The sequence below is a fragment of the Hypanus sabinus genome, chromosome 7 (genome assembly GCF_030144855.1).
Source record: "Hypanus sabinus isolate sHypSab1 chromosome 7, sHypSab1.hap1, whole genome shotgun sequence".
Classification (NCBI taxonomy): Eukaryota; Metazoa; Chordata; class Chondrichthyes; order Myliobatiformes; family Dasyatidae; genus Hypanus; species Hypanus sabinus.
In genome coordinates this window covers 127,698,288-127,936,242 of record NC_082712.1, presented here as the reverse complement: position 1 = coordinate 127,936,242, position 237,955 = coordinate 127,698,288, and the positions used below count along the sequence as shown (strand labels likewise).

Genomic DNA, 237,955 nt, shown 5'->3' with positions numbered 1-237,955 from the left:
CTTACTAAGCCATCCCTCCACTTCCTCATCCAGGTCATTTATAAAAATCACGAAGAGTAAGGGTCCCAGAACAGATCCCTGAGGCACTCCACTGGTGACCAACCTCCATGCAGAATATGACCCGTCTACAATTACTCTTTGCTGGATAAATATTGATGATGTTTATTCTTAAGAACTTGAAGCTCTCAACTTTCTCACCCTCCACACTGCTGATATTGACAGAAACATACGCCCTGCCCTTTTCCTGAAGTTAATGACCAACACTTGTTTTGACACTGAGGTGGTTATGACACCATGCCATTAAGATCTCTATCTCCTTCCTGACACATCAGTAAGGTGGTATAATTTGCAAACTGCAGTCTGTTAGTCAAGTAGTCAAAGATCCAGTTGCATGAAGACTCCCTTTGCACATTAAGTTTCTGAATTTTCTCCCTGTTTGGAAAACGGTCTACAGCTTTATTCCTTCTACCAAAGTACATGACCATACACTTCCTATACTGTACTCCATCTGCCACCTTTTTGCTCATTCTAATCTGTCCAAGTCTTTCTGCAGACTCCCTACTTCCTCAACATTGCTGTCCTTCCATCTATCTTCATATCGTCTGCAAACCTGGCCACAAAACTATCAATTCCATCATCTAGATTATTAACATATATCGTGAAAATTAGAGCATCCAAGACCACCAGTCACCGGCAGCCAGCCAGTAAAGGCTCTGTTTATTCCCAGTCTTTGCCTCCTGCCAATCTTCTATCCGTGCTTGCATCTTTCCTGTAATACCATAAGCTCTCAAGTTGTTAAGCAGCCTTATATGCAGCACCTTGTCAAGAGCCTTCTGAAAATCCAAATAAGCAACATCCATTGATTGTCCACCTGTCCTGCCAATTATTTCTTCGAAGAGTTCCCAACAGATCAGTAAGGCAGGAATTCCTCTTAAGGAAACTATTCTGACTTGGACCTATTTTACCTATTTGAGCCTCCAAGTACCCCACAACCTTATCCTTAATAATGGACTCTTAACATCTTGGCAACCACTAAAGTCAGAATAGCTGGCCTATAATTTCTTGTCTTTTGTCTATCTCCCTTCTTAAAGAGCAGAGTGACATTTGCAGTCTTTCAGTACTCTAGAATCTAGTGAATCTGGAAAAATCACTATTAATGCCTCCACAATCTCTTCAGCTGCCCCTTTCAGAACCCTGGAGTGTAGTCCATGTGGTCCAAATTACTTAACTATGTACCTTCAGATCTTTCAGCTTCCCATGCAACTTCTCCTTAGTAATAGGGACTACACTCACTGCTGCTCCCTGACACACTCAAATTTCTGTACATCTGCTGGGTCTTCTACAGTGAAGACTGATGCAAGATACTTACTGAGTTTGTCTGCCATTTCTTTGCCCCCCCCCCCCCATTACTATTTCCTCAGTGTCATTTTCCGGTGGTCCCGTGTCCACTTTTGCCTCTCTTTTTCTCCTCATATATTTGAAACAAACATTGGTGTCCTCGTTGATATTATTGGATTCATATTACCTTCATATTTTCATCTTTTCTGTCTTATTGCTTTTTTTAGTTGCCTTCTGTTGGTTTTTAAAGGTTTCCTCATCCTCTAACTTTAATTGATAGATGTATGCCCTAATATTTGTTTTTATGCTGTTTTGACTTCTCTTATCAGTCATGGTTGCTTCAACCTACATTTAGAATGTTTTGTTTTTGGGATGAACAAATCCTGCATGTTTTGAATTGCTACCAGAAAGTCTAGTCGTTGCTGCTGTACGGTCATTGTGGCTAGGGTCCCCTTCTAGTCAAGCTTGGCCAGCAACTTTTGCATGTGTCTCTAGTTTCCTTTACTTCACTATAATACTGAATAGTGCAATTTTAGCTTTTCTCTCTCAAACTGCAGTGACCACTAACTCCTAAGGGTTCCTTTACCTTAACCTCCCTAATAAAATCTGGTTCATTACACAACACCCATTCCAGTATTGCCTTTCCTCTATTGAGCTTGACCACAAGCTGCTCTAAAACTCCATCTCATAGACTTTCTACAAATTCCTTCTGTAGGGATGCAGCACAGATCAGATTTTTCCAATCAGCCTGAGTTTTGAAATTTCTGTGACCATTGTAACATTTTCCTTTTTACATGCTTGTTGTTTTAAAATCTCCTGTTGAAATTTGTGCCCAACAACCTGGCTACTCTGCAGAGGCTTGTACATAACACCCATCAGGGCCTTTTTTACCTTTGAGTTCTTAATTCTATCCTCAAGGATTCTACATCTTTTGATCCTATGTCACTTCTTTCTAAGGACTTGATTTTATTTTTTTTACCAACAAAGCCACAGCCCCCTCTCTGTGTATTCTTGGGTCTTAAGCTCCCAGTTTTGAGTCTTCCAGCCACAATGATGTCCACAAGGTCATACCTGTTAACTTCTAGCTGTGCTTCAAGATAATTTATCTCACTTATTATATATCTGTATGCATTCGAATATAACACTTCCACCCCTCTATTCACCACCCTATACAATTTGTCTTCATTTTACCTGTTAATTTCTTATCCCTTTCTAAATATTCGTCTTATTTTTCTTCTTGAGACTTTTGTAACCTTTCGTACACTTTTTTCCTTTTAATCTATCCATACTCTTAAAAGTTATTGAACCTATACCCAACTATTTAGTGTAAAGCTTTATCCACAGCCCTACCGAGGCAATTCTCTGATCCTAGCATGGTTCTGGGGAAGCCTGTCCTGTTAGAATAGCTCCTTCCTCCTTGTATGGCATAACCAGCCTTTCAACGCACTTGAAATGAAATTTCTTTATTGTCATTGCATAGTACAATTTGTCACGCACCAATACAGTGAAAATGAATTTGCAACTCTCATACTCAATGCTATAAAACAACAAATAAAATAAATAATATAAAATCAAGTAACCAGCCAGTACAAGCGATGTCCAGCAGTACAAAAGTGCAACTCAGATGCATGACAGACATAAAACCAGTATTAAAAGTAGCAATATAAAAGATTTATGGATGATGCTTGATCGATTGGTTCAGAGCAATTATAGCTCTGGGAAAAAAGCTATTTTTCAGTCTGGAAGTGCGGCCATAGAAAATCTTATAACGTCTGCCAGATGGAAGAAGTTCAAACAGATGATTGCATGGGTGTGTATCGTCCTTACAGATGCTTGTAGCTTTCCTTAGGCAGCGTGAGATGTAGATGTCCTCCAGGGCTGGGAGCTGTGTCCTGATGATCTTCTGTGTGCTAGAGATGACCCGCTGAAGTGCTTTCCTATCCGCTGCTGTACTACACAGAGATGCAGTATGTTAAGATGCTTTCTATGGTGCAGATGGTAGATATCAGAGCTACTGGGTGGTAGTCATTAAGAAATGTTAACTTGTTTTTCTTGAATACTGGGATGATAGTAGTCTTCTTAAAGCAGGAGGCTAAAGCCCTCCACACCACTGAGCACATCTACCTGGAACGCTACCTCAAGAAAGCAGCATCCAGCATCAAGGCCAATGCTCTCTTTTCACTGCTGCCATCAGAAAGTACAGGAGCCTCAGGGCTCACCACCAAGTTCAGGAGCAGTTGTTACCCCTCAATCATCAGGCTCTTGACTCGTCCCATCACTGAACAGTTCCCACAACCTGTGACCTCAGTTTCAAAGGTTAATGTATTATTGAAGTATACAACCCTGAACTTGTTCTTCTCCAGATATCCACAAAACCAAGAAAGAAAAGAAAAGATTGGAGCACAATCATCAAACCCCGAATCCCTCCTCCCCACACAAAAATATGAACAAAAACACAAGAGGAATTTTGACCCCCAAATCCCTCTCCCTCACACAGAAACAAATTAGAAAGATCTGGCAAAAAACACAATATAAAAAAACTATAAAACTGATTTAAAAAAAGTCTTTAGTCCAAGTCCATATCCAAGATCCACCTGGGTAATATTCTCTGGGCCCAGCAGCAAATCTTTCTCTCTCCGTAGCAGATTGATCCCACTGGTGATCAAAAGGTAGTCTCCCTTCTCTGTGGCAGAGTGCTCCCAGCAGCCATCAAAAGGCAGTGTCCCCAAAGGACTTCTCATCTCATATTCTTAATATTTATTGCTTGTTTGTTTATTTTGAATTTTAATTTTTTAAAATTTATTTTAATTTGCACTTTTTGTTGTCTTTTGCACATTGGTAGTTTGTCCGTCCTGTTCGGGTTGTCTTTCATTGATTCTGTTGTGTTTCTTGGATTTACTATGAATACCAGCAGGAAAATTAATCTCAGGGTTGTTTTTGGTGACATAAGTACTTTGATAATAAATTTACTTTGAATTTTGTAGTTTGAAGAAGGGAGAGATTAAAAATGTCTGAAGACACACCTGCTATCTGATCTGTACAGGGTCTAAAGACACAGCCAGTAACACCATCTGGGCCCGGTGCTTTCTCGGGCTCAGCCTTTAGAAATCTGATCTTATGTCCGTGATGGCAGCTGTGGGTTCAGGTTCATTGGAGGCTATCGGGGTGAGTGGTGACATATCCATTTTGTTCAAAACATGCATAGAATGTGTTAGGTAATGAGGAAGGGATGTGTTATTGTGGAAAATGCTGCCTGACTTTGTTTTGTAACCCGTTATAGCATATAAGACCTGTCACAACTTCGAGCTGGTCTGGTACTGTCTCTTTGCAACTCTGATAATGCTACAAAAGTCATAACTTGATTTCTTGTGAAGGTCAGGGTCACTTGATTTGAATGCTGTAGACCTGCATTGGAGATGAGATCTCCTGGTTCATCCATTGCTTTCGGTTTGAGAACACTTGGATTGACCTCTTTGGTATGAAGTCCTCACCACACTTGCTGATAAAGTCCATGATGGTAGTGACATTCTGATCTAGACTGGCAGCTGAGTGCTTCAACGTGGACTACCAACTTGAAGCAATCATGTAGAAGCTCATCTCTTTCCTCAGACCTGCTCTGTATGACTTGTAGTACTGGATTCTCTTGATTCAGCTTCTGTTTCTATGCAGAGAGTAGGAGTATAGCCCTGTTTTCTGATTTACCAAAGTGTGGATGGGAGATTGCTTGATAAGCATCTTGTATAGTAACTGTTTCATGACAACTGTGATTTTCATCTAAGCTAGTCCAACTTGGCCAATATCCTTCTTGGAGTCTATAGCTTTTCTATCTTAAACCTGTATACCCTCTAATTCAGGGGTTCCCAATCTGGGGTGCAACCCTCAGTTAATGGTAAGGGTCCATGGCATAAAAAGTGTTAGGAACCTCTGCTGTAGTTATTGATTGCTCAGTCCTGAGAAAAAGTTTGTGCTTATTGACTCTATATATGCTCTTCACGATTTCATATACCTCTTATAAAATCACCCCTACACTCCAATGGAAAAAATCCTATATTGCTCATCCTGTCTGCATAACTCAGTCCCTTGAGTCCTGGCAACATCTTCGTACATCTCCTCTGCACACTTTCTGGATTAATGGCGCTTTACCAGAGCAAGATGAACAAAGATGAACAAAGCTGAACGCAACTTTCTAACTGCGGCCTCACAACTGTAACAGGAAGATGTAAAAAGGGCTGCAGGTTCTGGAATGGAGCAATACACAGACATTGCTGGAGGAGCCAGTGGGTCAGGCAACATTTATAGACAGAAACAGTCAACATTTTGGACTGAGGCCCTTCAGCAGGAAAGACAGTCAGCTGGTATAAAAAGGGGGCGGGGTGAAAGGGTAGTGCAAGAGCTGAAGTTGATAGGTAAATCCTGGTGAGAGATGGAAGAGAGGTAGCTGGGGAATGAATGACAAGGGAGAAGTGGGAATGAGGTGTCGGACAGAGAGGTGATAGGTGGAAATTCCTCTTCCCATTCGTATGCTGTCTTGTGCCCACAGTCTACTCTTCTGCCAAATTGAGCCTAGAGACAGATTGGAGAAACAATACCTCAAATTCCATCTTTCTAATCTCCAACCTGATTGCATAAGCAGAGATTTCTCTAACCTCCAGTAACCACTCCTCTCCCCTTGCTCCATCTGCCCCCATCATTCACAGCTTTCTCCTGGTTTGCCATCCTCCCTTTTTTCCGTGGTCTGCTGCCACCTTCTATCAGATTCCGTCTTTTTCACTACTTTTCCTCTTCCACCTATCACCTCCCAACTTCTCATATCATTCCCACTTCTCCCACCCTCCCTGACCTACCCAACTTCTTCCTCTCACCTGGTTTCAGCTATGACCTGCCAGCTTTTGCTCCACCATAGTGCGTCTCATTTTTACTCTATCTATTGTTTTTCTTTCCAGTGCTGATGAAGGGGTCTTGATTGAATATCAACTGTTCATTTTCCTCAATAGCAGCTATGATTCCTCAACACTTTTTTGTGTGTTGCAGCATAACATCACAATTTCTGTTTTCGGTGCCCTGACTGATGAAGGCCAGTGTGCCGAAAGCCATCTTCACTACCCTGCCTACCTGCGATGCCTCTTTCCGGAAACTATGTACTAATTCCCTCTGTTCTACAATGCTTTCCTTGGCCCTGCTGTTCACTGGAAAGGCCTACCCTGGTTTGACTTCCCAAAATGCAACTACTCCCACTTATCCACTTGCCATTCCTCAGTCCAGGATCAGGATCCCTTGAAATTCCTGATAACCATCTTTACCACCTTCACCATCAATGACACCACCTTCTTAGGTGTCATCTGAAAACGTTCTGATCATACCCTGTACATTCTCGTTGAAATCATTGATGTGGATGACAATTAGCAATGGAGATAGCTCCCACCCCAAATCCCAGTTAGTCTGGATGCTGTGTAATTTGTAACCCTGTTGCAACTCCAGTTCCAACAGCAGACAGCACACTGCACACGATTTAAGGGATTATGTTCATGAATCTTCACTAAAGGGTTATTAAAGCAAAGAAAAAAAGGGCCCATTATAATTAAGCAGTCAAATGTGCACCAGTTGGAGCTCAATTCACTAATCCTTGGTTGATCTCACCGCCCAGCTCCATCAAATCACGATCTCTTCACTGGGTCGTACCCTACGACTGGTTCTTTCCAACATCTTCTCTCTTCATCTGCCGAACGGAAGACCCAGCTCACATTCCAAAGCATCTGTTAATCTCTAACCAAAGACCATTATGTTAGCAGTGAAACCTTCCCCAGGGTGATGCACTCTTCCCCCCCACCCCACCAAAGTTAGTCGTCATGTCCTCATGATGTTGGAGTTAATTTGTCACTCCTTCATACAAAGCAGAAAGTCCAATCCAAGCGTAAATGTGGCAGTGACGTAGCTCACCAAGAGGATAGGTGCCACAGGTGTTCCCTGGGTGTGACATAGGCCAGGCTGTCTGGGGTCTCCTGACTGCCCCTGTCTGTCCATTACTCATGCCTCCCGACTATTCAGGTCCCCTCATCACTTGGCCGAGCTCACCTTCATGCCCAGGTACTTTAGAGTCTAGCCTCCCGTTATTTCCTAACTGCAAACCTGCCTGTCCACTGCTAGTTCCCCCCCCCCCCACCCCCCATTTCACCCACCTCAGCTTGAGAAGGGTTGGGAATCTCTTCGGCAATTATTGAGGAGTTTGCATAAGTCAGCATACGCCACACTCCCATTTCCTCATTCTCAGTCTGTATCACATTCAGGGGTGGGGTCCGGTCTAATCCTTCCAGCTGCCAGTCCTTCGGTTCCCCACTTTGTTGCAGAGTCCCCTTAAGGTCCAGGCCAGGCTCTGGGTCAACATGTACCTCTTGTCCCAGAGGTAGAAGGTGGCTCCGATGGGGAATCTTGACAGGCCCTTTCCCATCCTCTGGTTTCACCCGGAAAACTGGTACGTTTGGCATCTGACTCTCTACTACATAAGATGTAGTTGCCCAGCGGTCAGCCAACTTATACTTCCCACGTAGTCCCAACGTCCTTATGAGGACTCGGTCTCCCGGCATGAGATGTGAGAACCTCACCTTTTGATCATACCTCCTTATTTCCTTGATTCTGCTGGGTAGCAGAGACCTCAGCTAGTTCATGAGCCTTCTTCAGCTCCCTTCTCATATCAGACACGTACTTCAGATAAGTCTTCTGTTGTAGTTTTTCCCCGCCAGTTCTAAAACAGAGATCAACAGGCAACCATGCTTCACGCCCAAACATCAGATAATATGGCGAGTGCCCGGTAGCTTCATTCTGTGTATGGTTGTAGCAGTGGACTAGATGTCCAATATGTTGACTCTACTTGTTCTTTATGCTGACCTCCAAGGTTCTGAGCATGTCTAGCAAGGTCCGATTGAATCTCTCGGGCTGGGGATATGGCGTAGTCCTCGACTTCTGAACTCCCAAGTATGCTCAGTAACTCCTGTATGAGCCTGGTCTCGAAATCAATCCTTGATCACTGTGTATATGGGTCTGGAGAGGCCATAATAAACAAAATATTTCTCCCATAACACTTTGGCCACAGTGGATGCCCTCTGATCCTTGGTAGGGAAGGATTGTGCATATTTTTTCTTTTTACAGTATTTGTATTCAGAAGAAAATACAGAGTGCAACACATAGATACATCTCAACGTAAATTGTGTACATTCATATATTGTAATAAAACTGATCAAAATGTTATAGCATATCACATAAAGGTATACTAATCTGTAATCAAAATTTGAAGATGGGTCATACATCATAAAATAAAATTTTATATAAAAAAGTCAACCCCCTACCAACTACCAAAGAAAAAAGCTGACGGATGATAATGGATAATTAGAAAAAAAACATATTCACTTAAGAAGAGAAGATACAAATATACATAAAAGTCTGTGCACTGTTAAACTTTATAAATTGGAAAAGTAATTTAGGAAAGGTTCCCAGATATCATAAAAAGATTGTTTTGAATTTAAGATTGAGCAGCGGATCTTCTCTAAATTTAAATAAGACATAATATCACGTAGCCATTGAAGATGTGTAGGAGGGGTAGACTCCTTCCATTTAAGCAAGATTGCTCTCCTTGCTAAAAGAGAGGTAAAAACTAAAACCTGTATGTTGTGAGTATTTAAAGTTATATCTTCATTTGCAGTAATACCAAACAAGGCAGTAAGGGGATTTGGGTCAAGTTGGACCCTAAAAAATTGTGAGAAGGTATGGAATACTTCCCGCCAAAACTTTTCAATTTTAGGCAAAACCAAAACATATGAATTAAAGAGGCATCAGCAGAGTTGCATTTATTACAAAGTGGAGAAACGTTCGGATAAAAACTGGACAGCTTCTGTTTAGAAATGTAAGCTCTATGAACCACTTTAAATTGTAGAAGAGAATGACGAGCACAGAAAGATGATTTATTAACCTGTTTAAGAATTTTATTCCATCTTTCATCATAAACCTGACAATTTAGGTCATCCTCCCAAGCTTTTTTTATTTTATCTAAAAAGTCTTGTCTAGAATCAATCAATAAGTTATAGATACTGGTAATAGAACCATTAACAAAGGTTTTAAATTTAAAAGATTGTCCAGTAAATTTTTATCAGGACCTATAGGAAAAGTAGTTAATTGGGAACGTAAGAAATCTCTAGTTTGAAGGTATCTGTAAAAATGTGTTTTTGGCAGTGCAAATTTAGTTGACAATTGGTCAAATGAAGCAAGAGATCCTGAGATAAACAGGTCCCAAAAACACTTAATCCTCAAAAACATCAACCGTCTCAACTTCACCACCCCCCTCTCCTATTCTAACCTCACTTCCTCGGAACGCACTACCCTCCACTCTCTCCGCACTAACCCCAACCTCATCATCAAACCTGCAGACAAAGGTGGTGCCGTAGTGGTCTGGTGGATGGACCTCTACCTCACTGAGGCCAAACGGCAGCTCTCCGACACCTCCTCGTACTTACCCCTGCCACAGGCCCCCACCAAAAAACATCAATCCACTGTCTCCCGCACCATCTCCACCCTCATCAACTCCAGACACCTTCCTCCCTCAGCCAAAAAACTCATAATTCCCACACCCCACACAGCTCGGTTTTACCTCCTCCCCAAGATCCACAAGCCTGACTGTCCTGGCAGACCCATAGTTTCAGCCTGCTCCTGCCCCACCGAACTTGTGTCTGCCAACCTGGACTCCATTTTATCCCCCATAGTTCAGTCTCTCCCCACCTACATCCAGGATACATCCCATGCCCTTCACCTCTTCAATAACTTCCAATTCCCTGGCCCTGACCGCTTCATTTTTACCATGGATATTCAATCCTTATACACCTCCATCCCACATCAAGAAGGCCTCAAAGCTCTTCGCTACTTTTTGGATAACAGACCCCACCAGTTCCCCAGCACCACCACACTCCTCCGGCTGGCGGAGCTTGTTCTAACTCTCAATAACTTCTCCTTTGGTTCTTCCCACTTCCTCCAGATCAAGGGCGTAGCCATGGGCACTCGCATGGGCCCCAGCTATACCTGCCTCTTTGTGGGTTATGTGGATCAATCTATACTGGCACCACTCTCCAACTTTTCCTGTGCTACATTGACGACTACATTGGTGCTGCTTCCTGCACCCATGCTGAGCTCGTCAATTTCATCAATTTTGCTTCTAACTTTCACCCAGCCCTTAAATTCACTTGGTCCATCTCGGACACTTCTCTCCCCTTTCTTGATCTCTCGGTCTCCATCTCTGGAGATAGACTGTCCACTGACATCTTCTACAAACCCACTGACTCCCAGAACAATCTTGACTATACCTCTTCCCACCTTGCCCAATGCAAAAATGCCATTCCCTATTCCGAGTCCCTCGGTCTTCACCGGATCTGCTCCCAGGATGAGGCTTTCCGTTCCAGGACTTCTCAAATGTCCTCTTTCTTTCAGGATCGTGGTTTCCCTTCTGGCGTCATCAAAGATGCCCTCACCCACATCTCCTCCACTTCCTGCACTTCAGCCCTTAACCCATCCTCCCATCACCACAACAGGGACTGGGTTCTCTTTGTCCTCACCTACCACCCCACCAGCCTCCGGATCCAACATATTCTGCGCAACTTCCGCCACCTTCAATAGGACCCCACCACCAAGCACATCTTTCCCTCCCTACCCCTCTCAGCTTTTCGCAGGGATCGTTCCCTTCACGACTACCTGGTCCACATGTCCCTCCCCACAGAACTCCCACCTGGCACTTATCCCTGCAAGCGCAAATCCTACACCTGTTCCCACATCTCCCCCCTTACCACCATTCCGGGCCCCAGACAGTCCTTCCAGGTGAGGCAACACTTCACTGCGAGTCTGCTGGAGTCGTCTATTGCATCTGGTGCTCCCGGTACGGCCTCCTCTATATCGGCGAGACCCGACGCAGATTGGGGGACCGCTTTGTCGAGCACCTACACTCTGTCCGTCACAATAGACAGGATCTCTTGTTTGCCACCTGCTTCAATTCTGCCTCTCATTCCCATCTAGATATGTCCATACATGGCCTCCTGTACTGCCATGATGAGGCCAAACTCAGGTTGGAGGAGCAACACCTCATCTACTGTCTGGGTAGCCTCCAGCCTGGTGGTATGAACATTGAATTCACCAATTTCTGGTAATTCCCTCCCCCTCCCCCTTTCCCTATCCCAGGTCCCTCTCTGCCTCTCTCTCCTTTCAACTTTCTGCTTCTTTATCTCTACAGTTCTTTCATGCTTATCCCCTCCCCCTCCCCCTTTATCTTTTCTCTGATTGGTTTTCCACCTGGCGCCTCTAGGACCTACCCCCTCCCCTATCTCTATTACTGGGCTTCGGCCCTCTCTCCCCACACCCCCCCCATTCCTGATGAAGGGTCTCGGCCTGAAACGTTGGCTACTCTTTTCTCATGGATGCTGCCTGACCTGCTGAGTTCTTCCAGCGTTGTGTACGTATTCTTTGATCCACAGCATCTGCAGTTGTATTTTTGTGTTTTGAACACTTAATACCTAGTTCATCCCAATCCTTAAAGACTTTGTCAGTCATGGAAGGGATAAAAAAAATAATTAAGGAGAATGGGAGATGATAGTGAAAAAATTCGCTAAACCAAAAAATTTTCTAAATTGAGACCAGATCCTTAAAGTTTGCTTAACAATTATGTTATCTGTTGTTTTATTTGCTGAAAAAGAAGAGTATGATCCAAGAAGAGAGACAATAGAGGAATTTTTTACAGAATTAACTTCTAAGGAGACCCATGATGGGTAATCTTTACAATAAATATAATAGGACCAAAAAGAAATATTCCTTATATTGGCAGCCCAATAGTAAAACCTAAACTTGGGTAGGGCTATTCCACCCATCTCTTTATTTCTTTGTAGGTGAACTTTACTTAAACAAGCTTGTTTATTATTCCAAATATAAGATGTTAAAATTGAATCTAAAGAATCAAAGTAGGTCTTAGGAATAAAAATAGGTAAAGCCTGAAAAAGATATAAAAATTTTGGAAGAATCTTCATTTTAATCGAATTAATTCGGCCAATTAGGGATAAAGAAAGAGGAGACCATTTAGAAAGTGTCTTTTTCACATAATTCAATAGGGGGTTTAAGTTTTCTTTAAATAAATTCTTGGAAGTTTTTAGTAATTGTTACACCTAGATATGTAAATTGACTTGTAACAACTTGGAACGGAAATTTGGCATTTGATGACATTTAAAGGAAATAGCTCACTCTTATGTAAGTTCAGCTTATATCCTGAAAAAAAAACTAAACTGGGAAATTAAAGAAAGAACCGAAGGTAAAGAAGTTTCAGTGTTAGTGATAAAAAGTAAAATATCATCAGCGTATAATGAAATTTTATGAGTCGTACCTTCCCTTAGTATACCAGAAATGTCCTTAGATTCTCGAAATAGTATTGCTAAGGGTTCAAAAGCTAAAGCAAAAAGTAAAGGACTAAGAGGGCAACCTTGTCTAGTTCCCCACTGTAATTTAAAGGGCTTAGAAATTTGGGAGTTAGTAATAACCTGAGCGGTAGGAGACGTAAATTAATTTAACCCAACGAATAAAATTAGGCCCAAAATTAAACTTTTCTAAGGTCTTAAAAAGATAATTCCACTCAATCCTATCAAAGGCTTTTTCTGCACCTAAGGATAATATACACTCTGAATTTTTTTGGATGGTGAATATATCACATTCAATAACCTACGTATATTAAAATGTGAGTAACGATTTTTAATAAATCCTGTCTGGTCATGTGATATAGATGGTAAAACCTTGCACTCAACATCAGTAACACTAAGGATTGTGGAAGGGGAAGTAGGGTAATAACGAAATCGGTCTGTATGAAGAACATTCAGCTGGATTTTTTTTTAAGAATAAGAGAAATAAAAGCTTCATAAATAGATTGAGGGAATTTACCTGAATTAAGGGACTCTGATAAAACAGAGGATAAATAAGGTGTAAGTAACGTAGTGGAAGTTTTATAAAACTCCCCAGGAAAGCCATCAGGTCCTGGGATCTTACCAAAATGTAAAGCACATATAGCCTCAGCCACTTCATCATTGGAAATAGGCTGATCTAACTGTATTAGGCTATCAGCAGACAATGTAGGAATGTTGATATTACTAAAAAAAGCATTCATATAGGTATCATCTGATGAAGAATCAGACTGATACAACTTAAAGTGAAAGTCTTTAAATACGTTGTTAATTTCAGAATGGTTGGATATCTTAGTAATATTATCTTTAAAAATTTCTGTGATTTGACGATTAACTGTAAAAGATTTTAAACGATTAGCTAATAAACTACCTGTTCTATCCCCGTGAATGTAAAATTGAGTTTTATCTCTCAACAGCTGTCGTTCAATTGGGTAAGTCAGCAGAAGATTATACTTGGATTGGATTTCAATCCGTTTATTATATATACTTGGATCTGGAAATAGGGCATACTTACGATCAAGATCTTTTAATATCGCTGCTAGGTCAGACCTTTCTTTGTCAGCTTTTTTCTTTATATTGGTAGAGTAGGAGATAATTTCTCCACGAATATATGCTTTAAAAGTATCCCAGACCATAGTGCCAGCAGTATCTCCTTTAAAATTTTCTTTTAAAGAAAAAAGTAATATGGTTTTCCAAAAACTTTAGAAAATTTTTATCAGATAACAATGATAAGTTAAAATACCAACTTCTACTTGATACAGAATAAACAGGTAACCTTAAAGCCAGAAGCACAGGTGCATGATCAGACAAAGCAATCTCCTTATAATCATAGGATCGAACCAGTGGAAGCAAGTTTATATCTATAAAAAAGTAGTCAATCCGAGAGTACACATTCTGAACCTGAGAGAAATATGAATATTCCTTGGGGGTGCAAAAAACACCATACGTCAAGAATACCACATTGAAATAGAAAAGACTTAAAAAGTAGGACTGATTTATTAGTGACAGGGGTTTTACTTGAAGAGCGGTCTAATATAGGGTCAAGCCAAAAATTAAAATCTCCACCCATCACTAAGGAATACCGATTCAAATCAGGCAGAAAAGAGAAAAGACGTTCAGAGAACAAGGAGTCATCTGTATTTGGAGCGTATACATTCGCAAATACCATTAGTTTATTCTCAAGACTACCCAAAACAATAACAAAGTGGCCATTTGTATCAGAAATTACATTATGTTGAATTAAGGATACATTCTGATCAAACAGGATAGAGATGCCTCTCGATCTACAAACCCCATTTCCAGAAAAGTTGGGATATTTTCCAAAATGCAATAAAAACAAAAATCTGTGATATGTTAATTCACGTGAACCTTTATTTAACTGACAAAAGTACAAAGAAAATATTTTCAATAGTTTTACTGACCAACTTAATTGTATTTTGTAAATATACACAAATTTAGAATTTGATGGCTGTAACACACTCAACAAAAATTGGGACAGAGGCATGTTTACCATTGTGTTACATCACCCTTCCTTTTAATAACACTTTTTAATCATTTTGGAACTGAGGATACTAATTGTAGTAGATTTGCAATAGGAAATTTTGTCCATTCTTGGTTGATATAAGACTTCAGCTGCTTAACAGTCCGGGGGCTCCGTTGTCTGATTCTCCTCTTCATGATGATTTTCAATAGGAGATAGATCTGGACTGGTAGCAGGCCAGGCAAGCACACGCACTCTGTGTCTACAAAGCCACGCTGTTGTAGCCTGTGCAGGTCTGGCATTGTCTTGCTGAAATAAGCATGGACGTCCCGGGAAGAGATGTCGCCTTGATGGCAACATATGTCTCTCTAAAATCCTAATATACTCCTCAGAGTCAATGGTACCTTCACATGCATGCAACTCACCCATGCCGTGGGCATTGATGCACCCCTATACCATCACAGATGCTGGCTTTTGCACCTTTTGCTGATAACAATCAGGATGGTCATTTTCATCTTTGGCACGGAGAACTCGACGCCCGTTTTTTCTGAAGACTAGCTGAAATGTGGACTCATCTGACCACAGCACACTGTTCCACAGTTTTTCGGTCCATCTGAGATGAGCTCGGGCCCAGAGAACTCACCAGCGTTTCTGCATAGAGTTGATGTATGGCTTCCTCCTTGTGTAATACAGTTTCAAGTTGCAGTTCTGGATGCAGCGACGGACTGTGTTAAGTGACAATGGTTTTCTGAAGTACTCCCGAGCCCAGGTGGCTATAATTATCACAGCAGCATGACGGTTTCTTAGGCAGCGCCGCCTGCGGGCTCGAAGATCACGCGCATTCAACAGTGGTTTCCGACCTTGCCCTTTACGCACTGAGATGTCTCTGAATTCTCTGAATCTTTTCGCAGTATTATGTACTGTAGGTGTTGAAAGACCTAAATTCTCTGCAATCTTGCGCTGGGAAATGTTCCTTTTGAACTGACTAACAATTCTCTCACGAATTTTGGCACAAAGGGGTAAGCCACGACCCATCCTTGCTTGCAAAGACTGAGCCTTTGATGAACGCTACTTTTATACCCAGTCATGATACCTCACCTGCTACCAATTAGCCTGCTTAATGTGGAATTTTTCCAAGCTGGTGTTCCTTGAATATTCTGTGCTCTTTTCAATCTTATTTTAACTCTGTCCCAACTTTTGTTGAGTGTGTTGCAGCCATCAAATTCTAACTTTGTGTATATTTACAAAATACAATTAAGCTGGTGAGTAAAACTATTGAAGATCTTTTCTTTGTACTTTTGTCAGTTAAATAAGGGTTCATGTGAATTAACATATTGTAGCGGTGTGCTACATGCAGCGCTAAAATTACGACACGGAGTCGGTAACTGCAGTCGAAGGAAAAACTTTATTCGAAACCCTCAGCCTCACTTTTAAGCCTCCCTTAACCTGCCCCCCGTGGCGCAGAGGCTCCAAAGCTCTGCTCGCAAACCCCCGTAGGCTATCTAATTGTGAGCTGGTTCGGATGTGCCAGGAAATGGGTCGCCACATAACCCCCCCCCCCCCCAGAACCGGCGATACACCCCCCAATGTCCACAGTCTGGGCCAGAACCTGCTTGGGAGGTCGGCCTCTGCGCCGAGGTGCCGGAAACTCGACCGGTTGCGCCAGGTCCACATGGGCCGGTTTGAGTCGGTCCACCGTGAAAACCTCCTCTTTCCCCCCAATGTCCAGCACGAACGTGGACCCGTTGTTCCGGAGCACCATAAACGGCCCCTTGTATGGCCGCTGCAGCGGTGGCCAATGCCCGCCCCTTCGTACAACCACAAACTTACAGTTCTGCAGGTCTTTGGGTACGCAGGTCGGGTTCCGCCCGTGCTGTGAAGTGGGTATGGGGGCCAGGTTACCGAGCTTCTCGCGTAGTCTGCCCAGGACTGCTGCGGGATCTTCCTCTTGCCCCCGTGGGGCTGGTAGGAACTCCCCAGGGACGACCAGGGGCGCGCCGTATACCAACTCGAGACGTGCAGGTCGTCCTTGGGCGCTGTGCGGATGCCGAGTAGGACCCAGGGAAGCTCGTCCGCCCAGTTGGCTCCTCGCAGGCGGGCCATGAGGGCCGACTTCAGGTGACGGTGGAAACGCTCCACTAGCCCGTTCGACTGCGGGTGGTAGGCAGTTGTGTGGTGCAGCTGAGTCCCCAAAAGGCTGGCCTTAGCTGACCACAGGCTGGAGGTGAACTGGGCACCTTTGTCGGAGGTAATGTGGGCCGGTACACCAAAGCAAGATATCCAGGTGGTGATCAGGGCTCGGGCGCAAGATTCGGAGGTGGTGTCGGTGAGCGGGACTGCCTCTGGCCATCTTGTGAACCGGTCCACGATAGTCAGGAGGTGCCGCACTCCGCGCGACACTGGCAGGGGGCCCACGATATCCACATGAATGTGGTCGAAACGCCGGTGGGCGGGATGGAACTGCTGCGGTGGGGCTTTGGTATGCCGCTGCACCTTGGCCGTCTGGCAGTGCATGCACGTTTTGGCCCATTCACTGACCTGTTTGCGGAGTCCGTGCCAAATTAACCTGCTGGAAACCATCCGGACAGTTGTCCGGATGGAGGGATGCATCAAGTTATGAATGGAGTTGAAAACACGGCGCCGCCAGGCTGTCGGGCGACGGGACGGGGCTGGCCGGTGGCGACGTCACAGAGTAGGGTCCTCTCACCCGGGCCTACGGGGAGGTCCTGGAGCTGCAACCCGGAGACTGCGGTTCTGTGACTCGGAATCTCCTCATCTGCCTGCTGTGCCTCTGCCAGTGCCTCAAAGTCAACCCCTTGGGAAAGGGCATGAACGGTAGGGCGAGAGAACGCATCCGCCATGACATTGTCCTTACCCGAGACGTGCCGGACATCCGTCGTGTATTCAGAGATGTAGGACAGGTGGCGTTGCTGGCGGGACGACCAGGGGTCGGACGCTTTCGTAAACGCAAAGGTAAGTGGTTTGTGGTCCATGAACGCAGTGAAGGGCCGACCTTCTAGGAAGTACCTGAAGTGCCGGATTGCCAGGTAGAGCGCCAACAGTTCTCGGTCGAAAGCACTGTACTTGAGCTCGGGTGGCCGCAGGTGTTTGCTGAAAAACGCCAGGGGTTGCCAGCGACCTGCAATGAGTTGCTCCATCACCCCACCGACTGCTGTGTTAGATGCGTCCACTGTGAGGGCGGTAGGGGCGTCCATTCTGGGATGTACTAGCATTGCGGCGTTCGCCAAAGCTTCCTTCGTTTGAACGAAAGCGGCGGCGGACTCCTCGTCCCAGGTAATGTCCTTGCTCAGACCCGACATCAGGGCGAACAGGGGGCGCATGATCCGGGCAGCTGAAGGGAGGAAGCGGTGGTAGAAATTGACCATACCTACGAATTTCTGAAGGCCTTTGATCGTGGTGGGTCAGGGGAAGTGGCAGACTGCATCTACCTTAGCGGGCAGAGGGGTTGCCCTGTCTTTAGTAATCCTGTGGCCCAGGAAGTCAATGGTATCGAGTCCGAACTGGCATTTGGCGGGGTTGATTGTAAGACCGTACTCACTCAGTCGGGCGCAGAGTTGACGGAGGTGGGACAGATGCTCCTGACGACTGCCGCTGGCTATGAGGATGTCATCCAAATAGATGAACGCGAAGTCCAGGTCCTGTCCCACCGCGTCCATTAACCGCTGGAACATCTGTGCGGCATTCTTCAGGCCGAACAGCATGCGGAGGAACTTGAAAAGGCCAAACGGGGTGATGAGAGCCGTTTTGCATCCGTCAGGATGCATCGGGATTTGATGGTACCCTTGGACGAGGTCTACCTTGGAGAAGATCCGTGCGCCGTGCAGGTTTGCTGCAAAGTCCTGAATGTGCGGCACAGGGTAGCGGTCCGGTGTGGTAGCCTCGTTCAGCCTGCGGTAGTCGCTGCACGGTTTCCAGCCTCCCGTCGCTTTGGGCACCATGTGCAGGGGGGAGGCCCATGGGCTGTCGGACCGCCGGATGATCCCCAATTCCTCCATCCTCTGGAACTCCTCCTTTGCCAGTCGGAGCTTGTCCGGGGAAGCCGCCGAGCGTGGGCGTGGAGGGGTGGTCCCTGGGTCGGGATGTGGTGCTGTATGCCGTGTCGGGGCATGGCCGCTGTGAACTGCGGTGCCAGAAACGATGGGAAATCCGCCAGGACCCTGGTGAAGTCGTTGTCGGACAGTGTGATGGAGCCGAGGTGAGGGGCTGGCAACTGGGCTGCACCCAGGGAGAACGTCTGAAAGGTCTCGGCGTGTACCAGTCTCTTCCTGGGCAGGTCGACCAGTAGGCTGTGAGCCCGCAAAAAATCCGCACCCAGAAGCGGTTGGGCTACGGCGGCCAGTGTAAAGTCCCACGTGAACTGGCTGGAGCCGAACTGTAGCTGCACCTGACGGGTGCCATAGGTCCTTACTGTGCTGCCATTCACCGCCCTCAGGGGGTGCCCTGGTGCCCTGCTGCAGGTGTCGTAACTCGTCGGAGGTAAAACACTGATCTCGGCACCGGTGTCGACCAAAAACCGGCGTCCCGACCTTCTGTCCCACACATACAGGAGGCTATCCCGATGGCCAGCCGCCATAGCCATCAGCGATGGCTGGCCCTGGCGTTTCCCGGGAACTTGCAGGGCGGGCGACAACGGCAGGCTTCTGCGCCCCACCGCTGGTGGTAGAAGCACCAGTGTTCATTGGGCCGGGGGTTGCCGGGCTCTGCGGCCGGGCCTGGATTGGTTTGCTGCTGGGAGCGTGGCTGGGAGATCTGTGCGACGGTCCACAGCAAGTCCGCCCGGGCTGCCACCTTCTGGGGGTCACTGAAATCCGCGTCGGACAGCAGCAGGCGTATGTCCTCGGGCAGCTGCTCTAGGAATGCCTGCTCAAACATGAGGCAGGGTGTGTGTCCGTCGGCCAGAGACAACATCTCATTCATTAAAGCCGAAGGAGGTCTGTCACCCAAGCCATCTAGGTGCAGTAAACAGGCAGCCCGCTCGCGCCGTGAGAGTCCAAAAGTCCTGAGGAGCAGGGCTTTGAATTCCGTGTACTTGCCGTCTGCCGGGGGCGACTGTACGAACTCCGCGACCTGGGCCGCTGTGTCCTGGTCGAGGGAGCTCACCACGTAGTAGTAGCGGGTGTCTTCTGAGGTGATCTGGCGAACGTGGAATTGGGCTTTGGCTTGCTGGAACCATAGGTTCAGTCGCTGTGTCCAGAAACCCGGCAGTTTCAACGAAACCGCATGAACAGAGGCGGCGTTGGTCATTTCTGGTCCAAAAATCGTTTGGACCGTTGGGGTCACCAATTGTAGCGGTGTGCTACTTGCAGCGCTAAAATTACGACACGGAGTCGGTAACTGCAGTCGAAGGAAAAACTTTATTCGAAACCCTCAGCCTCACTTTTAAGCCTCCCTCAACCTGCCCCCCCGTGGCGCAGAGGCTCCAAAGCTCTGTGCTCGCAAACCCCCGTAGGCTATCTCCCTTAGCCGGAAAGCTGGTTAATTGTGAGCCGGTTCAGATGTGCCAGGAAATGGGTCGCCACAATATCACAGATTCTTGTTTTTATTGCATTTTGGAAAATATCCCAACTTTTCTGGAAATGGGGTTTGTAGATTGAGAGGGTGAGTGAAAATGTATACCCTCCCATCCTTTGAAAGAACGTGAAATATCATCTTTACAAATATAGGTTTCTTGAAGAAAGATTATACTAGTTTTAAGTTTCCAGATATAAGAGAAAATTTTATTTCATTTAACAGGGTTATTTAGACCTTTAGCATTAAAACTGAGTATATTAATAAAAGAATCCATCAAGTATCCTTTAGTAATGTATAAAAGATAATCACAGACATGTAGATAGCAAATAAATAAAACAGTAAAAACATCCAGTCAGCTTTCTGGAAGAACCCATTTCCCCCCTTCCTCCCCCCCAAAGAGAGAAATCAGCCAAGGGAGGCTGAAGACTAAATCTAACGTTCCCAACCCAAAACTCCGGTGGCTCCAGAAAATATATATGTATAGCTGTGCTGAATAAACAATTGTAAATATATATATATATGTGTGTGTGTGTGTGTGTGTGTGTGTGTATGTGTGTGTATATATATATATACACACACACACACAAAAACAAAATATCAAAGTAAATAAGTTCGCTATTTACGATAAAAACCAAGGGGAAAGGTAAGTATTAGTCTCGGTAAAAAGGAAAGACAATAAAATCAAATATTAGTAGAAACCAATAAGGAAAACAACATATACTTGCGGGTGCAAAAGAAAGGAGTAAAGAAGCAAATAGAAAATAAATAGAAAGGGAAGTGGTTTAGTTAGCTTCCTACATGACTAATTTAAGGCATTCAAGGGAGAAAAAAAACCAAAATGACAAAATGGTAAAATAATGAAAAAACCAAAAACCAGCATTAAGAAATATAGACTATTGTATACTATTGAAAAACAGTAAAAGACCGAAAGGTATATAAATAATCAAAAGATAGGAAAGATCAGAGAGAATTTAAAGTAAAGCAAAACACCCTATAGTTTCATTCCTCAGTAATTACTACAGGTACACCCTACATAATTACTTTCAGTCAAATTATGCAGAAAAGAAACATTAGAGGACCCGTATAAAGGCAGAAAACAGCAAAAAAGAAAATGGATGTGGTCTGCCTGCATATTTTGCAGAGTTTGAAAGATAACAAGGTGCCAATTACTTAATCAAACAAATTATTAAGGCTTCGTAAACCAAGAAACCTTGTTATCAACAAAGCGCCAATTACTTGATTGAACACCTGAAATTAAAACATTTGGCATAAAGAGAAATATTCAAGGTTGAATTTAAATATGGAGACTATGTAAAAATTTCTTAGCTTCTTCAGGCTTCGTAAACCAAGAAACCTTGTTATCAACAAAGCGCCAATTACTTGATTGAACACCTGAAATTAAAACATTTGGCATAAAGAGAAATATTCAAGGTTGAATTTAAATATGGAGACTATGTAAAAATTTCTTAGCTTCTTCAGGCTTCGTAAACCAGGAAACCTTATTATCAGAAGTAGTAACCTTGAGTTTACACGGATCTCTGAGAGAAAGGCGACAGCCAAGCTTAAAAAGATCAGAGATGACCTCTTTAAAAGCCTGTCTAGCTCTTAGAACTTCCGGTGGATAATCTTCCACCGGAAACTGTTAAACGATCCGAAACTGTTGATCACGAAATTGTAATATGCGTTTCTTCCTTGATTCACGAAGGATCTGTTCTTTAATCTGATAGTCAAAAAGCGAATGATAATAGAGCGAGGTTTGGCAGAATCCCAGTTAGGCGGGGTAACTCGAAGAACGCGTTCAAATTTTGGTAGTTCCGATAATATATCAGGGAATAAATCTTTCAGCATTTGAGCACAAAAATTGATAGGTTGATTACCCTCCAGTTTTTCAGGAAGCCCAAGAATTCTGATATCACACCTTCGGTTCCTGGTCTCCAAATCTGTAAGTTTCTTCAGTAACGCATCGTATTTTTTAAGTTGTTCCTTGAAATTTTCTTGAAACCTTCGATATCCTTCTGCAACACAGGCAGAGATTCTTCGTGTAGCTTAATACGAATTTCATGGTCATTCACAGTCTGCTCTATACTTCCAAGTTTCCAATTAAGCGTTTTCAGTTCAGATTTAACCAGGTAGAAGGAATTCTGTAACAAGTCATCCAGTTTATCCAATGTTTTGAGTCTCTCTGACATTTGTTGAAACATTTCAGTCAAAGTATCTAAAGTAGCCCCCTTTTTTTTTACAGTGTTTTCTACTCATGGTGCTCTAACTGAGATAGGTTTAAACAGCAAAGTAAGTGAATAATTTCGGAGCACGTAGCTACTGCAGCCTACTCCATTACAGCCACCGGAAGTCTGGCTTGTGCATATCTGGTGTAGTGATTCGTAATAACCAAGATATTCCCCATGTTGCTGGCATCTGGCTATATTGACAGGAAATCCATACACACCAGGTCAAGGTGCCCTGTACTCTGCAAGGGGAACAATGGAGCGGCCTTCATAGGCAGTGTCTTCCTCCGTATACATCAAATGCATGACTTGTAGTACTCTTTGACCTCTGTCTTCATTCAGGGCCAGTAGAACTGATCTCTGAGCAATCCATAGCTCTTGTCAACCCTCAAATGGCCGGAATCATCATGAAGTGACTTCAACACAATCCTCTGATTCTTCTCAGACAGGACCAGCCGGTAATGCCGAGGCTGGTCTGGAGGTGACTTGACCTGGTGTGGAATCTGGTTCCTCAACTCCAATCTGGTGCTCCATCCTCTCAGTAGTAGAGCCACCGCAGAGTGTTTCATCTTGTCTGCTTGGGCCATGTCCCCTTTCGCAACTGCTGACCAAACAGTATCAAATACACGGGTCATCTCACTGAGCGGCTGCCACTCCCCCAGGGCTCAATTCTGGTAACTACTTTGTCTTCAGAGCAGTCAGGTTGCAGTAAGCATGTGAAATGGCACCATCAGAAGCTCCCAAGTGATCTATTACTTGATTGTGCCCATGCCTTTCCTCTACCTTCCCCGTGATGGAAAACTGGCACATAGCTTTGACTCCAGGGGCAGGAGCGCTCTCCCACTCTCTGTCCCTGTCCAGCCATTCACATGCACGTCGGGACAATGCATCGGTATCAGTGTTCCAACTCCCTGGCCAGTACTTCAAGCTGAAATTGTAGGCAGATAACGCCACCAACCACCGATAGCCTGTGGCATCCAATTTTGCCGAGGTCAGGGCATAAGTTAATGGGTTGTTGTCCGTCCTCACCTCAAACTTGGCACCATATAGATGGTCACTTAGCTTATCCACCACAGTCCGTTTCAATGCCAGGAACTCCAATTTATGCATGGAGTAGTTTAGCTCAAAGGGTGACAGACTCCGGCTGACAAACACAACAGCTCTCAACCCTGTGCCCTGATCCTGATATAGAACACCCCCAAGCCCTCTCCACTGGCATCCGTATGCAGTACATATGGCAGTCAGGGATCTGCAAAAGTCAGCACAGGTACTTTCGTCAGCAGCTCCTACAATAACTGAAAGGCCTCTTCACATTTCACATCCCAACTCGGCCCAAAAGGCTCCAAAGGGCTAAGATCTTTACCATCTTCTCCTTTTGTCCTCCCTTTCTTACCCAAAGGAGGGTAACCACACAGAAGCTGATTTCAAGGGTGACTCACTTTAGAGTAACCCTTCATGAACCTCTGATAGAACCAACAGAATCCAAGGAACGAGCGCAAGGTGCTCACAGTCTGGGGCCTTGACCATGTCGTCACCTCCTCTATATTAGAAGTATCTGTAGCTACTCCACCGGAAGACTATGTGCCCAACATTGTTGACAGGCGTCTTGCAGAACTGGCATTTGTCCAGGAAAGGCTTTAGCCCTTCAGCTTTTAGGTGGCCTAGCATCTTCAGTAGCCTTGCTCATGTTCTTCCGAATGCTATGAGGTCATCCAGATGCACCAATACCTCAAGCAAGTTCATATCCCCCACTGTTTTCTCCAGGACAAGTCACTGGGACATCCTTTCAAACTGGGAGAATCCCAGTGGGCATATGAATGCTGTCTTCTCTTTGTCAGCCTCACTCATGGGGATCTGATAATACCTACACCTCAAGTCCAGCACACTGAACCACTTTGCACCTCTCAGGTAGGCCAGCATTTCCTCGATTCTCGGGATCATATACTGGTCGAGGACAGTATGCCTGTTCAGAGTCCTATAGTCCACACACATCTGTACCTTCCCATTCTTCTTCCTGGCCACCACTATTGGAGACACAGTAGGGCTTTTCCACCCAGTGATGATCCCAGTTTCCTTCAACTTCCGCAGGTGCTGCCGAACATCTGCCAGTCGCTGCAACCTTTCTCTGAACGGAGTGTCCTCCGTCACTCGGATAGTGTGGTGAGTGCTCTTGGAACAACCAACATCAAACTCGTCAGTAGAAAAGACATCTTCCAGCTCCAACATCTTCTCTGTCAACCTCTTCTTCCAACCTCCAGGTACCAGGAAGTCCCCAAAGTTGAATGACTCGGCAGTGAACTTTCCCTTTTCTCCAGCTTGTCTCACAGGGACACCGGAAGGTACGCCATTGGCATCCCCCGCCTGAGGGTGACCTCCCTCTCCACAGTGTTCCTGACACTCACAGTCATCCTGTTCACCTGTACAACCGAGAGCTTCTGCAGTTCAGACCTGAGCAGTACCCCAAGCAGGTAAGCCTGACTCCTCTTCGTGGAGCATCCACCAAGAGGACCTTGGCCTCAGTCCATCTGTGAAATTTGGGGTTTCCTGTCACTCTAGCTACTTCCCCGGGCCATAAGACGACTGGTTTGGGTTGGGTGTAACACATATTTCCTTGTTTGTTGCTCATCATCCAGTCCAGTGCAACCATGCACTTCCTCAAAAGCAGTTCAGACACAGGGTGAATGGATAATGTTTTCAGAAAGCTCTCTCCAACTCTCTCCTTGCAGGCTCCCACTGGCCTCCTCACAATAGAAGTATTTGTCCCCACGAGAATTGCAGCTTCGCCTTTCTCAACAGGGTCAGGTCAAACCCGAACTGATGTATCAAGGACCTCAGCTTCTACCACATTTATCTCTGAAAGCTCCAGCTTCAACGACAAGTAATCATCGCACGCATAGTCATCCATACTAAGACCCCAGATCTCTAGCACTGAGTGACATCAATGGTAAATGCGTCAGATACCGGTTGTAAAACAAGCGGTACAGCAGAGTAGCCTGAGATCCAGTGTCAAGTATGGCTCTAACGTAAGTACACTCAATCTGTAGCGATGCACTGGAGCTTGGCCCCACTGAGCCTTCAGGAACAGGGTTTTTGCTTTAGGGTGTTCCTTGATTCTTAATGGGATCATGTTCCCCCTTGATGCCAGGCCATTCCCTCACTGGGCCTCTCTGCTGGGGTGCCCAAGAGCTCACTCTGCAAGGATTTTCCTGTCCTTCACACTCCTCCCTGAAGTGTCCCTCTTCACCACAGTTATAACTGACCTGTTGCTCCCTTTCTCATGGGACCCTGTTCACCTGCAGCTCTCTGCTTCGTCTGTCACCTCAGGGGTCTGACTCCCTGTCAGCTCTGCACCAGCCGATAACAACCGGGACACCTCAGTCCTTAGCTTCACCGCGAGCTCTTTTACCACTCCCTGGGGTGGGCTATCTGTAGTCACCTCAGCCACGAGGACTGCTACCGAGGCCTGTGCCCTGCTGATGGAGACCTCCTGCGCCTCTGTCACATTCTCCTTCTCTCTTACTTCTCTGATCAGCTCAATAAATAAGGGGGGCCATCTCATCTTACAAGATATTTGGAGACCTAAGTGATCATATGCTGTGAGTGTGTGCCTTTTGCCACTTGGTCCATTCTTAACTGATTCGCCTCAGCTGTTTGAATGGCCCCCCCCACGCCACAAGCAACTCATTTGCCTCTCTAGCCGAAAAATGGAGGCAGGAAGTTTCTCTCCCTTCTCCTGAAACATGCTCTGAAACTCTGTCATAAGTTCCATTGGGCCTCCCGTCATGCCAACATCATTTTCAAGTGCTTGCATGTAGCCCACAGAAGTAGCAAAGGGTTTCTGTTTCTTTAAGGATCTCACTACGTCAGCAGCCGGCCCCCTCAAGCTCTTTACCAATCGCTGTCTTTTCACATCATCAGAGCACTGCCACTCATCCAGCATCTGAGAGGTCTGCTCCACCCAGGTCTCGTGCTCCTCTTCCCTGTCGGGGATGGGTGTCATCCCCAAGATCATCCTGAGCCGGTGATAACTGAGACTCTCCATCTGGGCTCTTGGTCATTTATTTGCCAGGAAGTAAGGGCCGATACCAACTCAGAATGCTCTCCCAGAGGACTCATTAAACCTTCCAAATCGGACCATTCCTTCCCCTCCCTCCGCAGAAACGAGAACAATATGTCTTTAAAGTCTCTGCTCCCAGCTGCAAGAAACTCTGCTTCCGATTCAGCACCCTCTCCTACACTGTTCTCTGTCCGGAAAGTATGGACAGCCCGGGGCCCCAGTAGAGCCAAGCAGATTCATTGCTGTTACATCAGTGCTAGTCTGAACTAAAACAAAGTCGTTGCCTGTCATTTTGTCAAACATGCGCTCCATGATTGTAACTGTTCCTAATGCTTTAACAGTACTTACAGTCTGATTTACCAATTCATTGGGACTAGGAATGTCAACCCCACTCAATACACATGCATTCGTTACCGGTAACCCCATGGATTCACACCACTGCTCATCCTCTGCAGCTTCCATAACCACGTATCTTAATCCCTTTACAGGAGAATAGTTTAACACAGGCTTAAGCACACAACCCACTGAATCAATGCTCAGGCAATCATACAGCTTCTAACAAAATCCTGGGTTTCCTTGGCTGTGTAAGTCTAGGGAAGGCCCACTCTGGCCCCACCAAACCTGTGAGATTGAGACAGCTCTCCCACCCTAAACCCCAGTTTGTGTGGACGCTGTGCAATTTGCTACCCCATTATAACTCAGTGCCAAGAAATAACAGACAGCACACTGCATATGATTAAAGGAATTATATTTATGAATCTTAACTAATGGGTTAGTAAAGAAAAAGCATTACAATTAAACAGTCAAATGTGCACAAATGCGAGGAAATCTGCAGATGCTGGAAATTCAAGCAACACACACAAAATGCTGGTGGAACACAGCAGGCCAGGCAGCATCTATAGGGAGAAGCGCTGTCGACATTTCGGGCTGAGACCCTTCATCAGGACTAACTGAAAGGAAAGATAGTAAGAGATTTGAAAATAGGAGGGGGAGGGGGAAATCCGAAATGATAGGAGAAGACAGGAGGGGTGGGCTGAAGCTAAGAGCTGGAAAGTTGATTGGCAAAAGGGATACAGAGCAGGAGAAAGGAGAGGATCATGGGACAGGAGGCCTAGGGAGAAAGAAAGGGGGTGGGGAGCAAGAACAGGCAAGGAGTGATTGAGAGAGGGCCAGAGAGAGAAAAAAGAGAGCGGGAAAAGGGAAAAAATAATAAATAAGGGATGGGTAAGAAAAGATGTCCCTCCACCCCTTCTTCCCCACCCCCTATTTATTTATTTATTTATTTATTTATCTATCTATCTATCTATTTATTATTCTCTCTTCCCCCCCCACCCCCTTCTCTCTTTTCTCTCTCTGCCCCTCTCACAATCACTCCTTGCCTGCTCTCCATCTCCCTCTGGTGCTCCCCCCCACCCCTTTCTTTCTCCCGAGGCCTCCTGTCCCATGATCCTCTCCCCTCCAGCTCTGTATCCCTTTTCCCAATCAACTTTCCAGCTCTTAGCTTCATTCTCCCCCTCCTGTCTTCTCCTATCATTTCGGATCCCCCCTCCCCCTCCCACTTTCAAATTTCTTACTATCTTTTCTTTCAGTTGGTCCTGACGAAGGGTCTCGGCCCGAAACGTCAACTACACTTCTTCCTATAGATGCTGCTTGGCCTGCTGTGTTCCACCAGCATTTCAAACATGCACAAGTTGGAGCTCAATCATGATCCTCAGTTGATCTTGCTGCCCAGCTCCCTCGAATCATGATCTCCCCACTGGGTTGTATCCTATGACCGATTCTCTCCAGCATCTTCTCTCTCCTCACGCTGAAAAAAAATCCCAGTTCCCATTCCAAAGCATTCATTATCTCTAACCCAAATACTGCTTCTGCAGAAAGACCATTACGTTAGCAGTGAAACATTTTCCAGGGTGTTACACAAGTTAATATTTGTAAATATACTATTTTTAATTGCATGCAGTGTGAGATCTGTTATTTCCTGTGATGAACTGCAACAGGGCTGCAAATCACACAGCACTCACACCAACCGGGTCTTGGGTGGGTGAGGCGTCCCAGTCTCACAGATTGGGCGGGACTGGAGTGTGTATATCCTAGACTTGCGAGGCCAGAGAAAGGTGGGCTTATTGGCGGTGATTTGCGAGTCTGTCAGTGAGGGCCAATGATCTGTTTGCTGAGGCACCCAGGAAGAAAGTGGGTTTCATAAAATAACAATATTTTCTGTAAACTCACTTCGCAGAACAGTGGGAGAGAACTTGTGGTTAGTGATTACCTGAAATAGCTACAAGCTTATTTTGGGTGTTTTTCACCCAAACTACTTGTAGCAAAGGGCTGATTGAACTTTCACATTAAGGACTTTGCTGTGCAAAGTCTTTTATGACATGACCACTTCAGGGTGGAAAAGAAATAATCCCAGCACAAGAGTAAAAAACCTATAGCCCCGCCTTAACTGAAAATATCAATGATTAAAAGTATCAGACATCAAGAACCATTACAAACTATTAAAGATTTTTTAAAAAAACTAACACTTTAGAATGATTTTGGGTACTTAAGGCATGGAATTTAAATGAGCGGCAACTTGCTGTAGTTCCTGTTCCAGCCCTGTTGCCTCTGAGAGTTTGGCAGCTTCTGCAGGTGCAGTTCACTTTGTGTAAACAACACTTCTTATATGCAAGCTCTATTTTTATTATTTGAGGCACACACGGGAAAGACATTCATCTCCATTATTTGCCCTTGAAACAGCAATATCTGTGAGTTGTAAGCCTTTGGTAGTATTAATAAATATTTAGGAGACATATTTTGAAGAAAACATGTTTATTTTTGTGCACGTCTTTACACTCGTTTACACTGTATAGACAGTGTTATGTACATTCACTGTTAAACTACTTGATTAGCTGTCTATGTGTATACTAGTATAATTTACAGTATTAGGTATGTGATGATCCTGTATTGAATTTGATATGTATTTTACTTGTCTCTCTGCTGTTTGTTCTCATTAAGAAGGCTCCTGCCTTGAAAAGTAACTTTACTCACTCACTTAGCAATGCTTACATGCACAATGAGTGCAATAGATTGAAAAGGCAGGATATCTTCAAGGGCATCCCCTGTGGACTCGAGGCATGTTGACAGCCAGAGACAATAATGTTGGCTTCCAAGCCAGGCACTGTTGATCGCCAGGACCTGAAGGCAGGTGTGAATGTGGCTCACCTACCCCGTTTTCACGGGCTAAAGCTGAAGTGGCATGAATGAGAGCGGTGTGTGCTAAGTATGAAGTTGATATGCAAGTGGAGAGACTGTGTGGAGTCTAAAACAGTGTGAAACTGAAGCTGCTTCAGGAGAGGTATACACGTATGAAGGAATAGTCTACTTAGACAATCGTGAGCCTGTGACAAGAACCAGCCATGCTTTGCCATTGCAAGAGCCAGTGCATTGTTCTAGAGAGTATATCCAAACACATTTTGGCTATAAAAAGGCTATATTTCACCTCTACATGGAGAAGCTGTCCACACCACTCAGCTAACTTGCCTTTCACATAAAGCAAGTACTGCCAAAGACTACAGCAGCAAGGACCCACGAAGGCCCCTTCTGTAGTTCCTCCACAGTGAGGTCTGCAGTTGTCAGTTACACCAAGCCTATTGGCACAGGCATGGACAAACTGAACTTCCACCTACATCATGACACACATTCAGCAAATGAGTCTCCACAACACTCTGATTCAGGGACTGCAGATCTATTCAATTTGGCTCTGTGTCTGGCTCATCAAGACCTGGTTGCAACATGACTAAAAGCATTCGACATCCAGTCTGCTGGTTCTGTCCTGGAAGTCAAGCTTTCTCAATGCTGTAGAAGGCCTCAGTCTCAAACCTAGTGAAGAGCCAGACCTTCTCTATGAGTGGCTTGATGGGGTGTCACTGCAACATGTAAGAAGGGCTTGAGCAGTTCACATTAATAATCCAGCTAAAGGGTTACAAATGCTGTGGCAGAGGTTATATGAGTGCTTTAGCTCTCCAGAGGCAATCGAAGAATCTCTCTTCAGCACACTTGATAATTTTCTAAAGCTCTCACGCAAAGACCTGTAGAAGCTACAGAGCTTGTCTATCTGTTGTCAGAACGGCAAGCTGCAAAAAAAAAACGAGGACTACTTACTAGGGAAACAGCCAGAGGAATAAATTCTATAGTGGAGAAACTAGCAAACGATATCCAAGAACAGTGGATAACTGCAGTTTACAGATACTAAGCAACATGACAGCTGTCCACCATTTTTATTCTTTGCTCTCAACTTCCAGTAACACCTCATTCCAAGAGAGGTCCCCAGCAAGAGAATGGAAAACCAAAACCACTAGAGTAGAAAACTCTATTATGAACCATGATAGACACTGCCCTGTCCATAAACATCTCATCTCATCCCTTAAGGAAGTGCAGAGCCTTCAGAGAAAAACTACTTGCAGACCAGAAGAGCACTCAATATGTTTCAAATGTTGTTCAACAATGGCACATGAAGCAAAAGACTGTAAAGCTGTCATACACTACAACAGGGATCAGTACACATCAGCACCATGGTTCCAAGATACCCGCTGCAGAGCACGACGGGGAACCAGCTGAGCATACATAAGATGTAGGCACTATAGCTTCTTCCTCATGTTCAGAGGTATGCAGGGAAGGCTTCCAAGGCAAGCCTTGCTAAAATGTTGAGCCAGTATCTGCCCAAAGGGGCATCCTGAGCAATAAAATAAAAGCATGTGTGATATTAGATGATCAGAGTGATGACAAAAAACAACATTTTCAAAGTTTATTTCCTGTACACTCTAAAGTCATGTTCTGGAACTTCAGATGTTGCCAGATAGTGGATTTGTTGTGGAGTCAATAGGAAGGGCGGTCTGTTTACCCTGCTACCCAATAGGGATCAGATTCGGAGTCCTCGAGGTGCATGCAGTCATTCACATTGTTGGCCAGAAAAAAAACCTGCAATCTGGAAATCAGCAAATAGAAATGAGGTAACGGCAGTGGAAACGGACAAGCATGTTTCTGTCTTCTTGCTATGTGGTTGCAGGTATGGAGGTGGTCATTTTGTGAGACTCTCCTTGCAGCCGCCATTGTGTGAACTGTTTGGTGAACTGTTTCTTGCTCTGGGATAGCTGATTCCGAGCAACTGACTGGACACAAGGAATTTCTGCTAATCTGTTAAATCTGAGACCATTATCAGTGAAGAAGCTGTTTATTATGTAAAATGGCAGACTTGTAGAAGTAATAGATTGTGATCTGGTTGTCTGGACCCAGTGTTTGGCTGACCAGACTAAACTGGTTTGTTGGACAAAACAAGAAATCACCAGAGGCACAAAGCTTGAGGAAAGAGCCATAAAGTAATACTTGTAGCCTTGGGCTGCATCTGATGTGAAGGTGACACAATTCAGTCAGATGGCGCTCAGCCATCAAAATTGAAGCATCATAGATTGATCTGATAAGAAAAAGATAAGAGTCACAGAAAAGTGTAACAGAGAAACAGGCCCTTAGGGTCAACTAATCAGTGTCATACCTTTTAAACTTCCGACTGCCATTGTTCTGCACCAGGACCATAGCTCTCCATGCCCCTACCGTTATGTACTTTCCAAACTTCTCTTAAATGTTGAAATTGAGCTCGCATGCACCACTTGCGCTGGCAGCTCATTCCATGCTCACAGCCTTATGAGTGAAGAAATTTTTCCTCAGGTTCCCCTTAAATTTTTCACCTTTCACTTTTAACCTATGACCTCTAGTGGTTGTCCCACCTGCCTCGAATGGAAAAAGTCTGTTTGCATTTACCCTATTTATACCCCTCATAATTTCGTATACTTCTAAAATCTCCTCTTAGTCTTCAAAGTTCCAAGTAATAAAGTCCTAACCTTTTCAGACTTCCCATATAACTCAGGTCTTACAGACCCGACAACATCCTTGTAAAACATAGAGAACTTCAAGAGCATAGGCAGCAACAACTTTGTGGAGACCAGACATGGCAGAAATGGACGACACCACAGCAGAAATGCGGATATTACACTGGGAGCAAGAGGAGCGCCTGGCCTGCACAGCTCCTTTTTCCGGGTATTACCAATTCTCTTCTCTGAATGTTCCTGGAGGGTTAGGGTGTACACGTGGGTATTCAGCTGTGTAAATTCACATGCTTCTGAACTGAGCCAATAAAGATAAATCAGATTCCCTGTGTGCCTAACTGATCATTGTTATTGAGCATTATCCCAAGGGTGACTAAGAGGGATAATAAATTAGCAACACAGACTGTTGCAAATGGACAGAGCAGTTGCAGAAGGAGCAATGGGTTAAGGTTACTGATTTAAGAGGAGATAAATAAAAGCCACAATTACAATAACTGAGAAAAGCAGGATCAGAAAGAGCACAAGGGAGTGCTTACTAAAGACTGGGTGGTCTTATGTGAAATTTGTAGTTCCAGAGGGGGGAATGAAACCAGATGACGTAGTGGTACCATCATATACAGGGATACCAGGGAGCTGAAAGTACCCTGAAAAGGAAAGTGTAAACCTTTAAACCCAAGATTTGAATTAAACCAAGATGAAGGAAATAGTGTATTTTGTTGCAATGGAATTAATCATGACTGGGGCCACAGTCGATCTTGCTCCAGAAGCATTACAGCAGACAAACGTATAAACGGTGATGTTACTTGGAGAATACGCAGTGATGAAAAGCCATTTTTCTCAATAGATTTGTGTAATGCAAGGATAACAAAGGAGAATAGAGAACTCGAAATTTGCATTATGGCAGGGTGGATGGTTTGATGTGTGTGGATAAAATCTCAGGTACAAAGTACAGATCTTATATACAATTCTAGAGGTGACATTATCAAGTATTCCAGAGGGAATAAGAATTAGTCAGGTAGTAGGTACAATTATCAAGCAGCTTTCAGTAATGATAGCAATGGTAAGATTACATTTCTGTGGGATCGCACTTGTGAATATTGATTGAAGTCAATCTGGGGCAAGTGAAATGATCCCCTTTGGCTCAAGAGCCTGATGATTGAAGGGTGATAACTGTTTCTGAACCTGGTGGGGTGGGTCGTGAGACTCCTGTATCATCTTCCTGATGGCAGCAGCGAGAAGAGAGCATGACCTAGGTGGTGGGGGTCTCTGATCATGCATGCTGCTTTCCTGCAACAGCGCTCCATGTAGATGTGTTCAATGATGGCTGTAGAGATCTTCAACTGGATGGCAGAGGCTGCAACAATAATCAAATATATAACTATCTCTCTGATCATTTTTGCACATGGATTTTCAGCCTCGTCTCATGATTCACATATGTGTGGTTCCTGGGAAAGGATTCATGACTTCATGTCTGAGGTTACCTCCTCAAGAAATCAAGTTAGAGGTGATTTTCCTTACATAAAGCCATACTGACTGTCCCTAATTAGGCCATGGTTTTCTAAATGTTTATAATCCCATCTCTAAGAATCCTCTTCACTACCTACCCTACCAGTGAGAGAAGACTCTCTAGTTTATAGTTTCCAAGATTATCCCCATTTCCCTTATTAAAGCAATGGAGAAACATTAGCTACTCACCAGTCTTCCTTGACCTTGCTTGTGATTAAGAGTGGATTTAAAGATCTAGGCAAGAGTCTCTTCTGGGCAGTTCATGGAGTAAGATGCTTGTTGGGTCTTCTCTATTACAATCTAATTTCCACTGCTACTTTTGTTTAAACTTTGAAGATTCATTACTTTTAGTGAAGGATTTACTATTTAATTATGATGGCTGGAACCCGAACTGGAAAGGAATTAAGATGTGGCAAAATTGTTTCTGAAACTGAACAAACCACATTTACAAAGGAGGTAGAAGAAACCTATACTCTTGAAAGAATGTTCTTATTGATGCAAGATACTAATACCAAAATTAGAATGGTGGATTCTAAAATTGATAAACTGACGAATGCTAATGAAAAGCTTGAAAAAACTTCTTGCCGTCCAGGAATCTTTGAGGAATCTGGAATCTCAATATCAAACACTTAAGATGGATACTAGTAAAATCGGAAGACAACAGGAGACAATATATCAAGTGATTAAAGAGTCAGGAATTAAAGTTCTCTGCCATGGAAAAGAGAATTGCTGAGGTTTCGTCGGAATTACCAAGAATTAAGAGGAAAACGGTCGATCTGGAAGGCAAGAAGCCGAAAGATGAATTTACGTATACTGGGTTTGCCTGAAAATATGGAAACTGGTGAGCTATTAAAGTTTTTTACGAGTATGTTATACTCACTTTTTAATGAAATACTTGAAACCTCTCCATTAATAGACAGGGCTCACCGAATCCCCGCAACAAGCCATCGGTTGAGATGAAACTGCTTGTGGTGATTCTGTGACTACATTATTTTGCTATGAAAGAAGCAATTCTTTGAGATGCCAGGAAGCGGGGGAAGTTAACTTACAACGGTGTGCAGTTTCATATAGTTGAAGATTTTGTGCTCCTGAAGTTTATGCAGAAAGAATTAAATATTAGGAAGTGATTGCAGAATTGTATAAGAAAAGCTGTCGTCCCTCTTTGCGCTATCTTGCCTGGTTGATAATTTCTCTGCCTAGTGCTCGTCCTAAACGTCTTGATTCTCCTGAGGAGGCTTGGAAGTTTTTTAATGAGTCTAAGTTGGTTGCGTAAGCAATTCCAACATTGCCGTTTTGCAAGCAACTCCAACATTTAATCCTTAGCTGACAACCTAAGGAGTTCTATGTTCTATAATAGTTGTAGTTGAATCATTGAAAGTTTAATCTATGTTCTATGTCAGTATAGACATCGCGTTGATTCTTGTATTTTTTTTCTTTAAGATTTGTATGAATTTAACTTAAGTCATAACATTTGCTTGAATGTATCGTTTCTGAATATATGGTCAATTTTTACTAAATGAATTTAAGGTGGCTGCTGTTAATTATGTGCTAACATCTATTAGACATAATATTTAATTTAATCTTTAGCTGAGAGTCATCTATGTTGAAAGTTGAATTTACGTTTTTTGTTGGTCCAGACATCGTTTGGCGGTTTTATTTTTTTTCTTTCTGCTTTCTTTTAGGATTTGTAAGAGTTTAGTATCAATCGTATCATATTATTTGGTTAGCTATTTCTTTTTTGAATATTTTAAACAAATTTCAGATGGCCACTGTTAACTATGTTTTATCCTCTGTTAGACATAATATTATAATATTTGCAATTTCTTGATTTTTTTTCTCTACTCATCTGATGTGTCTTGAGTCAGTGCTGTTAGTAGTTAACTTTTTTTAAATAAGAATCTGCCTTTTAGAGACAAAAGGATTAGGGTGTTTAGTTTAGCGTGCTGTCCGCCTATTGAATGTTTTTTTTTCTGGCTTTGAGGGGAGGAGTTGGGGCTATTAGTTTAGGTTTTTTCAATTGGGCAGTCCTGAGAGGTTTTCTTGTCAATCACGTTTTTTTTGGTCTGATTGAATCCATTTTGTTCCTCCCTGCGGGTTTGGTTTGTTTCGGCGCACTAATTCATCTTATAAATCCCTAAATTAAATTCTCTGTATGGATGTTAATAAAATTAATATAATTTCCTGGAACCTGAATGGCTTGAATCAACCTATTAAGCGTAGAAAGATCTTTAAGAAATTGAAAATATTTCGAGTGGATACTATCTTTGAACAAGAGACCCACATCCGTAGGGAGGATGAAAACCGTTTTTTCTTAATTTTGGAAGGGTTCTCAATTTCACGCTTCATCAATATCAAAAAATAGAGGAGCATCTATATTAATTTTTAAGTCTCTTTTGTACATTTTAATACTGTTGGAAGATACTTGTTACTGGTTTGTTATGTGGTCAGAAGGTGGCACTGGTGTGTGTGTGTGTATGCACCTAATGTAGGTAGCCCTGAATTTTTTAAGAGGTTATTTTCTGCACTGCTGAATTTAAATGAATATAAGTTGATTATGGGCGGTGATTTTAACTGCTGACTCAATTCCTTGATTGATAGGTCATCAACCAATCCGTGCCTTCCTAATAAGGCTGCGTCCTGCATTAATTCCTTTTTACTAGAATACATTGTGTTAGATATTTGGAGATTTCTCCATTCTAAAGATAAAGATTTCTCTTTTATTTCACATGTACATCATAAATATTCAAGAATTGATTATTCTCTGTTAGATACGCGATTGGTATCCTTTGTTGCTGATTGTGCGTATGACGTTATTGTGCTGTAGGATCATTCACCCATGAGACTTACAATGAAGCTTTCTGATAACTCACGGAATGTAGCTCAGTGGAGATTTAATGCTGCATGCTCCATGATTCAACATTTCTAAGTTTTATTAAAGAGCAAATCTCTTTATTTTCTGAATTAAATACAATGGAGGGTATGTCAAATTTGGTTATTTGGGATACAATGAAATCTTTTCTTAGGGGACATATAATTTCATATTCAGCAGCTCTAAGAAGGAAAACTAAAGTGGAGCTTTTAGTGATTACGAACAGGATTAAAGAAATAGATAAAGTTTACTCAGTATCACCAACTGAAGATTTATATAAGAAAAGGGTGGAACTTCAAACGAGCATGACTTGCTATCGGCTTATCCCATTGAGCAGCAACTTCTGCAACCGAAAAGTCAATTTTATATAATGGAGATAAATCAGGTAAACTGTTAGCTGCTCAACTCAAAGCAACTATGGCTAGAAGACAGATTTTGAAAGTATGAAGATCTGACAGAACTGAAACATCAGATTGTCAGGAAATTAAGAAGGTTTTTTTGGACTTTTACTCTAATCTTTATAAATCTGATTTTCCAGACAATGCTACTTCTATGAATGAATCTCTGCAAAGATTGAATATACCCCAAATTTCTACCCAAGATATTTACTTCAGATGCACCCATTAATTGAGAGGAAATAGTACGAGTTATATCTTCTTTTCGATCAGCTAGAGCTCTGGGACTGGATGGAGTTACAGTGGACTTTTTAAAGATGTTTATGGATATTCTTACAACTCATCAATGCCAAATTTTCACTGAATCTATATCTTCTGAGACCCTCTTGAAAACTTTTTATCTGGCATTAATTTCATTAATTCCTTAAAAAGGAAAAGATTTATTTGAGTGTGCCTCTTACAGACCAATTTCTTTATTAAATGTCGATTCTAAAATTCTTTCTAAGATTTTGACTAACAGGCTTGAGAGTGTTTTACCTAAGGTTATTTCTAAGGATCAAACTGGATTTATTAAGAATCGATATTCATATTTTAATATTCGTAGATTATTGAACATCATTCATTCCGCTCCATTTAAAGAATTTGAATGTTTTGCTTCTGTTGACGCAGAGAAAGCCTTTGATAGGGTAGAATGGCCCTATTTATTTCAGGTTTTCAAAAGATTTAATTTTGGTCCATGTTTTATTTATTGGATTAAGTTGAGTTATCAAGCCCCTTTGGTGGCTGTTATAACTGATAATCAAAAATCTTCTTATTTTAGGTTATATAGAGGTACCCGGCAGGGTTGCCCTCTTAGTCTGTTGTTATTCAACCTGGCTCTAGAACCTCTTGCTATTGCTCTTTGGGGCTCCAATGAGGCTTTGGGTATTAAGAGAGGAGATAAAGTGTATAAGGTTTCATTGTATGCAGATGACTTGTTAGTTTATATTTCAGATCCTAATAAATCTATTCCTGCTTTGTTATCTATATTTTCTGAATTTAGTAGCTTTTCTGGATATAAATTAAATTTGCATAAAATAAAAACATTAGCTACTCGCCAGTCTTTCTTGACCTCGCTTGTGGTTAAGAGCAGACTTATTCATCTGGGCTGAATTTCTAACAATCTGACATCCTGTACTGCTCAATAATCTGGGGATATAATCCATCAAACTGGGGACCTACAAGTTTTCTACCTCTTAATTTTAAGATAACTATAAGGATTTGTGATCAGTGTTTTCCGATTAAGAGGTCAGTCGCATGGTCTGTCTTTTTCCCAGTATCAGGTATAGTATGGCCCTTTCTCTAGTTACAGAACCCACATACTGATTTAAATAACCCTCCTGGATGCACCAAACAAATTCTGCCCTATCTAAATCTCATGTGCTAAAACGGCCCCAGTTTGTATCAGGAAGAGAGCCATTAATACCATGGCCACTGCAGCGGAGAGAGCGTCCAGTTGGCTTTGGCTGTGAAGGGACAATGGTAGCTGGAAGTCTGAATGTTGGGGGTAGAAGATTGATTACCTTCTGCTGTCCCACCACCCCGAGGACATTCTGGGTTAGGGGATGAAACTTCTGGAGATGGATGGACCTGGCTGATGACTCGATGGTCCAGCAGCAGAAACATCACAACTGTTTAAGGTAATGCTTCATCTGGTGTACCAGTGATGTTCAGGAATGATGACCAGGAATAGACTAGTGACATCTGGAGAGACAGATGACATCCAGGAATGACTGGGACCGAGGCATGAAAGGCAGCAACCCAACATGACGCCTTTGGAAAAAGGCACCTCCAACTAGCTATGAGTACAGAAACAAGAGGATACCCTCAGAGTCTTCCAAGAGGGAGGGAGGATAAAAGACCCAACATGTCAACCCAAACGGAAAAGACACAGCTTGTACAGTGGACTTTGACCGGAACAGCCGCAACACAGCCAAGATGCCACTGTGGCAAACTCTGTAAGAATCTCAGGGACTCAGGATCCACCAAGTGAAATCCTAGTGTAGGACTGGTGAGAGGCAGGAGGAACGCACAGCAGCGGCTGGTGAGATAGTGGAGGACCACTGATAGGAACAACCTCATAGTACCAAGGACCTTCAACCTACTGCTTCAACCAAGGGACACAGGAGGGGATTAACTGATGGGTCGAGAGAAACCCGTGTGAAGCTTCCAGAGGAGAGGAAGGAGAGAATAATCTGTCCCCTAATGAACAGTGGCGAGTGGGAGAAATTCGACGAGGACATGGACAGGCTTCTTGAGATGATACTCATGGGACCTGTGGAGAAGAAGCTTGAGAATATGTGCAGATTGGTTTACTCCATCGGAGAAGACTGATTTGGTGTGGTGGAGAAGATAAAGGAGAAGAGAGTTTACCAGCCTAGCAGACGAGAGAGGGACATAACCAGCATAAGATGGGAAATTAGAACACTCTCCAAAAGGTACAGAAGAAGCAGTGTAGAAGAGAGAGAAGGACTGAGACAGTTGAGACAAGACCTGAGTCTTAAAGAAATTCGGAATGTGGAAAGGATAAGGAAGAACAAATGCGAGAAGAATAGGAAAAGGGCTGAAACCCTTATCGTTTTCTTGCAAGTGTGTTAGAAGGGGAAAGATCAAGCAAACTGGGAAAACCAAGAGAGAAAGTGGAGGCATACTTGCAGGAAACACACGCAGATGAAAGATGAGACCTGCCACTGGGGGAAAACAGCAGGACTGAGCCAGTGCAACAGCCGCAGAAGCCTCTAGACGAGAAAGAGCCAACACTGAAAGAAGTAAGAGAAGCCGTCAAGAAGGCGCGGGCAGGTTCAGCATCTGGACCCAATGGGATCACTTGTAAAGTCTACAAGAAGTGCCCAAAGCTTCTCAAGAGGATGTGGATGCTGATGAGAGTCATCTGGAGGAAGGGCCAGATACCACCTTGTTGGCAAGTGACTGAAGGATCCTTTGTGCCAAAAGATGAAAACTCAACTGAGATCAGGCAGCTCAGAACCATTTCCCTCCTCAACGTCGAAGGAAAAATCTTCACTGTTCTAGCAAGAAGGATGACATCATACATGGTAGAAAAGCAATACATAGATATGACAGTGCAAAAGGGAGGGATTCGTAGATTCCCAGGACGTGTGGAACACACAAGTGTTATATCCCAGCTGTTAAAGGAGGCCAAGGCAACCATAGGGAACCTGACGGTTGGGTGGTTGGATTTAGCCAATGCCTATGGTACAGTGCCACACAAGCTCATCGAGACAGCACTGAAACACTACCATATCCTGGAGAAGGTCACCAAGATCCTGGCAAGCTACTTCAAGGGGATTCACCTAAGGTTCAGCGTATAGGACTATATAACATCATGGCAGTGAGTAGAGAAGGGCATTGTGACTGGCTGCACTACATCCGTAGCCCTCTTCGTCATGACCGGAGGGCCAAAGACAAGCATCAATATCAGACAGCCGCCAAGCAGAGGATTTATGGATGACCTTACAATTACAACCACAACACGTATCCAGGCCAGGTGGGTACTCCAGGCAATGGACGATTCAGCTACGTGGGCGTGAATGAAATTTAAACCTGCCAAATCAAGGTGTTTGGTGATAAAGAAAAAAGGCTAACTTACCCAGAGGTTCACCTTGAAGATCCAGGATGAAGAAACCCTGTCTATCATAGGAAACCCCATCAAGTGCCTAGGGAAATGGTATGATGACAGCCTGAAGGATGTCAACAACAACAGATGCCTGGAGCAACAAGCACCAGAAAGGCTGGTAAAGATCGAGAAATCAGGTTTACCAGGAAAGTTCAAGGCATGGATCTTCCAACATGGGCTCCCACCCAGACTAATGTGGCCAATGATGCTGTATGACATTCCCCTGTCAACGATCGAGGACATGGAGAGGAAGATTAACCGGTATTTGAGCGGTGGTTAGGAGTACTGCAGTGCTTCTCTTCAACAGGGCTCTACAGAAAGTCAGCCAGGCTCCGGTTATCCCTCTCCTTGGTTTTAGAGGAATTTAGGACAGGGAAAGCACGTGTCATCACGACCCTCAAAGACTCCAAGGACGACAAGGTCAGTAAAGCAGGGGTCAAGATATAGACAGGGAGCAAACGGAAGGCAGCAGAAGCGGTAGAAGAAGCAGAGACCCGACTTTGCCACAGAGACATTGTTGGAATAGTGTGTAATGGCAGACAAGGCCTGGGATGTGAGTCAACAACCAGGTGGGGGAAGGCCAACCCTAAGGACAGACGGCACTTGGTCCAGCAAGAGATAAGGAAGAAAGATGAGGAGGCTAGATATGTGCGAGCAGTAGAGATGGGGAGTCAAGGGACCTGGACAAAGTGGGAAACAGAACAGAGAGTGTTGACATGGGATGACATATTGAAATATACATCTTTCCAACTCCAGGTCTTACAGGGGGCTGTGTACAATGTACTACCAACTCCAACAAACCTACGGAACTGGGGAATAACAGAAGACCCAACTTGCCATCTGTGCCAGAAACCAGCCAACCTAGAGCATATTCTTTCCTCATGCCAGGTTGCCCTTTCCCAGGGATGGTACAGATGGAGACATGACCAGGTTTTGAGAGCACTCGCCCACACTTTGGAGACAGAGAAGAAGACAGACCACAAAGAGGACAGCCAACCAAACTTCATCAGGACCGAGGAACATGCTGCAGCAACAAACAGGCACAGAGACGGTATCCTGAACATGGCAAAGGACTGGGAGACAAAGGTTGATCTTGGAACGAAGGTGGTGTTTCCACCAATAGTAGAGACCACCCTTCAACCAGACTTTCTACTATTGTCAGAGAGTGTGAAGGAGTTCATGGTGTTAGAGCTAATAGTACCATGGGAGACCTTATGCCAAGAGGTCCACGAGAGGAAGCTTGTGAGGTGCGAAGACCTGGTGGCAGACTGCAGACGGCAAGGCTGGCAGATGTGGAACTTCCCTGTCGAAGTGGGGGCAAGAGGATTTCCGCCATGTCTTGCTGGAAGATGATGGCAGCTTTAGAGATACAAGGGAGAACCAGGAAGAGAACCAAGCAGCAGAGAGAGCGTCCAGTTGGCTTTGGCTGCGAAGGGATGATAGTAGCTGGAAGTCTGACCTTTGGGGGTAGAAGATTGATCACCTTCTGCTGTGCCACCATCCCAAGGATGTTCCGGGTTAGGGGATGAAACGTCTGGAGATGGATGGACCTGACTGATGACTCAATGGTCCAGCAGCAGAAACATCACAGCTGAAAAGGTAATGAAGGCCCCCATGACAACAACTGTGTTGTTTGTGCACCTTTCCCTTATCCACCTGCATATCTGTTCCTTAATGGCAATCGGGAGTGTTTGTTGTGTAATCCCATCAGAGTGATACTGTTTTTCTTATTTTGCCTTCCATCCACATCAACTTGGTGGAAGATGCCTGTTGTTCCTTACGGACTTCCTCAATATGCCACTATAAAATTAGATGCAGGAAAGATTTGAGAGCATCCTCCAAAGAAAGTGAAGGCGTTACGTACAGAATGCAGATAGGTCAGGTCCTTTGATGCCTTGGGGAAGATTATATACTTGTAGGAGCTTGAATAAGGATTCCAGCTGTTATTTCAGCAGTTTATTTTTCTGGCGTAAATATTTGCGTTGCTGGTAAAGGTCAGTGTTTCTGAGTTGTGTATGCTTCACAGTTTCATTGGCACCATCAAACACATCTTGCATGCAAATTTCAATCATTTGTACTCACCGAGTTGCCACTCCTTTTAGGCATATTACACAGTGGTGCTGAATTCAAATTCCCCCAACAGTTATCCATACTCAGGAGTTTGCAAAATCAGTTTTATACTTCAGTTCAGTCACATACACCACAAAAAATCTATGTGATTGTATTTCTAGACCATCTTTCATAGTTTATGTAATGAATGCACAACTAAAACTGCATCTTGTACAACCTGACGCAGCCTCTTTGGTCCATAATACCTAATTGATGCCAATGAACATATTTGCAAAGTGTTAAAAAGTCAGTTGTTGAGATCCTGTGTAGATTTCTAACTATTTGTAAATCTTATACTCCCAAAAATCTGGTCACTTCAAGGGTGGGTATCTACCACCTTGAGTATTCCCTCTTTTCACCACCTGCCTACCATGGTTATAACATCATCAAAAGATAAATGCTATCCTTTATCTAATGTCTCTGCCAAATGTCTAATACTAGAGTACATGAGAGGGTTGTGCTCAAAGGAGATAAGCAGGGAATGCACTGTCAGGTGTGAGTAGTAAAATACGATGAAGAGCGTAAGTAGGCACAAATAAGCAGAGAATGGAGGGATCTGGACGTGGGCAGAATGGGCTAGTTTAATGTGCTTTTAATTATTAGTTTACCAAGTTCAGCACAACATTATGGACCAAAGGGCTTGTTCCTATCCTGTACTGTTCCGTGAGTTCAAGTATATTAAAGCTATCTCTGAGATGCAATGATAATATTAAAACCGCACTTTGAATAACTTCTGGTGATGTTTATTATCAGTTAGAGTCTGGAATGTTAACCAAGTTGAAATAGGGATTGGAATCGGTTATTATTGTTACATGCACTGAGATACAGTGAAAACACATACAGATCAAATCATTACACACTGCACTGAGGTAGAACAAGATAAAACAATATCAGAATACTGAATAAAGGGCAACAGATAAAAGGATAGTGCAGGTAAACAATAAAGTGCAAGATCAGAACAAGGTAGATTGTGAGGTCAGACCTATCTTATTGTGCTAGGAAACTCTTTAATAATCTCATAGCAGCATGGTAGAAGCTGTCCTTGAGACTGGTGGTATGTGCTTTTGTATTTTCTGCCTGATGGAAGATGAGTGAAGACAATATGTCCTGGGTGGGTGGGTTCTTTCAATATGCTGGCTGTCTTACTGGGGAAATGACATGTATAGACAGAATCCTTGGAGGAGAGACTGATTTCCTTGATGTGCTGAGCTGTGTCCATAACTCTTCGTTGTTTCTTCCAGTCACATGCTGAGCCATTGTCAAAACAAGCCATCATGCACCCAGATAGGATGCTTTCTTGGAAAGGACATGCCACATTTCTTCAGCCTCCTGAAGAAATAGAGACGTTAATGAACATTCTTGGGGGATGGCATCTATGTTATTGACCTGGACAAGTGATACTCACAGGTAGGAATGAGAGGTCAAGTCAAGTCACTTTTTATTGTCATTTTGACTATAACTGCTGGTACAGTACACAGTAAAAACGAGACAGTGTTTTTCAGGACCATGGTGCTACATGAAACAGTACAAAAAACTACACTGAACTACGTAAAAACAGCACAGAAAAAAACTACGCTAGACTACAGACCTACCCAGGACTGCATAAAGCGCACAAAACAGTGCAGGCATTAGAATAACTAATAAACAAGACAATAGGCACAGTAGAGGGCAGTAAGTTGGTGTCAGTCCACGCTCTGGGTATTGAGGAGTCTGATAGCTCGGGGGAAAGAAACTGTTACATAGTCTGGTTGTGAGAGCCCAAATGTTTCAGTGCCTTTTCCCAGATGGCTGGAGGGAGAAGAGTTTGTATGAGGGGTGTGTGGAGTCCTTCATAATGTTGTTTGCTTTGCGGATGCAGCATGTAGTGTAAATGTCCATAATGGCGGGAAGAGAGACCCCGATGATCTTCTCAGCTGACCTCACTATCTGCTGCATGGTCTTGAGATCTGAGATGGTGCAGTTTCCGAACTAGGCAGTGATGCAGCTGTTTAGGATGCTCTCAATACAACCCCTGTAGAATGTGATGAGGATGGGGGGTGGGAGATGGACTTTCCTCAGCCTTCGCAGAAAGTAGAGATGCTGCTGGACTTTCTTTGCTATGGAGCTGGTGTTGAGGGACCAGGTAAGATTCTCCATAGGTCAACACCAAGAAATTTGGTGCAGTTAATGATCTCTACCGAGGAGCCGTTGATGTTCAGCGGAGAGTGGTCACTGTGCCCTCCTGAAGTCAACAACCATCTTTTTTGTTTTGTTCACATTAAGCACCAGTCTGTTAGCCGCTGCACCTCCTCTCTGTAAGCTGTCTCGTTATTGCTGATGAGACCCACCACAGTTGTGTCATCGGCGAACTTGATGTGGTTCGAGCTGTGTGTTGCAGCACAGTCGTGGGTCAGCAGAGTGAACAGCAGTGGACTGAGCACACAGCCCTGGGGTGTCCCCGTGTTCAGTGTGATGGTGTTGGAGATGCTGCTCCCGATCCAGACTGACTGAGTCAGGAAGTCTAGTATCCATTTGCAGAGGGAGGTGTTCAGGCCCAGTAGGCTCAGCTTTCCAATCAGTTTCTGAGGAATGACTGTGTTGAATGCTGAACTGAAGTCTACGTACAGCATCCGAATGTATGTTCTTTTTTGTCCAGGTGGGTTAGGGCCAGGTGGAGGGTAATGGTAATGACAATGACGTCGTCTGTTGAGCGGTTGGGACAGTACGCAAACTGCAGGGGGTCCAGTGAGGGGGGCAGCAGGGTCTTGATATGCCTCATGATGAGCCTCTTGAAACACTTCATGATGATGGATGTGAGTGCAACGGGACGGTAGTCTTTAGGCAGAACACTGAAGACTTCTTCAGCACGGGGACGATGGTGGCGGCCTTGAAGCATGTTGGAATGGTGGCGCTGCTCAAGGAGATGTTGAAGATGTCAGTGAGAACATCTGCTAGCTGGTCTGCACATCCTCTGAGCACTCTACCAGGGATGTTGTCTGGTCCAGCAGCCTTCCGTGGGTTGACCCTGCACAGGGTTCTTCTCACGTCGGCCACGGTGAGACACAGTCATTTGTAGGAGGGGTGAACTTCCTCTCCGCCACGTCATTTTCCGCCTCAAAACAAGCGTAGAAGTTGTTCAGCGCATCTAGGAGGGAGGCATCACCTGCACAGTCAGGTGATGTTGTCCTGTAGTTGGTGATGTCCTGAATGCCTGAAGCTCTCAACCTCAATGGATTTGATGTACATAGGAGCATGTGAACTGTGACATTGGGTGACAGGAGAACTAGAAGGTTGATTGTGATACGAGAGAAAATAGGTTACGAGCAATTAATTGGGGAAATAAGATAGTTGTGAGTGTTGGCAAAGCCCTTGAGTGCTAAATAACTTTTAATGTCATAAGAATAATTTTAACACTCTGCATTAAAATAATTTTAAAACTCTAACACCGACAATGCTGAGAGTCTGGAGTCCCAGGACAGAAAAGATCGGACTATAATGTGAATCCTAACCCTGGAATTCTGTACCTTTTTATTGACCCCTACTTCAAAATTTTAATTACCTCCTGAGTTAGTCATCTGTTCCAAATCCCTGCTTATCAAATATTTTAATTCTGTGAAGCAGGAGGGAGATGTCACTATGGTAAAAATTCTACAGCTTCTCAACTTGTTTTTACAATAGCATTGTGAAGCTAGTTCCAGTTCAATGCCATCCAGCACGAGGACTCGTAGAGTACAGACTCTTGAGTGTATAGCAAAGGTATTGAATGTGTGGGGTAACGCAAGAGGCTGCAAACCCATGGAGCGTCCTGTCAAAGAATCTGTTTTGACTGGTTGCTGTTTAAATAACATGACTTCAGGGGAAGAAGGGTTGGTTAAAGTCAAATAGTTTTTTGGGAAAGTTAGAACTAGCCTTTTTTCAGACTGGTAATGTTGAAACTATCATGAGACAAATTTTGAGCATTGTATTCCTTATGATGGCATTGAGGGTGGTTTTATGCCAGAACATTGTTTCAGGTGCTAATGGAAGTAATGCAGAAAAGTCAGGTTAAATTCTTCATCAGGCATTAGGAACCAAAGGAATGGCTGGTATTGCTCTGCTCACGCTTAGAAACAATCTCTGGATCTATATACACTCAGAGGCCACTTTATTAACTCTAAGGGCATACCTAATAAAGTGGCCAAAGGAGTGGAACCAGGCATGGTTTTCTGCTGCAGTAGACTATCCACTTGAATGTTCGATGTACTGTGCGTTCAGGCATCCTGCACTATTGTAACAAGTAGTTAGTTGAGTTACAGTCACCTTTCTGTCAGTTTGAGCCATTCTGGCCTTTCTCCTCTTTCCCCTCATTAACAAGGCATTTTCGCCCATAAAAATGCTGTTCACTGTATGTTTTATATTTTTCACACCATTCTCTGTAAACTCTGGACACTGCTGTGTGTGACAATCCCAGGAGATCAGCAGTTTCTTAGATACTCAAACCACCCTGCCTGGCACAAACAATCATTCCACGGTCAAAGACACTTGGATCACATTTTTTCCTCATTCCGATATTTGGCCTGAACAACAACTGAACCTTCTGACCATGTCTGCATGCTTTTATGCATTCAGCTTCTGCCACATGATCGGCTGATTAGATATATGCATTAATGAGCAGGTGTACAGGGGGACTTAATAAAGTAGCTACTATGTGTAAATATGAGTTCTTGTTGCTGTTTCTGCTAGTGTGCAGACCAACCTACCTGTCTAGACTTCCTTTTTCAATATAGGAGATAGGAAAATAATTGGTGTTAAGAGCAAAAATGGCTGCCAAATCATTTAGTGAATCATTTACTGAATGGCTTCATTGAAATTTATCCATCTCCCTGGCTAGAGATCACTGAAATTATTTATGTAACAAATGGATGAGGAGTTGATAAGAATGTAAACTCAGCACTGATTTGGTGTGGTAATAGGAAAATGATGCAAAGTAATAATATGAACCACATCTGTTTTTCTATCGTGTAACAAGCTCTCACTTATGTCAGTGGGCACTGACTTAGAAAACACCTTGGTGCTTAGAATGGTGTGTTAAACATGTAGTTTCTGATAGGCAAATGAACATTTACTCTGGTGGACTGCTACAGTTGAATCCTATCATACACCAAAATGATGCGATTAGGTTGGTAAACTGGAGTTTAAGAACCATGTTAAATAGAAATATTTAGCTCAGCAATGGAGTTTTAGGTCTGCACGTCACGTACAGATGCTGGGATAGCTTGTCTTTATCTTTCAGTTATTCTAAATAAACGTGGTTAATGGCAAAGAATCATTATCTCCATTTAGCAGCAATGATAGAATTATCATTTTTTAAATGGCCCCTTGTGATATTGGAAGGTTTAAACTAAACAAGTACTCATTTATGATTTCAAAAATTGTTTTTATTTATCTGCATCTGTTTACACATATTGTACATTTCATTCATAGAATGTCATAGATGTGAAATTTTGTTGCAGACACGGAGCAAACTGACAGTTCACGACTATAGGCTTTGCCATCCTGGAGGCATTTCTGTTTCAACCTACAATACCCTGCAGTGTTGTGCTCGGACATTTGAAAGTCTTATTTAGGGCAAAGTGGACAAGAGGGTGCAACAGATCTTTACATTGTTATTTTAAATAGGGACTACCCTAGAGGTAGAGCAGACTGAAAGAAACACCCATGAGTGCAGTGAAGTGTCAAAATTTATATTTTAAAGAATATACAAACCAGACACCACAAATATTACCATCTATAGTTTATAAATAATTTTGGGAAGAAGCATTCTAAATTGCTTTATATTAGAAAGAGGAAAAGAGGAAGGAAAGGGTTGCACATTTTGAAAGTTTTATTTGGCTTCAGCATTAAGGCCTACTTGGGATTGGTTCTTCTTGGAGATGGGGTGTGCAGAAAAAGTAGATACAACCCCACCCACGACAAGATTTAACTGGAAGAAGTTCAAATATTCAGTTTTTTCAATTAGTCAGTTCTTTTTCCTAGCATCTCACTCATTGGAAGTTGGCTGAAGGATACCCGATAGCCCACTTAATGCCATGGAAACTCTGCATTCTTCCCCAATACGATCTTGTTTATAGTCTGCAATTTACTTAAAAAGCGATCGCTGCTCACCCATTAAAGTAATTTATGAGTAGTTGGAATGATACAAGTACACAGATAACAAGCCACAAGTGTGGGTACAGAAACCTGGTCCACGAGATGTACTGCTTGTGGCAGGTGTGCTGGTTAAGTGCAGCGAGATTCCTGAAAATAAGCAAAATTCAGAGTTTTATTAAAGTTTGTTAATATAAAACTTTTGTAGTCCCACTTTTCAATTTCAGTGACAAGCAAGATTAAACCAAATTTCTGGATTTCAAGCTCCCAACAGAATTGTGTTCCCGGCCCTATTACTTTGTAAGAAAGAAATGTTCACTTCAGCAATGCAGCTTTAATTTTCTGAGATTTCTCAGCATGTGTGTTGGGACAATCGCCTTCTGCAGGATGCAGCACACCATTCCTTTCAATGGTGAATGAGAACCATAGAGGGATGAAGGGTGAGGGAGTGGTGGCATTGCTAGTCAAGGAAAATGTTACAGCAGTGCTCAGGCACGACAGATTAGAGGGTTTGTCTACTGTGGCCATATGGGCGGGGCTGAGAAACAGGAAAGGTATGACCACATTAATAGGGTTGTAATATAGACCACCCAATAGTCAGCGAGAATTGGAGGAGCAAATCTGCACAGAAATAGCAGACAACTGCAGGAAACATAAAGTTGTGATTGTAGGGGATTTAAATTTTCCACGTATTGGTTGGGACTCCCATACTGTTAAAGGACTAGACAGGTTAGAGTTTGTAATATATGTTCAGGAAAGTTTTCTAAATCAATACATAGAGGTACCAACTAGAGAGGATGCAATATTAGGTCTCCTATTAGGAAACGAGTTAGGACAAGTGACGGAAGTGTGTGTAGGGGAACACTTTGGTTCCAGTGATCATAACGTCATTAGTTTCAACTTGATCATGGATAAAGATAGATCTGGTCCTCGGGTTAAGGTTCTAAACTGGAAAAATGCCAAACTTGAAGAAATGAGAAAGGATCTATAAAGCATGGATTGGGACAGGTTGTTCTCTGGCAAGGATGTTGTTGGTAAATGGGAGGCCTTCAAAGGAGAAATTTTGAGAGTGCAGAGTTTGTATGTTCCAGTCAGGATTAAAGGCATAGTGAATAAGAGTAAGAAGCCTTGGTTCTTGAGGGATATTGGAACTCTGATAAAGAAGCAGAGAGAGATGTATGACATGTGTAGGAAACAGGGAGCAAATAAGGTACTTGAGGAGTATAAAAAGTGCAAAAAATCAGGAGGGCTAAAAGAAGACATGAGGTAGCTTTGGTAGTCAAGGTGAAGGATAATCCAAAGAGCTTCTATTGGTATATTAAGAGCAAAAGGATAGTAAGGGATAAAATTGGTCCTCTTGAAGATCAGAGTGGTCAGCTATGTATGGAACCAAAAGAAATGGGGGAGATCTTAAATGGTGTTTTTGCATCTGTATTTACTAAGGAAACTGGCATGGAGTCAATAGAAATAAGGCAAACAGGTAGTGAGGTCATGGAACCTATACAGATTGAAGAGGAGGAGGTGCTTGCTATCTTGAGGCAAATCAGAGTCGATAAATCCCCAGCACCTGATAGGGTATTCCCTTGGACCTTGGACCCTGAAATTGCAGGGTCCCTGGCAGATATATTTAAAATGTTGGTATCTACGGGTGAGGTGCCGGAGGATTGGAGGATAGCTCAAGTTGTTCCGTTGTTTAAAAAAGGGAAATTATAGGCCGGTAAATTTGACATCGGTAGTAGGTAAATTATTGAAAGGAGTACTAAGAGATAGGATCTACAAGTATCTAGATAGACAGGGACATATTAAGGAGAGTCAACACGGCTTTGTGTGTGGTAGGTCATGTTTAACAAATCTATTAGAGTTTTTTGAGGAGGTTACAAGGAAAGTTGATGAAGGGAAGGCAGTGGATATTGTCTACATGGACTTCAGTAAGGCCTTTGACAAGGTCCCGCATGGGAGGTTAGTTAGGAAGATTCAGTCGCTAGGTATACATGGAGAGGTAGTAAATTGAATTAGACATCAGCTCAATAGGAGAAGCCAGAGAGTGGTGGTGGAGGATTGCTTATCTGAGTGGAGGTCTGTGACTAGTGGTGTGCCACAGGGATCAGTGCTGGGTCCATAGTTTTTTGTCATCTACATCAATGATCTGGATGATAATGTGGTAAATTGGATCAGCAAATTTGCTGATGATACAAAGACTGGAGATGTAGTGGAAAGTGAAGAAGGTTTTCAAAGTTTGGAGAGGGATCTGGACCAGCTGGAAAAATGGGCTGAAAATAGCAGATGGGAGTTTAATACAGACAAGTGTGAGGTATTGTACTTTGGAAGGAAAAAACAAGGTAGAACATGCAAGGTAAATGGTAGAGTACTGAGGAGTGCAATAGAACAGAGGGATCTGGGAATACAGATACAAAATTCCCTAAAAGTGGTGTCATAGGTAGACTGGGTAGTAAAGAGAGCTTTTGGTACATTGGCCTTTATGAATCAAACTATTGAGTATAAGGGTTGGAATGTTATGGTGAGGTTTTATATGACATTGGTGAGGCCGAATTTGGAGTATTGTGCGCAGTTTTGGTCACCAAATTACAGCAAGGATATTCATAAAGTTGAAAGGGTGCAGAGAAGGTTTACAAGGATGTTGCCGGGAATTGAGAAACTGAGTTACAGAGAAAGGTTAAATAGGTTAGGACTTTATTCCCTGGAGCGTAGAAGAATGAGGGGAGGTTTGATAGAGGTATATAAAATTATGATGGATATAGATAGAGTGAATGCAAGCAGGCTTTTTCCACTGAGGCTAGGGGAGAAAAAAAACAGAGGACATGGGATAAGGGTGAAGGGGAAATAGTTTAAAGGGAACATTGGGGGGGGGGGGGTTCCTTTACACACAGAGTGGTGGGAGTGTGGAATGAGCTGCCAGATGAAGTGGTAAATGCAGGCTCACTTTTAACATTTAAGAACAAACTCGGACAGGTACATGGCTGAGAGGTGTATGGAGGAATATGGGCCGGGTGCAGGTCAGTGGGACTAGATAGAAAAATGTTTTGGCACAGCCTGTTTCTGTGCTGTAATGTTCTGTGGTTCTATGAAAAGATGAAGGGAACGAGAGTTCAGTGCTTTCAATTGTACATTTTTAAATCATAAAAATGGAAATATCTCAAATTATAAATTTTTATTTCATAAACTTTAAGCATAGAAAATAGGAACATCAATGGACCATTTGGCTCTTTGGACCTATTTCCGCCATTGAACATTTCAGTGAACACTTAAATTGTGGGTTTACATATTTATGTCTCCTTCACATATTGATCCCATGAAATATTTCGACTTGCTCCTGAATATATTGAATACCTCCATCGCCACTGTACCAATACATTTCTTGGGTGAAGAAATGTTTTCTGATCATGGTTCTAAATTTACTCAGTCTGTATCTCATTTCTGTGATCGTTGGTTCTGAACACACCTGTCATCAGAAACATCCTCCCTATCTATCTCTGCTCCGTCTTTCTCTAGGTTTCTATGATGTGGAAAATGAGTATTTGAAGGGAACTGTCAACATTTTGGGTCACTGCATTGTTTGCCAATTTCTATTGTAATTGCTTCATGTTGATATTAAAATTTTAAGTTTCTATGCATACTTTTCATAACTATTTGTTACCTTTTTCTACCTCTGCATCTCTCTAGCTGTCAGCCTAATGCTAACTTTTGTCCTTTGTATAGACTCAAGCACCATACTGCAGGAATCTGCAAAAACAAATTGCAGGAGGACTTGGTGAGTCAGGGGTTGGAAGGAGATGCTGATGTTTTGGATTGAAACCCTGCATCAGGACTGAGCAAAGGTCTAGAAATTCACTGGCAGCAAAAATGGTGAGTTAAACTAATGCTTTGTTGTGAGCCAACACTACTTTTGTGCATAGTCCCCTAGCACAATAGATGAGCTTTGCCTGAATAAATGCACTCACAGGTTTCCCCTCTTCTAAGTACAACTAGTGGCAGAATACGGACAAGCTGCCGATTGTGGGGGGTGGGGAATTTTTGAAGGGAAGAACGATGAAAGTTTGGAACTGGAGTTGGACTCTTAATGATGGTGATTAGAGGAGGTTTAATCAGAGGATATTTGATGTGAGAGTGCTGGTTTCACGGAAATTTGACATTTGGAAATGTGCTTGGATGGTAAGTGAGAGCAGGAGTGAGTACAAGTGTTATGAATGTACCACAGCTCTGAGGGGCCGAAGGGGCGGGAGCAGCCCCCTCCTTCCGGAGAATCGCAAGATCGCTATTAATTCGGGTCTCGGACCCAGGAAATGAGAGACAATGCAACGGTTTTGGCCATTGTTCTTAGAGACACCTGTGTGAAGTGCATGTCCCTGCTACGTGACAGCTACCATGGATATGGACACCCTCGGGCAATGTGGGGGTGGGGATTGCATCACCCTACGTTGATGGACATCTACAACTCTAGATAAAAGCGGACTGCAGGAGGCGGCACCCCAGCGACGCACCAGGACACCCTCGCTCAGTGCTTCCGTGCTAGCGGGAAGCCATACAAAGCCACGTGCGTTCCGCCTCTCCTTTGCCTGGGGAGCGGGTGGCTGATAACACCGAAAAGGACTTCGAACTAACAACGGGGAACCAACGCTCCCCTGATTCAACGGATGCTTCATAAAGACCCGGCAAGTCTTTCCTTTTCTCACCAATCTCTCTGTCTCTGTCGCACCACATGAAACCCAGCGATTCCCAAAAGGCTGAAGCCTGCAGACTTCTGAGTGACTTTTATATTTCCAACGGACAATATATTATCCCCTAGACAACCGTAGAGCTAATTTTCTTGATAATGATTATTACTATACCCGCGCTTTAGATTGAGTATTGACGATGTGCATTATCTGAATGTTTGTATTAACCTTACTTTTGTGCCCCTTTATAAATAAAAACGTTTGAAAATAGTGACATCAGACTTCAACGGACCTCTCTATCTTTGCTGGTAAGTTATCCAGTTATGGGATACGTAACACAAGTGAACCAGAAATGTTTTTAAAAATGCAAGTTAAAACACCTCAGTCTCTGCCCAAGGACCTTGTGATGCATTTCTCCTTTGATTAAAATACCTCTTTGTTTCTGTGAGTGGCCTAAGTTATACCCAGACTTTGAACATGTATATGAATTTTGCATAGATGATGTCAAAAGGGACTGGTTATCATTGCATGTACCCAGTGGTGTATACACACTTGTGTATCCTACGCAAAGGATCCGGAATAAGTTTTGGAAGTTCATTGAGAAGTACAAGGCAAAGTACAAAGTACAAACCACTTAGCAAGTTGGTTATTCATAAACACACGGAAATGTGACTCTTCATGCAAGAATTTCTATCTCAAACCTGCTTACTGTTTGGTATTTCCTCTTTCTCCATCCTTAAACAGCAACGATATACTTTCCCCTCCATCATTTTTCCTCAAATGTCTTGTGAACTTTATATTAAACTTCCACCTAAATCTTACCAATGACTTTCATGTCAGGTATCCAAGAGGTTATATTTGTGCTTTTTGTTTTTTTTATGTAATCTACACATTTAATGATTTTTTACTTCGGCCAACCCACAATTCTAATTCTCTCCATTTACATGCTTTATTTTTTTACAGTAGTTTTGACTAATCCTTTGTTCAACTTAGAATTTAGTAATTATACTACTTTTACCACATGCCCCACAGCTCTCAGTTAATGCCCTTGCGACCACACTGTTCATCGTTTTTGCTATTTGTCTTGTTCCAGCTTCCCCAGAAATACAACTTAAACTGCAACCTGGAGTAGTCTGCACAGACCTTTGAAAAATATGTAACACATTAATTTTCAATTATCTGGCAGTGAGTTGATTTGTGAAAATAGCTCGATCTATGAGTTGCTCATCATCATTTACTAGTCCCAATGAAAGGTCTTGGCTCAGAAGGTCATCTGTTTATTTTCTTCTATAGATGCTGCCTGACTTTCTGAGCATTTTGTGTGGGTTGCTTAAGATTTCTAGCAACTGCAGAATTTAAGTAATACACAGTTCTGGATTCTACCAGAGGAAAAAAAATTCTCTGCACGCTCATCTGTCAAGATCACTCTGTATCATGTAAATACTTAAATAATACCGTCACACAATTCTAAGTATTGAATACCATTCTATATTACATGTGTCTGAGGCATATCTTTCCTGCTTTTATTTGTATAATCAGCAAATCTAGCAGCTATACTTTTAATGCTTTCATCTAAACTTGAGGACCTAGCAATAGACCCTCTGGTACATCCTACCAACCAGAGAAAAACCAACTGATGCCTCCTGTTGTGTTTTAGTTAACCAGTCAAACTTCCACCTGTGCCAGTAGTTACTTCAAACTTTTAATTTCTGTATCAGCTTCTGAAGTGGCATTGTATCTAATGTCTGACACAAGCCTAGTTTCACTTTAGCCACAGCAAATTGATAATTCTTCATAGAACTTTAATAACATAGGGGAAAACATATTCCTTTCTCTAAACCATGTTGATTTTGCCTGATTACCCTCCTACATGCCATTATTTCTCTAAGTAGTTTCTAACATTTTTCCCAATAACAGACAGTAAACAATTGACCAGTGGTTTCCTGCTTTCTGACCCCTTTCCTTTTTTTTTCTCAGCAATATTTTTATTGTTTTTTTAAAAAGCATAAGAAAGCATAATACAAAGGAGGTTTGTGCTGTACATAACAAATGTAACAAATGTACAATTCACATCTATGAAAGAGATGTACCCATAGTACAATCATGCTTTGGTTGCCTCCCTGCCCCGACCCACCCCTCCCAATTCCCATCTCCGAGCCATCATTGCATTAGCAAAAAGGGTTAAAACAGAACCTTTAACCCCACAGAGCTGTACTGGTATAGAGAAGGTGTATTTTCCTAACACATAAACTCTTTACACGTCTGAGTTTGTAGAATTTCACTGGAGAATGCTGAATGTCGGAGTTATGTACAGAGGAAAGGAAGAAGGGAAGAACCTTTAGTTTGGCTGGGAATTCTGGAAATATTCAAGAAAGGGTCCCCACACCTTTTGGAACTTTATGTCTGAATTGAGAGTTGAATAATGGATCTTCTCAAAGTATAGACTGGACATGATGTCCCTGAGCCACTGAGCATGGGTGCGTGGGGCAGCTTCCCTCCACCTGAGCAAGACTGTGCGCCTGGCCAAAAGAGAGGCAGAAGACAGTATGTGACGTTTGGTCGGACTTAGGCGCGTGTCCCCCTCTCTGGAGGTGCCAAAAAGAGCTATCAAATGGTTAGGTTCCAAATTGTAATTAAGTATTTGGGATAGAGTTTGGAAAACATCTTTCCAGTATTTTTCCAAGCTACACCATGTCCAGTACATGTGAATAAGAGAAGCCTCGCTCCTTTTGCATTTGTCGAAGCAGGGATTAACACCTGGGTAAATGTGAGATAATTTAGTTTCAGACGTATGGGCCCTGTGTACGACCTCGAACTGTACCAGGCAGTGGCAGGCACATAAAGAGGTTGAGTTAACTAACCTGAGAACTGAGTCTGACAGTGAAAAATTTAAATCTTGCTCCCAGGCAGTTTTAATTTTGTCAAGGGGGGCTCACCTCAGAACCGCTAGCTTGTCATAAATAGTCGATATTAGACCTTTGTACAATGGATTCATGCAGAGAAACATATTAACGACGTTTGTGTCGGGGGGCTCAGGGAAGTTTGACAACAGAGTGTTGATAAAATGTCTAATTTGCAAATATCTGAAGAAATAAATGTTGGGTAAGTTAAACTTTGCAGACAATTGTTTAAATGATGCAAAACAGTTGTCTATAAAAAGATCTTTAAAGCACCTGATGCCCTTTCTATACCAGTCTTGAAATGTTGGATCATGTATAGAAGGCTGGAAGAGGTGATTATGTAGAATAGGACTTGAAAGAGAGAAGCCATAGAGACCACTATACTTTTTGAACTGAACCCATACTGTCAGGGTGTGCCTGATTAGCAATTGGTTTAGGTGTAAGAAAAGGGAGTGTGGATCCAAGAAGTGCGGAAATAGAGAAATTCTTAATAGAGTTCAGCTCCATTGCCACCCATATTGGGCAGTCAGATTGGTTGTGGAAATGAGACCAAAAGATGAGATAGCGTCTGTTAGCTGCCCAGTAATATAAGCAGAAATTGGGCAGAGCCATGCCCTCAACACTCTTAGATTTTTGAAGATGGACTTTATTCAGTTGGGGACACTTGCCCTTTCATAAGTAGGATGATATGACTTGAGTCTAGCGAGTCAAAGAAGACCTTAGGAATGAAAATTGGTATGGATTCAAAAAGGTACAAGAAATTAGGAAGGATGTTCATTTTGACAACATTAATTCAGCCCATCAGGGACATGGATGGGGTGACCACTGTGCTAGGCTCTGTTTTGTATGATTTAACAAATTAGTGAAATTTTCTCCAAAAAGACACTTATAATTCTTTGTTATTGTGATGCCAAGGTAAGTAAATTGGTTATTCACTACCTTAAAAGGGAGGTTATGGAACTCTGATGCTTGCGCTTTTCCATTTATTGGAAAAAGTTCGCTCTTGTGTAAATTAAGTTTATATCCTGAAAATAGGCTAAATTTGTTAAGGAGTGAGAACTTGGGGGGGGGGGGGGGTAAGGAGGTGATTTGGTTTGATATGAAAAGTAAAAGATCGTTAGCATAAAAGGAGACTTTGTGCTCAACTCCCTCCCTTCAAATCCCCGTCAGATCCGCACAACTGCGGAACACAGTTACCAGTGTCTCTATGGCTAGATCGAAAAGTAACGGGCTTAAGGGGCACCCTTGGCGGGTTCCACATTCGACATTGAAAGGTTGGGATTGCTGGTCAAAGCAGAGGCAGTGGGACATGAGTATAACAGTATAATCCACATGATGAAACTTGGTCCAAAATCAAAATTTTCTAAAACAGCAAAGAGGTAATTCCATTCCACACGGTCGAACACTTTCTCTGAGTCTTAAGGAGAAAACACATTCAGGAATCCCAAATGAAGGTGAGTATAAGTTATTTAAAAGATGGTGTATGTTAAAAAAGGGGAGGTGGTTTTTGACAAAAACGGTTTGGTCTTCAGAAATAATACAGGGTAGGATGTTCTCCAATCTATGGGCCAGGACTTTAGCTAGGATTTTGACATCAACATTTAACAGAGAGATTGGCCTGTATGAGGAGCACTCTGTTGGATCTTTGCCTCTCTTTGCTAGACGAATGATGCACGCCTCATTAAATGATGCTGGCAGTTTGCCTTGTTTAAACGAATCAGATAAAACCAAGGTTAAGTTGAGGTGAGAGCAGTGACGAAAATGATATAAAGAATTCTACAGGGAACGCATCGGGTCCTGGAGATTTACCAGTCTGCAGTGACAAGATGGCTGAGGATATTTCCTCTATTGATATTGGCTCATTCAGTCTCATTTTGAGATCAGGAGAGAGCGTAGGGATATTTAAGCTATTTAAAAAATCTTCCACCAAAATGTTACCATTTGGGGATTCAGAGGTGTAAAGTCGGGAGTAAAAGTTCCTGAATGTGTTGTTGATTTCAGATTGATTCGAGGTGATGCTTCTGTTTTCCATTCAAATTTTTGTGATGTGTTGTTTGGCTTTGAAGCCCCTTAATTGGTTGGCTAAAAATTTACCGGATTTGTCACCAGCTCTTGCTCTTCAAGATTTTGTGTTCAATTGCGTGAGTGGAAATAAAGCCAAATTTAGTTTGGAGTTCTACTCGTTTTTTGTACAGCTCCGAATTTTTAATTTGAGCATATTATTGGTCTATTTCTTTAATTTGATTGGTCAGGTCAAGTTGTTCTTTATGGTTCTTTCTTTTAATATTCGCAGTGTAGGAAATTATTTGAGCCCTGATATATGCTTTCATAGTATCCCAAACAACCAGGCTTGAGGTTTCAGGTGACGTATTGGTATTAAGGAAAAAGATTATCTGGTCCTCCATAAATTTTACAAAATCATTATCTGACAGTAAGGTCGAATTAAAACGCCAATGCTGATTTATTTGAGGAAGGCCAGGAAGAATTATAGACAGGACAACCCGAGTGTGGTCTGATATCACTATGATCTGATAAACACAGGAACGGACTGTTGGAATCAGCTGATTATCAATTAGAAAGTAGTCAATTCTAGAAATAGTGTAATGGACGTGTGAGAAGAAGGAATATTCTCTATTATTTGGGTGGAGAAAGTGCCATACATCAGAGATGCCTCAGTTGGAGAACCAACAGTTCAAGTCTCCGCCTAGTATGAGAGAGTATGAACTCAAATCAGGCAGCACAGAAAAAAAATGTTCAAAGCAGTCCACATCATCCGAGTTAGGAGCATGTATTAGCCAACACTACCAGTGTGTTATATAATTTCCCCGAGACAATGACAAAACAGTCATTGGTATCTGATATTGTGGTGTGGAGCTCAAAGGGAATGTTTTGATTTATGAGAATTGAGGACACCCCCCGCCCCCCCCCCCCCCCCCCCCCCCCAGCTTTAGCCTGAAAAGTTGAGTGGAAGTGCTGCCCTGCCTATCATGACATAAGATGGGAATTATCAGAACTGCAAATGTGTGTTTCTTGTAGAAATGCAATTGCTGTGTTAAACTGTTTGAGATGTGAGAACACCTTCCTTCTTTTAACAGGATGATTCAGCCCCTTGACATTCCAGCTCACAAAATTTAATGGACTAACCATTCTCCTTTTAAAAAGGATACAGGTTGATAGGCATAAGCAGTGTCAAGTTTTCAGGTATCAGCTCTAAGGCAAAAGTGTAATAAAGAAACAGGACAGAAGTAAATCCTGTATAACAGGGACCTTTAAGGGTTCTTAAAACAAAACCAACATTGTAGTTACCTACCCCCACCCACTAACCCACAAAGACAGCTGCCAACAAGCTCTTAAGGACAATGATCATCCAAGCGTACAACCCTCCTGTCATGTGTAGCGTCTTCAACTCTGTTATTGCTATTTAAAGGAAACAGTATGCATTCAACACTCCTAAACTGACAATGTGCTTAGTGAGAGCTGAAACAATTCCTCGAAGGTTTATTAGACATGTCTCTAAAAATTGAACCATAAAACAGAAATATAAACTGATACTTGGAAAAAAATACACTCTTTACCCAGTGCTCTTTCTGCGAAAGGTTGTAGAGTTCACTGAATTGGAGGTAAAAGGAAACACTTTCTCTCGCGAGCAGACTGAATGAGTATTATTCCACCTATCATGGTAATCAGTACCTAACACGACCAAGTCAGACCAGACCTCGCTATCCAAGCACTGCAAACGTAACCTGGCAGAGGGTATGGGAAAAAAAATATTTAATGAAGAATCCAGTGTAGTAGGGAGGCTATCGATGTACTTCTGTGCTTCATCTACCGAGCGTAGCCCCTTCTTGTCACCGCTGGAAACTGAAATGCGGAGCCGTGCAGGGTTTGGAAGGGAAGGCCTGAATCTTCGGTTGTGTAGCTTCACCATTGCTTCTCTGTACTCAGCTCGCAGGCTCAAAGCTTTGGGAGAATAGTCCTCCACAACCCGAATCTGCTGGCTGTGGTATTCTAACTTCCCTCTCCACCGGGCCTCCCTAACCAGGAGATCTTTAATCTGGTGGCAGTGAAGTTGAAGAATAACCGGGCGTGGTCTCTGTCCTGGGGCTGGTTTAGCTGCTAGTGAACAGTGGGCTCTGTCAATCTCCGGCGGGGATGGGAGCATCTCCTTCCCAAAGATCTCACAAAGCAGACTGGACAAAAATTCAGTAGATTCGGGCAGGCCCAGGATGCGTAGGCTCTGCCGTCTGCTCCAGCCCTCCAAGTTAGTAACTTTAGCCATTAGTTGGTATTGTTTCCCTGTAAGCTGGAGCAGGTGTTTTCCAGCTCACTGTCACACTGGCTCAGGTCTTCCATAACAAGCTCGAGAGAGGGCAAACAATGGCCATGGTCCTCCACTTTGCATTGGATTTGATCAAGTTTCGTTTCTAGCAGGCTGAAAGATTTAAATTCGGCCACTGACGCCACGTGGTGTTAGTCCAGTAGTGTGGAGATAGCCTCTTCTGTCAGGCCAGCCGCCGAATTGTCTTTTTTCCCAGATTTAATACTCATTGAGGTCACTGTGGAGCGAGTAAAATCGCGGGTAGGGGGAAGGGCAAAAACGTCCAACAGTTCGTATGAGAAAAGGGGAAAGGTGTGTGAAAATAGGATGGAGCGTATGTTCTCTGTGACTGCTCCATTTGGTTACCAATTGGAAGTCCTCCCTTTCCTTTTTTAAATAAGGGAAATTGCTATTTATAATCCAATCTTCCCCAGATCTAAGTCAACTTATACCCCAGCATCAACTATTTCACTAATCAGTTCTTTTAAGGCCCTATAATAAAATCTAAAAGGATACCAGAAACTTGTCAGTCTGCAAATCAAAAATTTGCTCAGTACTATTTCCCTTGTTTTGGTATTTTTGCAAGTATTTAGTTGCCTTCATATTCCAGATTTATAGCTATTTTGAAGATGTCACTTCTATTGAAAAGACTAAAGCAAACTGCATATTTAATTCATAGAAACCCTACAGCACAATACAGGCCCTTCGGCCCACAAAGTTATGCCGAACATGTCCCTACCTTAGAAATTACTAGGGTTACCCATAGCCCTCTATTTTACTAAGCTACATGTGCTTATCTAAAAGCTTCTTAAAAGACCCTATTGTATCCGCCTCCAGCACTGTTGCCAGCAGCCCATTCCATCACTCACCACTCTGAGTAAAAAACTTAGCCCTGACATCTCCTTTGTACCTACTCCCCAGTACCTTAAACCTGTGTCCTCTGTGGCAACCATTTCAGCCCTGGGAAAAAGCCTCTGATTATCCACATGATCAATGCCTCTCATTATCTTATACACCTCTCTCAGGTCACCTCATACTGCTTCGCTCCAAGGAGAAAAGGCCGAGTTCACTCAACTTATTCTCATATGGCATGCTCCCCAATCGAGGCAACATCCTTGTAAATCTCCTCTGCACCCTTTCTATGGCTTCCACATCCTTTCTGTAGTGAGGCGACCAGAACTGAGCATAGTACTCCCAAGTGGGGTCTGCCAAGGTCCTATATAGATGCAACATTACCTCTTGGCTCCTAAATTCAATTCCACGATTGATAAAGGCCAATACACCGTACGCCTTCTTAACCACAGAGTCAACCTGCACAGCTGCTTTGAGCAACCTATGGACTTGGACCCCAAGATCTCTCTGAACCTCCACACTGCCAAGAGTCTTACTATTAACACTATATTCTGCCATCATACTTGACCTACCAAAATGAACCACTTCACATTTATCTGGGTTGAACTCCATCTGCCACTTCTCAGCCCAGTTTTGCATCCCATCAATGTCCCGCTGTAACCTCTGACAGCCCTCCACACTATCCACGACACCTCCAACCTTTGTGTCATCAACAAACTTACTAACCCATCCCTCCACATCCTCATCCAGTCATTTATAAAAATCACAAAGAGTAAGGGCCCCAGAACAGATCACTGAGGCACGCCACTGGTGACTGACCTCCATGCAGAATATGACCCATCTATAACCACCCTTTGCTTTCTGTGGGTAAGCCAGTTCTGGATCCACAAAGCAGTGTCCCCTTGGATCCCATGACACCTTACTTTCTCAATCAGCCTTGCATTAGGTACCTTATCAAACACTTTGCTGAAATCCATATACACTACATCTATTGCTCTACCTTCATCAATGTGTTTAGTCACATCCTCAAAAAATTCTATCAGGCTTGTAAGGCACGACCTGCCCTTGACAAATCCATGCTGACTATTCCTAATTATATTATACCTCTCCAAAGGTTCATAAATCCTGCCTCTCAGGATCTTTTCCATCAGCTTACCAACCACTGAGGTAGGACTCACTGGTCTGTAATTTCCTGGGCTATCTCTACTCCCTTGCTCCGGAACCTCTCCTGTTCCCATTGATGATGTAAAGATCTTTGCCATATCTACATTTCTTCAACTCCTTCTCTATACAACTAATGCACACTTTTTCTTTTTAAAAAAAAATTCAACAGAAGCTCTTACCTGTTTCTGTGTCAAGCCAGTTTTATCTAATTCTCTAACTTCCACTTATTAATAATTTTGTCACTGTGCTGTTATTTATATTTCTGCTGTGTACTTGCCCAATCATACTGCTAAATGTAATTTGCATATTCAGTTTAGCTAGCTAGCATGCAGTCATAATTACCTTTATTTAACTTCAAGATTCTAGTTTTGAATTTCTCCTGGTTTGTTATCCAAAGGTTTGGCTGTGGCCCTTTGTACCTTTTGCTTCATGATATTCAGTATACACTTTAAAGAATTTTGAACCAAGACAGTAGATTGAGAATCCAGGGGTGGGAACTTCATCAGAGATGTCTACACTTTCTGAAACAGCACACTGCTCTGTAAATTACATTTTTAGAAATGACACAATCAAACCTCGAAGTACATTCATCCAGGGCTGGCGAGTGGTGGATGCTGAGTCACCGGTCTGGATAGAAGTGAGGTATTTCTTTCTGCACTGTAATAAATGACGCCTGCTGCTTTACCTGTGAATCTCTTGCTGTGTTTGCTGTATGGATTGAATCGCTGTATGAATATTTGTTAGCTCGTTCATTCCTTCTCTGCACCTGGGACACAGCAACCCTGCAAGAAATTATATTACAGATCAACTTCAAGCTCAAAGTAAAGAGTTTCATTTTAGCCATTAGTCTCAGCACCTTGTTGGTTCGTCCCCTTTCTCCAGTTTCTAGTCATAATCATAATTTTACAAGATTGGCTGTTTGGGAGTGCCCCACTTTCATGCCAAAGTGTCGATTTGTTTACTTTGCACAGAAAATACCAATGGGTTGCTCAACATCAGAGAGCAATGCTCCCATCCATACCTGTTATTCCCATACTACCTATGAAGACTTACTGAGAGGATATATAGCATAGAGAATGGGATTTCTAAAAGGACTTGCAGCTTTAATGACATTGTAACACAGTACAATTAGCTAATTGGGTTGAACCCTCACTGAACATAGTTCTGCTAAACTGTGTGTGATTGATTGTGTTTGTGGCTGCTGGGAGCCCTCCAGTTTCTTGGCTAATGTGTCAATTAATTATCTGACCACCCAGTGTTAAAGGGTTATGCATGGTCTTATTTCCATTCCAGTGCCATTGCTAAAAGGATTGCTGTCTGTCATGGATGAGATGTTCATTTGCATTTCTCTCTGACGTTGAGCAACCCATTGGTATTTTTTGTGCAGTTTAAAAAAAAAAGTAAGTAATCTTATCTACTTGCATTTGGTCCATTCTGATCCAGTACCTATTGGTTATATGTTGTAAACAAAGGTCAGTCTCTGACACTTCCGTTCTATGTAACAAAGAAACATATCACTTATTTTAAATCAAAAAACCAACTTGTATTTGTTTGATATCCCTGGAATGTAAGACGACCCAGCTCTACCTAGAGCTAATGAGAAAACGACACAATATGAAGTCTACGTATTCTAAACAGTTCCAGACTGGAATTAGGAAATATAGTATAACCTTTGCTAGGTTAAATATACCATATAAACTTTGTGTATTTTTTTGTTTAGATTCTAAGTTCAAAGTAAATTTATTATTAAAGTACATATATGTCACCATATACAATCCTGAGGTTTATTATCTTGTCGGCTTTTACAGAAACTACAAGAAACACAATAGAATCAATGAAAGACTGCACCCAACAGGATGAACAAACAATCAGCGTGCAAGAGACAACAGACTGTGCACATACAAAAAGAAAAAAAAGCAACAAATATCAAGAACATGCTTGAGAGTGAGTCCGTAGGCTGTGGGAACAGTTCAGCGATGAGGCAAGTGAAGTTATTCCCTCTGGTTCAGGAGCCTGATGGCAGCAGCGGGAAGAGTGCATGGCCTTGTTGGTTGTGTTCCTTGATGATGGACACTGCTTTGGACAGTGCTCTATGTAGATGTACTCAGTGATGGTAAGGGCATTGGCGTTTCCATACCAGGCAGTGATGCAACCAGTCAATATACTCTCCACCACACATCTATAGAAGTTTGTCAAAGTTTTAGCTAATACGCCAGGTCTTCACAAACTTCTAAGGAAGTTGAGATGCTGCCATGCCTTCTTTGTGATAGCACTATGTACTGGACCAAGGACAGATCTGAAGGATCTGAGGACTGGCTCATGGACCTTCAGTTTCTTCCTTATGAAGTCTATAGATATCTCCTTGGTCTTGCTAATACTGAGTGACAGGTTGTTGTGGTGCCACTCAGCCAGATTTTCAATTTCCCTCCTAAATATTGATTCATCACCACGTTTGATTTGGCCAACCACAGTGGTGTCATCAGCAAACTTAAATTTGGCATCAGAGCTGTGCTTGCCATCACAGTCATAAGTTTAAAGCAAGTACAGCAGAGGGCTAAGAACACAGCCTTATGGTGCACCCGTGCTGATGCTGATTGTGGATGAGGTGTTGCCAAACTGAACTGACAGGAGTCCGCAAACGAGGAAATCGAGGATCCAGTTGTACAAGGAGGTATGAGGCCCAAGTCTTGTAGCATGTTGATTAGTTTTGATGTGATGATAGTATTGAATGCTGGGCTGTAGTCAGTGAAAAGCATCCTGATGTATGTATCTTTGCTGCCCAGATGTTTCAGGATTGAATGAAGAGCCAAAGAAATGGCATCCACTAATGAAAGGCTAATTGGAGCAGATCCAGTTTGCTTCTGCTGCAGGGGTTGATATGTATCATCACCATCTTCTGAAAGTACTTCATCACAGTTGATGCAAGTGCTACTGGACAATAGTCATTGAGGTAGGTTACCACGTTCTTATTAGGCACCGGTATAATCGAAGCCTGCTTAAGCAGGTGGGTACATCACACTGAATTTGTGAAGGTGCCTCCATTTCTCGATGGTCATAGCAAGCATAAAAGGCATTCTGCTCATCTGCGAGTGAAGCCTTGTTGCTTAGTTTCACTTTATAGGAGCTGACAGCATTCAAGCCCTGCCACAGCTGTCGAACATCCTTCAGTGACTCAGATTTGGTCTGGAATTGGCACTTTGCATGTAAGATGGCTCTTCGGAGATGGTACCCGGACAGCTTGTATTTAACTCGGTCACCAGACCTGAATGCTACAGATCTGGCCCTCAGCAGATTGTGGATCTCATTGTTCATCCAGGGATTCTGGTTTGTGAAGATGCTGAATGATATTGTGGGGACACGCTCATCTATGTTTTTATAAAGACTGTGACAACTGTGGTGTACTCCTTCAGATACCCCAATTGAACACTGCTCAGTCTACCAACTCAAAGCAATCCCATAGCTGCCCCCTGGCCTCCTGCAACTGCTTTTTTCTTGTCCTTATCTCTGGAGCCTTGCTCTTTAGCCTCTGTCTGTCAGCAGGTAGGAGGAGGAAGCCAAGCAATCTGACTTCCCAAATGCAGTCTAGGCATGGAATCGTGGTGGTTGAGCTTGCTGCAGGTGATATTTTGATGATAATTGGGCAAAGATTTCTTCAAACAAGCGTGACTGAGGTCTCCAACAATGATTTGACAGTTGTTGAGGTAGGGTTTTTTTTTCTTGTTTGCTGATGGTGAAGCAGCAGGGTTTTAGAATTTGGATCACTGGGATCACTTTTGAGGAAGATATGACCTGAAGCTGAGGAGGACCGATAATCTTTGCAGGCAAGTTTGTTGGAGCTGATGGGGAGGGTTTAAACTAATTTGGCAGTGGGATGGGAATCAGATTGATAGGGCAGAGGACGGGGCAGTTGGTATACAAGCAGATGCAGTGTGTAGTGAGATTGTGAGGAAAGACAGGCAGATGATAGGGCAAAATTGCAAACAGTGGAATGCCTTGAAGTGTAACATGGGGGCAAAATCGAAAAGGGTGATGAATACAGGACTGAAGGTGTTGTATTTGAATGCAAACAGTATACATTGTAAGGTAGATGATTTTGTAGTGCAATTAGAGATTTGCAAGTATGATATTGGCATCACTGAGTCATGGTTGAAAGAAGATTAGGGTTGGGAGCTTAACATCCAAAAATTCACATGGTATTTAAAGGACAGGCTGGTAGACAGAGGGTGTGGGGTGCTCTGTTGGTAAAAAAAAATGAAATGAAATCCTTTAAAAGAGGTGACATAGGATTAACAGATGAAGAATTCTTATGGGTAGAGTTAAGAAATTTCAAGAGTAAAAAGACCCTTATGGGAGTTACATTTTGGCTACTGTCCAGAGGCCTGTATATGAGATATAAATTATATTGGGAGATACAAAAAGCATTTAATAGGGGCAATGTTACAATAGCAATGGGGGATTTCAATATGCAAGTAGATTGGGGAAAAAAGGATCCCAAGAGAGTGAATTTGTATAATGCCTAGGGGATGATCTTTTCAGAGCAGCTTAAGATTGAGCCCACTTGGGGAAAGGCGATTCTGGATTGCCACTTGTGCAATGAACCAGATTTGATTAGGGAACTTAAGGTAAAGGAACTCTTAGGAGGCAGTGATCATGATATGAGAGTTTGAGATGGAGAAGATATATCAGTATTATAGTGGAGTAAAGGGAATTGTGGAGGCATGGGTTAGGAGCTGGCCAAGTATGACTGGAAGGGGACACTAACAGGGATGATGGCAGAACAGCAATGGCTGGAGTTCCTGGAAACAATTCAGAGGGTCCAGATAGATACATCCCATAGAAGAAGTATTCTAAAGGGAAGATAAAGTAACTGTGGCTGACAAGGGAAGTGAGGAGATAGATAACTGGGAAGCTTTTAAAAACCAGGGAAAGCCATAGGGAAAGAAAAGATAAAATAAGCTAGACAATAATATCAAAGAGGATACCAAAAGTTTGTTCAGATATATAAAGTGCAAACGAGAGGCAAGAGTGGATATTGGACGGCAGGAAAATGATGCTAGAGAGGTAGTAATGGGGGGGGCCAAAGAAATGGTGGACTAACTTTATTAAGTATTTTGCATCAATCTTCAGTGTGGGAACCACCAGCTGTATGCCAGAAATTCGAGAGTGTTAAGGGACAGAAGTGAGTGAAGTAGTTATTACTAAGGAGAAAATGCTTGGGAAGCTGAAAGGTCTAAAGGTAGATATGTCACCTGGATCAGATGAACTACCCCCCAGGGTTCTTAAAGATGTTCCTGAAGAGATTGTGGAGGTACTAGTAATGATTTTTAAAGAATCAGTAAAATCTAGAATGGTTCTAGAGGACTGGAGGAAGAGGTTGGAATCCAGTATTAAGGATGTGGTTTCAGGATACTTGGAGGCACACGATAAAATAGGCCAAAGTCATCATGGTTTCCTGAAAGGGAAATCCTGCCTGACAAACCTGTTGGAAATAAAGGAGAGTCAGTGGATGTTGTTTACTTGAATTTTCAGAAGCCCTTCAACAAGGTGCCACACATGAGGCTGCTTAACAAGATAAAAGCCCATGATTTCAACTGAAACCTCCTGAGTGCAAGGGGGATAGATGGGGCTGAATTTGTCAGATGTGTTCAAGAAGGACTCCTGACACAGTATGTGGACAGGCTGACGAGAGGAGAGGCTATACTGGATCTAGTTCTGGGTAATGAACCTGGTCAGGTGACAGACCTCTTGGTGGGGGAGCATTTTGGTGAGGGTGACCACAACTCCCTTAGCTTCAGCATAGCTATGGAAAGGGATAAAATCAGACAAAATGGTAAAGTGCTTAACTGGGGAAGGGTTAACTTTGAAGGGATGAGGCAGGAACTAGTGAGAGTAAATTGGAAACAGATGTTCAAAGGGGAAAGCACAGAAGTAATGTGGGAGAAGTTTAGGGACCACTTGAGCTGGGTTCAGGATAGGTTTGTCCCACTGAGGCAAGGAAAAAATGGTAGGGAAAGGGAACCGTGGCTGACGAAACATGAGGCAACTCATCAAGAGGAAATATGTTAGATATAAGAAGCAGGAAGTAGGACAGGCTTATGAGAAATACAGGGTAGCCAGGAAGGAGCTAAAGAAAGGACTTGAGAGAACTCGAAGGGGGCATGAGAAGGCCTTGGCATGTAGGATTAAGGAGAACCCCAAAGGCGTTCTATGCGTTATGTGAAGAATAGGAGGATGACGAGAACGAAGGTGGGACTGCTGAAGGATAAAGAGGACAACATGTGCCTGGAGGCGGAGGAGGTTGGGGAGGTCCTAAATGAATACTTTGCTTCCATATTCACAAGTGAAAAGGATCTTGATCAGGGTGAGGTTGAAATAGAGCAGGCCTGTGTGCTGGATGGTGTGGAGATTCCGGAAAAAGTAGTGCTGGATCTTCTTAAAAACATCAAGATTGATAAATCCCCAGGGCCCGATATGATACACCCCCAGGTTGTTGTGGAATTGAAAGAAGAGATCGCTGGAGCATTAGCTATGACCTTTGAATCTACAGGGAAGGTGCCGGAGGACTGGAGAATGGCAAATATAGTTCCCTTGTTTAAAAAAGGTAATAGGGAGAAAACTAGGAACTATAGACCAGTGAGTCTTATGTTGGTGGTCTGCAAACTATTGGAAAAGACTCTTAAGGATAGGATCTACGAGCATTTGGAGAAGCACAGTCTACTCATGGATAGTCAACATAGCTTTGTGAAGAGAAGATCGTGCCTCACGAGCCTGATTGAGTTTTTTGAAGAGGTAACAAAAGAAGTTGATGAGGGTAGGGCAGTGGATATGGTCTACATGGACTTTAGCAAGGCATTTGACAGGGTCCCTCACGAAAGACTTATCCAGAAAGTCATGAGGCATGGGATAAGTGGAACCTTGGCTGTTTGGATAAAAAATTGGCTTAAAGGAAGAAAGCAGAGGGTAGTTGTGGAAGGAAAGTATTCTGCCTGGAGGTCGGTGACTAGTGGAGTGTCGCAGGGATCTGTCCTGGGACCCCTGCTATTTGTGATTTTTATAAATTACCTGGATGTAGAGGCGGAAGGATGAGTAAGTAAGTTTGCTAATGACACGAAGATTTGAGGAGTTGTGGATGGAGCTGCAGGTTGTTGAAGGTTACAAGAGGATATAGACAGACTGCAGAGTTGGGTGGAAAAATGGCAGATGGAGTTCAATTCAGATAAATGTGAGGTGATGCATTTTGGAAGGACAAATCAGAAGACTGAGTACAGGTTTAATGGTCAGTTACTTAAGAAAGTGAATGAACAAAGGGACCTTGGGGTTCAAATCCATACATCCCTCAAGGTCGCTGCACAGATTGATAGGGTAGTTAAGAAGGCCTATGGGATGCTAGGCTTTATTAATAGGGGGACTGAGTTCAAGAGTAGAGAGGTCATGTTGCAACTCTACAAATCTCTGGTGAGACCACATTTAGAGTATTGTGTTCAATTCTGGTCACCTCATTATAGGAAGGACGTGGAAGCTATGGAAAGGGTGCAGAGGAGATTTACCAGGATGTTGCCTGGTTTGGAGACAAGTCATATGAAGCAAGGTTAGCAGAGCTGGGACTTTTCTCTTTGGAGCGTAGAAGAATGAGAGGGGACTTGATAGAGGTCTACAAGATTATGAGAGGCATAGATAGGGTGGATAGTCAGTACCTGTTTCCCAAGGCACCAATGGCAAACACCAGAGGACATATGTACAAAATTAAGGGAGGGAAGTTTTGGGGAGACATCAGGGGTAAGTTTTTTACACAGGGTTGTGAGTGCCTGGAATGACTTGCCAGGGATGGTGGTGGAGGCTAAAACAGGGGTATTTAAGAGCCTCTTGGACAGGCACATGGATGAAATTAAAATAGGTTATGGGGTAGTGTAGGTTTAGTACTTTTTTTAAGGATTATATGGGTCGGCACAACATGGAGGGCTGAAGGGCCTGTACTATGCTGTAATGTTCTGTGGTTCTATGATATTACTGGAAAAATACTTGCATGGATAGAAGATTGGGTGACTGACAGGAGAGAAATAGTGGAAATAAACAGGGCCTTTTCTCGTTGGCTGTCGGTGACTAGTGGTGTTCTGCAGGGCTCAGTGTTGGGGTCACTTTTCATGTTATATGTCAATGATTTGAATGATGAAATTGATGGCTTTGTAGCAGAGTATGTGGATGATATGAGGATTGGTGGAGGGGCAGGTAGTGTTAAGGAAGTGGGGAGTCTGCAGTAGTACTAGATGGAATATAGTGTATGAAGTGTGTAGTCATGCACTTTGGTAGAAGGAATTTTCTAGTCCATTTTCTAAACAGGTAAAATCAGAGGTGCAAAGGGACTTGGGAGTTCTTGTGTAGGATTCCCTAAAGGTTACCTTACGGGTTGGGTCAGTGGTAAGGAAGGCAAGTGCAATTTTGCATTCATTTCCGAGGACTAGAGTAAAAGAGCAATGGTGTAATGCTGAGGCTTTATAAAGCACCTGCAGAATTGGGAGCAGTTTTGGGCCCTTTATCTAAGAAAAGATGTGCTGGAATTGGAAAGCTTCCAGAGGAGGTTCATGAGAATGATTCCAGGAATGGAAGACTGAAGATGAGGAATGTTTGATGGCTCTGGGCTCACTGGAGTTCAGAAGAATGAGGGGGGAGTCTCATTGAAACCTACCAGTATTGAAAGACTAAGATAGAGTGAATATTGACAGGATGTTCGCTATAGTGGGGAAGTCTAGGACCAGAGGGCACAGCCTCAGAACAGAAGGACATCCATTTACAACAAAGATGAGGAATTTGTTAAGTCAAAGGGTGGTGAATCTGTGGACTTCATCGCCATTGATAGCAGTGGAGGCCAATTTATTAGGTTTAAAGTGGAGGTTGACAGGTTCTTGATTTGTTGGAGCATCAAAGGTTACATGGGAAGTCAGGAGAATGGTATTGAGAGAGATAATAGATCAGCCATGATTGAATGGCAGAGCAGATTTGATGAGCTGAATAGTCTAATTTTGTTCTTATGTCTTATGGCATGTAGATTTTACATAAGCCACTGTATAAAGGTAAGGAATCCCAGCTAACATTAACTTTCCCAGAGATAGGTAAAAATCCTAATTCTTTTTGAGATCAACCTACATACAATAAGTGAAAGTTTGGGCATTGACTAGGCAGCTCTGTCATGAAGGGTATGCTGTGCTTTAGTTTGCTTTAATGATTTGGGAAGACCATACCTTCCAGTTGGATACTCATCTTCCTCAGCTGGTCCCAAGTGGAATGCATCAGAAGGATGTAAAAGATAAATTTGTTCAGATATTGCATCCTTTAGGTCAACATAAGTGACCTTCTAAAAGGTTGGAGCGCAGAAAGATGCTACCATGTGATCAGTTCGCTTTGAGTATTTGTGAAAACAACACTTACTGTCATCAGACGAGTCATCTTGCTCTGGTTCTGGTGTTGAACAACTGCTCTCTGTGTTCTGCGATCTGTTGGGTATTGGAAGATCACTGATTTTGCACCCAACACATTCTTGAACTTGGACCTACCAACAAAAAGAACTTATCAGCAATTCATGTACCTATTATTAAATATGCTAAAAAGGTAGTGTAACTCATATCTTATCTGTATTTTTCATTAATAGTTATTGAGCAACTTTTAAATATACTTTTTGAGGAAGGATTAAAGAATGTGTAAATACTATAGAAAGAGAATTTTATATTTTCTCTTACATCATGGATAAGAAATCCAAAAAGGAAGTCAGTTGATGGGATCAGATCAACTTTAAGCTCGATTTAAGTACCTACACGAATACCTTTTAAACACTGTAATTGTATGTCACGTTTACCATTCTTCTGGCAGCTCACTGCAGATAATCACCCTGTCTATTGGAATAACTTAGTTCTCAGATCCTCTTTAAATTTACCCCTTCTCACCTAAGACCCCAGCTTTCTAGTTCCAGATTCTCCTGTCAATGGAAAATTACTCTAGCATTCAATCCTGCCATCATGATTTCATAAACCTTTAATATGAACCCTCAGCTTCCTAACTTCCAATGATAATAAAGCCAGCTTAACCAACCTCTCCTTATATTACGGCCCTCTGTTCCGAGAAACATCCTAGTGAATCTTTTTTGCACTCTATGGCTACCACATTGAACCTATAGTGCGGTGACCAGAACTGTCTGCAATACTCCAAATATTTTTAATAATGACCTGTTGCCCTGTTTGACTTCTGGTGCCATTGCTATTCAATGACTTTGCTGTCAGTGATTTGTGTCGGACTCTTGTCTGCACAATCCCATCTTTCTCAAATTGGATGATGTCATTTGCTGCATCCCAGGGACAGGTACTACAAGGAAGAAAAGAAAGAATCAGGTTTATTATCACTGACTTGCATGATGTGAAGTTGGTTGTTCTGCAGCAGCAGTACAGTGTAAAGACATTACAACTCATTATAAATGACAAAATTAATAAACAGTGCAAACAGTGAGGTAGTGTTATTGGACTTTTCAGAAATTTGCAGAGGGGAACAAACAGTTTCTGAATCATTGAATGTGGGTCTTCAGACTTCTGTAGCTCCTCCCTGATGTTGGTAATGAGAAGAGGGCCTGTCCCAGATGATGAGAGTCCTTCATGATGGACCAGAAATATCATATGTGGTCTAATTTTCTGTGACAGTTAACAGTGTATTTCCACAAATGTTAATGTCATTTAACTCTAAGTATTTGAATGGTAGGATTATTTGTTAGGGAATTTGCACTGGACAGTAATTTGAAATGTTGATTATAAATATACAAGAACGTGTCAGATAAGTGGTACATACTCAGTGAACTTGTACTTCCATTTCTTTGTTGCTTCATCCTGCTGGAAGAGTCTTGGCACCCAATCCTGATATTGTTCTTTACGCTCTTTGGCAGCTTTGCGTTGTGCTTCCTCCAGAATAAACTTCTCCTGTGTAGCCTGTTCCTGATCATGGTTCTTTATTGCTCTGGTCACCCTCTGCCAGAGTCTAGGAAAATAGCAGAACAGGTTAAAATTCCTCCTGTAGTACCGCATTTCCACCTACCCAATGAATACAGCAACATGCCAAGTCCTGGCTGCAAAATTGAACTCATTCACACAGGGGCAAAAACAGAGCTGCAAATGCTGGAAATTTTAAACAGAGCTGGAAATGCTCAGCAGGTCAGGTAGCCCATGTAAAGGAAGAAACAGACTGGTGACCTTTTACGCAAATATGCTGTCAATTGCTATTTTACTGATACTTCTGTACTCACACCCTCTTCTCCCACCCATAGCTATGAAAGTTCATTTTTCTCCAGCGTCCTTCCCAACAGCCTCCACAGTTCAATACGTGGTTACTGCTACTGGCAGTGTGATGCTACCTTTGCTTCCCTACCATCATTCTGTAGGATCTGTTTCTTGCATGAGTTTGATTCACTTATGTTTGGTACAGTTAAGTAAACTGCATTCTGTGCTCCTCTGCATTGGGGTGAACAAATGTAAGTTGGGTGTCAGCTTTGAAGAACAACTCTGTTTAGTTCACTAGATAACTCTGAGCTTCCAGTTGCCTATCAGATACTCGTCCCACATCCACTCTTACCTCTCGGACTTTGACACCTTACACTTTTCGAATAACCCTGAAGAAAGCTTGATGAACATAATGTCCTCATTCTGACTAGGCAAGTGACTGGCCTTGGGATTGAATTCAACAACTTTAGACAATCAATCTTTCTAATTATATCAGAACTGGTTTCTGATAAAACGTCAACATTTTGTAATATTAACTCAACATTTTTGTGTCTACAAATGTTGCCTGATCTGTTGAGTATTCCCCTTTAATTTAACTTTTGCAGTAACCACGGTACTTTGCACCTCACTGAAACAATTCATTTTTTCTCTGCCCTTGTTTATTGCTTTCCACTTGCATTTCATCAGTCAAATGATGCAATCATCATTGACTTTATTACACTCAGTTGGCAACATTTGTACCATTCACTCTTTCTGGATCTCCACTCTTCAGAGACATTCCTTTTACTCAATTCCCACTTCTCTGCAATTTAAAACCCATTTTAGCAAGACTAAGAAAAATTGAAAATCAGAGAACATCAACCTGAAACATTAATTCTGGCTTGGCATCCATAGATGCTGCCTGATCAGACAGGTACTTCCATCATGTTGGTATCTATTATCTTTGCAGTCAAGAAACGGGTTTTGCTAATAAAACCAATATTTACCAGCCGCCTGTCTCCTTGAAAATATAAATTACTTGCTCTCGTAAACCTTCTGTTTCCATGGTACTTCCAGCAGTGAGCTGTAAGAGTTTGCCACAATGAAAAGACATGAGTTTTGTGGCAGTGTCTAAGGTCTTGATTTTCAAATACAGTGGATTGTGGTTAATTGAGCCATTGGTTAATCGAAGCAGCCATTTATTTGGGACACCAATTAAAGAACAAAAACTAATTGAAAAAAATAGCTGGGATTTCCTTCCTTTATTTGAGACTCTGCCCTACTTAATTGTGACAGGAGTCTGTCGCTGAATTTTCTAACTAGTGTCAGTCTCAGCACTTGTGGCCATTAAACACGACACGTGCTTACAGCGAACAGTTTTTAAATAAAGCCAGTTTGCAGTATGGCATCTCAGAATTGTTTTGGCCACTGCAGCTTCAAGCATTCAGACTTGGAGGGGCCAGAAATGGCCGGGAGTGGAAATGAAACGATTTCACTACTTCAACAAGTTGGGAACTATGAAGAATTTGAAGGTATCATCTTGAATGTTACAATGAGGATTTGGATGGTGTTCTTGTTGAAAGCATTGTATGAAGGCTGTCCGTTATCTGCAGGAGTTGTCTGCACTAATTCTGTTTATTTACAGTCAATCAAAAGAACATGGCAATGTACACTAGATGAATTCCTCCATGGTTAACTATTAGTAGCTAGCTAATACACAGTTTTATTGTGCTGCAGTAGTGTTGTTAGTTCCAAATTGTTCTGTATTTCATTTAAACATGTAAGTTATTACTCAGTTAAATTGCAGTTTGTCTTTTTGATACATTTTTAACTACTTCCATGCAACTTCAGTTATTAGGGCAGCTGCTTAATTGGACCAAAATGTACAGTTCCCGAAGTGTCCCAGTTAACCAGAATCCACTGTAGTCGTTTCTTCAATGAACCAGAGGCTGTTCAGGTGTACTGACTGCCGTGGTGAATTTTGTCACTGCCAAGACGCGGCCCCTGAGATGCGAGAAGTGCCCTATGTTTTCCAGGTCCTCATTAAAAACATATTGATGGCAGGTGGGACCCATGTTTCTGAACGCCAGCACTCACTGTACACCTGGCCCACATTCCCAATCTTCAGCACTTACATACAATTTCACTCAAAAATAGTGCCTGTTACAGATTATAATCAATATTTTAGCAATGGCTTATTCTACATTATGATGAATATACCATGATCAGATCAGTTTAATTTCTAAGGCAACTGGGCAGCTCCCTGTACCAAACATCTCAGTGGACATCTGCTCATGTTGGATAGGATTAAATATAACCGTAAGAACACTTAAAAACACATACTCACAGTTCATGCTCATCTCTCAGAAACACTCCAACTATTTCACTCAACTGATTACTTACAAATCCAATGGATACTAACCCATTCAGTAAACAAAGATATTTTGACTAGTTAATCAGCGTCTTGTGTGGTCATAAAAAAGAATGTTGCTCCAAACACTAGAAGTGTACACCAGAGTAGATAAAAATATTCTCATCGTTAATATCATCTCAAGGAAGCTACCTGAGTATCACAACATCTCAAAGCTTGGAATAGGTCTTAAATTCACAACTTTATCACTCAATGAAGCCGAACTGATATAAACTTAAATGATACTGATTTGATATTGTGCGTTCAGACTAGCTGAACGATTCTAGCATTACAAAATGAAAGGTAGAAGTGAGTTCCTGCAGCTAATGTACTGAACTCACCTTATAATCTCTATGGCAAACCCACCTTGTAGCAACTACGTCTCTTGCTTTATTTAAATCTTTGCTGTTATTTGTTTCTTGTATGACATACCTTTCAGACTCAAATTCACCCTGCTCCTCCAACCACACAATATGACGGACTAGACGCTCTTTCCGAATCTCACTTGTGACATTCCAGAATGTAACAGGTGGACCAGTTTTCTTCTCCTGGATAAAAACCTCCCGATCCTGTTGCAGAGAAGGAAAACACTGACTAATGTGGAAAGGATTGATTTCAGATTTTACGTTCTTTCTATTCCATCAATGTTCTTATTATTAACTAGAAAACTGTTTGCCTCAATTTACTTTTCTTATCAAAGTAAAGGAACTTACAGAATATATTAATCATCTTGTACATGGATTACATATAGGGAAGAAAATGTTAAATACTGATCCAAAAACTAGATATAGAGCAATTTCACATCAAGAACTAAGTGATGAAGTAGATACAGAATTGGTTTGCTGCAGCTAAAGATCTTTCTAACAATCCCATCAGGAAAGTCCAGTTTAGGTGTAGTACATGTTGGTTAAAATATTAGACCCACTAAACACTTCAATGGTTTGCTCCGCTCACAACCTGTCACTTCTTATTTTCCCCTTCGGCATTCTGAAGTTAATCTAATATCCAATTTCAGTACATATTAGGAGACTTGTGTTTCAGCTGTCACATGACTACCTGAAACTAAATGAACATTGGGTAACTCATTTCATATTGGACCCAAAAGGCCAATGAACTTTTAAGCGATTGGCCTCATTTGATCTTGGATTTCAGAGCAGAAGTGTCTTTTGGGGGAAAGTGAAGGGTCAGTCAAGATAATGATGCAGTCTGTTTTGGTTGAGCAATAATTGAGTAAATGAGCCATATACAAAAGTAGATATGTGAGAGACTTGTTCTATAGCTGTGGGATTCCTGTAAACAAAAGCTAAAAAGTAAATTGTTGGTCTTAAAATGATTTATTGTGATAATAAGTTAAATTGACTGGAAGATTCAAGCCAGTGTGCTGAATTAGCTGACTTCTTCAGGACTTCAACTAGCATACCACAGTTGATTCAGTGGTCAGCATGCAAAACTATGATCGAGAGTCCTACGGCACAAAAACATGCCTTTCAGCCCATTATGTCCACGCAACCATCAAATGCCCATATTGACCAGCACTGTGAATGAGGGCACTAATCTCATCTGTGTCGCTTCTACATTTTAGTATTGTGATAACACAAACCACCCAGTTTCACAGTGGAAGAAGTGCTCATTGAGAAGGTGCTGAAGATGGATGGGGAAATTTGGGTTAACAGAAAAGCCACTCAAAAGCAAAGAATTGATTTCAAAATCAGGTTCAGAGTTAATGTAGGAACTTACCCAGTGCCCTTGCAGCGTGGCCTGTACCTCCTCACACAGGGATATCTTCCCTGCGATTTGATTCACGCTATCATTGCCTCCTAGGAAAGGCTGCCAGCAAATGTGAAATGATTACAATTGGAAATATACAATTCTGTGAAGCTTATGTATCAGAATAAACCAAATCCTATGATACAATGAGTTCAGAATCACAGGAAAGCTTTGGAAGTTTCTGAACAGCAACCAAACTATTTACAAGTCCACTGGGACACAAGGTGAATATGTGCAAATATTTCATAGTTGATAACCAGCTGTTAAAAAAAAAACTTATTTCACCAAATCACTCGAGTGACAATAAAGGATGCTCTTAAAAAAAAACTGACTTCTGAGAGATTTACCACCTGAAGCAGATTTAATCCACTGCATCTCGACTTATCAAGTCAGTTACATATAGACTCTTCTGTTTGTAATCACCCCAATATAATTGTGCAGAAGCAGTAGGCAAGATCTTCTTTACCTTCAGTTTGAACTCGAGTTCTGCCTTGTACTGGGTCGTCTCACACTCAATGGTTATCTTCCCACCCATTTCCAGGGTTGGTGTTCCATACAATAGCCCTACAACAAAGAATCAATGGTGGATACAGACAGAAACTTAAAATGTCCCTGGCAGCTCATGCATTGCACAAAGCCTATAATATAAAGAACGGTTATCTACTGCAATGATATAAATATAGTCATTATTTGAAATCAAGAAATATGTAGCAGTATGAGATCAGAAGATGTATAAAATGTGTAGAAACATCATAATCTTTTTCCAAGGCTGTAAACTGTGCAGAGTCTTTACCAGTGTAGTCAGGTTTAGGAAAGAACTAACTAATATCACTGTCTGAATGAAGTGGGACAAAACACAACACGTCAGCAATACAGGTGCATGCACACATATATAAATGCACAGAGCAGAAACACAGCCCAAGCAGTGTTTATTCTTTTTGCTTCCCACTGATAGTGTAAGTTTACTTTCTCGTTTTCCCTCATTCTGGTATGGGGGCAGGATTTCAGACCTCTGGATCATTCAGATTTCTTCTGGAAAAAGGACAGATCACACCAGAACCTGAAGGGGACCAATATCCTTGCAGGCAGGTTTTCTAGGGCTGTTAGGGAGGGTTTAAACTAGTTTGGCAGGGGAATGGGAACCAGAAGGGTAGAGCTGAGGATGGACCATTTGGTATACAACTAGATACAGTGTGCTGTGAGACTGAGGAAGGACAGGCAGATGATAGGGCAAAATTGCAGTCAGTGGGATGAGTTGAAGTATAACATAGGGGCAAAATTGAAAAGGGCAATGAAAATAGGACTGAAGGTGTTGTATATTAATCCAATAGTATACAGAACCAGGTAGATGATCTTGTAGCACAGTTAGAGATTGGCAGGTATAATGTCATGGACATCATTGACTTGTACCTGAAAGAAGATCATAGTTGGGAGCTTAACATTCAAGGATACATTGTGTTGAAAGGATAGGCAGGTAGGCAGAGGGGGTGCGGTGGCTCATTAGTAAATGTGGTGATAGGCACGGATGATTTCAATATTCAGGTTGATTGAGAAAATTAGGTTGGGACTGGATTCAAAGTGAGGGAATTTGTAGAATACCTACGAGTTGGCTTTTTAGAGCAGCTTGTGGTTGAACCCACTTGGGGAACAACAATTCTGGTTTAGGTGTTATATAATGACCCAAACTTGACTAGGCAGCTTAAGATAAAGGAACCCTTTATGATAGAATTTACCCTGCAGTTTGAAAAGAAGGAACTAAAATTGGATGTAGCAGTTGAGTAAAGGAAGTTACAGGGGCGTGAGAGAGGAGCTGGCCAAAGTTGATTGAAAGGGGACACTAGCAGGGATGATTGCAGGACAGCAATGGTTGGAGATTCTGGGAGCAATTTGGAAGGTGCAGGAAAGATACATCCTAAACATGAAGAGGTATTCTAAGGGGAGGATGAAGCAACTGTGGCTGACAAGGGAACTCAACGACAGCATAAAAGCAAAAGAGAGGGCGTACAATAGCAAACATTTGTGGGAAGGCAGAGGATTTGGAAGTTTGGAAAACAACCGATGGCAACTAAAAAAGAGAGGAGATGAAATAGGAAGGTAAGCTAGCCAATAATATCAAAGAGATACAAGAAGTTTTTCCAGATATATAAAGAGTAAAAGAGAGACAAGAGTGGATATTGGACCACTGGAAAGTAACGCTGGAGAGGTAGTAATGGGAAACTTGAATATTGAAAGACCTAGACAGAGTGGATGTGGAGAGGATGTTTCCTATAGTGGGGGAGTCTCGGACTAGAGGACACAGCCTCAGAATAGAGTGATATCCATTTAGAACAGATAGAGGAAAATTTTTTTTAGCCAGTTGGTGGTGAATCTGTGGAATTTATTGCCACAGACAGCTGTGCAGGCCAAGTCAATGAGTATAGTTAAAGTGGAGGTTAATACATTCTTTATTAATCAGGGCATCAAAGGTTATGAGGAGAAGGCAGAAGAATGGAGGTAAGAGGGACAATGAATTGGCCATGATGGAATGGTGGAACAGAGTCAATGGGTCGAATGGCCTAATTTTGCTCCTGTGACTTATAGTCTTTTACTAGCTTCCCTTCATGTGCATGCAAAGGAAACAATCAGAATGCACATAAACAATAATTATATTTTTATAGTGCTCCTTCAAAAAATTATTTTGGAACGCTTTACAAGTGAATGGCAAAAATAATAGCAGAAGACTCCAGTTAGCAGTTTAAGAGCAAGGTTCTGTGAAGATAATTGAGGGTTAAGATAGAGGATCAAGACAGAAAATCTAATGTGGCTAAAGGAAATAACCTGTGATTGTGCAGGGAAGAAGGTGCACCATTAGTAGTTTTAGATTATCCAAGTCTTTGTGTCCAAAAGGTAGTGGAAATAGCTGGCAACAAGTGAGATAACAGGATGTATTTCTTTATACAGTAAATGAGCAATGGTCAACAAAAAGCTGTCAGAAAAACCATTTAAATCAAAAATGCTGCCGGAATGCTCTAAAGACAGTAATGGAAGGATATCACAGTTGGCATTCAAGCAGAGCAAGTTCAAGATCCCAGTCCTATGGAACATACTGGACTCACAATGAAAAAGGCCAAAAATACTCAGCAACAGATCTATCTATTACCTTTACAGTGCGCATATGGCATGGTGATGGTATAATCTTCATTTCTAGTGAGAAACCGAAGTTGTGCTTGCCCATCCAATATGGCAGAAAGTGAGTTCCCTGCAGGGGGAGATAAAATAAATCTTGGAGAAAGCAGCACTTAAGCCTGTATGATCTAAACTGAACCTCAGCTGCAGTGAAACAATGCATCACGCTGCAGCACTTTGTCAAGACCTTTACATAATTTAGTATCCTATTTGATTATAATATGCTTGAGCTTTCAAAACCTTCAAGTAAACAATCAATCAGAGTGGGAGCCTTTTGCTAGTGGCCATTGTAAGGTTTTATGTTTGAGATCTGTAGTGTCAGCATCAGAGAATGGACATTAAAAATGAGAAATAGATTAAATATGCCTCTACACTGGAAAAGAAAGACTTCCATTTTATAGCACCTGTCACAACTTCTGGATATCTCTATAATATCTCTCTATATATATAATTTATAGCCAATGAAGTAAAATTAAGTGGCCAAAATGTTCAGCCCCAAGTTCGTAAGCATTACTGTAAATTAAATTTTCCCTCTTCTGTCAGATTGCCTACTAATAACTTGGAATGCTTTTCCAAGGAAGATATAATTCCATAATTCCACACTTCCTCACAGGACTAAGGTTTTGAGAATTGCAGCTATTTTAACACACCTTTTCTGATCAGCATCTCCTTCCCAATCTACTCCTTTAATATCCTTACAGCCAATAATGAAAATAATTTTTCCCCTATCGTGACTAAGACTGTTGCATTCTGGTTAACCACTAATACCATCAACCACCCCTAATGCCTAGTAAACACTCCAAATAACCTGACAAAGATGCCTTTCCCTAACCCTTCTCCCTTATGTTTCTTCCCTGCTGTCAACTGGACTATTTTGTTTGAGTATTGTGATTGCAAATACATTTCTTACCATAGAACTTGGAGCGGGCCAGGATAGAACCAGTGATACAGAAATTGTCCTTCCTGTTACTGATGTAAAAGGCAGAAACTGGAGGATGATGGGATACCTACATCGGAGCAGAACATAGTAAGTCTGGAATCTTGTGAACAGTTGAAAATCTTTCCCTAATTTCCCTGTTGGTCACACATGTAGCTAGTTCAAGCCCAACACTCCCCATCTTAAACCATGCAGCGCACCCATCTTACACCACTACTGGCACTTAACTTGTTATTTTTTTGTTCTTCTCTGCATCCATTTGATGTCCCCCCCCTCTCTCTCTCATCGTTTCTTTACCAGCAACAATGCACATTTGGAACCACTTTGGACACTTTAATTGCCTATAATCTACTTGGCTTTATGCCTAACCACCTTTGTTAAAAACATATATGAATGATGCTGTTTGAACAGATTAACTCCTAAAAGCCTGTCCTGCATCCCTTTCATTGAAACAAGTCATAATTGTGTAGTATTCCTCTCAGAAAAGATGTTTTATTGATTCAAATTACTTAACATTTTACCTTCCAGAAATTAATCAGCTTGATGGAAGTAAGAATAAACAAAACTTTACAGCCATTCAAAATCAAGATGGGCATCAACTTTACACATACTTCATGGAGAAGAAGGTAGCATAAGTCAATATGACATGATGTTTACCTGCTCTGCTATGTAGAAGGTACGGCTTTCAGTTTTAGGATGGTACCAGTAGCAACGAAAGGTCTCTCCCAAGATTGGATTATATGGTTTCTTCAGACCCTGAAGTGAAGAAGAATGGAAATTAAGCTATCCGTTACCCAAATCTGCTAACTTCTACCCCAAATGGCTGCGAATCTGACTTAATTTTAAAACCAGACTCTGCGTTGGAGGTGACGTATTGGCCTCAAGTAACCCGGTGTTTGAATCTGATAACCGCAGTTAACAAATTATGAGGTAACCATTTTCTCTCCTAGGCCAGGTGTACTGAGGCACACCTTAAAGTGGCATAAAGGGAACAGCCTCTTTCTTAAATTCTGACTGTTCTAAAGTAAGGAAATTTATGTGCAGGTAAAAAGTAAATGGCCTTTGTTAGTAAAATGCTGAATTTAATTAACTGATTTATGTTGTAGCAATGAACAATGCTCGAGTGCAAAACAACAAATTTGAGCACATCAACTTCACAACTGATTCATTCATTGTTTTACAGTTCCTGGGATTTCCTCAAAAGGGTCTTTTACTTCCACTTTTGAAACACTCACTTCCTAACTTAAACTTCCTGATTCTAGAACTCAGCGATTGTTTTATCTCTGGTTTTATTTGCTCCAAGTTCCTCCCTTTCAATTCAAGCTCAAGTCGAAATTCTTGGCACATGTATTGTACCATTTGGAGAGCTACAATTTGTGTATGGAAAGAAATCAAGTGACCATGATCCATGAATTTCCAGGGCTGTCATCTCCACACAGTACTGTTGTTCTGGACTCCTATCCACTGGGAATGGAACCTCGCGTCCTCCCCCTCAGTCCCTCTCTCTCTCTCCTGGCATTGCAATATATATCACCAGCCTTACCTTTGGTTTTTTGTAAAAGCCAGATAGGTACCATCGCACCACCTGTTTCATGCGACTGTAGGCATTCTCTTCCAGAGCAGCTCTGGTAGAAACACGAAGATCAGTTATCAAAGTTTCAATTACAGTTACATACAGAAGGTCAAGATTTGAGTCGTCGGTCCGTCTCATAGATCTTCAACGATCTTCAGTGTTTTCAGTCATGGCTCAAAATATTTTGTGCCATCTATCGCGAGCATTGGGCAACCAAGTTTCTAAGTGTTCTGAAGTGTTTAAAGAAAGTGGTTGAATTTAGAACCTTGATTTTTTTTAACAATGATGTTAAACTTCCAATGAAATAGTTAACTTGCAGAAAAATGAAACAAAAGAAATGCCAATATTAGGAAATTGATTCTTTCCCATTTTAAATTGGGTACAAATTTGTTTGGGAACTATGTAAAATGTCACATGTGTGTGGTGGTACTTCAATTTTTCTTTGTATGGCACATACAAGTAATTAGTATGTGTGTCTTACAACAATTTTTGCACTTTGAGCAAGTCCAACTAAATTTCTTCTCTGCACCCAGACATAATTATTTTGCTGTTTCAGTTGTTTTGTGTATCTGCTGGACCCAAGTCGGCTTACGTCAAAACCGGCACCATTTCAAGGGGAGTCATTACACATCCTGGGTGCATAGAATGAACATGGTAACCGGGTACAGCAACAAGCACATTAATTCTCAGATACTGTCCTTGTAATTCATATACTGGAGATAGAGACAAGGGAAGAGATTGTGTCTGCTTAGAGGAACAGTTTGCCCTTCTCAGTCTGAGATGAAGTAATAGGTGGGTGTGATTTCCAGAGAGAAGAATGCCAGTTTCAGTCCATTAGGGAACCAGTCATAATATCAAAATCATTTAGTACATACGGCCCATGTACGACTGGATTACAGAAATTCACTTTACAAAATGCACAAATCACTCTTCAAAAATTTGAGATATGGTATAAAATTCACTCAGGGAATTTTTGAAAAATATTAAATAAACATTTATTTTTCCAATATGTGTTTTTTGACACATGTAAATAACACTGCTTACAGTATTCATGTTATAGACCGTTCTCTAAGAATGTAAACCCCTTAATAGAGGGTTCATCTGAAAACCACAAGTATATATTTGAGCTCAACAAACACATCAATAAAGCCCCTCTGTCAACAATTACATCTACGTACAGCACCAAACACTTCAGCAATTACCTAACCACAATTTCTATCAACCAGCATCCGAGACTCCATAAACAGAAGAATACCTACACATGAATCTCTGACCTTTAGCATGTTTGCCAGACCTTGCGCACACGCACACACACACACGCACACACACACACACACACACACACACACACTCTGGCTCCAGTGGTGTTTTATTTTATGCATTTATTCTTCCCTGCGTTGACCTTTCTGCTTTCACATTGTACACTACTCGCTTTCCACTAGTGGAGAGTGATTGTTCATTGCTTTAGAGAATCGTTGCCCAGAAATATCGTCAACATCATGCAAAAAGCAAGTTATGCATCAGAAGCAGATAGGATGATATTTATTTGGAAAATGGAACACCTGTCCCAGGAACACCTGTTGTTGGCCATTCTCAAGATGGCCAATGCATCACCAAGCTCAGAAGTCAATTCAGTAGATCAATTGCTCACCTTCATCTCTTCATTTTTAGTACTATCCTTTCCTAAAGTGCACCAATCCCATCCTCTACACACACTGAGCTCACTCTGCTGTTGTCCAGGTCTGCAGTCTGGATGTGCATTGATAGAGCCTATTTGCATGCCCCCCCCTCCAGGACTCTTCTGACCCTGAATCCTACCAGCTTGGTTTTGATTCTGCTGCCTCACAATCCCACAGTCTCCACCACAATGTTCTGGTGACTCCTGACTCCAGCTTGACTCCCACTTCCTGATTCTTCTGTCAAAACCCATCATAAATCCCTGTCCTCAATGAATGTCTCTACCCCTTCCACACTCCACATGGCAAATAAGTTCTGATGCCTCCAACTTCAAAATATGTCATAAAAGTGTACAAACTGGCATATTATTTATTCCAGAACTGTGCAGCTCCTAGTCAGCTGGCCATCAAGCTCCATTGATGAGCCCACCAAAGAAACACCAGGATTTCTAGACACACATTTCTCATATGGTGCCTTTGAACGCATCGGCGCTGTTGTAAAATATTACTGTTACTACAAATTCGATCTGTGGCATTCCATTCTCTTCCAAATAAATCGCCCACAGTAACACAACGCATCAGGCGACCGATAGGATGCACGTGACAGGTGTGGATTCTTGAAAGCATTCTTCCTTCTGTTTGAATGGTTTCAGTTCTTTCTAAAAGCTTTGCCTAAGGCCAAATTCACCACTTTATACTCACTTCATTTCACATTATAGATTTACTTATAATATAGAAGGCAGTTATTTAGCCCACTGAGTTTATACTGGGGTTCCACACAATCCTCTCAATCCCATTCCTGTACATACTTTCCCTGTCACCTATTCTTCCTCACATCCTCCCTGATTCTCCTCTCAGCCACCTGCTCGGCAGGAATTAACAGGAGCCAAGTAAACTGCCAACCAGCATGCCGGGGAGTATATGCATAGATCACAATTGAAACCAGGTTGCTGGAACGGTGAGACAGCAGCACCACCTGTATTATCCACGCTGCTCTCTTTGTGGAAGTCGTGGTGACTGTTAGAGATCATCATGTTGGATATATCATCTGAGTATTCATCTATTGCGACAGATGGCTGTTGCAGCGATGTCTGCTAAAACCCATTATACAGGAATTAATGGGTCCCTGTGCACTGTGGTTAATGCTTCCTTTTTAAATTTCAATTAGTAAGCGTGTTCCTACTCATAAGTACTGACTTGCTCAGAAACAATTCCAATGCAGATGGTTTAAAAATCTGTGCGTGAAGGCTATTTTTGGCAACTGGATGCCTTTGATTGCACCACTGTTAACTGTCTCATGAACGTAATGTTTCTGGAGAACCTCGCTACCAAGGGGGTCAGATCACTGCAGTCTTCCATTCAACTTAATAGAATCAACTGCATTTTCATGATGCACCATGTACTTCAACATATAATACTTGAATGAGTTATCCAAGCATGTCTTAAATTATGGTAAATCAACAACAAAGTGTCAACACAAGTCTGCTCCCATACAGAAGTTGCAAACGACTTCCGAGTACAACATCACATGGAAGAGTTGATGCTCTGCAACTGAGATTGTTAATGTTCATACAGAACTAGAGGAGCGCTGCATACGGGAAATAAAAGGTGACTTACTGGGAGAGGAGGTCTGAGTGGAAGTAGTAGTCAGACAACTTGTCTAGAAATGAGCGAGGCTCCAGGATAAAAGTTGGTAGGACCACTCGAGATAGGTCCATTCCAGGTCGGAGTTGCTTCAGCAGGGTCCACATCAGACTCTTGTTTTCCTCAGTCACTGTTTCGGTCTCGGTAGTTTCACCAATCTAAAGATCAAAGAGAAAAAGTTTAAAATTACCATCAGTAATATATGGAGCTTTTTCTCCTTAGTATCAATGGGGCCAACTTAATCATTATACTTGATTAGAAAGACTATTGAAATTCACTGGTTACAAGAGGTAATTTCAACTCCTGTCATGGAGGCAGAACTTGGCTTCTTGTATCTCTATATCCCCAATCGAAGCAGGAGATTAGCGGTTTGCAAAGGTCAACAACCAGTAAATGATAAAATTTTTAGGGAAAAAATTGTAGGCAATTTTTTATTTAAATTAAGCAAATTATTCTATTCAATGAATCTTACCTCTTCAAACTCCTCTGAACTTTCTGCCAGGTAAGTTGATTCCACTAAATCTTTCATGGCCATTTCTTCTTGGATTTCAGACAGATCTGTGTCACTTTCCTCACTCCTGCTGCTCTTATCATTTGTGCCGTTCTCTAGATCTTCCAGATGAGAGTCATTCTCTTGGTTCATTTTGTAGGAGTAGATATCAGCATCTTTGTAGTAATCCTGATTTACAAATTCAACATCACTTAAACATAAAATGAGAAAAAAGAGAAAGGTCTAAAATTAATAAGTAGAGTTAAAAGAAATGCAAATCTCCACAATTGTGATTCAGTAAGGCTTTTGAAAAAGGGAGTTATAACATTTAAGTTGAGAAAGGATGATTCAATGGCAAAACCAATGTTTAATATCGAACCCCAAACAACTCTTGATGGCAGTGATAAACCAACATCTTGGGCTGCTGCAGTTTTTTAGTGAAGATACATCGACATGTGTTGCTATTTCATGAGATCCAGGATTTGGACCAGTGAAAATTAATGCATTTCCACGTCAGAATGGTATGCAATTTAGAGGGGAATTTGCAAGGTTGTAGTATCTATATGGGCTTTCCCTGCTTTTCTAGATTGGACAGGTCATAGCTCTGTGAGATGATGTGGAAGAAACCTTAGCTAATTGCTGCCATGTACTTCAGTAAATAAATCCTCTTATCCTTTCAGCCTGTACCATGTGGAGAGAATGGAGAACATGATGTCTCATCTTCGAAGAGTATATGCAAGTGAGGATTATTCCATCACATCCTGACGTGCGGATTACCAAAAGCTGTGAGGAGCCAGATGGAAAGCCACAGAGCACAGAGTTTGGCCGTTTTTGTAACCATCGACACTTCTGATGAATGATGAATACAGCAAATTGATGGTAAGAGATTTGGTAATGGAAATAATGTTGAATATCACCATGATAGTGGCTCAGTTCTCTTAAATTACAGACGATTGCTACCTGACATATGAGAGACACAAATGATCTTTTTTGCTAGTTCACAGTTCATGTCAGAATGCCATCCATGTATTGCTGTACACAGGTTTGGACTGCTTCACTTTCTGAGGACTGTTCAATCAACATCAAACATCCCCCTTCCCACCTCATGATGCTCAATGAAGAAGCTAAAGATGGTTGGAGCTTAGTAACAGCACAATAGAACATTCTCAGCAAGGTTTGTGGGTGTAGACGATTGATTTTCAACCACCAACAACTATTTCGTGAAGCATGGAAGTTGAGACACTTGCCAAAAGGGTATTAAGAAAATGGATGGGTGGAGATGTTAATCTGGTGCTGGATAGAATATGGGATTTCGAAGTTGAGAAACAGAGTAATGAGTATGCCAACTCTGTATCACTCTGATTCAACCAATGCACAGAGAGGAGGATGGAATGAAGCAAAAACACAGCAATATTTTTGACTTCTCAGTACTCAACTGCAAAAAAATTCTTGTCTAATGTCAGACGATGTGTGTTTGACATTGCAGAGATGATAAGGCAGTGTTATTATTGAACTGTGGATATTTACAGCACTGAATGAAATATTGTCTCTTCCTGTCAATGCTGGGCATTTTTTTTCAGTGCTATTCTAATATCACAGTAGCTTTCATAAGGCATGTAACTGAGGTAAAGATGGGTGGCCAGTCAGGGACAGGAGAAGAAGCAAACTGCCAGGGATGTATATACAGTGTAGAGCCATGTAATGAAACCGAATAACTGGATTGATAGTGCACCAGAAAAATATAATTGATCGCATTAAACACTGTGGAAAAGCAACAAAGTTTCACAGCTGCACCTCGTGGGATATTGTTTGTATCTTTAACCGGAACTGGTTCATTGTCAGAAGGGCAGAGATAAGATTGACAACGTAAGAGATTCTGCGGCTGCTGGAAATCTTGAGTAATACACAAACAATGCTCGAGGAACTCAACAGGTGAAAAGCTAGAGGAAAGCAGTAAGGAGGGAAATCAGTAGCCGACAGTTTGGGCTGAGACCCTTCCTCAGGACTGGCTGAAGGCTTAGACTTTGAATGGTAGTCCAAATTAAAACAAAATGTGTCAGAACACAGAAACAGGACCTTCAACCCACCATATCCGTGCTGAACAGCAAGTACCAGGCTACACCAATCCCAATATTCAGTGATCTTTTTGTAGCCTTCTATGTTCCATTTTGTTCTGGAACTGTTCTTTCCAACTTTTACTTTTGGTAATGCCTTTTACAATGTGATACTTAAAGACTTTTGAGATGGCTGTTCTTGACACCAGAATGCACTGTGTAACCCAATGGTTACGTTTAGGAGTGAGCATTCTGTGAACTTTGCCCTTGGTGTTCTCAATTTGCCTATTAACACAAACTCCAGCTGTAATGGATTCAATGAACAGAATTAAGCCATTGAGTATGCTTGACCATTTGGTCATGTCTGGATTATTTACCTTCTCAACACCACTCTTCTGTTTTCTCCCTGTAACCACTGACACTCTTACTAATCAAGAATCTAACAACCTCTGCTGTAAATATACCCAATAACTTGGCCTCCACCGCTGTCTGTGGCAATGAATTCCACAGATTCAGCATGCTCTGGCTAATGAAATTTCTTCTTATCTCCACTCTAAAGGGGCACCCTTCCATTCAGAGGCTGTGCCCTCTGGTCCTAGACTCTCCCACTATTGGAAACATCCTTTCCACTCTATCTAGGACTTACAGTATTTGATAGGTTTTAGTGAGACCCCCCCACCCCCAGCTCATTGTTCTGAGCTCCAGTGAGTACAGAACCATCAAACACTCCTCATGAAATTTCCTTTTCATTCCCGGGATCATTCTTGCAAAATTCCTCTGACCCCCCCCTGAAATGTCACCATATCCTTTCTTAGGTATGGGACCCAAAAATTCTCACAAAACTCCAAAACACCATACACTCTGCTGCAATGTATTCCCTTTGCCACTAACTGCCCATTTTCCTGATCTGTCCGAGTGTTTCTGCAGCATAGATATACAAGCCATTTCAATGCCGATTACAAGCATTGCCAGCAGATGCTCATACTTGAGCTGGATTCTTGGGACAGCATACTTCCTTCCTGTCCCATCTTTCAGCTTAGATGTACATGTAAACTATCCACTTTCTTACTTTCAGTGAAATATGTCTAGAGGAGAGCAGTTCACCTGTGTACCTACTGGGAGAGCTCCTGGTGAGTTGGACTGAAGCCTTGTATCAGACCGGACAGCCCTGGGTGAGTTGCGTCAATTGAGCTGTTCAGATAACCATCCTTGCCATCCTTAATTGTACCACGTTTGAGAAGACTTGAACATCGCAGAGCTAATTCGAGAGCATCCATCCAACATCGACCTGACAACCACCAATCAGAAGCCAGTGAATATACATGAATAGTACATGCAGGAATACAAATCAGGAACTGAACCAGTTATTATTATTGGTGAGAAATAACTGGAAATTGGAATAGTACATTAAATAATCAGCTGAAAGTTATACATCTCCAGAAGATGGGCACAAGGAATTTATGATTCCAAGAGATTTATCAATTTTAGATGAGCTCTTTTCTCAAATATTGTTTTCCTGTTTGTTCTGGCCATTGATTCATTATTTGTTTTCCTGTAATGTTAATATTCATTATTCCCTACCAATAATTTGAATCACTACAAACTAATCAATTTCTGTCATTTCTTAAAAAAGACATCACTACTAACTGTTCTCATTCTTATTATTAAGATCTCAGTATACTCTAGACTGGTGATATTTACAGCTTTCCCAATCTCCTAGTCTATGTACTTTTGAATGTTCTTATATTTTACATTGCTTCACATCTATTACATTAATACCACATCCTTGACTTGGACTTGGATCAATAGACATGCTTTTGAAGAAAAAATTGTAAGTAGATGATGAGAGAAAGGTAATTTTGACAGTATACCATTATTACATAAAGTCAGTGATCCAAGTGGTTTCTTCTCCATTCTGTCGTGCCTATCCAATGAGTATGTATAAACATCGATTAGACCTTTGAACACTCTAAAGATGTGATTTCCAGTAAAACAACCTTCAATAATGCATTCCCAGATTTCTTAGAGTTGCACCATATCTTCATTCTAGAGTATATAGCTTGCTTTTCAACAGGACAAATTCATTCTCCTCATTTTCACTCTAGCCTTTGGAATTGCTTTATAGCTTCCCAACATTTCTCAGATAGAAGCAGCCAAGACATAATCTCACCATCGGACTCAGAGGCAGCTCGAAAGATCAGGTAACTACTGGGTAGAGGCTGTGTTATCGATCCCACATTCTCACCTTTTGGACCCTGGGAAAACAATGCCATTATATTAGAGGGAAAGAAAGTTCAGTGACGTTTTGTAATAGGCTGCCCACAGACATTAGATAGCATTGGATTTTCTCAAGGCAAGGAGTTTGCGCATTGTTAGAAGCATAATTTCCTTCAGAGTACATATCCCATCTGCGGATGTCTGCTTTTCTTCTCAACAGTGGCATTTGACTGTCTTCTGGATAGTTCTTGCAAACCAAGCTGATAATGTTTGGTATGCAGATTTGTTGAGCCTGTTAAAAACATTTTCTTATTGACAGGTTTGTGTGTAGTATGTTCCATACACCACGGGACACACCTCACCCATAGGTTCCGTTTGGATCTGCCATTCACCTCTCTGGTAGCCCTTTATGTTCCTGCTCACCTTCCATCCTTCAGCATCCTTCAGTTCTCTCTATCCCACCTTGCTCCCTCTGCCCTCACCTATTTTTCTATTTGGCTGCCTCCACTCATCATTCTCTTGCCACTGCCTCCCATCCCCCAGCATTACCCACCTGACATCTTTTATACCTCTCTTCAGTCCACTAATCACCTCAGATTCCTTTCTTACCAGTCTCCTTCTCCTCTCTTGCCTCTTGACCATCTTGCCTCTCCACATCCAGGGGCTTCAACCTAAAACATCAACAATTCCTTTCCTCTCCCAGCTACTGCTTGCCATGCTGACTTCCTTCAGCAGGTTGTTTACTGCTCCTGACTCCAGCATCTGCAGTCTCTTGTACCTCCACTTTATGCATAACAGAGGAAGAAGTTGTAAAGGAGAAAATAGTAAATAATTCCCACAATTTTTTTAAAATCCCAAGGCACAGGCATCTTGCCAGAGCAATTAGACATTGACGCCATTTCCACAGTTGGTTTTCCCTAAGTAGCAGAAGTCTGGAGCTAAATTAAGGATTTTCATAAAACTGGGAAGACTCTGATGTTTAATTAATGTGGCCACTACACCAAACTCTGTCTGTACCACTTTCTGTTGGATATTTTATGTGCAATTTATTCCTTCTAGCCAACTACCAGAGATCAATTTTCACATTAAGCCTTATTAAAAATTAATAAATTTGGGCATTTATTAGTTTGATTCCTGTACATATCATTGATAGTACTGAAGCTTTATCATTCACAATAGCCATTTTAGGACAAGAATGTTACATGAACTGCCATACTTTAAATCTTTTTCTTACAACACTGCTGTGGTGTTTTGTTTACTCCAGTATCTTAAATGGCTATGGAGTCCAACACCATCTGCGGTTAATGAAGAAAAGGTAAAGATGATATAAAGTATATAATATCAAAAGTATATACTTGAAATAAAGAGGGTGGCAAGTCAGAAGATTGGACAGAATGAAAGAATTGCTTTCTCTTTGATATACTAGACACAAAATTACCTTCATTGCCCAAATGGACTGATCCAGAGGATGGAAGAGTTTGAAGCAGAAGCCATCTTTTTTGGAGGGTCTTTCAATGAGCTCACAGGTGTTGAGAAGGATGGTTCCCACCCACTGGCCATTGCTGGGTGTTTTGTAAATTAGCAGAACGCCTGGTTTGAGCACACACCAGAACTTGGTCCAGCTCTTTAGAGTACCTCGGATCTGCAATGCAGATGAATCATGGTTCCTTATCAGTACAGTGACTATAAAATACTGAATATGATTCATTGAACAAAACAATTTTAACAAACCAGTATCTCTGCAAAAGTGCTGTAACTAATCCTGTGTGCTTGCCAAAAAGAATGAGTAAATTCTAAATTTGACTGTATTCCTGGTTACCTGAATACATTATTGGTGATCTTTTTTGTTTGGCCCCAAAATATAATGAAAGTAAAGAATGAATCCAAGTTCAAGTTTAATTACATTCAACCAAACATGAATATAACCACACGAAAAAGTGTTCCTCCTGGCCAAGGTGCAAAACACATTACCATCAGCGCACAGGACAGAGCACAAACAGAACATATTGCTATGATTTCAGAAAAACATACAGACACAAAGAAAGAAAAATAATATAGCCCAAGTCCATGAATAGCTTGACTGCTGTCCTGGTCCAGCTTGTTCTTCTACCTAGTGAACACCAGGGGCAGCACTGAAGGGAGAGTCCAGCCTCCAGCCCAGGTTCCCTGGCACCAGCATGGTGTCTCCTCTCCTGAGTAGCTGTGTTAGATGATCACACAGCCTTGGTCTAGCCCTTGCCATAACCGAAGCAATGCAGCTTCCCACTGTCTTGTCTCACCAATGAACCGCTAGATAGCAGTGATAGGATTGGGCCGAGCCAGCATGGATTTACCTAGGGTAAATCATGCTTGACTAATCTATTGGAGTTTTTCGAGGATGTAACCGGGAAGTTAGACAAGGGAGATCCAGTGGATGTAGTGTACCTCGATTTTCAGAATGCATTTGATAAGGTCCCACATAGGAGATTGGTGGGTAAAATCAGAGCTCATGACATTGGGGGGAAGATATTGACATGGATAGAAAACTGGTTGGCAGATAGAAAGCAAAGGGTAGCGGTGAATGGGTGTTTCTCAGAATAGCCGGTGGTGACTAGAGGGGTGCCACAGGGCTCGGTATTGGGACCACATCTGTTTACAATTTACATAACCAATTTCGATGAAGGCATTGAGAATAACATCAACAAGTTTGCTGATGATAGTAAGCTGGGTGGCAGTGTGACGTGATGAGGATGTTAGGAGAATTCAGGGTGACTTGGATAGGCTGAGTGAGCGGGCAGATACTTGGCAGATGACGTTTAATGTGAATAAGTGTGAAGTTATCCACTTTGGGAGTAAAAGCAGGAAGGCAGATTATTATCTGAACGATGTAGGGTTAGGTAAGGGAGAAGTACAAAGAGATCTAGGAGTACTTGTTCATCATTCACTGAAGGTGAATAAGCAAGTGCAGCAGGCAGTGAAGAAGGCTAATGGAATGTTAGCCTCTATTATAAAGGGAATTGAGTACAAGAGCAAGAAAATCCTTTTGCATTTGTACAGAGCCCTGGAGTATTGTGTACAGTTTTGGTCTCCAGGGTTAAGGAAGGACATCCTGGCTTTAGGAGAAGTGCAGCGTAGATTCATGAGGTTAATTCCTGGGATGTCCGGACTGTCTTACACAGAGAGGTTAGAGAGATTGGTTTGTACACGCTGGAATTAAGGAGATTGAGAGGGGATCTGATTGCAACATATAAGATTATTAAGGGATTGGACAAGATAGAGGCAGGAAATATGTTCCAGATGCTGGGAGAATCCAGTACCAGAGGGCATGGTTTGAGAATAAGGGGTAGGTCATTTAGGACAGAGTTAAGGAAAAACTTCTCCCAGAGAGTTGTGGGGGTTCTGGAATGCACGGCCTCGGAAGGCAGTGGAGGCCAATTCTCTGGATGTTTTCAAGAAGGAGCTAGATAGGTATCTTATGGGTAGGGGAATCAAGGGATATGGGGACAAGGCAGGAACCAGGTATTGATAGTAGATGGTCAGCCATGATCTCAGAATGGCGGTGCAGGCTTGAAGGGCCGAATGGTCTACTTCTGCACCTACTGTCTATTGTCTATAACCGGACCTGTAGTATTCTAAGGCACTAATGTCCAACAAGGTTCCAGTGTCCAACAGGGTTTTGCAACCCCAATGAAAATGCCCAGCACAATCAGTCAGTCCGTTTGCTGGACTGCACATCTTCCCGGCATAATGGTATGCAACAAGTACAGGTGACAGCCTGATAACAGAATAAGTCCAGCTCCATCGCTGATGGGATAGCCCTGCAGTACTTCTTGGAGTGACTTGTGATCATAAAAAAGATATTCAGGACAAATGAATACATCTTTGATTGAACCCTGTGTCCAAGCGTGCCACCATCTTACAGTGGGATCCCATTGTGGAATTAGTATGGCCTGGTTGTATTGGGAATTCTTCATTGGCCAGCAGACAGGAATAACAGCCACAATCACATTGCCCATGCAAACCGAATCTAGGTTGATGTATCTCTCTTTTATCTGCTTCAAGCCCTGCATGCATGTATATCAATAAAAGTAATTTAATTGAGAGAGTTATGAGTGAGGGGCATAACTACACAGTAAGGACCTGAGATGCAAAATATTTTCTTCCCTCACATGATATATTTAAGGTGGAGATGAAAGTTGAGGGAATTAATGGTTATGGATGACTGATCTGGGTACAGAATCAGAATTAGACTCAAGTGTGATTTGTTAACTCAGCAACAGCATTACAATGCAATACATGATAATATACAGAGAAAAAAATAATTAAGTGAATCAATTACTATATATATATATATATATATATATATATATATATATATATATATATATATATATCTATATATATGAAAGCCTTTTTAACGTGCATCACCAGAGACACACCTTGTTAGCCCCTCGCTAACAGACACTGGACTCAACAGTGAGAAAACCACCTTTCTCAAACTCCGTCCAGTATGACTTGTGTCCCTCCAAAACTGAGAAATCGTGATGTCTCGACCACCCAAAGCCCGATCTGTGTGAATACTGTGTAAATACTGACCCCTGCCATTAGCCATTGACAAGAAACAACAGATTGTACACTGCATACAATTTAAAATAAAATATATTTAGAAATGTCAGCTTTATTGAACAGTTAGTAGGGGAAAGAAAAAAAAATCAGAGGATCCATTATAGTTAACCCAGTCCAATGTGCACATAAGTTGGAGGACATCCTGGCGTTGTCTTTAGCTCACTCATGGTCTGTGTGAAAGCACACACCACCTTCTGAATGTCACTCAAAATCCATCTCGAATAAATGGGCTCCCCTATGGGAGTATTGGGCCTTCTTCCTTGAAGCCATTTAACTGCACAAAGCATCTTGTGCAACAGAGATGGCATTCTCCACCACATTGCCCCGTCTTCTCCCAGCTCCCGCCAAAAAGACCTTGACCCACACCAGTGTCTGTCACAAAACATTCCTAAGTTAAACAACATAACTCGAATCTTTAGCTGAAATCCAAACATGCTAAAAGCATGACAGTCTGCTCTTACAGAACTGCTAAAATGAAATATCTGTGGCATGACAGTAAAAATTTTAACCAGGGTGGCTTATTTAATACATACACACACACACACACACACTATATATATATAATACACACACACACACTATATATATAAAATACATACACACATACACATACACACACACACACACACACACACACACACACACACACACACAGAGGTTGGTCACCAATTTTCAGGAAACTGGTGGTCTGGTACCTCTTTTAATTCAGATGAAATTACAAGGTGTAGTTTACTGGGTGGCCACCAGATGGCACTGTGTAGCAAATGCAGCAATGCAGCACCAACTGTGGCAAGACCCATTTTGACAAAAGCTCACTAATTTTATTATTTACATTGTACTTGTTTGGTGGTAATCCCAATATTTTGTGCTTATTTTATGTAAATTTAACCCTAGCAATGGCTTCTAAGGTAAGTGCAGATACTAGTGGTGGTATCAATGGGACTAGCGGAGTAAAGTTTCGGCAGAGACTAGAAGGGCCAAAGGGCCTGTTTTCTGTGCTGTAGTGTTCTATGGTTCTATCAAATACAAACATCAATCTTGATCCAAGTACACACCACCTGGAAAAAAATCTGGACCAAGGTGTTTCTGTGCGTAAGCTGTGTGACATATGGCATTGGTTCATCAACTGTGAATGATATAAAGCACCAAAGAGAAAAACAAAATTGCCATTTTACGCGGTGATTTGCTAAAGCAAGCGAGCATTGGAAAAACATGAAAGTTGGTAAGAGCACTGAGCATGATCGAGTAATGATTGAATGGTTTTGCCAGCGCCGGAGTGATGGAGTTGACTTGTCAGGCAGGTGATAACGAATCGAGCTAAATCGTTCCATCAAGAACTTAAATTAGAACATGCGTGCAACTGTAGTGAAGGGTGGCTTCAAAGGTTTACCAAGTGCCATGGAATTTCCATGTGTAAACGTGTGTGAAGAAAAATAGTCAGCAAACCATGAAGGAGCTACCGAGTCTGGACGAATTTGCAAAGCTCATCGCTGACGGAAACCTGAATCCTGAGCAGCTGTACAATGCAGATGAAACTGCATTATACTGGCCATGCACACATAGCAACAGAAGACAAAGAAGATACAACAGGGTTTGAAGTATCTAAGGACAGAGTGGTCCAATGCAGCAGGTATTCACAGATGGCAATCTCTGGTGATCATGTAAAGTAAATGCCCAAGGGCCTTCAAAGGTATTAAAATTTACCCAGTAGCATATCGTGTAAATAAAATGGCTGGATTACCACTGATTTATGTGTGGTTTGAAAAACATTTTGTGCCAAAAGCCAGAGCAGATTATACATCTGTAGGGCTACCCGAAGAATGCAAAATTCTACTTATTTTGGATAACTGTTCAGCTCACCACAAAGCTGAACTCCTGTGTAAGAATAGTGTTTTTACTGTGTATTTACCACCAAACTCTACATCATTTATCCAACCCCAAGACCAAGGAGTATTGTGCTCTCTCAAGGCCAGGTATCGCTTGCTCACTTTTCATGAAAAGTCTGTTAGATGAGATGAATGCTGACAATTCTATGCAGACATTTATTAAAGAAATTATCATGAAGGATGCTCTTTGGCTCATTGCTTGAGGGTGGGAGAGATCCTTCAACACTAAAGAATGGCTGGCATAAGTTGTGGCCTGCCTTGCTGTTTGATCATACGCCTGAAGGAAAGCTTGACGATGATTTTACATGATTTTGTGTACCAAAGGAGACAGTAGTTGTTCATGATTTGCTTGTGTATGCAAAAAGTGTTACAGGACTTGCTTTCAAAGATATAGCTAATAGTCTTAATGAAAAAAATCTTTGTGAGTTGATGATTATTGATGATGAAACATCTGTTGTGCATCAACATATAGACTCAGAGATTATAGACGGTGTTCTGAATGTTGATAAAAGCACTGCAAGTAATGAAGATGGCAGCGATGATGATGAAACTGAAAGAGTCACTAATGACAGGTTAACCGAGTTGCTGGGTAATTTAATCAAAGGGTTAAAGAAACGTACCTTCATTACGGAACAAGAGCGAATGAATTTTTATTTGATGCAAGAAAAATTTCACATGAAGAGATCAAAGCACATGAAGCAACTTCGCCTGTATGAAATTTTCAAAAAGATACCATTCTTTATAAGCGCAGTAATTAAAAAATTTATACTTAATTTTTGTTTAATTAATAATCCTTTATAAGCTTCTATAGTCCATTTTTGCCAGTATTATTTGTGACCTCTTTTAATCTGGAAAAAACATTAATCTGGCAAGGTTCAGGAACCAAGAGTGCTGGAAAATCGGTGGTCAACCTGCTTCAGGCTTCTGTACCTCCTTCCTGATGGTAGTAATGAGAAGAGGGCATGCTCTGGGTGAAGGGAGTCCTTAATAATGGATGCCGCCTGAGACACCGCTCCTTGAAGATGTCTTGGAGACTACAGAGGCTAGTACTCATGATGGAGCTGACTCATTTTACAACTTTCTGTAGCTTCTTTCGGTCCTGTGCATTAGTGCCCCCATACCAGACAGTGATGCACCCTGTCAGAATGCTCTCTACAGTACATCTGTAGATGTTTTTGAGTGTTTTAGATGACAAAACATATATCCTGAAACTCCTAATGAAATATAGTCACAGTCTTATCTTCTTTACAGCTGTATCAATATATTCGGACCAGGTTAGATCCTCAGAGATCTTGACACCCAGGAACTTGAAACTGCTCCCTCTCTCCACTTCTGATCCCTCTTTGAGGACTGGTTTGTGTTTTCTCACCCTGCCCTTTCTGATGTCCACAATCGGCTCCATAGCCCTACTGACATTAGGTGCAAGCTTGTTGCTGCCACTCCACTCAACTAGCTGGTATATCTCGCTCCTGTACGCCCTCTCGTCTCCATCTGAGATGTTGCCAACAGTGGTTGTATCATCTGCAAATTTATAGATGGCATATAGATGGCAATAGGGGTTAAGGCCAAAATATATCATAAGGTGCCTGATGGCCAACTTCTACTATTTTCTTTGTAAAAGTATTACTACAAAATATGCATTTGATATATTGGCAATGTGTTGGCAGAAGAGACGTTTAAGGTAAACATGGTTGAGGTATTAAAGACGTTGAACAGGAATGGTTACGATTATACTAAATGATACGAGCTTAAAAAACATTGCCTAGACCTGGGGTCCACAGACCCCTTACTTAATGATATTGGTCCATGGAATAAAAAAGTTTAGAAACCCCTGGCCTAGAATGTACTTTTGAAGAGGAGTAAATACACATGGTCCAAGTTAACTGTGAATTGATTGTTAAATTGTTCATCAACAGTTTACCTGATTATATTTAACTAGACTCTGTGTATATTACCAGCCATGGTTTGGATTCACAATCAATAAACATCAGTGTGGCAGATTAGAACACCAACAGGATTGTGTGATTTACCTTCAGCCAGTCCTCCATTACCACCTCGGCAGGGTCTTTTAAAGCACTGAACATCTCCTTACTGGCTCTTTTCTTCTCCTGTCGGTAATTTTTCTTCTGAACCTATTTAAAATACAGAATTATTCTGACTGGCAAATTAATAACCAAACAATACACTCAGAATCAGGTTTATCATCAATGGCATATGTTGTGAAATTTGTGCTTTGGAGCCCCCATACCAGGCTATGATGTAACAAATCAGAATGCTCTCCACAGTACATCTATACAAATTTGTTGAGAGTCTTTGGTGCAGACCAAGTCTCCCACTGGCATGCCTTCTTCATGATCGCATCAATGCGTTGGGTCCAAGATAGATTATTTGAGTTGATGATGCACAGGAACTTAAAACTCTTCACCCGATCCACCACTGACCCTTCAATGAGAGCTGGTGTGGATTCTCCTAACTTCCCCTTCCACAATCATCTCCTTGGTCTTGCTAATGTTGAGTGGAAGGTCGTTACCATGACACCACCTTGTCAGCTGATCTATCTCACTTCTCCTTGTCACCATCTGAGGTTCTGCCAACAGCAGTGGGTTACTAGCAAATTAATAGATGGTGTTTGAGCTGTGCCGAGCCACCCACCCAGTCACAAGTGTAGAGAGAGCGAGGAACAGCGGGCTAGGTAGGTATCCATGTGGATTGTCAGAGGAGGAGGAGGTATTATTACAGATACACACTGGAATTTAGAAAGATGAGAGGGGATCTGATTGAAACATTTAAGATTATTAAGGGATTGGACACACTGGAGGCAGGAAGCATGTTCCCGCTGATGGGTGAGTTCAGAACTAGAGGCCACAGTTTAAGAATAAGGGGTAGGCCATTTAGAACAGAGATGCGTAAAAACTTTTTCACCCAGAGAGTGGTGGATATGTGGAATGCTCTGCCCCAGAAGGCAGTGGAGGCCAAGTCTCTGGATGCTTTCAAGAGAGAGTTAGATAGAGCTCTTATAGACAGCGGGGTCAAGGGATATGGGGAGAGGGCAGGAACGGGGTACTGACTGTGTATGATCAGCCATGATCACAGTGAATGGTGGTGCTGGCAGGAAGGGCCGAATGGCCTACTCCTGCACCTACTGTCTATTGTCACACTGACACTCAATATAGAGAGATAATGGGAAACATTTGATGAGTGAATATTGTACCAGTATCTAATAATAAATAATGGGGCTGCGTGAATAAAATTATAAAATTATAACTGCATTCTTAAAGCAATGCCTTACATATTTAGTGTTCTCGAGATAATCTACAGCACCCTATTTACAAGATGCACAAACACAAGACCAAATCTGTCCATTGAAAGGTCCCACAATTAGCAAATGAGATGAATGACTGGTTAAGATAACTTCGGGTAAGAGAAGATACCAGGAAAATTGTTCTTTTACAAGAGGATATTTTATAGCCATCTGAACAGGCATACCGCATTATCTCATCTGAATAATAATGTCTGAAAATAAAACGTTACTTTAGTATTTGCAATGAAGGAAAAGCCAAGGTTTTATGATCAAGTCCTGGTGAAGAACTTCCTGATTCAATTGACATTTGCATTTTCAGGTGATTCTAGGGCTCAAAAAATAGTGATCATCAGTTGAGAGAAAATGTAAAAGAATTGAGGGACCATGCAAACTTTTGGTTGAGCTCCTGGTATAAAAGTGTGGAGTTCATTTACCTGTGTAATTGCTGACAATGTCAATAAACTGTAGCTGTGAATATATTTAGGAAGGTTGCTGCAATTATCTACCACTTTAAGTCCATACCGTACCAGGGTTAGACCTGGCCCAAGAACTGCTTCTCCATTTACCTGAAGTAGAGGGAATAGTTTCCACGGACTGAAATGTTTAAATAAGATTTATTTTAATTGTATTTAAATAATTTTTAAAGTGTTAAGTATTTGTGAGTGATTTAGGTTTTTAAATTAAAACATTTTAAATTTTAACTTTAAAATATTTTATTAGTTATTACTTAGAAACAATTAGGGTATTTGCAATGGTTGACTGCTGATGAGGTGAGGAACACAGCTTAGCAAGCAGTGGATAGTTTTTTTTAGACTCTTTGTGGATATGCCCCATTCTGGCCCCAATCCAGCCATGATGCCCTTATATCACAGAACCACAAGGCCTCTCTGCAAGGATTTGAACTAGCTTTGAACTGCAAGTTCCCATAGGATGAACTCCACAATGTAAGCTTGAATTTCTGACTGATGGTTTTGTCCAGCTTCCTACTCAGCACGATTGCTGGGCTATGATATTTTGTACACTTATACTGAAAAAGAGGCAAATTGGAGCTGCTAAAGGAAAGGAATTACAGAATGGAGATACGCCTTTCAGCCCAACTAGTCTGACTTGATATCTCTTATCAGAACAATAATCTCAATATTATGTATTTGGCTTCTTGCTATGTCTTTATCTTCCTTTCTACAACCCACAAATTTAACCTCAAAAGTGGGAAGGTTCTGCTTCAATCGTTATATCAGGGTAGACGGGAGATGCTCCAAATAAAAATAGTCACCTAGAAATAGAGTTGCTTAGTAATTTTTTTTCTCTAGCATGATGCACTAGAAATGGAATAACAACCATTTCTGGTTTATTTCCTGTCAGAGGGGAAATTAAACTTGCCATCAGGGTGTCACGGTTTCTGTACTGTGAGTGCTCGACATAATGTAATTTCCACACAGTACGTTCTCCATTCAGAGTTTTTTAATGGAAACCAGGGTCACCGGACCCTTCGAAGGTTACAAGTTCCAACTAGTATAATGCCGAACCAAGACGTCTGCTGAGCGATCTCCTTGGTGCTTCTACTACCGTGATGATGGATCAATCACCCCTTCTCCAGTTCACCTTCCTGACTCCCCCATCGAAATAGGTGGACCAATGTCCTCCTCTGCCCTCTGCCACCCAGTGCACTGCCAGCCTTATTCTCACCACCAAGCGCCAATCCCTCTGTGACCCTCTCTAAGCTCACCTCAAGGATTTGAGGGCAGTGTGAAAAGTTACACAGATACTGTCTCTTACTGCCGCATTATAACCTGGAATTCAAGTCTAATTGTTATTCAGTCATAGATGAATACAATTAAACGAAACTGTGCCACCTCGGGGTCAAGGTGCAAATCACAGTACCCACAATCACAGAGTACACAGCAGATATAAGACAGCAAGCACATAAAAAATATTGGTAAGATAACAGTAATACAAAAACAGTAAGATCCAAGACCCTGAGTCCGTGAATATATAACGTTTACCTTCAAGGTTTCTTTCTTTGTGAGTTTAGAGATTGAAGATAGACCATCTTTGTCGCAGCCATTGTATAGTTTGGAATCAGACTGCAAGAGAAATGAAGGGGCTGTGATCAACGTTGCTTCACCATAGTGAGAACCTGGTAATTATATCTGTGCCACAGTGGAGCCAGTTGTTTTTATTTAAATAATGAGCACCACAAAAGTACAATGTATTGGTCTGGATCTCACAGCAACCCTGCATCAACAGACTTGCATTTTCAGCAGGAAACCGTGGATTCCAATCAAAAGCAGCAAGTCTTCAGCTTTGCTGCACCTATTGTGTACAGGATCTTAAATTGGCTGGAGTCTAGCAGGGCAGATGGGTGCATCCTTCCTGTTGCAACACAAATATGAGCTTCTTTGCCCACAAACTCACTTATTTGTAGGTAGATTCAGGGCGAGGCTTCTGTTGGTTTCCATCTAAACATCTTTCACAACCATTCAAACAGAATCAGACATGTTCACATGAATTATGTGCCAAGCCTCATGTTCTGGATAATTAAATATCGATAAAAAAACAGTAAATGCTGGGGGGGGGGGGTGGTGGGGACTGTGCATTTCAGACAGAATCTGCAGATAGAGAAACAGTTAATGTTTCAGAAATGATGAAAAATTCCAGAAGCAAAAAGCTGAGTGTTTTTTTCACCATTATGCTGCTTGGTCTGTTGAGTATTTCCAGCATTGTATGTATGTGCTACTCCTGCATTCTTTGTCTTTATTGCAGATATCCAGGACCTGAAGTTGTTCTTGACTGTCATTTAATGAACGCATGCGATGCCTGGATCATTCATTTACTAAAACATTTATTAACTTCCATAACTTTTGTAATTCTAAGTTTTCTAACCTTTTGAATATTTAATAAAGTTCTTTTTATCTGTCTGACATTTTGTTATAGCTTTCATTTTAAAACTGATTAATATTGGAAAAGAAGTGAATATTTTCTTCACAATATTCATTAGATTTGTTTGTGATTGCCCCAAAGAAGTAGTGGTTTGATGGAGAAAATTGAAGCTGGAAACAATCATTTAGGATTATTATCCTTGTCTCTATATCATACTTACTTTCTCATGTCCTCCCCAGGCCTGAAGACAAAATAAAGAGGCAGGAGAGGGGATTGAGGGGTATCTGGGGGTGGGCAAAGAAGTGGGAACAATGGGACAATGAGAAACAGAATATCTAAAATGGAATTCAGTAGGCAGTAGTGAGGATTTAATGTTTGTTTAAAAAGAAAAAGTGGCTAAGGAGATGTCATAAAAGGACAAAAACCTTCGAGATGTGGAAGAGAGCAACACACACAAAATGCTGGAGGAACTCTGCAGGCCAGGCAGCGTCTGTGGAAAAACGTACAGTCGATGTTTTGGGCCGTGACATCGATTGTACTCTTTTCCACAACCATTCAAACAGAATCAGATGTGTTCACATGAATAATGTGTCAAGCCTCATGTTCTGGATAATTAAGTATTGGCACGCTGAGTTCCTCCCGCATTTTGTGTGTGTTGCTCAGATTTCCAGCATCTGCAGATTTTCTCCTGTTTGAGATGTGGAAGTGAACTAGCATTTGACAATAACATTTCAAGTCTATGAGAAACTTTGCACAGCTAACCTGGTCAATCTTTAACAACCTCAGGTGTGGAACATGTGCAAAATTGATTAGACATGTTCAAGAATTGTAACCTTTATGCTGACCATACTTGTTGACCATTAGGAAAAGGTCCATGGTGTCAGAAACGTCAAGTGCCTACCTTACTACTGGAGATGGGTGTTGAAGTGACCTCATAGTTCAGAGCCGAAAATCCATTCTTATCTATTTCATTACCTGCAGTAGGAAAAGAGACAAACTGTGCCATTAGCTGCTCATGCTAATAGATCAGGAATTACCTTCTAATAACCAGCTGCACTATGATCAATAATGCTTTACTTAATTTACCTGGATTGGAAAAAGCAAGATCAATGAGTCATGGTACAAGTAGATTGTGATGGTGAGGTGCCATATGAAATTATTCCAGGCAAACCTATTACATGTTTCACACTGACAGTTGACAGCTTGTAGAAAAACTCTTATCAGACCATAAGACATAGGAGCAGAATTAGGCCATTTGGCCCATCAAGCCTGTTCCGCCATTCTGCCATGGCTGAGTTATTATCCCTCACAAACACATTACAAATAATCATCTTCCCAACCATTGAAGTCAGGCCAACTGACCTATAATTTCCTTTCTTCCGTCTCACTGCCATTTCTTTGTCCCCCATTACTACCATTCCAGCATCATTTTACAGCAATCCAACATCTACTCTTGCCTCTCTTTTCATATATCTGAAAAAAAACTTTTCATATTTTTTATATATCATTGGCTAGCTTACGTTCCCATTTCATCTTATCTCACCTTACGGTTTTTTTTTTGTTACCATCTTTTGGTTTTTTAAAAGTTTCCCAATCCTTTAACTTCCCACAATTTTTTTGGGATATTATATACGTGATTTTTTTGCATTTATGCTGTTTTTGATTTCCCTTGTCAGTCATGGTTGCCTCATCCTCTCTTTAGAATATTTCTTCTTTGGGATGTTTCTATTCTGCACCTTCCAAATTGCACCCAGAAACTCCAGCTATTGCTGTTCTGCCATCAACCCTGGTAATGTTCCTCTCCAATCAAATTTGGCCAGCTCTTCTCTCATGCCTCTGTAACTTTCTTCATTCCACTGCAATAGATACATTTAATTAGATTCTCCATCTCAAGCAGTAGGGTGAATTCTATGTTATTACGAACACTCTCTCCTTAAGGTTCCTTCACCTTAAGCCCCCTAATCAAATCTAGTTCATTACACAGCGCCCAAACCAGAATTACCTTTCCCATAGTGGACTCAACCACAAGCTACTCTGAAAAGCCATCTTGTAGCAAATCTGCCTATAAGGATATTGGATTCATGTGTAGCCTGTCCTTGTACAGGTCATGTATTCTCCAGAAGAGGTCCCAATAGTCCAGAAATCTGAAACCCTGCCTCCTATACCACTCTCTCAGCCATTCACTCATGTGCAGTATCATCCTATTCCTGTCCTGACTAGCACACAGTATTGGGAGTAATCCAGAGATTACTACATTGGAGGTCCTGTTCTTCAGCCTCTTCCCTAACTTTCTATACTCACCGTGCGTGACCTCATCCCCCCCTCTACCTATGGCATTGGTGCCGATGTGCACCATGACCTCTGGCTGTTCACCCTCCCTCTTGGGAATCCTCTGCAGCCATTTTGATACTTTTCAGACCCTAGCACCCAGGAGACAACACGCCATTCTGGTGTCTCTTTTGCTGCCACAGAATCTCCTGTCCATTCCCTAACTACTGAGTCTCCTCTCACTATTGTTCTGCCCGACTTTACCCTTCCTTGCTGAGCCTCTAGCCACTAGCCAGGTGGCTGCTGATTGCCCTGATAGGGCAGCCCACCCAGCAGTATCCAAAAGGGTATATTTGTTGCTAAGCAGAATAGCCACTGGGAACCTTGCATGGACTGCTTACTCCCCTTACTTCCCCAGGTGGTCACCCATCTACTATTTACTCTGGCTGTGACCACCACAGTAAAACTCTCTTCTATGAGGTTCCTCAAGCAACACTGAGTGAATCTGGAGACTCAATAAAGCATGACAGTTCAGACTTAGAAATTGGTCACATGCTAGACGTGGAGTGTTGTCAAACTTCTATGTTCTACTTTGCTTTCAAAATTTGATCCATTGAAATCAATAACATTGATTTCAGAATTACAGCACAAAGTACGATGCATTATTTGTTTCTATCACATCTGAAATCCTGTCTGCCCACTACCCTGGACCCTCATCAATTTGCCTGTCGCACCAAGAGGTCAAAAGAGGACGCCATCTCCATGGCATTTCACTGACCCACCTGGACAGCCCCAATTTTTACGTCAAAATGCTGTTCATTGACTTTAGTTTGGCATTAAATACTGTGACCCCCTCCAAGCTGATCGCCAAACTTTGCCAGCTTGGTATCAGCTCATCCCTCTGCAATTGGACCTTGGACTTTCTCACCAACAGACCTCAATCTGTTAAGTTAGACAACCTCTCCTCCTCCACTCTCACCCTGAACTCCGGCGTGCCTTATGGCTGTGTGCTGAGCCCTCTTCTGTACTCCCTTTTCGCCTATGACTGCATTCCTGTATATAGTTCTAACTCCATAATCAAGTTCGCAGATGACACCAAGGTGGTTGGCCTCATCAGAGGAAATGACAAGACGGCCTACAGGGATGAGGTCCAGCACGTGGCCACATGGTGTGCCGACAACAACCTGGCCCTTAACAACCAGAAGACCAGGGAGATCATTGTGGATTTCAGGCATGCTAGTATTGGAGTATAAAAGTTGTATTGTTTGCTGTGTAACCAAAACTATGTAGTCAGCTTTGAGCTTGCTATTTGCTATGCACGTATCCAATTTAGTAGGAGAATGAAATCGTAAGAATGTAGAAGACAATGGTGTGTTAATGAGAGGTAGCTAAGAGATGTAGATTAGAACATGATTAAGTCAATGGGTAGAAACAATAGTGGTGGATGTATGTGTGATATGCAACTATAGACCGATTGGATATGCTAATACAACTAAACCAGGAGATTCCTATAAAAAATGCTATGTCCAAGGATCGATGGGCAATCAGCGACTAGCTCAATGACTGTCTCAGCTTTGATTTGAAAATTAAAGTTTAATACTTCTTGAAGAATCTTTTGCGTCTCCTGGTCGTTTGTGGGGCATGAGAAACCATGACACTAGGAGCCACATTCACATCCCATCTACATCAATGGAGCTGTAGTTGAGCATGTATCAGGCTTCAAATTCCTTGGTGTCCACATTTCCGAGGATCTCACCTGGTCCCTGGACTCCTCCATCCTGATCAAAAAAGATCCTGATCACATCCTGATTTATTTCTTGCAGAGCATCAAGAAAGCTCACCTCTGTCCCAGGATACTGTCGGACTTTTACCGCTGTACCATTGAGAGCATACTCACCAACTGCACCTCAGTGTGGTATGGCAATTGTCCCGTATCGGACCGCAAAGCACTCCAGCGAATGGTGAAAACTGCCCAGCCGATTATCAGCACCCAATTGCCCACCACTGAGAACATCTACCATAAATGCTGCCTGGGCAGGGTGAAAAGCATTATCAAGGATGCATCTCACCCTAACCATGGACTTTTTACTCTCCTCCCATCCGGTAGGCGCTACAGGAGCCTCCACTCCCGCACGCCCAGGAAGAGCTTCTTCCCTGAGGCTGTGACCCTGCTGAACCTCACATCACAGCGCTAAGCAGTATTGCACCCATATTGTACTGTCTCAGTACTTTTATATTTGTGTGCTGTAGCACTTACTTTTTATTCACAGTTATTTTGTAAATCACACTATTCTTTGCATTTCTGGTTAGATGCTAACTGCATTTCATTTGGCTTTGTATCCGTACTCGGCACAATGACAATAAAGTTGAATCTAATTTAATCTAATCCATGATATACAAGTGAAGATGGATTTCTAATTTATGAAGAAGTAAATTCACTGTTAAATTCCCACTTCAGTGGAAGTCAGTAGAATGAATATTTGCTACTTTTCATAATTAATGGCCCCTTAACAGACATGGCTAAGAATAATTTCATAATAAAATCCCAATGTATTCTAGTTAATTGGGACACTTCGGAACCAGTACATTTTGGCCCAATTAAGAGGCTGCCCCATTTAGCTGAAGTTTCATGGAAAAGGTTATAAAGGTATAAAAAGCACCAACTAATTTTAATTGAGAACACTACAAATACCACCACAGCACTCTAAAACTAGGTATTAGTTCCTAATAGTTATTGACAGATGGTACGCTGCCGTGTTCTTTTGAATAACTGTAAATGAACAAAATCAGCGCCATCACCTGGTGCAGATAAAGGACTGCCTTCATATAATACTTGCATTGATGATTGCATCATCCAAATCTTTTTTTCATTGTAACATTCAAGATGATTGTTGATACCTTCAAATTCTTTGTAGTTCCTGACTAAGCAATAAATTTCAAGACCTTGGCCTCAGTACTACCTTGTGCAATTGGATCCTCAGTCAGATTGGATTGGCAACAACATCTCCTCCACAATCTCTATCAGCACAGGTACACCACAAAGCTGTGTGCTTAGCTCCCTGCTCCTTTCACTTTACACTTTGTGGCCAAGCACAGCTCCAATGCCAGTTTCAAGGTTACTGTCACAGGCTGGATCAAAGCTGGTAATGGATCAGAATATAGGAGGGAATTTGAGAATGTGGCTGAGCGATGCCGTAACAACAATCCCTTACTCAAGACCAAGGTGTGGATTGTTGACTTCAGGAGGAGGAAACCAGAGGTCTATGAGCCAGTCCTCATTGGGGCATCAGAGGTGGAGAGTCAGCAACTTCAAATCCCTTGGTGTTTTAATTTCAGAGGACCTGACCTCTGCCCAGCACGCAAGTGTAATAATGTAAAAACATGGCAGTGCCTCTACTTCCTTAGAGATTAGTTAAGATACGGCATGACATCGTCAACTTTGACAGACTCCTGTAGATGTGTGGTGGAGAGGATGTTGACTGGTTGCATCATGGTCTGGTATGGAAACACCAATACCCTTGAACAGAAAATCTTATAAAAAGTAGAGGATATGGCCTACTCCATCACGGGTAAAGCCCTCCCCACTGTTGAGGGAGTGCTGTCACAGGAAAGCAGCATCCATCATCAAGGATCCCCTAACACCCAGGCCATGCTCTCTTCTTGCTGCTGCCATCAGGAAAAATGTATAGGAATCTCAGCACTCATAGAAGCAGGTTCCGGAACAGTGATTACCCCACAGCCATCAGGGTCCTGAACCAAAGGGGATACCTGCACTCACCCCACAGCCATCAGGGTCCTGAACCAAAGGGGATACCTGCACTCACCCCACCACTGAACTGTTCTTAAAACCCATGGACTCATTTCCAAGGGCTCTTCATCTCGCGTTCCCAGTATTTATTGCTTATGTATGTATTTGTTTATTTTATTTATTATCATATCGATTGTTTGTCTGCCCTATTGAATGGAGTCTTCCACTGATTCTATAATGTTCCTTGGATGTATTCTATATGCCCTGAAGAGAATGAATCTTCAAACCCGAAAGCCTCAAACCACAGTGAGCAAAACAGTTCTGAACTGTCTTATTCAACCCAATTATCAATGGCAAAAATCACTGTTTTTTGGAACAGAAACACATATAACAGACATTATTTAAAAACTGTTCACTCTAAGTGAGGTGTAATGCCTAATAACCACAAAGTGCATGCAACTGTCGCTAGTTAGAAACTGTTCGACAACCGTCTCCAGTCCCAGTTAAATGGCTATTTTCTCACTTAATTTTATTTCATTAAAAGTTGTCCCAAGTAAGAAGCTCCACCAATTAATTGATGGCCCAATTAACTGGAATCCACTGTAACTGCTTAAAATGCTTATTCTATTAAAAATAATTTCACCATGAAAGATTTTCAACGGCTATTTTCTGGAATCACTGCACAGTGTTATAAGAAGACTGGAGTGATATTTAGGTTAACTAAGTAAGGAAGGCAGATTTTCTTTTCTAAAAGGGCGTTTGTGAGCTACATGGTATTTATGACAATCTTTCACTGTGATACAAACTTATTTAACTGACTTCTTACATTGCCAATATAGCAGCTGAAATCAAATTCACAGGATTATTAATCCAGGATCTGGAATACTGGTTGAATTAATTAATTACTACATTATCACACCATCCAATTACCTCCGGTTTATTTGATCATCTCAGGCAACTTTACAATCTCCCACTGCTTGCTGGATAATTTTTCAGCTAATTTTGGAACAATGCCTCTCAGGGTAATTAATTTTATAGGTAGTCTGTGCCCCTGGCACTATTCCAAGGATGGCAGATGTTACTCAGTTTGTTCTCTTGTGGTAGAGTGACTCATATGAGATGGCCTTGTGAGTGGAATGTTGATAACTAGAGCTCAAACTACTGAGAAGAATCCCCAGACACTGTGCTGCTTTTATAAACAACTGTCCAACTTGCTACGAAGATCCACGTGCAGTATCCTTACTAATTTGTGGCTTTGAAACAGCAAGGATATATGTCAAACACGCCAATCCTGATCTTCAGTATATATATCCCGAAGAGAGTTAAACTGCGGAATTTTTGCAAAGTTCCCTCTCTCTCCCAACACCACCCACCAACCTTTTGAAGACTGTGGGTCTGGAATTATTCCAAAAGTACCAACTCAGCATAAAACATGGCTCAAGCCAGAGAAGCTCCCACTAGTGTGCTGAACCACTGCGTCACTGGATTGACCACTGCATTGAGTGGGATGCATAGGACATGCAGGAGTAATGTTAATGCCCACTATATACCGTAGATTCCGGACTACAGAGCGCACCTGATTAAAAGCCGCACGCTCTAATTTTAGAAAGAAAATCAATTTTGTACTTGTACAGGCCGCACCGGATTTTAAGCTGCAGGTGTCTCACGTTGTAATATGAGATATTTACACAGAAAGATATTACACGTGAGGATTTTTTAACTTTTAATTAAATCCGTATGGTAACATAAACAAATACATATTGCAAATGCTTTTTTTCGAACAGTGCCTGTAACACAGCTACTTTTAAGTATACATACGTATCGGTAACACACAAATTACGTTGCGTATACTTTTTTACTGAACAGTGCATGAACAACATTCCAATATCTCCTAATGACTGGTAAAAAAAATATATACTGCAGCCTACCAGGAAAAGTTATTGATCGCCTTCTTCATCTTCCTCCTGCGCACTAAAACCATCAAAGTTCTCTTCTTCAGTGTCCGAATTGAATAAAACCTCAGGATCTCGTCACTCACTTCAGTCTCTTCGTTGTCGCTCTCACTTGAGCGCACGCGGTCCTCTTCATCACGCAGCAGTCCAGCCTTTCGAAACCCGCTGGTGATGGTGGATGTTGTGACACGGCTCCACGCATTTAGGATCCACTGGCAGACTTGAGTTAAAGATGCTCTTCGCATGCGTCCTGTTTTGGTAAAGGATTTCTCGCCGCTCGTCATCCAAGCCTCCCACTCAACGCGCAGCGCCACTTTAAATGCCCGGTTCACGCTGATGTCCAGTGGCTGCAAATACTTCGTGGTGCCCCCAGGAATCACAGCTGGAATTGAGTTTGTACTCTTGATGGCAGCTTTCACTGAACTTTCATTATCAGCCGCTTAAAAATCACCATCGGTGGAAGCTTTAGTCCGGATGCTGTGCAGCTCAGAACACAAGTAAAATGCGTTCTCTCATGGCCATTTGTTTTCAGTGTGATGGACGAGTCACCTTTTTTATTAACAGTTGGAGTGAGAGGCAGGTCAAACGTCAAAGGTAATTCATCCATATTTATGATATTGTGGCGACCCATTTCCTGGCACATCCGAACCGGCTCACAATTAGATAGCCTACCGGGGTTTGCGAGCACAGAGCTTTGGAGCCTCTGCGCCACGGGGGGGGGGGGGGGGGGAGGTTGAGGGAGGCTTAAAAGTGAGGCTGAGGATTTCGAATAAAGTTTTTTCCTTCGACTGCAGTTACCGACTCCGTGTCGTAATTTTAGCGCTGCGTGTAGCACACCGCTACAATATCATCTGGCCCGATGGAATTCTCTGCTATCTTTGTTTGAGTGAATGTGCGGAAGTTAGCAAGTTTTTCCTCGTGGTCGGGAGGGAGCTGCTGACACAGAGTCGTGTGTACCCTGACGGACAGGCCTTTTCGTCTCATAAATCTAAAACACCACGATGGCCCACCTCTAAAATCTTCGATTTTCATTTTGGTAGCGATTGTTTTAGCCTTCAGTCCGATCTGCACGGTGGAAACACCGCGGCCGTCTGCTCTCTGTGTGTTAACCCAGTCTTCAAGAAAGTTTTCAAGTTCGGGCCATCTGCTATGATTACCTCTGAAAGCTTTTGTCGTCTTTTTGCATTGACTCAGTTCTTCACGCTGGCGTCTCCACCGTCTCACCATCGATTCATTTATGCCAAGATTATGTGCAGCAGCTCGATTTCCTTCTTCAATCGCCAGATTGATCGCTTTTAACTTAAAAGCTGCATCATATGCTTTTCTTCGAGTGTTTTCCATGTTGATGAGGGTGAGTACAAATGACTGATTTACAATAATTTAATTGTGAAAGTGCGCTTGATTTATCGTACAATTTCATTGGACCTCTGTGAACTACTCATCAATTTTATTGGTCTACTGTTACGAGGCAAAATGTTTTTAGACGGCATGAAAAAAAAAATGCATTAGCTGCACCGTAGTATAGGCCGCAGTGTTCAAAGCGTGGGAGAAAAGTAGCGGCTTATAGCCCGGAATTTACGGTAATCTACCTGTTAAGTACATACACAACCACTAAGTGGATCAATGGGTGAACACCAACCAAGTAATTATAATGGTTCAATATTATCTTAATACAAGCATAGAACTTTGTCCATTGTTGCATGTACTTCACACTAATATTCATGATGTATTTTACAATGCCTCCACCTATTTATTTTCTCTGTCCAGTATTGTGGTTTTTCTGTCAAACATAAGGAGGATGAAGTAAAAGACAGTCAAATCTAACAAACCTGGAGTTAAGGGACATATTTCATTGTATCCACCAAAAGACGAGTTTCGGGTGAATTCACGAGGGTCAATTTTCTGTGGCGTTGCCAATCCAGTGCAGAGAGAAAACCTCCGTCGCAGCACTTGATCCTCCATCATGGCATGTGTTTTCTGTAGAGTAAACGAGAACCAGTGAGTCACAACTAGAGGCTATTTCACAAAAATTAGTGTTCTTACCAGAACTTCGCAAATTAGACCATGAAGCATAAAAAACAGGAGAGAAGTTAGGCCATTCCATAATTCCATTATGGCTGATTTATTATCCCTCTCAACCCCATTCTCCTGCATCCTACCCATTCACTACCAGGCAGTGAAGAGGGCAAATGGAATGTTGGCCTTTATTACAAGGGGAATTGAGTATAAGAGCAAGGATGTCCTTTTGCATTTGTACAGGGCCCTGGTGAGACCACACCTGGAATATTATGTACAGTTTTGGTCTCCAGGTTTAAGGAAGGACATTCTGGCAATTGAGGAAGTGCAGCGTAGATTCACTAGGTTGATTCCTGGGATGGCAGGGCTGTCTTACGCAGAGAGATTGGAGAGATTGGGCTTGTACACACTGGAATTGAGGAGATTGAGATGGGATCTGATTGAAATGTTTAAGATAATTAAAGGATTTGATAGGATTGAGGCAGGAAATATGTTCCAGATGTTGGGAGAGTCCAGTACCAGAGGGCATGGATTGAGAATAAGAGGTCAGTTATTTAAAACAGAGTTGAGGAAGAACTTCTTCTCCCAGAGAGTTGTGGAGGTGTGGAATGCACTGCCTCAGAAGACGGTGGAGGCCAATTCTCCGGATGCTTTCAAGAAGGAGCTGGATAGATATCTGATGGATAGGGGAATCAATGGATATAGGGACAAGGCAGGGACTGGGTATTGATAGTGAATGATCAGCCATGATCTCAGAATGGCGGTGCAGACTCGAGGGGCCAAATGGTCTACTTCTGCACCTATTGTCTATTGTCTATTGTCATTACCTTCGGTGCCTTTACTAATCTAGAACCAATCTGTTTTAAACACACCAATGAACTTGGCCTCCACAGCTGTCTGTGGCAGGGAATTCCACTGGAAATCCTCTGGCTGAAGAAATTTTCCCTCATTTCATTTCTGTAGGAATGCCCTGCTATTCTGAGGCTGTGCCCTCTGGTGCTTCCCCTCCCCCCCCCCCCCCCCCCCCCACGATAGGAAACCTCCACTCTACATCCACTCTATCTAAGCCTTTTGATATTTGATAGGCTTCAATGAGATCCTGTTCTCATTTTCTAAGCTCATCAAGTACATGCCCAGAGCCATTAAACACTTCTCATTGGCTAACCTTCCATCCCAGGATCATTCTCATGAACCTCCTCTGACCTTTCCAATGCCAGCACATCCTTTCTTCCTAATCAGCTCCCTAAGGCATACTTGCTCCAACTTAGTGGTCAAGTATGGTTCACAAGATATAAAGCCTGCCTAAAAACATCCTGGACAATAGGCAGGGCTAAACATTTTCGCAAAGGTCATTGATGTCTTACCAACTCTACCTACTGTTAGCATGTTTGACTTAAATTGAAGTCTGTAAAATTTATCATCTTTCAACTATGATGAATTTAATATCTTGTTTTTTTTTGCTAACCTTGTTTTCTAAACACAGTTGTTGCTTGTACGATCACAAATAGGTGTAAGTAAACTTCCAACTATATTGCTTTGTTTAATTTCTGGTCATAAAAGTAAGGCAGTATTCAGTTCTTTAAGTCTAAATGGAAAGCAATATTCAGCTTGAAGTTAAAAAACCAATAGCTACAGAAAGACTTTGAAGTCATTTTGAAAACACTCCACCTGTGGAAAGTCACTGCACCTGTTTTATTACTACTGGAGATGCAATATGAGACAATGGATTGTTTCATTTGGGGTGCTTCAAGCAGACAAGCTGCGTCTTAAGTTGCCTAGTTCAAGGAAGCTTGCAGAATATCATCTAGCATATTCACAACTGATGTGTTTAAAGTTGGAAATTTTATGTACTCAGCTTTACAGCATTAATGGTAGCAAGTTAAGTTCTATGTCTTTAAAAATACCTTTAGACCATTTGTATTAAAAGAATATCTAAGGAAATATCACATGCTTGTGAAGTCACCTAAACTATAAATGTGGAGAGCAGTTTAGGCTTAATAGGAATGGAACAAGAAACATGAAATAAACGCAGGGTGAATGAGAATCTATTCTTCTATCTGCAGTTTCTGTGACGAATTATTTATATGTCCACATCATGATTTTCTTTTAGTTTATAGGAATTGTACCAGTGTTTTGGAAATCCTTTGAGCTTAAGAAATTATTAATGCTTTATGTTTAAGAAATACCATGCTTAATGGTTTATGGTTTAGAAATATTTTGTAATTTGGGAAACGTTTAAGATGAATATCCTCTATGACTTTTAAATGTATCTTAAGAGTGTTTGTGGATTTAAATTTGTATCATTGAAAATAAATGGACTGTGTTTTAAGCTACTTTGTTAGCAGGAATTATCTTCTCCTTGGTTTGGAGAGGAGACTCACCACTTGAACAGTGAGTATCAGCAGCTAAATTCATTGTGGAGAATAAACAGTGAAGTAAACTAGTCTTTGAAGATCGGGTAATGCAGTATAATTTCCCTTTAGTGAGAATATTTATATCTGATGGGCTTTAAGGTCTTTGTTTGAGTTTAGAACTTTGCACGCAGGAAACATCAGTGCCTGATGTGATCACTTTGTACCAAAAGTACTATTTTAGAAAAAATTATTATTTTGCAGTAGTCCAAACTCAGAGAGACTTGTCAAGTGCTAAGGCACCCCACCTAGTACTATAAACTAGTCGACATCCTGGTTTCCAACAGCTGCACAGGCAAATTAATGTGTTAATAGTATATCAGAAAAATGAGATAATACCACAACTGCTCCTCAGACTGAATACTTTAGTCTTCAAGTCAGAGACTGGAATGATGAAGGGATGGAACAAAGGGTAGGATGTAGATTAGACAGACCAAACCCCACTGTACGACCTGCTGGACTCGGACCAGCATAATTTGTACCAGATCCAAACAATGCAGTAATAATTCATACCTTGAGACAGTAAATTGGCCTGTTTTAGATGGAAACCTAGCCCACGGATGGGGACCACATGCTTATGTGATAGAACCTGGTGACCTATATCCTGACCCTAGGGATATTGTGTTTTCCTTCCAGAAACACATGAGGTAGGGCCCGCACCAGCAAACCCTAGAGGCATTAACTAAGCCTGGAGAACAGATGCTTGAAACATGCACTGGAATTATTAACAAGGCTAACTACAGCCAGTGAAACATACAGGGACAGGCTCCTGTACAGGGAGCCGCTGCAGTTCCACAGAACAAACTTCCACTGGGTTGTGCACTATCGACTATTCAGTTGCTCGCAGTACGTATCACACTGCCAGCTGATGATGAAGGAATTCTGAAGTGGCTACTTCAGAATGCCAGGAGGTTATAGGCCTTCTGGGCCAGTCAGTTCCCCCCAAAATATTCAGCAATTCTTATCACTGTTCTTTCCTATAGTCTGGCTTGGTACCATCTCCACATCTGTTTATAAACAAATTACTGGTGGAGATGTCTGTGGAAGACAGTATTGAGTAAAATAGTTAAATGCATGGATTAACAACAGCTTATAAGATCAGAGAGCAAAGACAGATTGGAACCTAGTTCATTCTATAATGTTATCCCTTTATAGAAGTGACTAGGGTCAAGTATTGGAGGGATGTCAGAGGTATTTTTTTCAAAGAGAGTGGTAAATCCATGGAATGTGCTGTTGGGAGTGGTGGTTGAGGCAGATACATTAGAGACATTTAAGAGGCTCTTAGATAGGCAAATGAATGAAAGAAAAAATGGATGGCTATCTGAGAAGGAGGTCTTAAAATTAATCTTAGGGTATGTTAAAAGGTCAGCACAATATTGTGGGCTGAAGGGCCTGTAGTGTTCTGTGTTCGTTAATAAATTGCCCTTGCCCTCCCTTCCTATTTCAAACATTAAATCACACTTGTTTTCTTTCCTTGCCCAGTTCTGATGCAAGCTCACTCACCCAAAGCTTTTACCTTGCTGCTCTCTCCACTGGAGCTGCCTGACCTGCTAAGCACTTACATCATACTGGTGCCATTCCATGTTGAGTGACTGTAAGCGATTTGTTGCAAATTTTAAAGAATGTCTGGCCAATAACAAAGGACCAGTTACAAGACCACTATCTATAAGGCAAACAAAACTAACTGTGCCAGTGCAGGTGTGGCAAATTGATTATATAGGCTTATTTCTGACAACCCACCTTATCCAAAACTTAACAAGTATATCACTGGAAGACAAAGATTATTCTTCCTGAATACTTTTGGGTGTATCCAACGGAGTTTGGGGTGCTGATCATGAAAATCACCATGAAATTTCCCAATCACACACCATTTTCTAAAAAAATCCTACCTATTTTTGTTCTTTTAATTCACAATTCAAGTCAATTGAAATGTTGCCCTCAATGTAAGCTGAAGTTTTCTATGTTGTCCAGGCGTGCCTGGGCAGGGTGGATGCTGCATGGCAGGACAGGTTTCAGAAAGGCTATCAAAGCATCACATGCATTGCTTTCACATGTACAGTATATCGGTTTTGTGATCACCTTGACGTGTATGTTCTACATGTATAGCATATTGTGTGTACTCATTTATAATAAAGTAATGGTATTATCAGGAGTATTTGTGATAGCAAAATGTCTCACCACTGTTGCAATGATCACGCACTCTGTACAGGATATACGTGGGTAGTCTCCACGACTTCTTGTAGAGAGACTGCAACCATCACAGCACTCCAAATCTCCATATTCCCTCATGCTAACACCCCTGTCTGCATACCTGCTGACTGACTGTCTCCCTCACTGGTAAAGGCTTTCAAGCCCATGAGTGAACAGACAGGCATACAAGTGGGGTACAGCAGTCCATTCCACCTGCAATCAAGTGGCATGTTGGAGCAAAGGAACCAAGAGATTGAGGAGGCCTTGCAAAGTAGGCTAAAGTAGGCTACACTTGTCCCTGATGTTCAACTGTCTATAAACAAAGTGCTAACTATGAACATGGGAGTAGACACGAATGTTGTACCTTATTTCTTAATGCACAATGTCCATCGGACAAGTGCCGTCCGTCGCTAAGTCAGGCCAACCATCACCTACTCCCGACACAACTCCTCAAAAAAGTAGAGAGACCTCATGAAAATTCAAGAGAAAGCACAAAGAACCTGACAACACGAGTGAATCTGCAGATGCTGGAAATAAATAAAAACACAAAATGCTGGCAGAACTCAGCAGGCCAGACAGCATCTATGGGAGGAGGTAGTGACGATGTTTCGGGTCGAAACCCTTCATCAGGAATCACCATTCTGGATGAACTTTGGTCAGTTTCTGTTGGTAGAGCATCCTATCCTGGGATCCTCAGACCCCTCTCTTAATGGTAAAACCTTCCTGATGAAGGGTTTCGGCCCGAAACGTCGTCACTATCTCCTCCCATAGATGCTGTCTGGCCTGCTGAGTTCTGCCAGCATTTTGTGTTTTTAAGAACCTGACAAGACAGTTTAGAAACTTCAAAAAAAGGAGACTAGGTCCAAGAAAGTAAATTCCATAAAAATAACCTCGTTTCAGTCCTAAATGGAAACCTCCTGGACTTGTTACCCAGGTTATCAATGACAGGAATGTGGCAGTTGAGACCAGCAGGGAAAAAACGACTGTAAGTAAAACTGCCTCCGCAGGTAACATCAAACCTGCCTCAGCTGGACTTACTCCCCCAGAATGAGTGGGACCCTTACACGCTCAATGTTTCTGCTGGTGTACTTTCACAATTCATTCCCGGTTGCTGGTTTTCAACATCACATCAAGTCAAATCAAGTTTAATGATCATTCCGCTATATATAACTACACTGAGTGAAACAACAGTCCCCTGAGCTTGCTGAGACATTCCCCCTCCTAAATGGTCTTGAAAAAGTGATAATGGCCCATCGTTTTTAACAATGCTAGTCCCACTAGAGCGACTGACAGGGTTGCTGAGAAAAGAATTCCAAGATTTAGATCAAACAATGATGAGGTATCCCAGCTATCTTCATATACAGCAATGGCAATCTCCAAATACCATTGCTATTTCTGAATCTACCACAGGGGGTCTGAGGATCCCAAGATGGGAACTCCTGCCCTACCAACAGAAACTGACCAAATTCATCCAGAATGGTTATCAATTCCACACCATCAGTGATGGAATATGTAGCTGTCGAAGTAAGAACACCTTAATTCATTTGGTCTAAGCTAATTCCTCATACAAGTGTCTAGCTCAATGATAACTGATGTGTAATTATACTTCTCCATGGCACATTTTTAATATCATTCACAAATGAAAGCCTTGTTACAAACACACAGTTAAAAGGTTTTATGCATAAAGTCATTATAATATGTGATTTGGTTCAAGTATCTAAGATGAGAAGAGGAACTGGCAGGTATTCATAAGGCTATTTGATAAAACCTATGTAATAGAAGTTTAGATAAAATAAAACTGGTCAAAGACAAAATATAGAAATCTGTGCTAAGTGGCTATTTTTAGACAGCAAAATGGTAAAGAGTGATGTTTCCCAAGAAAATGGATACAAATTAAAAGGCAGAGGTTTTACAAGTCATGCCAGTAGACCTTTGAAAGTGGTGCACTGGATCATATGGAATCTTTGGCTTCATTATTAATGGTATTGAGTGCAAAGCCAGGGAAACTATGCTGAACTTAAAGCTCGGGTTAGGCCTCACCAGATATGCGTATCTCTTGGCAGAGTAAGTTAGGAAGAATATGAAGGTCTTGGTCATTGATCAGAGTGGTTCCAGGAATGATGGGCTTCAGCTGAAAGGTTAAGTTACAGAAGCTGAAGTTGCTCCTGTTGGAGCAAAGGAAGTTGAAGGGATGGTTGACAGACACCTGGAAGATCACGACAGACTTAGATAATGTAGAAAAAGAAAAGCTGCCCACATCAACTGATGTACAATGACTGGATGATATAAATTTGAAGGAAACAACGAATAAGTTTTTTAAAAAAAAAAGCAGAATATGTTAACGATCTAAACTTTGCTGGCTCCAGGGTTTTGAGTTGGAAGAAGAGATGATGAGTAATTTCCAAAAGAAACTATTCTTGCCGGCTGCAGGAACGGAGTGGGGGAAAGAGATTGAGCGGTTGGTACTCCTGAGACCAAGTATGAATACGAGGGGTCCAATTTGCCTCTTGCTGTGCTGGAATTAACCTATGATTTAGTGAAAATCTCCCAGAAAGTATTAGGTCTTAAACATTTCCTCAGTGTTGCTGACTGTTTCTCAAGTTAAGTCAATCTCAGCCCGAATTGTCTGTGAAAGAACCAGCCTGTGGGCAGAACCTGTAATCCAACTACACCGCCACAGACAACAATCTCAGCTTTAATCACGGAGACAGTGCAGCATCCCATCAGCTTTTCCTAATGCAGGAGAATGATTATGAGATCAAGTTCCAACATTTGCTTTACTGATATTAAAATATTATTGAAAATCCTAACTGCATATTAATATCTCTGCATCATCAGTCCCAGGAGCAAGCAAAATAAAGAGAACTTTAAAAAAAAAACAGATTTGTTTAAATTTAGATATTTTCCACAAGCTTATTCAGAAACCAATTATATCCAAAACTGCGTGCTTGGTGACGCTTTCAGTTTGGTTTTTCAGGATTAAAATATAACAGGACTCTGAGCTGCTGCTGGAAGTGTCCATGAACAACATTAATGATCGAATCCCACAAGAGCATGAAGTAGAGTTGAATATATTGATAATAATGACTCACATAGTAGAGGGGCAACAGGATGAAATAAATAAATGCACAGAGACTGAATTATTCCAGAAATGCATACTTTAATCTTTGCAGAGGACTGACAGTCTGAATGTACAGCAGCACCAATTTAGGGAGCTACATTAGATAATCCCAGAAATAGATTGAGGACTCAAAGTTTGTTATAAACTTCTGACTTTTGCTCTCAATGCAGACAAACATACCATCTGTTCACTCAAGTGATTGTTACATGCAGCCAATGCCAACCATGCCCTTGTATCCCAGTGAGGGCGCAGGTTTTATGACTGGCTAGCAACAATTACAGCTACCCCTGAACTTGTCACTGTCATCAAGGTGAAGTTGCTTGTTTATAGCAGAAGATACTGGCGAATCTCACATTTGGAGTACTTTGCAGTCAGCAACCGGAACTAAAGCGTCGCTGAAAATGATACATTCATATCTACCCCCTTACCATCTTAAAATTCACTTCTCCTCATTCCACAACTTCACTTATGAACAGCGGATGGTGAAACCAGACAACTTCCCTTCCCCCTCTTCCCTAACTGCAACCCCACTGTAAATCTTAGCAGTTGTCTACAAGACTCCACCAAACCTGTTCACTATTTGAATGAGTTTCCAGCAGCTTCTTATTGTATTCATGTTGCCTTAATCCAAGAACCAAATGTAACTGGCACAGCAGGATTAGCACAGAACAGATTATCCACGAGAATGTGGTATGAGACATCTTCCTGACTAGTTCAACATTTCTGGTGTAGATATTCCCACAGTTCTGTTGTGCAACTTGGTTCAAGATTTAGATAAAGAACCAAATGATTTACAGTGGATTCTCGTTAATTGGGGCAACTGCTTATTTGGGACAACCCTTAAAGAATAAAAACGAATCTAGAAAGTAGCTGAGATTCCCTTCATTTATTTATTTGGGATACCATACCACTTAATCGGGACAAGAGAATGTTGCCAAATTATTTATAATTAGTGTCAGTTTCATGCTCTTGTGTGGCTGTTAGAGACTACACCTTGCTTAGTGCAAACAGTTTATAAATAGTGTTAGTGTTTAAAAGAAACAGCGATTTTTGTCACTGTTGGTGAGAAATGAGCAGTAAGACAATTCAGAACTGTTTTGTTCACTGCGGCTTCAAGCATTCATGCTTGCAGTTGCTGGGAACAGCCAGGAGTGAAAATGAAAAGGTTTCACTAATTTAACAAGAATTTGAAGGTATTAACAATAATCTTGAATGTGACAATGAAATGAAGACTTGGAGGATGTAATCGTCAATAGCATTCTATGAAGGCATTCCATTATCTACACTAGGTGTCTACATTGATATTGTTCATTTACAGTCAATCAAAAGAACATGGCAGCGTATGCTGGATGAATTCCTGTCAGTAACTATTAGGAATAAATAGTTTTATAGTACTGTCTTCGTATTAGCAATTTTCTACTTTGTTGTGTATTTCATTTAAGTACATAATTTGTTAGTTAAATGGTAGTTTGCCTTTTCTTATAAGTTTTTAACTATTTCCAAGAAACTTTGGCTAATCGGGACAGCTGTTTAATTGCACCAAATGTACTGGTCCCGATGTGTCACAATTAACTGGAATCCACCATATTTTCAAGACAAGAAGTTGCACATCTTTAACGGGAACATGCTTGTGGTGATCTTTATTTGCACCTACTGCACTTGTCCTTCCAGAGATAGAGGTGATGGGTTTGGGAGGTGCAGGGGGAAAAGACTAAGCAACTAACCAGGGCATTTTTGTGGCTGGTTTAAATTGCAGTGGAGATGTGCTGGTGATAAAGAAATGAATGCTTAGTGTGTTGGATAGGTGCCAACTCAGCTATTTCTTTCTGGATATTGTTCAGCCTCTTGAGAGTTGCTGGGACTGTCTTTATGCAGGCAAGTGGAGACATTCTTTCTCGTGCCTTGTGGATGGCGGAAAGCTTTTGTATATTCAGAGTTAAACCAGGATAGCCAGCATGTAACCTACTCCTGTAGCCACAGCATTTATAGTTCTAGTCCAGCTAACGTTTCTGATGGGGTTCTGTATTGACAATACTAATGAATGTCAGGGTTGAGTGGAAATTGTCACTGCTTTGGACTTGAGTAAGCAAATGCTTTGACGGTCTGTTTAGACTTTGTTATGCACAGGCATGGACTATTTCATGCTCTGAGGATCGCAAAAGAAATAAATATCATGAAATCAATAGACATTCTCACTTCTGACTCCCTGATTAATGATAACAAATATTGATTGCTGCAGCAATACTGAGCACTGACCTGCAAATTTCTGTGTGTGCAATCGAACAGCAGCTGAGCACTGAAGAAATTAAATCCTTCCTAATCATTTAGTCTCTCTGCAAGTTGACAAGCGGAAAGCAGAACGTGACATATCCGCAATTAAACACACTCGATGCACTGGGGAAGCCTCCACGACTTGCTGCTGTCTGGAAAGAGATGTGTTGAGTTCTCTTGGGAAAAGCAACATCAGCGACCTTCACTATGCCACAGCACGCAACAAACTGTAAATCGCTGGACGTGTATGGTGTCAGCCTAATGCATAGAAGTTCATGGGGACAGTGACCTTGACAGAGACTCACAATGGTTTTGGAGTTGTGGCTGCAGCAGATGGGCATTCTGCTGCACACGATACAACCACTTCATCTAAATTCTTAGCAACTTTAAAGGTTCTGGAACTTGCAGAACTGTGGTAAAATAATCCAGGATCAACCAGGAACTAACCAGCACGAGGTTAGTGATCCCTTTAAGTAGCACTGACTTGTTTGGGAGATTCTCCCTGTTTCTGAACATGCAAGCTCGGGAGCTCAGTAATAGCAAATAACTCAAGTTAATCCAGAAACAATGGTTGCAAATCAACATTGCTGGTCTGTCAGCTCTGCATACCTCCTGTGGCTACCAGCATCAGACAGGGTAGTTGCCAATATGGCAGCGGTAGAGCACAAATCTGTTCTATTGAAACACTCTCAAACAGAACGGAATTGAAATACCATATGCTGGCACTAGAGGGGGATGTAGTTCACTATCAATAAGGAATGGCCAAATTGCATTAGGTTATCTGCGATGGAGCAGCCCCTCTTACAGGGTTTTAAATTGACTTGAACAGCAACTTCAAAAACAGTCTTTTGAAATATCAAATATTTTTAATTAAAACTGAGAAGGGGAAGTTTATACTTCTGAATACTTTTTTGAAAAGAATCCTGCTGCTTTACATGGATGACAATGATTCTTCCTGGGCATATTTTTCACAGGTATACTATCCTCTTTAACTTTCAACCTATTAACCCAATCCATTTCCAATGGTAGCTCGAGAACTGAGAACAGAAACAGAAAATGTTGGACACTCGGCAGATTAAGCTGCACTAATGGAGAGGCAAATGAAGTTAACTTTTCCGATCAGAGACTTCTCTCTGCAATCCCGGGCTTCAGAGCCCCAACAGTTAGCTAGGATTACATCCCTCCCTCCCCCAGGAAGTTTTGAAGGAGTCCTTAAAGTGACTTTTCTGTCCTTTTGGGATTTACTTGCCATATCATGAACACAAGAGGCCCCTGCATTCTGGGATTTGCATTCTCAGAAAACAGGCCATATCACAGTTTTCCATAACGAGAAGAAAACTGAAAAAGAAAAGATTATTTAATCATGCCTAATTGATCTCCCCCACTGCCCCTCCCCACAATACACCCACAGATTCCATGAGGGTAAATTCTTTTTCAGATCTCAAATTTCTTGATTTTGATTTGTCCATTCTGTAAGGGTGTTTTTAGTAAGCGGAACTGCCAATAATGTGGTGCTGGATCTATGGGTGATGTGTCTCACCCACTGAAAGAGCCTTGATGCTGAGGCACAGTGATACTGACTCACCTGTCCTGGCTCTGGATTCACAGCATTTTGCAGAGACAGGGTTTCAACACCTTGAGTTGGTCAGTGTAAGTCATACATGTCTCCAACACATCCACGAGGGTTGGAATCCTTGCCATCTGATAGGCCATGGACTCGGACGTCTTGATCTTCAGTCTTTCTTGTCAATATGTACTGGAGATGATGATGGTTTGTGGTCTGGATGTCTGTTCACACTGCTGAGATATGAGAGGTCCTCCATATGGATTAGAGCCTTCGTGGATCTCGTTTGTTAGTGAGCGAAGAGTTGTGCGGAATAGGGAAATGCACTACAGAGCAGAGGCACGTTGGCTGAGTTGGCATTGGGTCGTTGTCTTCTCAAAGTTTGTACTCTTTTTATGCATCACTGACGGTCTGCAGCTCAGCTTTCAAGTATGCATGTGCACAAATGTCACCAGTACGGTGACACTCAACAAAAGAACCTGGTGCATTCTTGGTTCAGGGGGGAGGTATCAAAGTCTACACAGGAGGGAATTGTCCTATAGATATGGCCAAGCAGCAAGGAACTTCGAAACACTGCAAAAGGGAAGATTGAGTAGACAAATGGTGCACAAACATTGTCTTGTTTGATCGCATTCTCACTGGGATTGGCTGTAGTAGATTTCTTGGCAAGAATCATCATGTCACCCTGCAGTAGCCCTAGGGTGATAGCAAATTTTGAGTGACAACCAAATTTGAGAAGGATCCTCTCAAGAATGTATAATGAATATGAACTTTTCACGGAGTTTTTGAATATCTTGTTTGTTGTGCCACCTTATGGATGGGATCTGTAACTCTGAAAGAAAGTTTTTGACCATTGGAGGTGACAGTTCAAAAGGATCCTTGTAGTTAAGTGTGTAAAGAAAGTTTGAATAGAGTTGTTTTGAATAGAAGAGAGGAAAGAATGAACTGAAAGCCCATAACACAAGCTTCAAAAAACAGGGAACACAAATTGGTAGAAGGAAGAGTGGGATGTTGGAGGGGGGTGGGGGTAGAGCCATGATCTGCAGAGATATCCATCTACAGCCCTACTAGCACTTTTTGTTTTTGAATAGCACAAACACAGGTCATCAAATAGCCTCCTCTAATTTCATCTAATTCAATGAGATGGTCTGTGGCAGGCAGCAGAGAGATTGTTCTGTACAATTACTGCAGTCAGATATCCCCTTTCACAGTATTCACAATGATCAGGTCCCAATGCTTCTGTAGCCAAGAAGTAATAAGAAGTAAAGCTGGAGAGACTGAAAAATGTCACCACACTTGCCCTGCACTTTATGCCTCACAACCACCAACGCAAAGATATGATGTGCTCAACATGTGCTCATCAGACGTATTAAGAATATTCTGAAGTACCTAACTGACCATTTGTTATAATACTCTCTTTCTTATGGACAACGTCTGGGAGTTTGTCTTCACTCCAAACTCTGGAATACTGTGGATACCCTGCCCCCCCTCTGTTCAGATCCGTATAAATACAGTTGGCCCTCCTTATCTGTGGGGGAATTGGTTCTGGAACCCCCCGTGGATACCATAAAATGCGGATGCTCAAGTCCCTTATTTAACCTGTCTTAATGCGGTGGTCTTTAGGACCCAGCGGAACCCTGGACCTTATTTAGCCTGTCTCAGTGCGGTGGACATTAGGACTCAGCGCAGCTCTGAATCCGCAGGGTTTCTGTTCACGACAATAATCACGATCACGATTGAAAAGAAAAAGCAGAAGTAATAAAGCGATCGGAGAGAGGTGAAACGCCATCGAGACTACAGTCGGTCAACGATCGGAACAATTTTAATAGAGCATTTGAAAGGCCCTGCCCCGATGTTTGCTACAATTATTTCTAAGCAACGCAGAGGTTTAATTATTGAAATACAAATGTTTCTTATGTGTTTTATATGCATAGAAAGGTAAAATATATACTAAGACAAATGTTTTACTAACTGAGGCTACATAGTACCGGATGTACCTGTCCTGACTTCAAATTGGACTCAGGAACGGAACTCATTCATAACCCGGGGACTGCCTGTACTTTTAAATCATCTCTAGATTACTTATAATACCTAATACAATGTAAATGCTATGTAATTAGTTGTTGTACTGCATTGTTTAGGGAATGACAAGAAAAAAAAGTCAGTATGTGCTCAAACATCAAGTGCTGCAGACAGAGCTTCTGCGTTTTCCCAATCTGCAGTGGTTGAACCCGCGGATAAGGAGGGCCGACTGTACAGGTTTATTGATCTCCAACCACCATTTATTGAGACATGGTGCAGAATAGCCCCTTCTGGCCCTTTGAGCCACTGCGCCAATTAACAAAGACCAATTAACCTACCAACCAGTAGGTCTTTGGACTGTGGGTGGAATCCAGAGGAAATCCACTCGGTCACAGGGAGCGGTGGGAATTGGACCTGCGTTGCCTGTATCGTAAAGCGTTGTGCTAACCACTATGCTACTGTGTCTCCCTGTTGTTAACCTGGTTCTGGCTCTATTGCCTATGACCACATGGTTATAATAATGACCACTATCACATAAATACAAATGGAACTTACACTGGCAAAGCAACTAACCATCAACATCCCCCAACTAGTAAATTTTGGTGGCAGGTCTGAAAGCACACTGAATAATGTTTCACCATCGAAGAGCAGTGATATTAAAAAATAGACAAATATTAATACCATGGTCGTAACTAAACAACAGATGACAAAGAACATGCTTGATATATTAGTGATATTGCAGAGATAGGGTCCTATTGTAAAGTTAATCGCTGCAGTAGTTACATCACAGGAAGGTTTGCATTCTATGACAAGATTTAAGACATTCAACTCTCTCAACCCATTCTAGTATTTGATTAGGCTACAGTGGATCTTTCTAAATTATATTTACCTATTAGGTGTCAGACGAGACTCTGTCCAGCATTCTTCATTCAGATTCTCATGTTCTTGCTGGCACTAACCCAGGCTTTGGGAACGATGCTGGGCATTATTGCAACTTCACTAGAAACTTGGTTCAGGGTTCCCCAGTCTGCAGTCCATGGCATAAAAAATGCTGGGAACCCCTGAGTTGTTTGAGCCTGAGGGGATCAGTGATCTACCTGACACTGACCCATAGTCAACAAGGAGGTCTCAGGTTTACTCCTTTTGAACCCTTAATACTTTATCAAGACCGGTTTTGCACTTACTCTGCAGCTTTCGTGGTTAACCGAGACCCTCATGTTGAAAATTTATCCAAATACAACACACTGCATAATACAAGATTAACTATAGGCCAAACAGCTGAGAGAACAACACTAATTAATAGTCCGGTCAATCATACCAGAACAATCAACAATGAAGCCTGTGAATAGAGAAACTGGAGTGTTAGAGATTAGTGGTTAGCACAACACTTTACAGTCCAGGTGACCCGGGTTCCATTCCCATCGCTGCCTGTAAAGAGTTTAAACACTCTCCCTGTCACCGCGTGGGTTTCCTCCCACAGTCCAGCTGGTAGGTTAATCGCTCATTGTAAATTGTCCTGGATAAGGGATTGCCGGATGAGGGGTTGGAGGGATTCCAGAAAGGCCTGTTCCATGTTGTATCTCAATAAATAAAAAATAATTAATGAAGGTCCCACAAGATAATGTTGTTCTGTGTGATATAACTAGTTCAGCACCATAGCAACTTAATTATTTCTTTCACTGATTAATCGTGCAGAGTACATGTTTATCTGCAGGTACCAGGGAGTCTAAGCAGGAACTATTTGATTTAAAATGAACAAATAGAAGCTCATGGCAGGTGTGTGATGTGATTGTGAGGTGACTGTGATGAAAAGTAATCACTGCACTACTTTGTACTTCAAAGGTTACCGGCCTTAAGTAAATAATTAAATAACAATATGCACAATCCAATAGTAAACATACAAAGTTAAACATGGACTCTATACTTCCATTTGACCAAGAATCTTGCTTGAAAGACAAAGGCCCATTTCTGAGGATGCCTTCAAGGTTGAAACGATTAAAGATGAAATAACACAAACTTTTTTTTAAAAAGACTCCATATTGTTGGAGAAAGATTGGAAGAGGGAAGAATTTCCATTATTCTGAGATTATTGGAATTAAATACATTGAGATGATCTTAACTAAGATGGTGGACAGGGAGATAGAAAGAAGATAGAATTTTACTATTTCTATGATGAGGAAAGATAGTTCAATGAAGCCACAGCAGATAAATATTGTTATCAACACAATTGAGATGAGCAACACGGATACAAACCAAACACTAGGAAAAGGATCTAGTGCAGGGGTGGGCAAACTTTTTGACTTGTGGGCCACAAAGGGTTCTAAAATTTGACAGGGGGGCCGGACCAGGAGCAGATGGACAGAGTGTTTTGGTAATATACCTCATAAGAGAAAATAAAATATCATGGGATATGTAGAAAACATGTGCTTTAATTTCAATTGAAAAAGAACAAATGCATTACAACAAAATATCTGTCTTTGAAGTCCCATGGTATTTAGCTATTTATTGAAATGACTTTTAAAACACTGAAAACTAAATGAATAAAATACAGCTTTTTTTAATAGTAACAGTTATTATTTTAAAGCACTGAAAATTCTGTTATCCTTCAAGATATTATCATCATCACTCTCCTCCTGACTGTTTTTATTTCAAAAATGGTAGGAGATGCAGGTCTACTTGTCCTGCTCCTTCTTATTCAATTGTCCCCTGTGCCAAAACTCAACAACGACCCGCACAATGACAAAGCAGGGAGAGCGCGCCGGTATGCGGAGCTCTGTGCTCGCAAATCCCCGCAGGCGATCTCTCTTAGCCGGAACGCTGGCTAATTGTGATATACCATATATATACCACTGGTCTAGGCGTGCCTAGGCATCATCCCCGATGAAGATAACGGAGTCTGTCACTGAAACCATGGTTAAAATTGACACTTGTACTCGGCTGTAAGCTTGAGAAATGCTAATGCAAAGACTAGAACTTATATTTCTGAATACTTTCTACCTGCAGAGGTCCTTAATCTATCAGCACGGGTTGGAAGTACTCTGATGCTCTAATCTACTCTAACACCAAGCAAAATTAAACCCTACCAGCTCACTTTCAGCAAAATGAGACTGATCTGTACTGAGAAAATTGAAGCCCCATTAGTGCAGGCTGCAAAAACTGGATTTGCTAGAAGTGGGAATTATCATGAGATAAGTGACATATTTCTCTACGGACCTGCCTGAGAAGCATCTCAACAATCTCCCATCTAAGACGTGTAAAGCAAACAAGTAATTATGCCACCATGGTCCAGTTAGAAGACCCGGCAAAGTAGTAACTTCACTCAATCATTGTATTTTGAGTTAGTTTGCAACAATGGAAAAGTGAAGTGAGTTATTTCCATGCAGGAGCACGAGTTAGAAGAATCTGAAACCTGTTATACTTTTTTCCTCTCTGCTTGAAATATACAACAGATGCTGCGCAACTTGATGACCAGCAGCAGATTGCAGGAAATCTGACATAAAGACAGAAAATGCTGAAAACCCTCAGCAGGCCAGGCAACACCCGTGGAATGTGTAAAACGAGTTACATTTTAGGCCCCAGGAAAATGTGAGGAAACCTGCCAGTTTTAATTTGCAGGGAAAGCGAGGCAGGGATGGATAGGAAGGGCGAGACTAAAAGTTGACAAGCTGATCCCAACACTTACGGAGCCATCTGGTTGAAAGAGAAACAGGAAGAGAAAGGAAAAGCTCACACAAGCTGTCAATTACACATGAGACCTGAAACCAGGTAGAGGCAGCCTTGAGGTGGGAGGTGTTCTCAGTTAAAAGTACTGGGTAAGATTCAGCAGTAATACTAGTCATATTGCAACCACAGATTAATCCAAAAGGCTAAAATTACTTATTTAATGTATTAATTTTTAATACAGCATGTATTAATTTCTCAGCTGGATATAACCTAGCTAACAATTAAGATCTGAAATGTTTCCTCACACTGAGTGTAGAAGAAATCTGCAACTCATACTCCCAAGTGCTGCAGAGGCTAGCTCAATTAAAAACTTCAAAATGGTTAATATCCCTAATTCACAATAAGTCATGGAACTGAGGATGGAGATTGCTGTTGCCGGGTGTAGGGTTTTCAGAATCAAAATCAGGTTTAATATAGCCAGCATATCTCGTGAAATTTGTTAATTCTATGGCAGCAGTACAATGCAGTACATGATAATAATTAAATATATTCCAGTAAACATATACATGCTAATAGTTAAATTTAAAATAATAGTGCAAAAACAGAAATAATAAAAAGGTAGTGAGGTGGTGTTCATTGGTTCAATGTCCCTTTAGAAATCAGATGGCAGAGGGGAAGAAGCTGTTCCTGAATCACTAAATGTGTGTCTTTAGGCTTCTGTACCTCCATCCTAATGGTAGAAATGAGAAGAGGGCATGCCCTGGGTGATGGGGTCCTTAATAATGCACAGTGCCTTTCTGAGGTCCTTGTAGACATCCTGGATACTATGGAGGCTAGACCCGCAATGGAGCTGACTAATTTTACAACTTTCTGTAGCTTCTTTTGATCCTGTGCAGTAGCAACCCCACCCCCACCCCTTTACCGATACCAGACAGTGATGCAGCCTGTCAGAAACCTCTCCGCGGTAAACCTGTAAAGGTTTGAGTGTCTTAAGTGACAAACTAAATCTTCTGCGACTCTTAATGAAATATAGCAGCTGTCTTGCCTTCTATATAGCTGCAACAATATGTTGGGACCAGGTTAGATCCTCAAGAGATACTGACACTTAGGAACTAGAAATTGCTCACTCTCTCCATTTCTCATCCCTCTATGAGGATTGGCTCATCCCTCATCTCATCTTTCTGAAGTTCACAATCAGCTCTTTGGTCTTACTAACGTTGGGTGCAAGGGTGTCGCTGCAACACCATTCCACTGGCTGGTCTACCTCACTCCTGTACACCCTCTCATCTCCACCTGAGATTCTGCCAACAATGGGTGTCTCATCAGCAAGTTTACAGATGGTATTTGAGCTACACGCCCAGCCACACAGTGAACAGTAAGGTAGGCTCAATGAATTGAATAGCCAACTCCCATTTTTATATATCCTATTCCTACACTGTAAACATGCTAGTTTAATGATTCAGCTGCTGAATGTGAATTTCTTTTACAAATATAATGCACAGCATGCTTACCAGAAAACTACTCCTTTCACTAAATTCTTGAGTTGCGTTGATTTGATTGGGGTAAAGAGACAGTTCAAGACAATGCCATACATGCTATACCAAGTCCATCAAGCTGAGAGCAGTTGAAGACCAGGATCTACTTACTTATTTACAGTACAACAGTGCAGTTGAAGACCAGGACTTTTTTAAGCATTACAATGTAGACCATTCGACCCATGAGCTTCATGCTGGTTCCCATCATTCACATTCCCTCTCTAATTCCCTGCAGTGCTGGAACTAACACTCACAGCAACTCCCCGGTAGATTCTTTTGCCACTTACCAACACTAAGGGGTAATCTACCAGCACAGCTTTGGGGGGGGGGGGATGGAAAGCAATTGGGGCACCATTGGAAACCCACGCAGTTAGAAAGAATGGGCAAACTCCACTAAGACAACACCTTAAGTCAGGATGGGGACCAGGTCCCTGCAACCATGAGGCAGCAGTGATAACAGCTGCTTTACCATGCCCCCATTGGAGCAAATATCCACAGTACTCCATCCATTTCTTACAGCTAATTATCCACAGTAGATGTATTTACAAAGACATCATCGAAGGGGAAAAAATACAGAGGCACACCAAACCAGCCACCCATTAAGAATTAAACATTATCTACAGAACAATATTGTCTATTATATCAGCCACTGGTGGCTGACTAAGAATCCTTATGGTTAACTGTATTTCTAAATAACAATGAAAAAATGCACAAAATATATGTTGAAAATGTGATTGTAACTCTCACAGTTACATGCACACGAACACTTCGGTCTTTTTATGTAATGGTTCATACTATAAAGAGAAAAACAGACCACACAAGTGATTTTTATGTTTTATTTTCTTGTTACTGCTTGACGATAGATGTCAAAATGAGTATATTTATCTAGAATGTGTGAATTTGTCAAAGTCGTTTTGCACTAAAATTAATGAGCCTAAAATACCAATGACATAGCAACACTTGTGGTTTAGGCAGTTAATCTGATTGGGTGACACTGAATCAAAGGCGTTCCAGGTGCCAGGTGGTGCTCAGAGGCAAAGCTGACTGCAGCAGCGCTTCGAGACACGATAGGCAGCAAGGCATTGCGAGTCTCATTGTATACAGCCTCCTCACGGGGAGATACTGACGGCATTTGCAGAGTTCAGCATGGAATTCCAAGTTCATTGCTGGTGAAGTATCAACAGCAGCAGCGATTCCTGCTCCCAATCGCAGCATAAGACAATGGAATCGAGGTATCAGTGAGAAGTCAAGGGAGGTGGAGATGGTGGAGGATTAGAGAATTCATAAGAATTGACTGAAAGCAGAATTGTGAAACTTCTAAGATTTTCTTAAATATTTTTATGAAATGTAGGCATCGTGGCATCACCAGCATTTACTATCCACCCTTTGCCCCCACTGACAAGCGAGGGTGTGCCCCCTTCTCTTCCGATGGAGAACAGTATGGGCTAAGGGATTCCATAATTTACAACCTGTGACACTGAAGTTTTTCTCCAAGAGGCTCGCAACCTTGCCGTGGTTCGGAAGCTTGATCGCCTCAATGACCCAGACAACTATGAGTCAGGGCTTTGTGCTTTGCCTCCTGGTAGGGTCGAAGGGTAGAGGCCAGAGTAAAGAGTGGTCCACCGCTCCTCCAGGTTTGGAGTTTCAGCTCAGGGCTAACAACTCTGACTGGTAAAACGAAGTTATTACAGAAACTACAATATCTGAGTGTGACGGTATTCCCGAGTCTCCACCCAGTACTTGCATGATTGACAGTAGTGAAAACTAAGATACTGAAATGATGAAGGAAGCCCAGAACACCATCAGCAATGGTGGACCTTCATTGCGGCCCTAAATGCCAGTGGTGTAATGGACGGTGAACTGAACACAGTATTGGAGACATCCTACCAAGTCAGGCTGGTGTATGTAGAGGAGGCGAATTTGCAAATAATTCTGTGTCCATGTACAGATACTGCCTGATCTGCTGCGTTCCTCTAGCAGTTTGTTTATCCTCCAGATTACAGCATCGAAAGTCTCTCATGTCTACCTGAAGTAATTGATGGTAGAGATTGCACATTTGTGAGGTAAAGTTACAGCGGTTCAGGCAAGGAACTACTGTTTATCTTATATACAAGCCATCCATACATTAAGAACACCTGACATGGTCACCCACCCCTCCATATGAACAACATTAAGCCCATCACCCCTACTGATGCATAGGCCACTGACCATTGCTCACTAGAGTCCTCTGTCCCGGGCCAGTATTACAAGTTGTCCTCAGGCATAGCCCATCTTCTTGGTGTATCCTTCCTCTCCCAGGGATGAGGTGCTTGTAGCTTCTGTTGGAGCCTCTGCTCCTCTGGGTTTTTACAGGATGGGGGTGGCTAGTCTCATGCCCAGCCATCTCCTTTTTCAGCCAGGCTTGGTGGGACCACCCATGGTTTGTTACATACGAACAACTCCTACAATATTATTACATTCAAAAGTCCTATGTATGTACAGATGTTCATCGTATGGGCAGCAGAACTAGATTCAACTTCCCTCCACTTTTACTTCTTGTTTTGTTGCTTTTTATCAGTTTGATGTCATCCACTATAGTAGTACGGACGTCCTATTACCAAGTCAAGTGACTGTTTGATCATTTTCCGACTTCTGGAAATCTAAAAGAGAGAATCTGAGTCTCCAGGCACAGTTTGTATTGCACGCGGTACAGGTACAGTACACTACTGGCTCTGTTGAAGGGAGATGGATGGAGTGCCAATCAAACCAACTGCACTGTCCTGGATGCTGTGTTGTGGGAGCTGCTACCCTCCAGGCACGTGGAGAGAACTCCATCACTCTGCTGACCTGTGCCTTGGAAATGTTGAGATGTCAAGAGGGAGGTCATTTATTTCAAGATACCCAGACTCTGGTCTGATCCCGTAGTCTCAGTATTTGTGGCTGGTCCAGTTCAATTTCCGGCAATTATGACAACATTGATATTGGAAGGGCTCAGTACTGATAGATGAGTGAATGTAAAAGTCATTAGCTACTCCCTCCATCAGTGCCTGGCAGATTTTGTGTGCCATGAATACAATTGGCCATATCAGCCCATGCCTGAATGTTGTCCAGATCTTGATGCAATCAATAAAGGGCTACTTTGTTCCATGAGTAGAATCGAACAATAAGCTGTCATCATCAATCATCCTGACATGTCAATGGAAGTACCATCGATTCTCCAATTCTCCTGGTGAACCTTCAACAGTTATGCCCTGTGATGGGAATGGTCAGCCTTCTACAACCATAATGCAACTCCCACCTTCGGAGTACCTTACCTGGGCTCCTTCGGCTTACACCCAGGCATACTAGATGGAAGAAAAGGTACAAGGGCTGAGGTTTTAACAGAATTCTGGGATGTACAGCTAAGATAGCCAAAAGAGCGTAGACCAAACTCAGTTGATCTACTGCAGGCCTCAGCTTCCAGAGTGAGTCTCCATTCCCTTGCTTGTACCACTGCATGTTGTGGGTGGAGTATAATGTGCAATTGGAAATAATATACTCAATATATGCAAGTTATATGACAGTTCATATCAAAGCATTGATTGTGATCTTAAGGAACTACATTTATTCTTTCTCATATACTACCAACTTGAACAACTTATTTTTTTAAATCAGATTTATTATCACTGGCATATGATGTGAAATGTGTTGTTTCATGGCAGCAGCACAGGTCAAAGACAAAAAAAATCTATATATTAAAAATGTAAATGAATGGCATAAAATGGAATTATGAGATGGGGTTCATGGACTGTTCAGAAATCTGATGGTGAAAGGGAAGAAGCTGTTCCTAAATTATAAGAGTGGGTCTTCATCCTCCCTGATGATAGTAGTACATGGGTAGGAGGGGTTAAGAGGGAAGTGAGCCAAACTCAAGCAAATGGGACTCAGCTTGCTGGGCACTAGGGTTTGCATGAGCCAGTTGGGCCAAAGGGACTATTTCACTGCTCTACTACTCTAGCAGACTTAAGCGAAGATGGTGAGGGTCCTTAACAATGGAGGCTACCTTCCTATGGTAGCATCTCAATGGCAGGGAGAATCGTGCCTGTGACGGAGCTGGCTGAGTCTGGAACCTTCTACAGTACTGGGGACTCCATACCAGACTGTGATGCAACCAGTCAGATCCTCTCCACTGTACGTCTGCTGAAATTTGCAGAGGCTTTGGTAACATACTGAATCTCCTCAAATTCCTGACGTAGTTGGGACGATGGACTGCCACCTTCATATCAGTGCGTTGGGCTCAAGACGGGCACTGAGATGCCGATGCTCGGGAGCTTGAAGCAACTCCTCCTTTCCATCACTGACCCAAATGAATCAGTAACGTCCCTGCTGTACTGACCCAAACACCTTCCCTTCATGAACTACACAACCAATTGCTGCAACACCAATCAACCCACTGACCTACCTCAACCCTGCTATTTTCCCTTTCGAGCTCAAATCATTACATATCTGCTTTTCCCCAAATGATCTGATCAGCAAGATGAACTATAAGTCACTTCAAACACCAGCTTCACATATTACATTTAAAGGGTTCTTAAAATACTAACTGTGCTGACATAAGGGAACTTATCAAGAGAGCATGCAGCGTGGATGTGTCCAGTCCGCAGCTGGCTTAACGAACAGAACCATCACTCATTCCAGAACTTGATGGGCGTGGTATTAGGGTACAAGCTGAGCAGCTTCACTGTTTTGCTCAGCACTGTGTGCGACAGGAGCTTGGGTAACGCTTTCTCTCCGATTCTGTAGCTACTCCGCTGCAGCTTTTACAGGGAACCACACAGTGATAATTCTTCAGCCAACAGAGCCCAGCCCACTCTCAGCACCTCGCCCAGCTGTCTGCAGGCACAGCTATTGCTCACTTTATCAAGCAACTGCCCATCGTGTATCACACCCAATGCTGCAAAATCTTTGACAGACTTTACAAACGAGTTAGCACATTGTGGTTAAACAAATACTGAGGCCACGTTTCCCCTAAATTAGTCAGTAACTGTACTGACCACCCAGGAACTTCAACCCGCCGTAGATAGGAGAAGATGCTCTCTTGCTCCCTCCCAGTTTCTTGCAAAAGGAAGAGATATTACATTTCAGAATCAGAATCAGAACCAGGTTTATTCTCACTGGCAGGTGACGCGAAATTTGTTAACTTAGCAGTAGCAGTTCAATGCAATACATAATCTAGCAGAGAGAGAAAATAATAGAACAAAACATAATAAATAAACAAGTAAATCAATTATGTATATTGAATAGATTTTTTAAAATGTGCATAAACAAAAATACTATATATTAAAAAAAAGAGGTAGTTTCCAAAGCCTCAATGTCTATTTAGTAATCGGATAGCAGAGGGAAAGAAGCTGTTCCTGAATCGCTGAGTGTGTGCCTTCAGGCTTCTGTATCTCCTACCTGATGGTAACAGTGAGAAAAGGGCATGCCCTGGGTGCTGGAAGTCCTTAATACTGGACGCTGTCTTCCTGAGACACCGCTCCCTAAAGATGTCCTGGGTACTTTGTAGGCTAGTACCCAAGATGGAGCTGACTAGATTTACAACCTTCTGCAGCTTCTTTCAGTCTGTGCAGTAGCCCTTTCACACCAGACAGTGATTCAGCCTGTCAGAATGCTCCCAACACTACAACTATAGAAATATTTGAGTGTGTTACTCTATTGCACTTTTTTAAATTTAAAAAATACCATTTCATTAACAGTATAATAATATCTACTATCATCAAGACCAAGGAATTAATTGTGGACTTCAGGAAGGAAAGTCAGCAGATCATGCACCAGTCTCCAGTGAGCAGTGGAAAGGGTGAACAATTTTAAGATCCTAGTTGTCATCATCGCTGACGACCTGTCCTGGGCCGAACACATTGATGCCATCACAAAGCAGCTACACCAGCTGTTGTACTTCACAACAAGTTTGGGGAGATTTGAAATGTCATGAGAGACTCTTGCAAATGTTTATGGATATATGGTGGAGCATTTTCTGGCTGGTATGGAGCTACCAATGCGCAGCATTGCAAGAAGCTGCTGAGGGTTATAGGCTCAGCCTGCTCTATCATGGGCACAATCCTTCCCACCTCCTGAGGACATCTGCAAGAGGAGCTGCCTCAAGATAGCAGCATCCATCACTAAGAAACTCCAGCATCCAAGACATGCCCTTTTCTCAGGGTGGAGGTACAGGAGACTGAAACCCATATTCAGTGCAGTCATTCAGGCTGAGCTTCTTCCCCTTCATCATCAGGTTTCTGAATTGTCCAAGGTGACCCATGTTCTACTTTTGTACCATAGTACCATAAGACAAAGGAGCAGAATTAGACAATTCCATCCATTGAGTCTGCTCTGCCATTCCATCATGGCTGAATTGTTGTCCCTCTCAAACCCAATCTCCTGCCTCCCCTTCATAACCTTTAACACCATTACTAATCAAGAACCTATCCACTTAATAGGAGCATAAGACATAGGAGCGGAATGAGGCCAGTTCATTGGCTGTTGATTGAGCTTGTTGAGGAAGTGACAGGCAGGGCCCTAAGGAGTGTCATTGAACATGGAAACCTCAGGGTACAAGCATATGGTTCCCAAGTTTAGGTGCTTCCCTCAATAGACCTTGACATAAGCTGCCTTATTACAGTTGGCTGTGGATAGCTACTTTCACCGGTTTTTACAAGTTTCTATTGACATACCGCGAAGGCCATTCAGACTGGTTGACACACAGGCTGATATGCACTGGATCATAATAAAGGGATGTAGACTCAGCCAGAGACCTAGATTCACTACTAACCTCAGGTGGTTTGTGCGGAGTTTGCATATTCTCCCTCTGAATACGTGGTTCTCCTCTGAGTACACTGACTTCCTCCCATATCCAAAGACATGCAAACTGGTTGGTTAATTGGCCACTGTACATTTCCCACGTGTGTGCATGTCCATCGCAAGCGATGAGGGCCACTGACTTCCTTGAGTGGGCGTGTTTGTTATTTGCATGTCTGGAGGTGACTGACGAGTCCAGACCGGGCTCGGAAGTTCCTCCCACACATGGGGCAAATGTGTGAAGGCTCTGTGGTTGAGGTACCTGCTGTTTGGTCTTTCTGCTGTAGTCGTTCCCTTTTTGCTTCAGTGTTGCGATTCTTTTCAGCTTTATTGAGAAGGCTGCGCCAGGGTGAGCGATTCTAGGCTGCATGTTCCCAAGAAGTGTGATCGAACTCAAGGGCCTTGAGTGAAGTCTTGAGCGCGTTCTTGAATAATTTTCACTGGCCACCACAAGAGTACTTTCCTGTGGACAGTTCCCCAAAGGGGATGCGATCGCCTGACATCCCGACGACACAGCTGCCCATCGGACTTGATGTTTCAGCAGCAATGTATGGATGGTGGGCATATCTGCAGCAGACAGCACCTCTGTGTCAGGAATTCTGTCTTGTCCATTGATCTTCCATAGGCATGACAAGTGGAAGTGGTTCGGTCTCACGTACACAGCCCACCTTTCGCACATGTACAGGAGGATGGGTAGGGTGACTGCACAGCCGACTTTCAAGGTTTCAAAGGTACATTTAATGTCAGAGCAATGTACACCCTGAAATGCTTTTTCAACGCAACCATCCACGAAAACAGAGGAGTGCCTCCAAAGAATGAATGACAGATAAATGCTAGAACCCCAAAGTACCCCACTATGTGTAAGCGGCAGGAAGCAAAATTCCCCCTCTCCCCATCAGCAAAAAAATACATTGGCACCCACCACCGAGCACTCAGTGTGAACAAGGCAACAGCAAAGACACAGACTTGCAGTACCTCAAAGACTATATTGTTCACCCGGCATTCAACATAACACAGGCTCTCTCTCCCCCCACCCCCCCCCCCCCCAATCAGGGAGAAAGAGGTGTTTCCGTTTCACAGCGAGAGGGGAGACATAACAAACAACTCGCTGGTTTACGATGTTAAAAGTCCATTGCATCGCTTTCTCCGAGCTCTGTGCCCAAAGAACCCGGGTCTCTAGGCACTCAGCTTTAGATCTTCAATATCCCACGACACACTTTGGTCTTCAGAGTAATTCCCCATTCACCCCCGGACAGTGGCACATAGTCCCCCAAAGTTGGCACTAGCCCTGGAGATCGTGCAGCTGACCTCATCATCAATGTGAGCTGCTTGAGAGGGTGCTGCCAAGACACGTGAATGCCCATAACGGGCTGGTGAATACCCAATTTGGGAACATTGGAAGAATGAAACTGAGGTAACATAGGATTAAAGTAAATGAGTGGTTGAAGGTCAGAGTGGACTAGATAGGGTGAAGTCTCTGTTTCTGAGCAACATTATTTGATGACTCAAACTCCAGCACCATTGTACATGACAAAGGCATTTTTGTTCTTTCATTGAGGGCCTCTGAGCCAGCTTTACACCCACATTCAAAATGCAGCTTTCACATTTGCCCTAGTCTATACCCAGTGAACCAGTCTGGGCACATACAACAGTCAGCACCCACCTGGAAAGGAAAGCAATGGCCAAGATTACATGCGGACTATGACCATTGCTTGTCAATGGCATCCGTGGTTGGAAAGGCAAAAGAGCACTTTTCTGCACTGAGAGGTGATGTCTCTGCCAGCACTGGGACAGGTCTTGTGCAGAGTTGTTTGTGAGGGCAGGTCTTGTGTTAGCAGGCCAGGCAATTTAGGTAGGTAACAACATTATAAGAGTGTATGGACTTAAAGGGAGAACAACAGTTGAACCCAAAGCTACACAGAGCAAACAAACAAAGGCCCAATTATGAAATGCAAAGCACCATAAGCCATTTTTAATGACATTTCCCATTGTTACATTCACTGACGAAAGCAGTGTACTTTCATCTGCAAGTAGGTATCTCTTCCCCAGTCTATGACTAACACCATCAGAAAGAGCAAAATACAGGTTTAGAATTTCTGTTTTACTGCTCAATCACCGATGATACTCCAGTCAACAGCTAACCCAGTTTAGGAAACTTACTGTCACTATGTTATTAAATAATTCATTCTAATTACATAGAGAAAATTAAAAATATCTTCAAATGCGAAGTGAAGCAATCACTGGAGAGGAATTTCATTAAAGTGCCTATCGCCGTGCCAACGGCAAATGCTCTCTCCTGGTCATTTATCCTCAGTTGAAAACAGATTTCAAGTAGTCAGAATCCAGGGGCTTTTAGGGGGATTCTGCAGTGAAGATGAAGATGGTTAAATTTTACCAGTAGAAACACAGGATGAAGAAAATGCAATGTGTCTTTCTTGTGACTTAATCTTCAAACGTGCCAAACATAAAACCTCTACAAGTTCACCCACTCGCATAACTCCTGAATATGAAGAAAGTTTAAGGAACATAATAGGAATGAGATTGTGTTTATTTTCAACATGAATATAATTAAAATATTTATATCAATGGCATCTGATAGAGCCCAAGATACCTCACCAAGATGGCTAGAATATGTGGCAACCTAAGTATTGGACGTTAACCGTGGTTGTCATCATAATGACATTGTCACTGGTTGCCCAGGGGTCTTTGAGGCCGCAGGGGCCGATCATTTAGGATAGCAAGGATTTCTTTATTGAGAATTTTGAATTTCTTGGAAATTCAGAATACCAGAGGCCTGCCAATATTGTTTCATGAATATGTCAAAGGCAGAGGTTTTTGGAAAATAAAGTATTGGACCAGAGAACAATTGATAGCCCCTGGCTGACATGATACAATTCATCATATAACTTGGAACTGATGTGTTCTCACTCACATATAGCTATGGATTTAGGGCGAAGCTGAGTCTAAATTTTAATAAAGAATCTAAGAAAAAGGAAATATAAGTGCATTATTACTCCAGTCCCATTATGAGTTCTTTATAGTATCACATTATTACTTCCCCTTCTATGTCTATGGGCCAAAATCCTGAATCTCTAGCAAATGACACAGTCTTTGTTGTGTGGGTTTCTTTTGTCGATTCTATTGTGTTTCTTTGCTTTGTGGATGCCTACACGAACATGAATCTCAAGGTTGTATTTGGTATACGTACTTTGGTAATAAATGTACTTTCAACTTTTGAATTCATCCAGCAGTTTCTATGCCTCTGCTTTGCTCACTCAGGGGCAAGATGCTCAGCTGGAAATGGAGCGGCACGAATTTCTCAGCTGAGGAAGGGAAAAAGCTGCATGAGGTTTCATGGAAGTAACACAAAGTCATATAGCACAGAAACAGGCCCTTCAGACCACCAAGTCCATCAGCCATCCGTGACGAGAGGCCTAAACCAGGATGGTTAGGACTCAAGTGCTGGAGTATCTGAGGCTAGAATCAAGATACAACAGGAGATTGAAATGAGGACGGGACTCCAAACTAGATGCTCGACAAGAATCCGAAGTAGAACTGATGACTGGGCACCAAACATCTGTCCAGATGTTCTTTAAATATTACAATTCTGTTGCCAAAACATGGCCACCAATTAGTGGGGCGGGCCTGAATCTTTAAAGGGGCCACAGCAGCTATCCATATTCCAGAGACAGAGCACCTAAACCCAGGAAACTAGTGCAGTTGGGTGTGTACCATAACACCCTTATTTACATAATCCTATTTTAATCTCATTCTTATTCTCCCTACATATCCCTGGTCTTGCTCAAGATTTTATCACCCACTCATTTGCAGTGGCTTCTTAACCTACTAGCCTGCACTTCTTTAGGGGGTGGGAGGAGATCAGAGCACCTAGTAGTCAGAAGCCCACACGTTCTCAGGGAGCTCCTTGACATTTACACAGTAGGTCTGAAGCTCAGTTTCTGGAGCTGAGAGACAGCATCTCCTCCCTGGTTTTGTCATGAGTCCAGGACACTGGATTATTCACCCATCAACAAAACCACTCCGTTATTGTTCCCTTCTGCTCAACAGTGCCAGGAGAGAATATCTTCTCAGGCATAAATAATGACAAGAATTTTCAGAGTGCCCTATACGTTACAGTAAATCCACTCTGCAATGTTATATTCAGAGTTGAATTTTAGCTTGTGTTAAATTCAGTTTGATTAATGTCCTATAAGGCTCCTTAGGGCACTACAGTACTTTACAGTTGCTGTGTTATATAAATGCAATTTATTTTAGTGAAGGGGTGGCAGAGTAGAGCAGCTAGGAGCTTTGCTGACTCATATTGTGAGTGATTAAGGACGAATCCTGACCTTTAGTGCTGTCTGGAGCCCCTCTCCAGGTGCTCCAGCTTCCGCCTACTTCCCTTTAGAACAGAGATGAGGAGGAATTCTCTGAGCTTGAGGGTGGTGGATCTGTGGAAGTCACTGTCACAGATGGCTGTGGAAGCCTCGTCATGGGATGTGTTTAGAGCAGAGGTTGATAGGTTCTTCATTAGCCAGGGCATCAAAGGTTATGGGGAGAAAGCAGAAGAATGGGGTTAAGAGGGATAATAAATCAGCCATGATCAAATGGTGGAGCATTCTTGATGGGCTGAATGGCCTAATTCAGCTCCTATATCCTGTGGCGCTATGGACATGTGGCTCGGTAAGGCAACTCAGTCACTATAAATTGCCCCTTGTGTGTAGGTACATGTTAGAATCTGGTGGCAATGGATGGGAATAGGTTACAGGTGAAATTAGTGGGAGAATGGCATTGTTCTATGAGCTGGCATAGACTAGATAGGCTGAATGCCCTTTAGCCTATGCCAGCTCACGGAGGAGCTGGACCTAGATGATGTTTGCAGCACGAGATCCATGGAGTCATTATGAAGTCATTATTTCAGATACCCTGACAAAACAGTGTTACTGAGATGTTCCTTTCCTGTCCCTCCAAACCAGTTAAGTACCTTCAATTTGTCTGAATTCAGCATAGCTTTTAAAATGGTTAGTGGAGGTGATTTAAGTAATTACAGTCATGGTTGCTCAACAAGGTGCAAAAGGTTCAGTGAATCACCCAGAATAGATGTCATGCTTAATATAATTAGTACCTTTACAACTGGCTTCCATGGTGATGGGCAATTGTCTGATTTATGCAGTGACCCTCCATAAGTGAGGGCTCCATCAAACCGAATGCTTGATCTGGAGCATGAATTATAGGCAGATTGCAAACCATCTGTAAAGGAAACCGGCTCGTTGCTCAACAAGAGGCAGGGTCTCCCTTACACGCAAAAATCTGTAGATGCTGGAAATCCAGAGCAACACACACAAAATGCTGGAGGAACTCAGCAGGTCAGGCAGCATCTATGGAGATGAATAAACAGTCGATCTTTCAGGCTGCGATCCTTCTTCAGGGCTCATTTTGTACTTTCTCTTATTGGAGTTGAGATTGTTTGCAGGTGACAGGAGTTTTGCAGATTCGAAGACCTGCTCAGATATATGGGTATTAATGGAATCTGGGACTCTAGTCGCAGAAACAGTTATACAGCATTAAACAAATCCCTCGGCCAAACTTGAACAATGCTGACCAAGATGAGTCCTGAAGAAGGGTTTCGGCCTTAAAAGATCGACTGTTTACTCAATTCCATCGGTGCTGCCTGACCTGCTGAGTTCCTCCAGCATTTTGTGTGTTTTGCTTTGGAGTTCCAGCATCTGCAGATTTTCTTGTGTCTGTGACCAAGATGTCTACCCAAGCTTGGCTGGGTTTGCTCCATGTCCCACTAAATCTTCCTTATCCATGTACCTGTCTAAATGCCCTATAAGCAATGTAATTGCAAACACCTCTACCATTTTCTCTTACAAATCATTCCATTTACCCACAACCCTCCCCGTGAAGAACTTAACCTTAAGCTCCTTCTGAATAATTCCCCTCTCACCTTAAACCTGTGCCCTAAGCTTTAGACCCCCCCTACCTTGGTGATAAGACTGTGTTTGTAGTGGGGGGGAGGAACTCTTGCCATTCACCTTACCCACACCCCTCATGATTTCATATACCTCTGTAAGGTCACTCCTTAGTCTTGTATGATTCAGGGAGAAAAGCCCCAGCCTATTCAATCTCTCTTTATAACTCAAACCCTCCAATTCCAAAACATCCTTACAAATCTTTTCAAACCCCTTCCAACTTAATGACATCTTTCCTCTAGCTAGGATGATGAGAATGGCACATGTGGTCTCACCAGCTTCCTGGACTCTCGTGCTCAGGACCCTGACTGACCAAGTGTGCCTTATGTCTTTATCATTAAGCTGTCCATCTGCGTCACCACTTTCAATATGAAGAAAGGGCTTCCTCGTGAAACAATTAATTCTAGTAAAGTAGGTACAGCTGTGCAAAGCTGCAGAAATGTATAAAGTTAGCCAAGGTCTATTGGGCAGCCAACAAATTTAAAACTAAAGGCAAGATTATTGAACTGTAGCTGAGGTGGCAGCACGAGTGGCTGAAAAATACATGCCCTCAGTATTGGGAACAGTACATCATATGGACTGGAAAATTCAGTTCACGAACAGTGTGTAATGGTGAGAACATCAAAACATGAGCTGAGCCGCGGAGAGAGAAAGACAAGGTCAGATCCGGAGAAGTGGATCAATACAGTGTAACCAGTGTCAGTTCTGTGGAACGCCCGCTGGATATATTTATTCCCACTTGTCATCGGAAAAGCAGACAGTAGCAGTATAAAGGTGCAATAAATAATGACCTCCCCAAAAAAACATTAATTACAATTAATTAATTACACCAAAACAACATTGTTAAAAAAGAAGTCATGTGTTCACGATATACCAGACGGCACTGAAGCCTGGTTGGGAGATGCTCTGCGAGTTAGTGACCCCAAAGAATCGAGAATTATGCTGCGGAATTCATTACATTAGACAGAAGAGTATCGCACTTGAAAGCAGACGGGAGCCATAAGCATACACCTGACCAGGATCACAAAGAACCTTTCAACAGGAACCTGAACTTTAGCTAAGCAGGTCACAAAAACACAAGTAGACGTTTTGTTACCAAACAGGGAACCTGGAAGGCAAATATCATCTAGTATAGATGAAGGAAGCAGTTGGAGGAGCGTATCCCAATGACTCTCTTGGAGAACTTAAAGCAGAGTTGGAAAGAGCAACAAAGGAGGAGATCATGGCCCGGATAGGCAACGCTTTACCTCCTTTGCATTCAGTGTGGTGTTGAGAAATCAAGTAGCAGGCTAAGATATTACCTAGTCCAATAAATTTTAAAATAAAGCTTTGGAAGGGGGCTAATACCCCATGAATATGACAGATGATGCTTGATCAGACCTGCACAAGGAAAAGCCCTTCAGCACGCTGGTTGAGGAAAGTTCCTATCAACTCGTTTCAACACATTATTTGATAAACACCCTCAGAGAGGAACACCAGTCGGAATCAATATTACACCATAGGAATTTCAGCAAAGACTGGTGCTGGACTGAATGTCTCAGATGGGTGACGACACGTTGGACTTTGGAAAGTGGGAAGCAGTGAATAAAGTTGGATTAAACACCCGTTACATTGTATTGAACCAGTTCTCTGGACCGGAACCTATCTTTCTCTCTGCATGGCTTATCTCGTTTTATGATATTCTCATCATTACGCACTGTTTGTAAAATGAATTTTCCAGTCCATACAATGTATTTTTCCCAGGACCAAATACATTTATTTTTCAGCCACTCATGCTGCCTTCCACAGTGCTGTCAATGCCAAATCAGATGAGAGCCCTGGTGAGCTGATGCAGCGAGAAGTGACTGAAGCGGAATGAGCACAGGCTGGAGCCGAAAATAATCACATTCCGAAGCCAGAGCCTGCAAAAGACAAGACATAAAGGAAATGGAAAACCCGACAGCTGACGGAGTATAATGCTATTGGGGCTTCATCAACTCTCTGGGGAGCTCTTGCCCATTGGAGAGATGGGTGAGCCACTCTGACAATGGCCAAGATGATGTTGAATGTTTATGAGAAAACGGTAATAAATAAAGACAAAGTAACGTAACGATGCTTCACTGGTAAAGTGCAGCAGACACCTCTGACAGGCAATTTGGAGCAATGGTCTTGCAGAAGGATTAGCCCAGAGCATTAACCAGCAGAACACCAGTGAACGTGGAGAAGCCCTCTGAGCAAATGACAAGGATAACCAGCACTCAGTTAAATCCAATCTGTGGTGATCATGACCCATTCAGGATCATTATGGCTTATTCCCCGCTATAGAAAATCAAACGACAGAGACAGCTGATAGTTGAAAGATTCTGTATAGATGGAGCAAAGACGTTGATGGTGCTGACACACTCAGCCAAAATAATCTTAAGGATAAAACTGGTACACACCAATCACACTAAACCAATCCCACCAAATGTTACCACTGAAACTCAGCTGCACTTCCCATATTCACTTTAAATCCACTTCCCCGCTCCCTTCCCTGTAAATGCAAAGGCACCTCGTCTCCACAAAGGTGGCGATGAATCAGCATACAGGAGGGAGATTGAAAATCTGGCTGAGTGGTGCCATAACAACGACCTCTCACTCAATATCAACATGATCAAGGAACTGATTGTAGACTTAAGGAGAGGGAAACCAGAAGTCCATGAGCCAGTCCTCATTAGAGGATCGGTGGTGGAAAGGGTCAGTGACTTTAAATTCCTGGGTGTCACTAACTCAGAGGACCTCTATTGGACCATCACATAAATGTAATTGCAAAGAAACCACAACAGCACCTCTACTTCCTCAGAAGGCTGTGCAGACTCTGCATGACATCAAACACCTTGACAAACTTCTATGGATGTGGTGTGGAAAGTGTGCTGGCTGGCTGCATCATGGCCTGGTATGGAAACACCAATGTCTTTGAGTGGAAAATCCTACAAAAGTTATTGGATTCAGCCCAGTAAATCATGGGTAAAGCCCTATCAACCACTGAGCACATCTACACGAAACACGGTTGTAGAAAAGCAGCATCTGTTATCAAAGATCCTCACCACCCAGGCCATGCTCTTTTCTCACTGCTGCCATTAGGTAGAAGGTACAGGAGCCTCAGGACTTGCACCTTCAGGTTCAAGAGCAGTTACTACCCCTCAACTATCAGGTGCTTCAACAAAAGAGATAATTACACTCATCTATTGAGATGCCTCCACATCCAATGATCTCATTTTAAGGACTCCATCTTGTCATTTCATGCTCCCATTACTTAATGCCATTTATTTTTAGTTGCATTTCAACAGTTTGTTGTCTTCTATGCTCTTGCACTTTCATTGATCCTGTTCAGTTACTATTTTATAGATTTGCTAACATGCCTGTAGGAAAATGAATCTCAGGGTTGTATGTGGTGACATGCATGTACTCTGATAATAAACTTTACTTTGAACTTTGAATGTTTTAATGCAGCCACACACCCACCATTTAACTTCCAAGCCCACTCCACCTCCCTCAGTACTATACATTAGACACTCTCTCCCCTTGAAAATCCTCAGTCAGTAGTACTTTCCACTGAAAATCCTAACCAGCCATTCTCTCTCTTCTGTTTCCAACTCCATCTTCTTTCCTAATAAATTAACAACTTCTACTCTCCAGCTCTGAGGCTGCCTGCTTCTGCCACTATTTCCCCTTCGATCTGCTCGCCCAGTTTCCACACATCCCAACCCTTCTTCAGTTGCCAGCAATTTGTGTCACATTTCTCAATTTGTTCTCAGTAGTCCAATCTTCCAGATATCTTTCTGACTTAGTAACTCAGCTGACATACACACTTCACAGAATCCCAGAGGTAGCTTGGCATATTCTGTCAATTCTGAGCATTAGTGCAAACCCTCATTAAGAAAGGCATAGATCAATTAGGTAGCATCTCTTCATAGATAGGATTGATCTGTTAGGGGAAGATCACTTCCAACCGATAACTAAGGAGTTAAGAATGTGGACCAATGGAGCTTAGGGCTTTCTGACATGGTTCAACATGGAAGGCTGGTCAAAATAGTAAAGTCTCACGAGTTTCAAGGCAGGATAGCAAATTAGATCCAAAATTAGCATAGCAGTAGGAAGCAGAGTGATGATTGACGTACATTTTAGCAATTAGTTATCTGTTACCAAAGGGATTCCACAGGGCTCGTTCGCTTTTTTTCTAATTCATTCAAGGGTTTAGAAGTAGGAGACATAATAAAGAATTTGCAGATGACAAAAATTGGTTGAGAATGAAATTTTTAATTTAATTAGCAGAAATTGGCAGAATTTAACCGTGAGTGTTGCCTTTGATTAAGTGCTGCAAGGCAAAAGCACGCACAATAAATGGGAGGAAGAGAGGGGCCTCAGAGTGTGCATCCACTGATCTTTAAAGGTTACAGGACTGTTTGCAGAGGTGATTAAAAAGACTTGACCCGTTCTTTTCTTTGTTGTGGTACTGTATACAGTGGTAGTGTTGCTATTGCTAGAACTCGTACGGCAGTAGTTAGACCACTGCCTGAGTGACAGGTAATTTGTGGTCAACGCATTACAGGAAAGAAAACTGATACAACTGAAAAAGGTGAACTCATTCTGATGCTGCTAGATCTGAAACACTTTAGCATAGCTGAGTATTGCTTAGGCTCAGGCATTTTCCCTTTAGAGCATGGGAGGCTAAGATTTTTAAATAATGAGAAGCCCAGCTTGAACACACAGCAATTCCAGGCATGGGCAAACTACGGCCCGCGGGCCATATGCAGCCCGTTAAGCTTTTTAATCTGGCCCGCAGAACTTGATGAAATTATATTAATAAACCTTGTTAATGTTTTTTCCCCGTAATTCTGGCGTTTTCCCAATAGATGACGCACTCTATATACATTTGTGGCGACCCATTTCCTGGCACATCCGAACCGGCTCACAATTAGCCAGCGTTCCGGCTAAGGGAGATAGCCTGCGGGGATTTGCGAGCACAGAGCTTTGGAGCCTCTGCGCAGGGGGGCAGGTTGAGGGAGGCTTAAAAGTGAGGCTGGGGATTTTGAATAAAGTTTTTTTCTTCGACTGCAGTTACCGACTCCGTGTCGTAATTTTAGCGCTGCATGTAGCACACCGCTACACATTGACCTTTGTTGAGGTGCAGCGTATTACTCCACATTTGCGTTTTACTCTTTGTTCGGCTCGACCTATTTGTGTGAGCAGGCGTTCAGCATCATGAACATCAACAAAGCCAGCCACAGATCCAAGTTAACTGACCAACACCTCAGATCCATCCTGAGAATCGCCACAACAAAACTAAATCCAGACTTTGATGCGCTGGCTAAAAAGGGAGACCAACAACACTGTTCCCACTGAAATTAAAAATAAGTTTCTTCGTTGTGTTATGTAAAAAATGCATTTGAAAATATTTTTTTCAATAAGCCTTACATGTTACATGTCATTTCTGTTAAGTGATGGACATGAGTAGTGCGCAGGTGCACGTACGTTCTCAAAATAAAAAATGCGCTCCAGATCAAATAACGTGCTCCGCATACTGGCGCGCTGTCCCTGTTCTGTCTTTGTGCTGGTCGTTGTTGAGTTTTGGCACAGGGGACAATTGAATAAGAAGGAGCAGGACAAGTAGACCTGCATCTCCTACCATTTTTGAAATAAAGACAGGCAGGAGGAGAGTGATGATGATAATATCTTGAAGGATAACAGAATTTTCAGTGCTTTAAAATAATAACTGTTACTATTAAAAAAAGCTGTATTTTATTCATTTAATTTTCAGTGTTTTAAAAGTCATTTCAATAAATAGCTAAATACCGTGGGACTTCAAAGACAGATATTTTGTTGTAATGCATTTGTTCATTTTCAATTGAAATTAAAGCACATGTTTTCTACATATCCCATGATATTTTATTTTCTCTTATGAGGTGTATTACCAAAACACTCCGTCCATCTGCTCCTGGTCCGGCCCCCCTGACAAATTTTAGAACCCTTTGTGGCCCACAAGTCAAAAAGTTTGCCCACCCCTGGTCTATTCCCTCAGCACATGATTAAAAATAAAGCAGCAGAAGTTTAAAGTAAATGGTTGAATACTATGATGGGCTGAGTGGCCTCCTAACCTCTTTCTACAGCTCCTGCTGCCTCGTGAAAGCAGCCAATATTAACAAAAAAACTCTCCCAGATGCTCTTCTTCCACCCCTCCCTCTTCTGTTCAGCAGAGGATTCAAGCCACCAGACCAGCCTTTCTCAACCTTTTTGTCCTGGAAGAACCCTTGAAATAATTTTCAGATCTCAGGGAACCCCTTCTTCAAAATTACTGTATCTATAGCTCACAGTACGTTAGCATGATCAGTAAGTTTAGATATAACAACCCAAAAGTAATAGTCAATGCTCTTTTGAGCAAAGAAAGAATTTTTAGCCAATCTTTCTTGGGGAAAAGAAAATCAGATAGTTAAGCTTAGCTTACCTTTCTTGAAATTAATCTTTCTTTTCCTTTCATAAATTAAAAACTCATCAGCCATACAGAATGCATTTCTGTTAAATAACTGGCTTAAGTCAGATTGGGATTTAATTTTTTTTAAGGTAGGCTCGGTAGATTTAACTTAAATAAAGGGAGTAAACTAATTTTAATTAATGCTATTTATAACATGAAAAGTTATTGACGATGTTGAATAGTAAAATTAGTAAAAACCATACATTCCTCCAAGATAGAGCTTTTGTCTCCAGATATGAAGACAGAATATTTAAAATATCTTAGCCTTTGCTTGTTTCGGGCAGCTTCGAGAAAAAAAATTCTCGAATTTCACCATCACTTACAAATTTTACAAATGCTACAACATGACATCTATTGATGAAATCTGTTGACTTATCAACCGGTATAGAGAAGCTGCTGTTTTTCAGTTTATCACACAAAACCCATTCAGCATCTTGTGACATGTCATCAATACATCAACTTTTGTACTGTTTGAGAGTGAAACCTTTCCAGGTCCTCGTATTGCATCTTGTCCCAGCATTTTACCCACAACAGATGGACAGGCTGCCATTATTAGGTTCTCACCAACTGTGTGACGTTTCCTTTTCTGGTTAATAAGTTCTGCTGCTAAATAACTTGCTTCCTGCATCATTTTACTGACTGAGACTTTACTAACAAAAGCTTAACTCTGTTTGTTTTGAAATTCCAATAGGCATTTCAAATAATCAGCACTTTAATGTGACATACGGCTGTGATTTATTGTTAAGTGTCTGTTCAACTTTGCTGGAGCCATTGCTACATTAGTGAGTTGTTTGCCACAGACTCGGCACAATGGAATAGGACAACTTGGTCACCAGTTCATGTAAAACCCATTGTCTGTTGTTGCACTAGAGCAGTGAAATGACTCAAAAGATTGTACCGTCAGAGATGTCTGTAAAACACAGGGGTTAATAAAATACAAAAAAAGGCATAATAAATAACTAAATGAGGAGAATGCAAAAAATTTGAAAATTTCACAATATAATTCACTTCTAACCTACACAATCCACCATTTGTAATGTTTACAACAACAGAGGCAGGCCAGTAGCTGAGTTGTGGTGCGTAAAAATTCCTTCTTTAGAATGAAAAATTCCCTCCAATTTCCCCCTAGTCTACTGGTAGTTTGTTTGCTCCCATAAGTCAGTCAGCGGTGCTCAAGGTGAAGTTAATTCGAGACAGAGAGGCTGACATCACAGCCTAAGTTTGCAGTCTATTCAATAGTCTTAAAACTATTGAAATAGCACTTCATGCTCCTCATCAACCTACTGTCCTCCCCCCCGTGCCATACAGACTCATCAGCAGCCTCCCCTATCTCGCATCAAAAACTGAGAATGAACTCAACCAAAAAAACATGGTCCTACTGCGCAGTGCCACACAGGGCTGTTCGGTCACCACCCACCACTGTGAGCACTAGCATTGCGTGTTGAGCAAATTTCAAAACACGTACTGTTTTAAAATCATGATCTCTCCCTGGCAACCTCTCATGGAACCCCGGTTGAGGAGCCTGCACCAGACCCTTGAATGAACCTCTTATACAATAAAGATGAACTCTTGATCTCACAATCTACCTCACTGGGGCCACTGCAGCTTTTTGACCTCTGCACTGCATTTTCCGTGACCGTAACACTATATTCCTCATTTTGCTATCGCTATTCCCTTTGCACTACCTCAATGTATCATACATTTTAAAATTACTTGTATTGACGGCATGCAAAACAGAAGCTTTCTTTTCAAACTGCATCTCAGTACCTGTGACAAAATAAACCATTTATTACCAGTGAACCTTTCTGGGGTCCAGTCGGCACATCAGCTGTCTGATTATCTCAGCTCAATGGTGAACGAGACTGTACTGTATACCCTTCCATGCAACAGTCTGAATTTATAGAGCACCTTTCAAATAAAATACCCCAAACTGCATCACAAGTGCATCAAACAAGAGTTGACACTGAATCACATAAGGAAATACTGGAATAGATCAGATATTTAAATAATGTTATAGGAAGAGAGAAACACAGAAGATAGAAACCTACAGCACATTACAGGTCCTTTGGCCCACAATGTTGTGCCAACCATGTAACCTACTCTAGAAACTTCCTTGAATTTCCCTGGTGCATAACCCTCTATTTTTCTAATCTCCATGCACCTATCTAAGACGCTCTTAAAAGACCCTACCGTATCCACTTCCACCACCGGCAGTACATTCCACACACTCACCACTCTGTGTGAAAAACTTACCCCTGACATCCTCTCGGTACCTATTTCCAAGCACCTTAAAACTGTGCCCTCTTATGTTAGCCTTTTCATCCCTGGGAATTAACCTCTGGGTATCCACACAATCAATGCCCCTCATCATCTTATACACCACTATCATGTCACCTCTCATCCTCTGTTGCTCCAAGGAGAAAAGGCCGAGTTCACTCAACCGATTCTCATAAGGCATTCTCCCCAATCCAGGCAACATCCTTGTAAATCTCCTCTGCACTCTCTCTATAGTAGTATCCTTCCTGTAGTGAGGTGACCAGAACTGAACACAGTACTCCAAGTGGGGTCTGACCAAGGTCCTAAAATTGCTCGAAAGACTGAGAGCTGTAATTAATTATGGATAGAGAACTGAAGATACAACCAGCAATGGAGGATTTATGGATACTGAAAAGTGTCCAAGAAGCCAGGATTGCAGGGGTCCTGGGCAGTGTAGGCTAGAGAGAAATGCACAGCCAAGTCATGGAAGGATTCCAAAACTAGGAAAAATATTTTATAAATTAAGGCCTTGCTAGATTCGGAAGCAACACAGATCAAGCACAGGGTAATGGCTGAATGGTGGTGGCATGTTAAGAAAAGTGCTGATGTGTTAATATGCTAACATTTGTAGAAGGTGTAGGGGCAAGTTGGGCTAGGAAACAAGGAAATAGCTGGGACAGGAGGTAACAATGATTAAGATTTTAGTGCTGAGGAAAGCCCATCTCCCACCCCCCATCCTCATCACATTCTACAGGGGTTGTATTGAGAGCATCCTGAGCAGCTGCATCACTGCCTGGTTCGGAAATTGCACCATCTCGGATCGCAAGACTCTGCAGCGGATAGTGAGGTCAGCTGAGAAGATCATCGGGGTCTCTCTTCCCGCCATTATGGACATTTACACTACATGCTGCATCAGCAAAGGAAACAGCATTATGAAGGACCCCATGCACCCCTCATACAATCTCTTCTCCCTCCTGCCATCTGGGAAAAGGCTCCAAAGCATTCGGGCTCTCACGACCAGACTATGTAACAGTTTCTTCCCCCAAGCTATCAGACTCCTCAATACCCGAAGCCTGGACTGACACCTTGCCCTACTGTCCTGTTTATTATTTATTGTAATGTCTGCACTGTTTTTGTGCACTTTATGCAGTCCAGTGTAGTCTAGTGTAGCTCCCTCTGTGTTTTTTTACTACATAGTTCAATCTAGTTTTTGTACTGTGTCTTGTAACACCATGGTCCTGAAAAACATTGTCTCATTTTTACTATGCACTGTACCAGCAGTTACGGTCGAAATGACAATAAAAGTTGACTTGAATTGATTTGAAGTAAACTGATGCAAGGGTGAGTACAAGAGCAAAGAGCAGGAAAACAGGCCTGTAGTCCTCTTAGTCTGCACCATCACTGAACTAATCCTGATTTTATTCGCCCCACATTCCACCATTCCCCCACAATTTGTCGTGGTCAATTACATTTCAAATGTCTTTAGGGCACAGGAAGAAATTGGTGAACCCACAGACACTGGGAGAGCGTGCAAACTCCACACAGTTGCTGAAGCTGAGGCTGCAGCTCTACACAGACAGGAACAAGCCACCTCAGCTGCTCTATACAGGAAATCCTTTATCACCAGTTTATATAAAAGAGCAAACACGAAGTACTCTGCAGATTCTGTGGTCAAATCAACACGTACAACACGCTGGAGGAACTCAGCAGGTCGGGCAGCATCCATGGGAACGAGCAGTCAATGTTTCGGGCCGAGACCCTTCATTCTGACGTTGACTGCTCATTGATATATAAAAGACCAGTTCAATTGATTTGAAACTGAATTCCAGACTAATTTGGACTGACCAAATGCTTCTGTAATTAAGCGCTAGCTGTAATGAAATTACAAACACAATTTGGACATTGCTGTCTATTTTTGTTTTGGCACCTATTTAGAATATAATTAAAAAGAGGAGGCTGTTTAGCTGCAGAGCTAAAGAGGGGATGGAAATTCTCAAAGACCTTTTATCCCACTTCTTGTCACTTAGCAATCTATTTGCTAACACCCCCCAAAAAAGGCCATTGACATTTTTTATGACCTCCCCCCCCCCCCCCAAAATCTTTATATCTTGAAACCCATACTCATTATGAAGGTTCAGGCCAGGAAAGAGCATTCCATCTTCAATGTCTTCTCTATATTCAGAATGGACCTGGTTCAGCGCAAATGAAATACAAACAGGTGTGGCCTGTTCACAGTGGATTAAGCAGACTTGCTGTGTGCCAAATCAGGAACCCCACCCATAATAATAAAAAAAGTTCCATGAGATCAGTTTTGCAAATGACACTGGCACTTTATGGTAATGTGGGTTCAGAATACTTCACAATCGAACTCTCGTTAACTGCTGTTAAACTGTGTTTGCATTGCAAAGCCAGTCCTGAGAAAATTAGATTGGAATCATTAACGAAACTGGGATCAGCAGAACACAGTGAGACAGGGATACATCTGGAGCCTGTGCAAATATCAGAGCAACTGCAGGATGCAACTAACTGCATGATATTAGACAACAGCAAGGCTCCTTTGGAAGAGAACAGAGACGTCGATACCAAATTTCGTTGTCTCAAATGTGCCTTTTTACAGCATTTGGGCAACATGGGCAGGGCCAGCAAATCTCTAATTGCCCTTGAACTGAGTGACTTGCTAGGTCATTTCAGATAGCAACGCACTGCTACTTTAGTGCTCTTGGAGGCAATTTTAACGTGATTGTTTTGGAATCAGCGTCAGAGATCTTATTGAGATACAGCACAGAATAAGCCCTTCAGGCCCTTTCAGCCACTTTACCCACCAATCCCGTTTAACCTGAACCTAACCACGGGACAAGTCACAATAACTAATTAACTTACTAGCCAGTACGTCTTTGGACTGTGGGAGGAAACTGGAAAACCCGGAGAAAATCCACGCATTCCACAGGGAGGGTGCACAGATTCCTTACAGATGACGTCAGAATTGAACTTCAAACTCCAATGCCCCGAGCTATATTAGTGCCACACTAATTGCTATGCATCCGTGCCACTCAAAATGTCAACTGTTTGCTTCCCTCCACGGATGCTGCCTGACCTACTGAGTTCCTCTGGGCGGGGTGTGTGTGTGTGTGTGTGTGTGTGTGTGTGTGTGTGTGTGCTGCAGAACCTTGTGTCCATTTCCTGCTGCTTTGCCCTAAATAACTCTATTTCCCGATGATTACCCAACGATTCTTATTTCTGGTACAATGGTGGCACACTCGCTCACAGTGCCGTCTACAGGATCAACCAAAGGTGCTATTGCCCTTTTTAAAAAAGCATCTTTTTACAAATGCAAGATCCTGCTGGACATTAAGAACTTAAAGTACTGCAGGTTTATCCTATCAGCGAGTTGCTCGTTGGCAGAGAAACTGAAGGAGCTGGACTTGATGCTGGTTCATGCTGCTGGCTTTGTCAAAGAGGCGCCAGAGGAGTCAGTGGGTGAAGGCGAGTGGTCATCCTGGTTGCTCCTCATGATCACAAGACCGTGTTGGACATTGTTAATGTGGAATGCAAGGACAGGTGGGTGAGGGAGCTTCATGGCCTCAGTCGTAGCGAGGTTTAGGCCTCAAGCTGCAGTGCCGTCTGTTTACAGGCACCCAGGAGAGAGACGTCAGAGTTGGTGTGCTCCACTGGAGACAGTGCTGCCCCCCAGTGTTCACTCGGCAGAAGACAAGCTCTACTGAGTTCAACTGCAGATTTCTGCAACATCCATGGACTCAGTGTCTCGGACTATATATTTTTTTGTGCTTGCTATCATATATGTGCCTTGTGTCTTGTATGAGTTTCGCACCTTGACCCCAGAGTAACACTGTTTCGTTTGGCTGTATTCATGGGTGTTCATCTGTGGTTGTATGACAATTAAACTTGAATTTATTGCAGAACTTATCATCTCCACTACAGCTTAAACATCAGCACTAAATCCCCAGGGTAGACAACCACCAAAATGCATCACAATTATGGACACTTGCTGGTTTAGTGGATGGATGGTTGAACACTGAAACCTATTCCTCATTACCCCATCAAATATGATCAGTAATATGCCGGCCTGGGAAAGCCGAAGGTGAAATAAGGTCAGTCAGTATCTGAAACACAGCAAAACGTTTCAGATCAAAGACCCACCACTAGATCAACTTTCATCTCTTGAATGGCCATTCTACCTGATCTCCTGACCACGTTCAATATTTTTGTATGCTTTTATTTCAACTTTTGAACAATCAGAGTATTTTTTCTGTATGCAGAACAACCACCTTCATTAAAGCAGCTATTAAATCCAGAATCGAGATTAGATTTCAAGGGACATCAGTTAGGGAAGCTGTAAAATGAGTCAGCAATATGCAGTAGGCTTGCAGGTCAATCTAATTGGAAACATTGGGATAAAATAGTGAGGATTCAGGGACAACATGTTCCATTAACGGTGAAAGGTAAAGCCAACAAGTCTAAGGGGCCCTGGATACAAGTGGTTGGATTAAAACAGGTTTTGAGAACTGGAGAAGCCCAACAACACTATAGAAACAGTACATCGAAAAACAAATTAGTTGGCAAAGAGCTAGTGTAAACGAAGGCAGATGGAATTTAATCTAAAAAAAATGTGAGATGATTATCTTTGGAGGATGAATACTATAAATGGCAACCTTAGTGTATATATCCAAGGCATTTAAAAGTCAAGTGTGCATAGAGAACATAGTTAAAGCATACAGGATGAGGGAATATTTTCATTAGCTGGGGCATAGAATTAAAGAACAAGAATGTTATGGTATAACAAATGAAACATTAGGTTCTGTGCATTTCTAATCACTATGCCAATGGAAAGGAGGTGATTTCACCAGAGACGGTGCAGCAAGCTTCACCAGGATGTTGTCTGGGATGCAGATTTTCAGCAAAAAGTGCTGGCTTGCTCGTCCCTGAGCAGAGGATGTTGAATGGGAACCTGATTAAGGTGTACAAGATTACACTCAGCATTGGTAGTGCAGATCATGAGGAAACATTCCCTCCAAAAGGGTTTGCAGCCAGTGGGCACAGGTCTAAGCGCAGGGATGGTGAGCATGCCCAGAGTGGCATGCACCAATATTTTGTTGGCAAGCAGCATGCAGAGCTGCTCCTCGATTCTTTCAACCCACCCATAAGATACATAATGAGCACCTTTACTGCCAAATGAAGCAGTGAACGATGAGGATGAGGAGAGGAGAGAAGGAGGGGGAGGGGGAGAGAGAGAGAGAGTGAGAGAGAGAGATTATTTTCCACAGGAAACATCCCAGCAAATGGGTACAATAAAAATATTATTTACAAAAGATGTTATTTCAGTTTATTTTGAAATTGATTAATATTAACTATTTTAACAAGTTTTCAAATTATGGTTCATTTCAATCTGTTATGCTTTTATTAGTAAAACAATGAGTATGAATAAATAAGTAAGAAGACATAATTTTTCCTTAAAGAAGGTCATAATTACTATTACTAATTCATTAATCAATGGTAATCTCTACTCAACATTACCATGGCACTTGTGAAAAATTTAGACGATTATTGCCAATTCGGGAACAGACTCCAACTGTCTCACCCCATCTGAGACATTTAGAGTGGACTTGAAGAAATTTTTTGTCACCCAGAGGGTTACTGAAATCTGGAATGCACTGTCTGGGTAGTTGGTGGAAAGTCAGATTACCAAGTTTAGGTGAGCACTTGAAATGCTCAGAAGGAAATGGTTACTTGATTGCCAAAGATGCAGGCCTACTTCTGTGATGTACGATCCTGTGGTTAATACATTCAAACCATGTACTTGAAATTATTTTCAGATCAGAGACGGCACCAGGTGGGACACAAAGTAAAACTCATTCTTTGCCATCAAATGATTTCAGCTCAGAAAGTCTACTTACCTGAATTAGAATCAGGTTTATTATCACTAACATATGTTGTGAAATTTGTTGTTTTGCAGCAGCATTATATAAACAGTATTATATAAATACAGCATTATATAAACAGTACTATAATTAACAATCAGAATATATTTTAAAAATAAAAAGAGAATACTGAGGTACTGGTTTATGGATGATTCAGAGATCTTCTGTCTGTCTACTGACCTCCTATGAGAGAGCTGGAAAACAAGGCCTCTCACTTGTTATGTTTTTGGATGTCAAATATTTGATCTTCTTTCTGCTCAGTCCTACTCATCGAAGTCTTGTCTTCCTGAAACCACTATTGAAGCGCTCTATAATAATTGTTCAAGGGACAGGGGCAGGTGTAGTAGGAGGGCAGAAATTCGGACATCTGATCGTTATCAAAACATTTGCTCCAAATATGGTGTGATACAAATCAAAAACATTTTTAAGTAGTAACAGACTTACACAGAAGGCATGGCAAATAGTTGTGCTTAAAGACCATTAACAATGAACTTGTCAAATCTGAAAAGAGGATAAATGAATTGAAAAGTTCATGCAGATTAGTTCCTCCTGGGAGAGCAGAATGAAGGAAGTTAATAACAATTTGAACATTTATTTAAAGACGATACCACAACAAAATCTCTTGGTGTCAATTTCATCTGTAACTCATTTCCAGTTCAGGCAAAAGCATTCATACAGTGGGCAAATTGAACCTTGTGGCATCCATAGCGATATTACACCCTGATGCTCAGCAAGGGACAACTGCCAACTATTTGAACCCTCAGGCTTGATGCTTTCCATTCAATAAGAATGCCACCCGACAACCTTTAAACTCCCAGGCAATGAACTTGTTTTTTTTGTTAAACACTGTCATGTCTTTTGGCTGCTATGTATTGTTCAACCTAAAGAGAGTTGAACTATTTTGTCAATATAGGTTTGGAAACATGTTCTTGACAATCAGAATATGGACCCCTTACACGTATTCCCCCATTGTATGATACAGAGCAGTGGCTCCAAACATTTTGTGTTCCTGCCCCCTTGGTTCCCACACTACCTCTCAAGAGCATCTCTTAACCCTTCCTGACATTACATAAAAATTATAAAGGATTTTGACTTATAATGCAGTGAAAGAAAATAGAACTGTAAATTGAAAGCAGTGACAAATATTTAAATTTATTTAAAACTACATATGAAATCATTTCTTTACTTAATTACAGCAAAAACAATTTTCATCAACAATTTTAGAGTGTACATTACTCCAACTATTCACTACTTCAATGCTTTTTTCACTTTTCAATGAGATGGACGGGCTTGGTGCAGTGATATCAGCTTCTCACGTCAGGTTGAATGTTGTTCAAAGAGGCTTCTTGTTCAATAATTTGTTTTCTGTTTCATTGCTTTGAAAGAAGTTGCGCGACTACACCGAAACCACAAAATACAAAGTTGGAAAAGCAATGGGGAACATCTTGACCACTTTCCACAGTGCATTCAGACATTTCTTTCTGCAAACAAGTCTTGATATGAGTTTTTGAACCTCAGCTTCAGCTCAAAGTCATTTTGTATCAAGATCAGTTCTTCCTCCATCCTTCCTATTAATTCCTCATTACAAGTTTTCAGGAATGGATTTATTACCCAATCTGGAATTTTAATTGAGAAGATCCTGAAATTTCTCTGACATGCTATTATGTAGCTCACCTAGGTGGGCACAGTATACTCGAAGGTTATCATCTGGGATTCCTTCATCCTCTTCCAACTCAGAGACGCTCGGAAATTGGAAAAGGTCACAATGGCCAATGTTGCACTTAAATAGAGTTACCTTGGATAGAAATGTGGAGACAACTGATTTGACTTTTATCAAAGTCACATAATTTCCTTACAATTGAAGACTGATTTCATTGAACTTCACAAATAATTCTGAATAGAAAACAATATCATGCCGAGAATTGTTGAGTTCATTAAATAATTTTATCACAGTTTCAAAAAGCATATAAAAGCATCTCAGGCAGTTTCCTGTCCATGCACAACAGCAAGCATTCAAATTGTTCATCATTCTCCATACAAAGCTCTCAAAATAGTCAAGAATTGAAAGCATGAAACCTGATTTTATTTACTGCTGTGATAACAATATTTAATGATTTGTTCACCAGATCACTTGGCTTTTTCTTGACAAGATGTTGTCTGTGAATTACAAGAAAGTAATAACCCCACAGTAATGTCCTGTCATTGATGGTGCCCCATCTGCTGCACAAGCAAGAATGTTGGGGAGCTGAATGTCCTTTTTGAAAAATAGCTTAACATTTTGAAATATTGACTCCTCCTTCATATCTATTTCTAGTCCCCTTGTAAATAACTCATGGACCATGCTTTCATCTTTTGTGAAGCCAACGTAACCAAGAAGTGAAGATTTGTTGCCTCTCAAATTTGACTCATTCAACTGCAGAGCAAGTTCTATTGTCCCAAGTATGTTGCACAACATGTCTTCCACATTCTTAGACATTTTTCATCTATTTGTCTTTGAATAGAGTCGATGCTGAACGGAATTGCTTTAATTATTTGGCCTTGTGACTTACGCAAAACCATACCCATAATCTCCCTTACTGCTGATAGAATCAGTTCTTCTCCAATTGTATGGGGCCTTCCAGATTTAGCAATGAGTAAATAAACGTGTGAAGCACCAAAAGCATCATTGTTTTGCTGTGAAGTGCTGGGAAATATGTTTTGAAAGTTTTCCTAAAGTGACTGAAAATAAGCCAAGTTCTTTTTGCTTTATCAGAGTGTATTCTCTTCAAATATTTAAGGATCCTGGATGGTTTCATTGCCTCATTTGAAAAACTTTCACAGGGTCACATTGGCTGTTGCTGGTTCCTTGGTGCTGGTGCAAAACCACATTTCAGATACTCCACACTGTACTGTCTACACTTTTTCATTTGCTCTGCTTCTGCCATTTTTGTTATGGATTAACCATTGTGGTCAATCACCTATTGTTTAAGCCCAATTTCAAGCACTGCAATCAATAATGGGGAGAATTATGACATCAACATAGCTCAAGCAAAACCTGACTTTCTGCCTGAAGGTATGGCTATGGAGTCAAGAGAAATGCAGTCGAGACCATTTGAAAGGGCAGGTTCTGAACTTTACGCCACTGAACGCCTAACCTTAATTCACAGGAATAATGTCACTGAGTGATTAGAATATGGGAATCATACTGGCTAATACTGCAGTACAGTAGTGAACAGCAATAATATTCAGACTGGCCTCAGACATAACTATTTCTTCAGTTCAGATTTCTCATGATGTGCCAAATGCATAAGTGTCACATAGCGTGTTACAGTTTTGAAATGCATCGAGCAAAGTCTAAGAATACAGTGGGTTAGCAAGAGATGAGGTGATTACATAATCATTGTAATTAAATATGAGGCACTGAGGATCAAATACTTACAATAATTAATCTCTTAAATTAAGTTTGGAATGGTTCAGCTGCCTCCTTGCTACTGAGTGCAGCCCCACTTCTTCTTTTAACTTTATTGTCCCCTTGGAAACTCCCAAAGCCCCCCAAGGAAGCAATATTACCCATTTTGGGAACAATTGATACATAGTAACTGAGTATCTTTCGTGCTTATAATGGACCTGATACTGTAAACAAAAATTCAAAAGTTACAAAAGGGATCAATTTTGGAAATTATAGGTTTGTCCCTTTTATCATAACTGCTGAGTTTGTATCCACACTACAGTTTTCCAAATGTTGCTGACATCAATGATAATTTCATGTTTTTACGCTGCTGATTTAATTCATGAATGTCAGCAGGATAAATGAACAATAAAATACATTTTCATATCTTGCTCTTCTTAATTCTTAAGATGGTGCCAGTGAACCACAGTGACGTTATGAGGGCTATGTGCAATACTTCTAAATACACCTCTTTTGAATTACTCTCACTGCCATCTGCAGCATTTGATTTCCCTCTAAGCAATGGACTTTTAAATTAATTCACTGATCTATAGATTTCACAACTGTCTGAAGGTCTTGGCCGACCAAGCAGGTACAGCACCTTTAAGTGGATGAAAGTTCATCGCCATGGTCAGGAATGGGGCTGGGGGAGTGGGGGAAGAACTCCAAGCCTGGCTGAAATGTGGTGGAATAAGGCCCTCTCAACCCAGCAGTGCTGGAGAACAAAAGTGGGACCCAAGGACAAGACTGCTGTATCAGTGGGAAATGAGGGACCATCATGTTCTATGCCTGAGTGAGACTTGGCTTTCTCCCAGCATACCAGATAGTGATTAGACCAGAAGGCTTCAGTTTACAGAATGGATTGAACTGCTGATTTGGAAAAGGCAAAAGTTGGAGGTGTGTGTTCCATGGTAAACTCTCTGTCATGCTCTGATGTGGCAGTTTTATCGAACTAATGTTCCCCCAGCTTTGAACACCTAATGGACAAATGCCATCCATTCTAGTTAAGTGCTCCTCCATAATCCTGACTGAAGTTTACATACCACCAGCGGCTGACTTTAATCAAGCACTTGAGATGCTGCACGAGGCCATCTCCAAACAAGAAATGGTTCACCCCAATGCCTTTCAAGTCATAGTTGGGGACTTCAAACACAGGCTTGTTTGAAGAAAACCCCACCCAATTACCATCAGAGTATAACCTGTAGCACCAAAGGTTCCGACACTAGGCCACTGTTGCACTAATACAAGGAATGGCTAACGTTCCATGCCCAAATCACATTTTGGTAAATCAGATCACTTGGCTGTCCTCTTCCTACCTGCATACAGGCAGAGACTAAGGAGCAAACTCCAGAGGTTAGGACAACAGAGAAGAGGTTGCAGGAGGCAGAGGAGTGGCTATGGGATTGCTCTGACTTGTTGGACTGGGCTGAGTTCAAGGAATCATCTAGAGATCTGAATGACTACCCCATAGTTGTCACAGACTTTATGAAATCAGTTGCAGACAACTGTGGCCCCACAAAATCATTCAGGCTTCCCCAATCAGAAACCCTGGATGAACCATGAGATCTGCAATTAGCTGAGGGTCAGATCAGGGGCATTCAAATTTGTTGACCAAATAAGTTACAAGAGGTCCTGGTACAATCTCTGGAAAGCCATCTCACGGGTGAAGTGGTGATTCCAGACTGAACTTAATCAATGATGAATGCTTGAGAGTTGTGGCAGGGCTTGAGTACTGTCACCTCTTATAAAGTTAAATCAAGTGTCAAAGGCGACAATGGGGCTTTGCTTCTAGATGACCATCAAAACATGGAGGAACCATCATGAACTCCCACAGCCCCAGATGATCCTTGATTTCAGTCTCTGAGGGCGACATGCAAGCAACCTTCAAGGGGGCGAAACCATGGAAAGCATTTGGCCCAAAAGGGGTACCTGTACTAAAGGCCTGTGCTCATCATCCAGATGAGATCTTAAACTTCTTGCTTCAGTAGTCTGAGGTACCCACCAACTTTAAGCAGGTGCCTAAGATTAAACTGGTGCCTAAGAATGTGGTAACCTGCCTAAATGACCATCATCCAGTAGCACTTGCATCCACAGTGATGAAGTGTTTTGAGAGATTGGTGAAGAAACATATCAGCTCCTGTTTGAGAAGCAGCTTGGATCTGCTCCAATTTGCCTACTGGAGCAGCAGGTCCATAGCAGATGCCATTTTAATGGCTCTTCACTCAACCCTGAAATATCTGGACAGCAAAGATATATACATCAGGATGCTCTTTATCCACCACATTTAATACCATCATCCCTTCAAAACTAATCAATAAGCTTCAAGACCTTGGCCTCAATACCTACTTATGTCCAATTTCCTCACTTGCAGACTCCAGTCAGTTTGGATTGGCGAGAACATCTCCACGATTTCCATCAGCACAGGTACACCACAAAGCTGTGCGTTTGGCCCCCTGCTCTGCTTGCTTTACGCTTATGATTGTGAGGCTAAGCACAGCTCCAATGCCATATTCAAGTTTGCTGACAACACCACTGTTGTTGGCCAAATCAAATGTGGTGATGAATCAGCATATAGGAAGGAGGTCGAAAATCTGGCTGAGTGGTGCCATAACAACAATCTCTTATTCAATGCCAGTAAGTCCAAGGAGCTGATTATTGACTTCAGGAGGAGGAAACCAGCGGTTCATGAGCCAGTCCTCTTCAGAGGACCAGAGGTGGAGGGAGTCGGCAACTTTAAATTCCTCAGTATTATTATTTTGGAGGACCTGTCCTGGGCTCAGCATGAAGTGCAATTATGAAGAAAGTACAGCAGTGCCTTCATTTCCTTAGGAGTTTGCGAAGATTCAGCATGACATCTGAAATTTTGACAAACTTTTATAGTTGCCTAGTGGAGAGTATATTAACTGGCTGCATCACAGCCTAATATGGAAACACCAATGCCTTTGAATGGAAAATCCTACTAAAATAGTGGATATAGCCCAGTCCATCATGGATAAAGCCCTCCCCACCACTGGGCACATCGGCATAAAACATTATCACAGGAAAGTAGCGTCCATCATCAGGGACACCCCCCACCACCCAGGTCATGTTCTCTTCTTGCTGTTCCCATCAGGAAGGTGGTTCAGGAGCCTCAGGACTCATACCACCAGGTTGAGGAATAATTATTACCGCCCAACCATCAGGCTCTTGAACCAAATGGGATAACTTCACTCAACTTCAAGTCAAGTCACTTTTATTGCCATTTCGACCATAACTGCTGGTACAGTACATGGTAAAAATGAGACAACGTTTTTTCAGGACCATGGTGTTACATGACGCAGTACAAAAACTAGACTGAACTACGTAAAAAACACAGGAAAAAAAAACTACACTAGACTACCGACCTACCCCGGACTGCATAAAGTACACAAAACAGAGCAGGCATTACAATAAATAATAAACAGGACAATACAGCAGTAAGGTGTCAGTCCAGGCTTCGGGTACTGAGGAGTCTGATAGCATGGGGGAAGAAACTGTTACACAGCCTGGTCGTGAAAGCCCAAATGCTTTGGTGCCTTCTCCCAGACGGCCTTCATCACTGAAATATTCCTACAACCTACAGACTCTCTCTCAAAGACTCTGCGTTTCATGTTTTCGATATTTATTGCTTATTTATTATTTTTTGTTGTTCTTTTTGTTTTTGCAGTTTGTGTCTTTTGCTCACTGGTAGAACACCCAAGTTTGTGTGGTCTTTCATTGATTGTATGGTTATTATTCTACTGTGGATGTGTTCAGTATGCCCTCAGGAGGATGAATCTTTGGCTTGTACTGGTATATTGTGCCATATATGTACTTTGATAATAAATTTACTTTGGACTTTGACTTTTCTACCATGAATTGCAAGCAGGGTTGAGCTCTACTACAACCCATTAGTCAACATTAGGTAATGAAATACAGATGGGGGATGCCAAAATTGGTGAGAAAGGGTCCTCATTACTACAGCACTTTACTGGCAGTAAGTGGTTTTTGGTAAATCTAGTATTTGCAACAGTGAACACCAAAAACTTCCAAGCTGTCATATCTCCCCAGTCTCCAATTAAATCATATTCAGATATATTACACTCTATTTCTGCTTGAGCAACCTGGTTAGACTCAAGCTCCCAGAAACAATCTCCCAAAGGATGGAAGGCACACTCCTGTTGCAAGTTCAGCTGTAAATTGACTTCTCTCTCTATCCCTGCAGCAATCTTTCTTATCAGATAAAAAAGAAATTCTATTTAAAATAAAATGAAGCTCATTATCTTTTAGGAATAATAAATGAAGAGCCTGATTGCACAAAGGTGTAGCTTTCAGTGTCTTGAGATCAGATTTCCTCTCACTTATAAAACCTAGATTACAAAATCGAAGCTGATTATTTAATTTAGTGCACAGAAACTACTGACCTTCAAATGTGACAATTTCCTGAGATGTTGCATGGTGAGTTATCTGGACGCCATTTTAAAATTGTTATTATTTTTGGAGTGATAGCAGGTGCAATGGATGAAACGGGCACCTTTTGCCCAAGTCTGTCATCTAGTTTGCATCAACGGGGCACAAAGATGCAAAACCGACTCCAATTCAGCAGAGAAGACCCTCCAGCAGTTCTGATGGATTTTAATTGGTTTTTGGTCCTACAGAAGCTGCTTGCCTGCCTGAATTCTTTTGGGAGTGACTGGTAACAAGCTGGAAGTGTTAATGAGCAACAGGATGGCAGAAAACAGATACTGATCAAGATAGGGGAATTCTCCTTTGACATTGATCATTTGAGAGCATAAAAACATGCTTCACTCTGCACTGAGCCTACTCTTCATCTAGTAATGACAATAATGTGAGAAACTGGAGTAGGGTAAGCCTCAAGGCTTGCTCAACAATTTCAGATCTTACAACTGATCCAATTCTGATTTCAACCCCAGTTTCCTGCTGGCTCTCCAAACCTTTTGACTCCCTTGTAGTTAAAACACAAATTCTAAGCTCCATTGAACATGGACCAACCTTGTTAAACTTCTCCTTCTTCATCCATCTCGTCACCAGAGAATCAACCAAACAAGCTTTCTTTTCACTACTTCCGATACAAACATAGTCTTCCTTACCTGAACACATATTTGCAGAACTTGGGGTGTGGTCTCAACAATGCATTAAGCTGGAAGGACTGCATAAAAAATTCATAACAATGTTATCTGCACCTGAGGGCTTGAGTTATAAAGGAGAGGTGAGTAGACTGGGAATCTTTTTCCCTGCAATTTAAGGGGCTGAGATGTGATCTTAAAGAGAGGTACATTAAAATCATGGAGGATGTAGATAAGGTAGATGGTCAGAGCCTTTTTCACCATGGTCCTAGGGGATGGATTTAAGATGAGAAGGGAAAGGTTTAGAAGGGCTTGAAAGGAAACTATTTCCACATAAAGGGTGATGATTCCATGCAAGAAGTTGCCAGAAGCAGCTGTAGAGGCAGGCACAATTGCAATGTTTAAAGAAAATTTCAATCTGCCAAATGCAGGCAGGTGGAACTGCTGTAGTTGGTATGGGCATCTTGGTCAGCATGCATGAACTGGACTGAATGGCCTGTTTCCACTGTACAACTGAGTCTAACTTTCTCTAATCAATGTGATGTCCCTTCTGATTATTCCGTTTTAATATCCTAACACAAGTCCTCTCAGGAAAGGAAAATAATTAGAAATTGGTTTGTATAGTCAAGGGTAATATTTAACATAAAACCACCTGTTAGCAGTCACGTTACAGTTAAATAACTACCATTGGGACAACTACACATCAGGGACAACAACTCCATCCGTCCCTGATTAGATGCCAACAACAGCAAAGGCAAGGTACATGGTCACAGTGAGCTATCCACACGGCTCATATAACTGCTTTCAAATAGCACAATCTTGTAAATCATTTACATGTCCAGTACTGTGCAAATGTCTTAAGCGCAGAAAAGTAGCAAGGTTACTGAAAACTTTAGTGTTTCGCACTGTACTGTTGCCACAAAAAAAAAGTACATTTCACGACACATGCGAGTGATGATAAACCTGATTCTGATACGGATCTCTATAGTGGACTGAGAGTGGGGAGGAGACAGGAAGAGGGAAATCATGGTTGGGAGAAAGTGAAGAAGGGGGTGAATGGGAAACATCAGGGAGACATTCTGTAATGATCAATAAATCAATTACTTGAATCAAACGACCTTGCCCGGGATGGTTATGTGGGCATCCCCTACCCCTGCACTCCTCTGCAACCCTCTTACTGCAGCACTCCACCCTCCACACTCGATTTATAAATTCGCTCTCTGCTCCACATTGACAAGTACAGGACTGTTCAAAAGTCTTAGGAACCCTAGCTATATATATGAGCGAAGACTTTTGCACAGTACTGTGCTGGGGGTAAAAACATCAGGTCATATTAATCTATTTATTTATCAGGATCCAGCTTGGAATAGGCCCATCCGGCCCTTAGAACTGTGCCACCCAGCAATCTCCCAATTTAATCTTAGCCTAAATCACAGGACAACTTAATTATCCTACCAACGGGTACGTCTTTGGACTGTGGGAGGAAACCTACGGGAGAACATACAAACTCCTTACAGTCAGGAGCGGGAATTGAACCCCGGTTGCTGGTACTAGACACTACGCTAATCTTCGCTGCACTTTGCCGACCTGTCATTCTACACATTCATAAAATAATGCTCTGCATTATTAACTGATCTGTGCAATTAAGCAAATTATCTAAAATAATAATTTGTACTACACAATGCTCTCATTTCAATTCTTTGCAAGAATTCAAGGGGTGAAGGTATCGTTGCTCCTACAAGTGAGGGGACCAGGTCAGCACCCACTGAACCTGGTGCACCTATCCATTAGTAGTCAAGCTCCAGTCACCCATAAAATTAGATCTCACAATTAGAACAATAAACAGGAAATATAATTCTACTCCCTCAACACTATTGAGTGGCACCAACAAACCCAGGGGATTTTTTATTGAAGTTGTATTGAATCATACCTTGTTGAATAAACAGGAACTCCATTCAATTGCACACAGAGTAACCCTTCCCCTGCCAAACAACCAGGAACACATCAAGCAATCCTTAACCCGATGCAAAAATACATTGCAGAAAATTAAATCGAAAAATACACTACATAGTCCGAACAGCTTAAATCGCCTTGCTGATTAGATGCTGGATTATCTTATCCTACATGATGCTGTCCCATTTTCGTAGGGAGTTCTGCACTATTCATTTCTGGAAATGAGGTTAGAGATTCCACTCCCTCACCCACACCAAACCACAAATCAAAACAGAAAATAATGGAAATACGCAGCAGCTCAAGCAGCGAGTAGCTTCTGTGGAGAGAGAAACAGAAGCAGTTGAAAGATCATTGACGTGCATCATTATCTCAGTTTCTCTTCCACTGATGCACCACAACTTGCCAAGTGTTTCAGATTCCCAGCATCCACAGTCATTTACTTTTGGATTCACCATACCCTTTTGAATTTAAAGTTTATTGAAATGAAACCGTTTCTAACACCATCTTGCCCAGTTATTAACAGCATTGCTTCTCCACTGACAACAACAGTAGCCGCAACAAGGTGTTTACATAGATCAGCAAAAAAATTACAATATTGAGAAGAGGTTATTTATTTATCTGTGGGGATAAAGCGCAGGATAGGCCTTTCCGGTCCTCCAAGCCACACTGCCCAGCAATACCTTGATTTAATCTGAGCCTAGTCACGGGACAATTTACAATGACCAATTAACCTACCAACCGCTACACCTTTGGACCATGGAGGAAACCGGAGCAGCCGGAGGAAACCTTTGCTCTCTACTGCAGCTTGCTCCCTTTATTCCTTTGACTGGGGTTCGGGGCAAGCTCAATCAATGAGCTGGCTGTGGTGAACTATGTGCCTGTCGGGACACGCCCCTGCTGACTGCTCCTATGGCTCCTCCCACAGGCCCCTGTATAAAGGAGACCTGCGGCCTGAAGATCGGCCTCAGTCTCCAGGACCTTGTATGATAGACACTCACTCCTGGTTCCTTCTTCCAGTCAATAAAAGCCGATATCTCGCCTACGTCTCAGTGTGAGTTATTGATGGTGCATCAATTTTATTGACTGGAAGTTTTAAAACATGGAACCCGTTTTGCGTCCGGACCGGTTGGATTTGGACCCTCAAGACCCTGACGCAGCTCTCGCTTTTGAACACTGGCTTGCATGCTTCCAATCGTACTTGGCGGAGCTTCGTGCGACTGAACCCGCCGTTATGCACAGAATCCTACTCTCGAGGGTCTCCTCCAAAGTTTACTCCTTTATCCGGGACCTGCCGACCTACGAAGGGGCACTGGACGCCCTCAAACGACAGTACCTGCGGCCGGTGAACACCGTCTACGCAAGACATCGCTTAGCTACCCGGCAACAGCGGCCTGGCGAATCGTGCGCTGAGTTTCTCCGAGCACTACAGACACTCGTCCGAGCTTGTGACTGCAAGACGCTCACGGCAGAACAGCATGCGGAGCTGCTGGTGCGAGACGCCTTTGTGACGGGACTGAGGTCAGTGTACATGCGCCAGCGGCTGCTGGAGAACTCGGATCTTACCTTAAGCTCGGCGATAGAGAAGGCCAACGCTCTAGAAGCTGCGCGGCATAACGCCGACGCTGTCCAGTCGCGCGATTCCCCGCCGGTTTCGTGGACGCCTCAGACCCCGCCACCGCCGGCTCCCGGGAGCGAATTCGCCAACGCCGCCGCCAGTCGCGATTCCACGAGCTCCCCGACCCAGACCACGGCTGTGGCCCGTAAGAAACTTGTGCTTTGTTATTTCTGTGGCCAAAAGAAACATCCTCGACAACGCTGTCCAGCGCGAGAAGCGACCTGCTCCAGCTGCGGAAAGCGGGGCCACTTCGCCAAGGTCTGTAAGTCTCAACCTCGAGCGGAGTGCAGCGCTGCGGGTGAAACGTGGGGGCCGCCATCTTGCATGCCGGGATGTGGGCGGCCATCTTTGTCGACGTCAGCACGCCCCGCCCCCGACCCTCCGATGCTGACCGGGTACCCCGGATGTGAGCGGCCATCTTTGTCGGCGTCAGCATGCCCCGCCCCCGACCCTCCGATGCTGACCGGGTACCCCGACGGCGATCCAACTCTGGCCACTGTGACTCTCGACCAAAGCGCCCCACACCAGCTTGCAAGATCCATGATGGACATCCAGGTGGAGGGGCATTGGACTGGATGCCTGTTTGACACGGGCAGCACTGGGAGTTTTATTCACCCGGACACAGTGCAACGCTGCGGACTTGCAACGCGGCCGGTCAGTCGGAGGTTCCATTTGGCCTCTGGGTCGCAGTCCGCAGACATCCGGGCGGGTTGTGTAGCGACTTTGGTGGTGCAAGGCACAGTATATCGGGACTTTGAACTGCTGGTCATGCCTAATCTGTGTGCACCTGTGCTATTGGGGCTGGACTTCCAGAGCCATCTCGAAAGTGTGACTATGGTATACGACGGGCCCCTCCCACCACTCACTGTCAAGAATCCTCAGTTTTGTGGGACTTCTTCACATACCCCGCTACTGACCACACACACACACGGACACACACATCCCATCCAGAACCAGGCCAACAGCTGCGCTACCGACACTTGCAGCCTCTCCACTCTCAAGATCCCTCCCCCACCGCTGTTCGCCAACCTGACCCCCGACTGTAAACCTGTGGCAACCAAAAGCAGGAGGTACAGCGCGGGGGACCGGGCCTTCATTCGGTCGGAGGTGCAGCGGCTGCTCAGGGAGGGGATCATTGAGCCGAGCACAAGCCCTTGGAGGGCCCAGGTGGTTGTTGTTCGGACTGGGCAGAAAAATAGGCTGGTGGTGGACTATAGTCAAACCATCAATAGGTTTACGCAGCTTGACGCATACCCCCTACCCCGCATCGCGGATATGGTCAACCAGATTGCTCAGTATAAGGTGTACTCGACAATAGATCTGAAATCCGCTTATCACCAGCTCCCCATCTGCCCAGAGGACCGCCCCTACACCGCCTTCGAGGCGGGCGGCCGGCTCTATCACTTCCTGCGCGTCCCTTTCGGTGTCACGAATGGTGTCTCTGTCTTCCAGAGGGAAATGGACCGGATGGTGGACCAGTACCAACTGCAGGCCACATTTCCCTATCTGGATAACATCACCATCTGTGGTCATGACAGGCCAGATCACGACGCCAACCTCCAACGGTTTCTCCAAGTGGCCGCAGCTCTGAACCTTACTTATAACAGGGACAAGTGTGTTTTTGGTACCACCCGCCTTGCTATACTTGGGTATGTCGTGGAAAACGGGGTTATTGGGCCTGATCCCGAACGTATGCGCCCCCTGTTAGAGCTCCCTCTTCCCACCACTCTCAAGGCCCTCAGACGGTGCCTGGGGTTTTTTTCCTATTACGCCCAATGGGTCCCCCATTACGCAGACAAGGCTCGCCCCCTGGTCAAGTCTACCTCGTTTCCCCTCTCTGCTGAGGCCTGCGCGGCCTTCAACTGCATTAAAGCGGACATTGCCAAAGCTACGATGCATGCAGTGGACGAGACCGCTCCCTTCCAAGTGGAGTGTGATGCCTCCGATTTTGCTCTGGCTGCTACCCTTAATCAGGAAGGCAGACCAGTAGCATTCTTTTCTCGCACCCTCCAAGGCTCTGAAATTCGGCACTCCGCGGTGGAGAAAGAAGCCCAGGCCATAGTGGAGGCTGTTAGGCACTGGAGGCACTATCTTGCTGGCAAAAGATTCACTGTGCTGACCGACCAGCGCTCGGTTGCGTTCCTGTTCAGCAACCAACAGCGGGGCAAGATCAAAAATGATAAGATTTTGCGGTGGAGGATAGAACTCTCCACCTACACCTATGATATCCTGTACCGGCCTGGCAGACTCAATGAGCCCCCTGATGCCCTATCCCGGGGAACATGTGCTAGCACACAGCTCGACCAGCTGTACGCCCTTCATGCACAACTTTGCCATCCGGGGGTCACCCGATTTTACCATTTTGTGAAAGCTCGGAACCTGCCGTACTCCCTGGAGGACATCAGGACGATGACCAGGGACTGCCAAATTTGTGCCGTGTGCAAACCGCACTTCTACTGTCCTGACACGGCACAACTTGTCAAGGCCACCCGCCCTTTTGAACGCCTGAGTGTTGACTTTAAGGGCCCCCTTCCCTCCACTGACCGCAATGTCTATTTTCTCAGTGTTATTGACGAGTTCTCACGGTTCCCCTTTGCCATCCCCTGCCCCGACACCACTGCCACGTCCGTCATAAAAGCCCTGCGCCAGCTCTTCACTCTGTTCGGGTATCCCTGCTATATCCACAGTGATAGAGGGTCCTCCTTTATGAGTGAGGAGCTGCGCCAGTACTTGCTAGCTAGGGGCATTGCTACCAGTCGGACCACGAGTTATAATCCCCGGGGTAATGGCCAGGTAGAGCGGGAGAATGCCACAGTGTGGAAGGCCACACTTTTAGCCCTCAAGTCCAAAGGGTTGCCGGTCTCTCGATGGCAGGAGGTCCTCCCTGAGGCACTGCACTCTATCCGCTCTCTGTTATGTACGTCCACCAATGCCACCCCTCACGAACGCCTATTCTCTTTTCCCAGGAAGTCTGTCACTGGGACCACCCTACCAGTTTGGCTGACGTCCCCGGGGCCAGTGCTGCTCCGGAAACATGTGAGGAGCAATAAATACTCCCCGCTGGTGGAGAGGGTTCACCTTCTCCATGCGAACCCCCAGTATGCTTACGTGGTCTTACCTGATGGGCGGGAGGACACAGTCTCCATCCGCGACCTGGCACCCGCAGGTGCAGCAGACCACTACCCTGAAGGCTCTCCGGTAACTGTGAACCCTGCACCAGAGGTGACACCGTACTCACCAGGCCCTACACAGACTCCTCACGACACTTGTATACCGGGCGTTTCGTACGCATTTATACCAGGCGCCTCGCACATGCATGAGGGATCACCGGCGCCTAGTGGGCAAGAACACGCGCAACCCCCGTCCCCTGTGCAATCGCCAATGTTGCCGGCACCTATGCGGTCACAGCCGGTGCTACGTAGATCGCAGCGACAGATTCGACCGCCTGATCGGCTTGACTTGTAAGAACCTTCGCTACATGAGGACTTTTTCAAACGAAGGGGGGGTGAATGTGGTGAACTATGTGCCTGTCGGGACACGCCCCTGCTGACTGCTCCTGTGGCTCCTCCCACAGGCCCCTGTATAAAGGAGACCTGCGGCCTGAAGATCGGCCTCAGTCTCCAGGACCTTGTATGATAGACACTCACTCCTGGTTCCTTCTTCCAGTCAATAAAAGCCGATATCTCGCCTACGTCTCAGTGTGAGTTATTGATGGTGCATCACTGGCTACAGTAGGCAACTGTCCACCATGTGATGGCCTGCAGCAGCTGCACACTCTTGCTTTGAGGCGGAGGGATCATTGGTTTAATTCAAGTTTGGAAGTAACATGGGAACAGATGAGTTCTCAGCAGCCAGTGGTTGGCCTGGTCTGACCCTGGCTGGAGTTGGATGTAGCATTTTACAAGAATGGGTAGTTATTGAATCATTCTATCTTTTGTGCCTTGTTCCCCTGAAACAACATTCAAGAGGAAATCTGCAACATCCCACTTATACAGCATTTTGCATCACACGGACTTCAGCTTCCAACATTGCACAAATTGTGTATCTTCAGCTTCACCCGAGATCACCACTCCAGCCCATCATGCCTTTCCTCAGATGTCAAAACCCCATTCCTTCCATTGTAACGTCCAGATTGTTTAATTTCCAGTACACAAGTGTAAAGGAGATCAAAATAATTGTTACTCCAGACCCATGAAGCACAAAAAAAACACAAAGATAAAGAACACAATAAATATAAATCCTTAAGATAGCTTATATACATCAATTGATTGTATGACCATAAAGTGACACTAGGAACAGGAGTGTCTGTACATACATAAGGTGACTGACGGGAAATGATAAAGTAGCGGTGGGGGTTGCGTGTGGAGGGTGGGTTAGGGGGTGGAGGTGTTGATCAGCCTTAGTGTTTGGGGAAAGTGACTGTTTTTATGTCTGGTGGTTCTGGCGTGGATATTATGTACCCTCTTCCCCGATAGGAGTGGGAGAAACAGTTCATGAGCCGGGGGGGGGGGGGGGGGTGGGAGGGAGGCAGGGGTGTGGCATCCTTCATGACACTGCTGGTCCTTTTCCAGCACATTTCTGTATACATGCCCTTGATAGTTGTGATGTGGTGGTCAGTTGTGACTACCTGTTGTAGATCCTACCTGTCCACTGCCATGCAGTTTCCATACCATGCAGTGAAGCAGCATGTTAGGATACTCTCTATAGGGCAGTCCATCTATAAATGACGTGAGAAGTCCAGCTCTCTCAGTCTCCTCAGAAAGTACAAGTGTTGGTGAGCTGTCTTGACTGTGTAGGATGTGTTCTGGGACCATGAGAGGTTGAGTGTGATGTTAACTCCCAGGAGTTGATATCTGCTTGCAGTTTCCACTGCCGTGCTGCCAATGTAAAGGAGGGGGTGAGTGGTATGTTCTTCTGAAGTCAGTAGCCATCTCCTTTGTCTTGTTGACATTGAGGAAAAAATTATTTGCTGGCACTAGACCTCAAGCTCTTCCACCTCCTCTCTGTAGGTCATCACATAGTCGTTGGTGATGAGTCCCATGACTTGTGTCATCAGCAAACCTGACAATATGATTATCTGGTTGTTTGGCTGTGCAGCACACAGCCCTGGGGGGTACTCATGTTGAGGATAATGGGGAGGGTGGAGTGGTTGTGCATCCTGACTGACTGACTATTTCAATGCTGATTTGGACATTTTAAACCAGGACTCTTCAAAATTCAGCTAATATTAAAAATATCATGCAGCTACTAAAAAAAAATTATAAAAGAGTGGACAATCTCCTTCTAGTCTCTGGACTTTAATTTCTGATTACAAGCTTTTTCTTCATTTCAAAGTCAGAAGATTGCAGGTTCAAGTGTCACTCCAAGACCTACACCATTCATCTCTCCTTTGTGTACAAATACACAAATGGAAACCTCTGGAGGTTTAGAGCATCTTCTTCAAAGTTGAAAGTTCAAATTAAACTTATTATCCAAGTACATATACTGTACATTCTTTGATATCCAACTCTGAGATTCGTCTTCTTGGGGGCATACACAGCAAATCCAAGAAACACAATAGAATCAATGGAAGACCACACTCAACAGGGCAGACAAATAACCAAAGTGCAAAAGACAATATTTTGTGCAGATACAAAAGAGAAAATGTAAATAAATAAATAAGCAACAAATATTAAGAATATGAGATGAAGAGTCCATAGGTTGTGGGAACATTTCAATGATGGAGCAAGTGAAGTTGAGTGAAGTTATCCCCCATGCTTCAGGAGCCTAATGGTTAAGGGATAATAACTGTTTCTGAACCTGGTGGTGAGAGTCCTGAGGCTCCTGTACTTTCTTCATGATGGCAGCAGAGAGAAGAGAGCATGACCCAGGTAGTCGAGGTCCCTGATGACGGATGCTGCTTTCCTTCAACAACGCTTCATGTAGATGTGCTCAATGATGGGACAACTTTATCCATGATGGAATGCGCTGTATCCACTACTGTTCAAGGGCACTAGTGTTTCCATACCAGGCTGTGATGCAGCCAGTCAATATACTCCCCCATTACACATCTACAAAAGTTTGTCAAAGTTTTAGATGTCATGTCGAATCTTCGCAAATTTCTAAGAAAGTATAGGTGCTGCGGTGCTTTCTTTGTAAGGACTGAGCATAGATCCTCTGAAATAATGACACTAAGGAATTTGAAGTTGCTGATCCCCACCACCTCCGATCCTCCGGTGAGGACTGGCTCAAGCAGCAGAGGTCATTACAAAATGATTACTTTCCAATTCTCTTGGCTACTGACGCAAAACTTTTCAAAAGATTTTTTATTTCAGTTGGTTTTAAATACCTCCACAAAGTTTAATATTTTATGAAGGCTCCCAATCTCTGTCTGCTGGGTCTGGATATAGAACTACCACAGGATCACAGATCTCTCACAAGGCATCACAGGCTCCTTGTGTGGTTATTTTGGTTGAGCTATCTGCAACAGTACCCATTTAAAAAAAACACTCTTCCCAGGCAGTTCTGATGAAAGGTCAAGGACATGAAAAGCTGTTTCTCTACCCAATGTTGGCTGTCCAGAAGTTTGCTTTATTATACAAATGCAATTTGTTGCTGATCTATCCTACCTGATCCTATCTGTACCAAACCCCACAAAGATCCTTGATAACAGAAGCCAACTTAGACCATTGAGAGGGGCATTCTGGCTGATTTTTTATGTCCCCAACTTTGTAACCAATTGTAATGGCCAGTTACTATCTACTTAGAGCATCTTTATCAGTAAAATCAAAAATCACACTTTGTACTCCAGGTACTCTACATCATCACAGAATCCGGGAAACTGCGAAATACTGAAATCAGAATTTGGAAAAATCCTCTAACAATTGTTATGAAGCTCATTTTGTCTATTCAGCATTCCAGGTCTTCAGATGACATTTTAATGCAGAGTGAAAAGATAATCAAAGCAAAGGAAGCTTAACAATTGAGGTCAGCTTCAATCTGCTCAACGAGAAGAGTCAGTGCTCAGTCTCTCCCCCCCCCCCCCAATGTATTAATCTCACAGCCAATGATGAAGTGGGACAGAGAGAAGAGGTAGGTTGGAGCAAGAGGGAAGATTCCACACCCAGTGCATCCAGACTTCAGAGCAACACATAATAAATCTTCTAGATTGTCTGCAGAATGAATGCAACAACTACAGCCCTGCCAACTCTACATGTCCAAAGCCAAACTGACATCACCGAAAAGCATGCACAAGATTAGATTTTACATGATTCCCAAGAACACAGAAAATGATCAGGAGTGGGTACCATGGCCCTTAGGACTTCCCCACTGTGCAATATGACCGTGGCTGATCAATGCTGGCCTCAGCTCTTCTTCTGGGCCATACACCTCTATTTCTTGATCTTTCTACCCATCTCCACCTTAAGTATATCTAATGGCCTGGTCTTGACCATGTCCTTGGCAGAGAATTCCACCAGATTTATATAGTATCCTCCAACAGAAGTTTTCAATTTTAAATAATTGGCCACCTGTCTTGTATCTGTTCATGACTCTCCACTTGTGAAAATATCTCAACATCCACCCCATCAACTCCATTCGGATTTTGTCTGTTTGAATAAGGTCCACCCATTTCTTCCAAACTTACATGAACATTTGATTCAAAGTCTCTTCAGACTATCAAGGTGTCCTACAAGGTGTGATACAAAAGGACTGAAGGTCTATTAAACACAAGGTTGTAATACCCATTCCCTACAGTTAACTCAGAATTCCTGATGTAACAACAATGGTACTTGACATGTTTAAAAGTTCACACCCAAGATCACCAAATAGTCAAACTTCCCGATGTGGGCAGCAGTGATCCTGGGTTGATATTCCTCACCTTTAGCAATGGATTATCAGCACCCATGTAATACCCTACATTCAATCGTCAATCCCACTGTTCAGATTTCCTCAGCTCACTTCAAAATGCTTTAAATATCCTTCTCTGACTGGTTGCAGGAATCAATGATCAATGTTGACCCCAAGATCAAGGATATCCTCTTATTTTAAAGAAATACAGATGGGGATTCCCTCTTTGATTCATTTCGTAATCTATTTTGTAACCCATTGTTATTTTAAACCATTACTTTAGCCTTGCGTTAAATAAATGAATGTCACACCGTTTTCTATTAGCCTTGCCCTACCACTCTGTCACACTGCACACACAAACAAAATTTTCCCATCAGCAACAAAACACAGTGGACAGCAGCAAAGGAAGGTGAAACATAGACAGAAAGATTAACAAATACTCAAAAAGGACAGGGGCACCAAAAGACTCACTGAAAGAGGTAGCAGTGACAGATGGAGTCAGCTATCAGAGACAAAAATAAGTCAAGTAGGCTGAGAGACAACTGCAGAGATCGATGACGCTAACCTTCCATTGCCTTGCATCTAAAATCTTGGTCCACTCCTGGTTTCTGAAGGTTTCACTTATTGGAACAGGTCTCATGATGGCAAATTTTAAAGGTCGCTCCAGAGCTGTTGTGCTCCTTGGTTGAACTGTCTGTGATGTGCAAAACCAGACAAGGCAAATGCTTTTAGCAGTATTGGATCACAATCTGCTGCACAATCCTTTGTAGATACGCTGGTAAAACGACAGGATTAAATACACCAGAGAAATCATTTGTCAAATTAAAAAACAAAGGATATTTTTATTCCCAAATACTAATTACATGCCAAGTATATTACAGTTAAAAGTGCTTTGCTGGAGGGTACAATTGTAATAATAGTATGTTTATCCACAACATTTCAATGTTTAAATTTCTGTTTAGAAAACCATTAAGCAAACCAAATTTTCAGAAGACTAATTATAAGATATATGTATCCAATTTTAAACCGAAATATGGCAGAAAAGTGCCTCCTCCAAGGAGTGATCTCTGAACCGAGGCTGATTAGTTAGCAAGAGGCTCTGACCACAGAGTCTCCTGGTATATTTTGTAAAGAAGAATCAATTTGAAAGAACGCCCAAATGGCTGAATTAGAAAAGGGCTCCAATGTAGCCTTGTATAATTCGACAAAAGATCTTCATGCAATATTTACCATAAAACCTAGTGGCAGTAGTTTCAAATAGCTTTCAGAGGTATGTCTTTTTTAGGAGCAAATGTGTAGAAGATCCTGCCTGTAATGAGTCAGTTAATTAAGACTGAATATTGTTTCAATTTGCCTCCCACAGCAGCAGATGCCATCTCATTGGCTCTTCACTCAACCCTAGAACATCTGGACAACAGAGATGCATACATCAGGATGTTCTGTATCTACAACTCGGCATTCAGTACCATCACCCCCTCAAACCTAATTAATAAATTCAATACCTTGGCCTCAGTATCTCGTTGTGCAATTAGATCCTCAATTTGCTCACTTGCAGACTCCAGTCAGTTCGGATTGGCAACAGAACTCCTCCACAATCTCCATCATCACTGGTGCACCACAAGGCTGTGTGCTTAGCCCTCTGGTCTTCTCACTCTATACTTATGACTGTGTGGCTGAGCATACAAATTGCTGTTGTTCTACACTGTTGTAGGCTGAATCAGCATATAGGAGGGAAATTGAAAATGCCGCTGAGTGACGGCATGAAAACAATGTCAGCAAGGCCAAGGAGCTGATTATTGACTTCAGGAGGAGAAAACGAGAGGTTCATGAGCCAGTCCTCCTCAAAGGACCAGAAGAGGAGAGGGTCAGCATCTTTAAATTCCTCAGTGTGATTATTTTGGTGGACCTGTCCTTGGCTCAGCATGTAAGTCTAATTGCGAAAAAAGCACGGCAGCACTTCCACTTGCTTAGGAGCTTGTGAAGATTTGGTACGACACATAAAACTTTGACAAGCTTCTATAGAGTGGGAGATCTGCGAATACAGGTCCATAATTTGTTGAAAGAGACATCACAGGTAGATGGGGTCGTAAAGACACATTGTACTTCTTGAATCAAAGTATTGAGTACAGGAGATGGGATGTTATGTTGAAGTTGTAAAAGATGTTGGTGAGGCCTAATTTGGAGTACTGTGTGGAGTTTTGGTCACCTACCTACAGGAAAAGATGTAAGAAAGGTTGAAAAAGTACAGAGAAAATATTGTTGGGTCTGGAGGACTTGAGTTATAAGGAAAGCTTGCATAGGTTAGGACTTTATTCCCTGGAACACAGAAGACTGAGGAGAGATTTGATAGAGATATACAAAATTATGAGGGATATAGATAGGATGATTGTGAGTAGGTTTTTTCCACTGAGGTTGAGTGGAACCAAACCAGAGATCATGGGTTAAGGGTGAAAGGTGAAAAGTTTAAGGAGGAACATCTCCACTCAGAGAGTCATGAGAGTGTAGAACGAGCTGTCAGCTTAAGGGGTGCATGCAAGTTCAATTTCAACATTTAGCAGAAGTTTGGGACAGTAGAGGTATGGAGGGCTATTGTCCCCAATACAGGTCGATGGGTGGAGGCAGTTTAAATGGTTCAGCACAGACTAGATGGGCCAAAGGGCCTATTTCTGTGTTGTACTCTATAACTATTTCTTCATATCAGCTATTAATTCATACTCTCAGCTGCATGGAGCAGATGTCTAAAGCCCACACCTACCGTTCACTCTGTTATTCAAAAATAAAGTGATGACAAGTGATGTAATGTCATAATGGGAAACTGAGGAAGAACATCTTCACTCTGAGGGCGGTGCGAATGTGGAACAAGCTGCCAGCAGAAGTGGTGAATGCAGGTTTGATTGCAACATTTTAGGGATAAGGACATGGATGGAAAGGCATGGAGGGCTATGATACAAGTGTGGACTGATGGGACAAGGCAGAAAACAGTTTGGCACACACTAGAAGGGCGAATGTGTTTCCCTGCTATAGTGTTGTTTGACTCAGCTGCACTACTTAAAAAAAAGGTGAAATTTAATGGTACGAGGGAGAGGCGTAGAAAGCACATAATCACGTTTCTGAGGAAACATCTCCCACCATTACACAATTATTTAATTGACATGATCTTCTACAGCAAGTTATGAATTCAATAAATTGTGAAGACTATTTCATCTGCCTTGCAACTTAAGGGCATTGACAAGTTTCCAAAGGAGAGCGTTTAGAAATTACAGAGAGCTGTTTGAACATAGATTTCTTTGTATCAGACACCAATCAGAGAAACCCTACTTGCTTTTAAGTTTGGTTAGATACTTCATCAAATTCAGAACATCTATTTTACATTTATATACTAAAAAATGTCTTGGTAGTGTTTGCCTGTTGATGCTATGTGGGTGGAACTGAGGAATAAGAAAGGGTCAGAGAGATTTAGAGGAGCAAGTTTGTGGAGAGGTAGCGGACAGTAACGGACTTTACAAATATTGATTGTGACTCCTATGCTGTAAAAGGACTGGATGGAATAGTTAGTCAAATGTGTTCAAGAAACCTTTCTTAATTAATATATAGAATTCTCAACTGGAGAGTGTGAGATACTGCATCTCCCATTAGGGAATGAGACAGGATAGTGACAGAAGCATGCCTAAAGAAAACTTTGGATCTAGTGACCATAACTTGTTTAGTTTCAAGATAATTAGGGTGAATGATAGGACTGAGATTCTACCTTGGAGAAAGGCCAATTTTGCTGGCATCAGAAAGGACCTGGCAGGTGTGGACTGGGAGACATTGTTTTCTGGCAAAGTGATGCTTAGGCCTGCAAAAGTGAAACAAAGTTTGTATGTTCCTGTTAAATAAAAGGCAAGGCTGACAGGTTTAGGGAACTCAACTTTTAGCAAGGCCTTTGACAAAAATCCCACATGGGAGGCTGGTCAGAAAGGTTCATTCATTTGGCATTCAGATATGAAGTAGTAAATTGGAATCAACATTGACCTAGTGGGAGAAGACACAGAGTGGTAGCAGATGGTTGCTCCTTTGGCTAGAGGCCTGTGACTGGTGGTGTGCTGCAGGGATTGTTGCTGGGCCTGTTGTTATTTATCATTTATATCAATGATTAGATAATAATGTGGTAAACCGAATCAGAAAATTTGTGTGACAGCAAGATTAGGGATGGAGGGGATAGCGAGGAAGACTACCGATGCTTGCAGTGGGATATGGACCTGCATTGCCAAGGTAAAGCAGTAGGCAGGCAGCCAAAATTTTGAAGTTAATTTATTTTGGAACATTTCTGATTCTCATGTGGGGGGGGGGAGCTTGGATGAAAATAATATTAGATAGAGACTGAATGAAGACACAGCTGGCAGTGATGGGAACTACAGGGTCATGGACTGTCTGGGTAAGTAATTCATTTTTATTCATTTGTAGGACATTAAAAAGATTCAACACTCATCTGAAATTGCTTAATGCAGCAATCTGTACAGTGAGAACATGCACAATAGTGTTAAAGAGCATTCTAAAATTTTCAATCACTTGTGAAGCCCAATGATGTACTTTCTAGGTACGTATAGCCCAAAACTTGGAGGGAGACAGAGGTATTCTCTGATACCTGATGCTTTGTTGACTTGCAAATATTGTAGGTTAAAGATGTGCTGTCAAAGCTGCCTTGACCAGTTCCTTCAGTGGAGTTTGTAAAAGGTACACAATTCTCCAGCAATAAAAGTGACAGAATATATAAGATAATGGCTAAAATGGCAATTAAATAGATTTCTTTAGTCTTGACAGTGTCAGCTTTCAAGTGTTGAAGCACTACTCTTCCAAGGAAGTGCAGAGTATCATCACGCATTTGATGTGCGCGATTACATAAGTAGGTCGATTTTTGTCACCAGCTACTAGCAAAAATATACAGGTGCAAATTCGGACAGATGAGCCAATGCGACAGAGTAGTGGAGGAATTTCAGTTCTCCTAATATGTACTGGAATAACAATCAAGCCCAAAAAGAATGTTTTTGATCTCTTAGTTTCTGATCCACTGTGGCATACTGGACTTGGTTTGGGAAACAGCAAGGCCCAGTGGAGCAAGATGGTGGGGGGGAGAGCATTTGTAATGTCAATAACTGTGCTAACAACATTAAAGGACAAATGGAAAATAATCAATTTTGATAGATGTGAGTGGGTAAATTAGAATCAAAACTTGGCAGCAAATCTTACGAAGCAATGGAAAGGGTTTAAGATGGAGGTGTTTCATCTAACAAAAAGATAAGACTTCTCCAAGATTAAGAAATCAAAGCCAGACATCCATGTCTGCCCAGAAAGCTATAGAATAAAAAAGGAGCTGAAAAAAAGGTGCACGTGACAGATGGCAGCTTCTGAACCAAATTCAGAAGGAAAATATAAAAAGAAAAATAAATGCAAAGAAATAGAAAGTAACAAACTGGCAGCAAACAGAAAAAGGAAATCCAAAAATATCCTGCAGACATGTAAACAAAAATGTTATATAAGAAAAATGAGGCTGATAAGAGATTGAAGGAAATTCTCCTATGGGAAGAGAGATCATAGCTGAGGTGTGAAATGAATAATTCCTATCAGGTTTTACCAAAGTAGAAAATGCATCTGGAATCAGAGCAAAGCATGGTCGAGAAAAGGAAAGTAATAGCTGTACTTAGTTTGAGTAAATTTCTTGGTCCAGACTGAATACATTCAAAGAAGCAGAGAGAAGAAATTACTGAGGCCTTAGCCGTAACATTTGAAACACAGGTAGGTTCAAGGGTAGTGACTAAGAACTGTAAAAGTGCAAACATTACACCCTTATTTACACAAAAAAAGAATGCAAAGATAATCCAGAGTTTATCTTGATGGTGGGGAAAGTTTAGAAACAATAAACAGAGATAGAAATGGAAGTCAAGAACAACTGATTAATTAGTCAATCCATCAAGTGGACAGCAATCCGTGCCCTTTCAAATAAAGAAACTGCATTCAAAAATGTTCTAGTTCCTGATGGCTCTCATGATAAAGGCATGACTAAATTTGAACTAATCTGTACAGATAAAGACAATTAAACAAGAGTCAATCACCCTTTTCACATGCATAAGTGTTACATAACTCAATAGCTGAGAGGCCTGAATCCTTATCCAGCCACCAACAGAAATTAGTTCTTTCTTTAAACATTACAATTGCCCCTTAAAATCCTGAATTCTAGGTAATTCAACTCTAGTTCTTTCCATATAACTTAACCCCATAAAGTAGAGATTTTTTTTCTGGTAAATCTACATTCTAATTCTTCTAAAGCCATTCTTCCTAAGAAAGATACATTGATCACAATGGTCAAAGCATAGTCTAACATCAACTGGCAAGTAAACCAATGTCTTCTCCAAAGCCACCTGTGCAGCTTTAACTATACCTGCTTCACACAAGAGGAGCTAGGTAGATTGGTTGGGTTGACAGGTGTCACAACAACCTTGCACTCAACGTCAACAAGACCAAAGAGCCGATTGTAGAATTTGGGAAGGGGAAGACACAAGAAAACACAACAATCCTCATTGAGGAGTCAGCTGCAGAAAGAGTGTGCTGCTTTAAGTTCCTAGGTGTCAACATCTTGGAGGATCTATCCTGAGACCCACACATCAAAGCAATCACAATCAGCTGCCATACTTCATTAGATGTTCATCTCCCAGGAGTCTTGCAAATTTCCATAGTTGTATGATGGAGACTGGTTGCATCCCAGCTTGGTATGAAGCTTCCAACGCACAGGATCGTAAGAGGCTACATTGGATTATGGACGCAGCCAGCTCCAGCATGAGGATAACATCAAGGCCATCTCCAAGAGGCAGCGCCTCAAGAAAGTGGCATCCACCATTGAGAAATCTCACCTTCCAGGATGTGACTCTTCTTGTCACAACCATCAAGAAGGAGATACATGAGCCTGAAGATCCATACTCAATGATTCAGGAATAGTTTCTTCCTTCTGCCATCAGATTCTACCTCTTTTTTTTCTTGCATGATTCATTTTTGTATTTTGAAGGTTTTGATGTCTTTGCACTGTATCACTGCCGCAAAGCAAAAAAAAAACACATTGTATGTCAGCAAAAATAAACCTGATTCTGATTTCCCACAGCATCATAGTGGTAATCATTTAGCATTGTCACTTCCTTCTTCTCTGTTACCTTGCTTGGTACTTTTGATGAATTCTAAACACTACTTCAAAACTGGAATGTCAGCATGGGTATCACTTCATTGCCAGTAAATGACAGTTAACAGTTTCACCACTTATTTCTATTTATAATTTTGTTCTTGGTTAGCAAGAGGCCTAAATTGCTTATATGGTTCCACTACCTATAGTATTATCAATATTGATTTAGTATTTATAGTCCCTGTACATTTTCCTTCACTCTTTTTGTTGCTCATATATTCTTTTAATGTCACGTTTCTCCTTTTCCCTGTCATCGGGATCCAAACTAGTTGTCACATTTTATTTCAGTTTTATTTTGTCCCTTTCTCCTTCATCCACAGCTTAACAATGTGAGCCACCCATCAGAGCTAAGCGTAGGGCTATCTGTTCTAAGCTTTACTTCCCTCCAATTTTGGGAGTTCTGAGGAGGCTGAAGATGAAGTTAGAACTGCAGATGCTTCCACAGATGAGATAGGTATTGGCTCAAGAACAGGTGGGTAGACTGGGAAGTGGTCTGCTCATCTGGACACTTATACCTGGTCCACAAGAACTACCACACCATTGCCCTGAGGTTCTCAATACAACCTTGAACATCGCTTCTCCAGTTTGGAGCTAGTACCCTACTTCTGTATCATGTTAAACTCATAGATTCCCCCACAAAATGGTGGAGGAACTTAGCAGGTCAGAGGGGATCTATGGAGGGAAATGAACAGTCAATGTTTTGGGCCAAGACCAATTACAATGCCGCCTGACTGCTGGGTTCCTCCATGATTTTGTGTATCACTCAAAATTTACAGCATCTTCGAACCTCCTGTTTCCAAACTCTCAGATTCTGTTTCTTTCATTATCCCCTCAACCTGCCCCTTCCCACTTAATTGGATGGCCTCAGGCTCATCACAAGGAAGTCAGCCTTACAGAAATCTCAAACACCAGGAGTTGTTTGCTTTTCTTCCTCTTTAATATAAGCGTGACAAATAATTTCAGTATCAGGTAAAAACTGGCAGGTGAACAGATGCTTATCTAAATCTGTCTCATCAAATGTCCTCTTGTTCATTAGACCATAAGACATAGGAGTAGAAATAGGCCATTCAGCCCATCATGTCCACTCTGCCATTTCATCATGGCAGACCCCATTCAACCCCATACATCTGCCCTGTCACCATATCTCTTGATGCCCCAATCAATCAGGAATTTATCAACTTCCACTTTAAATATACCCATGGTTGGCCTCCATTCAGTCTGTGGCAGAGCAGTCCACAGATACACCACTCTTTGGCTAAAAAGTTTCTCCTTACATCCATTTTAAATATGTGCCTGTAGCGATGTGCTACACGCAGTGCTAAAATATTGACACGGAGTCGGTAAACTGCAGTTAAAGAAGATTTTATTCGAACTTCACAGCCTTGCTTTAAAGCCTCCCTGATCCCGCCCTCCCTGGGACACGGATGCTGTAGGGGCACGTACACACAATCCCCTGCAGGCTTTTCCCTTTGTTGGTGAAGCAGACCTGGTGCCCTTTTGGGACTGGCCTTTGTGCCGGCGCGCTGGCTATTTGTGAGCCAGTTCGAGTGCGCTAGGAAGTGGGTCGCCACATAACCCCCCCACCCCCCAGAACCGGCGATACACCCCCCAATGTCCACAGTCTGGGCCAGACCCAGTTTGGGAGGTCGGCCTCTGCGCTGCGGTGCCGGGAACTCGACTGGTTGCGCCAGGTCCACATGGGCCGGTTTGAGTCGGTCCACTGTGAAAACCTCCTCTCTCTCCCCAACGTCCAGCACGAATGTGGACCCGTTGCTCCTGAGCACCGTAAACGGCCCCTCGTAGGGCCGTTGCAGTGGTGGCCGATGCCCGCCCCTTCGTACAAACACAAACTTACAGTTCTGCAGGTCTTTGGGTAACAAGTCGGGTTCCGCCCGTGCTGTGAAGTGGGTATGGGGGCCAGGTCACCGAGCCTCTCACGTAGTCTGTCCAGAACTGCTGCGGGTTCTTTCTGTTGCCCCCTTGGGCCTGGTATGAACTCCCCGGGGATGACCAAGGGTGCGCTGTACACCAACTCAGCTGACAAGGTGTGCAGATTGTCTTTGGGCGCCGTGCGGATGCTGAGTAGGACCCAGGGAAGCTTGTCCGCCCAGTTGGCTCCTCGCAGGCGGGCCATGAGGGCCGACTTCAGGTGACGGTGGAAACGCTCCACTAGTCCGTTCGACTGTGGGTGGTAGGCAGTGGTGTGGTGCAGCTGTGTCCCCAAAAGGCTGGCCATAGCTGACCACAGGCTGGAGGTGAACTGGGTGCCTCTGTCGGAGGTAATGTGGGCTGGTACACCAAAGCGAGATATCCAGGTGGCGATCAGGGCTCGGGCGCAAGATTCGGAGGTGGTGTCGGTGAGCGGGATCGCCTCTGGCCATCTTGTGAACCAGTCCACGATAGTCAGGAGGTGCCGCGCTCTGCGCGACACTGACAGGGTGCCCACAATATCCACATGAATGTGGTCGAAACGCCGGTGGGTGGGGTAGAACTGCTGCGGCAGAGCTTTGGTGATCCGCTGCACCTTGGCCGTCTGGCAGTGCATGCACGTTCTGGTCCATTCACTGACTTGCTTGCGGAGACCGTGCCAAATCAACCTGCTGGAGACCATCCGGACTGTTGTCCGGATGGAGGGGTGCGCTAAGTTATGAATGGAGTCGAAAACGCGTAGCTGCCAAGGTGCCAGGACGACAGGACGGGGCTGGCCGGTGGCGACGTCACAGAGTAGGGTCCGCTCACCCGGGCCTACGGGGAGGTCGTGGAGCTGCAAACCGGAGACTGCGGTTCTGTAACTCGGGATCTCCTCGTCTGCCTGCTGCACCTCTGCCAGCGCCTCAAAGTCTACCCCTTGGGAAAGGGCATGAACGGTAGTGCGAGAGAGCGTGTCCGCCACGACGTTGTCCTTACCCAAGTCGTGCTGGACATCCGTCGTGTATTCAGAGATGTAGGACAGATGGCACTGCTGGCAGGATGACCAGGGATCGGATACTTTTGTGAACGTAAAGGTAAGCAGCTTGTGGTCCGTGAACGCTGTGAAGGGCCTACCTTCTAAGAAGTACCTGAAATGCCGGATTGCCAGGTATAGCGCCAACAGTTCCCGGTCGAAAGCACTGTATTTGAGCTCGGGTGGCCGCAGGTGTTTGCTGAAAAACGCCAGGGGTTGCCAGTGACCTGCGATGAGTTGCTCCAGCACCCCACCGACTGCTGTGTTAGATGTGTCCACTGTGAGGGCGGTAGGGGCGTCCATTCTGGGATGTACTAGCATTGCGGCGTTCGCCAAAGCTTCCTTCGTTTGAAAGAAAGCGGTGGCGGACTCCTCGTCCCAGGTAATGTCCTTGCTCGGACCCGACATCAGGGCGACCAGGGGGCGCATGATCCGGGCAGCTGAAGGGAGGAAGCGGTGGTAGAAATTGATCATACCTACGAATTCCTGAAGGCCTTTGATCGTGGTGGGTCAGGGAAAGAGGCGGACCGCATCTACCTTAGCGGGCAGAGGGGTTGCCCTGTCTTTAGTAATCCTGTGGCCCAGGAAGTCAATGGTATCGAGTCCGAACTGGCATTTGGCGGGGTTGATTGTAAGACCGTACTCACTCAGTCGGGCGCAGAGTTGACGGAGGTGGGACAGATGCTCCTGACGACTGCTGCTGGCTATGAGGACGTCATCCAAATAGATGAACGCGAAGTCCAGGTCCCGTCCCACCGTGTCCATTAACCGCTGGAACGTCTGTGCGGCATTCTTCAGGCCAAACGGCATGCGGAGGAACTCGAAAAGGCTGAACGGGGTGATGAGAGCCGTTTTGGGGATGTCGTCCGGATGCATCGGGATTTGATGGTATCCCTGGACGAGGTCTACCTTGCAGAAGATCCGTGCGCCGTGCAGGTTTGCTGCAAAGTCCTGAATGTGCGGCACAGGGTAGCCTCGTTCAGCCTGCGGTAGTCACCGCATGGTCTCCAGCCCCCTGACGCTTTGGGCACCATGTGCAGGGGGGAGGACCATGGGCTGTCGGACCGCCGGATGATCCCCAATTCCTCCATCCTCTTGAACTCCTCCTTCGCCAGTCGGAGCTTGTCCGGGGGAAGCCGCCGAGCACGGGCGTGGAGGGGTGGTCCCTGGGTCGGGATGTGGTGCTGTACGCCGTGTCGGGGCATGGCCACCGTGAACTGCGGTGCCAGAACTGATGGGAAATCCGCCAGGACTCTGGTGAAGTCATTGTCGGACAGCGTGATGGAGTCGAGGTGTGGGGCTGGCAACTGGGCTTCTCCCAGAGAGAACGTCTGAAAGGTCTCGGCGTGGACCAGTCTCTGCCTTGACAGGACGACCAGCAGGCTGTGAGCCCGCAAAAAATCCGCACCCAGAAGCAGTTGGGCTACGGTGGCCAGTGTAAAGTCCCACGTGAACTGGCTGGAGCCGAACTGTAGCTGCACCTGACGGGTGCCGTAGGTCCTTACTGTGCTGCCGTTCACAGCCCTCAGAGGGGACCCGGTGCCCTGTTGCGGGTGTCGTAACTCGTCGGAGGTAAGACGCTGATCTCTGCACCGGTGTCGACCAAAAAATGGCGTCCTGACCTCTTGTCCCACACATACAGGAGGCTATCCCGATGGCCAGCCGCCGTAGCCATCAGCGGCGGCTGGCCCTGGCGTTTCCCGGGAACTTGCAGGGCGGGCTACAGTGGCGGGCTTCTGCGCCCCACCACTGGTGGTAGAAACACCATTGTTCATTGGTCTCCTCACCCCTGCCTCTGGGGTTAGCAGGCTCTGTGGCCGGGCCGGGTCTGGTTTGCTGCTGGGAGCATGACCTGGAGATCTGTGCGATGGACGCCCCACTCTCCTTCTTGGCGTTCCACAGCAAGTCCGCCCAGGCTGCCACCTTCCGGGGGTCGCTGAAATCCGCGTCGGACAGCAGCAGGCGTATGTCCTCGGGCAGCTGCTCCAGGAATGCCTGCTCAAACATGAGGCAGGGTGTGTGTCCGCCGGCCAGAGACAACACCTCATTCATTAAAGCCGAAGGAGGTCTGTCGCCCAAGCCATCCAGGTGCAGTAAACGGGCAGCCCGCTCGCGCCGTGAGAGTCCGAAAGTCCTGAGGAGCAGGGCTTTGAATTCCGTGTACTTGCCGTCTGCTGGGGGCGACTGTACGAACTCCGCGACCTGGGCCGCTGTGTCCTGGTCGAGGGAGCCCACCACGTAGTAGTAACGTGTGTCCTCTGAGGTTATCTGCCGAATGTGGAATTGGGCTTCTGCTTGCTGGAACCATAGGTGAGGTCGCAGCGTCCAGAAGCTTGGCAGTTTCAACGAAACCGCATGAACAGATGCGACGTCGGTCATCTCCAGTCCAAAAATCGTTTGGACCGCCGAGGTCACCAATTGTAGCGGTGTGCTACACACAGCACTAAAATAACAACACGGAGTCGGTAAACTGCAGTTAAAGAAGATTTTATTCGAACTTCACAGCCTCGCTTTAAAGCCTCCCTGATCCTGCCTTCCCCAGGCGCGGATGCTGTAGGGGCATGTACTTACAATCCCCCCCAGACTTTTCCCTTTGTTGGTGAAGCAGACCTGACGCCCTTTGGGGCTGGCCTTTGTGCCGGCGCGCTGGCTACTTGTAAGCCCGTTCAAGTGTGCTAGGAAGTGGGTCACCAGCCCCTCAGTTTTGAAGCTATAGCCTCTAGTTCTGGATACTCGCCACCAAAGGGAACATCCTCTCCACAACCACATTGTCAAGTCCTTTCAACATTTGGTAGGTTTCAATGTGATTCCCCCTGCATTATTCTAATTTCCAGTGAGTACAGGCCCAAAGCTGCCAAATGCTCCTCACATGTTAACCCCTTCATTCCTGGAATCATCATCGTGAACCTCTTCTGGACTCTCTCCAATGACAACCCGTCCTTTCTGAGATATGGGGCCCAAAACTGTTGACAATAATCCAAGTACGGTCTGACTGGTGGGTGTTTTATAAAGCTTTAGCATTATCTCCTTGTTTTTTATATTCCATTCCCCTTGAAATAAATACCAACATTGCATTTGCCTTCTTTACCATAGACTTAACCTGTGAATTAACCTTCTGGGAGGACTCCTAAATCCCTTTGCACCTCTGATGTTGGAACCTTCTCCCCATTTAGATCATAGTCTGCACTATTGCTCCTTTTACCAAAGTGCATTATCATACATTTCCCAACACTGTATTCCATCTACAGTCGACCTTCACTAATCCGACTACCTGTAATCCAATTCCTTCGATAATCTGGCACTGAGTTCAAATTTTCCATGCAACTGTAACTTCAAATTTCCTGGCCACCGTACCAATCTGCTGTGCATTGCTTTGGTTGTGCTAGATCTGTTCACGTGTTGGTGTGCTCTTGTAAGCACAAAATTTGTTTTCCTGCATTTATTAATATCATTTGTGTGAGGCGCAGCCGCCCGGCCCCGCCCATCTCACCCGCCAGCAGCGGGGGAGCTGGCGTGCTGGGTCAGTCCGCCTTCTTGCCCACCTGCCGGAAGTCGTGCACTGCCCTCCTTTGTCACCTGGCCTGTGCTCCGTTCTCTTCTGCCTATGACCACAGATCAGATGTGGCAACCTGCTGAATTTAAGCAGATTACTAAGCAGAGGAAAAGAAACTAACGAGGATTCCCTCAGTAACTGCAAGTGAAGAGGGAAGAGCCCAGTGCCGAATCCCCGGCCGCCTGGTGGTCGCGTGAAATGTGGCGTATAGAAGACCTCCTTTCTCCGACTTCTGCTGCTGCTCACCCAGATGTGCTGCCACCAACATCAACAGCTTTTGAAGAAACTGTTGTGCCAGTTTCAGCACCAGTTCCTGATGCTTCATTCATTTTTCAAGATGAAGATATTGATGATCCTGACAACCCCACACTTGCAAACATGAAACTTTGCCTGAAGGTATACTAAATATCTCACTTTAGAAGCAGAAGTGCTCAACTGTTCTGTACAAGTTAATTCCTGTACATTTACCTGTACCCTTAATTTTATCTGTGCCTGTACAGTATATTACTTTATTAAAATTTCACTTGCTACTTATTTAATATTTCTGTTTCATTATTATCTAACTTGTACTGATTTACATGATATTTTAAAGGTATGATGAGATGATTAGCTATTGCTTAATGTGATCCTTCTGTAATTCGGCACTTTCACTAATCTGGCACTCCTCAGGTCCCAATGGTGCTGGATTAGTGAAGGTCGACCTGTACAACTTTTTTGCCCATCTTTTCAATTTGTCTAAGTCCTGTTGCAATCGCATTGCTTCCTCAACACTAGCTACCCCTCCACCTATCTTTGTATCATCTGCAAACTTCGCCACAATGTCATCAATTCCATTATCTAAGCCATTGACAAACAATGTGAAAAGTAGCGGTCCCAATATTGAGCACTGAGGAACACCACTTGTCACCGGCAGCCAACCAGAAAAGGCCCCCTTTATTCCCACTTGCAGCCTCCTGCCTGTCAGCCATTCAACTATCCAAGCCAGTATCTTTTCTGTAACACCATAGGATTTTATCTTGTTAAGCAGCCTCATGTGAGGCACTTTATCAAATGCCTTCTGAAAATCTAAGTAACATCCACTGCCTCTTTGTCTATCCTTCTTGTTACTTCCCTGAAGAATTCTAACAGATTGGTCAGGCAAGATTTCGCTTTACAGAAACCATCCTGACTTTAATTTATTTTATCATTAGTCTTCCAAGTACCCCGGAATCTTGTCCTTAATAATGAACTCAAACACTTTCCCAACCACTGAAGTTAGGCTAACTGGCCAAAAATTTCCTCTCTTTTGTCTTCCTCCCTTCTTAAAGGGTGGAGACACATCTGTAATTTTCCAGTACTCCAGGACCATGTCAGAATCAAGTAATTCTTGAAATATCAGAACCAATGCATCCATTATCTCTTCAGCAACCTCTCTGATGTACTCCATCTGGTCCAGGTGACTTACCCACTTTAAGACCTTTCAGTTTGCCTAGCATGTTTTTTTTGTAATAGCAATGGCATTCACTCCTGCTCCCTGACACTCATGGACTTCTAGCACACTACTTCACTTACATTTTTTAATGTCCCCATTACTACCTCACCAGCTTCATTTTACAGTGGTCCAATATCAACTCTCACCTCCCTTTTATTCTTTAACTGAAAAAACTTTTTTAGTTACCTGTTGTTGGATTTTAAAATCTTCCCAATCATCCAACTTCCCACTCACTTTTGTTATCTTATAAGCTTTTTCCTTGGCTTTTATGCAGTCATTAACTTCCCGTGTCAGCCACGGTTGAGTAGCCCTGCCACTTAAGAATTACTTCTTCAGTAGGACATATCTATCCTGCGCCTTGTGAACTATTCCTAGAAACTTCAGCCTCCTCTGTTCTGTCGTCATCCCGCCAGTAACACCCTCCAATCTACCTGGATTAGCTCCTCTCTCATGGCTCTGTAATTCCCTTTATGCCATTGCGATACTGATACATCTGACTTGTGCTTCTCCCTCTCCAATTGCAGTACAAATTCAATCATATTATGATCACTGACTCCTAAGGGTTTCTTTACATTAAGTTCCCTAATAAGATCTCGGTTATTACACAACACCCGACCTAAGATAGCCTTTCCCTGAGTAGGCTCAAGCACAAGCTGCTCTAAAAAGCCATCTCTTGCGATCTGACACCAACCTGATTTTCCCAATCCCCTTGCATATGAAAGTCCCCCATTACAATTGTGACATTACCCTTATTTCATGCATTTTCCAGCTATCTTTGCAATCTCAACCTCACATTTTGACTACTATACGACTCTTATTATGGTTTTTTCACCCTTGCAATTTCTTTACTCCACCCACAAAGATTTGACATTCTCTGATCCCATGTCACCTTTCTTAAGATGTAATTCCATCTCTTACCAACAGAACCATACCACCGCCTACGCATTCCTGCCTGTCTTTTTGATACAAAATATATCCTTTGATGTTAAACTCCCAACTATGACCTTCTTTCTGGAGGAAAAAGTTTTATCTTGAAAACTTACAATCTATTCACAATCGTAAAGATAAGAACGCATTTCTTAACTCAATTGATGTACAAGTTAAAAATTGCTCAATTACTCAGTCTTTCTTACATGCTTAATCAAACCATGCATCAAAGCATCCATGCCTGGGTTGAGTGTCGAGCTAGCAACTCGACCTCACAAAAAAAACCTGGAGAGGGATGGGCTCCGCCAGGTTTCAGATGCCCGAGACACGCTGTACGATGAGCAATCACCAAAAAGATCGGTGCAAAAAGCTTGTCATGACGGTGTCCTGATTACTCCACCAGGAGTTAAGGGCATACACACACACAAAAACCAAAACATACAATGCCTTCTCCATCCACCATGTACTCTTCCTATGTCTTTATCGTATCCATTAAGCTGTTATTATATAGAAAATGCAATGGCATCCTCCTGAACATGTACAGATGCTTGAAGAGGAGGCACACTTGAAGTCATCTCCCTGACTGGCAAAATAAATTTCAAAATATGATTTAAATTATTTCCTTAATCACAAGTAACGGTCAATTTTGAATAAAGTGCATCCATTTGTCATCTGTAATGACTTTGTCTTGTCCAAAACACTGTATAGAATGCTTTTCTACACACAAAGTGAATATCTGGCATGGATTATCTGCTTTTCTCAGCCCAGAATTTAACTCATTGCTCTTGGGACAATGCAGCGAAGACAAGCTCTTCAGGCCACAACATTGTGCTGGACAAATTAAATTAGTAACCAAATGGCCAACTAAACTAATCTCTTCTTCCCACACAATGCCCATATCCTTCCATCCCCTCACATTCACGCGCCTATCTAAACATCTCTTAAAAATCCCTAATGAGCACTCGTGTTCCCATTCCTGAGCACTGGCGTTCCCATGCTAGGCTGCAATACAACCAGTTAAGATACCACTCACCTTGCATTACAGAACTCTCTCCAAAAATTTTGTGACATGCTTAATCTACACAAACTCCTAAGGAAGTAGAGGCATTGTCGTATATTTTTTTAAAAGAGGACAGTTACATGCTGGTTGCAGGACATTTCCACTGATAGGCTGATGGAAAGGAATTTACAGTCGCTGACCCTAAACTCACAGCCCTGCCTGAAGAGTGACCTGGATCCAATGAAGTGGCATCTGCTGTTGATCAGTTGTGATAGAAGGCAAATTGGAGCAGACCCAGGTCACTCTTTAGGCATGGCTGTGTGCCTAGCCCTCCGCTCAACTCACTTTTGGTGGTGACACAATTGCTGTCGGTTGAGTCAAAAGTGGTGACAAACCAGCATATATAAGAGAGACTGAAAATCTGACAACAACAACAACAACAACAACAATCTCTCACTCTAAGTCAGCAAAATCATAGAGCTGATTATTAACTACAAGAGTAAGAAGCTGGAGGTCCACGAGCCAGTCGTCATTAGGGGAGTAGAGGTGGAGAAGGTCTGTAGTTTAAAATTCCTTGGCATCAACATGTCAGACAATCTGTCCTGAGACAAGCATATATGTCATCACAAAGAAGGAGCAACAATGCCTCTTCTTTCTCAGAAGCTTGCGTAGGTTTGGAGTATCACTAAAAACTTTGTCAGTCGTTTTTTGTTTATGCAACACACACAAAATGCTGGAGGAACTCAGCAGGCCAGGCAACACCTATGGAAAAGAATACAGCTGACGTTTTGGGTCGAGACCCTTTATCAATGGGCGATGAGGTTTGATCCCCAGATAAAGTGGCATCTGGAAAAAATTGCCAAGTAAGTCTGACACATAGAACCATAGGGCACAGGAACAAGCCCTTTGGCCCATAGTACTGTGCCAAACTAATTAAACCTAGTAAACAAATGCCTAAATAAACTAATCCCTTCTGCCTGCACAATGTCCATATCCTTCTATTTCCTGCTCATTCCTCTGCCCATCCAAGAACCTCTTGGACAGCTCTATCATATTTGTCTCCAACACTTCAGACAATGCATCCTAGGCCCTCACCACTTTCTGTGTAAAATAAAAAGACTTGCCCTACACATTTTCTTAACCTAACCCCCTCTCAAATGCACATCCTCTGGTATTAGACACTTCAACCGTGGGATAAAGGTACAGTCCACTCTATACCTATTATAAATTTCTATTGGATCTCCCTTCATCCTCTCTGCTCCAGAGAAAAACAACCCAAGTTTGACCAACCTCTCCTATAGAACTTTCCCTCCAATCCAGTCAGCATCCCAGTAGATGCATACATACTCATCTCTATAATACACACACACGCTACTTCATTAGATACACCTGCATAACTGCACATTAATGCAACTAATCTCATCATGTGGCAGCAATTCAATGCATAAAAGCATGCAGGCATGGTGAAGAGGTTCAGCTGTTGTTCAGTACAAAGGGGAAGAAATATGATTTAAATGACTTTGACGATGGAACGACTGCTGGTGGCAAATGGGGTGGTTTCAGTATCTCAGAAACTGATCTCCTCTGATTTTCATGTACAACAGTCTCTAGAGTTTGAAACAAAAAAAAATCCAGTACAAGGTGTCAGTAATTCAAGTAACCAAGTGTCAAACAGTGGTGTGCATAAGAGCATCTCTGAAAGCATGGTACTTCTAACCTTGAAGTGGATGGGCTGCAGCAGAAGACCATGAACGCACACTCAGTGGCCATTTTGTTAGGTACAGAAGGTACATATTGCAAAGGTCTCACTACATATCCAGTAGAACTCCACTAGTCAGAGACCTCCAGCCAGAATAAGCCCGAGAAAGGACACCACCACAGGAAATTCCGGTCGATCCTTCAGCAATGAAAAACAACAAAATATGCTACAAGTTACAAAGTTGCAAATTAAGTTTTAAATATTTTTAAGCTGGATGGTTGGAGACCAACAAAAACGTCACTTTCAGCTTTAGTTATTTCAAGGTTTTAGTGTACTTTTGGTTCCTTTAACTCCCAAATAAAACAAAAATGTTAGTAAGCACAAATCTTAAATGACAAAATCCCTCTGATAACAATCAACTGTCCTTCGGTGTCAGGTTCTTCTTCTGAGGCCGGATGAGACCAGATTGAGCTCATTTTAAGGACTTGCTCGTGAATTATAATAATTTTGTGCAAATATTACAGGGAACTCTGCACACTGAACAAAAAGAACAATATTTGGGAGAAGTGGGTAGAAAGATGTTCTAGCAATTTACTTCTGATTAGCTCATGATTAGAATGTGATTTTACACAAAAAAAAACAATGTCAGACATAGTTTCTTGTAATGCATTGGAGAAAAGCCCTTCCCACCTCTGGCAGTGAGAGGCTAAACTGAAAAGTAGTTTGCTTCCAAACACTAAATAACCATACCACCCCTCTTAGACATGTGCTGCGTGCAGACACTATTTCACTGGTTGATTGAACTACAGACATTTGGATATAATAAACAACATCACTCCAGAGGCTGGGGTGAAGTTATCCACCCACACAACTTTACAAAAAGCTTAAAATTTTACACAAGAACACACAAAATAGGAGCAGGAGTAGGCCACCTGGCTTGTCACTCCTGCTCCACCATTCAATAAGATCATGGCTAATCTGGCCATGGACTCATCATTTTAACCCATTCTATAATGTTTACACCGGACTGGGCAGGTTTGGTAGATTTCCTCTTCCGAATTATATCAGTGAACCAGATGGGAATTTAAAGACAATCATAACTACTAACTACAAGCAATGTTTAATTCTGCAGCTGTCTAATGGAATTTGAACTTGGGTGCCCTGGGAGACTGCCTTGTTATTCTGTTAAAAGCCCAGTAGTTTAAGTGTCCCACCACCACCAAAACCCTGTGGCGGGTTCCCTTTCCTAAAATGAATAAATATTAATTTACTCCTTTTAATTCATATGCCATCTGAGGAAATAAAACCCAACCTGATGTGCAAACTCAGTCCCCAGTTTTAACACTGGCAATATTCAATGTAGGATCCAACAAGAGGGAGATTCGTTTAATACCTAAACATCAGAACTGTATTAGCCATAGCTCATAACCTCCCAGTCATAAAGATGTGGATTAAATTTCAGATCCAAAGATGTAGGCTAACACTTTATTGCAGTACTGAGGACAACAGCGCAGCCAGAGGTGCGGCCTTCTGCAGAGGTTATTATACCGAGGTCATAAACTTTCACAGGCGAGTGTAAAAATTTTCACCCCAAAATATTTTTTTTAAACAGAAGAGCAATGAAGTTATTGCTGGTAAGAGCGCTGGAAATACTCAAGCAGCATCCAAAGAAAGGTCAGTGATTCGAAACATGAGCCATTATTCCCACCACAGATGCCAGCTGACTTAGTATTTCTAAAGGAAACGCTACTCGCTTCCACGGATGCTGCCCGACCTGCTGAGTTCCTCTAGTGTGTTTGTACATGTTGATCTGACCACAGCATCTGCAGTGTACTTTGTGTTTAATATTTCTAAAACTTGCTGTTTTTATTTCAGGCTCTCCAAATTCTGCACATTTCGCCTCTGCAGTTAGCTCTGGAAACCTGGCCAATGTTTATCAACATCACTTCAACACACTATTCAGCCAAATGCTGCTGACGAAAATTTGCTTCATTTCACCATAAAAGCTTCAAAAGTACTTCAGTATTTGCAAAGCACTACTACCTATGGAATGGAAGCTCAAGGTTTAATTTTCAAACATTAATAGCACTATTTGAATTAGCATCCCCTATATTTTTAGTTCAGACTTTGGCAATATCAAACTAGTAAATACCACAATGGTTGAGGTGCCACAGTGACCAAAGCTTCAAAACAAATCTAGTCCTGTTATTTACCAGACTGAACATTTCCGCACCTACAGTAACCTGCCCATTGTGGATCTGAAACCTCCAGAGAGGGTGAATGCTCACTACAAGAAGGGAATTAGGAAACCCAGGGAGGGGCCATGGAAAGTCCTTGGTGAGTCATCTGGAACAAGAGGATAACTCGGGAGAGGGCAGGACCACTCAAGAATAAAGAGGAGAATATTCGGTCGTATGCGGAGGACATCAGCATGGTCCTTAATGACTACATCACATCAGTCATTACCAAGGAGAAAGGCATGGAGGATAGGGAGATCAATGCATTTTGAAGTAAAGCAGCAGGTCTCTTAAAAAGCATTGAGGTGGAATAGTCCCCTGAGCCTGATAGGATGTACCTCAGTTTATTGAGAGCGACAGGTGAAGAGATAGCTGGGACCTTAACCAATATCTTTGTGTCCTCTCTAGCCACAGGAAAGATCTCAGAGGACTGGCAATTTCCATTGTTCAAGAAGGAACCAGGGATAGCCCTGGAAACTATAGACAGTGAGGCTCACACCAGTGGTAGGGAAGTTACTGGAGAGAATTCTTCGGAATAGGATTATGAACATTCAGAAAACCGTGGCCTAATTAGGGAGAGCCAGCATGGCTTTCAACAGGGCAAGTGGTGCCTTACTAACTTCATTGAGTTTTTTGACGAAGTGATGAGGGTGATTGATGAAGACACGGCCGTGGATGTTGTCTACATGGATTTTAGTAAGGCTTCAGGGTCCCTCATGGCGGCTCATCCAGAAGATTATGATACATAGGATCAATGGTGAATTGGCCTTTTGGAATCAGAACTGGCTTGGCCGTAGGACAGAGGGTGGTGGTTGAAGGGACTTATTCTAGCTGGATGTCTGTGATTAGTGGTGTTCCACAGGGATCTGTACTCAGACTGCCACTGTTTGCGATGTATATAATGACCTTAATGAAAATATAGATGGATGGATTAGTAAGTCTGCAGATGATACAAAGATGGGTGGTGTTGTGGATGATGTAGATGATTGGCAAAGAACACAGTGGCATATAGGTTGAGTTGGCATATAGCTTGGTTACAGATATTGGCAGAGAAATGGCAGATAGAGTTTAACATGGCTAAATATGAAGTGTGGCACCATGGTAGGTCAAATGAAGAGAGACAGTACACTGTTAAACGCAAGACCCTTTACAGTGTTGATGAGTAGAGATATATTGAGGTCCAGACTCATTGCTCCCTGGAAGTGGCTGCAGGGATTGACAGGATGGTTAACAAGGTGGTTGGTATGCTTGGCTTTATGAGTCAAGGCAGTGAGTTCAAAAGTCAGGAAGTAATATTGCAGCTTTATTAGACTCTAGTTAGGCCGCATCTGCAGTAGGTATTGCATACAATTCCGGTCACTCCATTACAGGAAGGACGTTGAGGCTTTGGAGAGGGTACAGAAGAAGAGGTTTACCAGGATGCTGCCTGGATCGGCGAGCTTGTGCCATAACAAGACGCTGGACAAACTTGGACTTGTTTTCTCTGGAGAAGCAGAGGCTGAGGGAAGATATGATAGTTTAGAAGATTACAAGAGGTATCAAGAGAGTAGACAGACAGTACCTTTCCGCCCCTCCCCCATTGAAATGTCTAATACCACAGGGCATGGATTTAAGATGAGAGGGGGTAATCTTGAAGGGGATGTGAGAGGCAAGTATTTTATGTAGAGTAATGGATACCTGAAATACACTGCCTCGGTGGTGTTAGAGTCAGATACATTAAGGACTTTTAAGAGACGTTTATAGGCACATAGATGTGAGTGAAATGGAGGAACATGGACATTATGTAGGCAGAAGAGATTAATTTGCCGTTTGATTACTGATTTATTTGGCTCAGTACAACATTGTGGGCCGAAGGGTCGGTTCCTGTACTGTACTGATCTATGTTCTATGTAACAAGTGGATGACGCTCCGGACACTGTCCAAGGACGGTGGTGATGTTATTATCGGCAGTGAGCACCATCCCCGTTCCCAATAACCTAGTCACGGCACCCAGCCCTGAAACTGCAAGAACCGCACTCACTCCGTCCTGGCTCTGCAAAGTCCCCCTTGGCGGGGTAGTGGGGAGGGGGATGAGCAACGACGGGAGACCGTACCTTCTACTCTTTCCACAGTCACTAAGTATTGGAATAACATGCCCGGGAGAAATGGGCACCGCGAACCAGCTCCCAGCCATTTCTAAGGACTGACCGCTTCACCCATCCAACACCATTGCTCATCGCTGGCTCCACAACGTACATCAAAACCAAAATATCATTTCGATTCAAATAATTTGCCAATGCTTTTTTAAAAAAAAACAATGTCGTGTGACCGGTTATCACGGTTAACAAGAGGACAATTCAGCTGATCTCTCCCGGTGGTTGTTCAGCCCGTTCACACTGGACAACCCCGGACTCCCGGGCTGAAATCTGAACGGGATGGGAGGATCAGGAGACGGCGCCCACTGTGGAAACATCACGGGGCGTTGGAGCAACGCCACCAGCCCTGCCCCCGTACAAAAGTCAAACCTGACATCCAGATGCTGACGCCTGCCACTGACTTGGGCTGGGTGAATCCGACGAGTGCCAACTTCTGCTGCTGGGGACTGCAGTGTGCGTGCAGACACTCGCTCGGCAGAAGTTCAACGGAGCAGGGTTACACGCCAACGGAGCCTGGCCGTGAATGAACTATTGTTTCTAGCTGCTGTCCATGACACAGTGGGGAATCTTTTCACAGCCCCGCCGTTGATCGCGGAGCTGGCTAGTGGTCTTTGTTCACAATACAGATGTACACGTCTTCCGGACACTCATTGCACTAGATAAAACGGTTTGCATGGAGAAAGGGGGGCATAAATCTACACCTAGCCCAGCATCACTTTCCAAGGCATGCTTTTTAAGACGAGCGAGAAATAGCTGTGCACATCCCCAGCTCCGTGGAAGATGCTGACTGCTCAGAAAGGAATGAGAATAGGTGTTTCCCCGTCCCTACGTGACCAGACACAGCTTACCTCTTGCAACATGGAAGGCATCTCACAGTTCAACGTGCAGCGCTGCAGCCGGTCGCAAACTGCTTTAAATCCCAGTTCTTTTAAGATGACCCTTGGATACCGGGAAGTCCCAAGAGATCCGTTTCACGGATGGTTCAACAGTCATGTTGTCGGTCAAAAGTCAATGGGGTGGGGGGGGGGGGCGTGGGTGCACTTCGGCAGCTGCTGGGGGAACGTCTCAGCCTCCTCGGAAAGGGTGGTTAGAAAACCCCTCCCCCTCACTCTCCACTATATCCTTTCCTCCTTCACTGTTGCTGCCGGAACGTCCTCTGCTCTTTCTGTCGCTAGACAAATGGAGCGAAAGAAAAAGGCCGAAAACTGGGGTGCAGCTCGCTGGGGAAATAGTTTGCTTGGAAGAGATTAAGAGCACAAGCTTCCCACAAGTATTAGCATCTCGCAGCCTTACAGCTGTCTGCGAGCCTGTGGCAGGAAATACCACAGAACAGCCAGAACTGGGAGCAATCGAAATGTATTGACAAAACGTGGTGAGGATTTTAATTTCACGGATTGGGTCATCGCCGTGCCAGTATTAGGAACCACACAGCTGTTATTTATAGTCAGTCACACATGTCAATTGCATAAGTAGGAGCATATATATGAAAATTAACAAATCAAGCGAAAAGCAAAATAATATTGCAAATAACCCAGGGAGTAGAAAGTACGTTTTCAGCTTGCTTAGGTATTGTTACAAATCCAAACGCGGCAGTGAGGAGCATTGATTACAAATCCACAACTTGGTAACACACATCTGGGTTGAGGAGGCTGTACCCAAGAACCTATGAGAAGCCTTAATCATAACCATCTTCTCAAAAGGAGAGCAAATCCAACTGTGGTAAATTCGGAGGGATGCCCATGCTGTTTAACGCGGGGAAAGTTTTCGCCGGGTTCCTCGTCAACCTCCTCTTGCCAGTGGAGGAAGAGCTGCTCCCCAAATCGTGGGGATTCTGTGCGTCCAGAGTCACGATAACAAAAATATTCTCTGCGCGACGGCTCCCAGAAAAATGAAGGAAGCATTGGCAGCTACTCCCTACTGCCCCTGAGCCTTCAGATGCCAGAATCAAGAATTAAATCCAAAATATTGGGTGAATCGTGAGGGTCAAGCACCATCTGTGGAGGCTGTTCCAAAGTCACTAGTATTTTAGAAGATTACCTGTGCCTTTCATTCCATCAGCTGGAAATAACTTTGGAATGTCCTTCTCAAATTAAGTTGCCAACAGAAATTTGCTTTCATCTTACACTTGCTCCACAACAACATGCCAGGCTATGATATTAACCAGTGGGTCAGGAACAGACCCACTCTCAGCGCAGACCTTGTCAAACAAGGCTGCAACATTCCCACAATACTTCTCTTCACCTTTGGTTGCAAAATGTTCACAGTGGAAGCAAGCCCTCCTCAATCCTGAGGGACTGTTGAGGAAGAAATGGTCAAAGATGAGGTGCATGAAGATGAAAAAGAATAGCATCTTGAACCATCTTGCCAGCACCATGCCTGACACTGGCACTGTGAGGGACGATCAAGTGAAAAAGTCCTATGTTCAAGGGAGATATATCAGGCCCTGGTGAGCTGCCATCTTACATGAGGGAGAGGGAATCAACTGCTGGGCCTCACTGCAATAGGTCTGTGTATCCACTGACAACACAGATGAAGACTGGAATTGGGATACTTATATTGCCAAGACTTTGGAATCTGTCAGGCCAGAAGCAGTAGAGTGAAGGTTTCCTATTCTCACTGGAGGCTGTGTGCAGCCTGGGAACCACAGCACATCTCTACCGGTGATGGGGGCAGTCCTGTCGGTGACGGTGATGGCTGTGGTGGAGGCACAGATGCTGTCCATTCTGTCACCATGAGAGCTTTGGCTCCTTCCATTTCCTCACATGTCCCTGGACCGTGCAGGTCAGTAGGTTAATTCACCACTGAAAGTTACCCTCCTGGGTGCAGATCATGGCAGGGAAATCAGGGTGGAGTTGGTGGGCTGGTGTGAGAGGTTACAGGGCAAGGGGATTGTTTTGAGATCCAGCATTTACTCAAAGAGCTGAATGGCCTCTCTCTGTTGTAAGAACATATTAGAAATGAAATGAAGTCTGCAAGGAACAGCGAAGTGTCCCCATGGAGACACCCGCTATCCTCACTGAACAGGAATGTGGCATGTGACTGGAGGCTGTGCTCACTGAACAGAACACTGTAACATTTGAGTACTTCACAGTTCTCTGGGAAACGAGGCATGCTGCCCATGGGTAGTTAGCTGTTCCATACATCAGCAGCTTTGGGTGGGGAATGTGGCCCATGGGAATTCACCTATCTTCTCCTGCAGGAACTTCTGCATCCCTACCGTCCCCATTTCATACCCCTGAGCGGATAATGCTGGGACTGGACTCCAAAGACAAAGGATCCATGAGTTGCCTCATCTCTGTTTTGGGGGATTGAAACAATGTTGGAATGCTTTATGTGCCAGCAGATCATTGGATCATTGATTGCCCTATCCCCTTACAAATCAGCAGGTTTAGGAAACTGATGTGCTTGTTTCACAGCTGCCGTCCTGGACTGGTCCATGAATGACCAGGGTCACAGGCTGAAGCTGGGCATTCTCCTCTTCCTGTGGATCATCCAGTCAATATATATGCGTCAGTAAGAGCCTCTCCAGGAACCAGACTGCAGCTGAAAAACTGACTATGCAGCATAGTACTAAAACATTGAAACCCAACTATATGATTGTGAAACAGGAAAAGCAATGGGATACTAAAGTTCAGCCATAAATGCTATGAATTTTGTAATTTTTTACTATTTGATGTTATGAACTACTCTGAAATGTTCAAATCTTTATTTAAAGCAAGGCTTCATCGTGCAGAGCTGAGAGACCCTAGTGTGACAGCTTGTGGTGTTGTTTTTGTCGCTGTTGTGACTCAGTTTGGGAGGTTACTAATGGAGTTGCCAATGGATGAACCATTGAATGAATGTGTCAGGAACTTGTCTAATTTTTTTTTAAACTTAAATTTTATTTGCACTACTTGAGGAGAGAAAATAATACAATGGCCTTTTCTGTGGTCCAATTTAACTCAGCAGAGGGTCCCATAATCCTTGAATTAACACCATATGTCTCTCTGTGTTTTATATTGTGGCAGAAGGCTATATTAAACAGGCGTACACCACAATGTGGCAGCACAAAGATGCAGAAAACTATTCATAAGGAAGTATCCAGATACAAACAGTAAATAATTATCCTGATCAAACTTGGAGTTGGACCTTTCAAGCAAATATTTGAGTAATTCCTAGATTACCTGTCAGGAGGATTTCACCAGAATAAGGATAATCATCTATTCTATCATCTGTATATCCCTACTTTTTTGTCACCCTTTAGTAACAAAATCATTCTTATACAGGAGGACAGCTAGTCTATTTTTGTCAGTATTTTATTCTCAAACCTTTCTCATAAAATATTGCTGAACAGAAATAAAGACCAGAGGTTTTGGGTTTTTGTTTTGCCCTCTCTCCATTCTGGATTTGCTACAGCTAATTTTTAGAAATCTCAGTGCCCTTTTTGTTGTGGTCAGAAAAGCAAACTGTTGTAGCTCCATTCAGATGGTGAAGAAAGAAGGTATATAACCCTTTTTTGTGTGTGTGTGTGGGAGGTTTATATTGATATTGAATTCAAAAGATTCACAACTCTTTATGTGAAGAAATTCCTTCTCATTTGCATCTTGAATGATGACTGCCTTACTTTGAGACTGTGACCCCTGGTTCACGACAGTGCATTGAGACAAACCGACTCACTACTAACTACAGTATGCCTTCATAACCAAGGAAAGATATACTTCCTTTGGAGCTAATTTGGGGTAGAATTGGTAGATAAATTCCTGGGATGAATGAGTGACTGAAAAAGCAATATTGAGGAAAATAAACTAATGATTAATTTTAGGCTCATTAAGACAGTATGGGAGATTGGATGTTTGTAAAAGAGATTGGCAGAAGAGATGCTTGGGGACCATTTTCTAGCTGGAGAATTGAGATCTACGGTCAATCTAAAAGAATCATGTGATTATTTGGAACAGAAATGAGGAGATATTTCTTCCTCAGAACAATTACTGAAGCAACTGAAACTTTGGCACTCTCCTCCCCAAAGGTCTGTAGATGCCCGTCCATTGATTGAGATCATTAGAAACTAATAGACTCAAGACTTGACATGGAAAAGATAGAAGTCTGTCACAATCTTATTGGATAGTCTATTCTTTCTTTTATCTTCCTACAGTTAGGTTCTCACATCTTTAGGATTGTGTTGCTTTGATCTGCACAATAGCAGCTTCATCATTATTGTCTGTTCGGTTTGTCCTATCTCTAAAGTCGAACATTTCTGATTTTCTCTTTTTAAACTTTCTTGATAGATCAGTCATTTATGGGTTTGCAAAGTATCATCCTGTAAACTAAACTAAAGTTTGGTTTGAACTTACTTGCTATCAATTGTTTTCCTCCAAGAGGACCGCAACCTGGCTGTGATTTGGAGGCTTAATGACCTGGAGAGCTTTGTTGACTGGAGTCAGGGTCTTATCGTTTGGCTCGTGGTAGGGTCACCCATGCCCAGCAGATCAAAGGGTAAATACCAGACTAAGAGTTGTACACTGGTCCTCCTGGTTCGGAGGGTTCAGCTCAGGGCTAACAACCTCCACTGGTAAAACAAAATTGAACAGAAACAGCAATGAAGAATCCTTCTACATCAGTGCACAGTGGTATTCCTGAGTCTCCACCCAGGACTTGCATGACTGACAGTGATGAAAAACGAGCTACTGACACGGTGGAGAAAGCCCAGAACATTGTCAGAGATAGAGAACCTCCATTGCTGCCCTAAATACCAGTGGCGAAACGGGGAGAAGAGAGCAATTGTTTTTTCAATACACCTCTGTTACTTCTTGTATAAAATATGAAACTTTATTGAACTGATTCACTCATGTCAAGTAGTGAATACAGAACAGATATGAATTTTTAGGTATAAAGCTGAAGAGTTGTGCTATAAAACTGTCTGTAACCAAACCATTCTAGTGAAGTTATACCATTAGCATCTAACCTATGACATTGAAGACTGTCTGGAAACGTGTTACTTATAAAAGCACCACAAGTCCAATCCCATTAGATCATAAGACACAGGAGCAGAATTAGGCCATTAGGCCCATCAAATCTGCTGTGCAATTTAATCTCAATCAATAAAGTTTCAGAATAAATAAATTCAATGAAATAAATTACAGACATTTATAATCATTCAGCAGTTGTATAGTAAGATAATTTTCAAGCTCTGTCACAAAAATCCCTCAGCTATCAGAGAGGTGTCTAACTGGCACTCCTTCACCATTGGTAAGAGCTTAACTTTCCCCTTTCCATCCTTGTGAGTTTTGGCCTCTTTTTCACATTTTGCTATAAGCGCAACTTCAGTGTTTTGTGAATATCCAAGTCCACTTAATGTCCGAGACCATGAGTTGTAATCCAGTGTACTGATTATCTTACAAACAAGAGAAAATCTGCAGATGCAGGACTGGTTTTGGCCCAAAACATCAACTGTACTCTTTTCCATAGATGCTGCCTGGCCTGCTGAGTTCCTCCAGCATTTTGTGTGTGTTACTGATTAACTTAACAGTTTGCAAAGATAATGAAGAAGCTTAACTCATAATGCTGTGTATTTAATATTTCAGTAGTGCATGAGTAGCATTGAAAATATGTTGTTGATTAAGCATTCTTGTTTGTTTAAATAATTCATTATGGGTCATATGTAAAACTAAGAGAATTGTATACATTATGACGCTACTACATGATGCCTGCATGGCTCACTTAAAGTAAACACAAAGGTAGACTCACATTTCAGAATCTCATGTCTTTCTTTGAAATAGTTTTATGTTTTGAATTTACAAAACATAACACGTGAGCTGGCAAGTGCATCATAGGAATCCCATCTTGATAAATATTTCTTGAAAACAATTCAGGTATTGACATTGATTTCTATCCCAGCTGCTGTTTTCATTCTCAACAGCACTCAATCCTGTCCAGAAAACAAAATTCCAATGTGAAAAGTTAGTGGGAAACAGTGTCCAGTGAGTTTAAACAAACCATTGGCTTAAACAAAGAGTCAGGGATTTAAAAGAAATAACTGAACGTTATTTCTGGTCAGTAATTTAAAATATTGGTATTTTAATTATTTTCTTTCTCTATTAATTGTGTGAATGTAATAAATGGAGGTATAGCAGATTACCCCAGACCCATGGAACATACAGTGTTATCTAATGGAGAAAGATTGCAAAAGAGTGAAGTGAGAGGGGTCTCGGTGTACATTTGTATCAACCACAAAATATTAGTAAGTAGGTAGTTGGCAAGGCAAATAACTTATTAGCTTTTACTGCAAGAGGCTTTGAATTTAGAAATAGGAACATATAGTTATTATTATACAGGCTACTGGTAAGGCCATACCTGAAATACTCTGTACAACTTCTGTCCCCATGTTTTAGAAAGGATTGGACACAAGTCAAAAGAATTTCATCAGGTCAATTCCTGGGTTGAGATTATTGTCCCGTCATGAATTGCTAAAGAAATTAGTTGTCAATTCATTGAAGTTTAGACGAACGAAGGGTGATCGTTTTGAAAAACATATGATCTTCAGGGGGCATGACAAAGCCAATATTGAGAAATTTTCACCAGTGGTAAAATCATTAAGGAGCCTCACCACCATGCTCACTTCTCTTTATTACCACTGGGAAGGAGGTACAGAAGCCTGAAGTCCCATAGTTAGCTATTTAGGAACAGCTTCTTCCCCTTTTCCATCAGATTTCTATAAACCCATGAGCATTACTTCTCAATTCCTCTTTAGCAACGTTTATTATGTTAACTAAAAGTAATTTCTATGCTGCCACAAAGCAATGAATTTCATGATAATAAATCTGATCCTGATTCTGAATCCTGAACATGGGGACTTAGTTATAAGATTAGAGGTCAGTCTTTTAAAACCGAGGTGTGAAGGAACCCCTCTTCTCAGAGAGTGCTGAATCTGTGGAATCAGGAGCTGATAGATTTTACATTGCTGAAGGTATATAAAGATTAAGTAGATACCTCTACAATACTATAAAGCTGTGTATTAGTTCCTAATAGTTATCAATGAATGAATTTATCCAGCGTACACTGCCATGTTCTTTTGATTAACTGTAAATAAACAAAATTAGCACAAGACACCAAATGCAGATAACAGACTGCCTTCATACAATGTTTTGACAGTTGCATTCTCCAAATCTTCCTTTTCATTGTACCAAGATGATTGTTGATGCCTTCAAATTCTTCTAATTTCCTAACTCATTGAAGTAGTGAAATCATTTCATTTTCATGCCCAACTGTTTCTGGCATCTCCGAGCCTGAATGCTTGAAACCACAGCGAGTCTTACTGCTTATTTCTCACCAACTATCAGTAATAAAAAATCACTGCTTTTTGAACACAAACACACACAACTGATGATAGTTAAAAGCTATTTGCTCTAAGTACGGTGTAGAATGCCCACACAAATGCGCACGACTGATGCTAGTTAGAACTGTTTGGCAACAGTCAGCTGTCCCAACTCAGTGGCATAATGTCCCAAATAAGCAAAGGGAATCCTGACTATTTTCTTAATTAGTTTTTGTTCTTAAAGAGTTTTCCAAATAAGCAGCTGCCCTGATTAACTGATGGCCTAATTAACTGGAATCCACTGTAATATTGAGAACATGAGTTGCAGAGTCCCTGAAAGTGAGTCCATTGGTTGTGGGGCCTGATGACTGTAGGGTGATAACTGTTCCTGACCCTGGTGGTACGGGACCTAAGGCTCCGGTACCTCCTGCTCAATGGCAGGGTTTTGCCTGTGAAGGACTGGGCTGAATCCATCATTCTCAGTATACTTTTCCATTCCTGAGCACTGCTGTTTCCATACCAGGCCATAATGCAACCCACCGCGCACCTAAAGAAGTTTGTCAAAGTTTTAGATGACAGGGTAAGTTTGTGCAAACTTCTAAGAAAATGGAAGTGCTGTTGGGCTTTTTTTGTACTGGCACCAATAGGCTGGTCCCAGAGAATTTAAAGTTACAAACCCTGTGCAACTCTGATCATCTAATGAGGACCGGTTCTCCCTCCTGTAGTCAATAATCAATTCTTTGGTTTTTCTGAAGTTGAATGAGAGCTTGTGGCACCACTTAACCCAATTTTAAATCTCCCTCCTATATGCTGATTTGTCACCATGTTTGATACACCCAACTACAGTGGCATCATCAGCAAACTTACACATGGTAGTGTGGTACTAAGCCACACAATTATAACAACACAAAAAGTGTTGTCAACTGGAGAAGTTTAAGTTCTTGGATTTGTGCTTCAGCGACAGCTGATGTCACTGTCCATGAGAAAAGAGCATTCTGGAAAGTGGTCACCCCAGCTCAAGGGAGTGCAGGCAGTGAGGCAACTCTCAGACAGATAAAGGAAGGTGGTTTAGAAAGCCCTTGAGGTCATAGACCATAAGATATAAAAGCAGAATTAGGCTTTTCAGCCATCAAGTCTGCTCTACCATTCTACCATGGTTGCTTTATTATCTCACTCAACACCATTCACCGCCTTGTAACCTTTGACACCTTTACTAATCAAGGATGTATCAATCTCTGCTTTAAATATACCCAATGACTTGTCTCCACAGCCACCGGTGTACAGGTAGCTGTAGTACAGGCCTAGAGCCATCAAATGCTCCTCATACATAAACCCTTCCTAGGATTATTCTCGCGATCCTCCTCTGGACCCTTTCCAAATCTAGAATATCCCTTCTTGGATATAGGACCCAAAATTGCTCACATTACTCCAAGTGTCGTCTGAAAAATGACTTATAAACCCTCAGCATTACATCCTTGCTTTTATATTCTAGTCCTCTTGAAATGAATGCTAACATTGCACTCACCAATGACTCAACCTGCGGGTTAACATTTGGGGGATCCTGCACTAGGACTCCCAAGTCCCTTTGTAGCTCTGCTTTCTGAATTTGGCCCCCATTTAGAAAGTAGTCTACCCCTTTTCCCTTCTACCAAAGTTCTATGGTAGCGTAGCATTCAGCACAATACCAATACAGCTCAGGGCACTGGAGTTCAGAATTCAATTCCAGCATCTTCTGTAAGAAGTTCGTATGTCCTTCCTGTGAGTCTGTTGTTTTCCTTAGGGTGCTCCAGCTTTCTGCCACAGTCCAAAGCCGTACCCATTAGCAGGTTAATTGGTCATTGTAAATTGTACTGTGCTTAGGCCAGGGTTAAATAGGTGAGTTGCTGGATGGTACAGCTCGTTGGGCTGGAAGGGCCCGTTCTGCACTGTATCTCTAAATAAAATAAAACAAATTGAATATAATAAATAAAGTGCATGAACTCATACCTTAACCTCTCGCTTCAGCGGTCTGAGGTACCCACACTCTTCGACAGTATGAGTACCCACAGTCTGAGGTACCCACACTCTTCAGTAGCCTGAGTACCCTCCTGCTTCAACAGTCTGAGGTACCCACACTCTTCGACAGTCTGAGGTACCCACACTCTTCGACAGTCTGAGGTACCCACACTCTTCGACAGTCTGAGGTACCCACACTCTTCGACAGTCTGAGGTGCCCACACTCTTCGACAGTCTGAGGTGCCCACACTCTTCGACAGTATGAGTACCCACACTCTTAGACAGTCTGAGGTACCCACACTCTTAGACAGTCTGAGGTACCCACACTCTTCGACAGTCTGAGTACCCACAGTCTGAGGTACCCACACTCTTCGACAGTCTGAGGTGCTTAACTGCTTTAAGCAGGCTTCAATTATACCTGTGCCTAACCTGCCTCAATAACTATCATCCACTAGCACTTACATCCACAGTGATGAAGTGTTTTGGTGACGAAATGTATCAACTCCTGCCTGAGAAGTGACTTGGATCCACTCTAATATGCTGACCAGGGCAACAGGTACACAACAGATGCCGATCCCATGAGCTCTTTACTCAGTATTGGAACATCTGGGCAGCAAAGGTCAGTATGCTCTTCATCAACTATACAGTAGCTGAGCATTCAATACCATCATCTCCTGAATACTAATCAATAAGCTCCAAGACCTTGGCCTTAATACCTCCCTGTGCAATTAGATTTTCAATTTCCTCCTTGCAGACCCCAGTCATTTTGTCTTGGCAACAACATTTCCTCCGTGATCTCAATCAGCACAGGTGCATCACATGACTGTTTGCTTAGCCCCCTGCTCTATTTGCTGCACACTTGTGACTGCTTGGCTAAGTGTAGGTCCAATGCCATATGCAAGCTTGCTGACGACAATACAGTACTCAAAGGTAGTGATGAATCAGCATATAGGAAGGAAATTGATAATCTGGCTGAGTGATGCCATAGCAACAACTTCTTATTCAATGTCAGCAAGATCAAGGAGCTGATTATATACTTCAGGAGGAGGAAACCAGGGCTCCATGAGCCAGTCCTCAGCGGAGGATCAGAGATAGAGAAGGTCAGCAACTTTAAATTCCTTGGCATTATCATTTCAGAGAACCTTTTCTGGGCCCAGCATGTATGTGAAATTACAAAGAAAGCAACGGCAGCACCCTTACTTCCTTAAGAGTTTGCAGAGATTCAGAATGACATCTAAAACTTTGACAAACTTCCATAGATAATGGCCCGGTGCATCACGGGTAAAGCCCTCCCGACCATGGTTGTCACATGAAAACATCATCCATCATCAGGGACCACCACACCCCTCCACTTCCCCACCCAGGATATGCTCTCTTCTTGATGTTGCCATTAGCGAGAAAGTTCAGGGGCCTTAGGGCTCACACCACCAGGCTCAGGAACCGTTATTACCCTTCAACTATCGGGCTCTTGAACCAAAGGGGAAAACTCTCAACTTCATTGAAGTGTTTCCACAACCTGTGAACTCAGCTTCAAGGACTCTTCATCTCATGTTCTCGATTTTTATTGCTTGTTTGTTTATTATTATTATTTCTTTCTTATGTATTTGCATAATTTGTTGCCTTATGTACACTGTTGAACGCCCAATTTGGTGCAGTCTTTCATTGCTCCTGTTATGGCTAGTATTCAAAGATTTCAGTTACATTTAATGTCAGAGAAATGTATACAATATACATCCTGCAATGCTTTTTCTTCACAACCATCTATGAAGAACAGAGGAGTGCCCCCAAAGAATGAATGACAGTTAAATGTTAGAACCCCAAAATACCCCCCCCCCCTAAGTTCCCCTCCCTCCCATGTGTAAGTGGCAGCAAAGCAATTATTTCCCTCCCCCATCAGCAAAAAAATGCATTGGCACCCACCACCTAGCACTCAAGCGTGAGCAAAGCAACAGCAAAGATACAGGCTTGCAGTATCCCAAAGACTGCACGTTCACCTGGTATTTGGCATACCACAGTATCTTTCTCTCTCTCTCTCTCTCTCTCTCTCTCTCCCCCTAATAAGGGAGAAAGAGGTGCCCCTGTTTCACAGCGAGAGGGGAGACATAACAAACAGCTCACTGGATTACAATGTTAAAAGCCCGTTGCGTCATTTTTTCTGAGTTTTGTGCCCAAAGATCTCGGGACTCGGGGCACACAGCCTTAGCTCTACCATCTTTCACGACACACCAATCTCCTGCCCGGACACTGACCTCTGAACACCCCGTCACCAGAGCGACAATATTTCGGACCTCCGAAGGCGAGAGAAGCTCTTAGGCCGTGCCGATAACGGCCAGTCATGAAACCCCGAGAGCACGTCCCATTCCCGCAAAGAACCGTAGTCAGCATGTAACTCCAGGTCAGAATATTCAAAAGAACCCTGAAAGGGAAAAATAAAGATATTAAAGATGGAAGTAGAGCTGTTTCCGAAGATGTAAGCAAGGGAGTCACCGTTAGGCGCCATTGATTCTCCTAAGCTCCTCCTTCTAAAATTCTAGATGGATTTATTGAGTACACCCACAAGAAAATGAATCTCAGGGTTGTATATGGTGATATATATGTACTTTGATAATAAACTTACTTACTTAGCTTTGAACTTCCCAACAATGTATTCCATCTGCCTCTTCTTTGCTAATTCTCCTAATCTGTCCAAGTCCTTTTCCAGACTTTGTATTTCCCGAACATTACCTGCCCTTCCGCATATTTTTGAATCGTTTGCAAACTTGTCCACAAATACATCACTTCCATTATCCAGATCATTGATAAATAACATGAAAAGGAGCAGTCCCAACACTAACCCTTGTAGGATACCACTAGTTACCGGCAGCCAATCAGAAAAAGCCTCTTTTTTTCCCCCCACTCTTTGCCTTTTGCTCTCAGATCATCATGAGGTTCTCAGTACTAAAGGGAGCCCCTGAGAAGTGCAGCAAAAAACAAGACTACAATGCTATGGGTTGCTCCACTGTGCAAGGAGGCAGGCGAAAGGTCAAGCAAAGGACAGGTGCTTGGGGTTCTACAGGTAAAAGTATAGTTGGGTGTTTTGTCATACTCACAGCTGTGGTACCAGGGTTCCAGATATCACTGGGTTCTGCAGAAATATTTGAGGAGGAGGGTGAACAATGACAAAGGAGGTTAAAGGTCCTGTTTGCAGATTTTAAAGCATTAGGAAATAAATTTGGAGTTCTCCAGATTTCTCCCTGTGCCACATGCCAGTGAGTATGGCACTCAGAGGAAAAAGAAACAGATAAACGAATGTCTGAAGAGGTGGAGGAGGGAGGCTTTAGCATACTGGGGCATCGGGACCAGTTTTGGAGGAGGTGAAATGTACAGCCAAGAGGAATCACATTTCAACAGAACTACAAATAATTGCGGGGAGGTTTGCTCGTGCAATGCAGGGGGAGGTTTCAACTTATATGCAGTGGAAAATACATTGGATGGCAGCATTAGAATAGAAAAATAGTGTAAATTATTTAAACAGAGAAATAGCACCAGAATAAGGAGAAGATAATTTTTACAGAAGACCAGACCAATTGAGTAGAAGGTTTAAGTTCACAGTGCAATATTGAACACAGGTGCACTAAACCAGATTGTAAAGCTGTGGGCTCAATTAACCCCATTGAATTACAATGTTGCAGCAATAACAGAAACCTGACTATAGAAATGGGTTAATGTGATGGACTAGGGCACGTACTATTGTCCAAAATTAGACTAGGATACCAATAGTATAAGGGATAAAGAGGGTTGTTGTTGAGGAGAATACCCTCAGTCAGCATGTTTCTGACCATAAGAGGAAGGTGCCAAACCAAGAGGAGCTTGCATTAGGTGGGGGGTGGGGGTGGATGGTTAGTTTTGATTACCTCAGAAATGGCAATCATTATGCCATAACATTTAGACTGGCTATGGAAAAGGATTTTTTTGTTATTGAGATACAGTGCAGAATAGGCCCTTGATTTAAACTTAGCCCAATCACGGGACAATTTACAATGACCAATTAAGCTACTAACCGTTACATCTTTGGACTGTAACCGGAGCACCTGGAGGAAACCCACATGATCACGGGGAGAACGTACAAACTCCTTACAGGCAGTGGTGGGAATTGAACCCAGGTTACCTGTGCTGAACAGCATTGTGCTAACCACAACACCACTCTGACTGCTTCAAGTTAAAAATAATCAACTGGAGAGAGTCCATTTCCAATAGGATGAGTACAGATGTGGCCAGAGTAAATTGGAATCACATTTGGCTCGCAAAAGTATAATTCAACAATAGGAGGCCTTTAAGTTGTTGATCCAAAGTATTCTAAAGGCATGTAAACAGGGAAAGAATTGCAAATTAGAAGTGGTGCCGATCAGCCATCTAAAAGTGATCTACTCATTCAGGCAGGAGCATGGCAGTGCTATACATCAGGTTTTTTTTTATAAAAGAAGCAGTTCTGATGTAGAGAGATCGATCTGAAATTCTGGATGGTCTAAAACATTGATTTAAAGAGGTTAGTAGAAATGCAGACTGGATTTGAAGTGGATAAGTCAAAAGGACCAGATGGCTTGCAGCCCGGAAACCTGAGGGAAATAAAGGAGAAAACTTCAGAAGCTGGGGTAATCACCTTCCAAACATCTACCGTGTATATTCAGAGATGCCGTCTTAGTTTTGGAAATGTTAGATCATTCTTCACAAGAGCTTAGGAATAAATCCAATAACCACCAAGAGACCAGCAAGTTTAGCAGAGATATACAATACTGCAGGTACTGTAATCTGGAGTGAAGAAATCAACCCAGTTGTAGAGCAACTCAGTAGATCAGGCAACATCATTAGAAGCAGAAGGATAAATAGCACCAGAATATATTGGGTCAATAACATTTTGACCTCGTGGCAGGGAAAGTTGTAAAGGCAATAACCAGGGACAGATTCAGCAGATATAGCAGAAACACACATCAGGCCAGGCAGTATCTGTGGAAACAGAAACTCTCAATATTTTTTGGGTTTGCTATCCTTTGTCTGAACTGGAAAAGAAAGAGACACAAGTTAGTTTTCAGTAGGAGAGAGGGAGAAAGAAAGTGAAGAACAGTATGTGAAAGGATGAGTCAAAATGGCTTATGGGGGCAGTTATCAACCTATTGAATACTCAGCCAATATACAGACTTGTTATTTGCTGGTGGAATTTGCCCATCAGGCTAGATGTATGTGAAGAATAAGAAAGAAAAACAGAAAACCAAAATATCAGATAAACCAAACAGGATAGGCAGCAGCTATGGAAACAGAATTACTGTTACTTTCACTACGTCTCTTTCCAAAGGTATTGCCTTTTTCCCCAGTATTTTCTGGTTTCTTTATATATGCACCAACTGATCAGAGAAAATCTGCATGAATCTGTTAAAGACAAATTGTGTCTAACTAAATGGATGGAGCTTTTAATGAAAGGAATGTGGTTGTGGTGTATAATAAATATAAATACAAATTTTGCAAAGAATGATAATATGCCACATAATTGGCATAATCAAAATCAAAGTCATGGAAGGAAAAGATGAGTTAGCAGCGTGAATAAAAAAATTGGTCATGTAATGGGAAACAGGGAATACTCGAGGGAAAATTATTCTTGGACTAGACTGTGGTATAAAGGAATCAGCATCTCTCCTTGACATGGCTTGGATTTAGTTTCAGAAACTTTCAGATTTGTAGATGACATGAATCTGTTGATGTTTTGAAATGTGATGAGGATAGGAACAAACTACAAGCTGAATGGCTTCCACTTTCATTGACATCCACAAGTCTATTTTGTCTATAAGTTAGAATATGCATATAACGCTCAAAAGCAGAGAAGATTGATGGTATATGTGAATTGTTTGTTGAGAAACCTTTTAAACAAGGTATATAAATACTGGGATGGAGTGCACGATCAAGGAAGGTCTGATCAATCTTTATCGGACTGGATTGGACATAGCTGAAGATTTGCATCAACTTCTGGGAGTCACACTTTGGGAAAGATGTGCAAGCTTTTAACCTGGTGCAGAAGACATTTTACCAATATAATTTCAGGACAGTTGGACTTCCTGGATAGACTTGAGAAGCCTTGGCCAGAAGAAGATAAGAGGGGTTCTGATTGAGGTATTTAACTTCACAAAGGGTAAACAGTAGATCAGGGAAACTTCATATGGGTGGAGGAATCTGGAGGAGAAATGAAAGTGATTGCCAAATGAGCCAAGTGCTTTGGAAAAGAGTTTATATAGTGAGTGGTCATGTTAAGAAAGACCTTGCAAAGGTTGGTATTGGAGGCAGAGTCAATTGCAGTGTTCAGAAGGGAACCGGATCATTTTCTGAAAGGAAGGAATTTTTTGGACTATGGGGAAAGGACAGAGGAGTGGGTCCACTGGGTTATGTTACAAGAGCTGGTCTGGACCCAAGTGGCCTCATGCTGAGCTCTAACCATTCTGTGATTCTGATATTCTGATCATTTTGGCTGACTCTTATTTGCCTAATTCAGGCTTGTTAAGGGTTATTGTTTTTCTCTCACTAGAATCCTGGTCGTGTTTTGATAGTTCAATGTTCTCATTTGTCTGAATAGATTTGGATATTCCTCTTCCTTTAGTTTGTAGAACAGCTAGAATGTAAGTCAAAGAATATATGATCCTGTCCAAAAAGAAGAAAGTTGTTGTCAAAATTCTACAGGAGATCCAACACATTATTACTGTAGGTGACACACACATATACTTATAACGAGGTGAAATTGCATGTCAATATATTCCATTCAATCTCTCTGAGTCTGAACCACCACCAGGCAGTTTACAAGGAATTAAATCCAATAAAGATAAAGTTATAAATTATTATTTTGAAAGCTCAAAACTAGGAAGGAATTTCATGGTTGCTGGAGGAAATATGGATGTTGCTTGTGGTGACAACGTGGAAGCAAAAGGGCATTTTTACAATCTCAAGGATGAATTTTGATGACCTTTGATTCACTCTCATTGAATTGCTTGGCTTTTACTCTGTCATAGCAGGTAGATAGCAACTAACAAATTGCTTAATAACGCATTGCACAAACTGAATTGCATAAATGAACTCTTCTCTGCAGGCAAAGTACTGACTGCTAAAACGAATCCAACTTTGCTGCACTCAGATACTGAAATAAGCAATGAAGAGAAGGTTCAGCAAATCAACAACTTGGGTGAAGTGTGAAGCGTTGGTGCAAAATGCCATTAGTGCCTGAAACTTAGGCCCAAATTGGTTCTGTTGGGAAAGTAATTTCACTCACGTGTCCAGCGCCAGACTCCAAACAGTCAATCAATTTCTAACCCTGTCACAAAAAGGCATTGTCAGGCAGATAGAGGTAAAGATCCAAGGCTATAGTCAAAGCTTCTTTCAACATTGCCACTGACTCCAGGGAATTAAAGCAGAGCAGGGCCATTCAGAATGAGACTGAGCACCTTCAGTCAAAGCTTCAGGAACACACGGAGCTGACATCAATCGCAGAAGTAGAGTATGTCCTCACTGACCAACTATCCTCTCAGGGACCTGCTGCCCTCTTCCATCTCCACCTCATCTGTTCTCAGGAACAGATGTTCCATTCCAGAACAACTGAGATGATCTTCTTTAAAAAAATGTTTTCCTCCCTCTACCATCGATGCTGCCCTCACCCCTACCTCCTTCATTTCCTATATATCTGCTCTCACACCATCATCTCATCATAACAGGCATAGGGTTGCCCTTGTCATAGAGTAATAGTCATAGAAAAGTACAGGACAGAAACAGGCCCTTAGGCCCATCTAGTCCATGCCATTTAAACTGCCTTCTCCCATTGACCTGCACCAGAACCATAGCCCCCCATGCCCTACAATCCATGTACCCATCCATTTTCATTTTTAATCTTTTTTTTATTGATTTAAAAATATATAAAGACAAATACAAACTTTTAAATGTTGAAATCAAGCTCTCATGCACCATTTCCACTGACAGCTCATTCCACACTCTCATGACTCTCTGTGCAAAGAATTCCCTTAAACTTTTCACGTTTCATCCTCAGCCATGACCTCTAGTTGTAGTCCCACCCAACCTTAGTGGGAAAAAAAAGCTTGCTTGCATTTACCCTACATATACCCATCATATCTTTGTACACCTCTATCAAATATTGCCTCAATCTTCTATGTTCCGAAGAACAAAGACTTAACATATTCAATCTTTTCTTATAACTCAGCTCCTCTAGTCCTGGCAACACCTTTGTTAATTTTCTCTGCACTCTTTCAACCTTTACATCTTTTCTGTAGGTAGGTGACTAAACCTCCACGGAATTCTCCAAATTAGGCCTCAACAATGCCTTCTACAACTTCAACATAACATCGCATCTCCGTACTCAATACTTTGATTCATGAAGGCCAATGTGCAAAAAGTTTATGACCCGATCTACCTGTGCTACCACTTTCAATGAATTATGAGACTGTATTCCTAGATCCCTTTGTTCTACCACACTCCTCAGTGCCCTAACAATCTCTGTGTAAGACCAACTCTGATTGGTCCTAGCAAAGTGCGACACCTTGCAAAGTACCTTGCACTTGTCTCCATTAAATTCCATCTGCCATTTTCCAGTCCAATTTTTCAGCTGATGCAGATCACTCCGCAATCCAACATAGTCTTCATTGCTATGATAGCAATCCTAATCTTGCTGATCCAGTTAACCACATTATCATCCAGATCATTGATATAGATAACAGGTAAAAATGGACCCAGTGCTGTTTCCTGCAGTCTCAGGCCTCCAGTCAGAGAGGCAGCCATCTACTACCACTCTCTGGCTTTTCCCACAAAGCCAATGTCAAATCCAATTTACTACTTCATTGTGAATGGTTAACAACTGAACCTTCATGACCAACCTTGCATGTGAGATTCTGTCAAGTGCCTTGCTGAAGTCAATGTAGACAACATCCACTGCCTTGCTTTCATCAACTTTCTTGGTAATGTCCTTAAAAAACTCTATAAGCTTGGTACACATGACCTACCATTTTCAAAACCATACTGACTATCCCTAATCAGTCCCTGTCTATCCAAATATTCATATATCTAGTTTCTCAGAATGCCTTCCAATAACTTTCCCACTCCTGATGTCAGGCTCACCTGCCTCTTGTTTTCTGGTTAATTTTAGAGCCTTTCTTAAACAGTGGAACAACTTTAACAACTCCAATCATCTGATACCTTACTTGTTGCTAAGGATGATTTAAGTATCTCTGCTAGGGCCCCTGCAACTTCTACGCTTGCCTCCCACAGGGTCTGAGGAAATACCTTGTCAGGCACTGGAGATTTATTCACCCTAATTTACCTAAAGACAGTAAACACCTCCTCCTCTGTAATCTCTATAGGGTCTCTATGGAGATGTCCCGGACCTTGCACCCTGGAGGCAACATACCATCCAGGAATCTTGTTCTTGTCCACAGAATTTCCTTTCTGTTCCTCTAACCAATGAATCCCCTATCACCACAACTCGAATTCTCTCCCCACTTCCCTTCTGAGTCACAGAGGAAGACTCACTGTCAGAGACCTGATTGTTATGACTTTCCTTTGTTAGGTCATCCCCCCACCAACAGAATTCAAAGTTGTATGCCTGTTGTTAAGAGTGTTGACCACAGCGGTACTCCACACTGGCTGTTTAACCCCTTTCCCCTTCCCGACTGTCACCCAGTTTCCTGTGTCCTGCACCATGGGTGTAACTACTTCTATATGTCCTACCTAGCACACCCTCAGCCTCCCAAATGATCTGGAGTTCATGCAGTTCCGGCTCCAGCTCCTTATTATGAGTGTTAGAAGCTGCAGCTGGATGCACTTCCTGCAGGTGAAGTTGTCAGGGACACTGGAGGTCTCCCTGTCTTCCTACATCCCGTAAGAGGAGCATTCCACTATCCTGCCTGGTGCCCCTACTGTTCTAACTGTGCAAATATAAAGACAGAAACAATAAATAAACAGGGGGAAAATCTACCTACAGTTTTTTCACCTTCTTTCACTCAAGCCACTCTTTGCTGAAGCCTTGAAGAGCTAAAGCTTCCAAATACCTCCACACAAGCCTCCAAATCTAGCGCATAATTCTACGCAACTTCTGTCATCTTCAACAGGATCCTACTACTAAAACCATCTTTCCCTTCCTCCTTCCCCACTCTCCACTTTCACTCTTTGTGATTCCCTTGTCCACTCATCCCTTCCCACTGATCTCCCTCCTGGTACTTACCTTTGCAACCAGGACAAGTGCTACAGCTGCCCCTACACCTCCTTCCCTCACCACCATTCAGGGCACCAAACAGTCCTTCCAGGTGAGGTGACACTTCACCTGTGGGTCTGTTGGAAATGTCTTCTGTATCTAGTGGTCTCTACAGTGGTGAAACCTGATGCAGATTCGGGGAATGTTTCGATGAGCACCTTAGCTCCATCCACCACAAAGGAAGGGTTTTCTCAGTGACCTCCACTTTAATTCTAATTTCCATTCCCACTTCGACATGTCAGTTCACGGCCTCCTCTACTGCCCTCATAAAGCCTTTCTCAGGTTGGAGGAGCAGCACCTCGTGTTCTATTTGGGTAGCTTCTGTCTTGATGGCATGAACATTGATTTCTCTAACTTACAATAATTTCTCCCCCTCCCCTTTCTCTCTTTTTCCATTCCCATTTCATATCCCTTCTCTTCTCCTCAACTGCTATCACCTTCATCTGGTGCCCCTCCTTCATCCCTTTCTCCCATGGTCCACTCTCCTGTCCTATTAGATTCCTTCTTTTTCAGCCCTTTACCTCTTCCACCTATGACTTCCCAGCTTCTCCTTTCATTCTTCCTCACCCACCCACCCATCTTCCCCATCACCTACCACTCGTACTCCTTCCCCACCCTGTCCTTCTTATTCTGGTTTCTTCCCCCTTCCTTTCCAGTCCTGAGGAAGAGCATCGGCCTGAAATGGTGACCGTTTATTCACATTCATAGATTCTGTCTGAACTGTTGTGTCCCTGCAGCATTTTATGTGCGTTGCTCTGAGAGTCTATGGTTTACCTATTGACCTCATTAGCCACCTCAGAACCCATAAAACCAAAGCGGAAATAAGTCATCCTTAATTTTGAGAGAACTCCCTGTAAGTTCACTACAGTCACGGGGAATCGTTTTGGTGGAGTCAGAAACTGAGTACCATTTTACTTTCCTGTGTGTAAACTAAGTTATGAGGAGCAGAAATGAATCAGAAATCCTTACCTTAAGGATTCCTGGAAATCTGAAACCTTGGGTGAATTGCAATATAGTCCAGGATGTGGGTTTAGGGAGTGACAGGAAGGTAACAGCTCATCAGAAAACTATGAATAAGTTATCATTGGACAATGTGAGAGCAACTCCTCGGGAAAAGGCAGTTTGCCAATTTCAGCAGGATACTCCCTCTACGAGAGTGATAATAAAATGAATTCCAAGGTTTATTACTTGTTCTACTGGCTTCCCTTACTTCCTGCAACACAACAGTAAAATAAAGTTCCACTGGGGATGGCTGAGGAAAGGTCAGGCAAACTCAAAACTGTATTGGTGGTCAATCTGATTTGGCTGCAGACTGCCCTGTGGTTGGAGGACTATCTGAGTTTGTGGTTGGGAGTGGAAGGTGGGAGAGGGGAAAGGGGCTTGTTTCGTTGTCTGGTTGCTTGTTTTGTACTGTGTTGTTCTGCTGAGCAGTGTGGGCACGCTGAGCTGGTGCCAGAATAAGTGGCGACCCTTGTGGGCTGGCCCCAGCCCATCCTAACGCAAGTGATGCATTTCACTGTGAGTTTCAGTATATATATGATAAATAAATCTGACTCTGAAGCTAAATATGACACTAAGTCCTGTACTTTCAAGGTCAGGAGTTTGGTGGATCGGTGGACTGTTATTGACTGTTCAACAATTGATCGGCTGGTCAGCAAAGACCAGCGCCTCCCCACATGGCAGTGAGCTGTATCCCCCCGCCAACTATCTGGGTTTACTGAGAACTTATGGTGTACTGCACTGTGCATGGCATGAGCTTCAGACTGAGTGAAACCCCAAGAAGGAATGGAGACTGTTTCCATTTCAGATTTTTGGTTGTAGAACTGGCTTCCACCATATTCCCAGTCAATACTCAGCTGTTGAAGGACAACCCTCCTAATAACTACATTTCTGCTTTTCTTTCAAGTTAACTTTATTCTATATGGTCTTTTCAATAACTTTTATACTGAGTCCTTCCATAATCTATGTAAGTCACTATGTTCATTTAGTGGATGATGAGCTGATTGTATTAACACTGAAGATTTTACATAATACATTTTACATAATTTCAGTAATATTCCCTGCACACAAGCTCAATTGCTAGTGCTTCAGAAATTATATTTTTCAAAGTAGATCTGGCCTATCAGTACAGATAGGCTAAATGCAAACAGGCTTTTTCGACTGGGGCACCACACACAAAATGCTGGAGGAGCTCAGGTCAGGCAGCATCTATGGAAATGAATAAACAGTTGACCTTTTGGGCCAAGGCCCTTCTTCAGGACAAAACAGGAAGGGGGAAGACGCCCGAATAAAAAGTTGGTGGGGGGGTGGGGGAGGGAATGAAGATAGCTGGAAGGTGATAGGTGAAGCCAGGTGGGGTAAAAATAAATGTAACCCCCTGGGTCGCCTCAGGCTCACTCAGCTCATTCTTGTCTAGGGGAAGCAGCCTTCGGCCCCGCCAAACTGGATAATCAGCTGGTATGGATGCTGTGTGATGTCCCCGCCTCACCCAAAAACAGACAGTACACCATAAGCGATTAAATGAGTACAATTTATAAAGGTTACTATAACTAAGTGATTAATAATGATACAGTATATATGAAAAAAATAAAGAAAAGGCGCCAAACTTATCAAAGTCCAAACCACTTCGTGCACAACCGTTGGAGCTCAATTACTGAAGTCTTCTGGCCACCATTCGATCCCCTCCGAACTCCTCGATTCGCTGCTCAGGACCCTCCAAAGTGGTCAACCAAGCACATCTAGCTTCATCCCCCCCTACTCGGAGTACCTCCTGGCCTCGGACCTCCGCTTGGGGTCCGTTCCTTGCCCAGCTTACAGCATTGCATCCTCTCTCTCAACCCCCCCACGCCGATCTGCTCAAAAGCCCGTCAACAATCGCTTACAGACTCAGAAGAAAGAACAACATTAATCCCCATTTGGTTTACAAAGGAATACAATTCTCGTTATCAGTAAATTTTAACCCAAACAAGCTTCCAGCACTCTCTCGCAACAAAGAAGCATTCCTGCTAGTTAACAAAAGAAAGAAGCCATTTTGATTACATACACGGTAACAAAGAAAAAAGAAGAAACCCCCCTTTATATAAAAAAGGGCTAGAGAGGAAGAAATCAGATAAGAGAAAGTGGACCAATGGAGAAAGAGGAGGAGGGGCCCAGGGGGAGGTGATAGGCAGATGAGAAGAGGTAAGAGGCCAGAGTGGGGAAAAGAAAAAGACAGGAGGTGGAGGGAAATTCTTTTTACTCATGCAATTAAGTTGCTCTTCCACCCTGAGGGTGGCCTCATCTTGACACAAGAGAAGGCCACGGACTGACATGTCAGAACGGGAAAAGCAATTGGAATTAAAATGTTTGGCCACCAGGATGTTCTGCTTTTGGCGGATGGAACAGAGGCACTCGACAAAGCGGTCCCTCAATTTACGATGGGTTTCACCATTGTTGAAGTGGCCACATTGGGAGTATTGGACAGAATAGATGACCCATCAGATTCGCGGATCAATTGCCTCACCTGGAAAGACTGCTTGGGACCCTGAATGGAGGTGAATGGGCAGGTGTAGCACTTAGGCTGCTTGCAGGGGTAAGTCCTGGGGGGGAGCGGGGAGTGTGATTAGTGAGGAGGGACAAGTGGACAAGGTAATCACGGGGAAGCTAAAGATAGGTTTGGTGGTAGGACCCCTTTAGAGATTAAGGAATTGTGGAGGATGGATGTGGAGCCTCTTGGGGTGGTAGGTAAGGACAAGAGGAACTGTATCACTACATTAAGGCGGCAGGAAGATGGGGTGAGTGTGGATATTTAGGAAATGGAGGAGATGTGGGTGAGGGCAGTATCAATAGTGGAGGAATGGAAACCTCATTCTTCAAAGGAGAATATCTCTGATGTCCTGGAAAGGAAAACTGCATCCTGGGAACAGATGTGGTGGAGACAAAGGTACTAAAAAGGGGGAATAACATTTTTACAGTCAACTTCTAACTGAGGTTGTATGAGACTAGAAGGAGAGGTCATAGGTTAAGGGTGAAAGATGAAATATTTAAGGGGAAATCTGAGGGGGAGCATTTTCACTTAGAGTGTGGTGTGAGTGTGGGAAAACACTGCCAGAAGAAGTGGAGGATACGAGTTCGATTTCAGTATTTCAGAGAAATTTGGATCAGCACATGGATGGGAGGTAGGTGGGATGGGTATGGAGGATTGTGGTCCAGGTGTGAGTTGATGGGACTAGGTGGAATAATAGTTCAGCAAGGACTAGATGGAGTGAACCTGTTTAGGTACTGCACAGCACTATGACTCTATAATTCTAAGTAAGAAAATAACATTTCATTATGACAATTTTAATATTTAATTCTTGTCAAGAGTCAGTCAGAAAAATAATGATTAAAAGCATTGAAGTATGAAAGAGTCAAATAAAATTACAGAACATTTTCAGGTTAATTAATAGTTGCTTCCTTTGCCTAACTTCATAACTAGAGTAACTTCCATTTTCCTTAGAGTTATTCATTAAAAGTTAATATTCTGATTAGATTTAATTATCAGCGAAAAGTAAATTTCATGCAGATTTTGAGTCTGCTGAACATTAAATGAATGTATCAAAGATACTTGAGTGGAACATGATCCATAATCCTGCTATTAAAATTGTAAACATAAGCTTTCACTGATTATGCCTCCATCCTGTCTTTTATAATGAAGCTATTAAGTGAATGTGTTAATTGCTGAATGCGGTTTTTTCCTGTGCAATTATGTCTTTTTAAAACGTAACCTCATGAAGAAATATCTCTTGGTGTACTGCTCTGCACAGTGAATGGATTGTTTTCTCCAGTTCTTTTGTTGATTTGAACTAAACCTAGCAATTTGCTGTTCAAAGTGTTCTAGATCTAAAATTGGATCAAACTATATTCATGAGCCCCTTGACAAATTTGAAGAGCAGTCTCTGGGGACAGTATTGCTTCAATGTTGAGAGCATTCACGTGTGCAGTGGTCAGTTGTATGAATTTTGCTCTCGTGTCAATAATCAACACATGGTGCAGAGTCTGTCATCTGCAGGGCTCACTTTTGAGTTTGATTGGCCTGTTGCTCGTCACTGACTAGTGTGTGCTGTCACTGTGTAATGAGGGGAGATTTGGCTGAATGACATTGCACATGCAGTTTATCTCCCAAACTCTGATGTCCTCTTGGCAAGAATGAATGTTCCCATCATTTTGCAAGTCAGTCATGCTCTCAGGGTTGCCTTGCCCATTGCAACCTTTACAGTTATCATCCAACCAACAAACTAGAAAGAAACATAAGAAACTGATAGAGATAATTGTTAAGTAAGTGGGTCAGTTTTGTAACAAATTCTATACAATATAATCTGGACATGGGTCTTGATTCTTCCTAATATGTAATGTGGTGCAACAGCAATGACTTCAGGAGAGAAGTGAACAGACTGTTGAGATATCCTTGATCAGCATTGTCCATGTACAGGAATACTCCTGATAATCAAGGGTATGTGACAGCTTTAGGAATGCCAGCTGGTAAGGAGACAAGGGAGAAACAGGAATGGTTTACCATCATTCCTCACACAACCCACCTTCACTTCGCTGAAGGCAATAAGGTGGTGATATATTTGCTGGAAATCATTAGGATAATTCAAAGAGAAGGCCAGAGTTTCAAGTATTCTCTTTAAGGTAGCATTCAGCGTTTATAAAAGCTTAGTGAAGATATCCATGCACTTGGTCTGATGTAGGGTTCAACTTAAGGAAGAGACATTATGAAAATATCACCCACATCTTACAAAGATTTCATCCAGTTAAACTGGAATCATGCTCAGAGTGTGATGACACTTACCAAAGTATCATATGATTTTTGATGCCGTACTGCAACACTATTTGTAGCAAGTACTGCAGGGAGCACAGTTTGAGAAGTTGGACGTTTTTTGTCATCTATCCTCACCCCTGACCCCTTGTTGTCACTCCTATTTAATCCCTTGTCCTCTTTCACCTCTGATTCCCTGCTCCTCATTCTGATCTCTGTCTTTTCCCCAGGTTTTCTGCCTCCTGTAGTTCCCTGGACTCAGCTCAGTTTGATCTCTTGTAAGCAGAGAGCTGTCAACGAGCACCTGAAAACAAGAAAGTGTACCTTTGACCATATCAAATCATTTACTTGCTGTTTATGGTAGTCTGAGTTTCATAACTCTATTAACTGAATCTTGTCCATCATTGTTCAATAGTTAAGATCTACCAACCAACAGTTAACCAATAAACATGGCAGGGTCCACACTCTATCTTGGTAATCATTTGGGATCAGTGATGATTTCATTAAATCTATAAATTTTGCACTAAGTATGTGAAGTGTGATGGTAATCAGGATGTTGTAATCATTCTCTGCCTCAGGATATAAAAGCACCTTATGTAGTCAAACTACTGAACAGAATGTTCTAGCCTCATACTGCAGCAGAGGCTCCAGGGGCTGTGTTGTGTTCTTTGTGTGAGCTATGGGAGTCGTGGGAGACCTCCGACCTCCTGGATAACCACATTGGCACCAGGTGCACTGAGCTGCAGCTCCTTTGAGAATGTGTTAAGGGACCGGAGCTTCAGCTCAAAGACCTTTGGCTCATACAGGAGACATACAGGACGCTCGTTAACAGCTTTCTGCTTACAAAAGATCAAACTGAGGTAAGCCCAAGTATGTTGACTCCCAGGTGCCAGAATCAGGGATGTCTCGGATCAGATCCATGGTTTCTAAGGAGCAAGAGTAAGCAGCCAGAAGCTTTGGCACATATTGGCACCCATGACGTAGATAGGAAGGGCAAGGAGGTCCTGAAGAGAGATTTTAGGAAGCTAGGTAGAAATCTGAAAATCAGGACAGTAAACCCTGGATTGCTGCCTGTGCCAAGTGCCAGTGAGTGGAAGAACATCTGGAGCATTTCGCAGATAAATGTGTGGCTGAAGAACCGGTGTAGAGAGCAGGATTTCAGATTTCTGGATCAATGGGATCTCTTCTGGGGAAGGTATGACCTGTGCAAGAGGGACTGGTTACACCTGAACCTGAGCTGGATCAGTATCCTTGTGGGCAGCTTTGCTGGAACCGTTCGGAAGAGTTTAAACTAAATTGGCAGGGGAATGGGAATCAGAGTGTTAGGACTCAGAATGGGGTATTTGGTTTATTGAGGCAATGTGTAATGAGACTGCTAGCAAGGACAGGCTGATGTTAGGACAAAATAACAGTCAATGGGATGAGCTGCAATGTAAAAGGGGGACAAAATTGGAAAGTGTGATGAATACAGGACTGAAGGTGTTCTATTTGGAAGTACGTTGTATACAGAATAAGGTGGATGAAGTAGCACAGTTAGACTTTGGCACGCATGACTTTGTAGGCATTGCTGAACTGCGGCAGAAAGTAGATTATAGCTGAGAGCTTAACGTCCTAGGATATACATTGTATTGAAAGGACAGGCAGGCAGGCAGGCCGGGTGGGATGGCCCTATTGGTAACAAATCAAATCAAATCCTTAGAAAGAGGTGAATAAGGATGAGAAGGTGTAGAATTATTGAGGATGGAGCCAAGAAACTGCAAGGATAAAAAGACCCTGATGGGAGTTGTATAGATGCCCGAAGAGTAGTAAAGATGTGGGCTACAAAATACAATGGGAGATAGAAAATGCATGTGTAGCCCCCTCTCACTGGGTTCATATGCATTCTTGGCTCGATAGCTACCACTGCTAACAGCCATGTGGCTCAGAGCTGAAGAGGTCACCTTTCACAAACAATATATATCCAACGTCGGTATGACTTGGGGAACATTGTGATGTTCCAATTAAAGAAACCTCAATTTGAGCGAATGCTGTGTAAATACTGCCGAAACACAATTGTCGATCTGCAAGAAGTAACAGATAGTACACAGCATAAAGTTATAAATAAAGTGTATTTACATATTTCAGCTTTCTTTAACAGTTAGCAGGAAGAAGAAAAGAAAAAAATAAACCAGTTCATATGTGCACACAAGGTTGGATCTCATCCTGGAGTTGTCGTTCATTCACACGCTGGACTCATGGTCTGTGTGAAAGCACGCACCAGATTCCGCACTTTGCTCGCTATCCATCTCGAACAAACGAGCTCTCCCTCAGGAGCATTGGGCCTTCCTCCATGGAGCCATCTGCACAAAGGACTTTGTACAACAGGGACACTCCTTCCCACAACATTCTCAGGCATCTTCCCTCCTGTCCTCTCCACAGCTCCTGCCAAAAAAGGACCTCAAACCAGACTGCTGTCTGTCACAAATCTCACTCTGTCCTGCTCTATCTCTGGACTTTCTCCAGATTCTGCCATGCTGATTGGCAGTCACAACATTTCTAAGTTGGACAGCAGAGCTTCTTATCTCTAGACAAAACCAAAACATTCTACCAACAGAAACTGCTAAAATGAATTATCTACAGCATAGCAGTAAAAATCTTAGCCGGGTGTTACTTATGTCAGAAGGGCAATGATGCAATCGTCATGGGAGATTTTAATAGGCAGGTAGATTGGGAATGGATCCCAAGAGAGGAAATTGGTAGAATATCTACAAGATGGTATTTTTGAGCAGCTTGTAGTTGAGCCCATTATGGGATCAGCTATTCTGGATTGGGTGTTGTGCAATGAACTACAATGGATTGGAGAGCTGAAGGTAAAAGAACCCTTAAGGGTCAGTGATCATAATATGATAGAATTCACCCAGCAGTTTGAGAGGTAGAAGCTAAAGTCAGATGTTTCAATAAGGGAATTACAGGGGCATGAGAGAGTAGCTGGCCAAAATTGTTTGGAAGGGACCACTAGGCAGGACAATGGCAGATCAGCAATGGCTGGAGGTTTTGGGAGCAATTCAGAAGGTGCAGGATGGAAATATCTCAAAAATGGAGAGGCTGGATGATATAATTGTAGCTGACAAGGGAAGTCAAAGCCAACATAAAGACCAAAGAGAGGGCATATAATAGAGCAAAAATTAATAGGAAGTTGGAATATTGGGGAGCTTTTCAAAACAAACAGAAGGCAAGTAGAAAGTCATAAAGAGGAGTAAGATGGAAGGTCAGATAGACAGTAGTATTAAAGAGGAACTCAAATGTTGCTTCACATATATAAAGAGTAAAAGAGAGGAGAGAGAAGATATCAGACTATTGGAAAATTATGCTGAAGAGGTACTAATGGAGGACAAGGAAATGGCAGATGAACTGAGTAAGTATTTTGCATCAATCTTCACTGTGAAAGACACTAGAAGTTTGCTAGAAGTTCAAGTGTCAGGGCAGAAGTGGTTGAAGTTGCCATTACTAGGGAGAAAATGCTTAGGAATCTGAAAGGTCTGAAGGTAAATAATTCACCTGGACAAAATGATTGACACCTCAGGGTTCTGAAAGAGGTGACTGAAGAGATTGTGGAGGCATCAAGAATCAATAGATTCTGCCATGGTTCTGGACAACTGGAAAACTGCAAATATCACTCCACTCTTTGAGAAGAGAGAGAGAGGCAGAAGAAAAGAAATCATAGGCCAGTTAGACTGACCTCAGTGGTTAGGAAGATACTTAGTCCATTATTGAGGATGGGGTTTCGGGGTACTTGGAGGCACATAGTAGGCCATAGTCAGCATGATTTTCTTAAGGGAAAATCCCACTTAATCAATGTGTTGGAACTCCTTGAAGAAATAACAAGTAGGATGGGCAAAGGAGAATTGGTGGATGTTGTGTTCTTGGATTTTCAGAAGGCCTTTGATAAAGTGCCACACATGAGGCTACATTACAAGTTAAGAGCCCATGGTATTACAGGAAAGATACTACGTATAAAATATTGGCTGATTGGCAGGAGGCAAAGAATGGGAATAAAGGGAGAGTTTCTTGGTTGGCTGCCGGAGACTAGCGGTATTCCGCAGGGTTCTGTGGTAGGACTGCTTTTTCTCATTATATGTCAATGATTTGGATAATGGAATTGATAGTTTTATAGCCACGTTTGCGGATGATGCAAAGGTAAGTGGAAGGTAAGTGGTATTGAGGAAGCAGAGAGGCTATGGAAGGATTTAGACAGGTTAGGAGAACTGGGAAAGAAGTGGCAGATGGAATACAATGTTAGGAAGTGTATGGTCATACACTTTAGTAGAAGGAATAAAATTATAGACTATTTTCTAAATGTAGAGAAAATTCAAAAATCAGAGGTGCGAATGGATTTGTGGGTCCTTGTGCAGGGTTCCCTAAGTTTAATTTGTAGTTTGAATCAGTGGTGAAGAAAGCAAATGCAATGTTAGCATTCATTCCAAGAGTACCAGTGTATAAAAGCAAGGATGTAATGTTGAGGCCTCAATTGGAGTATTGTGAGCAGTTTTGGGCCTCTTATCTAAGAATGGATGCACTGATATTGGAGAGGGTTCGAAGATGTTTCATGTAAATAATTCTGGGATTGAGAGGCTAAACGTATGAGGAGTGTTTGATCGCTCTGGGTCTGTACTCACTGGAATTCAGAAGAATGAGGGGGGATCTCATTGAAACCTATCGAATATTGAAAGGCCTCAACAGAGGGAAGGTTTCCTATGGTGAGGGAATCTGAGCCCAGAGGGCACTGCCTCAGAATAGAGAAACATCCATTTAGAACAGAGATGAGGAGAAATTTCTTTAGCCAGAGAGTGTTGAATTTGTGGAATTTGTTGCCACAGATGGCTGTCAAGTCGAAGTCATTAAGTATATTTAAGGCAGAGGTTGATTGATTCTTGGTTAGTCAGGGCATGAAGAGTTATGGGGAGAAGGCAGGAGCTTAGGACTGAGAGGGAAATTGATTAGCCATGATAAAATGGTGGAGCAGACTCGATGGGCTAAATGGCCTAATGATGCTGCTATATCATACTGTCTTATGGTCTAAAGAGGGGTATGGAAGGGCAGGGAAGTACTAGAGGGTAAGAAATGCATAAGCAGTAGCTCCAGCACTCAAGCACAGCATAAAGGCCCATGCAATACTGAATAACTTCCCAAAGACAAACACTTCTACAAGTCCTTTTCTAGTAAAGTGGACTCAAGTGATTCCATCAGTATGTGGACGTTGCAATGAGGGGGGAGTATGTGTTGGACCTGGTTTACACAAACATCCCCGACGCGTACCGGGCAGAGCCCCGCCCCCACCTCGGTTACTCAGACCACATCTCTGTTATGCTAATCCCAGCGTACAGACCAGTTCAGAAGCAGGTGAAAACCTGGCCAGTAGGAGCCATCTCTGCTCTTCAAGACTGCTTTGAGCACACTGACTGGCACATGTTCAGGGAGGCTGCAACCGATGGCGGCTCTACCAATTTAGAGGAGTACACAGCATCAGTGACCAGCTACATCAGCAAGTGCATTGATGATGTTACTCTGGCCAAGACCATCACTACACGCGCTGACCAGAAGCCATGGATGACCACGGAGGTGTGTGCGCTGCTGAGGACCCGTGACTCTGCCTTCAGAGCAGGCGCCAAGGCAGCCCTAACAACAGCAAGGGCCAAACTGTCCCGGGCCATCAGAGAGGCAAAGCGTGCACATGCCCAGTGAATCCACAGTCACTTCCAGGACAGCGGCGACACGCGGCGCATGTGGAAGGACATCCAGGACATCACCAATTACAAGACAACATCACCTGACTGTGTGGGTGATGCCTCCCTCTCAGATGTGCTGAGTAACTTCTACACTCATTTTGAGGTGGCAAATGATGTGGCGGCGAGGAAGTCCACCCCTCCTACGAATGACCAGGTGCTGTGTCTCACTGTGGCCGATGTGAGAAGAACCCTGTGCAGGGTCAACCCATGGAAGGCTGCTGGACCAGACAACATCCCTGGTAGAGTGCGCAGAGGATGTGCAAACCAGCTAGCAGATGTTCTCACTGACATCTTCAACATCTCCGAGCAGTGCCTCCGTTCCAACATGCTTCAAGGCCACCTCCATCGTCCCCGTGCCGAAAAAGTCTTAAGTGTCCTGCCTAAATGACTACCATCCCGTTGCACTTACATTCATCATCATGAAGTGTTTCAAGAGGCTCATCATGAGGCATATCAAGACCCTGCTGCCCCCCTCACTGGACCCCCTGCAGTTTGCGTACCATCCCAATCACTCAACAGACAACACCATTGTAATCACCCTCCACCTGCCCCTAACCCACCTAGACAAAAAAGGCACATAAATTCGAATGTTGTTCATAGACTTCAGTTCAGCATTCAACACAATCATCCCTCAGAAACTGATTGGAAAGCTGAGCCTACTGGGCCTGAACACCTTCCTCTGCAACTGGATACTAGACTTCCTGACTGGGAGACCTCAGTCAGTCCGGATCGGGAGCAGCATCTCCAACACCATCACACTGAGCACGGGGGCTCCCCAGGGTTGCGTGCTCAGTCCACTGCTGTTCACTCTGCTGACCCACAACTGTGCTGCAACACACAGCTCGAACCATATCATCAAGTTCGCCGATGACACAACCGTGGTGAGTCTCATCAGCAAGAATGACGAGTCAGCTTACAGAGAGGAGGTGCAGCGGCTAACGGACTGGTGCAGAGTCAACAACCTGTCTCTTAATGTGAACAAAACAAAAGAGATGGTTGTTGACTTCAGGAGGGCACGGAGCGACCACTCCCCACTGAACACAGATGGCTCCTCGGTAGAGATCGTAAAGAGCACCAAGTTTCTTGGTGTTCACCTGGGAGAGAATCTCACCTGGTCCCTCAACACCAGCTCCATAGCAAAGAAAGCCCAGCAGTGTATCTACTTTCTGTGAAGGCTGATGAAGGTCTATCTCCCACCCCCCATTCTCATCACGTTCTACAGGGATTGTATTGAGAGCATCCTGAGCAGTTGCATCACTGTCTGGTTCGGATATTACACCATCTTGGATCGCAAGACTCTGCAACGGATAGTGAGATCAGCTGAGAAGATCATTGGGGTCTCTCTTCCCACTATTACGGATATTTACACTACACACTGCATCCACAAAGCAAACAGCATTATGAAGGACCCCACGCATCCCTCATACAAACTCTTCTCCCTCCTGCCGTCTGGGAAAAGGCCCCAAAGCATTCGGGCTCTCATGACCAGACTATGTAACAATTTCTTCCCCCAAGCTATCCAACTCCTCAATACCCAGAGCCTGGACTGACACCTTACTGCCCTAATGTCTTGTTTATTATTTATTGTAATGCCTGCACTGTTTTGTGCTCTTAATGCAGTCCTGGGTAGGTCTGTAGTCTAGTGTAGTTTTTTTTCTGTGTTGTTTTTTTTTATGTAGTTCAGTCTAGTTTTTGTACT

At 42.7% G+C, this 237,955-nt stretch overlaps 2 protein-coding genes and 1 long non-coding RNA gene across 6 annotated transcripts; 2 read left to right on the top strand and 1 right to left on the bottom strand.

Moving 5' to 3' along the window:
- Positions 1–48,427: 48,427 nt before the first annotated feature.
- LOC132397167 (oxysterol-binding protein-related protein 5-like) lies at positions 48,428–216,845 on the bottom strand. Of its 4 annotated transcripts, none has more exons than XM_059975563.1 (22): positions 216,698–216,845; positions 114,651–114,798; positions 105,755–105,828; positions 103,977–104,057; positions 100,703–100,804; positions 93,620–93,823; positions 92,135–92,219; positions 91,081–91,252; positions 87,893–88,121; positions 87,394–87,578; positions 84,071–84,152; positions 83,185–83,283; positions 82,501–82,597; positions 81,565–81,663; positions 78,892–78,989; positions 78,396–78,485; positions 77,091–77,227; positions 73,845–74,030; positions 73,235–73,370; positions 72,444–72,564; positions 63,706–63,802; positions 48,428–49,263 (listed from the first exon to the last, which is right to left on the bottom strand). In XM_059975563.1, exons 2-22 carry the CDS (start codon positions 114,784–114,786, stop codon positions 49,128–49,130), a joined length of 2,646 nt encoding a protein of 881 aa, XP_059831546.1. In that variant the 5' UTR covers positions 114,787–114,798; positions 216,698–216,845; the 3' UTR covers positions 48,428–49,127. The 4 variants fall into 4 exon arrangements, with proteins under 4 accessions (XP_059831546.1, XP_059831544.1, XP_059831545.1 ...); XM_059975561.1 differs by lacking the exon at positions 216,698–216,845 and adding an exon at positions 205,012–205,543; XM_059975562.1 differs by lacking the exon at positions 216,698–216,845 and adding an exon at positions 204,533–204,956.
- LOC132397168 (uncharacterized) lies at positions 83,056–91,152 on the top strand. Its single transcript, XR_009513294.1, has 3 exons — positions 83,056–83,153; positions 88,591–88,789; positions 91,040–91,152. It is a non-coding gene; the product is annotated as an uncharacterized LOC132397168 (long non-coding RNA).
- Positions 172,391–177,277, top strand: LOC132396398 (uncharacterized). Its single transcript, XM_059973927.1, has 2 exons — positions 172,391–174,812; positions 176,134–177,277. Exons 1-2 carry the CDS (start codon positions 172,648–172,650, stop codon positions 176,165–176,167), a joined length of 2,199 nt encoding a protein of 732 aa, XP_059829910.1. The 5' UTR covers positions 172,391–172,647; the 3' UTR covers positions 176,168–177,277.
- Positions 216,846–237,955: the final 21,110 nt, after the last annotated feature.

Excerpts from the sequence above, each read along its gene's own strand:
- LOC132396398 (XM_059973927.1), top strand. The coding sequence starts at position 172,648 with ATGGAACCCGTTTTGCGTCCGGACCGGTTGGATTTGGACCCTCAAGAC. Across the intron at positions 174,813-176,133 it reads ACCCGCCTTGCTATACTTGG|TCTGTCACTGGGACCACCCT; the intron begins GTATGTCGTGGA and ends TTTCCCAGGAAG.
- LOC132397167 (XM_059975561.1), bottom strand. The coding sequence starts at position 205,032 with ATGCCTTCCATGTTGCAAGAG. Across the intron at positions 88,122-91,080 it reads ACTCACCAGGAGCTCTCCCA|TGATGTTGAATTTGTAAATC; the intron begins GTAGGTACACAG and ends TTTATGTTTAAG. Across the intron at positions 83,284-84,070 it reads GCTTTTACAAAAAACCAAAG|GGTCTGAAGAAACCATATAA; the intron begins GTAAGGCTGGTG and ends TCTTCACTTCAG.